The sequence below is a fragment of the Macaca mulatta genome, chromosome 11, assembly GCF_049350105.2.
Source record: "Macaca mulatta isolate MMU2019108-1 chromosome 11, T2T-MMU8v2.0, whole genome shotgun sequence".
Taxonomy (NCBI): domain Eukaryota; kingdom Metazoa; phylum Chordata; class Mammalia; order Primates; family Cercopithecidae; genus Macaca; species Macaca mulatta.
Genome location: NC_133416.1, coordinates 103,491,446 through 103,744,750, shown reverse-complemented (window position 1 = coordinate 103,744,750; position 253,305 = coordinate 103,491,446). Strand labels below are relative to the sequence as shown.

Here is a 253,305-nt window from a genome sequence, read left to right as displayed (position 1 = left end):
GCTGCACACATGGAGACATTGGCAAACAAACAGGAAGGGAAGCCATGATCTCGATCGAAATTGTCTAGGGTAAGAGGATAGCTGGGAGCTGGGACTAAGAACTAGGAAACTCTAACGTTAAAGTGGTGAGGGCTGAGCCTAAAAGGAAGCAGAAAAATAGATGTTAGGATGAGGGTAGGAGGAAAATCAGAAAAATGTGGTGTTGTGGAAGCCAAGGGAAAAGAGGTCTCAGACAGTAAAGAGGCATAAGCAAAATGCTGCCTATATACACAATGCAATATTATTTTTTCTTGTTTTGTTTTGTTTTTGAGACAGAGTTTTGCTCTTGTCGCCCAGGCTGGAGTACAGTGGCGCAATCTCGGTTCACTGCAACCTCCACCTCCCGGGTTCAAGTGATTTCTCCTGCCTCAGCCTCCAGAGTAGCTGGGATTACAGGCCCCCACCACCACGCCCAGCTAATTATTGTATTTGTAGCAGAGACAGGGTTTCGCCATATTAGCTAGGATGGTCTGGAACTACTCACCTCAGGTGATTCATCTGCCTCGGCCTCCCAAAGTGCAGGGATACAGGCGTAAGCCACCACGCTTGGTCACAATACAATATTCCTTTTTATTTAGCCTTAAAAAGGAAGGACATTCTGACACATGCTACAACATGAGACGAGCTTGAAGAAATTATGCTAAGTGAAATAAGTCAGTCACAAAAGTGACAAATACTCTATGGTTCCACTTATATAAAGTACCTAGAGTAGGCCAGGTACGGTGTCTCATGCCTGTAATCCCAGCACTTTGGGAGGCTGAGGTGGGTGCATCACCTGAGGTCAGGAGTTCGAGACCAGCCTGGCCAACATGGTGAAACCCCGTCTCTACTGAAAATACAAAAATTAGCCTAGTGTGGTGGTGGGCGCCTGTAATCCCAGCTACTCGGGAGGCTGAGGCAGGAGAATCGCTTGAAGCCAGGAGGCGGAAGTTTTAGTAAGCCGAGATGGCTCCATTGTACTCCAGCCTGGACAATAAAAGCAAAACTCCATCTCAAAAATAAAAAAATAAGGTACCTAGAGTAGTCTAACTCATGGAGACAGAAAGTAGAGGGTGGTTGCCAGAGGCTGTGAGAAGGTGGTAAACAGGAGTTATTGTGCAACGGGTATAGAGTTTCAGTCTTGCACGATGAAAAGAGCTCTGTGAGCCAGGCACTGTGGTTCCCTAATCCCAGCACTTTGGGAGGGAAAGGTGAAAGGATTGCTTGAGCTCAGGAGTTCGAGATCAACCTGGGCAATAGAGCAAGACCTCATCTCTACTAAATCCCGCCCTCCCCATAAAAAAAATCCCCAAAACTGGCCAGGCATGGGGGCATGTGCCTGTAGTCCCAGCTACCTGGGAGGCTGCAGCAGGAGGATTGTTTGATCCCAGGAGCTCAAGGCTGCAGTGAATTACGATCATGCCACTGCACTCCATCCAACCTGGGAGGCAAAGTAACACCCTTTCTCAAAAAAAAGAAAGGAAGGAAGGAAGGGAGGGAGGGAGTGAAGGAGGGAGGGGGGGAGACATGGAGGGAGGGGGAGAGAGAGAGAGAGAAAGAAAGAAAGAAGGAGTTTTATGGATGGTGGTGATCACACAGCAATGTGAAGGCACTTAATGTCATTAAACTATACTCTTAAAAGTAGTTTTACCACAATTTTTAGAAAAAGTAGAGAGGTCAACAGATTCAGATGCTGCTGAAAGGTCAGGGATAGGGAGGACTGAAAATAACCCTCGTGTTTAGCATCATAGAGATTGCCGGTGACAAGTGTGAGCAGGATCCTGCCTACATTCTGGATGACTTCAATCAATATTCACATGTAAACATTTATGCGTATTTTCTGGCTTATAACTGGCTTTCAGTAAAAGTGGGTCATGATAGATTCAGGCTGTCTGTGGTCCACGGCTAACCTCTTCCTCCTGTCGCTGCCTTCACTTGCATTTCATTCTCCTTGGCATACTCCTGGTTCCTATGCACATTTCACTATTTTCTCCATAAAGCTGAACAGGTCTTAAATGTCCTGTTTTCCCTAGTAGGGTGCTGATTCCTCCTTTCTGCCAACCCACCTCTCTCTGTTGCTTCCAAACAGGCACTAAATACTTCCCCCCTCCAAGGCCGTTTCCTAGATTAATTATATTTGGCTTCAAAAATTCTTACCATTATCTTCATCTCCTTTATCCTAATAATTTTTTTCTCATAAAGATCTTTTTTTTCTTTTGAGACAGAGTCTTATTCTGTCACCCAGGCTGGAGTGCAATGACACAATCTCGGCTCACTGCAACCTCCGCCTCCCGGGTTCAAGAGATTCTCCTGTCTTAGCCTTCTGAGTAGCTGGGATTACTGGCACCCGCCACCATGCCCAACTAATCATTTTTTGTATTTTTAGTAGAGACAAGTTTTCACCATATTGGCCAGGCTGGCCTGGAACTCCTGACCTCAGGTGATCCACCCGCCTAGGCCTCCCAAACTGCTGGGATTACAGGCATGAGCCACCGTGCCCAGTTAGAAAGATCTTAAAATAGCATTTATCACTGATTCAGTAATTACTTAAGGAATTTAGCATTCCATAAACATGAATAAAGCCACTACTGCATACCAGGTATTGTGATAGCTGATAGAGATACAGTTCTTGCCCTCAAACAGCTCATAGTCCAGTAGGGAAAAATGTATCTTCTGTACCGTCTACACAGACATTTTTGTCCTGAGGTTAAATTTAAAAATACAAATGGCAAAGAAAATATATCTCTCTAGAGAAAGATTTACAACTCTTTTGGGAGACAATATAGCATTACAGTTTCAGTAGGAACTCCTTTTCCTTGCTGATAACTTTAGTATAAACTGGCCAGGCATGGTGGCTCATGCCTGTAATCCCAAAACTTTGGGAGGCTAAGGCAGACAGATCACCTAAGGTCAGGAGTTGAAGACCAGCCTGGCCAGCATGGCAAACCCTGTCTCTACTAAAAATACAATAATTAGCCTGGCGTGATGGCGGACACCTATAATCCCAGTTACTAGGGAGGCTGAGGTAAGAGAATTGCTTGAACCCAGGAAGTGGACGTTGCAGTGAGCTGAGATCATGCCATTACACTCCAGCCTGGGTGACAAGAGCAAAACTCCATCTAAAAAAAAAAAAAAAAAAAAAATTTAGTGTAAACTTACTACTCTGGTCATGTTATATGTCTACAGCATAACTTTTTTTTTTTTTTTGAGACGGAGTCTCGCTCAGCCGCCCAGGATGGAGTGCAGTGGCGTGATCTTGGCTCACTGCAAGCTCCGCCTCCCGGGTTCACGCCATTCTCCGGCCTCAGCCTCCCAAGTAGCTGGGACTACAGGCACCCGCCACCTCGCCCAGCTAGTTTTTTTGTATTTTTTAGTAGAGACGGGGTTTCACCGTGTCAGCCAGGATGGTCTCGATCTCCTGACCTCGTGATCCGCCTGTCTCGGCCTCCCAAAGTGCTGGGATTACAGGCTTGAGCCACCGCGCCTGGCCCAGCATAACTTTTACAACAGAGCTTTTCAGTACTAGTTTCATCAGCTCCCATAGACATAGTCTATGTTCCAGTAAAACTAAATTATGTTCCTATTTCTAAAATACAACTGATGATTATAAGGCACACCATGAATTAATGAACATTTCAAAGAAAAAATGACACAACCATAGTACATTCAGATGGTGGTTATAAGACATGTACCAATTACACAAATTTGAAAATGTTAAAATGGAAGAGGGGAGCAGAAGGGTAAAGTGTGCATCTTCAGTTAAAATATATATAGTGTTTGTTGCTCTCAGAAAATGCTTTGCATTTCCTGGGCTCCAAACATTTGCGTGTGATTTTCCTTCCATTTGGAACATCCCTCCTCTCCCTTCCTCTACATACAACCTACCCAGTTTCTAAGGATTTCTTCCTCTCATCAAACCTGTCCTGATCCTACCAACCAAATGTGATCTTTTGTTTGTTGGTTGGTTCATCCAACAAACAGGTATTGAATGCCTACTATATGACAGGCACTGTTCCAGGCATCAAGGATAAAATGGTAGACAAGACAGGCATAGTGTCCTGTCTTCATGGAGTTTCTTACACGGGGAGACATAAAAAGCAAGTGGATCAACAAATAAATGAAATAATTGTAAATTGTAATGAATGCTATGATGAAACAAACAAGGTGCTGAGACAGAGAACTATATAGGGGTGTGTCAGCTGTGGCAGATGGTCAGGAAAGATCTCTACAGGGAAGTAAAGTAAGCTGAGAGCTAAAGGGAGAGGAGGAGTTATATGTGCATGTATGGAGAGAGGCACATCCTAAGCACAGGGAACAACATGTGCAAAAGCCATGAGGTGGGGTTGCGTTTGATGTGTTTGAGAAATCCGGCTTTTCATTCCTTGGAACCTCCAGAATATTTCATATCTTCCTTTGAGGTTAATATTCGTTTGCCTTGATCATAATCCTTGTTATTTTCTTTCCTTTTCTTTTTTTTTTTTTTTTGAGACAGAGTCTCACTCTGTTCCCCAGGCTGGAGTGCAGTAGTACCATCTCGGCTCACTGTGAACTCCACTTCCCGGATTCAAGCGATTCTCCTGCCTCAGCCTCCTGAGTAGCTGGGACTACAGGCGCTCCCCACCACACCCAGATAATTTTTGTATTTTTAGTAGAGACAGGGGTTTCACCATGTTGGTCAGGCTGGTTTTGAACTCCTTACCTCATGATCCGCCCATCTCGGCCTCCTAAAGTGCTGGAATTACAGGCATGAGCCACCATGCCCGGTCATAATCCTTGTTACCTTCTTATCACTGTTTCCATACCTTACTAATTCATAAGTTCTTGAGGGCAATCATTAAGTCTAATTCATCTGTGTTTTCCTTACAGCACCTATGACAGTACCTTGCACAAAACAAATGTTCAGCAACTATTTTTTGAATTTTGTAACACTGTAAATTGGGACCATATTTACTTAGCCAATTATAGAACATTTTATTGAGCTACATTTTAATAGTATACTTTAAGTTTTTACCAAAGGTTGCTGTCATAGCCATATTAGATTCATTAAAATATTTTCTGTAAAATGTTACTGAAAACCTTGTTGGATACCTTATTCACTCTGCCCTATATGAGTTCTTTTCAGAATTCAGTACTAGCAAAAATTTCACTTCTGAACTGGTTTGCTTTTTCTCCCTTCTGAACCCAAGATTCGTATAATGGATTGTGCTTCTCCTTGCTGTTCTGGTGCTAGGAAACTCAAAGTCAATTGAACTATTTAATTTGAACAATTTAAGCCACATGTTTATCCATATGGTTATAATGGTTGTGTTTTTCTTTTTCCCGGATCCTGACTTTTCTTCTTATAATGACTAATAAAACAGTTTGCCAGGCTCTGTGCCAAGCGATTTACATGAGTTATCTCATTTAATCTTCACAACAATCTTGGGTTCTATAGATGAAAAAAGCTGAGGCTTAGAGTACTTATCAAACAGTTAGTAAATATTGGAGCCTGGATTGAACCCAGGCAGTCTGGCTTCCCCACTATGTTGTATTTTAGTATCTTATCATGTGGAGTATTATCTCTTAAAACAATTTCAAGAAAGAGGAGGAGAAATATATGTATGTATGCTTATCAGTACATAAGTATATTTATACAAAATGATTTGAATTGAATTAAAAACAAATTACAGTAGGTGTTGATGACCTATCTCACACATTATATTCGGTGTTTTTGTTTGTTTTGAGTCTTGCTCTGTTGCCCAGGCTGGAATGCAGTGGTGTGATCTCCGCTCATAGAAACCTCCACCTCCCAGATTCATGTGATTCTCCTGCCTCCGCCTCCCAAGTAGCTGGGACCACAGGCACATGCCACCACGCCCAGCTAATTTTGTGTGTGTGTATTTTTAGTAGAGATGGGGTTTCACCATGTTGGCCAGACTGGTCTCGAACTCCTGGCCTCAAGTCACACATTATATTTGGTAGTCATTATGAAACCTACAGAGTCCACTACCCTTTGATTATTTGATGTAAATGAGTAGGACATAAATGATAGAGTATTTTTATTTTTTTATTTTTGAGACGGAGTCTCGCTCTGTCGCCCAGGCTGGAGTGCAGTGGCAGGACCTCAGCTCACTGCAAGCTCCGCCTCCTGGGTTTATGCCATTCTCCTGCCTCAGCCTCCCGAGTAGCTGGGATTACAGGCGCCCGCCACCTCGCCCGGCTAGTTTTTTTGTATTTTTTAGTAGAGACGGTGTTTCACCGGGTTAGCCAGGATGGTCTCAATCTCCTGACCTCGTGATCCACCCGTCTCGGCCTCCCAAAGCGCTGGGATTACAGTCTTGAGCCACCGCGCCCGGCCTGTATTTTTTTTAATTAAAAGAAAATTTTTGCTAGGCGCGGTGGCTCACGCCTGTAATCCCAGCACTTTGGGAGGCCGAGACGGGCGGATCATGAGGTCAGGAGATTAAGACCATCCTGGCTAACACGGTGAAACCCCGTCTCTACTAAAAATACAAAAATTAGCTGGGTGTGGTGGTGGGCGCCTGTAGTCCCAGCTACACGGGAGGCTGAGGCAGGAGAATGGTGTAAACCTGGGAGGCGGAGCTTGCAGTGAGTGGAGATTGCACCACTGCACTCCAGCCTCGGCGACAGAGCGAGACTCTATCTCTAGGGTTCAAGCGATTCTCCTGCTGCAGCCTCCCAAATAGCTGGGATTATAGGTGTGCGCCACCACACCCAGCTAATTCTTGTATTTTTTTTAGTAGACACAGGGTTTTGAGGCAAGAAAATAGGGTCTGGAGGCGGGAAACATAAGGCCGATTCATACTTCAGCTATGAGAGGAAATGTCCTCTCCATAGGGCATACACCGAGTAAATGTCTTTGTAACTTTACTTCATCCTCTTCACTCACATAGGGCGTACCCCAAGTAGAGGGTATTTAAACTCACAAGAACGCTGTCTGTAACAGGGCCTCTGAGCCCCTATGCTCAGGCCTGCTCCCACACTGCAGAATGTACTTTCATTTTCAATAAAACCCTTCATTCTTTCCTTGCTTTGTTTGTGTGTTTCGTCCAATTTTTTGTTCAAGATGCCAAGAACCTGGTCATCTTCTACTGGTAACAGTTTCACCATGTTGGCCAGGCTTGTCTTCCACCTCAAGTGATCTGCTGGCCTCAGCCTCCCAAAGTGCTGGGATTATGGGCGCGAACCACTGTGCCCAGCCAAGCATTTTTAAATGCAGTTTTAATACACAATTAAATCTAAGATGTAAGCAATTTTATTTTAAATTTTCATCAGAATATCAGTCTGGATAAAGAATATCTCAAATTTTCAAGTTCAAATTGTGGCCCAGCACACTGCAGTAAATTTCAGAGAGAGAGTTCCCAACTGCACTGCAGTAAAATTTCTTAGATAATACTTGCCATGTTTTAATATAAGATTGGCTCCCAATTGGGAATTGGATCGTGGGTTCCTGGCTCTTTCAGACACTCAAGTTGAGCTCATTGGGAGATTTTTATATCATTTAACACATAAATAACTCTGCATTCTCTGTCAGCCAAGATTGGTTTTACATTTTTATAGAGACAATTTGTAAAGAAAAAGGAATTACTGGAATTTATTCCCAAGACAAATTCAACCCTTCTCTTTTTCATTTTGAAAGGGATTAATAGAAAAAGCACACATTGTCCGCAGCATATTATCAAAATTGTCGGAAATCAAATGAACAAAATTTAGTGCAGTTAAGAGCAACAGAAAAAATATGCTTTCTAAAGATAAGAAAATGATGGCCTAAGATGGTTGCAAAACCAAAAAGAGGCACAGGGTTCCTAAAGATGTGCGTGAACCAACACCACTAAAGGCCTGCAAAATTCAGGTGTGTGTTTGTCAAAGCAAAGGTTTGCCATGCAGGAATTGCAAGATGGTTTTGTGCATTGTCGAATTCTACGGTGATGATGGGATATGGAAGTAGCTGATTGGCTTTGTCTAAATATTCTCCTGCAGGCCGCTTTCAACAGTGTGCTGGGTGTTTAGACTCAGTGAGTCTTTCAGAACCTCATTTGTTGTTTTCATCATTCAGCTGACATCTACTGGGTGCCCACTAACTGCCATCCACTGTGCTGGGCTGGCAGGATTTCAAGGTGAATAAAACAAGGAACTGAGAAAGGAGGTGGGGCTGGGCATGGTGGCTTATGCCTGTAATCCCAGCACTTTGGGAGGCTGAGGCTGGAGGATCACTTGAGCCCAGGAATTCGAGACCAGCCTGGGCAACGTAGTGAGACCCTGTCTCTATAGAGTAATAATAATAATGAAAGGGGGGAAAAGAAAACCAGAAAAGGAGGTGGTATGATCAGGTTTCAGAAAAATCGTCTCATACTGCTCAAAGCCCAAGAGCTTGTTTTTTGGTTTTGGGGGGTTTTTTGTTTATTTGTTTTGTTTTGAGACAGGGTCTTGCTCTATTGCCCAGGCTGGAGTGCAGTGCCTCTATCATAGCTCACTGCAGCCTTAAATTTCTGAGCTCAAGTGATCCTCTCACCTCGGCCTCCCAGAGTTCTGAGATTACAAGTGTGAGCCTCCTCACCTGTCCCCAAGAGGCTGTTTGACATGAAAAAGATTCATCAGTTTATACTGGAAAGTTTTAAGAACTTGGATTGTGAACTGAGACTCCATTAGTGATAAACACCCACAATGGAGCGTAAGTCACAGATCACAAGACTCTGGGAACATAGACTTAGAGCAAAGAGAACTGTATTTGTTTGAAACATGGTACCTTCTCCAAAGATACTTTTATTGATTTCTCTTTAAATTAATCCCACCCCACCCCAATAGTCCATATTTACCCTTCAGCTAAGAATCCTGCTTCCTTTGCTTATACTTATTTGCTCACCTACATCTCTGATTCCTTCATATTGGTCTAGAAATTAAAAACACAGAGTTTGGAGTCAAGGAGACCTAGGTTCAAATTTTGGCTCAGCCTCTAGTTACGTGACATTGGGCAAACTGCTTATCCTTTCTAAGCCTTAAATTTCTCATCTAGAAAATTAAGGCAATAATAGTAACTGTCTCACAAGTTGTTACAAAGATTAAATGAGACATATATCAAACAGCTAGCCCAATAATTATAGCTAACAGAACTGTATTCTGATAGTGTCTGCTCTCATATCTAAGTGGCATACTATGTTTTTGAGGTTGGCTTGCTTCATTTTTTCCAATATTCTGTTTAATTTTGATATGTAATTCATTTTTATTCTAAAAATAATACAATAGCATTATGTTAAATTTGGAAATTAGAGAAAAAGTAGCAATATCTTTTAATTTTGCCATCCTAACACAACCATTAAAAGCATCTTGTCTGGCCAGGCACGGTGGCTCATGCCTGTAATCCCAACACTTTGGGAGCCTGAGGTGGGTGGATCACCTGAGGTCAGGAGTTCCAGACCAGCCTGGCTAACATGGCGAAACCCTGTCTCTATGAAAAATACAAAAATTAGCCGGGTGTAGTAGCGGGTGCCTGTAATTCCAGCTACTTGGGAGGCTGAGGCAGAAGAATCCGATTGAACTCAGGAGGCGGAGGTTACAGTGAGCCGAGATTGCACCACTGTACTCCAGCCTGGGGAATAAGAGAGAAACTCCATCTCAATTAAAAAAAAAAAAAAAAGCATCTTGTTATATTTCCTTCCAAGTTTTTGTTGCAAGCAATTCTTTTTCCATAGTTACATATATGTTATATAGATACAGACAGAAATCTTAACTTCATATATTAAGCATGTTTCCATGTTTCTTCACTGTTCTAGTGCAGATAGCACATGGTAAGTGTTTAATAAATATTTACTTGAATGAGTCAACACGGTACAGTCAAACCTGTATCTCTGAAAATTGCTTATATCAAGAATTTCTTTTTCTTTTTTATTTTTGAGATGGAGTTTCGCTTTTGTTGCCCAGGCTGGAGTGCAATGGCGCGATCTTGGCTCATCACAACCTCCATCTCCCGGGTTCAAGAGATTCTCCTACCTCAGCCTCCCTACTAGGTGGGACTACAGGAATGCGCCACCTTGCCCAGCTGATTTGGACCATGCCCAACCAAGAAAATATTTTTATGTAACAAATTTACTTAATAAGATACATTTACAGGCTGGGTGTGGTGACTCACACCTGTAATCCCAACACTTCAGGAGGTCGAGGAGGGTGGAATATTTGAGGTCAGGAGTTTGAGACCAGCCTGACCAACATGGTGAAACCCCATCTCTACTGAAAAAAAAAAAAAAAATTAGCTAGGTATGGTGGCAGGTGTATGACCAGGTTTCAGAAAAACTGTCTCATACTGCTGAAACCCCAAGAGCCTATTTTTAGTCTGTGTTTGGTTTTGTTTTTGTTTTGAGATAGGGTCTTGCTCTATTGCCCAGGCTGGAGTGCAGTGCCTCCATCATAGCTCACTGCAGCCTTATATTTCTGAGCTCAAGTGATCCTCTCACCTCGGCCTCCCAAAGTTCTGAATTACAAGTGTAAGCCTCCTCATCTGGTCCCAAGAGCATATTTGACATGTTCAGCTACTTAGGAGACTGAGGCAGGAGAATCGCTTGAACTCGAGAAGTGGAGTTTGCAGTGAACTGAGATCGCGCCATTTCACTCCAGCCTGGGCAACAGAGGGAGACTCAAAAAAAAAAAAAAGTGGGGGGGGTGTGGTATGGTCAGTTATTATACAGAATAACTATATATTATGATAGTTCAATAGTACTTTCTTGGTAAGAATTAAAATTATATGTGGCACTATGTTTACAGATATCTACTTACATCACATGTAGCTAAAATTGAAAGGGCAAAAAGTTCTTCTAAGCTTAGGTATCCCTTGGTTTGATATGCTTTGCTTGAATGTAATGAATGTGAAAGCCAGACTGCTTACTGAACACCTTGATTCTGGCTCATGGCAGATAGCAGAGGAAGAACTGAAAAAACAAAAACAAAAAAACCCCCACACTTTTATGTTACATTATCCTAAAAATTCATGAGACAGTGTGGTGGTTTTGTTGTTGCTATTGTTATTTGTTTATTGTTTTGGAAGAAGATTCAATCTGAAAAGGCTGGAATTTTCCAAAAGCTTGTATTTGCCCTAATACTTCCCATCCTGAAACATCTGACAAGGCTTCTAATTGCATTGCTAGGCACAGGAAGCCACATGTAATGTAAGCCTCATACTTTTTAAATGATCAAGGCGAATTATGACTTGGAATAAAGGAATAACAGGGAATTAGCGCCTTTGCAAAATAAAATATTCTGAATTTACTGACATTTCATCTATTATTCTGAATTAGAACATGGAGTAACTTGCAATTATGCCATTTCTGGTTGGCAAAAAAGTGCCATATCTCAGTTCAGTCATTTTCTAATGCTTATCTGTCATATATGGGTTGAAATTTTTTTTTTTTTTTTTTTTTTTTTTTTTTTTTTTTTGAGACGGAGTCTTGCTCTGTAGCCCGGGCTGGAGTACAGTGGCCGGATCTCAGCTCACTGCAAGCTCCGCCTCCCGCGTTTCTGCCATTCTCCTGCTTCAGCCTCCGGAGTAGCTGGGACTACAGGCGCCCGCCACCTCGCCCGGCTAGTTTTTTTGTATTTTTAGTAGAGACGGGGTTTCACGGTGTTAGCCAGGATGGTCTCGATCTCCTGACCTCGTGATCCACCCGTCTCGGCCTCCCAAAGTGCTGGGATTACAGGCTTGAGCCACCGCGCCCGGCCCGGGTTGAAAATTTTAAAAAGAAATTTTGTGATTCCCTTTTGGAAACCACAAAGGTTCTGAATTACTTGAAATGGTAGAGAGTTACTTCTTCAAGTAAAAACTTTAATTGCAAACAGAACCTTGAGACTATAGTACACATGCAATGTTTGGCAATGCATCTGGTTTTTCTCCTTTGATGAAGAAAGAAGCTCAACACGTCACTATGTGTCACAGCTTTCGATATCATCTTGCATAGTCTATAAAGTCCCTGCCAATAGTCCTGAAAGACGTTTTACCTATAGCTGCAGAAGTCATCAATTTCTCTAGATCTTGGGCTTCCACTCATTGGTGATTACAGAGATTTTTGTCAAGAAATAAAAGCAGAATACATGAATAAGGCAAGGTTTTTGTTCAGCATAAGATCCTGAGGTTGCCATTTTGGAAACTGACCAGAAAAAAAAAAAAAAATTCCATGAGTCTTTTTGGCTAAGCTGCCACTGTGGGAGAGGAGATTGGGAACAGACAAATATGAACAACTTTTCCACGCCGGAGGATATTCTCCTGACTCTGTTTAAGAGTGATGAAACATGTCGATTTCTCACAAGGTAGAAATCTACAGACTTCCGGAAACACTGCAGAATACTTCCAAAGGTTAAACTAGTTTGACCTTAAAATTGGAATGGTGATGTTAACCATTTCCTTGCTGACATATACAACATAGATGATGCAGACTTTGCAAAGATGACCAACTTTGTAGATGTGAGGAAATGATGCAACTGCATTAGTTTGACAGGTCCTAGAGAAATCTAGTGCGTCTGTACTTAAACTTATTCATTTGCGACAACATACTTTTTTGTTAATCTGGGCTTTCTTATATTTGTTGCTATCAAAATTGATAGACTTATCACAAATGACCAGCATATTACCATGTAAGACTATGCTGTAATTTCTTCTCAAGTCTAGTAATGGCAGCCTTCATGTTGAAATTTGCTTTGGGGGAAGAATTTTAATTTTTTTCTTATGTATTTGCTCACTGAATTTATTTTAGATTACTCCATTTACGTGAATAAATAAGAATGAGAGGAGGAAATTTTTTATAGAATTTTTTTTTTTTCTGTGTGAAGAAGTCAATTTCTAATACAATAAGATAAAGTATGTGCCAAAATTAGGGGGAATGTTTATGTGTATTTTTGTGAGAAAGTTATTCTTATCTTTGATCAGGTCAAAGTGAGGTGAATGACCCTCCCCCACCAATAAACAGAGTTAAGAATTGCTCATCTAAAACATCCACTTTAGGCCGGGGACAATGACTCACACCTATAATCACAGCACTTTGGGATGCCAAGGCTGGAGTATTCCTTGAGTCCAGGAGTTTGAGACCAGACTGGGCAACACAGTGAGACCCTATCTCTACAAAAAATACAAAAATTAGCCGGGCTTGATGGCATGCAGCTGTTGTACCAGCTACCTGAGAGGTTAAGAGGCTCCCTTGAGCCTGGGAGGTAGAGGCTGCAGTGAACTATTATCATGCCATTGCACTCCAGCCTGGGAGACAGATGGAGACCCTGTCTCAATAAATAAATAGTGACTTTATTTTATAGTGAATAAGCAGAGCCCCTGGAACATAAAACATTTGCCTAAGGTGACATAGCTAGTAAGTTTTAGGACTGGAATTTGAATCCAGTTCTTTTATGCCTAAGGCATAAGAGACATGTACTATATGTACTACTATACATGTAGCCATTACATTTCCTCACTGGGGCATCCCGTAGTGACATGAGAAAGTTATCTGGAACCAGACTAAATCAAATCAAACCAAACCAAAACAAAAAAACAACCAACCAAACAAAAAAATTATGTGAAAGTGAAGTCTTTTTTTCCAAATGTGTGACTATCAGATTTTCTCAACCTTGACTTCCTACCTGTCCAAACCTGTGCCAACTGCCAGCTGCTTGGAAAATCCATCTGCCACCTACCCCATCCTGTTCCTGCTTGTTCTTCTTCTTTAATGACAGATGTCCCAGTTACAAATCCAATAGCAGATTTAAGCATCTGAAATAACCAACACCAACCTTTTACCTGGGTGTGTCTCTATTCTCAAAACCCAAACTCTGGCTTTTCCTGGTGTGTCACTTTGCCATTATCTGAACTCTGCATATAATACTTTATACTAGAGTTTGGTGAGTTCTTGGGGCTATGTGTTGAAATAGACCCATTCCTCTAAAGAGAAAAAGGTAGAGGAAGCTAATTTAAAGCTTTTTGAATTTTCAAGTATAAAAAAGTCATACATTTTCACATTTAATTCAATAAAATATCTTTTCATAGCCTGAATTTTTTTTTTTTAGTTCAAGAATTTCTCTTTTTTTCTTTCTTTGTTTCTTTCTTTTTATTTTCTTTCTTTTTTTTTTTTTTTTTTGAGATGGAGTCTCGCTGTTGTCACCCAGGCTGGAATGCAATGGTGAAATCTTAGTTCACTGCAACCTCCGCTTCCCGGGTTCAAGGGATTCTCCTGCCTCAGCCTCCCAAATAGCTGGGATTACAGGCATGCACCACCATGTCCAGCTAATTTTTTTTGTGGTTTTAGTAGAGATGGTGTTTCACCATGGTGGCCAGGCTGGTTTCGAACTCCTGACCTCAGGTGATCCGCCCGCCTCAGCCTCCCAAAGTGCTGAGAATATAGGCGTGAGTCACCGCGCCTGGCCAAGAATTTCTTTTCAATTGCTGATCAAAACAACAAAACAGAGTTGAGATTTTGACTCTTAATACCTCCTGTCTGCCATTTTGAAGATGTAGTAGGCTATTTGAATTACGTCTGTTGTTAGTATATGAACAATAAATAACAATATTTGCTATCAATATCAATATGGTGCTGCGATGCTGAGAGCTATATAAGCATGCCTCTGGCCTCCTTACAACCATTCTGCAAAGTAGAAAGTATTATCCCAATCTGCAGATGAGAAAATGGAGATCAAAGAAGTTAAGTGACTTGCTAAGTAGGAATGCACGGTTATAAGTGACAGAGTCAGATTTGGAACCCAGGAGTAAATATTTTTTTAAAAGTCATATTAAGCCCAGCATGTGGACAAAACCTTTCTTTCCATGAATGAGTATAACTTAAAGGTAGTCTAGGAAAAACAGGTACCTACTGCTGGGAACCCCAATGGCCTTTGTTAGTTTCCAGTCCAATTTCACCACCGTAAGCGGGAATCCTTTAGTTTGTAGCAGTAGTGGGTGAAATCAAGGTGGGTGGTTTGGGAGGATAAACTAAAATGGAAGTCCCATCTGGGAAGTTAAGTCCCATCCAGGGAAATGGTGGCAGAGGCAGCCATCCTGTATCTGATTTCTCACAAAAATGCACATAAACACCTCCCTACCCCCAATTTTGGTAAACACTTTATCTTAATGCATTAGAAATTGACATCCTTCATATGGAAAAAAAAAAAAATCTTAGAAAAAATTTTCTTGCTTTATGTTTGTTTATTCACATAAATGGAGTAATCTGAAATAAATCCAGTGTGTGCAAACACAAAAAAATCAAAACCCTTCACTCAAAGCAGCATGAGCAGACTCCACTTGCGTGAAAACACTGCGGCATCCAGCAATGGAGATGGGACATTAAATGATCTATATGGTAGCTGACTGGGCAGGACCCCAACCGTGGGTGGCACCCCTTCACTCCAGTGACTCCTACGCACGTTTTGGGAAAGACTTTGCAGGGAGGTAGGGAAGGTTCACAAAACACAGGTCACAGAGTATTAGGCAGCCAACAAATAGAATAATCATGCAGACTCTATAGCAACAGGAACAAGTATTTATGATAATGATAAATGAAGAACATAATACACATCTACCTGTATACTATTAAAACATATATGAATATGAAATAGAGGCTAAAAAGAAATACTCCAAAATGATACAAGTTACTGTGTTGGAGTTGTAAAGTTACGGGCAATTTTCTTTCATTTCTAAATTTTGTATGATGTTGTTAATGTATGATTTTAAAAGTGTTTACCAAAAAAAGATAAAAGGAGAAGAGATAAATTAATATTTTATATTATATGAGAAAAGTAGAAAGTTCTTAAAAACATAATGACTTTTTCTTCCATTCTTATCATCTTTTCAAAGTCTACTTAAAGCTTCTTCTCATTCCAATTCATTCTCTGTTTTGAATAAAACTGGTCAGTCCCCCTCAGGCTCAATTCCAGCATAGTTTGAGCCTGTTGTATTTTGCTAGCTTGGTGTCACTTGTGTGAGCCATAGAGACTTGTCTTAGTCTGAGTTGGAAGTACGTGATCTGCAGGAAAAAGCTGAGATACTCAGTTTGCAAAATAGCAAAAGGTATGAATCAGATACAAAAAGAAAGGCAGTGTTTCTCAGGTAAGCAAATAAAAAACCTTGGATGCCAGACTTAGCAAGATTGTTTTAGATAGGAGAAGTTGGAACACCAATGCTAGGGAAAGAAATAGAATACTTCACATTTAGTTGGTTTACAGTATAAACAAAATTAAATTTAATTCTGGAGACTATTTCAAAATACAGTTGTTCAGAATTTACAGTGTGTCTCTATTGTGAAATAGAGTGTTTAACCTTTCCAATAAAAGTTCAGCACTAATCTTAATCTTGTTATGCAAAAATACTAGACCTAAATTTCATGTGACTCTACAGCCAAAACTATTAATACTTTAAAAACAAGGGGCTGGGTGTGGTGGCTCATGCCTGTAATCCCAGCACTTTGGGAGACCGAGGCAGGTAGATCACCTGAGGTCCATAGTTTGAGACCAGCCTGACTAACATGTTGAAACCTCATTTCTACTAAAAATACAAAATTAGTCAGGCATGGTGGTACATGCCTGTAATCCCAGCTACTTGGGAGGCTGAGGCAGGAGAACCGCTTGAACCTAGGAGGCGGAGGTTGCAGTGAGCTGAGATCACACCATAGCACTCCAGCCTGGGCAACAAGGACAACACTCCATCTCAAAAAACTAACCAAACAAACAAACAAAAACAAAAATAAAAAACTAGGGCCCAGGCAGTAACCAGATAACTAATTTAAAATTTCAGTTTTCAAAATATTGCCATGCAGCCAAGAATCATAAGGAATGACACGCCCCATGTACAATTTTGCAAAGGACTAGAGGCTATTTCAAGATATTCTGATTTCTTTTTTTATAATTATCTCTTTATCAAACCACTTATAAAAACAGAGGCACCTGCCTTTTATAGCTACATATAATACATTCATTGTCTTCTAAAACTGAATTACTGTTAATAAACAATTAACATTTGAAGTAAATATGTCAAAAGCTATAAACCGAACAGAAATAGGTTGACTACCTTGCAAATTCTGCTGAGTGCTAAGATATTTGGTCAAACTACATATTATGCATTCACTGAGGCCAGGGATTGCCACTTAAGGTACTGCTGCATTCTCTATAGCACTCAATGCTAGATTCCTAATTAGGCACCAGTAAGTGCCCATTGACTTGTCTCTTAAGCAATGTAACCTGCTTTGATTTCCTACTCCTACTACTTCTCCCAGCTAGAAGTCTCCCTCTTAGCCTGAGCAGCATATTCAAACTTTTATCTTAGGCTCTTAGCTTTTTCTAAGTTATGGCCAGGCCTTCTTCACCCCTGATAAACACTAAGCCCTTTGAGGACTGGGACATTGCCTGTGTCATGATTCCATTCTTTACAGTGCCTGGTTCATTTTAGACATGAAATGTAAATTGTTTGAAGGAATTATTGAAGGAAATGGTAGTTGAAAAGTATATATGAGGCTGGGTGCGGTGGCTCATGCCTGTAATCCCAGCACTTTGGGAGGCCAAGCCGGGGCTGGGGGTGGAGGGTGGATCACTTGAGGTCAGTAGTTCGAGACCAGCCTCGCCAACATGGTGAAACCCTGTCTCTACTAAAAATACAAAAATTAGCTGGGCTTGGTGGCGCACGCCTATGGTCTCAGCTACTTGTGAGGCTGAGGCACGAGAATAGCTTGAACCCAGGAGGTGGAGGTTGCAGAGAGCCAGGATCCACTACCTCACTCCAGCCTGGCAACAGAGCAAGACTCTCTCAAAAAAAGAAAAAAAAAGTGTATATGACAGTTAGATAACTTCTAGTTTCCAATCCTAAAATTGAGTACCTCCGATAAAATAAATTTAGATTTATAGCTGTACTTGTAAATACAGGGTATAGAAAGCAGGTAAATAAGAATCTGTGGTTCATATGCTTTGATCCCCTTACAGGAGAATCTTTTCAGATCACAGACGACATGTATTTTTGTTCACGGTAGCTACTGCTGACCCTTCATATTCCGAATGTTAGGTAATACTTATGATGAATAATACACTAAGAAATAAACATTGATTTTTTTTTGGCCTAAATGGGGCTGCAAATCTTCGAGCAAAAAATGTTTATTTTTCTGCTTTACTTGTTTCTAAATATTGTAGTGCATCTCCATAGAAGACAGATGAGTTCTTTTGAGCATTATAAACTCTGCCTTCCTAGATGCATTTTCATCAAAGTATTTTTTTCCATGACTTTTGCAGTCACGGTGTGCGGGAGTGGAAGGAAGAACACTAACGTTTATTCACTGCCTGTAAAGTGCCAATTATTGGTGGGCACTTTTATATTTGGTGTCATGTTGAATCCTCATAAAAGGCCCTATGAGATATGAACATTTTACATATGAAGAAACTGAAGCTCAGGAAGATTAACTATTTTTCTCAATGTCTTACAATTAATAGTGGAGCCAAGATCTAAACCCAGGTTCAAGTTCCTTTCACTTTTTTTTTTTTTTTTAGAGCTAGAATCTCATTCTGTTGCCCAGGCTGGAGTGCAGTGACACAATCATAGCTCACTGTAATCTTGAACTCCTTTGCCCAAGTGATCCTCCTGCCTCAATGTCCTGAGTAGCTGGGACTATGGGTTCAAGCCACTGCATCAGGCTAATTTTTTTTTTCGTTTTTAGAGACCAGGTCTTACCATGTTACTCAGGATAGTCTGGAACTTCGGGCCTCAAGCGATCCTATCACCTTGACCTCCCAAAGTGCTGGGATTACAGGCATGAACCACCACACCTGTCCCACTTTGAATTCTATATTCTACTGCATCATGCTAACATTTTTTAGAACATTTATGTGAAATAAAAAAGGCCTGAAATATTTTATTCCATCATGCCTAGCAGATGATAGAAAGTAGTAAAGGAATAAAGCATGATGCACAGAGACGCACCGACTGCCTTATCGGTGGGTTCATTTAAAATGATGTGAATGATCCCAACATGTAAAATAACTTTTTATTTTATTTTATCTTATTTTTTATTTTTTCATTACACACCATGATTCTTCAAAAATCTTTTTAAACAGATTACATTATGAAGTGTTTTTTCTCAACACTATAAGAAAATGATCTTGTAAACAACACAAGTAGTCTTCGTAAACGTCTTTGCGTTTGCAGAAGGTAGCAGCACTTCTGATGCCTTCCAATCAAACTAGAATTTAGGGATAAGTAATTGTTATGAGCTCTAGAAAACACTTTTAATTGTGATTTGTCTAATGACTTTGAGTATCAGGGTGCCCAAAGAAATAGGATATCCTACCCGATGGCAATTTTCTCCCCGCCTAGAGGGAAAGCACCTTTAATTGCACAGATCTATAGTTCAGACTAGGAATATAAAAAAGAGAAAATTTACATTAAATAAACACATGAGATGGAACAACATCTTGAACTTTTCAGATTATTTCCACATTGAGAAAGTGGAGGGAGAAGGGAACTGACATTTATTGCATATTATAGTCTGCAATAGGATATCCTGGATTTACCAGGTCAATATTTTATATAGAGTTAAGTAGGTTTCAGGCATGGCTCACTCACTGTTGCCCACTGCTACACTCTTGCACTAAAGAGATAAAATGTCAAGAAAAATATTTTGGCCGGGCGCACAGTGGCTCACACCTGTAATTCCAGACTTTGGGAGGCTGAGGCTGGTGGATCACGAGGTCAGGAGATCGAGACCATCCTGGCCAACATGGTGAAACCCTGTCTCTACTAAAAATACAAAAATTAGATGGGTGTGGTGGCACGTGCCTGTAATCCCAGCTACTTGGGAGGCTGAGGCAGGAGGATCACTTGAACCCGAGAGGCAGGGGTTGTGGTGAGCCAAGATCATGCCACTGTACTCCAGCCTGGCGACAGAGCGAGACTCCATCTCAAAAAAGGAAAAAACAAAGTATTTTTAAAGTATATTTACAGCTTATATTAATCTCTTCTTTGAGCCTGAGGCTAGAAACCAATTATGGGTTAAGTGATGTGACTTCTATATTAGATATACTTACAGAAAGCCCGCATTTTTAACAGTGTGCTTTGAAAAATTCAGGCTTGTACAGACAGGTCAGATAATACAGTGGTTTCAAATAGCCATTAAACAGCACAGTGTTTTGGATCCCATTCTCTTTCTTTTTTTAACCGTATGATTAACATGCAATAAACTGCACATCTTTAAAGTGTCCGATTTGATAAGCGTACACCCATAAAACCATCACCGCAATCATTAAAAAAAGAGAACACATTTGTCATCCCTCACAAGTGTCATGCGCCTTGGTAATCCTTCCCTCCTCCACACCCAGGCAACCACTGATCTGCTTTTTGTCACTATAGTTTGCATTTTCTATTGTTTTATAACAATGTAACCATACAGTGTGTGCTCTTTATTTGGTCTGACTTTTTTCACTCAGCATAATTATTTTGAAATTCACTCACGTTGTTGGATGTATCAGTAATTCATTCCTTTTTGTTGCTGAGTAGTATCCTATAGTATCTATTTTTTATCCCTTCACTTGTCCCTTTTTTTGGTTTGCCCTCCTCTACTTGTCAAAATTTATACTTTCTCTGATTTTATTTTTATTTATTTATTTATTTATTTATTTATTTATTTATTTATTGAGACGGAGTATCGCTTTGTCTCCCATGCTAGAGTGCAGTGGTGTGACCTCGGCTCACTGCAATCTCTGCCTCCCAGGTTCAAGCAATTCTCCTGCCTCAGCCTCTCAAGTAGCTGGGATTACAGGCATCCACCACCATGCCAGGCTAATTTTTGTATTTTTAGTAGAGACACGGTTTCACCATGTTGGCCAGGCTGGTTTCAAACTCCTGACCTCAAATGATCTGCCCGTCTTAGCCTCCAAAAGTGCTGGGATTACAGGCATGAGCCACTACGCCCGGCCTTTTCTGATTTTCAGTTTCTGATTATGCCCTTGGCATTTACCCAGGTAGAGTGGACACCAGTGGTTTCTGACTGTCCTGCATCCCACCCCCCCGACTCCTGTTACTTCTGCTAGAAGCACCCACCAGTCCTTTGGACAACTGCGTCTTCCCCATTCCATGTAGTCTGGTGGGATACTTCTGATTAGCATGACCCAGGCCAATCAGAGTCTTTCTTGGAATTTTCTAAATGGACCTCCTTCCTCTTGGATTAGGTGTGATGTCAGAGCTGTCAGTGAACTTATAAAGAATGAGGTTGGCACATAGAAGCCCAGATGAGAGACAATCTTCCTGAATCTGACTGGTGATAAAGCCCACTCATCCCTGGCTTTCTGCATTTTAATTAAGTGGGTGCCCCGCATCCACCACCCTACTTATGGTAAGAGCACCTGTTTTTTGTTTTGGGAGGACCTCTCTTCCCATACTTTCAGCACATGTGATTCAGCTGAGGCAGACTCCACCCGTCTTTGGGGGTGAAGCATATGTCCAGGCCCTAGCCAATCACTCATCTGCCTTGACCACAGTGATAGTCAGTGATTTAAGCTGAGCTAGGTAAAGCTAATATTTGTGCTACTAAGGATGGTACTCCCTTTTTCCTGTGGGACTTGAACCTGGAAGCTTAGAGCTATAAATATTACAGACATCTTTTGACCTAATGGGTGGAGAGCCAAGGCCACCAAAAGCAGAACTGAAAGGAGAGAAACCAGGTTCTGATGACATTGGGACAGCTGTTGGCTAAGATGACCTTAAAGTCTGCGCCATCCCTAGTCTTTTTTTTTTTTTTTTCTTGAGATAGTCTTGCTCTGTCACCCGTGCTGGAGTACAGTGGCATGATCTCAGCTCACTGCAACCTCCACCTCCTGGGTTCAAGCAATTCTCCTGTCTTGGCCTCCCAAGTAGCTGGGACTACTGGCGCATGCCACCACACCCAGCTAATGTTTGTACTTTTAGTAGAGATGGGGTTTCACCATATTGGTCAGGCTGGTCTCGAACCCCTGACCTCAGGTGATCCACCCACCTCTGCTTTCCAAAGTGCTGGGAATTACAGGCGTGAGCCACCACACCCGGCCCCTAGTCTTTTCAATCACACAACAACAAAATCCCCTTTCTGTATAGTTTGAGTTGTTATTCATGTTGCAACAGAAAAACTTGAGATACAATGTGTTACATTCATTATCTCATTTAATCCTTACAACCTGGCAAGTAAACTGTTAACCCAGTTTTACATATGGAGAAACTCTTAGTTAAGTAATTTAGCAAAATCTCAAGGTAACAAAATCAGGACTCTCATCCAATCCAACTGATTGCAAAGCCCTATTACTATGCAATGTTGCTTCAGGGCCAGAACCCTGACCTGCTTAATTTATGCTTTTCTACTCTTTCTTTCTATTACATGAAGTTTAACACTAACAACATCTGCAGCTTTCTTATTGCTGAAATAAAACTTGTACAAGACTTAATTCTCCCTTTTCCCTGCTTCTTACCTTTTCTGTCTTCTTTCCCCTCTTCCTTGTTTTTTATTTTTCCATTTTTCCAATATCTATATTCCAAATATTTGCTCTAGTCTTCTTCACAGATCATATCAATTCTAGGATGGTTCTGGGAGTCATGTAGGCTTGGGCAAGGCAAAGTTAGTTTACTGAAATTTGCACTTCTGAACTGCTAATATTAGAAGACTACAAATCAGTCCTATCAGCTTACCTAAAAGCATATCACTGGGCCAGATTTCAAAGATGACAAACCATCCCTTCCTTCTCCCATTAAAAGGATGAAAAGGGCCGGGCACGGTGGCTCACGCCTGTAATCCCAGCACTTTGGGAGGCCAAGGCAGGTGGACCACCTGAGGTCAGGAGTTCGAGACCAGCCTTACCAACATGGAGAAACCCCCATCTCTACTAAAAATACAAAATTAGCCAGGCGTGGTGATGCACGCCTGTAATCCCAGCTACTTGAGAGGCTGAGGCAGAAGAATTGCTTAAACCTGGGAGGCGGAGGTTGCAGTGAGCTGAGATTACACCACTGCACTCCAGCCTGGGCAACAAGAGTGAAACTCTGTCTCAAAATAAATAAATAAATAAAAAGATGAAAAAAGGCCAGGCAAGGGGGCTCACGCCTATAATCCCAGCACTTTGGGAGGCCAAGGTGAGCGGATCATTTGAGGTCAGAAATTTGAGACCAGCCTGGCCAACATGGTGAAATCCCGCTTCTACCAAAAATTAGCTGTGTGTGGTGGCAGTTGCCTGTAATCCCAGCTACTTGGGAGGCTAATGAAGGAGAATCACTGGAACCCAGGTGGCGGAACTCGCAGTGAGCCGAGATCATGCCACTGCTCACCACCCTGGGTGACAGAGGGAGACTCCATGTCAAAAAAACAAAAACAAAAACATGAAAAGATGAAAAAAGATAATAATTCCCACAAGCCCCTGGGGAAATGGCCAATTGCCACCTTTTTCTTCTTAACCTGCTTAAGAAGGGAAAACCTATACTGCCCCAGTTCCCACTTTCCAACTTTTTTTTTTTAAAGCAAGACATTTATTAAAGCTTAAAGATGGCTTCATCATGCCTGTAATCACAGCACTTTGGGAGGCCGAGGCAGGTGGATCACTAGAGGTTAGGGGTTCGAGACCAGCCTGGCCAACATGGTGAAACACCGTCTCTACTAAAATACAAAAATTAGCCAGACATGGTGGCGGGCACCTGTAGTCCCAGCTCTCTCAAGGCTGAGGCAGGAGAATTGCTTGAACCTGGAAGGTGGAAGTTGCAGTGAGTTGAGATCGTGCCATTGCACTCCAGCCTGCGTAACAGAGCAAGACTCTATCTCAAAATCTCAAAACAAAACAAAAACAAAAAACGATGGCTTCATGTTGTGCTTCATTTTTTTCAAAAAGCTCAAATAAACTTTACATGTATTTTATTTGATTAAGGCCCACATCTGGTTTTTCTCAGAGACAGAACATCAATCTAGTTAAGAGGTATTAATATCACATTTAAAAAAGAAAAGAAGAAAAAACTAGTTAATCCCATCTTAATCTCATAATAGAGACGTGTATGCAGTCTTACTGGAAGCCTGGAAACTAACTCTCCCTGAGCATTTTGTCAGCAACTAGAGAAAAATTTCATTTTAAAATAAAATGTTTGAAAATTATGTCCTCCTTAACTGCCAAGATTGAGTTTGGTTCCTGGATTCATTTCCCTTGTAAGGACACATGACATCACTCTGCTGAAAGCTTTTTATAATGTTCCCTGGACTAGACCAAATGTCTCAGATGTTATTCATCCTCTAGGGTTAAATCTGGTACACCAAATTTGAAATTTTACATGTAAATAGGGAAGAAATTTCCCTCTCCAAATTTGTAACTTGTAAATCTATGGAGTTATTCTGATAATGATCTCAAATAGATCTGCTCTGTAAAATCTCTACAGTTAAGCTTTAAGTGACAGGGTACAACTGTATCATTATGCAATGGTACATAGCTGTTTTGTAGGTGTTGGGATGGTACAAAATATTAAAAATAAATGTTAAGGCCTGGCTAGATGTTTCATTTTTGAAGCAGGTTTTAAAAAGCCTTTGACAAAACTCTTTTCTTGCCTACAGCTTCATTTTTGCCAAAAGTAAAATTATTTTTCTCAAGTGATATTTGGGGGAAAATAGTTGATTGCTGTCCTTAGCTTAATTTGCTTTACTCTTCTTTGCAAACAAACAAACAAACAGACTTTCTATATGATTCAGCCTAGTAAAATAGGGAATGAATCCAGACAAAACGTGTTTTTTCTATTTGGTTGGTTATCTAATTTCTTTGAGAATTTTTAAGAAATATGAATTGATAATTAGAAATAGTCCAGAAATTCAGACATATGGAAAATTATTTTGTAAACAAAGCTATGTATTGACGTTGTATAGAGCAGTGGTTCTCAAACTTTATTGTGCAGCAGAATCTTAGTAGATCTTGGTAAACAGTTTGCTGGGCCCCACCCCGGAGTTTCTGATTCAGTTGGTCTGAAGTGGGAACTGAGAATTTGCATTTCTAAGAAATTCCGAGGTCTCATTGCTGAGAACCACTGATGTAGAGCAATTGAAAACCAGTTTAAGTGTTTCTTGTTTGTATCTTATCTGAATGTTTCATATTTGTTTCCCAGACAGTGTCATTTTCAGAATGTGAATCCCAGCCAAGATTTTCTGGACTTGTTACCTTTAACTCTCTTTGTCCAAAGTTCAATGACCTTCAAAATTTTCTCCCCTCAATATTTTTATATATGTCTCATGATACAGTTACTCTATGGTGAAAACATTTTGGGATATACTTGTTTCACTGGAAAGAAAATTATTTTTTAATCTCAGAACTTCTAAGAGCCTTAAATGTGTAAATGTATATTGTGAACTTCCAAAAGGGAGATAAAGTATGTGGCATTCCTCAAGTGGATTTGATATTGGAATTCTTCCTCAATCTTTTTCCTCCACTAAGCACTATGTATTATCTATTAATCACAGTTAGGGAAATAGTCTATGTAAATAATTTTATAATTTAACATGTTTTACAAGGTAAAAAAAAAAAAAAGCCTATATTATAACCTACGGAAAAAACAACTAACACGCTCACAACATTACATACAATTTTTTTTTTTTTTTTCAGACGGAGTCTTGCTGTCATCCAAGCTGGAGTACAGTGGTGTGATCTCAGCTCACTACAACCTCCACCTCCCGGGTTCAAGTGATTCTCTTGCCTCAGCCTACTGAGTAGCTGGGATTACAGGCTCCCACCACCACGCCTGGCTAATTTTTGTATTTTTAGTAGAGACGGGGTTTTGTTATTTTGGCCATCCTGGTCTCAAACTCATGAGCTCAAATGATTCGCCTGCCTCGATCTCCCAAAGTGCTGGGATTACAGGCGTGAGCTACCGCGCCTGGCTAAATTTTAAATCAGTTTAGAAAAGTAATTAAATAGGCCAGGGGGCTGGGTGCTGTGGCTCACATCTGTAATCCCAGCACTTTGGATCATTAGAGTTTATGAGTTCGAGACCAGCCTGGCCAACATTTCGAAACCCCGCCTCTACTAAAAATACAAAAATTAGCCGGGTGTGGTGACACAGGCCTGCAATCTCAGCTATTCCAGAGACTGAGGCAGGAGAATTGCTTGAACCTGGGAGACGGAGATTGCAGTGAGCCGAGATTGTGTCACTGCACTCCAGCCTGGGTGACAGAGCAAGACTCTGTCTAAAAATAAATAAATAAATAAAAATTTTAAAATAGATAAATAAATGGGCCAGGGGTGGTGGCTCCTGTCTGTAATCTCAGCACTTTGGGAGGTCGAGGTTGGAGGATTGTTTGATGTCAAGAGTTTAATACCAGCCCGGGCTGTCGGTATAGTGAGACTCCATCTCATTTAAATAAATAAATAAATAAATAATGAAATAAATATTGTGCAATCTGTAATTTTTTTTTTTTCATTGAAAGAACAAATCCTCTGGGCGCGGTGGCTCACGCCTGTAATTCCAAAATTTTGGGAGGTTGATGAGGGTGAATCATCTGAAGTCAGGGTTTGAGAGCAGCCTGGCCAACATGGTGAAACCCCGTCTCTACTAAAAACGTAAAAAATTAGCTGGGCGTGGTGGCGGATGCCTGTAATCCCAGCTACTTAGGAGGCTGAGGCAGGAGAATCGCTTGAACCTGGGAGACGGAGGTTGCAGTCAGCCGAGACCGCGCAACTGCACTCCAGCCTGGGCAACAAGAGCAAAATTCTGTCGAAAGAAAGAAAGAGAGAGGAAGAGAGGAAGGGAGGAAGGGAGGAAGGGAGGAAGGGAGGAAGGGAGGGAGTAAGGGAGGGAGGGAGGAGGGAAAGAAAGAAAAGAAAGAAAGAAAGAAAGAAAGAAAAAGAAAGAAAGAAAGAACGAACGAACGAACCAATCAATCAAATAATCACCTCAGTTTTCATTATGAATTTCCCTTTTTTTGTGGGGGGGGGGGGACGGTGTCTCACTCAGTCTTCCAGGTTGGCGTGCGGTGGCGCAATCTCAGTTCACCGCAAACTCCGTCTCCCAGGCTGAATGGATCCTCCCACCTCAGCCTCCCAATTACGAATTCTTTGTTATGCTAATGGCAGATGTAGAAAGAGGAGAGGGTGAGACAGAATAATCTTTTTATTTCTCATGGAGTAAATCTAATCTAATGATATGAAGGTATAAGTATTAATGCTGAAACTCAGAATGCCATTTCATAGACTCCCTTTTTTGGTGATTTTTTTGATATTTACTAAAGTACTAATTTAGATGAGGCAAGTATATGAAAATCCTTGCATATAAATAGGCTTTGTATAAATATCAGTGTTTCTGTTTAACTTAAAAAGAACTCTGAAAGTGATGCTACGTCTTGCTATATTATAAAGTTCCAAGTTTGACTTGAACAAATTTAAAAAGCCTCATTAACAGTGCTTTTAAACAAAGCGCACTTGTTCTAACGGAAAGCTTGTTATGTATATTTGCATTCTTGGTTGTAAACAAGTGTTAAATACGTGTAGAGCATAATTGTTGCTAATTTACGGGTCCTGGTAATTTTAGAGGCATGGGAGAAGCCTGATTGACACGATCGTTGGATATAACTGTAGATGCATTCAACTTTGCCCAACAAAATAAGAGAAAGATGTCAGCATACAACATTTTTAAGGGGGAAAGGATTCATCCCTAAATACAAAAAGATAATTCTCCGAAGTTCTCAGCACATACTGTGATTTGAAACTTCAATGCAGCTTCTACTTCCGGGTGTTAACATGGAAAAAAAATTTCTCACTTCACAGGACTTTTATGTGGTTTTTTTTTCTTGTTTATGTTGTCTACATCCGGTCCCTACTCTCTCCTTTCAATCCTCTCATTATCTCCCTCTAGGGGTTTAAGTTTGTTTTTACTTTATGCTTTTATCCTTATTAGTGGAAAGAAGTGGGTCAGTATTACTTTAGTTTGTCTTCACTGCCATTCTACTGTTCATTCCTGAACTAGCTTTTAGCCTCTGGGAAAGGAGAAAGTCAAAACAGTTGGAGAAACTGGGCCAACCTCTAGCGGCCCGCCTCCCCCAAGAAAACAAAACCTAACCCGTGCAACAGTAGTCCTTTCTGTTTTCATAGCACCTTGTATTTCTCCGCTCATGACGTTCAGATTTTTATGATAGCTGTTAATCACCTTTCATCCCAGCTAGACTCTCCGTCCTTACGGGACTCAGCATATTGCCGGGCACATGATAATATATACAAAACACTGTGCTGTAGTTTAAATGAATAGATGCGGTGTGTGTGCAAGACTGCGGCACTAGTACCCACGTACCCACATACAACAAAGGAGAAAAGTTGCAGCCATCAACATCTTTCAGTGTGGGTCTTTTGACATGGACTCTCTAGAAAGCCAGTGGAGAACCGTGGCATGGACACACCTTGTACAATAATTACTTGTATAACAGAAGCACGAGTTTTCGTTTGGCAGGGGGAAGTCGAGGGGCAGGGGGGAAGTTGGAGGGGCTGAATTATTCACATGATTTCTCCCCCAGTCGCTGCGGACAGGCACTATTCCGCTGGGGTCCTCTGGCCCCCTCCCGCCGTTCCCCCTACGCCCGCATTTAGGAGTCGGGAGTTTCCCGGGGACTCCCGCCCCGCCCTGCAGGCCCCTCCCCCGGCCGCCGGCCCCGCCCCCGCCTCCGCCGCCGCCGGCAGGGGTCGCGCTGCCCCCGGCGAGCGGCTCAGGCGGGGGTGGGGTAAGCTCCCGCGGCCGGTCGCTTTTCTCCGCCGCCGCTGGTTGGATCGTTTCAATAAAAGTCTTTTTTCTCTTGCGCTCGCTCTCCTCCGGGGAACAGGCGGAGGCGTCAATCCGCAGCCGCCGAGTGCGAAAGCGACGCACACGCAGGGAGCGAACGCGGCCGCCTGCAGTCTCCTGAGCTCCCCGCGGGCCGCCGCAGAGCCGCGGAGAATTAGGAGCCAGCGCCCGGCCGGACCGCCTCAGCCCGCCGTCGGCGCCCGCCCCGCTCGCGCCCGGCTGCTCCGAGGGGATTAGTGGGCCGTCCGCGCGGCTCGTCGGCGCGGGAGCCATGTTGACCGGGGGACTTGGCAACGCGTGAGACACCCGCGGCCCCTCCCGAGGCTCCGGACCCGCGGCGAGATCCGGAAGGCGGCTGTGGCGGCGGAGGCCTGCGCTCGGAGGCGCCTCACGTCTGCCGGCCGCTGGGACCCGGACCTGCATCCGGTCTCCGCGGGCGTCCGCGGAGTCGCTTCCCCCTGTGCCTCTCTTCGCCTCGACTCGGGACTCGCGGTCCCCGCTCTTGCTGGTGAGTTGGCAGCCGGCGTCCGCGCCGCGCTTTCCCTGGTGTCGGGTCGGCCCCGGGGCCGGGAGGCTGCGTGGGACAGAGGCGGGGGCGGGGGCGGGGGCGGGGGCTGCTGGGGGCGCGGGAGGCTCAGGCCCGGCCGGGAAGTTGAGCGAGGAGGCGCGGCGCGGGGGGCTGTTGTGCGCCTGTCATCCCTGGGGTCCACCGAGGACCCTGGGTCGCCCGGGGATTTCCGGGGCTCGGGTGGGGTGTGAGTGTCTGCGAGCTGCTTCTCGGCAGGCGCCGACAGATACAGACGCAGCCGCCTCCGGTGCTCGCTGCAGCTTTGGTCTGCGGGGGAGGCCGGTCTCCCCGCGAGGCGGAGGACGGGAAAGAGGCAGAAAGTCCCCCGAGACACAAAGGTCCCCCTTGGCGGGGGTGGAGCTGGAGGCGCGGACGACGCTGCCCGGGAGGGGAAGGAAGGGGCGCGGGTCCGCGGGAGGTGGGAGAGGAGGCGGCGGTCGCGGCGCCTGCAGCTTCTTGGAGACGCCGGGGCTATGCGCGGGTGGGGAGCGCGGAGGAGGAGGAGGAGGAGCCCGCGCGTGGGGAGTCGGCAGAGACAAAGATCAGGGCAGCCTCCTGCCGGCAGGTCACACCCCGGAGTGTTGGTCAGGAGCGGAGCTAGAGGGAATGTGGGAAACCCAGCAAAACGATGGGGAGGGAAAAATGCGGGGAGGAGGGTGCCTCGTGCTGTCGTCTTCGTCGCAGTTGCTTTTCTCAGCTTTTTTGTACGCGATGCTTTTGCTCCCCAACTCAGCTGGATAGCTCCAGATTCCCTCCCTCCTATCACCCCCACACTGCCACATTGACTCTCCTGTGGTTTTTCCCCTCATTCTCCCCCTTCTTTTCACCCACTCCTTTTCGGGTAAGCCGTATTTTGCTTTCAGCTTGGGGAACGTTTGTTAATGACAGGATGCCTGAGCTTGTTCTGACCCTGAACTGCCTTGAACTCCTCTCTCTTCCTCCCACCCTTTCCTTTTCTGGGATCTATAATGTCACATGGCCGTTAACAATTAGCTTTTCTTTTGCAAAAGTGACAAAAAGCATTTAGCTGAAATCTGTGGCTCTCGCCTCCTTTATATGAATATGTCCACCAAAGACACCTCGTTGGTCATGTTCTATCATCTCTTCGTCAAATTAGTATCAGGTCCTAACAGGTCACTTTCAACATAAAGAAGAGGCAAGTTTTGTTTTGAGACTTGATCATTCCTAGGGTGAGCAAAGTGTATTCCAGGCAGCCAGACCTTCAGTCACTTATCAGGAAATGCTTGACCTAAAGACAGACAATTCTTTCCCCAAACTTTGCTGTTTCTTTTTTGAGTCTTTGTTGAAAGATTTCTTTTAAAAGGCAAGTGTGAGAAGATCCCAGTAACAAATCTGACTTACTCTGTTTTAGACTTTCTTAACTCTTGGGCAGAAGAAAATGAATGGGATTTGAAGACCTTTGATACCTTGAGTAGACAAAGCTTCCCTTGAAACTAGAAATAAGACTAAACTAAATTTTAAGGGAAAAAATTTGCTAGTGGTTATATAATTGGTTTTGTTTCATTTTTTTTTTTTGGTGAGGTTTTGACATTTGTTAAACGTTGGGGTGTTGCTTTGTTAATGAAGTCATTTCAGTTTTTGCAACTCTGACATCTGCATGCTTCCATAAACAGTGAGTTGAAACAAAAGATAATGTGACTATATTTAAGGGATATTCCTTAAATTCTTTTTTATGTTATGAGAGAGAATGCTGGACTGTAAAGAATGTTACTTTATCTGGTAAACCGTCTCATAGGCCAGAAGCACCAACAGTTTGGTTGGCTTAAAAAAAACGCGAGTCTTTGAATTTAAGCTTATGTAAAATTACTATGCAGATATAGGTTATTTATTTTTACAGTGAAAATAAAACGCTATTGAGGTATACATGGAAAGAAAATAAAAGCAAAGCCTGTTTGATGTAGGGACGTTAATGTTAATATCACTGTACGAACAGTCATAGCTTGCTGCTCACTGCCATTAAAGGGTTGACATATAAACATTGTGGAAGAGATTTCAGTTTCAGGACTAGTGTCTGAATTATGGGACTCCCTACCACACCCCACCACTTAAAACATTTTAGAGACTTTTGTGAAATTAACAGGTCATATAATTAATAATTGTTGTTTTATGTATATTTATTGAAAGACAATATTGAGGATACATTGATTTTTTTTCCTGCATATTTATCAGTATCGAATTAGAAAATTGAACTTTCAGTGTCACTGGATGGAAATCTACCAAAAACTAGCAAGGTTTCCGAATGGTGGGATTTATTGGTGATTAAACATTTTTTCCCTGTATTTTACAAGTTTCACATTACATTTACAATGAGAAAAAAATGTAAATGTAGAATTAAAGTCTTGTTAATACCGTAATTTGCCTATTGCTGTACTAAAAGAAGCTTCTATAAAATGTGTCATCTCATCCTTAGAGTCAGGCCTGAAAGTAACTTTCAGTGTTGGGTATTTGAAATAATGCAGCCTGTCACATGTACTCTGGTTACCAGAATGAAAAAAACAAAAAGAGATACATATATAGTAAGGACACATGAAATTGGAGGAATCGATCCCCATTGTAGCTTCCTATACCAGTAGTCTCTTTCTAATAAGTCACTGCTTTTATTAAAAAAAAAATAGAAAATTTAAATTTTATTTGCCCTGTAGCACAGGATAGCTGTGTTGACTAAGCACAGATTTTAATGCATATGTTTGTTGACATACTTAGTTTTTGGATACTAGTTCAGTCCTGCAATTATGGTGGAACGAGATGGCGTATAAAATCATTTTGTTTGCTTTGTCAAGACTTGTTTTTCTCTTTATTTTCAGCAATATTTTCCTTCTTTTCTTTCACTGAAAAACAATGCAACTATTTTATTGTGAACAATGGAAGCTGTAATGGCAACTGAGGTAGCTATTCAAAAGTGGAAATGACGATGTCCCTTAATATTATAACAGTTATCTGTGAACACAAAAATTTTTACTCTATGATTTTATTTGTTATTGTCTACTAATGTTGAATATTTATAAGGCATTACATTTTGAATTTTTATTGATGTTTCCTAGCCTTTGGAAAATTTTACCGTCATGCGCTGGCGTTCTTTTACATGGCATTTAGATTTCCAGGATGTTCTTTGTATTGTTTGTTTGTTTGTTTGTTTTGTTTGTTTTAGACTTCAGGATGGATAATTACTTTATTGCTATGTTGTAAAAATTATATTCTCTAGGGAATTTTACCTATTTAAAAAATGGTCTGTTTTCATACATGGGAAGGATGAATAGTTTTAGGTTCTTTTGAATTTTGAATGTATAAACTTTTAAATAGGAAATCAGCATTTAAAGTATATTTCGTAAAGTGATTATGGTATTTTGCATTTTAAATACAGAAGATAAACAGTAGGTTTATGGCACTTAAAAATGTGCTTTATGTAGCATTTTTGCAGTGAAAAAAACTGCCTGTAATAGCGAACCTAGTGTAGTTCACTAGCATTCAGTCTACAATGTTGGCAATTTCTTTGAACTGATGGGGAGAGGACCAGTTAGACTGGCTTTTAAGAGTTTATATTGTCATCAGTGGATTCTTTGTCATTATTTTGCTTCCAGTATAGTTAGTTGGTGGTTACTTTTGATATCTATGAAATATTGACCTGGCAAGAGGAATAGCCAAGGGCCAGAAAAGTGTATTGAATATACCTGAGTGTAGTTTATTGTTCCTAGCCTGTCTTCCTCTCCCTGTTGGTCAACATGGAAAATCAATAGACATCTACCAGTAAATCTAATTAATAATGTTACCATCTTCTGCAGTAACCTGTGATACTGAATACTGTTTGAGGATGTAGAATTACAGACTTGTGGCATATTGGGATGAGGTGAAAATTATCTTGCTCTCCAAAGTCTCCTTTTGAAAATATTTTTTGATACTGCCTTAGTTTACTCGGTCTACTATAACAAAATACCATATATTGAGGTGGCTTAAAACACAGACGTATTTTCTCACACGTCCGGGGCTGGAAGTCTGAAATCAGGGAAGCACCTGCCCTCTCAGCTGTCTTCTCCCTGGGCACTCCTAAGACCTTTCCTCCCTGCCTGCAGGTGAAGTGGGAGGGAGATGGGAGGAGGGAGGGGAGGGAGAGGTGAGGATGTCTTTTTCTTTTCTACTTAAAAGGGCACAAATCCCGGCATGAGAGGGTCTCACTCTTAGGACCTAATCTAAACCTAATTGCTTCCCAAAGGCCCACCTCTAATAGCCATCACACTGGGAGGTTTGGACTTCAACATGTGAATTTTGGGGGTATACAGATCTTCAGTCCATAACATAAACTTTGTGAAAGAAATTAACGTTAATTAGTTACCTCTGCTAGGCACTATGCTACGTATTATTTTGTGAAATCCTCACAATAAGTGCTTCATATAGGTATTCTGCCTGTTTTCAAACGAAGAGACAAAGACCTTAGGATAAGTCATTGTTTCCAGGGACCGACCGCTATGGTGACATTGACCTTCCAGTTTAGGCATTCAGACCACTACTCTACACTGTCTTCATGAGGATGAGATGTTAAAAAGTCAATATTACTGTCTGCACTTTATAAACAGGGAGTGAGAAATTAGAAAAGCTCATCAAAATAAGATTTAAAGTACATTGAACTGGTTTTACTACATTAAAAGATTGCAGTATATAAAATATGTAAGGTAGGACATGCTGCTCAAAATGAATTAAAAATCAAGATGCTAAAAAGATTTAAAACATTTATATGGGCCAGGCATGGTAGCTCATGCCTGTAATCCCAGCAGTTTGAGAGGCCAAGGCAGGTGGATCACAAGGTAAAGAGTTCCAGACCAGCCCGGCCAACATGTTGAAACCCTGTCTCTACTAAGAATGCAAAACTTAGCTGTAGCTGCGCGTGGTGGTACATGCCTGTAATCCTAGCTGAGGGTGAGGCAGGAGAATCGCTTGAACCTGGGAGACGGAGGTTGCAGTGAGCCATTGCACTCGCACCATTGCACTCCAACCTGGCGACAGAACAAGACTGTCTCGGGGGGAAATAAAATTATAGATTTTTTGAATAAATAATAAATAAAAATAAAATAATAAATATTCTTTGTCTACCCTTTTTTTTTTTTCCCCCCCGAGACGTAGTCTCAGTTGGCCCAGGCTGGAGTGGAGAGGTGCAGTTGCGTGATCTCAAGCTATTCTCGGGTCTCAGCTTCTGGAGTAGCTGGGACCACAGGTGGTGTGAGCCACCACGTCCAGCTAATTTTTGTATTTTTAGTAGAGATGGGTTTTCACCACGTTGACCAGGCTGGTCTCGAACCCCTGACCTCAGGTGATCCACGCACCTCAGTCTCCCAAGGTGCTGGGATTATAGGTGTAGGATACCGTGCCCGTGCTTGTCTACCTTTTAATAGCACAATTTTGTTTCTTTTTGTGCATTTGTTAGTGTAAGTATGTTCAAGAGTACTCAAAATTTTGTGTACATGTTTGTAAACAAGGGAAAAGGACCCAAAGATAATTTCTCTTTCATTGTATTCTAGTTTCGTTACTAACTTTGGCCTTCTCAAGTCATATTTAATCCTACTATTCTTATATTTGGTGGGTAATGTTTATTATTAATATGTGTTAATATTCAATAATGCAAACAGAGTTGGTAAAAGTTGATATTAATACTTGTGAGAATTTTTTTTTTTTTTTTTTTTTGGAGACAGAGTCTCACTGTATTGCCCAGGCTGGAGTGCAGTGGCACAATCTCGGCTCACTGCAACCTCTGCCTCCTGGGTTCAAGCTACTCTCCTGCCTCAGCCTCCCGAGTGGCTGGGATTATAGGCATGCACCACCACGCCCAGCTAATTTTTGTTTTTAGTAGAGATGTGGTTTCCCCATGTTGGTCAGGCTGGTCTTGAACTCCTGACCTCATGATCTGCCTGCCTTGGCCTCCCAAAGTGCTGGAATTACAGGCGTGAACCACCGCGCCCAGTCTATACTTGCAAGAAATTATCAAGTAACAGTATTGAAGCCCGTATCACTCCAAATTTAGACTCGCTCTTCTTTAAATTAGTTAATATGTATTTTTTAGTATTATTTAAAATAAGTATTTTTTGAAGTATAACAACTTTAGATTTTAGTATTTTTTTTTTTTTTTTTTTTTTGAGACGGAGTCTCGCTCTGCCGCCCAGGCTGGAGTACAGTGGCCGGATCTCAGCTCACTGCAAGCTCCGCCTCCCGGGTTCACGCCATTCTCCTGCCTCAGCCTCCCGAGTAGCTGGGACTACAGGCGCCCGCCACCTCGCCCGGCTAGTTTTTTGTATTTTTTAGTAGAGACGGGGTTTCACCGTGTTAGCCAGGATGGTCTCGATCTCCTGACCTCGTGATCCGCCCGTCTCGGCCTCCCAAAGTGCTGGGATTACAGGCTTGAGCCACCGCGCCCGGCCGATTTTAGTATTTTGTATTATTGACTTGTAATGTTATTTCTGGTGGAAAAAGAAGCTTTTCATTGAGAATGTGTGTGTGTGTGTTTGTGTTTGTTAAGATACAGGGTCTCACTCTGCCACCCAGGTTGATTGCAGTGGTGTGATCACTGCTTCCTGTAGCTTTGACCTCTGGGGCTCCAGTGGTCCTCTCACCTCAGCCTCCCGAGTAGCTGGGACTACAGGTTCAGCGCCACTAGTCCTGGCTAAATTTGGTATTTTTAGTAGAGATAGGGTTTTACCATGTTGCCCAAGCTGTTCTTGAACTCCTGGGCTCAAGCAATCCGCCTGCCTCAGCCTCCCAAGGTGCTGGAATTACAAGTGTGAGCCACTGTGCCCAGATTTTTCACTGATTCTGAAGTAAAATTGGATTCCTTAGTCAAGCTTCAGCCCTTTGAGTCTGACCTATTAAATTAGTTTTTTTTTTTTTTTTTTTTGGAGACAGAGTCTCACTTGTCGCCCAGGCTGGAGTACAATGGTGCGATCTTGGCTCACTGCAACCTCCGCCTCCTGGGTTCAAGAGATTCTGTCTGTCTCAGCCTCTCGAGTAACTGGAATTACAGGTGTCTGCCACTATGCCCTGCTAATTTTTGTAGTTTTTAGTAGAGATGGTGTTTCACTGTCTTGGCCAGGCTGGTCTTGAACTCCTGACCTCGTGATCCATCCGCCTAGGCTTCCCAAAGTGCTGGGATTAAAGGTGTGAGCCACTGCGCCCGGCCTTAAATTAGTTTTAAGAAGTAGTCCTTTATGGCTCAATTTGAGTTAATTTAATTTTGCAATTCAGGTGTGTAGTTGGTAAGTATTTTTAAAGCATTTATTATGTCTTCAGTATTGTATTAGCCATTATCTGTGTTGTAACAATATAATTTAATGCGGCAATATTGTAACATAACAGCAGTGTTGGTTGTCTGAGTGTTCCGTCCACGGCCTTCTTTCCAGGTTTTTGTGTTTCTGGCAATCTCATCTATATTTAGGGCTTTGTTCTTATCACCCATATGCAATAATCTCCAACTCTTTATTTCTAATCTAGACCTTTTTTTCTGAGTTGCATTCTAGCTTCCTACTCGATATTGCCTTAGTGTGCTCACTTACCTAAGCTGAACTCAAATCCCCTACTTCTATTCCCACTCTCAGTGAATGGTACCACTGTCAGCCTAGTCACATAAGCCAGAAACTTTGGCAGCTTCTTTCTTATGCTTTTCTGTTATGCTCATTTCCCCTTAGTCCAGTTAGTCACACCAAGTCCTGTTAATTTTAATTCCTAAATATCTTTTAAATTTATTTTTTCCTGTGTCACTGTCTTACGTAAGGGTTTTGGAATGTCTTATCTGATTTACTGGCTCCAGTTTTGTCCCATTTTAATCTAACCATATTCTTTCTTTATGTTTATATATGTATCTTATCATTTCATCCTTTTTTCCGTGCTGCAATCCATTCAGCCATCCATGTCTGAAGTACCTGCCTACTCTGTACTAGACACTATGGTAGGTGCTAGGATACAAAGATGAAGAAACTGGTATGTTAATATTACAATGCTATGACACTTGTAGAGAAATTCTCATTTTTGAGCCCAAACATTGCTTCCTCCAACGTGATCTTTGTTCCATTCTGACAGAGCTATGGTGGTTCTGCTATATAGTATTTGTATATACTGTAGTACTTAATATGTTATATTGTAATTTATTATTTTCAGGTCTCTCCCTCTTTTGGCTGGCTTTGTGCCCCAGAAGAGGCCGTGTTTTTTTCATTTCTGTATTTCTTCCCATATTATCATATTGTTAAATTGAATAAAGTGATGGAATTAGGAGAAACAACACCAAGGTGGTAAATTAAGGTCAGAGTAGGCTTAGAAGCAATCAAGAATACATTTTGATACAGTAGATAATAAAAAGCTTTTAGGTTTCGAATACTGGAACTATACAGTTTGGTGGTATTTGTGTGAGAGCAATCTAGAGCAGTTTGTAGGCCAACTTCTAGGGACAGAAACTTGGCATTATTGAGACTTTTTAATTGCGTGTGAGCTGTACTAGTTAGTGAAAATGGAGAGAAAAGGGGTGTGGCCTTCAAAGATTGTTGTCTTTTAGACAAAATGGAAATATAAAATTATAATGTTAATATGTAAAGAAAATACTCATTTCTGAAGGTCTGAAAACATTAGTCAACATAGCAAGAGTAAAATTTGATTTAACCGAAAAAAACTGGCCGGCCGCGGTGGCTCACACCTGTAATCCCAGCACTTTGGGAGGTCAGGGTGGTCAGATCACTTGAGGTCAGGAGTTCAAGACCAGCCTGGGCAACATGGCGAAACCCCATCTCTACTAAAACTACAAAAATTAGTTGAGTGTGGTGGCGCATACCTGTAATCCCAGCTACTCAGGAGGCTGAGGCAGGAGAATTGCTTGAACCTGGGAGGCTGAAATTGCAGTGAGCCAAGATCTTGCCACTGCACTCCAGCCTGGTGACAGAGTGAGACTTCATCCCAAAACAAAAAAACAAAAAAACTTCTTCTATAGTAGGTGTGTTATAAGTAATAGATTTATTTTAAACGTTCGTTCGGGATTATGGCTTGGTAACATGTTGTTTGAAGTGTGACATTTCAAATGAATTTTCATAATTTGTGGGAGTCAGTGCCTTTTTAAATTCCTCAACTTTACATAGTCTTCTTAAAACACTTTTTATATTAAGCTTTTGAGATCATGGTTTATTAACCAACATTTTTCATTTCGGTAACCATGGGGTATTCTGTTTTGCAACAATTTTTGCCCATAAGTTGGTGAGCATGGATTTTTTTTTGTTGATCCCTCCCTTCTCCAGATATCATTTACATTTCCATTTTGCACTGATCCCTTTTCTTCTAAGCTATAAAATGGTTGAAACATTTATTTCGGGTACAATTTTTTGGAAAAGATGTGCAACTTAGGTTTCTATTATATAAAGTTTAGAATTGGTTATATGTTTTCAATTTTCTTTTCATAAAGACTACTTTAGTAATAACTGATAATAACCATATTACTATAAGCTCATTACTTTAACTCCTGGCTGGGCAAGGTGGCTCATGCCTGTAATCCCAGCATTTAGGGAGGCAGACTGGGGAGGATCACTTGAGCCTAGGAGTTTGAGGCCAGCCTGGGCAACATAGGGAGACCCCATGCCTACAAAAATATTTTAAAAATTAGTTGAGCATGATGGCACATGCCTGTAGTTCCAGCTACCCAGGAGGCTGAGGCAGAAGGCTCTCTTGAGTCTGATAGGTCGAAGTTGCAGTGAGCTGCGATCATGCCACTGCACTGCAGACTGGGTGACAGAGTAAGAACCTGTCTCAAAACAAAACAAAACAAGAAAACCCTCAAAACAAAAAAAAAAGCTCTTGAAGGTCAGTTTCTTCTTAAAGATGAGGAAGTAACAGAACCTACTTGATAGGGTTGTGGGAATTAAATGAAATAATGCATGTGATATAGTTTGGATGTCCCCTCCAAATGTCATGTTGAAAAGTAATCCCCATTGTTAGAAGTGGGACTTAGGCAGGCTCAGTGGCTCATGTTGGTAATCCCAGCATTTTTGGAGGCCAAGATGGGTGGATCACCTGAGGTCAGAAGTTCGAGACCAGCTTGACCAACATGGTGAAACGCTGTCTCTACTAAAAACACAAAAATTAGTCGGGTGTGGTGGCATGCACCTGTAGTCCCAGCTACTAGGGAGACTGAGGCAAGAGGATCACTTGAACTTTGGAGGTGAAGGTTGCAGTGACTCACGATTGTGCCTCTGCATTGCATCCTGGGCAACAGAGCGAGACTCTGTTGTTTGAGACTCTGTCTCAAAAAAAAAAAAAAAAAAAAAGTGGGGCCTGGTGGTGGGAGGTGTTTGGTTCATGGGGCAGATCCCTCATGAATGGCTTAGCACCATCCTCTTGGTGATGAGTGAGTTCATGTGAGATCCGGTTGTTTTAAAGTTTGTAGCTTCTTCTTTGCCCTCTCTTGTTCCTGCTCTCACCATGTGACATGCCTGCTCCCACTTGGTTTTGCACCATGAGTAAAAGCTTCCCGAGGCCTCCCCAGATGCCAAGCAGATGTTGGCATTATGCTTGTACAGCCTGCAGAACCATGAGGCAATTAAACCTCTTTTCTTTATAAATTACCCAGTCTCAGGGATTCCTTTATAGCAGTGTAAGAACAGCCCAACACAGCATGTAAAACATTGATTATTTTTGCTATGACTCTGTATAGGAACTATTGGTAGTGGTAATAAAATTGTTTAATCTACTGCTTCATGTTGAAGGAATGTCTAAATCAGTGATTCACAAGGACAGTTGAATCAGAATCATCTCTGGCTTTTTGAACTTTGCATATTTCCCAAATTTTCTTACATGCCTCTACTCCCACCAGATTTGAGCGTAACTGTAGCAGTGGGTTTGCATTATTAATGGGTGTGTGTTGCATCCTTCTTGTATGTTTGGGGGTGGAGGTGTCACATATAGACATACCAGTAGACTAAGATGTGCATTCTTGTTTCTAATCTAATGACCATTAGGAATAAATAGGTCATCTTTTGTAAGCATATCTATAAGCTTTCCTTAGGGCCAACCAAATATTTCTTTGAACCATTTTCCCTGTTCTGTTTCACTTCTTTAGGCCTGTGCTTTATCATTTACTTGACATCTTAATAGTCTAGACAGTATTTGCTTTCCTTGTTAGTGACTCTCGTATGTGACTCTAGAGTTTTTCTTGTTTTTTTATGTACAGATGAGATGTCACTATGTTGCCCAGGCTGCAACTCCTGAGCTCAAGTAATCCTCCCACCTTGGCCTCCCAAACTGCTAGGATTACAGGCGTGAGCTACCACACCTGGCTGATTGTTTTTCTTTTTCTCTTTTATTATTTTTTTTTTTTAGAGAAAAGGTCTTACTCTGTTGCCCAGGCTGGAGCACAGCGGTGCAGTCCTGGTTCATTGCAGCCTCAACCTACTGGACTCAAGCAATCCTCCCACCTCAGATTCCTGAGCAGCTGGGACCACAGGCGCACACCACCATGCCCGGCTAATTTTTTACTTTTTTTTTTTTTTTTGTAGAGATAGGGTCTCACTATGTTGCCCAGGCTAGTCTTGAACTACTTTACACAAGTGATTCTCGAGCCTCAGCCTCCCAAAGCACTGGGATTACAGGTGTGAGCCACCATGCCCCGCCTCACATTTTTCTGAAATCCAAATAGAATAACTGGTTATAAAGCTTACCCATCAAAAGAAGAAACTGACTTTGCATTTTATTCTTTGTCATAAAATCTGCCTGGATGCTTAGTATTGTATTATTGTTTACTATTATATGTTATTCCAGAGTAATGGCTTTAACCTGAACTTCAGAATCATTCTTGTTGACTAAAAGAAGAAAAAATCTAAAGGCATGCTTGTGTGTATGTAATCTCAAACTCTGTTTCTGAATGAGAATCTCTGGGTTTGGGTTTTTAATGTTTCAGACAATTCTTGATGGGTCCTGGAGTTTTAGAAACACGGTTCTAGAGTTTAGCACAGTGTTAAGGGAAGGAATCACTCATACATTAAATTTAAAGTAGATTCATACTTCTAGTGGGTTGGTTGGTCCTTGGTTGCTGGATTCTGTGTGCTATTGGACCCAAAGAATGACGGCACTGCTAGGACGAAGCTCATGAGATTTTTGATGAAATGATTCATGAACCTGTAACCATTTAATTGAAAAGTGGAACACAGGTCCATGGGACAGTTACAGGTGTGGATGTCACCGTGAATACACATCTTGAAGCTGTGAAAATGGCCCCGAAGACAGAAAACCTGTACAGTTGGAAACACGAATTTGAGGAAGTAACGTTAAATATTTTACTCTACCAGACAGTTTACCTCTGGATACACTACTTGTGGATGTTGAACCTAAGGTAAAACCTAAGAAAGGGGAAGGTGTTTGTTACAGGAAGAGGCCAATGCAGAAGCAGAGGTAGAGGAAGAGCACATGGCCATGGCAGAGGAAGAGGGGGTCCTAGGTGATAAAGTCTCTTAAGATTACTGTTTCAAGGTAATATATGATTTGAGATATTTTCTGTACAGGTTTTCTTCGCTTATGTCAGTTTTTATTTAAATTGTTTTTTTCTATTAAAAAATTTACCGTTTTGCAGTATGTCCATGTAATATGTCAGCTTTTTTGTTGTTGTTTTGTTTTTCATTTTGAGACAGGGCCTCTTTCTGTCTCCCAGGCTGGAGTGCAGTGGCACGATCTCAGCTCACTGCAGCCTCTGCCTCATGAACTCAAGATCCTCCCACTTCAGCCTCCTGAGTAGCTGGGACTACAGGTGCTGCCGCCATGCTTGGCTAATTTTTAAAAGATTTTTGTGGAGAATAGAGATGAGGTTTCACTATATTGTGCAGGCTGGTCTCAAACTTCTGGGCTCAAGTGATCCTCCCATCTTGGCCTCCCAAAGTGCCGAGATTGCAGGCATGTGGCACTGTGCGTGGCTGGTATGTCAGTTTTTAACAAAGAATGTGGAAAAATTTTTGAAGTAAAGGCAAAGTGATTAAAACTTTCTGCCTGGGTGCAGTGGCTTGTGTCTGTAATCCAGCACTTTGGGAGGCTGAGGTGGGCAGATCAGCTGAGCCCAGGAGTTTAAGACTAGCCTGGGCAACATGGCAAAATGCCATCTCTTTAAAAAGTATTTTAAAAAATTGGCCAGGTGTGGTGGCACATGACTGTAGTCCTGGCTACTCCTCTGGAAGGTAAAGGCTGCAGTGAGCTCTGATTGTGCCACTGCTCCCCAGCCAGGGCGACAGAGTTAGAGACCCCATCTCAAAACAAAACAAAAACCAAAAAACCTTCCCATCGTTCCATCTGATTTTTCTCCCTTTTTTTGTTCTACTTTGAACCTTTTAGTTTTACCAGGGGTTGGCAGTTTTCTTAATTTTATGTACAATTGTCTTTTGTTTCAATTATTTTATGTTTTTTCCTTTAGTGGATGTTTTTGTCTGACTCTTGTTTCTTATCGGTGATACTGTTTCCTATCTGTATGGTCTCAGTTATTAGTTTTAGAAAATTATTTTTAAAATGCAAGAATGTATAATCATATAAAAAATGTACAATGTACATTCTCTAGCACAGTGGTTATTATCTTCACATATTATCTTGGCTTTTCTCCAGTATGTTTTGTGTTTTTATTTAAGATCCTTTTTATGTTTTTTTTTAAGGTACCAAATAATTATGGCTGTTAGTGTTTACAAAAGAGGCTTAACCATTTCATATTGTTTGATAATTATTACTTTTCAGTTTTCATTATTTTGTTTTAAAAATAATTTCAACTTTTATTTGTGATTCAGGGCATACAAGTGCAGGTTCGTTACATGGGTATATTGCGTGATGCTGAGGTTTGGGGTATGGATGATCCTGTCACTCTGGTAGTGAGCACAGTATGTGATAGGTAGTTTTTCAGCCCATGTCCACATTTGCCAACCCCTTCTAGTCATCCCCAGTGTCTATTGTTACCATCTTTTTTTGTTCTTTGAGATGGAGTCTCACTCTGTCGCCTAGGCTGGAGTGCAGTGGCATTATCTTGGCCCACTGCAACCTCCACCTCCCGGGTTCAAGCAGCTCTCCTGCCTCAGCCTCCTGAGTAGCTGGGACTATAGGTACCCACCACCATGCCCAGCTAAGTTTTGTATTTTTAGTAGAGACGGGGTTTTGCCATGTTGGCCAGGCTGGTCTTGAATTCCTGACCTTATGATCCGCCCGCCTCGGCCTCCCAAAGTTCTGGCATTATAGGTGTGAGCCACCATGCCTAGCTTTTTTTTTTTTTTTTTTTTTTTAATTCCTTGCGAAAGGGTCTTGCTCTCACCCAGGTTGGAAGGCAGCGGCATGATCATGGCTCACTGCGGATTCGACCTTCTGGGCTCACGTGATCTTCCCACCTCAGCCTCCCACGTAGCTGGGATCACGGGCACGTACCATCACACCTGGATAACAGTTTGATTTTTTATAGATACGGGGTCTATGTTGCCCAGGTTGGTCTTGAACTCCTGGGCTCAAGCAGTCCTCTTGCCTCAGCCTCCCAGAGCGTTAGCATTACAGGCATTAGCCACCATGCTCAGCTGTTCCTGTCTTAGGTCCATGTGTGCTCAATGTTTAGCTCCCAAATATAAGTGAGAACATGCAGTATTGGGTTTTCTGTTCTTGCAGTAATTCACTGAGAATAATGGTCTCCAACTGCATCCATGTTGCTGCAAAGAACAAGATCTCATTCTTTTTTTATAACTATATAGTACTCCATGGTGTATATGTACCATGTTTTCTTTATCCAGTTCACCATCGGTGGGCACCTAGGTTGATTCCATGTCTTTGCTATTGTGAATAGTGCTGCCATAAACCTATGAATACATGAGTCTTTTTGATAAAATTATTTGTTTTCTTTTGGGTATATACCCAGTTGTTGAATTGAATGGTAGTTCAGTTTTTAGCTCTTTGAGAAATCTCCAGCTGCTTTCCACAGTGGCTGACTTAACTTATATCCCCACCAACAGTGTGTAAGCTTTCCCTTTTCTCTGCAGCCTTGCCAGTATCTGTTGTTTTTTGCCTTTTAATAATAGCCATTCTGACTGGTGTGAGATGGTATTTTGTTGTGGTTTTCATTGCATTTATCTCATGATTAGTAATGCTGAACATTTTTTCATGTGTTTGTTGGCTGCTTGTATGTCTTCTTTTGAGAAGTGTCTTTTCATGTCCTTTGTCTACTTCTTAATGGGGTTGTTTTTTTTCTTGTGGATTTAAGTTCCATATGGATTCTGAATATTAGTCCTTTGTTGGATGCATGGTTTGCAAATCTTTTCTCCCATTCTGAAGGCTGTCTGTATACTCTTGATAATTTCTTCTGCCATGCAGAAGGTCTTTAGTTTCATTAGGTCCCACGTGTCAATTTTTGTTTTCATTGCAGTTGTTTTTGGGGACTTAGCCATAAATTCTTTGCCAATGCTGATGTCTGGAAGAGTGTTTCCTAGGTTTTCTTCTAGGATTTTATAGTTTAATGTCTTTAATTCATCTTGAGTTAATTTTTGTATATGACGAAAGGTAGGGGCCCACTTTCATTCTTCTGCGTATGCCTATCCAGTTATCCCAGCACCATTTATTGAATGGAGAGTCTTTTTCCCATTGTTTATTTTTGGCAACTTTGTTGAAGATCAGATGGTTGTGGTTATGCAACTTTATTTCTGGATTCTCCATTCTGTTCCGTTGGTCTGTGTGTCTGTTTTTGTATTAGTACCATGCTGTTTTGGTTACTTTAGCCCTACAGTTTAGTTTTAAGTTGGGTAGTATGATTCCTCTGGCTTTGTTCTTTCTGCTTAGGGTTGCTTTGGCTATTTGGACTCTTGTTGGTTCTGTATGAATCTTAGAAGAGTTTTTTTTGTTTGTTTGTTTGTTTTGAGATGGAGTCTCGGTCTGTCCCCCAGGCTGGCATGCAGTGGCGCAGTCTCAGCTCACTGCAAGCTCCGTCTCCTGGGTTCACACCATTCTCCTGACTCAGCCTCCTGAGTAGCTGGGACTATAGGGGTCCGCCACCACGCCCGGCTAATGTTTTGTATTGTTAGTACAGATGAGGTTTCACCTTGTTAGCCAGGATGATCTTGATCTGCTGACCTCGTGATCTGCCCGCCTCGGCCTCCCAAAGTGCTGGGATTATAGGTGTGAGTCACCATGCCTAGCCTTTTTTTTTTTTTTTTTTCCTAATTTTGTGAAGAATTACGTTGATAGTTTGATAGGAATAGCATTGAATCTGTATGTTGCTTTTGGCAGTATGGATATTTTAATGATATTGATTCTTCTAATTAATGAGCATGGAATGTTTTTACGTTTGTGTCATCACTGATTTCTTTCAGCAGCGTTTTGTAGTTATTCTAGAGATCTTTCACCTCCTTGGTTAGATGTAATACTAGGCACTTCATTTTTTGGGGGGCTTTTGTAAATAATATTGTGTTTTTAATTTGGCTCTCAGCTAGAATGTTGTTGTATAGAAATGCTACTGATTTTTATTCATTGATTTTGTATCCTGAACCTTTACTGAAGTTGTTTCCAGTTCTAGGAGCCTTTTGGTAGAGTCTTAGAGTCTTTAAGGGTTTTCTAGATACATAATTGCATCTGCAGAGAGAGAGTTTGATTTCTTCTTTCTCTGTTGAGATGCCTTTGATTTTTTTTTTTTCTTGCTTGATTGCTCTGGCTAGGACTTTCAAGTACTATGTTGAATAGGAGTGGTGAGAGTGGGCATCTTTTTTTCTTGTTCCAGTTCTCAAGGGAATTGTTCCAACTTTTGCCCATTCATGAAGAGATGCTGGGTTCTATCGAAAGCTTTTTCTGTGTCTCTTGAGAAGATGATATGTTTTTTGTTTTTAATTCTGTTTATGTGGTGAATCACATTTATTGTTTTCACAAGTTGAAGCAACCTTGCACCTCAGGAACAAAGCTTACTTAATTGTGGTGAATTAACATTTTGATGTGCTGCTGGATTCCATTTGCTAGTATTTTGAGGGTTTTTGTTCCTGTGTTCATCAGGGATATTGTTCTGATGTTTTCTTTTTTCATTGTATCTCTGCCAGATTTTGGTATCAGGCTGATGCTGGCTCCCTAGAATGAGTTAGGGAGGAAGCCCTCCTTGATTTTTTGGAATAGTTTCAGTAGGATTGGTACCAATTTTTCTTTGTACGTCTGGTAGAATTCGGCTGTGAATCCATCTGGTCCCAGACTTTTTTTGGTTGGTAGGATTTTTTTTTTTTAATTACTGATTCAGTTTTGGAACTTGTTATTTGTCTGTTCAGGTTTTCACTTCCTTCCTGGTTTAATCTTGGGAGGTTGTGTGTTTCCAGGAATTTATCCTTTTCCTCTAGATTTTCTAATTTGCGTGCATAGAGGTGTTGATAGTAGGCTGAATATCTTTTGTATTTCTGTTTTCACTATTTTAAATTGGTGCTGTGACAAACTTGAACATGTGATAGCCCTTTCCCACCCACCCCCACCATTTTGCATTTCCTTAGGGTAGATAGATATCTAGAAGTGGAATTCCCAAATCAAAGTCTGTGAACCTTTTTCTGATATTCTCTGTTGTATCAGTACCACGAGTAATGTGCCACATCTGTTTTTAGTGATATGATTATCTAAAATGTTTACTTTTGATCATTGGTTTTAGAAAAATATATTTGAATTTCTTTGATTTCTGGGATGTTGGTCCTCCTCTCACCCCCATTATCCCCACAAATTGCTAAGGAGGAGACTTTGACTGCTCCCTGAATCCTGGCATCTTTTTAAGATTTTTTCTGATATTTGGTTTCTATCAAATTTATTATATATAAATAAAAAAAAACTAGATGACTTGGTGATCCATCTCTTTTTGTATTCATTCCAGCTTATTTTAATTGTCAATGCTTTGTAATATATTTTAATATCTGGCATGGCAAAACACTTAATTTTTTCTTCTAATGATTTTGATATTCTTATATATATATATTTTTAATTCTACTTTAGTAAATGGCAGGCAAAAAAAATGTAGACCTGCAGGCGGTAGTAAAGTTTATGGGAGGAAAATTGCAGGTGCTACTTTCAGCTCCCTGAAAGTCTCTATTGTTTTCTTCAAAACTGGTCTCCCTGCTATAAAATTTGAACTGGAGATATGTCAGCTTATCTATAAGAGTTGCATCAGGAATTGAAATAGACTTCCTGTTACCCGTTGTCTGAGTTGTACCCTGTAAAGAGTATCTCTTTTTTTTGTAGGAAAAAATGGTTTTGTACATGGGATGAAACAATATAAACTCAAAACTTACAGGGTTAAACTTAAAACTTATAAGGGTTAGTTCTGTCACTCATCTCTTTAAAAAGTTTAAACTAATATCCAGTGAAAACCAACAAGGTATCGCCCTTGAAGTGTTATCTGTATGGATTTCCAAGGAGACCATAGGACTGTATACTGTCTTGGAATGTCCTCAAGAGGCTTAGAGAGCATCTTGATAAAAGGTTAGGTGGCTTATGATAGAGTGTATTAGTTTATTTGTGTTATTACCAAAGGTGAACTTATGGTTAAAGATGAATTTAGGATTATCATGAAGAGGAGAGAGTAACATTTAGCTGAGGGTATTAAGTAGGTGTCTCAGATGAAGTGATGCTGAAGGTAATTAGCTTTACAAATAGATGAGAGAAGAGAACCACTTCCTAGGTAGGATGAAAGAATATGTAAAAAAGGAATATGAAAAAAATTTGTGTTTCTTTAAAAATGTTGTTCTCTACCAGCCTAATGAGTATTTCCATATGATAGAAATAAAGAGATAAAGGTTGCTCATAGAGGTAGTGGCAGGAAATGAGGTCAAAGAGGGAGATATTCCAGTAAGGAGGCTGTTGAACACTTTTTAGGCATAATATCATTTCTTTTCCTACAGCGAAGCCATTGGAAAAGTTGTGTACAATTGCAAATGAACTTTTGCAAGTTAAATGGACAATCTTTTGTGATGTTGGTGCTTCAGAAGCACTGTCAAAGGGTTGCTTTCCAGTATTGAAAATACTGAAAAATGGCTGGGCACAGTGGCTCATGCCTATAATCCCAGCACTTTAGGAGGCTGAGGCGGGTAGATCACGAGGTCAGGAATTCAAGACCAACCTGGCCAAGATGACGAAACCCCGTCTCTACTAAAAATACAAAAATTAGCCGGACGTGGTGGTGGGCGCCTGGGCATCTGTAATCCCAGCTGCTTGGGAGGCTGAGGCAGAGAATTGTTTGAACCCGAGAGGCGGAGGTTGCAGTGAGCTGAGATTGCACCACTGCACTCCAGCCTAGGCGACAGGGCGAGACTCCGTCTCAAAAAAAAAAAAAAAAAAAAAATGCTAAAAAGAGCTACTTGTGCCTTTTTTGGGTAATTTTTTGGTTTACCTCAGAGACATGAGAATTATTAGTGCTATCATGGCTCACTGCAGCCTCCACCTCCTGGGTTAAGTGATCCTCCCTCCTCAGCCTCCGTAGTAGCTGGGACTACAGGTGCATGCCACCATGCACAGCTAATTTTTTGTAGAGATGGGGTCTCACTCTGTTGCCCAGGCTGGTTTCAAACTCCTTGGCTCAAGCGGTCCTCCTGCCTCAGCCTTTCAAAGTGTTGGGATTAAAGATGTTAGCCACAGCACCTAGGGAGAATTGTTTTACTGTCTCTTAGGAACATTTGGAAATGTGTGTTTAATTTAGAAACTGTGATTTTTGTCTTCCGATGAGGAAATGTTTCTGTATGTTAGAAATTGGTTTCACCATTTTATTTGGGGAAATAAGAGATATAAATAGTAGATTTACAGCTGGACACGGTGGCTGATAGCTATAATTCCTGCAATTTGGGAAGCCAAGGTGAAAGGGTTGCTTGAGCCCAGGAATTTGAGACCAGCCTGGGCAACATAGTGAGATCCCCATCTCTACAAGAAGTGTTTAAAAAATTAGCCAGGCATAGTAATGTGCGCCTGCAGTCCTGGTTACTCAAGAGGCTAAACCTGTGGAAGGATTGCTTAATCCGAGGAATTTGAGGTTGCAGTGAGTTATGATGGCACTGCACTCCAGCCTGGGGGACAGACTTGAGAGCCTGTCTCAAAAAAAAAAAAAAAAAAATTAGGTTTACAAAATGTAGAAATGATAGATGCTTTTATTTAGCTATAAATAATCAAGAATATAAACATTAATTGTGTTTCTGTAAGTTATTTTTGCATTTCTTTAGCCTTTATCTCCCTGCTAATGTAGGTGATCATAAATCACTTTCCATTTAACAGTAATTCAGTAAACTTACATACAGGTTCTGGTCATACGTTAATTTTAGCAGCTGTACTGCATTTCAGCACTTTAAATTCAACTGAGTTTGACTTGAAATACTTTCGTTTTACTACACTTAGATTTTTTTGGTACATAATTGTCCCTAGGTTCGAGCTACTTTGTCTCATAGTATGTATTCATGCTTCAGAAATTAATACCTTTTTCTTTCTTAGTATTTGAACCCTTCAGATTCTTCCACTATTGTAACCATTTTAAGTTCTTTTTAAAATTAAACTTATTTTTGGGGATAGATAAAACTCAAGTATATAGAAAGATGTACACAAAGTCTTATTTCCTCCTTTGCTTGCTACTTTGTTTTCCTCCCATGCTTTTTGGTATCCTGTTTATCCTTCCAGTGTTTGCCTTTTGTAGTTACAAACAAACGTATATTTTATTCTGGAGGTCTTTCCATATCTAGATAAAGATCTTTATTTTTAATAGCTGCATAGTGGATGTACCATAGTTTAGTCACTCAGTCCTTTGTGGCTATTTGGGTTGTTTCCTGTTTTTTGCTGTTATAGTGCCAAATGAATAACAATATACATGTAACATTTTCTATTTGAACAAGCCATTGTAGAGCTTTAGGTCACCTATTTTCTTCCTCTGTCAGCTGAGAGAACGTAGAAGCAACAATAATCCCTGTAGCAATGAGCACACCTGGTGCCCAGATCTTGGTTTCTAACACCAGGCCTCTGTGGAGAAATGGCTGATTCTAGGACTGGGGCAGGCAATAAAACTGTAAGATTAACCTGGAGTATCTTGTAATGCTGGAAAGGAAGGAACTATTCAAACAAAAACAGTGAATGAGTTATGTCAAAGGGACACAGCCAACTGAAAGAGTTCCCAGTAGCCAATACTGGAATAATTTGAGCAACAAAAAAGTAATATTGAATTATAACCCACAGTATAAAATAATATCCATGAGTTCATGCTGATAGAAATAAATCATTTACTAAATAAATAAATGGGGAAGAATAGACAAATCTGTGCAGAATTAGATACACAGCCCTCAAGGAAGTATAATACAACTCGCCACTTTTCAAGTGTGAACTACATGAGGTGACTTCTTGCCAGTGAGTACCATAGTAATGTAAGATCTTACCAGCAGAAACTGAGTGTGTGGTCTAAGGGAACTCTGTTTACGATTTTTCTGTAAATCTAAAATGATACTAAAAGTTCACTTTAAAAAAACTGCTTCTGTAATTCTGCTACATACTGCCAAATTGCCATTTTGTACTACCACCTAAATGTGCAACAGGCCTGTTTCCCATAACCTCAGCAACTGAATGTGCTGTCAGACTTTTTGAATTTTGCATTTGATAGACGAGACGTGGTGTAACTCAGGTTATTGTATTTTTCTCATTATCAAGGACATTGGACATTTTTCATCTGTTCAAGGGGCATTTTACGTTTTTTCCCTTCTTTGAACTCTGATGTCCTTTATTTTTCTCTTAGGTCATTGGTCTGTTTTCAGGAATTTTCTGTTGGGAGATTAGCCCTTTATTTGTGATATGGGTTGCAAATATGTATATTTTAGGTTATGATGTTTTTTCATGCATAACTTTCGACTTTTATATGGTAAAGTAATTTTTTCTTTTATGGTTTTGGATTTTGAAATATATTTAGAAAAGTCTTCACCACTCCAGGGTTATAAAGAAGTTCATCCACGTTTTCTTCTAATACTTGTGGTTGTGTTTTTCACATATGGATTTTAAAATTTGGATCCTTCAGTTCCTCTCAATCTTTGAGGCATTTTAAATACTTACCCATTGCTTTCTAGTTACACCTGCATCAGCATGATTGTGGCCATATGGGTGATTTAAATGACTTACAGTAAAAGAATACTTAGGCATTTACTCTCGGTAAGAAGTCTTCACTTTCTGATTACTGATAAGTGATTATTATAGTAAATGGAAACTCCTTTAGGGTTTCTTTTCACTGTTAAATTGTATATTTCATAGTACTTTTTCTACTGATTTATCAGTATTGTGGATTATTCATGTATCAATTGGTTTTATCCTTATCCTGTTTCTCATAGGATTCCTTTTTAGATTATTAAGCCTCTCTGTGATCTGTTTCTCATCTTCCTTAGAACTCCTACTGGTTTTATGGTCCTCTGATTACTAAACTCTATTTTATAATATTCAGAAGTTTAATTAGTAGGCCAGTTTACTGTTGTAACTCATTAAGAAACTGGCCAATAGTGTTAGTGGATACTACCTAATAAAGGGTGATGATTTATCTTAGTCTTTTATAACAGTATTAATATTTTCCCCACATTGCTTGTGATGAGACTAGTGTCACAGAACTGAGCTTTTTTTTTTTTTTTTGAGACGGAGTCTCGCTCTGTCGCCCAGGCTGGAGTGCAGTGGCCGGATCTCAGCTCACTGCAAGCTCCGCCTCCCGGGTTCACACCATTCTCCTGCCTCAGCCTCCCGAGTAGCTGGGACTTCAGGCGCCCGCCACCTGGCCCAGCTAGTTTTTTTTGTATTTTTTAGTAGAGACGGGGTTTCACCGTGTTAGCCAGGATGGTCCCGATCTCCTGACCTCGTGATCCACCCGTCTCGGCCTCCCAAAGTGCTGGGATTACAGGCTTGAGCCACCACGCCCGGCCTGAACTGAGCTTTTAATAGACATTTGGGAAGCTGTCTGGTAGTACTGTGGAATGTTGGCTCCCGGAAAGTACCACCAAAAATTATCTGTTGAGTATATTGCTTATAAGCATTTGTAGGGTGCCATGCGGGTGTTGATAAGAATGGCAAACCAGAAAGGAACATCAAAGTTGGGGTGTTTATTATTGAGGGTTTGGAGTCTGGTTTAAGTATTTCAATGCAAAACTTTATTAGAATTAGGTGAGGATCATGATATAATAGTTTAAGATTGGACAGACATACCAAGGCAAGAGTTTTGAGGTAAGCTTTTTCAGTGTCTTAGAAAGTGAACAATCATTTGCTGCTATTTATTGAAAAATTGAATAGTCTGATGTTGGTTTATGTGGGTTTTTCGGGAAGTTCCTGAAATGAACAATGAAGTTTTTTGTAACTCTTATCTGCCTGAGCAAGAGTTTCCTGGAATAGCAAAGTCATGTTGTTGAAGACAGTTGTATAGTGATAGTTAATATAGATTGTAAACTCAGTGTAGACAGTTTCAGTTCTCAGTGTCCATTTAGAACCACAAGAAACTTGAACATGTATTTATAAAAAGTCTGATTCTTAGGCTAGTTTGGATAGTTTGACTTTCAATTTTTTCTCCTGAGGAGTGAGGTCTGACTTTAACAATTCGGTGTCAGACATGCCCAAGTAGGCAGTTGGATAGGTGAGTCTGAAGCTTCATAAAGAGGTCAGGATCACTGTAATACCAGCAATTTGGGAGGCCAAGGCAGGTGGATCACCTGAGGTCAGGAGCTCGAGACCAGCCAGGCCAACATGGTGACACCCCATCTCTACTAAAAATACAAAAAATTAGCCAGGCGTTGTGGTGGGTGCCTGTAATCCCAGCTACTCAGGAGGCTGAGACAGGAGAATCACTTGAACCCAGGATGCAGAGGTTGTGGTGAGCCGAGATCGTGCCATTGCACTCCAGCCTAGGCAACAAGAGCAAAACTCTGTCTCAAAAAAAAAAAAAAAGGTTAGGATCAGAGATGGAAATTTGGGAGTTACTGCGTATAGATGTTGTCCACCCAGAATGAGCCTGCCTAAGGAGGAAACATAGAAGAAAAATGCTTGTGCCAGGACTTAGGCCACACTGGTGTGTGTATGTGTGGCTGAGGGTGGGGTAAAAGGGTGGAATAAATTTACAAAGGGGTGGCCAGAGAGGTTGGAAGAAAACCAGGATATTGTTATAGAGAAGCCAAGGAAAATGTTTTTAGGATGATGAAGGACTGGTCAAACTCCTATAATTATAAGCAGAAGCAGTGAAGATAACTGGTGTAGGTTAGTTGAGGAAATTTCTACCTGAAAGCTCTATGTTTAACTCATTTTTGTGTGTATATGTATACACACAGGCACACAGTATGGGTTAGGGAAAGGGTCATGATATAATTGTGGATATTGGAGCTGGTTTGAAGTATACATAGGGAAGAGTGGGAGACCAAACAACAGAGAAATAGAGTAAGATTATTGGCCAGTGTTGAGGCCCATTTGGGTTCGCTGATCAGACTGCTCTGTTGTGTGACTGACTATTCAGCAGTGCTGAGATGAGCTGGTGCTGATGTGGAGAAAGTCTTAGGTGGATTAGGATTGGGATGGACTAGGATATATTTGTGCATTACAGTAGACCCAAGTATATGTACCTTTCTGCCTTTGGAGTGGCTGTAGCGCTGTGTTGCTTCATTTATTTCTGATGGGCTCTCCTGATGACCTCACTTGTTTGAAAGCTTACTGCTTGACTGGTATTCAGCCCATCTGAACTTATTTTACTTCAGTTGAGAAGTAAATTAGTTCCCCCCTTTTCCTGGTTTCCACAGAGTCGTGAGATCTCCGGTGTTGCTTCTTAGGAAGAAGGGGCATTTGACTAAATTTATAAAGGAAGTATAAGAATTTGCCAAGAGGTCAGAGAATGGGATGAAGGGGAAGGGGTTAATTGTTCCTGGTAGAGGGATATGCTTGTACAAAGTTAAGAGGTCTGAGCAAAGCACCTTAAGGGAATAGAAGCTACAAATAATTTCTTTGAGGCAATGAAGCGCTTACTCACTGTGTATCTCTGGAGATGGAGCTGAAAAGTAGTGGGGTCAGAACACAAAGTTCTTGTAAGCCTAGGTGAAGAATGACCTGTTGGCCCCAGAGATTTTTACTTCACAGTTTTTCTATGCATGTGCAAAATAAAGGCTGTTCACAGAGCTATTCAGTTCATGACATTCTTCATGTAAGAATTGTCTAGTGGGAAAATCTGTTTGCAGATTAGTTATCTGAATTTGATAATATTTTCTTAGAAATAATAATTTTACCGGCCGGGCGCGGTGGCTCAAACCTGTAATCCCAGCACTTTGGGAGGCCGAGACGGGCGGATCACGAGGTCAGGAGATCGAGACCATCCTGGTTAACACGGTGAAACCCCGTCTCTACTAAAAAATACAAAAAACTAGCCGGGCGAGGTGGCGGGCGCCTGTAGTCCCAGCTACTCGGGAGGCTGAGGCAGGAGAATGGCGTGAACCCGGGAGGCGGAGCTTGCAGTGAGCTGAGATCCGGCCACTGCACTCCAGCCTGGGTGACAGAGCGAGACTCCGTCTCAAAAAAAAAAAAGAAATAATAATTTTACCAATTTGGCTGCCATGTTACTCCATAAAAGTTACTTAATTTCTCATTTTGGCTGTGATTGGGGAAAAGGTTAGTGATACATAGCTTGCAGTTTTATATACAGTACATAAATTGGATGTTCATAATTTGGGAGTATACAGTGACAAAAATAGTATATGTTAAATGCTTACTGTGTGTTAGGTACAATACATGCATTCTGATTTAGATCTCACATCCTTTTGAAGTAATTGTTTTTTGTTGTTGTTTTTTGTTGTTTGAGATGGAGTCTCGCTCTGTCGCCCAGGCTGGAGTGCAATGGCGGGATCTTGGCTCACTGCCACTTCCGCCTCTCGGGTTCAAGCGATTCTCCTGCCCCAGCCTCCTGAGTAGCTGGGACTACAGGCATGCACCATCACACCCGGCTAATTTTTGTATTTTTAGTAGAGACAGGGTTTCACCATATTGGTCAGGCTGGTCTTGATCTCCTGACCTTGTGATCTGTCCGCCTTGGCCTCCCAAAGTGATGGGATTACAGGCATGTGTCACTGTGCCCAGCCATTGAGGTAATTGTTAATTCCTTTCTCTCTCTCTTTTTTTTCTTTTTTTTTTTGAGATGGAATTTTGCTCTTGTCACCTAGACTAGAGTACAATGGTGCAATCTTGGCTCACTGCAACCTCCGCCTCCCAGGTTCAAAGAGATTCTCCTGCCTCAGCCTCCCTAGTAGCTGCAATTACAGGTGCCCGCCACCATGCCCGGCTAATTTTTTGTATTTTTGGTAGAGACAGGATTTCGCCATGTTGGCCAGGCTGGTATCCAACTCCTGGCCTCAGGTGATCTGCCTGCCTAGGCCTCCCAAAGTGCTGGGAATACAGGCACTTTGGGAGCCACCGCACCTGGCTTTGTTAGTTACTTTCTCTGAAGAGGAGACTAATGCGGTTTTCTCAGTGTCATACTTCTCACTCTCTTCAGTGTTCAAATGAAGGAATCAGGATTTAAACCTAGGTTAGGCTTACCCTAGAACTTACTCTCAGTTTCTCTTAAAGAAAGAGAACTCCCTATGTGCTGTATAAACCCTTTATCACTAGTGCCAAAGTTGTGTGTACCATAATTAACATTTCACTGTAGGTGTTAATTAAATGTAGGGATGTGTTAACCTCTAAGCTTTTGAGAAGACTGAACAGATAGTAAGCAATAATGAAACAAAGAGAGAATCTAGGCTCATATAGCCAATCTTTGGTAAACTAGAATCCATTTAATTCACCTAATGGAAAATTCAGATAGCCCAAACAGTATCCTATTTGTCAGAATTCTGGTTAATTCAAATATTACTGTTTTTAAATGTTTTTCTATATCCTCATAGGAAATCTTTCAACATGGTTTAAAGACTGTCGTTTGTAATGTATATGCATGTTTTACTCTCTTTTTCTTCACTTTGTGTTAATACTTTATTTTTTTCTATTTATAATATACTGAGGTTTCCTAAATAAGTCAAATTAGAAGAATAGTTCTACAAATAAAAATGAAAACCTCTGAAAAAAAGTTGTGGCTGTGGAGTTTTTTTCAGTTGGTTATTCAGGTATACCTTTTCTTACTGTTTTGGTGAAAATCTACAACTCGGCCTTTACCTTAGATCTTATAAAGATGGTAGAGTATGCTTGGAAATTGGTTCATTGTTATGCTGCCTTCCTGTTAGGATTGGTATGTGAGCAATTTCTAATTTTCCACTTAGCAAGTAATGTGAAGGAGGATTAGAGTGCCTCCTACCCGTCACCAAATCACAAAAAAGCTTTTCCGAAGATAATGGTAGTTTTATAGTTTTGAGATCAGTTGATTTGGCCCTAGGAAGACTCTATTTTGAGGTCTTTTTTCAGTATCTTTGAAATTAACTGGCCATATAAGGGAGAGATTTTTTTTCCTTCACAGCTCTTCTTCCCCCAAAGAAAACCTTTACCAGAAGATTGAAGAATGCTGGCATTTTTAATATGTTGCCAAGTCTTCTACTGTTGCCAAGGAAAGTTGGCCACTACTTAGTGGAATTTGTCTTATAAAGGCTTTAGTAGTGTTAGTTTTTTAAAAATGTTATAAATATTATTGTCATAGATTACAGAATGACAAAATAGCATTTGTCCAGTTCAGATGCCTCTTGGAGAGAAAGACTAGAAAAGTTGTTCTCACCCACACACACACACACACACACACACACACACACACACACACACACTCTCTCTCTCTCTCTCTCTCTCTCTCTCTCTCTCTGTGTGTCTCTCTCTCTTTCTCCCTCCCCCGTCTTTTTAACATGATAAGCAAATCATATTTACCTTGTGCCAAGTATGCTAATAACATTCTTAATGAAACCTACATGAATATTTAGAAAGTAGGTAATTTTATGAGATTTGCAGTTTAAAAACATAAAAGGCGATACATAATACTATTTGGTCATGACTGAAAAATATGTCATGTGATAATTCAGTTATTTTTGAAGGGAAATGAAATTTCATTTTTTTAATTATTATTGAGACGGAATTTTGCTCTTGTTGCCCAGGCTGGAGTGCAATGGCCTGATCTCGGCTTACCACAATCTCCGCCTCCTGGGTTCAAGCGATTCTGCTGCCTCAGCCTCCTGACTAGCTGGGATTATAATGTTGGTCAGGCTGGCCTCGAACTCCCGACATCAGGTGATCCGCCCACCTCAGCCTCCCAAAGTGTTGCGATTACAGGCTTGAGCCACTGTGCCCAGCCGAAATTTCATTCTTAACAGTAGCTGTCAAATGTGGCCTTTTAAATATTTAAATATATATTTAATTCTTCCTGTTAAAATTTTGAGGCCCCTTAAAATGCTGTTTTAATTTTTTATTGTTGGAGTTAGGAGGTGGTTAAAGGGTGAATAATTAGCTGGGCTTCACAGGATATCTTTATGTCAGTGGGTCATCATATCTCACCGTGTGAAGTCTGATCTTTTCAGCAGTTCATTTTGCGATAATCTGGTATTGTAGAATCTCTTATGCTAATTAGAGGATAAAGTATAAATGTTAACTTAGAAGTACATAATGAGAAATAATCTGGCTTGATATAACAATGTTTTAAGGGGGGGATGTGAGTGATGCAGTGGGGGCAGGAAGGGACATAAAGATTTTTAAAAAAATGTTTCTTTCCTTAAGAAGTTTATGATACGATGAAACCCAGGAAGTTTTTATTTACATAGCCAACTTGATCCTGGTAAGTAAATCAATTTAGAAGACCTGATTTCAGATCTGAGGGTTGGTTGAGAATAGCTTTAGGGTAGTGAGTTTTCAACCTTTTTGGTCTCAGGACCTCTTTATACTCTTAAATGTTACTGAAACAGAATATGAAAACAGAACTTTTAGGTTACAAACAATTGTAATTTACTTAAAAATAACAAATATTATGAAGTTAACGAATCTTAAAATTAACAAATCTTAAAAAACTATTTTCAAAAATATGAGAATAGCATTGTTTTACATATTTGCAAGTCTCTTTAATGTCTAGCTGAATAGAAAACAGCCGGATTCACACATCTGCTTTTGCCTTTTAGTTTACTACAATATTCAGTGTGGTCTCTGGAAAACTCCATTGTACACTCGTGTGAGAGAAGTGTAAAAAGGCAAATAACTTAATATTTTACAAAAATAGTTTTTACTTCAGGATGCTCCCATAAAGGTTCCCCAGACCCCACATACTTGGAGAATCTCTGCTTTAGAGCAAAATCAAGTGGGTTGTCTATCCTACCTTTGATCTTACTCTGAATTGGATATTCTTACAGGCTGTTTCTCTCAAGCTGTAGTAACTCATTAAATTCCATTTCTGGAATCTACTCACAGGTAACTTCTGTGACTGGTTGGAGCCATAGGCTTTGTTGGAAATGGCAAAGCTTGCTAGCTGTGTCATTTCAGGTAAATGTATTCACATTTTGGAATGTTTTCTCTTTTGTAAAATGGGTTGGGTAATAGCAATTCATAAGACTTTGGTGTGAATCAAATAAAAAATTAAAGCAATATGCAATTGCTAATCAAATCTTGCTGTTAGTAGGAGTTGGAAGAAAACATTGCCTGACATACATTCCAATTTTCTCATGTACATTTTGATTAAATTTGCAGAATATCCTGAACTCTTGATAAGATTTGTGTCTTCCTTATTTATAAGTTACTCTGCAAGGACTTATTTTTAAAATGCCCTCCATTTTGTCCTTCTGTCCAGCTCTTACACTCGGGGCTTCTTAGAGCCAGTTCCTTCACAAATAAATGGGAATTTTAAAACAAAAACAGCAAAATATCCTTCCCTAGGGTGTTCATAGTCTTGTGCTTAAAGAAACAGTTAAGGAATTGTTATATAAAAGATACATAGGAGGGCTGTGTGTGTGGTGTGGGGAGTACCAGTTCTGTCTAGACAGATGTACAGTAAGGAAAGGAAGGATTAGTTCATGTGTTCTCAACTGCTGATTTTTTTTTTCTTTTTTTGAGACGGAGTCTCGCTCTGTTGCCCAGGGTGGAGTATAGTGGCACGATCTTGGCTCACTGTAAGCTCCACCTCCCAGGTTCATGCCATTCTCCTGCCTCAGCCTCCCGAGTAGCTGGGACTACAGGTGCCTGCCACCATGCCTGGCTAATTGTTTTTGTATTTTTAGTAGAGATGGGGTTTCACCATGTTAGCCAGAGGATGGTCTCGATCTGCTGACCTTATGATCTGCCTGCCTGTGCCTCCCAAAGTGCTGGGATTACAGGCGTGAGCCACTGCACCCGGCCCAACTGCTGGCTTTTTTTTTTTTTTTTTTTTTTTTTGAGACGGAGTCTCGCTCTGTTGCCCAGGCTGGAGTGCGGTGGCCGGATCTCAGCTCACTGCAAGCTCTGCCTCCCAGGTTCATGCCATTCTCCGGCCTCAGCCTTCCGAGTAGCTGGGACTACAGGCGCCCGCCACCTCGCCCGGCTAGTTTTTTGTATTTCTTTTTTTTTTTTTTTTTTTTTTTGAGACGGAGTCTCGCTGTGTCTCCCAGGCTGGAGTGCGGTGGCGTGATCTCGGCTCACTGCAAGCTCCGCCTCCCGGGTTCACGCCATTCTCCCGCCTCAGCCTCCCAAGTAGCTGAGACTACAGGCGCCCGCCACCACGCCCGGCTAGTTTTTTGTATTTTTAGTAGAAACGGGGTTTCACCATGTTAGCCAGGATAGTCTCAATCTCCTGACCTCGTGATCCACCCGCCTCGGCCTCCCAAAGTGCTGGGATTACAGGCTTGAGCCACCGCGCCCGGCCAGTTTTTTGTATTTCTTAGTAGAGACGGGGTTTCACCGTGTTAGCCAGGATGGTCTCGATCTCCTGACCTCGTGATCCGCCCGTCTCGGCCTCCCAAAGTGCTGGGATTACAGGCTTGAGCCACCGCGCCCGGCCAACTGCTGGCTTTTATAACTCCTAAAAGAACATATTTTCAAGCACCTTATATTTTATATTTTAATATCTTATATATATAATTTATCATATAAATTATTAATATTTTTATATCTTATATTTTAACACGATTGCTAAATAATTATATAGTGTGAAAAGTTAACTGTATTTTTTCATTCTCTTATTAAAGCATATTTTACTAAAAGGAGAAAATAATACAGGATCAAATCTTTTAGTAGTTAGAATGTGTTTTACCTAAAAGTCGTATTAATGGTTTTTAAGTACTTTTTTTCCTTGAATTTATAGGCATTTTCCTTATGTTGATAGAGGAACTGATGGTTAGGGGAAGTGTCTAAACTTAAATCTAACTTATTTAGAGAAAAATTGTACATTGATATCAATATGTACTAGTCATTTTCTGTTTATTTTCGAGGCAGAGTCATCCTCTGTCACCCAGGCTGGAGTGCAGTGGTGCGAGCTTGGCTCACTGCAACGTCTCCCTCCTGGGTTCAAGTGATTCTCATGCCTCAGCTTCCTGAGTAGGTGGGACTACAGGGCCGCGCCACCACGAATTTTTGTATTTTTAGTAGAGATGGGGTTTCACCATATTGGTCAGGCTGGTCTTGAACTCCTGACCTTGTGATTCGCCTACCTCAGCCTCCCAAAGTGCTGGGATTACAGGTGTGAGCCACCGCACCAGGCCTATTTTATTTTATTTTATATTTTATTTTATTTTATTTATTTTATGTTTTATTTTATTTTATTTTTGAGACAGAGTCTCGCCCAGGCTGGAGTCCAGTGGCCCCATCTTGGCTCACTGCAACCTCCACCTCCCAGGTTCAAGTGATTCTTATGCCTCAGCCACCAAGTGTAGCTAGGACTACAGGCGTGCATCATCATACCTGGATAATTTTTGTATTTTTAGTAGAGACTAGGTTTCTCCATGTTGTCCAGGCTAGTCTCAAACTCCAGACCTCAAGTGATCTGCCCATCTTGGCTTCCCAAAGTGCTGGGATTACAGGCATGAGTCACTGTGCCCAGCCAACCTTATTATTATTATTTTTTAAAAGAAATCCTTACCACATATACATGAGATGTATCTATGACATTATTAGGATAACTAGATGGGCTGATAGAAAGATTGCTCAGCACAATTTTCATTTATAAGAAATACTTAATTTGGTTTTTTCCTTTTTCTTAGTGTTGTCAAGTTTTTTCTTTTTTTTGAGACGGAGTCTTGCTCTGTCGCCCAGGCTGGAGTGCAGTGGCCGGATCCCAGCTCACTGCAAGCTCTGCCTCCCAGGTTTACGCCATTCTCCTGCCTCAGCCTCCCGAGTAGCTGGGACTACAGGCGCCCGCCACCTCACCCGGCTAGTTTTTTGTATGTTTTTTAGTAGAGACGGGGTTTCACCATGTTAGCCAGGATGGTCTCGATCTCCTGACCTCGTGATCCGCCCGTCTCAGCCTCCCAAAGTGCTGGGATTACAGACTTGAGCCACCGCGCCCGGCCAAGTTTTTTCTTTACTTTTAAAGAAATCAACCAGAAATGGTAGAGACCGTGTTGGTTTATGTAAAGAACTCCTTTCATGAATACAGGGCTTCATCTCACAGCAAAAAATTAGTGAATTTGAGTGTTTTAACATGTTTAAGGTACATAGTTATATAGATATGTATATAGATATATACTTTTTTTTGTGATTGTTTGAATTACCAATTTGATTAGTGGACGGGTCCTGAGTTATTTGATTCACTAAATTCTTGTTTTTTGGTGAATACACCTATCACAGACCTACTTTTTTGAGTTCTAACTTGAAAGTCAGTAGTGGTACTGAAGCCTTTTTTCAAACTTTAACGTGGATTTTGTAGTAAAATTGAGTAAGACAGCCATTTCATAATACCACTTGTAGCTTCCAGCAACTATCATGACATTTTGTATTCAAACTGTTTCTTTAAAGAAGACTTTATAGTTACTTAGGGTTTGGGACTCTATTGTGCTCCTTTCCAGCCTTATTCATTGTGCCTGTCCATCTCTCTATCTTAGAGTAGCTTCTTTTTAAATTTCTTCTTCCAAGGAATCAGCTGATGCTTCTAAGGCAGAGTCTGGAGCCAGTATTATGGTTTCATATCGAAGTGTCAAAGTACTTCATTTTGTAGTGAATGTTAGACGAAAATGTGGAACACATCAACAATTGGAATATTAAAAGGAGGATATTTCCTACTTAGATTTATTTTACTTATTAGGGAACTGAAAATACCTGTTAAGAATGAGTGGCAACAAGATTGGCCTGTGCTCAAATTTTAGGAGGCACAGTGCCCAGAGAGGGCTCCAGAGCTCTTTTGCTGGCTGCCTCCTCTGGAGCAGCTGACTGGCCAGCTGCAGAGCACATTGATCTGGTCATGATTGCTTTCATCCTGGAGTAGAGCAAGTTCACACAATTTAAATCAAGAGCCACATTAGAAGCTCCTGACCTCAGGATAACCTCTCATTTCCTACCTTTGAAAGAGGGAACAAGAGGGAACAGTTCAGTCACTTCCTAACATCTAGCCACAAAAATGCATGGGAAGATACAGCCACATCTAAAGATAGTGATCTCCTGATTTTCTTTATAACTTAGGTGGATTCAGAATACCATCTTCCAGTTTTCCCTCGGAATAAAAGGAACAGTAGTCCTAATCTACGGTTCTGTGTTGAATAGAGAAATAATTCCTTCCCTTCCGCAAGCTCATTTTTTTTCCTATTGAACTTTTCCTAGGCCATTCATATAGATGCAGCCTAGATGAAATAGACTTGGACTGTTTGTAAACTCACCCTTTCCCTAAAATATCATACTGGAGTGTGACATTTCTTACTTGTGTTAGATAGCAGACTAGTGTTTCTTGACGTATACATTTTTAAATGCATGCTTTCTTTTGGTAAATTTAGGCCTCCTGTTATTCTCTGAGTATCCCTACCAGTCACTATAAGGGATTTTTTTTTTTTTTTTTTTTTTTTTTGAGACGGAGTCTTGCTCTGTCGCCTGGGCTGGAGTGCAGTGGCCGGACCTCAGCTCACTGCAAGCTCCGCCTCCCAGGTTTACGCCATTCTCCTGCCTCAGCCTCCAGAGTAGCTGGGGCTACAGGCGCCCGCCACCTCGCCCGGCTAGTTTTTTGTATTTTTTAGTAGAGACGGGGTTTCACGGTGTAAGCCAGGATGGTCTCGATCTCCTGACCTCGTGATCCGCCCGTCTCGGCCTCCCAAAGTGCTGGGATTACAGGCTTGAGCCACCGCGCCCGGCCTTTTTTTTTTTTTAAAGTAAAGATGAGGACTTACTGTGTTGTCCAGGCTGGTCTTGAAATCAGGGCTCAAGCGATCCTCCTGCCTTGGCCTCCCAAAGTGCTGGGATTATAGGAACGAGCCACTGTGCCCAGCTCATTATAAAGGTTTTATTGAAGTTTATTTTCTAGAGATTTCAACTTTGCTTCTGCTGTGACTCACATGCCAGGATAGGTAATTACACATATGGAACACTAAGTTACTGGATTGATAAGAGGGACTGAGAATTGTGAGTAGTTTCTCACCTCTTAAGTTGTAATTGTACTCTTTTCTCCCATTCTATTTTTTTTTTTTTTTTTGAGATGGAGTCTCGTTCTGTCGCCCAGGCTGGAGTGCAGTGGTGCAATCTCGGCTCACTGCAACCTCTGCCTCCCGGGTTCAAGAGATTCTCCTGCCTCAGCCTCCGGAGTAGCTGGGACTACAGGCGCACGCCACCACACCCAGCTAATTTTTTTGTATTTTTAGTAGAGACGAGGTTTCACCATATTGGCCAGGCTGGTCTTGAACTCCTCACCTCATGATCCTGGGATTACAGACGTGAGCCATCACACACAGCTATAAGATTTCTTAATAACAAAGGAACTACTACTTTGCTAGAAGTCTCTGTGCTTGACTTGGAGGACATACTGAGTTACAGCGAAAAAAGTAAGAGCAAAGGTGTTTAATTAGAAATGTCATGAAATGAGGAAAGAAAAGGAAATAAGGTTAAAATATGCGTAGGTGTTTTATAACTATTAAAATTCCGTTGACTTATGTAGTTAGTCAATATCTTTCTACTCAGAAAAAAGAGAAAAAGATCCAGATATTTAACAGAAGTTGCATATGTTTGTGTACCTTCCTGATAATTGATGGTATTGAGCTATCTGTAATCTTGGTTAAATCCTTGTAAGACCACTGATAACATATTAATATTTACTACCTCCGATTGTCCAGAGTTATGGGTATATTATATCCCTAGTTGAAAATCTGACTGATTTATTAAAAAGGATCACACTGTGGGTGTTAGCCTTAGTCAAACAATTTAAACAAGCATGGGGTACTACAAACTGATTTTTTTAAAAATGTGGGACAGTGCTGCTTAAGCCACTTATAATTTCACTTGTTTTTCAGAGATGATTTTTACTTGATGTCTGTTTGTCCCAGATACTGCGATACACTAGACATAGTAATATATGAGATATATGATAGTGGCTGTGATTTATTACACCTAGAACTAAGGGAGGTTTTCAGATGGATATTTTACTTTCCCTTATATGAGGGACTGGGTCATACTGCTTATAAAAGAAATGACTAAAATGGCCTGCTGTGTAGGAAGGGTAACATCTGTGTTCATACAATAAATGGATGTGGCCTAGTTCTCTGGTGGAATGTCTGACACTTGCCAGTACTGTTCTTAAAAAGAGTTGGTTAATAATTTTAAATAATTTGATTTCATTTAAAAATACACTGGTCAGTCTAGGAAAGGTGGATAGCAATGGAAGGTATTTGCTAGAGGCTTTTTGGCCTTCCCCGTGTCTGAAATCTCTTCTCAGAAGTGTTGAAATGTAACCAGGAGTAGAAAAATTTTCCTTACTAATTGTGGTATTGAGTCTGGAATTTGCCTTTTTGATTCTGCCAAAGGAGAGATATTCACAGGCCTACCAAAGGAGGAAGGAGGAATACTTATAGGTCTCCTGTAGAAGTACTATTGAAAGTATTATCTGCTTTAAATAAACCTAGTTTTTAAAAATAAAAACTTTTTTTTTAAATTGATACAGGGTCTTGCTATGCTGTCCAGCTGTTCTTGAACTCCTAGGCTCAAACAGTCCTCCCACCTCAGCCTCCCAAGTAGCTGGGATGATAGGTGCATGGCACCATGCCCAGTTTCTATAAACCTAGTTTAACAATACATAAGAGAAAAATCAGATAAGTTGATCTCATTAGGAAATAATTTGTCAAACACATTTTGGTAGCATAGTAAGTGTGATTTGTTAACTTTCATATAATTTGATATTGCTAAAATTGCTTTTAGGTGTAGGTTTTCTTTTGAAAAAGATTATTGAGGGTTCTGACTATTCAGAAATATTGCTTAATTTCACAAAAATTGAAAGGAAAGGCAGTTTGTGTTTCATTCATAATCTACACATAAACCAACTTATTTGTGTGAGGTTAGTGAAGGAACACACAGGATTTGCATTTTGTCTTATCAGGGTTTACTAAATAGTGATTCTTGGGTGAGTCTTAAGTTTTGAGCTTTCGTTTTCTCCTTTATATAACAGGAATGGTAAATTATCTTTTTTACTTAATAGAATTGTTTTAAGAGTCAAATAAAATTATGGATGTAAAGACTCTGTAAACTCCATAAAGCTAGGTATATAGTGATGTTATTCATGTTATTTTAACAGTAAATTGATGAATGAATTATCCACTTTGTGGAATAATTATTTTAATGATTGGCATAGGGAAGATAATGTACCATTATCAAATATCTCATCTTTGAGAAAAAAGCAATTTTATTTTTATTTAACATTGATATATATTTAAGGATGGTTTTAAACTCTTTAATTTTTATGGATAAATGTACAGCAAATATTAATAAAATGTATAGACATTCAGCAATTAATAGGTTGGCAAACCTATTTGTGATATATATAAATAGATAAAAGTTTGGTGTCTGAAAATTTCCTCATAACCAAGTAATGCTTTTGCTCAGTTCTGCACCTTTTTTATATACCTTGATCCTGTCTCATATTTGTGAGGATTTCCTGAGTCCTTGAATATGCTTTATTGCTTTTCCATGGTGCTTGATGAAACTAAAGGTAGGACCAAATTCCCAGCCCAGTAATTTTGTTTTCAAGGAAATTGTTGAAGTTCATTTGTGAAACATAAAGAAAAATATTTTGTTTTTAGGGACTCAAGTAAAGAGCAAACCTATGGAAGTGATATCCTATAGTGTGTACCGTCTTGATGGTACTCACCTGAGAGTGGTTGTTGTAAGGAGTATATATTTAAAGCACAGAGGAGAAAACTATGGGAAAAGAACAGAGCAGCCAGAAACGAAACAACACAGCCAAATGATTTAACATAAGTGTGATTGGAGTCCTCAATGAAATGGATACGTGAAAAGATGATTGGCGACATTAGTCACCAGGAATATACAAATTAGAATTACAGTGATACACTGTTCATCAGAGTGGCTAAAATTTAAAAGGTAATACTTGTGTTTATGAAGATTTGGATCGCTGGAACGCATTGCTGGTGGGAATACAAAATGGTGTGGCCGTTTTGGAAAACCAGGAATTCTTTAGAAAGTTAAACATGTATCTGCCATGTGACCCAGCAGTTTTACTCAGGTATTTACCCAACAGAAAGGAAGACATTTGTCCATAAAATGATTATACAACAATGTTCATAGCAAATTTAATTGCAGTATTGACAAACTGAAAACAATGTTCATTAACAAGCAAATGAGAATATGTCATATCCACATAGTAGAATACTCTTAAGCAATAAAAAGAAACAAACCACTGATACACAGAACAACATGGATTAATCTCAGAATTCTTATGCCAAGTAAAGAAGTTACATGTATAAGAGTACATATCCTTATGTGATCGATTTATGTGAAATTCTAAGGAGGATCATGCTGTAAGGGACTGAAAGGAGGTTGCTAATGGGACTACTTGGTTACCTTCTCGCACTGTGAACCTCTAGCATTTTGAGATGTGTAAAGTTCAAAAAACAGTATTTATTTATTTGTTTGTTTGTTTTGAGATGGAGTCTTGTTCTGTCGCCCATTCTGGAGTGCAGTGGCACATCTCGGCTCACCGCAACCTCTACCTTCCGGGTTCAAGCAATTCTCCTGCCTCAGCCTCCAAGTAGCTGGGACTACAGGCGCGTGCCACCATACCCTGCTAATTTTTTGTATTTTTTTAGTAGAGACAGGGTTTCACCGTGTTAGCCAGGATGGCCTCCATCTCTTGACCTCGTGATCTGCCCGCCTCAACCTCCCAAAGTACTGCGATTACAGGCGTGAGCCACGATGCCTGGCTCAGTGATATTTATTTTTTACAGTCACAGTCTCTTGAAAAAGTAGCACTTCATGAAATACTAGAGTGCTGTGGAAGCCCTGTACAGGGGGCTCTAATTTTTTTTTTTTTTTTTTTTTTTTGGATGTGAAGTCTTACTCTGTTGCCCAGGCTGGAGTGCAGTGGCGCCATCTCAGCTCACTGCAGCCTTCGCCTCCTGGGTTGAAGCAATTCTCCTGCCTCAGCCTCCCAAGTAGCTGGGATTACAGGCGCCCAACACCACGCTCAGCTAATTTTTGTACTTTTAGTAGAGACGGGGTTTCACCATGTTGGTCAGGCTGGTCTTGAACTCCTGACCTCAGGTGACCCTCCTGCCTCGGCCTCCCAAAGTGCTGGCATGAGCCACCGTGCCTGGCCAGGGGGTCCTACTTTTAAAATGCTAATTGATGACCTGTTTTCTTCTTTTTGTAACTGGAGGTGATATGAACTTTGATTAGAGATATAGAGTGTATATCTATTAATCATTTCTGTAATTATCTTTGTCCCTTCAAGTATTTTTTTTTTTTTTAAGATGAAAGAGCTCATGAATTCTTGATAAATGTGTGAGGTCTTTCTTCTTTCATCACTGTACCTTAGATGCTGAGAAGACACATCTAGAACATCTGATTTATGGTATGGAAATCATTTTAGTCAGTGTCGAACCCTCTATCCCCCTAACTCCACCAGCAGAATGATAGGTGAAATACATTCCTCCAAGATCATGTTTATGTTTATGTTTGGTGTCCTCTCGTTAATATCATCATTACTGTGGGCTACGTTTGGACTGCTTGCTTTCCAAAATAAAAAAATTGTATGTGATTAGAGCCGAGGGCCAGAGATACATCCCTAGAGCTAAGAATTGCTTTACATTTTTGAAGGTTGCTTAAAAATATTTAACAGAGACTGTATATAGCCCACAAAGCCCAAAATATTTACTGTTGGGTCATTTACAGACAAAGTTTTCTGACAACTAAACTTAGAGAATCCTCCAATAGGTTTTTTCAAAACCAAGATTTTATAAAAAAGTGGAGGCTGGGTATGGTGGCTCATACCTGTAATCCTAGCTTTTTGGGAGGCTGAGGCGGGCATATCACTTGAGGCCAGGAGTTTGAGACCAGCCTGGCCAATGTGGTAAAACCCCCTCTCTACTGAAAATAGAAAAATTAGCCAGGCATGGTGGTATGTGCCTGTAATCCCAGCTACTCGGGAGGCTGAGGCAGGAGAATTGCTTGAACCCGGGAGGCAGAGATTGCAGTGAGCTGAGATGGGACCACTGCACTCCAGCCTGAGCGACAGTGAGACTCTGTCTCAAAAAAGAAAAAAAAAAATCAAAGTGTGCTGTAAATATCTTATGTTCAATTAGTTGTTTTATTGGTTTGAGGAGGCAGAGTTTACGATAAAATAATTGAGCCTTTGTTGGTGAGGTGCGGTGGCTCACGCCTGTAATCCCAACACTTTGGGAGGCTGAGGTGGGCATATGAGGCTGTGGTCAGGAGTTTGAGACCAGCCTGGCCAACATGGTGAAACCCCGTCTCTACTAAAAATACAAAAATTAGCCAGGCGTGTTGGCGGGCACCTGTAATCCCAGCTACTTGGAAGGCTGAGGCAGGAGAATCACTTAAACCTAGGAGGCGGAGGCTGCAGTGAGCTGAGACTGCGCCACTGCACTCCAGCCTGGGCAACAGAGTGAAACTCTATTTTAAAAAAAAAATTATTGACACAATTTATGTTCTACAAAGCTCACACCCTTAGTGTGTATAATTTAATGTTTTTAACGTATTTATCGTTGTGTAACCATCACTGTAATCTAATTTTAGAACATTTTCATAATCCCTAATAAAAGCTGTGTACCAGTTTCTCTCCATCTTTCTTCCATTCCCCTATCCCTCTGATCCTGTAAATAATAAATGAGGCCGGGTGCGGGGTGACTCATGCCTGTAATCCCCAGTACTTTGGGAGGCCGAGGCGGGTGGATCACCTGAGCTCAGGAGTTTGAGACCAGCCTGGCCAACGTGATGAAACCCTGTCTCTACAAAAATAAAATTACAAAAAAAAAAAATAGCTGGGTATGGTGGCGGGTGCCTGTAATCCCAGCTACTCGGGAGGCTGGAGCAGAATCGCCTGAACCCGGGAGGCGGAGTTTGCAGTGATCCGAGATTGTGCCATTGCACTCCAACCTGGGAGCCTCCAGAGGAAGACTGTCTGAAAATAATAATAATAATAAATGAAGTTACTTAGTCCACTAGTTTGAAATTAACAGAAGTGGACCACCATTTTGCTGTCTTTGGAAAAAGGGGTTTGTTGAGTAAATAATAAGGTAAACAAAGCTACCAGAAAAAAACAGAAGTTTGAAAAACCAAAATATTTGTATGCACTCTAAAAATCAATGTAACTGCAATTGGCAACAAAATGTAATGAAAACATATCCTGAGATAATATCCCTTAGCAATGCATTAGGTTATTAATATAGGAGAGTTCTTTGACTAAGTTTTAAAAGTCCATGAAAGGACACATTAAGTCATAGTTTAATTTCCATCATTTTTTCTTTCATTTATTCAGTAATGTTGTATTCTGTAGATTTGGTGAAATGTGGCATGTTTGATTCAAGATAAATATTAATAAAAAGTTAACTATTACAGAAAGACTCAGAACATCTCAGGCAATAAAAATATCAAAGTAAATTACTAGAAGAAGATTTGGTCTAAAGAAAAAACCTACTTATATTTGAAAGTAATGAAATGGCATTCATCTAAAATTTTAGCAATTCAGTCCTTTCACTAATCCACATTAATCTTCTCTTCTGATGATTTTTGAGTAAGTGAGAATTTCAGGTTTTCACATAAATGCCACATTTGGGCCTTAAACATTTTTCCATCTTGGTATGCATGGGTGTGGGGGAAATTTTTTTTCTCCCAATTCTTAAGGTTTTGATTCTGTTTTGTAAGATCTGTATATTGCCTTTATTATAGAAGATAGAAGGGTCATTCTTTTCAAAGTTTGGTGTATTAAAATAGATACCCTTATTTTGGTATTGATTATTTAATTTCCTCTTAAGTCATGAGAAAACTCAAACAGCCTAGTTTAACTAGATTTTGTAACTGTAAATATTTGCAAAATATTACCTTAAATATTTTAAATGGAGAAAAAAAATCATAGAGGTATTAAGCTGTTTTCCTTCAGCTTCAAACTTACCCATTGAAACTGCTTTGTGAGGTTGGAGCTGGGATCCTACAGACTATATTTCTCTTTTATAACTAGTTTCCTGTTACATTTTGCCAAGAGATGGTACCAATGGGAGATAGGAGAGTAAAAGAGGAGGGACAAGGGACTTTTCTCCTTTTTGTTTACTTCCTCTTCCTGTTCATGTCTTCACAGCAAAAAAGCTTCACCCTGGTAGGAACAGGAGTGGCAAATGGTTCCAGTTTGCAGTTTTTCCACACTCATAAAACCATCTTCATCACATCCCCTCATAGATGCCAGCATCAACTAGCCATTTCCTCCCTCTCAAAAATCTGGGTTCCAGCTTTGCAGGGTTCCCCCTCCAAGCTCTTGACATGTAGTTTTCTTTTCAGAGGTCTGGATCCCAGTTTCATAGGGTTTCTTCTTCAAGCCTCTGAGTTTTCATAATTCCTACGACTTCTCTTTGTTCCTCTCAGCTCTGGTACGCATAGTTGCTTTTTGCATTACTATGTCTATGATATTTGTCCTCCTTTTTGCCTTTTCAGTTCTCCAATTTTCCTGGTTAGCAGCTTTTATTAAATTATCTGTTAAAATTACAGGTGTAGTTTCTGTCTCTTGACTGAACCCTGCGTAATATACTGGTCTAAATATGAGGCCTTTGCCAACCAAAGTCCCGAAGATCACATTAATAGCTACTGAGCCTCTGCAATGTGCTGGCCTTTCCCTGTTCTTGGTATCCCGTCGGATGTCTTCTATGGTCCCAGAGCTGCCTGGGTATACGTCGTCATCACACTGCATTGCTGTTGTCTGCTTTTCTGTAGTGTTTCTCATCTTGAGGCCAGTGCTGATGTCTTTAGTCTCTCTGTCCTTAGTTCCTAACGCAAGATTCATATAAACTAGGTGAATTGTGACAAAATTATCTGATGAAGGGAGAGATCTTATTTTGATAATTTTCAGCATCTAAAATTCTTCAGAAAATGAGATGTTTAAATCAAATCTTAACCTAGTATCAAAGATTATGTGATACCCTCCAGAAGTCACATACCTGAGGCTTGATTAGGTTTTTCTAGTTCAGTTGTTCCCGAGATTGAATATGCCTCATTCTCACCAGCACATCTTACCAGCTCTTGTAAAACTGTTCCAGAGAAGAATGTAAATCTATCAATCAAGATACCTTTCAAATGATCAGGCCTCTGCCCATCATCTCTTCCACCTCCATTGCGCTTGTAGGGTGAACCCTGTTTCCTTCAATGTAATTTCTTCATTAGTACCTAAATGTATGCTGGATGCAGAGTCACGCTGAGAGTTTCTAAGACTTCTAGATATTTTGATTACAGTATACTTTCCTCTCTATTATTTAGTGGTGTCACCTTGGCCTGTATACCCTTCCCAGACCGCTTCCCCCATCATAGTGCATGTTATAGCCCCCCCGTGTCATTTCTGCCTTAATACCTTTTAGTGTAGGTTACCTTCCCTTAAGTATAATTAAACAAATTTATAATTACTATGTCTATTCCTGCTTTATTTCCTTTATAGTGGAGATTTGTCGACTAACTATGGATAGCTTGAATGTCTTAGTTTACTTTATGTGGATTTTTAGAGGAAAAAGTAAATATGTCTTTGAAATTTCTATGTACTTGTTAAGGGATGTAGATAATTTGTTTTCTATCTTTCAGAATTTTGATGGGGATTTGGTTTAAACCTTTACTTTTTTTGCTGTTTGAGTTTTATAGTATAAATCTTTTTAAGAAATTGTGTTTATTTTTGTTTACTCTTGAATTTTAATATATCATAGTATGCTAATTAATATAGTGTTTGTCTTCACATGCCAAAATGTTGTGAAACTGTGAAAATTGTTTAGATATATTCTTTTTCTTGGGAATATGATAGGAATTGCTGCCTACTTGAAATTAGTCATGGCCGTGTGACCTGATTTAGCCAATGAAATCTGAGCAAAAGTAACATATAATACCCATAGATGGACACTTTTAAGAGTGAGTTTGTATAGGTAGTACTTTGCCACTGTTTATCCTCTTGCCATAGTGGCAGCTCCTTCACCCTAGATCCTTGAAGACTTGGAGCAGAGCCTCCAGTCAGTGCTCAGTGGATGTATAACATGAAAGAGAATAAAATCTTGGTTATTATAACCTAGTCAAATCTGACTGCTACAGTTGGTATCAATTAATATGTCTTCTTTAAAGGAATATTTCTCAAATAAACACATCTCAGATAAAAACAGTTGTTCTCCCATGGTGTGTGTAGCTTCATGTTTGTCCTTAGTGGTTATAATAATCTGTATAAATTATGAAGAGAATCTGCTGGAATGATTAGTTAGGTGCTTTATTTGTGGGTCAAATAGTAGCAGGTGTTAGATATGTTGGTGGGCCAAGAAACGAAGGGAAGCCAAGAATGGAATGATACATCTTCCAAAAGAGAACAAATTTCATACCCGATGACATCAAATTTTGTACCTGATGATGTCAGATATAGGCCATTTGTTTCAGGAAGAAAAAAAAAAGCCATCTGACCAGTTTTGGAAAGTCATCTGTTAAGAATATACAGTTACCTAGTGGCAGGTCTGGAAAAAAGAAATTCGCTCTTTTGACTCTAGCCATATATCCTTTTTTTTTTTTTTGGCGGCCGGTGTGGGCAGGGAGTGTGGAGACTGAGTCTCACTCTGTCACCCAGGCTGGAGTGCAGTGGCTTGATCTCAGCTCACTGCAGCCTCCACCACCTAGGCTCAAGCCATTCTCCTGCCTCAGCCTCCCAAGTAGCTGGGGTTACAGGTGTGTGCCACCACACCTGGCTACTTTGTTTTGTATTTTTACTAGAGATGGGGTTTCTCCATGTTGGCCAGGCTGGTCTCGAACTGCTGACCTCAGGTGATCCGCCTGCCTCGGCCTTCCAAAGTACTCAGATTACAGATGTGAGCCATGTGCCCGGCCCCTGTATCCTTTTTATTATCAAAATATTTCACCTTGCACACTTAGTAAGAAACAGGTAAATAAATATATGTATACATTTCACTTACTCTCTTAAAATCTACTTTTACTTTTTAATTATGCTTCTGTTTTTATTCTTTTTTCCCTAAACTTTTTTTTTTTTAACAACTTTGCACAGAATTTTGTTAATCATAATTCTGGGCTTATGACAGGATCCTCATTGGTCCCTGCATAATCTGCATATCTGTGTGTATGTAGTTATACAGCAATAAAATAATTAATATCTGTGAACCCAACTTCTTAAATATTGTCAGTAGCTTAACTTTTTATGTGCTCTTCTCCTTGCCTCTCCCTAGTTGGTAACTATCATAAACTTTATTTTAATCCTTTGTATTTTTAGAAAGTATTATATATAGTTTACCTAAACAATAAATATATTGTGTTTTTTTATGAAAAATACTAAATGTAGTCTTCTGGGACTTTTTGTTAAAGATCACATTACTAATATTCGTCCTTATTGCAAGTGGTTGTAGTTCATTCATTTTCACTGCTGTATAATATTCCATTCTGTGAATTACCATAATTTTTTATCTATTATCCTGTCTGTAATAGACATTTAGGTTGTTTCTGGTATTATGCTATTACAGACATGTTGTTGTGATCATTTCTGTTCATATTTTTGGGTAAATGTGTTACAGTTTTTCTTGGTTATGTACCCAGGGTTAAAATCTCAGGATACCTTTCTCAGGAAGAATTTGAATTTACTGGCCTAATAATATTACTAGTTAACTTTTCACCAGATAAAATAAGCTGGATTGCTCTCACAGAGAAGGTAGGGCATGTACAGCCCAGCGGTGCAACCTCTCAGTGCTTGCTTTATCATTTAAAAAGGTTGGTTTTCAAATGACTAGGTAGGGTCATTTGAATCTCAGAATTATCAGTAGTCTACTATAACCTTTCTGTAGTTGTACTTTGAGAAATACTTATATGCAAGCTCACGAATAGGAGTGTTCATCACATAACTGAGATGTAAAATAATTGCCTTCTTGTCTCTCCTGTTTTTGTTTATTTTTTGAGTCAGGGTGTCACTTTGTCTCCCAGGTTGGAGTGCAGTCATAGCTCACTGCAGCCTTAAACTCCTGGGCTCATGTGATCCTCCTGCCTCAGCTTCCTAAGTTGCTAGGACTATAGGCACATGACACTACATCTGGCTCTTTTTAAATATTTTTTTGTAGAATTGAGGATCTCACTGTGTTGCCTAGGCTGGTCTCAAACTCCTGGCCTTGAGATGCTCCTGCCTCAGCCTCCCAAAGTGCTGGAATTATAGCCATGAGCCATAGTGCCTGGCCTGAGCTTCCTTTTAATGGGCTTTTTTTCTCTTTTGTATATAACCATTTGTAAATCAAAATGAGGCACTACCTCAAGTGGTTACAATTGTTCTCTTGGTTCTGTTCTGAGTAAAACCATTATTATCAAAAGCATCAGATGACATTAATAGATCACTTTCTGAAGTCTCTCAAACTGAACAGCTGTTTAAAACAAATGCCCTTTCTGTGGGGATTTATCATCTACAAATCAATTTATCATTCATGATGGAAATACTTACATTCTGAGTGACATTTAAGTCAGATTTTAATTAAATTTTGAATTTTAATTTATTGCCCAACAATGTATACAAAAATATGTTTAAAGAAAATAATGAAAATAAGTTTCAGTTGAAAAATATTATCTTGTGAAAGTCAGAGGGATCTAAGGGATTATTTATACAAATGACGGTGTTGAGAAACAACCTTAATAAACCTGCTCGAAGCTTCTCAGCTACTGGTTATTTTTGTCTAAGTTCCTTTTTTTTTTTTTTTTTTTTTTTTTTTGAGACGGAGTCTCGCTCTGTTGCCCAGGCTGGAGTGCAGTGGCCGGATCTCAGCTCACTGCAAGCTCCGCCTCCCGGGTTCACACCATTCTCCTGCCTCAGCCTCCCGAGTAGCTGGGACTACAGGCGCCCACAACCGCGCCCGGCTAATTTTTTGTATTTTTAGTAGAGACGGGGTTTCACCGTGGTCTCGGTCTCCTGACCTTGTGATCCGCCCGCCTCGGCCTCCCAAAGTGCTGGGATTACAGGCGTGAGCCACCGTGCCCGGCCTTTTTTGTCTTAAGTTCTTACTGAACTCGGGAGGTAATGGGTAGGGATGTCATTTCATGTAGGGGTTCAAATATAGTGAACTATAATGTCTTGATCTCTACAAGCTTAATAGAGGCAGCCAATTAAATGTTAAGGCTTAGCACAGTAACTCATGCCTGTAATCCTAGCACTTTGGGAGGCCCAGGTGGGAGGATTGCTTGAGTTCAGGAGTTCAAAACTCCATCTCTACGAAAACAAATATTAGCCAGGTGTGATGGTGCATACCTGTAAGTCCCAGCAACTTAGGGGGCTGAGGCAAAAGGATTGCTTGAGCCCGGGCAGTGGAGGCTTCAGTGAGCCATGATCCCGTCACTGCACTCCAGCCTGGGTGACAAAGTGAGATCCTGTCTCAAAATAAATAAATTTTATATATGTTCTCACATGACTCAAACAATTTTCATGTAAAGTTCATTTTGAGTATGTGTGCTATTATTTGAATTTTTGGCCTTTGAAATAATTATGAAAACATTTATTGTTATTATCTTGGAGTTTCACTCATTTGCAGAATAACTTCTTTCTGAAAATGATATAACATCTCCCAAGACTAAGTAATATTAACAGAGTTAATATTTTATCTTTTTGCCCTCAATGCCTCATATTGCTGGGGACATGATAGGGCCTCTGTGTGAATGTTTGTTGAAATGAACAAATAATACTCTTTAACATATAGGAGAAAATCTAAGCACAGCAGTTTGTGAGACAGTGATCAGAAACTTTGCCAGTTAATAGATTGACTTCAGTAAGGGAGACAGAACCTAAGTCAAAAAAGATGAGTACTCTCTAATACTATATTAGTATTTGCTATCATTCATTCGTTCTGTTGTAGGTATTTATGAGTACTTGTTGAGTGCCAGGATTTGTTCTAAATGCTGAGAATACAATAATGAGCAAAATATATTAATTCCCTGTTCTTAAGGAGACCACATTCTGGTGGAGGGGATCAACAATAGACCAATATAGGCTGGGCATGTTGGCTCACGCCTGTAATCCCAGCACTTTGGGAGGCTGAGGCGGGCAGATCACAAGGTCAAGAGATCGAGTCCGTCCTGGCCAACATGGTAAAACCCCATTTCTACTAAAAATACAGAAAAAATTAGGTAGGCATGGTAGCACGTGCCTGTAGTCCCAGCTACTCCGGAGCCTGAGGCAGGAGAATTGCTTGAGCCCAGGAGGCAGGGGTTGCAGTGAGCCGAGATTGCGCCATTGCACTCCAGACTGCATAACAGAGTGAGACTCTGTCTCCAAAAAAAAAAAAAAAAAAGGACCAATATAGAATGTTAGCAAGACTGTGCAGAAAATTAAAGCAGTTAAGGGGAATACAGTGTTAGCTGGGTGTAGAGTTCTCACTGTTTTGTATAAGGTGACGGGGGAAGTGATATTTGAGTAGAACCTAAAAGGAAATAAGGAAATGAGCCATTAACATCTTGGAGAAAATGCATTCCAAGCAGAGGAAGGGCAAGTGCAAAAAAAGAAACAGCAGAGACTGCGCTGCTATGGTGGAGTGGGTAGGAGTGGAATGGCAGAAAATGAGGTTAAAAAGAAGATTGGCAGACAGGCCACTTATGAGGCTTAAGAGGACCTCATAAGCCATTTAAGAACTTTGGGTTTAACTGTTGAGTAAGTGCCAGTCATTGTAGGGTTTTGAAGAAGAGTGGTTATGTTATTTATAATTTAATATGTTTTCTCTGGCTGCTATATAGAAATACACTATGGGCAGTGGGGCAGGGAGAGCAGAGGTGTTGGGGTGGGAGCAGTAAGACCAGTTAGGATGCTTGAATTTTTTTTTTCTTAAGAGTTGGGGTCTCACTCTTATTACCAGGCTGGAGTGCAGTGGCGAGATCACAGCTCACTGCAGTCTCAAACTTCTGGGCTCAAGTAATCCTTCTGTCTCAGCCTCCTGAGTAGCTGGAACTTCAGACATGTGCCATCCTGCCTGGCTAATTTTTAATTTTTTTTTTTTTAAGAGAAGGGGTCTCACTATGTTGCGCAGGCTGGTCTTGGAACTCTTGGCCTCAAACAGTTCTCCCACCTCAGCCTCTCGAGTCACTGGGATTACAGATGTGAGCCACCATGCCCAGTGGGATGCTCTAAATGTTAAATTCTAATCTAAGAGATGATGAGACTGGGCTTAGATCAGGATTTTAGCAGTTCACGTGGTCAGACTCTGGATACATTTTGAAGGCTTTGGTCATACATTGATTGTGGAATGTGAGAAAAGGAAAGAGCAAATGTTAGACTATAGTTACCATCCATTTATTGCCATAGTGAAGACTGCAAGGGGAGCAGAGTTTGAAGGAGTAGAGATACATGTGCTATTTTCTTCTTGAAATCTGTCTCTCATGCTAGATTTTAATTCTTCAGTAGTTAGCAGGTAAAACAGTTGCTTCCTAACTCTGGAAATGTGCTACTGTGGAAAGAAAGTTAAGTTGGGATCCCAAAGGTGAAATTTTAAGATCTGACTCTCTCAGAGGCTTGGCCAGATCACTTCACTGTTTTGAGCCTCTTCAGGCTCTGTTTCTTTAATCATAAAATAAATTGTTTGGCCCAGGTTGTCTCTAATGTTTCTTCAGTTGTCAGAATTGGTGTCTCTGTCCATTCTGTTTGGAACAGCATTGATTACTCTTCTTACTCGTCTACTTGTTAACTGTAAGCATTCCTTAAGTTTCTGACCTTCCCTCTTGTTACACATACCCTTCCTGGCTTCAGTTGGTTTTATATAAGTGCAACTCTCAGACTCACACTTTAAACATTGACTTTTTTTCTGAGTTCTAGATTAAATTTGTTCCAATAGATTCGATCCTTAATTTACTTTTTTCCCCCAAACTTACCTTCCTGTGCTCAGCCATTAGTAATTTTGATTATGGTTACTATTATTACTAGCCATTACCTTTCTTATTGAATTATTAATGTTCAGTTTACTAAGACAGGTGAACTGAAATTCAGCTCGGGAAACTAACCTAGCAAATCTCACAGTGTGATTTGTGATCCTGAGACACTTTCAGAAAGCCCACAAGGTCAAAACTTAATTTTCATAATACTAAAATATTGGCCCCCCTGCCTTTTAAACTCTGTTGACATTTGCCCTGGTGGTACACATGCAATGTGTGTAAAACTTCTTCTGGTTCCTTATTTCAAAATCATGGCAGTGGCATTCTTTACTTCACACATACAGGGAAAAAAACAGAAACAGTTTCACTTAAGAATGTTCTTGATGAAGGAGTAAAATTTATTACTTTTATTAAATCTCACCATGTCTGTCTTAATATCTTTGTGATGAAACTGGAATAAGACATTTCTGCTACATAGTATAGCCATACAATGGAATAGTAAACATCCATTTAGAAAGATGATGCATAGCTACATTTATTTACATAAATGGATCTCCATGAAATAGTTGAGGGGAAGTAGCTGAAATGTAATACTTGATGGGAAAACAGCCTATGAAACAGCATGTGTGGCCTGATGGAATTCATGTGAATGTATTTATGTATGTTTTTTGGAACATTAGGTTTTGTAAAGTGTTAAAAGTATCATTGATAATACGTGGCCAAATACATTTGGAGCGTCAATAGTACTTATTAGTATATTAAAAGTCTCTGCAAAATTTTATAGTTTTTCTACTTTATTAGATTTAGCTTTCCAGATTTGACCAAACTATTGGTAGTAGTGGGACAGGTGGTTTCTATGATGTATGAATTTTGTAGACCACTTTTAATACCTTTATATGGGAAAACAAACAGTATTCATTCCCAAAAACCTGTGTCTGATCCAATTAAACTATTTCATAAACTCTAATACTTTAAAAAATTATCATCTATTTGAGTAGCAGAAGAGCTGTAATTTGAAATGTTGTCCCTGAAAAACTTCATATTACATTTTTGCTCTTGATTGGGTCACATTTTTCTGTTTCTTGGTCTCTAATTTTTTATTTGCTGTCAGACATTGTGAAAAAGGACAGTACAGACTGAAGTATTCTGTCAGGTCACTAGTGTTAGGGGCTGAGCCAGTTCAGTTTGGGATGGGACCTTGTTGCAGTTTTACCACTGGTATCACATGTTGTGAAGGCAGAATGAGGACACTCCCTTTATTAGAGTTTGGGATCTGAGCACCTGTTTGATTCAGGAAATCTTGCCATCCTTTATAGCCCACCCCAGCCTTTATAGCCCAGTTTGTTGTACTGTGGGAGATCCCTCTCTTTCACAGCCCAGCTGTTGGCATTTTGAGCAGCTGGGACATGTTTTTTTTTTTTTTTTCTTTAGCCCCACTTCTGGCTTCAGTACTCACCTCTGGAGAGAGTGCTGAACTAATACCCTGCCACCTTCCTTTGGCAGGCATGACCTTGCACTTAGTGAAGGCCCTGTGCCACTTGAACAGGGGTTTCTCTGAGCTCTCCGGCCTTGTCCCCAGCATTCGGTGGTCCCATCGCCTCATCTTCCTTTATTCAGCTTCAATACTTGGTAGGGATCCTGTTAGGAAAGTGCAGATTTGCTTTGTGAATGAGGCGTCTGAGATTTTAACCTATCTTGCTAGCCCCCATGTTCCCCTTGAAAAGTCTGTTAAAAGGTGGCTAGTTTCCCCCTGCTGTTGCAGGTTCACTTCTCCTTTCACCATGATCCCAGCCCTGTTTTCTTTTTCCAGAAAGGGCTTGTTCCTCTAGAATTTAGTTGATTTATTTTCTTTGCATCCTCAGCTTTCTGAGTTTAAAAAACTATGATTTTATAATTTGTCTGGCTCGTTCTTATTGTTAAGCTGGGAGCAACAACAGTCTTGTGTGAGCGTCTGCATCATAACCATGAAGCACTAATCCTGGTATACTCTGTTGTGTTCAGCATAATTTGTATAGGTCATATTGAAATTATTTAGCCAATTCTTTCAGTAAAGCTCCACTCAAATGAAATATTGGCCATATTTAGGCTTGGTGGAAAACTGATATAAATGCCTGCTAACACAATAGTTAAAATTTTTTTATTGTGGTAAAATATACGTAACAAAATTTACCATTTTAGTTATTTTTAAGCATAAAGTTCAATGACAATTAAAATCGAAATTTTGTGTAACCATCACAACTATTTCTAGAGCTTTTTCATATAAGTAGAATTATACAATATTTGTCATTTTGTGTCTGACTTAGTTCCCTTAGCATAATGTTCTCAAGGCTCATCTATGTTGTAGCATATGTCAGAACTTCATTTCTTTTTATGACATTGTATATATATGCCACATTTTGTTTATCCGTTGATTGGCAGGTTGTTTTCACCTTTTGGCTGTTGTGAATAATGCTTCCATTAACATTGGTATACAAGTATCTATTTGAGTCCCTGTTTTCAGTTTTTCTTTTTCTTTTCTTTTCTTTTTTCTTTTTTTTTTTTTTTTTTTGTATATCCCTAGGAGTAGAATTACTGGATCATATGATTATTCTGTGTTTAGTTTTTTGAGGAACTTCCAGTTTTTCACAATGGCTACACCATTTTACAGTTGCATCAGTGTTCCGGTTTGTCCACATCCTCACTGACACTGCTTTCTGTTTGATAATAGCCATCCTAGTGGGTATGAGTGGTGTCTCATAGTGGTTTTGGTTTGCATTTCTCCAGTGAGTAATACTGTTGAGCATCTTTTTATGTGCTTATAGGCCATTGGTGTATCTTTGGTGCAATGTACATTCAAAGCCTTTACCCATTTTTAAATTGGGTGTTTGTTTTTTGTTGTTGAGTTGTAGCAGTTCTTTCTGGATATTAAACTCTTATCAGATATATGATTTGCAAGTATTTTATCCCATTGTGTAGGTTGTTTCACTCTCTTTACTATCATTTTAAATTTAAAGTCCAATTTTTTGGGGGGTCTTTTTTGTTGTTGCCTGTGCCTTTGGTGTCATATTTAAGAAATCATTGTGAAATCCAACATCAGGATTATTTCTTCTAAGGGTTTTATAGTTTTAACTCTTATATTTAGGCCTTTGATCCATTTTGAGTTAACTCTTGTACATGGTGTAAGGTAATGGTCCACTTTCACTCTTTTACATGAAAACATCCAGTTTTCCCAGCACAATTTGCTGAATAAACTGCCCCTTCCCTATTTGGTCCTGGCATCTTTGTCAAAAATCAGGTGTTAGAGTCTGTGTTTGGGCTCTCAATTCTATTCTGTTGGTCTGTATATCTATTCTTATGCCAATACCATAATGTTTTGATTATTGTAGCTTTTTATCTTTTTATTAAGTCTTGAAATGAAGACAGATGAGACCTCCACCTTTGTTCTTATAGTTCAAAACTATTCAAAGTTCCTTGGAATTCCATATAAATTTTGGATATCATCTTCTTCCTTTTTTTTTTTTTTTTTTTTTTAATTTGAGACAGGATCCCACTATCACCCAGGCTGGAGTGCAGTGGCATAATCATAGCTCACTGTAAACTGAAACAAATTTTAGACTATGTTCTTTTTCCGCAAAAGAGCACCATTGGAATTTTGATAGAGATTGCATTAAATCTATAGATCATTTGGATACTGTTGACATCTTACTAATATTAAATCTTCCAATCCATGAGTATGGGATATACTTTCATTTATTTAGGTTTCTTTAATTTTGTTCAACAATATTTTATAATTTTCAGCATATAAGTCTGTCACTGCATTGGTTAAATTTATTCCTAAGTGTTTTACTGTTTTTGATGCTATTCTAAATGAATTCTTTTTAAAATTTCCCTTGTTTTTTTTTTTTTTTTTTTTTTTTTTTTTTTAAAGATAGAGTCTCACTCGGTCACCCAGGCTGGAGTGCAGTGGCCCAAACTCGGGTCACTGCAAGCTCTGCCTCCTAGATTCACGCCATGCTCCTGTCTCAGCCTCCCGAGTAGCTGGGACTACAGGCGCCTGCCACACGCCCGGCTAATTTTTTGTATTTTTAGGAGAGACAGGGTTTCACCATGTTAACCAGGATGGTCTCGATCTCCTGACCTCGTGATCTGCCTGCCTCGACCTCCCAAAGTATTAGTAAAATTTCCCTTTCATGTAGTTCATTGCTAACCTATAGAAATACAACCGATTTCATCATGGCAGTTTTCTTTCTATATCTTAAGGAAATTAGTTTATTAGCTCTAACAGGGTTTTATTTTTGGATTCTTTAGGGTTTTCTTCATATAAGATCATGTCATCTCTAAATAGCGATAGTTTTACTTTTTCCTTTCCTATTTGGCTGCCTTATATTTCTTTTTCTTGCGTAATTGTTCTGACTAGAACTTCCAGTACAGAAGTGGTGCAAGCAGGCATCTTTGTCTTGTTTTTTATCTTAAGAGAAAAGCTTTCAGTCTGTCACCATTGAATAGGATATTAACTGTGGGTTTTTATATACGGCTTTTTCATGTTGAGGAAATTTCTTTCTGTTCCTAGTTTATTGAGTGATTTTATTATGAAAGGGTGTTCAATTTTGTAAAATCCTTTTTTTTTTTTTGCTAAATCAGTTGAGAAGTTCATGTGGTTTAGCTCCATTTTGCTAATGTGTGATGTATTACATTAGTTGATTTTCTTTTTTTTTTGAGACAGAGTTTTGCTCTTGTTGCCCAGACTGAAGTGCAGTGGCCCAATCTCTGCTCATTGCAACCTCCGCCTCCAGGGTTTAAGCGATTCTCCAGCATCAACCTCCTGAGTAGCTGGGATTACAGGCATGCACCACCATACCCGGCTAATTTTGTCTTTTTAGTAGAGATGGGGTTTCACCATGTTGCCCAGGCTGGTCTCCAACTCCTGACCTCAGGTGATCTACCCGCCTTAGCCTCCCAAAGTTCAGGGATTATGTGCGTGAGCCACCGCGCCTGGCTACATTAATTGATTTTCTTATGTTGAACCACCCTTGCATTCTTGAGACAAATCCTAGTTCGTTATATACTCACTTGGTATAATCTTTTTAATATACTGCCAAATTCAATTTGTTAGTATTTTCTTAAGGATTTTTGCATCTATATTTATAAAGGTTACTGACTTGTAAAATTTTCTTTTCTTATGATGTCTTTGTTTGGCTTTGGTGTCAGGGTAATGTTGGCCTTATAGAAGTCGAGAAGTGTTATCCCCTCTTCAGTTGTTCAGGAATAGGTTGAGAAGGATTTGTTAATTCATCTTTAAATGTTTGGTGGACTTTACCAGTAAAGTCATCTGGTCCTGGGCTTTTTTTTCATTGGAAGTGTTTTATACTGATTGTCACCTCACTTCTTCGGTATATTTTGGTCGTCTATTTCTTGTTAAGTCAGTTTTGCTGGTTTGTGTGTTTGTAAGAGTTTGTCTGTTTCATTAAGCTATCCAATTTGTTGGCATATAATTGTTCATACCATCCTTTTATAATCCGTTTTATTTCTGTATATTTGCTAGTAATGTTTCCACTTTGTGATTTTAGTCATTTGAGTCTAATTTCCTTTTGTTAGTCTAGCTAAAAATTTATTTTGATTTTTTTTTTTTCCTTTTTTGAGATGGAGTCGCGCTCTGTCACCCAGGCTGGAGTGCAGTGGTGTGATCTCGGCTCACTGCAACCTCAGCCTCTCGGGTTCAAGTGATTCTTCTGCCTCAGCCTCCTGAGTAGCTGGGACTACAGGTGCCTGCCACCATGCCCAGCTAATTTTTGTATTTTTAGTGGAGATGAGGTTTCACCATGTTGGCAAGGATGATCTCGCTCTCTTGACCTCATGATCCACCTGCGTTGTCCTCCAAAAGTGCTAGGATTACAGGCGTGAGCCACCACGCCTGGCCTTTCTTTTTTTTTAGACAGAGTTTCGCTCTTGTTGCCCAGACTGGAGTGCAGTGGTGCAATCTTGGCTCACTGCAAACTCTGCTTCCTGGATTCAAGCAGTTCTCTTGCCTTACCCTCCCGGCCACTCCACCTGGCTAATTTTTTTTTTTTTTTTTTTTTTTTTGAGATAGAGTCTCACTCTGTCACCCAGGTTGGAGTGCGGTGGTGCGATCTCAGCTTACTACAACCTCCGCTTCCCAGGTTCAAGTGATTCTCCTGCCTTGGCCTCCCGAGTAGCTGGGACTATAGGCGTGTGCCACCATACCCACCTAATTTTTTGTATTTTTAGTAGAGATGGGGTTTCACCATGTTGGCCAGGCTGGTCTTGATCTCCTGACCTTGTGATGTGCCTGCCTCCACCTTCCAAAGTGCTGGGATTACCGGCGTGAGCCACTGCACCAGGCCATTTTTTGTGTTTTTGGTAGAGATGGGATTTTACCATGTTGGCCAGGCTGATCTTGAACTCCTGACCTCACACGATCCACCCACTTCCCAAAGTGCTGGGAGTATAGGTATGACCCCACTGCACCCAGTCTCTTTTAGACAGCATTTATGTGGATTGAGTTTTAAAAATTCCAGTCTAACAGTCTCTGCCTTTTAATTGAAGAGTTTAATCTATTTACATTTAAAATACTGATAAGGAAGAACTCATTTTTCTAGTTAGCTATTGTTTTCTGTATGTCTTGTTTCTAACTCCTCAATTTTTTTTTGTTTTTGCCTTTTTATTGCACTTAGCTAATTTTTAAAATAGTGTACCATTCCAATTCCTTTGTTTTTTTCCTTTTCTGTAATATGTTGTAGTTAGTTTTTTAGTGGTTACCTTGGGGATTATAGTTAACAACTTAAAATGATAGTAACCTCATTTAAATAATACCAACTTAGTAGTATATAACGTCTGCTCCTGTATATCTCTCTCTCTTCCCCTTTATATTGTTATTGTCACAGATTACCTTTTTATATTTTTTGTGCTCATCAGCAGATTTATAATTTTTTTTTTTTGCCTTTTAAGAGAAATGCAAATCAAAGTCACAATGAGATAACATCTCACACCAGTCAGAATGGCAGTTACCAAAAAGCCAAGAAACAACAGATACTGGCAAGGTTGCGGAGAAACAGGGATGCTTTTACACTGTTGGTGGGAATGTAAATTAGTTCAACCATTGTGGAAGACAGTGTGGCAATTCCTCAAAGATTTAGAACCAGAAATACCATTTGACCAGCAATCCCATTACTGGATATATACCCAAAGGAGTATAAATCATTCTGTTATAAAGATACATGCATGTGTATGTTCATTGCAGCACTGTTCACAATAGCAGAGACTTGGAATCAACCCAGATGCCCATCATTGATAGACTGGATAAAGAAAATGTGGCACATGTACACCATGAATACTATTCAGCCATGAAAAGGAGCGAGATCATGTCCTTTGCAGGGACATGGATAAAGCTGGAAACCATTTTGCTCAGCAAACTAACACAGGAACAGAAAACCAAACAACTCATGTTCTGACTTATAAGTGGGAGCTGAACAGTGAGAACATTTAGACACAGGGAGGGGAACAACACTTACTGGGGCCTGTCGGAGGAGGGTGGGGGTAGGGAGAACATTAGGTAAAAGAGCTAATGCATGTTGGCCTTAATACCTAGGTGATGGGTTGTTAGTGCAGCAAACCGCCGTGGCACGTGTTTACCTATGTAACAAGCCTGCTCATCTTGCACATGTACCCCAGAACTTAAAAAACAATAATAAAATAACTAGAAAAACAAGAAAAGCAGAAAGAAGAGTTAAAAACCAAAAGTGCATGAATACTCTCTTTTATAATTACCCGTGTAATTACCTTTACCAGTGTTATGTCTTCTTATGTCTTTTCATTACATCCTGAGGGTTTCCCTTTATCTTTCTTGTAGAGTAGGTCTATTGGTGACAAACTTCTTTGGCTTTTGTTTATCTGGAAATTTCTCCTTCATTCTTGAAGGATAGTTTTGCTGAATATAAAATTCTTGGTTGACTTTTTTTTCTCTCTAGATTTAAAATGTTCCATTCCTACTGCTGCCTGGTCATCACAGTTTCTGATGACACATCAGCTGTCAATCTTATTGAGGAGCCCATGTGTATGTCTAGTTGCTTTTTCTTGCTGCTTTCAAGATTCTTTATTTGTCTTTGGGTTTCTATACTTTGGATATAATGTGTCTCAATTTTGTATCTCCTTTGAATTTTTTCTTGGATTTCACTGAAATTTTTGGATGTATATATTCATGTCTTTCATCAGGTTTGAGAAACTTTTCACCATTATTTCTTCAAATATTTCCCCCTTTCTTTTATATTTGGGGGCTCCTGTGCTGTGTATGTGGGTACACTTGATAGTGTCACTGTCCCATAGGTTCATCAGGCTCTATTCATTTTTCTTCATGCTTTTTTCTTTTTATCCCTAAGACTGGTTAATTTTAATTGCCTGGTCTTCAGATTTGCTAATCATTTTTTCTGCCTGCTCAAATCTGTTGCCAGGTCACTGACTTACTACAGAGATAATGGAATAGAAACTTCAGTGACTACACACACAAGAAAATTTTTAGTGAATTTTCTTGTGAATTTTTAAATTATAGTTATTGTAATTTTTAGCTTTGGAATTTTTGTTTGGTTCCATTTTATAACTTCAGTCTCTTTGTTGATATTCTTGTTTTGCTCATACATTGTTCTCCTGATTTCCTTCAGCTCTTTGAGCATATGTAGGACAGTTGATTTAACATTTTTGACCAGCAATTCCAAATTCTGTGCTGCTTCAGGTTTCTGTCAAATGCTTTTATTCTTAATGGGCCATGTTTCCTGTTTGTGTGCTCTGTGGTTATTTGTTGAGACCTGGCTACTGTACTACAATGTGGTAACTGTGGTTATCGGATTCTCCCACTCATCAGGCCTTTCGCCTTTCTTGGCTAGTTGAAGGCTGTTGTCATCCCTTTGTGACTTTCCAAAACCATTTTTGCAAACTGTGTTTTTCTTGTGTGTGTAGTCACTGAAGTTTCTATTCCATTATCTCTGTAGTAAGTCAGTGACCTGGCAATGATATAACAATATGTGGTTTAAAGAAGGTGCTGTCTTGTTAGATCTTAGAGTAGATGCAGATGCGCCTCCCCTGCCCGGTAGCCCCAGAGGGCCTAAATAAAGGCAAGCATCTGCCTCTGTGCCTGTCTCTCAGTGATCCACCAAACTGACCAAAATATTCGAATTTTTGGAGGACAAACTTCTCCCACTGCCTGCTGTGGCACTAATAAGTCGCTCCAGTGATGGGGGCTGCTATTCCCTACTGTCGTGGCAAAGCTGAGAAATGGGGAATGGTAGCTACTGGTTTGCCCATGTGGGTCTCCTATCAGGATCAGTAGTCTCTGCATGAAGCATTTTCCTGGTTGTTTTAAGTGTCTAATTAGGTTCCATACTTGGAGGATAGTTGATTCTTGTTGTTTTTCCAGTTTACTGGTTGTTTTTGGTACAAGGACCAAACTCTAGGGCATTCTTTTCTCTGACATTTTACACCTCAAGTGTCACAATAAACTAATATTGTCTTTCTCATGATATTTATGAATGGAGGAAAATATTTGGTACATTTCTTTTTTTCTAGTTTGTGTGTTTTGCTATTCATACTATCAAAAGAAAAGAATCAGCCTCAGATTTGAACACATCAAGGATTAATTTTTTTTTTAGACAGAGTTTCTCTCTTGTTGGCCCAGGCTGGAGTGCAATGGCCTGATCGTGTCTCACTGCAACTTCTGCCTCCGGGTTCAAGTGATTCTCCTGCCACAGCCTCCCAAGTAGCTGGGATTACAGGCATGTGCCACCACACCCAGCTGATTTTGTATTTTTAGTAGAGATGGGGTTTCTCTGTGTTGGTCAGGCTGATCTTGAACTCCCGACCTCCGATGATCTGCCTGCCTTTGCCTCCCAAAGTGCTGGGATTACAGGTGAGAGCCACCACACCTGGCCAAAGATTAAAATTTTTAAGTGTTTGTTTAAAAAACCTATAGTATGATTGCAATTTTAATTCAGTGTTCTGTCAGTATTTTGTGCAATCACTTCATGCGTTTTTTTTTTTTCTTTTCTTTTCTTTTTTTTCTGAGATGGCGTCTCGTTCTGTCACCTGGGCTGGAGTACTGTGGCATGATCTTAGCTCATTGCAACCTCCACCTCCCAGGTTCAAGCGATTCTTCTGCCTCGGCCTCCTAAGTAGCTGGGATTACAGGTGCACACCCCCATGCCTGGCTAATTTTTGTATTTTACTTTGTGTTTTATGCAAATAACAACATTGTCTCTAGTGAAAAAAGTTTAAGTTTTAAACATTGGTTATTCCTCATTCTGTATGATTAGCTTACATGTCCTGGAGTGTGTTCGGTATTTGTCATGACTTAATTATTGTGGGGAAAATAACAGAGTATTTGCTTACATGCCACCTAATGAGTTCACTTTTTATACAGTAGTTTTTATTTATAGTCATAGTTGCTGAAAATGTTATGAAGAAATAAATCTGTCTTTATCGCTGTTTGATATTTCAGAAAGACTGGCAAAAGTAACATTAAGTGGAAAAACCTTAGTTTCCCATATAAATCCTAGATTTTATTCTTCACAATACTTGATCTACGTGTAAACTTTGCTTATTTACCTAAAGGAAAGTCATTTAAAAATAACATTTAGCATTTTCTTTAATATTTTGCAATTATTAGCAAAAAACTGTTTTAAGAATATTTCAAAAACATAAACAGTTGATTGCCACTCTACTACATCCTTTTATATTAGAGTAGCTTGAATATAAGGTGAAATTGTATCCAAAGAGTTTCTTACTGCAAATGCTGAGAAAACCACACTGTAACACCATTTTTACAAGTAAAGACTCATACCAGAACGTCTAGTTTGGGAGTATTTATACCTGTTATCGTCTTTAAAAACAGTGTATGGTATGCATATTTTTCTATTCCCAAGGCCCATTAGTTGGCATTCTACATTATCTGTATTCTTTAAGTAAATAGAATACTTACCTTTTCGGGATAAAAGAAACATAAAAACTTTCCTTAATTGTATAGCGGATAATCCAAGAACAAGTTTAGCCCAAGGTGAAGTAAGATAATACATTATATTTACAAGTTCCTTTTATGTGCTTGTTGTTGAGAACTGATTTTTGAACATTTTCAACTGTCTTTAAATGGAGAGTTATATGCTGTCATTCTGTTACCCTTTACTGCCCTTCTACCATTTTAAATTTGATCTAAGTATTACAGAAAGCTATCAGTGTTTTTGACATCTAGAAAAACATTAGTTTTGCAGTACACACACGTACATATATGAGACGTGTGTGTGTATACATATGCAATATGTGTGTGTGTATGTGTGTGTATATATATATGGTAAGTGCTATGAGTAAAAACTAAGGATAAAGGAATAGAGTCAGAAAAGGGCCCTCTGAAGAATAATATTCACACTGAAATGTGAACATTTAGTCGTTTACCATTAAGTCACATTGTTTAATCTGTCTTAATATTCATAGAAACGGTAATGTAGGATAATGGCCTCCAGATTCATCCGTTTATTCTAAGCAAACTAATGTAGGAACAGAAAACCAAATGCCACATGTTCTCACTCATAAGTGGGAGCTAAGCAATGAGAACACATGGACACAAAGAGGGGATCAACAGACACTGGGGCCTACTTGAGGGTGAAGATTGGAGGAGGGAGAGGATAAAAAAACTGCCTCTTGGGTGTTATACTTACTACTTTGGTGACAAAATAATCTGCACACCACAGAACCCCATATATGCAGTTTGCCTATATAACAAACATGTTCGTGTACTCCTGAACCTGAAAGTTAAAAAAGAAATGATAGTGTAAAGATCTTAATAATCTCAAACATTTTTATTAAACTGATAAAATATTTTAACCAAACTCTTGAGGGTTCAAATTTTAGATAATCAGTAATTTAGCACTGCCCTATTACAGTAAATATTAAAAATTAACCTTAAAGCCAATGTAAGTAGTAGTAAGGAGTAGTTTTTAATGTAAGTAGTAGTTTTTACATCACAAAAGGTGTTTTTAGCTTAGCGTATGTGCTTTTGTTCTCAGCTAACGAAAAATGTTGATATGCACAGTTCTACTTAAAGATGATTAGAAATGTCAAGGAACCTATTTCATCTGGGAATATTTTTTCTGTAATAATGATCTAGGCTGTGGTAATGAAATTCTTTATTATCTGTGTTTACAAATCACTGTAACTTAATTAAAGCTTTACGATTATACCACAGATTAAAAATAGGAACAATTTGAAGATGTGATTTTATTTGAAAATTTTGTAGTAAGGTTTAGCTTTATAAGTATTTTTCTCTTGCTTTTAGGAATTAGAAATAACTTTCTTATTCCTGACAGAATATAAAATAAGCATAGTTAAAATTGTTTTATAGACAAGGATTTTCTTCACTCTTTGATGATGAAATAAGTGCCATGCATATTATTCTGAGTTAGAAGCACATAGAATGTCCTCTGATATATTGTTCAAGTGCACTATATGAAGAAAAGATTAAGGTTTATGTGATTCTATTTTTTTTCTTTTGGACTCTCTTAAAACCATGAAGATCTACTTGATGCTCCATATCAGCATTGTCCAGTAGAAATGTAATGGGCACCTCATATGTAATTTTTAAGATTTTTGTAGGCATATTTTTTGAAAACTTTTTAAAAGGCAGAGTTAATTTTGGTGATATTTTTTACTTAACCAAACATCTAAAATATTTTTCAACATTATTTTATTTATTTATTTATTGCGACAGAGTCACTCTGTTACCCAGGCTGGAGTGCAGTGACACAATCCTAGCTCACTGCAACCTCTGCCCCCTGGGATCAAGTGATTCTCATGCCGCAGCCCAAGTAGCTAGGATTATAGGTGCGCACCACCATTCCTGGCTAATTTTTGTATTTTTAGTAGAGATGGAGTTTTGCCATGTTGACCAGGCTGATCTTGAACTCCTGGCCTCAAGTGATCCGCTCACCTCGGCCTCTCAGAGTGCTGGGATTACAGGCATGAGCCATTGCGCTTGGCCCTCAACATGTTATTAATATAATAGTTATTAACCTTTTTTTGGTGAGGGATAATAAATGTTATTATCTGAAGCCACTAAGGTTTTTTTTTAAAATTTTTAAAAAAGTTGCAAAATACACGTAACAAAATTTACTATTTTTACCATTTTGAAGTGCAGTTCAGCAGTATTTATTTCATATTTTTCTGCATCTTTCACCATTTTCCATCTCCAGAATTCATTTCATCTTGCAAGATGTAAACTCTGTACCCATGAAAGCATAACTTCCCATTCCTGTCCTTCCCCCAGCCCCTGGCAACCAAAGTCCACTGTGTATTTTACAGTTGGAGCACAACTCAGTTTGGACTACATACTTTCAAGTGTGTCTACATACATAATAAGTGCTTATTAGCCTGCTGTTGGCTACAGTTTTGGACAGCTCAGTTCTGTGCTGTAATAGATACTGAATCCATTTATAGTTGGTCTATGTTACAGAATGTTACTATGTTATATGAATTAATTCTGTAGTAACATTTTTGTAATATTTTATTATTTGGTCCTTATTTGTCATCCAGAACAATAGGCAGGTCCAGTGGTCAGCAAAATGGTCATTCAAAAGTGGAGTGGCAAGATTCTGAAGTGGTGATGTCTGTATAGTTGGATACGCATTAGTGACTAGATGCCTGTGTTTGAGAAAGTTGGAGTCGGAAATGTTGGTAGTTATGAGCTACCATCTCTTAGGACTTGTTGTTGGGGCATGTAGATTTCTTGGAGTGTGCGTTGGGAATCCCCAAGACCAACCCATCATGCTTGATTTGCTCGAAGGACTCGTAGAAAAGCTGTTAAACTCATGGTTATGAGAAGCTGTTAAACTCATGGTTATGATTTGTTATGGCTAAAAGATACCAATGAAAATCAACAAAAAGAAAAGGTATATAGCTTGAAGTCCAAGAGGATCCAGATGTGAGCTTTCATTTGTCTTCTTCCACTGGAGTTGCATGGGCTATGACAACATGCAAAGAGCTTTAACCAGAGAAGCCCACCTGAGTCTTGTTGTGCAAGAAAATTACTGTGGATCTGTTAGGCATGGAGTGCTCATATGACTGACTTTAGTTACTCAATCTCCAGCCTCTCCTGCAGGTCCTTCCTCACCTGAGAAATCAGACTGATACAGTATGTGCAAAAGCCCCAGGCATACAAAACAAGCATTAAACATAATTCATATTGTTTATATAGATTATCTGATGTGATCCAAGGTCTCTTTTATACAGAGACACTCTTACCAGGCAGGATATTCCAAGGGCTCGGAGGTTATCTCCCAGGAGCCTCTCACAGACTAGTGCTTTTTTCAGAATGTGCAGAGTTAGAGTACCCCAAGCCTCCCTAGTTACTTCTTCACTGCACAGGGTGATTTGGGAGCCTAACAAAGGAAGATGTTGCTAGTGTAAAGTCTTACAGAAACAAAGGGTAGATGAGAGTGGCAACAGCTCAGTACAACTTAAATATCTAATATGTTTAAACAAATGGCATGAGTTACTGACTCTAGGTAGAGCTATAAAGGTTGACTATCAGAAGTAAAGAATAGCATTTAGGATAACCATACAATTAACAGGTTTCTTAATTGGAATCAACTTCATGGTTTACTTTCTCCTTTAAATTCACCTTGCTTGGAAAGTGCATGTATTATCTAATCCACATCAAAACCTCCATTTCTGCCTATGATGGAGTAACTTGTAACAGACTAAAACTGCTGAAAACTAGAAATGCTGGGGGAAAAAATCATTTTGAAGGCATTATAAAGGTTCTCCGTGAATCAACACTTGAAGAGTCAAGATTCAGGAGAGAAGTGAGGTAGACACACTCTGTGCTGGTTTTCCTCTTGATCCATTTTCCAACTCTTAAACTGTTGGGGGTAAGAAGATAAAAGCTGAGCAAGGCATAAGAGATGAGCAAAAAACGACTGAAGAAGTTGAATGGAGCTTTCAGTAGTTTGTTGTTGTTGTTCTGGCCCTAGGTTTACAGTTAGAATCTGTTGAAGAGCCACACCATAGAGTGAGGACAAATCAGAGGCCTACCAATCTTTATAGTGTCTGAAACTCAGTCTCAAGTCAGCTCAGTCCCAATTGGATTGTGTCAGTCTGCTCCTACAGAGACTGTTAAAAAAATAAAAATTAAATCCTCTCTGGAGGAAGGTGACGTCATCTGGAGGCTCTACAGTTTTTCTATACACATTTGCGAATGATAACTCAATGTCTTACATACAATAAAAAATTACTAAGCATACAGGAAGATCAAGAGAAGAAAATTGACAAGAGAAACTGATTCACAGATTGTGCAGACTTTGGAGTTAAAAACAGGGGCTGTAAAATACTGTATTTGGTTCATGAAAATAGATGCCAAGGTGGAGAATTTAACTAGAGAACTAGCATCTGTAGAAAAGAATCAAATGGAAATTCTAGAGCTGAAAAATACAGTAACTAAAACTTGGAGCACAACAGATGGGTTTAACTGTAGATTAGACACAGATGAAAAGAGGATTTGTGAACTGGAGGATACATTAATAGAAAACATTTAGGAGCATAAACTTGACTTTAAACTGAGCTAAGGAATAGGAACTTTTCAATATTTCACCAAAGTATATCTCACCAAAGTATGTCTCGTATTTTAGAGCATATGGGTGAAAAGAGTCCTTATTGAAGTGCAGTCGCAACTCTTGCTATTTTAATGTGTGTTTAGTATTTTTTGGTATTTTTATTATAGTGGATTTTAAAAATTTATTAACATTATTTAAGAGACAGCATCTCATTCTATCACTCAGGCTGGAGTGCAGTGGCACATTCGTAGCTCACTGCAGCCTCAAATTCCTGGGCTCAAAGTGATCCTCCCACCCCAGTCTCTCCTGAGTAGCTGAGCATATAGGCAGATGCCACCATGCCTGGCTAATTTTTTTGTTTTTTTCAGTAGAGACAAGTTCTCACTGTTTCCCAGGCTGGTCTTAGCCTCCTGACCCCAAGAGATCCTCCTGCCTTGGCCTCCCAAAATGCCAGGGTTACAAGCATGAGCCACTATGCCAAGCTGGTTTCTATTTTAAAATAAGTATATAATATGAAAGTGGTAAAATATAAAATTATTACTTATAAGTTTATTTGTGATACCTCCCCCCAGCTTTTGAGCAAACAAAAATTATTCTATAACTAATATGCATAGATTACCTGTTCAGTAAACTCAGTTACTTAGAATAAACTCTTATACTGAAAAAATAAGCAAAACATGTACAGATATAAAATAGATATCCGGAGCTGGATGGTAAATCCCCAGTACTTTAACATAGAGGTGTTATGTGGCCCTTATTCTTGGTTGATTGGGATAATGGTTATAGCGTGCATGGCAATCTGGTAAGCCAGCTCATCACAGAAATACCAAGTTAGAAAGGAAATTGTGGGTCAAGAATTTGGGTTTGGCATGAGTACCTTGTTTCATCATATCCAAGACTCTACTGTGAATTATACCATTAATTTATGTACCCGTAAGAAAAAATACTGCCAGTTACATTTTGATACCATATTAATTGTGAGATACATTCTGATTTCAAAGATGTTAAAGTGTGGAGGAAAAAGTAAGTGGTAATTCTGGTTTTAAATCTCAGTTCTGTCATTTATTTGTTTGACATGAGTCAAGGAACTTCTTTGAGCATATTTCCTCATGTATGAAAATGGGATAGTGTACTTTGCTTTTCAGAATGAGGAAGACTTAATTAGAGATAGGAAAGTATCTACTGTGTGTCGGGCATTCAGTACCAGCTAATTTGGCTTTCGTTTCTTCCTTCTAAAGCTTGGTTCTCTTAGTATGTAAGAGACACTTGAAAGCCTAACAAGGAAAAACAAAACCAAACTCTAATGTACTGGCTGTGTAAGAGCGTAAAAAGGAAAATTTCTTGTTGGAGCTGTTTAATTGTCAAACATTGTTCTTTGTCTTCCTCCATTACCTTACCCTCCCCCCAGTTACATCTGAAGATACCACTGGCTGGTTCCAATATGATGATTGATATTTATGTGATGGAACCTAAGCATCAAAATAATGTTGATATTTTACTAAAATGGCTTTTAAAATACACATTTTAAGAAAATTTCCAATCCTTCTAAACTTATTTGTGATGCTTAAAGTCCCACTCTTTAGTTTATAGAATTCCTGCTCGTCTGATGATGCCAAATAAATACAGCATTATTCAGAGTAGGTGGATCTTTTTAAAAAAGGGGTTGGATTTGGTGATGTTTGGCAGAAGTGAGAATTCCTCATTATATTTCTATTTTAAAAATTTCCAGTAAACCCAGGTGGTATTTTTCTTTAGTGGTAAAATATTTATAGCTTTAGTTTTGTGTTTATTCTTTTCTTTCAGGATTTTTCAAGCCACATTCAATTGATAGGATGAAAAAATTTAAGAGAAGGCTATCCCTCACTCTTCGAGGAAGCCAGACTATTGATGAATCATTGTCTGAATTGGCTGAACAAATGACTATTGAAGAAAACAGCAGCAAGGATAATGGTAAATATTTGGCATAGGGGGAGATGCTTCTTCCTTTTACTTTATGAATAGAATGTAAATATACTTTTTAGATAAGTTCATAATAGCTTCCTTTTGTTTATTTCTGTCTCATTCCATGGTTTCTTAGGAAATTGAAGACTGTACAACTTTTGTTTGCTTACTAACTGAAATATTTCCTTCTCACTCCAACATTACGATACCTGGTCTCAAACCCTGATGAATTGTTCTATTCCACATATCCTTCCATTTTTCGCTAGTTCTTAAATAAGGGTGCATTTTATAATATTATCTTGATTGTTAAATAACTATTAATATTTTCGTTATTATAACTACAGTTAATACAGCTTAAAAGTGCATAGGAAGTGTGTGAAATTTCTGTTTGTGGCTTCATCATAGTTTCATAATGTTTCGTGCATTCGACAGTGCTTTTTACAACATAAAGTAGTAGTATCCAGATGTTAAAATAAGAGCTTGTTAAATGTATTAAATACAAAATCCTGTTGAAATTTCTAGAGGAAGGCTACATACTCAAATCTGAAATAGCCCTAGGGATGTCATAATAATAACTGGGAAGGAACTTACGTGACTGGCTTTCAGTGTGTCATGATGTGCAGAGTATCTGGCAAATCTTCCTTACCTGTGCCTGAAATTCTCCTGTTAGAGATTTGTGGCAGTGGTTAGAAAGCATGAATATGCTTACCCCTTCCACTAGAATGCAAATATTTACGTTTTGACAGATGAAAAGGTATAGTGGAGTGGGCTCTGGACTTTTAAAATCATGGGTTTGGATTTTGGATACACTAATACACTTAAACATTTCCTAGTTGATGACTCTGGGTAAGCCATTTATCCTACCCAGGCTTCAGTTTTCTTATTTCCTTTCCTCAGAAGGGTCATTATTTGCTCAAGGTTACCCAGCTCCAGAACCAGTACTTTAGAACCCAGATTTCTTCACTTCCAAGTCTACAGCATTGCTACTGTTCTGCAAGGAGCCTTTCATTCATTTGTTAAGGTTTTCCTTGATAACATCTACCTTTTTTTTTTTTGAGACAGTCTCGCTCTGTGCCCAGGCTGGAGTGCAGTGGTACAATGTCAGCTCACTGCAACCTCTGCCTCCTGGGTTCCAAGTGATTCTCCTGCCTCAGCCTCCTGAGTAGTTGGGATTACAGGCATGGGCCACCATGCCCAGCTAAGTTTTTTGTATTTTTAGTAGGGATGGAGTTTCACCATGTTGACCAGGCTAGTCTTGAACTCCTGACCTCAAGTGATCTGCCTGCCTCGGCCTCCCAAAGTGCTGGGATTACAGGTGTGAGCCACTGCGCCTGGCGTCGTTTTGTTTTTGTCATGGTAGGGAGGAGAGGAAATTTAATATAATAATTTGGATATTATTTTAAATCCAAATTACATTTGGGTCAAATCTCAAAGATTACTTTATGATTTTACTGTTGTTCCTCTTGCCGGAGGACCTCTTCTAGATACACAGAGCAAAATCCTTAATTCTCTTTTAGACCCCCTCATTGAATTTTTGGTGGGAAGCCCAGTGTGCTTACTTTTATGATAGAAGGGTCTTGCCAATGTGTTTGCCAATGATCAGGAATAAAATAAGCACAGTACATATCATAGTGGATGGTTTCTGTGACATATTTTTAGTATTTGACTACAAGACAAATCTCTTTTCCTAAAGAGAAGGTATGAGTCAAAGAAAATGAATGTATGTTTTAGCTAATATTTTAGACCAGTTGCATATTTTCTGGAATATTTTGGTATTAACTATCATAAAACATGCTTTGTTTTTAACAAATGGTGAAAGATTAAAAATATTTGTTTTTTCAATTTGTATGTGTTTATTAAAACTTCTTTTATTACGCTAGTAACTTTTAATAGGTAGTAAAGAAGGGCAAATAGGTTATCTGTTGAGTTTCTTCTTGACCTGACTTACTTGAAGTAATACTTGAGTATGTCGTAAGAGACATTGATTCCTCTTGGGTTACAAAGATTGCTGGTAGCATCGGCTACCATAATCTACTATTGCTTGTTTTCTCTCTGTAATAGCACATGGATTTCACCAACAGCTTTCACAGAGATTCTACACATTTTTGGTCACCTGTCAGTGCCTAATAGCTGATTCCAACACATTCTTTTCTTGTGGAACATATTTTAGAGTATAAAAGCTGTTAGGTCACATACACAGATGCAGTCCATGCCAGAATTCAGAGAATATAGCATAATGAATGTCAAGTATATACTTTTTAATTGATCTTCTTACATACAATATAAGCAGTTTATGAAGGAACAGTGAGCTTTGTTTAATGCCAAATAGTAGCATAATGCTAGCTGAAGGAGTAGGAGGAATATACAGTCATACATTGCTTAACAACGAGGATGAATTCCGAGAGATGTGTTATTAGGCCATTTCATCATTGTGCAAACATCAGAGTACACTTAACAAAACTAGGTAGTATAGCTTACTGCACACCTAGGCTACATGGTACAACCTGTTAAATAATAGGCTACAAACCTGTACAGCATATTATGGTACTGAATACTGTAGATAGTTGTAACACAATGGTAAGTGTTTGTGTATCTAAGTATATCTAAACATAGAAAAGGAAATGCATTGTGCTACTATGTTACAGCAGGTACAGCATCACTAGGCTATAGGAGTTTTTCAGGTCCATTATAATATTATGAGACCACTGTTGTATATGATGTCTATCATTGACTGAAACATCACATGGCACATAACAGCAGTTTATAATTTCCCTAAACTGCTTTTGGACCAATTTTTGATCACTTGTCTCTTGATTAGTCACAGGCATGATCACAGTCCTATTACTCTTGCATATCTAGGCACATGACTCTCCTGCATACTCTAGATCCAGAACACATTAATTGGGGGGTAATGCTATAAACATCTTGGAAAAATTATGTGTATGATGCATTTGGTTATACTTATACCCATAATCTCACTCATGCATGTTCTACCTCTATCCAAACAGAATGTGAGATATTATCTCTCTCATTTTGATAACTGAGTCATACTATGAAGGTTTTAACTCTGTTATAAATCTATAATATAATTCACATTACTTTGTCTGTTTATAGAAACTAGTATGTTTGCACATTGACAGGTTGGTTGAACCTAGGAATGAAGAATCCTGAATTTGTATTCAGTATGTGAAAAAAAAAAGTTGAAAGTTTGCAAATTTGGTTGATTTAAGGATACTGGCCTTAACTCATTACACCTTTCCCTAAATATGAATAAAATTTTTGCACAAAAATTTACAAACTGAAATGTACAAAATAATTTTTTCTGTAGTGCCTGGAAGAAAAGAATTTTGAGCCTATCAGGTTTCTTTTTACTAACTGAGAAGTGTTGAATGTTCAATTTTTAAAAACCTGTCAAGGCCAAGCATGGTGGCTTATGCCTGTAATCCCAGCACTTTGGGGAGGCCGAAGTGGGCAGATCACTGGAGGCAAGGAGTTCTAGACCAGCCTGGCCAACATGGTGAAACCTGTCTCTACTAAAAATACACAAATTAGCTGAATGTGGTGGCGCATGCCTGTAGTCCCCCAGCTGCTCAGGAGGCAGGAGAATTGCTTGAACTCAGGAGGCGGAGGTTGCAGTGAGCCGAGATGGCGCCCCTGCATTCCAGCCTGGGTAACAGAGCTAGACTCCATCTCAAAAACAAAACAAAACAAAAAAAAACCTGTCAAAAATTAATTTACCTCAGTTCTTCAAAAAGTTAAATGTAGACTTACTATATGACCCAATAATTCTGTTCCTAGGAATATACCCCAAATAATTGAAACAGGTAATCAAAGTCTTGTACACAAATATTTACATTTGTAGCAGCACTATTCACAACAGCTAACATGGAAACAACCCAGATGCCCATCAGCAGATGAATAGATAAACAGAATGTGGTCTGTCCGTAGAATGGAATATTACTCAATACATAAATGAAGCGCTATGTGCGATAGCATAGATGAACTTTGAAAACTGAAAGGAGCCAGACCCAAAATACTCTTATGATTCCATTTATATGAAGTATCCAGAATAGGTAAATCCATAGAGTCAAAAAGCAGATTAGTGGTTCCCAGAGGCTGATAGGGAGAAAAGACTGAGGAGTGACTGGTTAATGTGTATGGAATCTTCTCTGGTGATATGAAAATGTTTTGGAAAACAGAGAGGTTATGGTTGTACCACATTCTAAGTATATGAAATGCCACTGAATTGTATACTTTAAAATGGTTAATGTTATAAGAATTTCATCTCAATTAAAAATTCAGTTCATCTGAGCTACAGCTTTCCCTCATAGATGCTCAATTTATTTGATGTCTTTTTTTTTTTTTTTTTGCTGTCACTGCAGCAGAACACATGTTTGTTAAGTCTTAATTCTATTTTAAGACTTACCACAGAAAGTTATATTTCAGAATCTTGTGTTTACATAGCCTTGAACTTATTTTTTCTTATATTGGGAAGATATATTGAGATTATTGAATCTGATGAGGAGAATAGGTGACAATTTAAATGTGAGGAAGAGAATAAATCACAGTTGTAGAAAGGTAAAGTTATGTTATGTTGTACATATACTACTTGAGACTTCTTGACCAACTGAAATTCTTCATCTAATGTACATGTTCTCAAGAAGTGTAGTCAGATAAACCTAACAATGTCACTTATCATGATTATTTAGGATTAGAAGTAACACCAAAAGGCAAAGATTAAAATGGCCTGGTTCTCCTGAGATTCCAAATTCTCATTCTTAACAGCCCCATTTGTACAGTGGAGCAATTTGTCATGTTTGGAGTCAACAAATCCCAGTTTTATGGATATTGTGAGCCTCTGTCTTTTACCTCGGTCTCTTTATCTTGCTGATCTCTTACATGATAGCTGTGACAGTTTGTGGTTACATTATAACAGTAACTGTTTTTTACAACAGTGGATAACATAGGGAGTTTAAGGAGGACTAACTCCTACACATAGCACAAGTTCCAGGAAAGGTTGAAGCTGAGGGCATAAACTCCATTGGATATATGTAGGATCTAGAATGGGATCAGGCTAGTAGTAATGTTTAAAAGAGTAGGACTGGGAGGAGGGAATGGCTTAGGCTATGAGTTGGGCTGTGAAATTGCATGTTCCTGCTCATAGTTCACGTAATGAAAAGATCCAGATAAATAAGATGCCAAATAACACTTCTTAGTGGAATCATAATGTTTGCCATGTTGTGGTGGTAAAAATCATTGGAAATCCTTACTTGGAACTAATTATAGAATATAAAAGATCTGCAATGTTTCATGGAGATTTCCATTACTTTTTAAAAGTTAAGGTAAAATATATATAACACAAAGTTTAACATTTTGAAGTATACGATTCAGCAGCATTAAATACTTGTCTATTTACATGTGTATCCATCACTGCTACCCATGTCTATAACTTTTTCATCATCCGACACTGAAACTCTGTACCCATTAAACAATACCTCCACATTCCCTCCTCTCCCCAGCCCCTGGTAACCACAATTCTACTTTCTGTGTATGAATTTGCCTATTCTAGGTACCTCATATAAATGGAACCATATAATATTTGTCCTTTTGTGTCAGACTTATTTCCCTTAGTGTTATTATTGAATTGGCCAGTTAATTACTTTCAAGATCTGGAAGTGTTAGAACAGTTTATTCTGTTTTATTGTGGCTCTCTCATGGGCTACAATCTCTTCTCTATCTATACCCTCTCCTTGGGTGACCTCATCCAATCCTATAATTTCTGCTGCCATATATATATTGACTACTGCTAAGTCTGAATCTCCAGTTAGGCTCTTCATCTGGATCTCTAGATTCATATTTAAATGCCTTCTTGTCTTCTCCACATAGATGTGTAATGGGAATCTTAGACTTCGTATGACCAAATCAGAATTCTTGATTTCCTTTCTCCAAAATCTGCCTCTCCTCAAACTTTCCTCACTTAACCAGTTACTAAAACTAAAAATCTAGGTGTTGTCCCTGATTCTTTTCTCTCCTTTACCTTCCTGTTGTCTCCTCCCTGCCCCCAACCGCCACCATTGTGGCTTCCAATTTTTTACCACATAAATAACCTTTACAAACTCATGATTACGATAGTCATCTGTATCAGAGGTCCCCAGCCTTTTTGGCATCAGGGACCAGTTTTGTGGAAGACAGTTTTTCCACAGACTGAGGTTGGGGGGATGGTTTCAGGATGATTCAAGCATATTATATTTATTGTGCCCTTTATTTCTGTTATTATTACATTGTAATATATAATGAAATAATTACATAACTCACTATAATGTAGAATCAGTGAGAGCCCTGCCCTTGTCTTCCTACAACTAGATGGTCCCATCTGAGGGTGGTGGGAGACAGTGACAGATCATCAGGCATTAGACTCTCATAAGGAGCACAAAACCTAGATCCCTCGCATGCACAGTTCACAACAGGGTTAGTACTCCTGTGAGAATCAGTGCTGCCACTGATCTGACAGGAAGTGGAGCTCAAGCAGTAATGTGAGTGATGGGGAGTGGCTGTAAATACAGATGAAGCTTTGCTCACTCGCCCACTGCTCACCTCTTGGCCAGGTTCGTAACAGGCCATGGACCAGTACTGGTCTGTGACCCAGGAGTTGGGGACCCCTGATCGATGTGACTGATGCGCAATTCCAATTATAGTCCATTAATAAATCATGTTTCATATATTTTTAACAGTTGATCTGGCAAAGATTTAAAAATATTTTGAGGCTAGGCATGGTGGCTCCTTGTAATCCCAGTGCTTTGGGAGATTGAGGTTAGGAGGATCACTTGAGCCCAGGAGTTTGAGACTAGCTGGGCAACATAGCAAAACCCCATCTCTACCAAAAAGACACAGATTAGCCAGGTGTGATGGTGTGTGCCTGTAGTCCCAGCTATGGTGGGGAGGATGAAGTGGGAGGTCACATGAGCCCAGGTGGTTGAGGCTGCAGTGAGCTGTGACTGCACCACCGCACTCCAGCCTGTGCAACAGAGCAAGACCCTGCCTGGAAAAAAAGAAAAAAAAAATCTTTGAATAGACGTTTTTACTATAAATGCTGACTAAAAGCTGGGTGGTAGGAGTGTGTGTGAAACTAATTTAGCAATCGTGTCTGCTGGCCTGTTGCTTCTGCCTTTGTAATATGTCCTAAATCTGTCTGCTTCCCTCCGTCTTCAGTACAGCTATCCTAGTCTAAGCCACCAACATTTGTTACTTAGGGTACTATAGTAATCTCCTCCTTTTGCTCTTGGTTCCCTATTGCCCGTTTTTCAAACAGCAACCAAGGTGGTATCTTAAAAAATTATTTTCAATAATTACAAATTCAAAGGAAGTTACGAAGATAATATGCAAAGGACCCATACTTGTACCGTTCTCCCAGTCCCCCTCACCATTGTGGTTCCATCTTATGTAACTACAGAACCCAGGAAATAGATACTGGAATAAAGTCTAAATATAGTTCTGTGTCATGTCCTCACCTGTGTTGATTCGTATAACCACTGCAGTCAAGATAACTATTTCATCATGACAAGAGATCTCTCGTGTTACCCTTTTGTAGTCATCCCTACCCCCTTACCTCCTACTATCTCTAACCCTTCACAGTGATATTTTTGAAACATGAATCAGATCATATCACTCCCCTGCTTCAAAGCTACCATAACTGCTTCCAATCTGAGAATAAAATTCAAACTTTTATGGTGAAGTATGAATGTTGAATGACTTGTTCCCTCCTTACCTCTCTGGTCTCACCTAGTACCACTGTTCCCTGCACGGTTAGGTACTCTAGCTATACTTGCCTTCTTTCTAGTCCTCTAACAGTGGTTCTCAAAGTGTGATCTCTGGACCAGCAATGTCAGCAGGGCCTGGGAATTTGTTAGAAACACATATTTTTAGATTCCACCCCAGACCTACTGAACCAGGAAGTCTGTGGGTGAGACCCAGCAATCATGTTTTACAGATCCTCAAAGATGATTCTGAAGCATGTTAAAGTTTAAGGACCACTATTCTAACAAGTCAAACCCTGCCATATGTCGGCTTTTGCAGTAGCTTTTTTCTCTATCTGGAATATTCTGTTATCCACAACTTACCCATCTTCCCTGACTGGCTCTTCCTTGCATTTAAATTTCTGTTAAAATTATCTCAGCAGAGAGAACTTTCCTCAGTATACAGTGTAAAATAACTAGCTACTCATTTTCACATCCCTCTATTTTAGTCTTTTGCATATTGCCTGTCATTACCTGACTTCGTGTGTGTGTTTTTTTCCCTATTAGGTTTTATGCACTCTGAGAATAGTACTTTGTTTTGTTCACCAGTTGATGCCCAGTGCCTAGAGTAGTGTTTATCAAATAGTATGTCCTTATGATCCCCATTTTTTTCCTATATTCTCCAGAACAATTAAGCTATATTCTCCAGGACAGCTTTACAGAGCAACTAAAGTGTTGTCTGTAGGCAAAGTATTTGCATAATTTGTATTTAATATTTTACAAATTATTTACGTGAAATGATCTAGAAAGAGAAAAAAGTCTTCATTTTTCTTTCCTCTTTCTTGAGACAGGGTCTTACTCTGCCACCCAGGCTGGAATGCAGTGGCATTATCTTAGCTCACTGCAGCCTCAAACTCCTGGGCACAAGAGATCCTCCCACTCTATCCTCCTGAGTAGCTGGGACTACAGGTGCATGCCATCATGCTTGGCTGAGAAGAATCTTATTGTATGCTATAGCTTGTATTATCTCACATTGTTTATAATTTGTTTATGCATTTATATCAGATAGCCCCTCCTTATTCATTATTAAATCATTGATTATTTTGCTAGACTTAAGACCCCCAAATTCTTTATCAGGTACTTCCAAGGAATGTACAGATCACAGGAAACTTTAGACACGTGTTCTGTATTACTAGGTAGACATTTGCCCCTACCTCCAATCTGGTCTTTGACCCAGATTAGATAGCTTGGACCTTGAGTGAGCCTTTGGGCCCTCATGCCCCATCCTTCCTCTACACTTGCAGGCAACCAGTACTAGTAGAGGCTCAGGCCACATGGCCTTCTTGGCCCATTTTTCTGGAGCCCATACCCTGGTCCTGTTCTTCGGATCCTAGCATTTTCTTGTGAGAAAAGCCTTTCACTTTAAGGCTTGTAGCCAGCTCCTCCTGTCAGCCTGTCCTTGGTTGAGAAACCTTTACAGGCAGAGGAATCCCCTGATGAGGAGGTATCCTTATGCTTGATTGTTAGCTACAGAAGAATAGTTGGCTTCATTTTAAAAAGAATGTATTCAGAGCAGCCCAGTTCTTTTTAAAACTCCTTGGCTGCTATCAGTAAAAACAGAATTCTAATATAGAAGATAAATTGTGTATCACAAGACGTATCTTTAACCTGTATCAGAGCTCTTCTTTGGAGGTGGAAAGGAGTCGTGAGATTTCCAGTAAACATTACAAAACAGGTTCTCCCCCATGCATAATTAAATAGCTTTTAAGTATTATATTTTTTAAATGTTTCTGCTTGGTTATGGGTCCGTGATTGTTTAAAAATTCTTTATATTAATCCCAAATTCGGGGGAATAAACTTGGAGCCTCTGTATTGATATGTATTTAGGTATTCTGTTTTATTCACTAATTGACATACAATTTTGAATGTCCAGCAAACAGGGATGTAAATTCCTTTAGACCGGGACCATCCTTTTATATTCTAAAGCATGCTTAATTTCTTTTTTTTTCTCTTTGAGACGGAGTCTTGCTCTGTTGCTTAGGCTGGAGTGCAGTGGCACAATCTCGGCTCGCTGCAGCCTCTGCCACCCCGGTTCAAGCAATTCTCCTGTCTCAGCCTCTTGAATAGCTGGGACTACAGGCGCATGCCATCACGCCCAGCTAATTTTTGTGTTTTTAGTAGAGATGGAGTTTCACCATGTTGGTCAGACTGGTCTCAAACTCCTGACCTCAGGTGATCTGCCTGCCTTGGCTTCCCAAAGTGCTAGGATTACAGTTGTGAGCCACGTGCGCAGCCAAGCATGCTTAAAATAAGGCACACAGGTAGTCAGTAAATGGAGGAGTGGTATGGAAACATTCTTGAGATACACTAAAATAAACAAACGGATGAAAATTTGGTTGGGTATATTAGTAGTTTTGTGGTTCTTAGCCACTTTTGATTATGTAAGAAATGGATGGTTATTAGACCAACTTAAAATATTCAAGTATTTTCTTAAGTTTTTTTTTTCAGAGAAACGATTTTAATTTTAGTACTGTGTATAGGTAAGCAAAGCAGTTAGGCTAAATGTAATAATCTCTGTTACAGCTTTTTGATTTGCTTTCTGTTTTGCTTTCTCAATCCTTCTCATGTGATCCTGGATCTTGGGCTGATGATGGAATGATTTTTGAATACTACGAACCACAGAGCCTATTGTGAAGAATGGCAGGCCTCCAACGTCTCACAGCATGCATTCCTTCCTCCACCAGTACACAGGATCTTTCAAGAAGCCCCCATTGCGGAGACCACACAGTGTTATTGGAGGGAGCCTTGGTTCCTTCATGGCAATGCCTAGAAATGGAAGCAGATTAGGTACTTTGATTACTCGTCTATTGTGTTTACCTTTCTGATTATACGTCACGTAAATTGTTAAGTTTTAGTTGTATAAAAGTCAGCAACTTTTATTATCTGGTTTCTTCTGTCAGATAAAAATCAAGTTGAGATCAAGAGGAATAGCAGAAAGATGGAAAGTTCTAGAGAGGTAGTAGTGCTGACAGTACAGAGAAGTAATATTTGAAAAACCTGTCCATCAGGAGGGAAATGAAACCCATAATAAATGGATGCAGTATTTCAAGATGAATGGCAATTTGGGATGGTGTTTATTTTAGGGTCATGCTTCAGTAACTTTTCAGATCATCACCATATAAAGCCTAGTGCAATGATTAGTATATATGGTTATCAGCCAAATTGTTTCTTCTTCTGTCATTACATCTTTAAATATCCAAGAAAAAAAATTTGCAAGTTTCTGTTTATATTTGTTTATTCCTCTGGCCTTTTTTGATGATGTCTTTATGTTTTTATTTTTATTTTTTTTTTGAGACAGCATCTCCCTCTGTCACCCAGGCTGGAGGGAAATGCAGTGGAGCCATTGAGGCTCACTGCAGCCCTGACCTCTCAGGCTGAAATGATCCTCCCACTTCAGCCTCCTGAGTAGCTGGAACTACCTGTGCATGCCACTACGCCTGGCTAATTTTTTTTTTTAAAGAGACAGGGTCTCACTATGTTGCCCAGGCTGGTCTTGAACTCCTGGACTCAAGTGATCCACTTGCCTTGGCCTCCCAGAGTGCTGGGATTACAGGCATGAGCCACCACACCTGTCCTATTATGTTTTGATTTTAAAAATCACTTTAACTATTTTATAGTCTTCTTAGATAATTATATTTACTGAAGTTCCTAGGGGTTTTATTCTACTGCTCATTTTATGTGCTTACTCTTCGTATAGTATATTATTTCCAAATGTGTTTCTTTAATTTTGGGAGTATGAGCTTATCTACAGTGAGGTTTTTTTCTATGAGAAATGCATATTGCCTTTATCTCTGTAGGTGTATCTCTACAGAATGGTGTGCTGGAGTTGGCTCACACTAGTTCATGAGAGATGATTGTTAAATTTTCAGGAACTTTGCAAACTGGTTGTTAAACAGATATTAACTTTTAAATTATATAAGTTTACAAATAAGTAAACTAAATTAAAAACAAAGGTAATGAATACTCAAAAGTCGTTGCTTCCTAATTTTTTACCACTTCTAACTATTATCTATGCCACTGGGATTATTTTTTCTATTCTAGCTCTATGTTCAAAAACACTATATGATGGTGTGCTACTGCACATTTCTTCCCAACCATATGGTCAGTGTTGTCATGTTGGTAGCCTGAAGTTGTCCATGGAGAGAGAGGTCAGAAAACACTATAGATCAGGCCTTGGCTTATTGTTTTCTTGTTTATCTAGACCAGGGGTTTGCAAACCCTTTTTTTAAGGAGACAGTTAGTAATAAATGTTTTAGGTTTTATGGACATATAGTCTCCATTGCATATTCTTCTCTGTTTAATAATCCTTTAAAAATACAAAAAACATTTTTAGCTCATGGGCCATATAAAAAGAAGCCACACTTGTTCTAGACCTTTACTCTAGAATTAAGACAGTGTATTGAAAATGTTAGTAATGCAGATTAAATTTAAAGGGTATTGTGCTGAAGGAGAAAAGTATATTGTATATGCAGCTGTTACATTACCTGATCAGCAAAGATATCCCTCTCCCCCCGACAGATGAGTAAAGTTCTAACAAGCCTTCATTGTTTCACATTTGTCTTGATGGAAATGAAAATACCAACTGGTAATCATGTCAGAACTATGCTTGTTTGTTAATGACATGAGTAATTTCTTATTTGGGTCAGATGGTACTCAAGTATTTATTCAGTCTGAGATTAGTAAGCTTTCTTTGTCATCCAGTTCCTTGTGCAACAGGACAGATTTTTTTTTAAGTGTACTCTTTAAGTCTCAAAGGTGTAGCACTTTGGGAGTTGAGCCTTTCTGTAGGAAGGTCTCACTTGTAACTCAGAAACCCAGGGCTTCATTGTTTATCCCAGTGTGGAAGGTAAACCCAGGGACCTTCTCATCAAGATCAGCAGCCTCTCCCAAGACAGTGATAAGAGTCAATTTATGCATAACAGCTTTGGGTTTTCAGTCCTCTCTTTGTTTTTGCTTCCTAGGTATTATTGATACATTTTTGCACATTCAGCTCTACGTTTTAAAATATTATATTTTAGTCAACATTTTCTTGAGGAAAGGAAGATTTTCGTATCTCACTAGAAATGGAAGGCATCATTAAATTATTTTTAACATTTTGAAAGTGTGACAGAAAAGATTATGTGACCTCAGATGTGTTATATACCAAATTTTAAGAGGTTAGGAATGAATCACCAATACATTACTTTTGCTGCCAAATTAATTTTTTGTTCACGTATCACTATAAAATTTCTCCAGAAATCTCAACATAACTGACTGAAGTGTATTCTTAGATTACATATTGAGCTATTAAAAATCCATTATCATTTGCAACTGCTTATGAATATTAATTGTTTTCTCAATATTGAGTTAACCAAGACAAAAATACAGACATAAAGTGAGTTCTAAGATAGAGTTGATATGAGACCCATGAGTTCATATTTCTCCTTAATCTAAGCAGTTCTCGTAATTTTATATGTAAATATTTTAAAAAGTTAACATACTTATAAAATACTATTTTTAATTGTCTCACACATTGATATTTCATATAACTTCATTTGAAAAAGAGATCTAGTTATCTAGGCCATTCTTTGATTGTTAGTTAATATGCAGTTCCCTTGAATACTTGTTAAGCACCTTCTAAGTGCCAGACGGTTGGTTAAGTTCTGGAAATAGAAAAGTGAGCAAGCTAAATCCCATCCCCAAGGATCTTATAAAATCATATGCACAAAAAAGTGTTCTTCAGTGCAGTGGGTGGGGGCACAGTAGTCAACTGTGTCTGAGATTAGAAAAGACTTCACTGAGTGATGACACATGAGCATAGTTTTGAAGACTAAGCCTGATCTCACAAGGTTGATAAAATAGGAAAAGGCATCTTTTAAAAATGAGAAAAAGCATGTGTTAAAGCAATGCAGCGTGAAACAACATAGTTCTTTTTGGAAAATGAATATGTGTATAGAAAGTAATAGTGGCAAGAGAGGAGTTCTAGAGATCTAGCATTTGTTTCTGGTATACTCTTCTTGCTAGGTTATTAGAGAATGACTGACAAATGCAGGTATATAAGTATGTAACTTGGCTGGGTGTGGTGGCTTATGTCTATAATCCGATCACTTTGGGAGGCCAAGGTGGGTGGATTCCTGAAGTTGCAGTTTTTTGAATTTTTGCAATCAGACCTTGGTGATGACCTTGAGCAGTAGGATATAAGTAACTCCCACATACTTAGTGTTCCAGTAATGGAACACTAGGCATAAATTGCTACAAGTTCAAGATGAGCCTGAATATCACAGCAAAACCTTGTCTCTACAAAAATAAAAAATAAAAATAAAAATAAAAAAATAATAAAACAAAACAAAACACCAGATGTGGTGGGTGCCTGTACTCCCAGCTACTTGGGAGGCTGAAGCAGGAGGATTGCTTGAGCCTGGGAAGTAGAGGCTGCAGTGAGCCATGATTGTGCCACTGCACTCCGATTTGGCCAAGAGAGCAAGACCTTGTCTCAAAAAAAAAAAAAAAAAAGAAAACAGTATATAAGTTTGTTTTTAATATTTTCAAATGGAATTTATCTTCCTCGCCCTACTTCCATTTAACTTTTATCTCTATTAAACATACCATAACCCACCTTTATTGTAATATGTTTTTGCTCTGAACAGATTTTGAGTATTTGAAGATCATAAACTTGTTTTTATAGTTCTCGTCCAAAGCAGATATTCAGCAAATAATTTTTTGTTTTATTTTTAACGCTGAGGGTGCAGGGAGGAGAAACTGCATTAGCAGCTTTTAAGAGGTGTTTTAAAGAGCATTGAAAGAATTAGCTCCATTTGACCATAGACTCAGTGACACATTATTTAATGGAAAGAATACTAAATAAGAGGCAAATGACCAGGCGTCTATTCTAGCTCTGCGTCCAAGCCTTGTGACCTTTTGAAAGTCATTTAACCTTTCAAGTCTCAGTTCCCAGATCTAGAAAATGAGAGCACTGACTCACTCTCAGAGATATTATTTGCAGTTTATATTATATACTCAATATAATATATTTTATTATAGTAATATTATATTACTCAACCCTTGATAATAACTTGAATGTTAATTTTTTTCATAATTTGAAAGTGTAAAAAAATTTCATACTACTATTTTAAGACATTTGAGTCATATTTTCATCTACTAACTGCATACCTGTGGCATCCAGAATGTAAATGACTTTTATGCTATGATTTTTACTTGTTGGCCTTCCATAGTTTACCCATAGTGATAATAAATTATATATTAGAATATAGTGTATCTCTTTTAATGTTTCATTTTTTAATATAGATATTGTTCATGAAAATCTGAAAATGGGATCAGATGGTGAGAGTGACCAAGCTTCTGGGACATCATCTGATGAAGTCCAATCACCTACAGGTGTTTGTCTCAGAAATCGTATACATAGACGGATCTCAATGGAGGTAATCATTTAAAAAATACAAATATACCTGTGAATATGTGTGTTGGTATATTTTACATATATTTACTCCACTCGATATGTATGTATCGTATATGCCCATTTAAAAATTTTCATGAAGACACGTGACACTTGTAAGAAAGTTACTTCTTTGCATTCGTAAATTGCAGTCTGCGAATATTTCCACTCTTTACATTTTTATCCCAACATAGATATGCAGTATTATAGTTGCTCACATTCTGTGAAACATTTATTTTAATTTTTGGTGAAACGTTATTTTAGTTTCTCCATTAAGGAGAAGTGAATTTTCAAAAATTCTAGAAATACAGGTTGATATATTAGCAATGTCTTCTTTTTAGAAAATATTATTTTAATTATATTTTTGAGATTCATTTGGGTAATTAGCATTTTATTTTCTCTTTCAGATTTTAAGAGGTATAAATAAAATACACAGCTTTTTTTCTTGCATTATATTATAAAAGTGGGTGTCCTTTCCTTTGTGGTTCACTATACCTACTAGTCTCTGAAGCACATTTATTTCTCCATGTAAAAGGATGAAGAATTCATTTTCTTTGCTTTGTAAGCATTGTGGTATAACCTTGAGGATATAAGTTGATCGTGACTGTTATTTCAGTACATACTGTAAACTAAAATAGGTTTCTGCAAAAAAAAATTGAACATGTTTTGAAATAAAAGTATTGTTGCTTTTTTGATGCTGTTGAAATGATGATTAGGGTATCTGTCCTATTGGTTGGTTATATTTTCATTATAAAAGGATTGCATCTTGATCAGTTAAGGAAAACTTACCAGTTTTCTAAATGATAAATTAATATTTTCAATTGTTGAAATCAATGATATATTTATGTGACACAATACTAATGAAAATATTTCTTATTTTTCTTCACCTTATAGATGATTTTTAAAATCATTTGTTTTATTTAGTATTAGGGTCTGTATCTGGAGTTTCTCATTCTTCATTGAGCTGTAATTTGTTTCCCCACCACTAAGGAGGCATGCTCTAGATTATATTCTTTTTATAGTATGTATTTTTTTCTGTTTTATGAGACAGGGCCTCATTCTGTCACCCAGACTGGAGTACAGTGGTGGGATCTCAGGTTACCACAGCTTCAACCTCCTGGCCTCAAGTGATCCTCCTACCTCAGCCCCCCAAGGAGCTGGGACTAGAGGCACACACCACCACGCCTGGCTAATTTTTTTGTATTTTTTTTTTTAGAGACTGGGTTTCACTATATTGGCTTCCCAAAGTGCTAGGATTACAGGCTTGAGTCACTGCACCTGATCTATAGTATATTTTAATATCTGGAAAGACTTATTTTTGTATCTCTCCCCCATATACATATATACTCTTTCTTATTATAGAAGATTTTTGGATTTTTTTCTGTTTATTCTATTATTGATACATTTTAGGCATTTTATTTTGTTCTAAGAATAAGCTTATTGTGTTTTCTTAGTGGTTATATAACTTATAAGATTAATATAGGGAGGACAAGTATCTTTTCATTACTTATTCTTACCATTTGGTGGCATTGTATGTTTTTATACTTAAGTCTTATATTTCTCAGTAAATATTTATGCAGTTCCTATACCTCTCCATTCTGTTTCATGATTTGGCTGCTATTATGAATAGGAGGAATTTCTTTTTATAGGGCTTAAATTTCTTGATGTGATGATATAGGCAAGATTCTTTTCAAGTTTCTCCCAGCTCACATTGTATAATTAAATAAAGTAGAAATGCCATTAACATGGCAGTAATAAATATAATTCTCTTTCCCCATGTTGCATACAGGATCTTATGTACTTGGTTAGTTATTTAAACTGATCACAGAGTTTGTGGTAGTCTTTGCCTATTCTTACTATAATAATTTTAAAGTAAATTTCAAGTTTAATTTACCAGTGAAAGGACTTAAAAATTACTGGGGTTGCAAAATTTCATTTCTGTAACACTTCGCTGTATATGTTTGCTTACAGTAAATGTTTTTGCCATGAGTGTGTCACATATAATCCATGTAGGTAACATTGCAACTGCAATAAAACTTTACAGTTACTTATCGCTAAGAAATAATATATTAGAGCCTATGAATACAAAAGCCAAATGCCCTTGCCTTTTCTATTTTTGATTACTTTTTTTTTTTTTAAGGATTTAAATAAGCGGTTATCGCTGCCTGCAGACATCAGAATACCTGATGGGTATCTTGAAAAGTTGCAGATTAACAGTCCACCATTTGACCAACCAATGAGTCGAAGGTCTCGTAGAGCTTCCTTAGTAAGTTTTTGGTCTCCTGTACCTCCACCATCAATCAGATCTGCTTGTTTGATTCTTCTGGGTGTAAACATTTTGAATTAACTTTTATATTTGACCTTGGAATAGCTAAATTTTATTATATTGCCTTCTCGATTTTATTATTTCCCATTCTTAAAGGTTTATTGGAACCCTTAAGATGCATTCAATAGAATGCATATTGGAATAGGATTTAAGGTATATTATATTTTATTTTTGGTAAATATTAATACGTGTTAGATATATAAATACATACTAGATATATAGATATACTAGATATGTGCTGGATAAACATACGTATTAATATATACTAGATATACAGAGAAGTACACAAACCATAATTGTACAGCTCAACCAACTTTTGAAATGTTAACATACCTGTGTAACTAGTACCTGGATCAGTAAAAGAAAATTTCAGAAATCTCAGAAACCCCGTGCTACTCCCTTTCTCTTTGCTTAGTATTCCTCACTTCCTCAACTGTAGCCATACTCTCTGCCTTCTGATGCTAAAGATTAGTTTTACACATACGTGTGACACTGTTCTGATCATACTGTTTTTATAGTATGTTTTGATATGTGGATCTGTTTAAATCCCATTCACATATATTCTTATTTATTTTTTAGATGTGTAATATTATCTTTCTGATTATCCTTATTAAAACTTCTGAGCTTTGTGTAATTATGAATATGTAATTATATTAAAATATATTTTATATAAATATATAGAATTATATACTTATATAAAGTTTATATATATATTGCACAATATGTATCCCAGTATGTATATAAGTTATACATATGTATTATTTTTGTGGTTGGCTTCTTTTGTTCAGTGTTACGTTTGCGAGTTTCAGCCCTATTTTTGCGTGTAATTATAGATAGTTCATTTTCATTGTTGCATAATATTCCATTCATGAGTGTACTGTACTTTATCCATTCTCTTGTCGATGGGCATTCTGGTTGTTTTCAGTTTTTGGCTATTACCAAATAATGCTTCTATCACCATTGCTGTGCATGTTTTTTGGTTAACATATGTAAGCATTTCTGTTGAGTGCTTACCTAGGAGTGGAATTGTTTCATTATATTATATGTGTATGTTGTGCTTACCTAGATACTGTCAACAGCTTTCCAGAGTGGTTGTACCAACTTATACTTCCATCACTAGCATATAATAGTTCTGGTTGTTCTCCTTGCCAACTTTTGATAATGTCTTTTAAAAATTATTATTTTAACTTTTCTAGTGAGTTGATAGTGGTCTCTTGGTTTTGTTTTGCATTTGTCTGATGACTAAGTTGAACACCTTTCTATGTGTTTATTATTCATCATATGTTTCTTACATGTTTATATTTAGATATTCTCTTTGTGAATTAACTACCCAAGTCTGTTTTTCTTCTCTTTCCTATTGGGTTTTCTGTCTTTTCTTATTGGTTTATACGAATTTTTCAGTATATTTGGTATAAAGGACCTTTGTCATTACATGTCTTACAAATACATTTTCCTAATATTTAGTAATTAACCCAGCACCATTTATTCAAAGGATAACTTTTCTTATTGCAGTATCACTTTAACATAAATTCAGGTGGTTGTTTATGTGAGAATCTCTTTTGGATGATGATAGTCCTATAGTAGAGATACATATAAAGTGCTTTGGGACAACAAAAGAGGCAGGAAGTAAAATGCCTTGGTAAGTTACAAACTTACAGAGATAGCAGTTGTGCTGGTCCTAGAAGGATGGGCAGAAATTTGTCAGTTAAAAATGGTCTATGAATGAAGGGTGTTCTAAGCAGAGGAAAATTTGTGTACTAAAACTGAAACCCAGAGGTTTGGGTGTGTATGTCATGTTTGGGAAATTAGAACTGATATGAAGGGTAATATGGAATAATATAAAAGCTATGGCTTGAACGGACAGGACAGATCCAGAATGAAGCCTTAGATGTCAGGCCAAGGAGTCTGGACTTCTTCCTATGTAATGAGAAGACATCAAAGGTATTTATTTAAACAGGGGCTGACATGATCACATTTTTGTTTCATAGCATTAGCTTTAGGAAAAGTACAAACAATGAATTAGAGAGAAAGACTAGAGGCAAGGAGAATTAGGAATTTATTCAAAATTAAGGGTGATGTGGCAATCAGATGGAAATAGAAAGTAGAACATAAATCCTAGGGACCAGGAAGGGATAAAATACCACCTAATATCCAGTTGGAGTTTGCACCTGAAGGAAGAGAAATTGATGATGACTCTTGGATTGCTAGCAGTTGATGTATCTCCTTTTTTACATTATTGTTGTTATTATTATTATTATTATTTTTATTTTTTTTTTTTTGGAGACAGAGTCCTGCTCTGTCACCCAAGCTGGAGTGCAGTGGTGCAATTTTGGCTCACTGCAATCTCCGCCTCCCCGGGTTCAAGCGATTCTCCAGCCTTAGCCTCCCAGGTAACTGGGATTATGGGTATGCACCGCCATGCCCCACTAATTTTTGTATTTTTAGTAGAGATGTGATTTCACCATGTTGGCCAGGCTGGTCTTGAACACCTGACCTCTAGTGATCCACCTGCCTCGGCCTCCCAAAGTGCTGGGATTACAGGCGTGAGCCACTGCATCCAGCCTTTATATATTATTATGTAATGGAACTATTTTCTTTGGAGACAAGGTCCAACTCTGTCACCTAGGCTGGAATGAGGTAGCACGATCATAGCTCATTGTAATCTTGAACTCCTGGGCCCAAGCAATTCTCACATGTCAGGCTCCTGAGTAGCTAGGACTGCAGGTGTACATCACCACACCCAGCTAATTAAAAAACTTTTTTTTTTTTTGTAGAGATGGCATCTCACTGTGTTGCCCATGCTGGTTTCCAGTGCCTGGCCTCAAGCAGTCCTTCTGCATTGGTTTCCCAAAGTGCTAGAATTATCGGTGTGAGCCACCCCACAGCACCTGGCCCAAGTGGGTCAGGTTAGATATTCCAGTTAGATATTCTAAAAAATATTTTGGTTACATACTCTAAAAAAATAAAATCACTTTATGCTGTATATACCATGAGCACATTGTTATTTGACATTCACCAATATATAAATATGGTAAAAAGTATAACACAGACTTGATTTTGGTATAAGCTTATGATTATCATAATTCAGCATCACTACTTAAGACATTTTTTTGGGGGGGTGTGTGTGAGAGAGAGAGAGAGAGAGAGAGAGACAGAGTGTCACTTTGTCACCCAGGCAGGAGTACAATGACGCGATCTCGGCTCACTGCAACCTCTGCCTCTGGTTAAGTGATTTTCATGCCTCAGTCTCTTGAGTAGCTGATATTATAGGCATATGCCACCATGCCTGGTTAATTTTTGTATTTTTAGTAGAGACGGGGTTTTGCCGTGTTGGCCAAGCTGGTCTCAAACTGCTGACCTCAAGTGATCCACCTGCCTCAGTCTCCCACAGTGTTGGGATTACAGGCGTGAGCCACTGTGCTTGGCCAAGACATTTTTATTGGGATGATTTTGCCATTTGATTGTCAGGTCAAAGTTTTCTTTGGCTATCAATTTTTATCAAAGATTGGTACTTAGGAAAAATTTTGAGGTTGTATTTGTTCCAATGGGGAGTAAAAATTGATTTAATCACCATGTAATTTTTTAAGCTATCATTTAAGAGCATCTTTTACAGTCTACATGAAATTAAGGAAAACAGTGCCCTCTAATGAATGCTAAGTGATTAGAGTTTTTATTTATGGTTAAGTGTTCCTACCCACCTCCCCCCTTTTTTTGTTGAGATGGAGTTTCACTCTTGTTGCCCATGCTGGAGTGCAATAGCATGATCTCGGGTCACCACAACCTTCGCCTCCTGGGTTCAAGCGATTCTCCTGTGTCAGCCCCCTGAGTAGCTGGGATTACAGGCATGCGCCACCATGCCTGGCTAGTTTTATATTTTTAGTAGAGACAGGGTTTCTCCATGTTGGTCAGGCTGGTCTTGAACTCCCCAATTCAGGTGATCTGCCTGCCTCAGCCTCCCAAAGTGCTGGGATTACAGGCGTGAGCCCCTGCGCCTGGCCTGGGCTTACAGATTTCAGATAAATCATGCCAGCTATGTTTTGGATTTTACTGATACATCCATTTCATTATTCATCTACCTTACTAAAGCATACTTTTTGGAAATACATTAAAAATTATTCTTCAAAATGAAAATCTCTACCCTAGGTTTATATTTGAACATAGGCAGTGAAGGAGGGCAAGTGAAAGTTAGGGATGGATGGAAAAGGAGTGGGAAAAAGAAATTCATTCTTTCACATGTATTAGAATTTGTGTATCTATGGATAATATATTCTTTATATACCTAAAAAGTAAAAGTTTTTTCAAAGAGATCAGTTTTTCAGCATAGAAGTCTGGACCCTAGGTTTATGTGTAAAAGAGATGGGTAAAGATTAGGGATGGATGGAAAGGAGGCAGGAAAAGAAAAATATTATTCACGTGTACTAGAGTTCATTTTTTCCATGGATAATATACCCTTAATCTAAAAAATAAAATGTTTTTTAAGGTAAAATGTAAAATTTAGCCTTGTCTTCTAGAAGTTTTAAACTTTCAGTGTGGTGTTCTCATTTTTTTTTTTTTTTTTTTTTTTACAAATTATTTGTAGAGACAGGGTCACACTATATTGCCCAGGCTGGTCTTGAACTCCTGGCCTCAAGCAGTCCTCTTGCTTTGCCCTCCCAAATCATTAAAGGTGTAAGCCACCTCTCCTGGCCTGTTTTCGTATTTTCTAATGACAATATATAATGAGTAGTGAAAATAACATAAAACCTTTGCTTGAGTAGGAATTAAGAAACAATTCATTTTTCCTGGAGAAGTTATACAGTGGTGCTCATTGGGTCTAATATAAATTTATGGTCATCAGCCTTGCATAGATCCCCAGTGTTGCCTGGCTACTCCACCGTCTTTCTCTGATTAACTCTTCCTCTTCTTACTGTAAGCAGATGATCTCTCTTCCTACATCAAAAAAGAGAGAGAGCCAGATGCTGTGGCTCATGCCTGTAATCCCACCACTTTGAGAGACTGAGGCAGGAGGTTTGCCTGAGCCCAGGAGTCCAAGACCAGCCTGGACAACATAGTGAGACCTCCATCTTTACAAAAAATAAACAAAGCTAGCCAGGCGTAGTGGCACACCTTTGTAGTCCCAGCTACTTGGTAGGTGGGAGGTGAGAGGATCACTTGAGCCCAAGAGGATGAGGTTGCGGTGAGCCATGATTGCACCACTGCACTCCAGCCTTGGCAACAGAGCGAGAGACCTTGTCTCAAAAATAAAAGGGGGCCATTAACTGGAAACTCCCTCCTTTTCTGTATAATAAACTTGCAAATCTACTATACATATACTCATTCTGTTCTTTGTTTTTAATTTTGAGAAGTTGTCCCCCTTACTATCCCATCTTTTCAGGATGCTTAAGACTGTTATCCCTATAAACTCATGTGTGTTCAGTCTCCAATTCCTTATCTTAATCCTTTCCATTGACTTTTTATTTACATAAACTTACAATTTTAGTTTTATATTTACAGAAAAAATTACAAAAATTATATAGTTCTTATATATCACTTATCCAGTTACCATATTACTAACATTTTATATTACTTTAATACATTTGTCACAACTAAGGAACCAACATTGGTACATTACTAGTAACAAAACTCCATAGTTTATTCAGATTTTACTAATTTTTTGTCAGTGTTCTTTTTCTGTCCCAGTACCCTGTCCAGGATACCACATTACATTTAGTGATCATATGTCATGTTAAAAATATTGGCTATTGGATTGGTGAAGTGCTGTTTAGTAGTACTTTATGATTGATAAGAAATAAAATATTCTCAGCATATTTAGTTAAATATTAGAATAGTGGGAAAGCCTATATGTAGATAGTCAGGATTCATCAGCGCTTCATTGCCCTTACGATAATGGTATATACCTAGTGGAAGTTTTGTGAGACTGAGTGCAGCTTCAATTAGAATGAAGGTCATCCATATATAAAAATTTGTCTTATTGTATTAAAATCATAGGTTTCTACATTTTAAGAGCATATTCCTTCCTAAACAATGAATGTTTGGATTCTTCATTCCTGGTTTTACCAATGTAGACCATATAGACCTTTCTTATTTCTCAGAGCAGGTGAGAAAATACAGTCAAGTCCTTACATTTGTCAGCAATTAGAAAGATAAGATGGAATGTGGAAGTGATGTTCAAAGTCCCACAGAATTTACCTTTAGCATATTATGTACAGGTATACAGGATTAAGGTGGTATTGTGGTGGTGATAACAGCAATTTTTGTAAGACAAATTGACTCAGTAGAATAGAGATTCTCAATCTCTCCCCCTGCCCACCAAGTCTAAGGGATAAAACACATTTCTGTCATTAACAGTAACTGGGTAATTCCCACAGGGAGGGAAATGAATGTTTGAAAAAGCCTCCCTCTTCCCCTGCTGTTTCTTTTTTTGTTGTTGAGATGGAGTCTTGCTCTATTGCCAGGCTGGAGTGCAGTAGCACGATCTTGGCTCACCACAATCTCCGCCTCCCAGGTTCAAGCGATTCTCCTGCCTCAGCCTCCCGAGTAGCTGAGATTACAGGCGTGCACCACTACACCCAGCTAATTTTTGTATTTTTAGTAAAGACAGGGTTTCACCATGCTGACCAGGATGGTCTTGATCTCCTGACCTCGTGATCCACCTGCCTCAGCCTCCCAAAGTGCTGGGATTACAGGCATGAGACACTGTGCCCGGCCCTGTTTCTTATATATTAATACATACTCACTCTTAAAATGTCATCTGTATATCCTCTGTACATAGAGAAGCTTCCCCCTTTATCTCTGGTTTCATTTTCTACAATTTCAGTTACCTGAGGTCAAGCACAGTCTGAAGATAGGTGAATATAATGCAATAAGATTACTTTGAGAGTGAGAGATAGAGACAGCATTCACGTAACTTTTATTACAGTGTATTCTTATAGTTATTTTATTGATCTCTTACTCTGCAAAATTTATAAATTAAACTTTATCTTAGGAATGTATTGATATGTATAGGGGAAAACCTAGTACATACAGGTTTCAGTGCTATCTGCTGTTTCAGGCATCCACTGGTGGTCTTAGAAGTATCCCCTGTGGATAAGGGGGACCTTCTGTACTTCATTTGTTTCGGTGCTCAGTTAGAACAGCATCTCCAGCATGTGATAGAGTACTTACGTTGCTAGATCCAAAGTAAACAAAAAATTTTCCATAAGGCTTGATATTGCTTACAAGTTACACTGAATTCTAGGAATACTATTATAAATTATAATTTAATTTATATATATATATTTTTAGAATTTTCATATGCTTATGCTCTAAGAGTCATCTAAATAGGAGTTTGCTTGGGGCTGCCAAAAAGTGAAGTATTTTCTTGGAACAGTGAAATATCAGAAAAAATTCTCTTTATTTGTTTGGAAAGCAGGATTAAGGGGGCTTTTATATTACATGAAAATATAAGCTTTGAGCAGTGGTAGTGTCATACCCAAGGTTTATCCAAGGCGCAGTTATTGCTAATTGAAAATTTTTCCAAAATACCCCGCCATGACAACTTGCAATATAGTTGGCACTGGCAATTTTTGAGTTTCTACAGAGACTGAAACAACAACATATACATTATAAAGTTTATTGTGCTATTTCTTTAGCTATTATTTCTTTTTCTATGAAACTTTAAAAATATTCTAAAATAATCTAGGATGGAACTCAGTCTAGATTGTGAACTCATGAAAGTGGGAATCATATCTATCTGTCTTCTCTAGCACCTAACATTGTGCTGGGTAAATGTTGAATAAATGAGCTTTGTCCTCTGTCCTCTGAATAATTTCTGTAGGAGAGCACGTCAACAAGCTAGTCATTATATCTATTGTTAATCTTGTCGTGTTCAGCAACTAAAAATGCAAGCAAAATTTTCTAAAAATTTTATTTAAAGATTCAGTAAGTACTATTTTGATGTAATCATTAAATCGTAAGTTGGAAATTTCTAAAATGGGGGCTACGCTTTTACTTTTTGAATTAGGATCTGACAGACAATTCACTAGTGTAATTGTGCCTTTGTCTGAATTCTCTGCCTGCCTGCCTGCCTGCCTGCATGGGTGGAATTCAGTAGTGTTGTTTATTTTCTAGACTGATTATTCAAATTTAAACCTAACCTCATACATTTTTGTCTTTGCAGTCTAATTTGTAGTCCATTTACATAGTCTTTAAAGCAAACCTCGACATTTTGTCATAGTAACCATTGGACCCTAGTGTGTTTGATGTTTTAAGAACATAGTAGTGTTCATTCATTCCAGATAAAAGGATTAATAAGAAAATTTCTCTACTCCTGAGAAGAAAAAATGCCTAGCTTACAGTCTTATTTCCTGTGTGCTTCTCATTGTTGTAATGACATTTTAAATATTTTTTTCAGGAATATTCATTCTTTTGTTCATACTAGTTTGCATTTATTCTCAATATAGTGTTTTTCCCCCCATAAAATATGACACAAAACCTAAAATTCATGGCAAAAATGCGATAGTTCCATATTCATGAATTTATAAATTCCAGAGATAAGTATCAGAATAAAGATACTTTATTAGTTTCTGTGATCTTGGCAATTAGCTTTTTTTATAAAGTAAAGTGTTTAAGATCATATATAAATAGGCTATATAAAACATATGTGAATTAAAATATTATTCAGAATCAGACTGTCATGTACCAGATAGTGGGCTATTTGCCATGTTTTTCATACTGATTTTAAAAACTTCACTTGTATTTTAAAAATGTTATCTATTGTAGCTTTACTTCTTTATTTTGCATAGTTATTGATACCAGAAAGCAAAGGACTTAATACTGAGTCATGTACAATACATGGATGAATAGTGTATGATGGTTGTAAAACTTCATTTTTAATTTAATGTTTTATGAAAAATGTCATATATAGGAAAATGTCATAAAGAGTACAAAAATAATTTTTCATTCATTCAATAATACCTGTAACCGAAGTTTTAATTAGTTTACTAAAATTGAGTTAAGTACTATTGGATGTGTAATTTTCCACATGGCTTTTAATATGATATATATCATTGTAACAAAAAGATAAAAACAGTTCTTTTGAGGGGCCTCTGCTACTTTATTTTCTCATTCTGTTTTACTTTTTTAAATATTTCTGCTCTCTCAGTCCCTAGTTTTCAATCTATCAAAAATTTTTTTTCCTAAATGTTGTTACAGTTTTTTCTTTTTCATTTTAAATATTGGGTCTGTATTACATATTTAGGTATATTTCATCTGCCCTATTTATCATCTCCATACACAATAGGCAAGCTCAAGGTTTTTGAGAACTCACTTTTAAAGCATTTTCTCTTGTTGTGGGTTGTTTTTTTTGTTTTTGTTTTTGGCGAGAGGGTGTAGCCAGAATTAGACTTACATTGCTGCTTCTATGTTTGCCATTTCCTGATCCGTAGTAGAGCATGATTTTCAGTTGTCTTTTTCATTATATTTTGATTGGAAAGCCTGAAACAAATAGTATTTTATTGTTTGCACGGCTTCCTTGGGAATTAAGATTGGTGAGGGAAAATATATAGGAAAAATATTTATTTTGCAATTTTGTTAAAAAGAAAATCCCAAGTAGTTATCCTTGATAAGATTCTTTAGTATCTTAAAATGCCTGTGGTATCTTAGAATAAAATAAAATATTTTTCATGACAGAGTGTTAACTACGTATATAAAAGTTGGGTTGACAATTTTGATTGTGAACTTTGATATTTTTGAACCTTTGAATATTCCAACATTGGGTTTATTTTAAAACTTGATAGATATTCAACCATTTGATTATAATCAGATTTTTCTATTCTTAGTCACTCTTTAGAGTGGAAAAGTTTCAAAAGTTGAGGAAGAGATGAATTGAAACTTTAAGAATAAATACTAGGCCAGGCGCGGTAGCTCACACCTGTAATCCCAGCACTTTGGGAGGCCAAGGCAGGCAGATCACTTGAGGTCAGGAGTTCGAGAACAGCCTGGCCAACATTTTGAAACCCTGTCTCTGCTAAAAATACAAAAATTAGCTGGGCGAGGTGGTGCGCGTCTGTAATCCCAGCTGCTCCGGAGGCTGAGGCAGGAGAATCACTCAAACCCAGGAGGTGGAGGTTGCAATGAGCCAAGATTGTACCACCGCACTCCAGCCTGGGCGACAGAGTGAGACGACGCTGTCTCAAAAAAAAAAAAAAAAAAAAAAAGAATAAATACAAAATTTATCATTGTTTACTTTTCAGTCAGAAATCGGCTTTGGAAAAATGGAAACCTACATCAAATTGGAAAAGCTTGGAGAGGTAAGTAAATATTTATTTCAAAAATGTAAGACACATTTTTTTCTTATTCTTCATTCTCTGTTACTCCACAGTTTTTGTTAACCTGGAAAAAATATAAATACTGATGTCTACAAGATTATATACTTGTTCTGGAAAGGTAACAGAGTTTCTAGGAGTTAAGAGTCTTCAGTTCTTGAAATTATCCCATCAGTTTGAGAGGAAATGGATTTTTTTTATAGCTTTGAAATTTTTTTTTTTTTTTTTTTTTGAGACGGAGTCTCGCTCTGCCGCCCAGGCTGGAGTGCAGTGGCCGGATCTCAGCTCACTGCAAGCTCCGCCTCCCGGGTTCACGCCATTCTCCTGCCTCAGCCTCCCGAGTAGTTGGGACTACAGGCGCCCGCCACCGCGCCCGGCTAGTTTTTTGTATTTTTTAGTAGAGACGGGGTTTCACCGTGTTAGCCAGGATGGTCTCGATCTCCTGACCTCGATTGCAGTAGAAGTATTATGTTTTCTTGATAACAAAGTAGGCATTTGTCACTTAGTCCACTGGCATTCTACTGTCTGTGCCATTATGGGAAATTGCATGAATTCAGACCTGTGAAAAATCAGAATAAAGATAAAAACACATTTTTTGAAAGTTAAGGAAGTTCTTAAGATCTTGGTTTTCTTGGACTTGCTACTGGTACTACTGATTTAGAAGTGGCCTACCTCCTATAGTAAGAAAGGGCAAAGAAAATAATAGGGAAGCCTTAAAGGAGCTTGAGGGCTGTCCTGGCAATGACAGAAGAGATCCTTGTTTTTTAAAGGAGAGTTAATGTACGAAGATTCTGAAAAGTCTAGAAACATGGGTAGAATTTTTATGATTGCCGGGCGCGGTGGCTCATGCCTGTAATCCCAGCATTTTGGGAGGCCAAGGCGGGTGGATCACGAGGTCAGGAGTTTGAGACCAGCCTAGCCAACATTGTGAAAGCCCGTCTGTACTGAAAATACAAAAAATAGCCGGGCGTGGTGGCGGGCGCCTGTAATCCCAGCTACTCGGGAGGCTGAGTCAGGAGAATCGCTTGAAACCGGAAGATGGAGGTTGAAGCAAGCTGAGATCGTGCCACTTGCACTGTAGCCTGGGCGAAAGAATGAAACTCCATCTCAAAAAAAAAAAATTGTGATTTAACAATATGTATATTACGTTTTCATTTTTCATTTAATATGTTCAATTAGTGTCCATCAGTCTCCATATACCATTGCAGGTAAAGCACCTTTGATTTTAAAGCTGTTGATCTAATTGTTAATCTGAAATAAAGTACAAAAAGTAAATATTCTGTCTATGTTTTTATACTCTTGAGGCACTCTGTAGTGTTTACAGAAGTATGGAAACTGTGCATATGAACTGAAAGTCCTGTTTGCAGTAAGAAAAGCCAAGGCCGATCATTGTGTGTTTTTCTTTGCAAGATGGAATTTAACAATGCTTAGAAATTAGAAATTCAGGTAGAGCTCTTTATTATAAGATGGTATTAAATAGACTCTTATGATACTTTTGATGTGTCCTTTAAAAATATATTTTATAGGGTACATATGCAACAGTGTATAAAGGAAGAAGTAAATTGACAGAGAATTTGGTGGCATTAAAAGAGATCCGATTGGAACATGAAGAAGGTGCACCCTGCACAGCTATAAGAGAAGGTATAATAATTATACAGAACATTTTAAAATCAGAGTGGTGGAATAAGAGTTTATTTTTTATAAGTAAAAAGAGCTCAGATATACAAGTAATAAATGACTGGAAGATATAATTAAACCTTTAAAAAGCTAATTTCTAAAGCTGATATTCACAAGAAAGGAATTATATTAGTGTATAACTTATAATGAAATCTGAATTCATTAAAAATCACTATCATAGACAACTATGTGTCACAGGGAAATGTTATACATTGGTACATGGGGAACATGGTAACTATAAATTAGCCAGATAAACTAAATAAATTAAAAAACTATGTAAACATTTATATCATAGTACCATTTTATAAAGAAAATATTATTCAGAAAATGGCTTGAGGCAACCGATTAGTAATGTGGAGGGGAAAAATGGTTCCATGTACTTTATATCTAAATTAATCCCAGAAGTTTCAAAAGTTAACATTTAAGAAAAATACAGAAGGTGATATGAGAATATTATAATATTGGGAACAATTTTAAGTATTATAATATCAAACCCGGTAGTATAAAAGAAAAGAAAAAACTGATTTCCATGAAAATTTTTACAACCAATCCCCTTGGTAAATTATTGTTTTAAACTTAAGAGAATCTTTTTTTTTTTTTTTAAATAGCACTGTTTTCCAGGCTGGTCTTGAACTCCTGGGCTCAAGTGATCCGCCTGCCTCAGCCTCTCAAAAGTGCTGGGATTATAGGTGTGAGCCACCGCCCAAGACCTGAACTTAAGAGAATCTTTTAATCAGTTCATATGTTCAACTTACTTCAGGTTTTTATAAAGACTACCACAGACTAAACAATTGTCTTTCTTTTTCTGTTTTGCAGTTTCACTATTAAAGGATTTAAAACATGCAAATATAGTAACCTTACATGACATTGTTCACACAGATAAATCTTTGACTTTGGTGTTTGAGTATCTGGTAAGCATCTCATAAAAATTCAGTATTTAACTTTGCTTTAGAAAAACATAGTAAACTGGACTTTTAGTTTGTTTTTTATTTTTCTTTAAACTGCAACTGTGCTTAGATAAATTGGACTTTTTAACAGCCCAAGGAACTTTATTGTTTAGTTATCAGTTTTTAATTAAATTAAATTATGTGTATGGTGCATCCAATATCTTTTCTTGAAAAACGACATATTTTGAAAAACACTATTAAGTGAACCAGTCACAACATTCTGAAAACTGTGTATCACATAGCAGAGTACTGTGTTTTTCCAGGATAAAGACCTGAAACAGTACATGGATGACTGTGGAAACATCATGAGTATGCACAACGTAAAGGTATGTTTTCGTATGTAATTTTTAAATTTTGTTTAAAGCATAGGTGAACCATTATATAATGAAATGTACCAGCCTCATAACTCTTTTTCAGGGTTTTCTGTTTGGCCTTTATAGGTTATTGTCCTCTGAACATGCAATATTTACCCAGAACTTCTGTTGACTATACTATAGCTTTCTTAGGATCAGACCTTTTTGTAGAACCACTTTATTCTTTTGACATTTCACATTATAACTGATTGTCCTAATATAGAATATATGTACAGGTATATTCTGCTTTAAAAAAAAAATTCAAAATAAATACAAATGATGGGTGCATTCTGTGAAAGGCCTTCTTTAAATAGTGAACTCCCCAAATAAATGGTATTTAATTATAAAACAACAACTTTTCAGGACTAATGAATAAGGCCAGAACATGCAGGTTTTGTGGACCCTATGCTGGAAATACCAATCTGTACTGTTAGGAAGCGGAGTAAGATAATTGGTATGTTTTCTTACTACAACATATTTAAAAATTTAATGCTAAAAAAGTTTGCCATAAAATCAGTGCCAGATGACACCCAAAAGTTATCAACTGAGTAACAGCATCAGGCATAGTTTGTATTCTTATAGTAGGTTTCTTTGACCTGAGTGGTGTATCCAAATTTAGCAAAGATTTATTTATCCAAACTTAGTCAACAATATGTAAGAACCTATTCTGAAAATAGGCTGTCACAGCTGTGCACTTCAGACATTTCTAATTCTGTAGGTAGTAATTTTAAACTTACATTTAAAAAAATATTAAGTTTGGTGGTTATAAGAGAGAGCCAGTTTCTGTTACTAAAAGACAGCTCAGAACATATGGATAACACATTGCTAAGGATTTTTTAAAAGGGCTTTAAATGTACTTCCATATATATTCTGTCAGGGTTGTTTTCATCATATTTTACATTTTTTGTTTGCAAAGTGTTATAACTGCCATTTTGTATCTTTTTTTGGTTTTAATTTTGTTTTTCCTGCTTTTTATTAGCAATAATTTGAAAATAAAACAAGGTCCTTCATGATGTTAATTTCACAAATGTTGAGACGTTTATTTCTTTAATGCCAGGTTTACATGATTAGCTTAAGTTGGAAAGCATTTATTATTTATTTGTTTAAATGGCCTTTATACTTGCAAAATACAAAGTGTAACAGGAATTCATTTATAGTAATTTTAGAGTTTTAAAAACATAATTATGTAGACTGCAGAGACTTTGGCACAGAGAATTCATTCAGGCATACCATTGACCTGCTGCCTTGGCTGCCTCAGTGTTCTGATGCTCTATTTTTCACCTACAAATGAACTGAGGGGAAACTCTTGAATCCTCTGTACTTGAGGTTCTTTTTGTTAACCCCAGAGAATCAAAGGTCTTATGTGTTCCAGAAGCCTCTTTCTACCAAAATCTACAACTAAAACCCTACCATTAGCCTTATAGGAATTGCTTTTTTCAGAGTCGTTCAGAACACTATAGGGCTAATGCCCCTTTGTGAATCACAGTAGATTTTGAAGGCTGAGTAGGACGTGCTGAAAGTAAAGTACCCAAGAGGTGGGTGATAGAAGCTGGTTTAGGTTATTTTTATAGTAATTTGCCAGAGCTGTGCAGCAGCATTATCTTTGATACCTCAGACTTTTCATAAAATCACCAACTCCAGTGCCTTATTTTAAAGACACTGCCCCAGATCAGAGTTTTTCTTTTTGTTTTTTTAAGGAGTGTTGAGTGGGAGGGGGATTGGTTGGTTGTTTTGCCAGAATTTTATAATTAAACTATGTAAACCTTAGTAGGCCTGTAAGTTTATGAGGATATGTTTTTTAAGTCATTTTCCACAGTAAATCAACTGTTACTGCTAGGAGGAAGTTTCATTTTAAAAAATATTTCCATAGATACTGTTAGACTAAAAGAAGTGGGTGCTTCAAATAGAATAATAAACTATTAAATTCAGAAAGCCACTATAAAAGGAAATAGACATGGTACTTACGGATGCAATTACTTTCTTTTTCCTGTTACAATGTTCTAGGCCAGTTGCTTTTCTGCTTACTATCATTTATGCTTATACTAAAGCATGTCTCATCTGTAAGACTAATTTTTATTTATTTGTTTCTATAGCTGTTTCTGTACCAAATTCTACGTGGTTTGGCATATTGCCATAGAAGAAAGGTATTGCATCGAGACTTGAAACCACAGAACCTCCTCATTAATGAAAAAGGAGAATTAAAGCTAGCAGATTTTGGTATGGAATGTATGAGATATCTATTAGTACTTCCAGGTTCTTAAATTTAAAAGATCAACCACTGTCATAATATGCCATTGCTTTTATGTGGGTTTGGAAATTGTCTTGGTAGCCCACAGAATAAGATATTTGACAGAACTTCAGTGGGTGATTTATGTTGGTTATTAGCAGTAAATTGTAAAAGGCACAGGCTGTTCTCAGGTGTGGACATAGACCCCTAGGGCTCCTGAGACCCTTGTAGGAGGCCTCTAAATGTAAATATATTACCAAAATTGTACCATCTGTTATGCCTTTTTCACTGTGTTAATACTTGCAATGATGATCCCAAAGTAATAACGCATAAAACTATATATCAAAGTAGTGGCACCAAAATAAATCATTGTATTCTTTTTGTTTGTTTGTTTGTTTGAGAGATGGAGTTTTGCTCTTGAAGCCCAGGCTGGAGTACAATGGTGTGATCTTGGCTCACTGCAACCTCCGCCTCCTGGGTTCAAGTGACTCTCCTGCCTCAGCCTCCCAGGTAGCTGGGATTACAGGCATGCGCCACCATGCCTTGCTAATTTTGTATATTTAGTGTGACCACCATGTTGGTCAGGCTGGTCTCAAACTCCTGACTTCAGGTGGTCCACCCACCTCGGCCTCCCAAAGTGCTGGGATTACAGGCGTGAGCCACCGGGCCCAGGCCATCATTGTATTCTTTACCACTACATTTACGTAAAGGGAAAACTGTCAGTTACACTTAAAAAGGTACATGATGAAGCAATAAAATTTATTAATTGTATTTAATTTCCATCCTTGACATTTCTTTTTAATATTTTATGTGATAAAATGGGAAGTGTACATAAAACACATTTGCTGCACACAGAAATAATGTGGTTGCCTCTCAAGGAAGAGTACTCGTGATTATTTGAGTGCAAATTGAACTAGCCCCGTTATTTGAAGGGACACCATTTTTACTTAATGACTGACAAACTATGGTTATTCAGACTTAGGTATTTGGCAGACATTTTCCTGAAAATGAATGAAGGAAGCCTATCATTTCAAGGACAAGAACTCACAATATTTCTTGCCAATAATAAAATTCAAGTTTTCAAGCAAAAATTAGAGTTTGGAAATTGGGATCTGCTTTGAGTTTGATGGCTTTTTAGTACTCAGAGACTTTTCTGATGAGATCGATGTTGATGTTAACACGATTTTTCGATGTGCTGAAAAAGTGTATAAACATTTGGAATGTATAACTCAGGGAACCAGTGTTTTCCAAATGGCCAATGCATGACATTACAGAATCATGCATGGATAAAAGACCCATTTAAAGTACAAGATAGATCAATGAATTTTAGTGCAACAAAAGTATGAGAGGTTCATCGTTATAATTTCTGTTACCACAAAGCTTTAAAGAGACCACTTACTTTGTAGTTCTGATGTAATGTCAAAGAAAACTATTCATGTTTATCAGAAAAGGCTATTAAAATGCCCCTCCTCTTTCCAGCCTCATATCCGTGTGAGATCTGATTTCCTTCCTATATGTATGTATGTTGTGATATGTATATTTCATCTACTGTGATACATGTTGTGATATGTATCAAAGTAACATCACAACACATCGAATGCAAAAACAGATGTGGAATCCAGTTGTCTTCTATTAAAATCAACTTTAGGCCAGACATAGTGGCTTAGGGGTGTAATCCCAGCACTTAAGAGGCTGAGGTGGGAGGATCACTTGAAGCCGGGAGTTTTGAGACCAGCTTGGGCAACATAGCAGGACCCCATCTCTACACCAAAAACAAGATTTCAAAGAGATTTACAAGAAGGCCATTCTTCTTACTAAGTTTTGTTTTTATATAAAAAAAGTTTTCCATAAAAATGTCATTCATGCTATATATAATGGGAGGTGTTTTTAAAGAGAAAATATTTTAAAATTTGGTGTTTTACTTTCTAATGTGGCAAATATCAGTAAATATATCCACAAAAATAAAAGCTCTTTAGGTCTTTGATAATTTTCAGGAGTAGAAAATGGGTCTTGAGAGCAATGAGTTTAGAAGCAACTACTGAAAGGAGTTCCCTTAATATACCTGCCACCATTACTCTGTATTATATGCTTAATAACTTAATTGCAGCTATTTATCTATATCTTTTTAGCTAACCTGGTTTTAAGGGAATTGAAAGTAAAATTAAATGCTCTTTTTGCTTCTAGAAAGTAAACTTTTTCGTATCGAAGGAACTCTGTAGAGTAGCTTTGAATTTTTTGTATTCCACATTCTGAGAGTTTGAATACTCTTAGAGAACTTACTTTTTAAAAACCCATGCAGTTTTCCATAACTAGAATTTATAGTTCTTTTTCATAAATGATTATGGTAGTTTTTTGTTTGTTTGTTTTAAGACAGGGTCTTGCTCTGTCACCCTGGCTGGAGTGTGGTGGTGCAATCTCAGCTCACTACAACCTCCGCCTTCTGGGTTCAAGCGATTCTGGTGCCTCAGCCCCCAAATAGCTGGGATTACAGGGGTGCCACCACACCCAGATAAATTTTGTATTTTTAGTAGAGATGGGGTTTCACCGTGTTGTTCAGGCTGGTCTCAAACTCCTGGCCTCAAGCAATCTGCCTGCCTTGGCCTCCCAAAATGCTGGGATTACAGATGTGAGCCATCACACCTGGCTTTGATTATGCTAGTTTTATGTTTGGAGTATTTCGTTAAATTTGATAAATACAAGTGTTTCAAGTATTACTCTTCACTGTTATTAAATGGTGAATTTGTTCTGGAAATGCCTATACTTTTGCTCATTTAATACTTTGCCATTTGAAGGGTAAATTACTTTTTGCATTTCCTTCTTTAAAAAGGAAATGTGTGGGTCACCTGTGTTTGAATAACAATTATAAGCTATTTACATATGCTTTCATAGATTATAAAGTCTCTTCTTGGGCATAGTTTGTGTTGTTATTTCCCTTATAATAATTGTTACTCTGTCTCTTTTTTCTTTCTCCTTCCCTCAGCCACCATTTCCTTTTCACCCTTTTTCCTTCTTCTCTGTCTTAGCTACTCTGCATTTAATGCTCTTTAGTCCCAATCCCAAAATGAATGTCAGTGAAGAGAGATACTTTCATGAGGCCAAGGCAGGTGGATCACATGAGGTCAGGAGTTCAATACCAGCCTGACCAACATGGTAAAACGCTGTCTCTACTCAAAATAGAAAAATTAGCTGGGCATTGTGGTGGGCACCTGTAATCCCAGCTCTTTGGGAGGCTGAGGCAGGAGAATTGCTTGAACCCGGGAGGCAGAGGTTGCAGTGAACCAAGATCATGCCACTGCATGACAGAGCGAGACTCATCTCAAAAAAAAAAAAAAAAAAATGCAAAAGGAATGTCAAGGACTATAAAAAAATCTACCTTTGGCTGGGTCCGGTTGCTGACACTGGTAATCCCAGCACTTTGGAAGGCCCAGCAGGCAGATTGCTTGAGCTCAGGAGTTCAAAACCAGTCTGGGCAATATAGCAAATACCTGCCTCTACAAAAAATTTAAAAATTAGCCAGGTGTGGTTGTGTGCACCTCTAGTCGCAGCCACTCGGGAGGCTGAGATAGGAGGATCAGTTGTGCCTGGGAGGTTGAGGCTTCAGTGAGTCATGATCAAGCCACTTCATTCTAGCCTGGGTGATAGAGCAAGACCGTGTCTCCACGAAGAAGAAGAAGAAAAAAACTACTTTTTTCAGGGAATACTCTTGAGTGCTTTAAATTTTGCTTCTAACCTCTACAAAGCAAGCTAGGCAAATTTTACCTACAGGGCAACAAGAAATTCTGATTATTCCATGAGATAGTATATTCAACTCTGTCTCTGTTTCTTCCTTTTTTTGGTTGCATAGTAAATATGACTTCATGTGAAGGAGGGTCACATAACTTTGAATATTTATCCTATAAGGTGTTCTCTGTCCCTCTGAAAATTCTACCCTTTTCCCATGATCAGTGAAAATCAGAAGTCTTGGAACTAGTGATATAGATATTTTCACTAATGATAGAAAATGGCTTATATAATAATTCCATATCACATTTAATTATTTTGGTTTAGGAGAGATTGTTTCATTTCATTCCAACCAATATTGAAATTCTAATTGTGAACTAGAAGCCCATGTAGACAAACACTGTAGTTCAGAATCCTCTCAGGAGTGGGAGAGTAGGATACAGAGGAAACTATAACTGGTAATTTGCCTTGATATGGTATGTTGCGGGATAAGCACATTAGCAACCCTGTCCTTTGCCTTCCTATAACCCACTTTTAATATCAAGAAGAGAGATCAGAAACCTACCTCCATCTTGTTAATTAATTACCAAAATCAGTATGAAAATAATTTGTCGGTCGGACTTACTTCACCAAGTTGAGATGCTAGAGTAAAACTTGTAATTAAATGAAATAATGTCAACATTGTTCCAGTTATACCGTTTCCCCATTATACTGAACTAAAATACTATATGAGTCCTGCCTCATTAAATTTCTGACATTGTTTATGTGACCTTATTCAGTAAAATAAAATACTGAGTTATTTTGTGACATTTTTATTTAATATTTTAATCAGATATACAAAGTTATATATAACAGCAATCTCAGCCTAAAAAATTCTTCCTTGTTTTGGCCAAATAAATTAATAATTTTCCAGATATTTTTCAAAGTTGCTTCTTCAGATCGTAATTTAGAGGCTTAGAGATAGTAACAACTCTCTCACACTAGTAACTCGAGATAAAGTTGTAAACTCTAGCCTTTATTTCTGGATTATCAATGGATTCCATATTAAATTAGCAAAGGAATGGCAAATGTTTTATATCACTTACAGCAGGCTTGTCTGACCCATAGCCCATAGGCTGCATGTGGCCCAGGATGGCTTTGAATGCAGCCCAACACAAATTCGTAAACTTTCTTAAAACATGAGATTTTTTTTCGATTTTTTTTTTTTTTTTAAGGTCACAGCTGTTGTTAGTGTATTTTACGTGTGGCTTAAGACAGTTCCTCTTCCATTGTAGCCCAGGGAAGCTAAAATATTGGACACCCCTGACTTAAACAGCAATTAATAATATCCAAGGACAATGAAGTCTGTCTTACTCCAAAATCATCCATGTAACTTAAAACCTAAAAAGGGAGTACAGAACAGCATTGTAATTTTATTCCGAGGAAATTGTCTCTAAGTCGAGTTCTGCAAAGAAATTGCCAGTAAATCTCAGTGAGATTATGGATCAGTAACTTCACAGTTTTTGATAAAAAATGGTATAGCAAATGAAAGTTGGAATCAGGTTAAAAGGTGACAAAAGCTCATAGCTGTTAGAAGTAAAATTGTGTGTCTCAATGTCATTGGCTTATTTTTGATTAATTTAATTGCAGTTGAGAAATAATTTTGGCATCATGATTCATGGACAGAAGGAAAACATCTTAAGTTTAGATTCACCCAGAACACTTCACCAGGTGTATTCAAACATAAAAGCAAGCATAGTCTCTGGTTGTGGAATTCTTGTTTAGTTCACTACATAAGGATTTGCTGACTCAGGGCCACTTGCACTCAACAAATTCCTAAAGCTAATTGTGTTGAAGCCTCAAGAAGCTACGAATTAACCATCTCAGGCATCCCTTTGAATGGAGTCATGGTGAGAATAGGGTCTGAGAGATCCATTATAGCTTTTGCTTTAACCCTTTGTTTTATTTTCCCTATGAAGGACTAGCCCGAGCCAAGTCAGTTCCCACAAAGACCTACTCAAATGAAGTTGTCACACTATGGTACCGGCCACCTGATGTGCTTCTTGGTTCCTCGGAGTACTCAACACAGATTGACATGTGGTAAATATATACAGATGTCACTGACATTTATAATTTTGAAAGAATGTAACTGTTAATGCAGGGTGTATTGATAAGTATTTGACTTTTAAGGAGGTATGATTTTAAAGAGCCATAATATAAACAGTGGTTAATGAGTTCTGGCATGGGAATTAGATTACCTAGGTTTAAATACCAGTTCTGCCATTTAGAACTATGTAATAACTTTATTCAAATTACTGGCCTTTGCCTCAGTTTCCTCATTTAAGGAAATGGGAATAGTAACAACTACTTTGAAGTGTTATAGGAGATGTTAAGATTAAATGAACACTCAGAGGAGTGCTTTATGAGACACTCAAGAGTATCTGATACATAGTAATTTAAAACAAAATTATCATTTTATCATCATTTAATATTCACCAAAATCTTTCTGCTTTAACTTGAACTAAAGGTAAAAATTAAAATATTGTAGTTATCTTTTTCACACACCACTTCGATCCTGACACTCTTCTACTCAAACACCATTATTGCCACCTCCTTCATTACCTATGGAATAAGGTACAATTAATTCCTCAATCTGATACTTAAGGATTTCCATAAGATGTCTCTAAACTACCTTTTCCAACTTATTTCAGACTATTTCTCAACAGAAATGTTCCCTTTTAGCAACATGGCATACTGACTACATTTCAGGAATAACGTGGACTTTCCTACCTTTGCTCTTGGTGTTCATACCAGTCCACCCATCTGGAATGCCCACTCTGGTGCCCTAACTTGGGCTCATTCCTAGTAACGTTCAGAACACAGCTTTTCGTAAATCCTTTTCTGAATATACTCTAGCCTCTGGTGGCAGTTCCTTCCTCTGAACTGTGGTTGCATTTATTTTCTGTTCTTCATGTGGTAATAAGTCATATACCTATTTCTGTTGCTATCTTGAACAATTATATAAAATGTCTCATATAACTTTTTAAAATTAATTTTTAATATTGTAAAATAGTTATAAAATTTATCATTTTAACCAATTTAAGTGTATAGTTGAGACATTAAGTACGTTTATATTGTTGTGCAACTATCACCACTATTTCTCTACCTTCAGAATCCTTCCATCTTGCAAAACCAAAACTCTGTACCCATTTAACAATTTCTTCCTATCCTCCTCCCCCACCTCTGGTTTCTGGTAACCACTGTTCTATAATACTTTCTGTCTCCATGAATTTGACTGTTCTGAGTACCACTTACGAGTAGAATCATGCAGTATGTGTCCTTTTGTGACTGGCTTATTTCATCTGGCATAATGTCTTTAAGGTTCATTCACATGGTACCGTATGCTAGAATTTCCTTCCTTTTTAAGGCTAAAAATACTCCATTAAATATATATTCCACATTCTGTTACCCATTTATCCATTGATGGACATGTGGGTTGCTTCCACCTTTTGACTATTGTAAATAATGCTGTTGTGTACGTGGGTATACAAATACCTTTTCAAGACCTTGCTTTCAATTCCCTCTCTCTCTCTTTTTCTTTTTAAGAGACGTTGTCTCACCATGTTGTCCAGGCTGGTCTTAGACTCCTGGGCTCAAGCAGTCCTCCTGAATTGGCTGGATTTCCGTTCTTTTAGATATATATCTAGAAGTAGAATTGCTGGATCATATAGTAATTCTGTTTTTAATTTTTTGATGAACCACCATATTATTTTCCATAGCAACTATATCATTTTACTTTCTTACAATATGTAAAATTAACTTTTATATATAGCTGCTGGATTACAGGCCCTTTAATGGAAGGATTATGTCTTAAACTATGTATGTACATACAGTTCCTAGATGACTATTCTAGGAACCACCATTCTATTCTCTGAACCACCATCCATTTCTTTTCCTTCTCTTACACACACCACCTTGTACCAACATGTTCTACCTCTGCTTCCTGCATCAAAATGTCTTGAATCATTTGTTTCTCTCCATTTCTCCTGCCTAGCTTAGGTCAGTGTCATCTCCTAGGTTACCATAATATATCTTCAGTTGTTTTTCCCCCCGCCTGTCTTTGTTGTTCAATCCATGGTCTACACTATTGCTAATACAAGGATTCACTGAGATAACTGATGCACTTAAAAAACATTTCTAACACATAGTAAATCTTCAGTCACTGTTGTTAGTGTTATTCTTCAAGGATAGTTGGACATTTTAAATGTGAGAGTTGGACATTCAAGGAGAGTTGGACATTTTAAATGGGAAAAATAGATATAGCAATATAGAAATTGAGACAAATAGGGTAAATGTGAACAAATTAGTTAGATCTAAAATATCTCTTCAGGAGGTTTTCCAACAGGCTAGTGCAGAATTCTGCAGAGAGGCAATCTTAAGGAAAAGATTCTTGTGCTTCATAATATGTAAATGAATTGCTAAATTATTTTCATGATCTATTTTAAAGGGGTGTTGGTTGCATTTTCTTTGAAATGGCTTCTGGAAGACCTTTATTTCCAGGATCAACTGTGGAAGATGAACTACACTTAATTTTCCGACTGCTAGGTAACAGAAGAAATCTTTTCCCAGTGATTTTGCACCCACAATTGACTAGCTTGATAAGACTGTATCTCTAAAATACATATATTAAAATTTGATACTAAGACTAACATAAATAGCTGTTACTTAGAAGAATTAGAATGAACGCTATGAAGATAGATCCTTCTAGGTAACTTCATCTGCTAAGTTTTATCTTTGCAATAAAGATTCAGTGGAAAAACAATATAATTAGTATGGAAAATTGGATATCGGCATATTATTAAGGAATATTGCTAACTTTGGTGGTATCAACTGAATAGAAAAAGGGCCAGGCATCTGTTTTACAGTATCATTGCGAAGTCCAAGCAAAAAGTCCATGTACATTTATTTCTGTTATATCAATTGCAGCTGAAGTAGTTAAGTCATCTGGTAAATGTAAATTGTTCTCTAAGACACTTTGTTATATATGCGCATATATAGTTTTTATATATAAATTTTATATATATTTATAAATATATTTAATTTTTTTTTTTAATTCAGGAACTCCATCTCAGGAAACTTGGCCAGGTATTTCTTCAAATGAGGAGTTCAAGAACTACAACTTTCCAAAATATAAACCACAGCCTCTAATTAACCATGCACCCAGGTATTTTTTTTTTCTTATGTGAAAGGGGAAACTCACATGATTCTTTTCAGTCTTTTGAAGGATTAGCCACAGTAAGGATTCAGGAAAAAATACATAATACACATAATCCTTACATGTTTTAGGATCTTATATAATTTGGAACTGTATATGTATTAGAATTCTAGAGTTTATGTAGATAGTTCCTTTTCCCAGAAAGAAGATATTGATTAATGCCTTATTCTGTACCACAAAGATTATGATGAAATTCCTGTTTTGCTTTCTACAGAATTATTCTGTATTTACTTAACAAAAACCTAAGAAAGGTTATGTAAGTGAAATCTTGACTCTATAACACAAGGTAACCTATCAGTATTTTGACGAGTGTTAATGATGTAATTCATATTTGAAGAATATAAACTCTGTCCGATTCCTTAGCAAAATGTAACATCTAAATGTCAGCCATTCATTTAAGTTTCTTCTTAGACCTACCCCAAGATCAATCCAAGGCTCCCAATAAAATTTGAGTCAGAACATTTTTACTTGTAGAATGTATTACATTTTTAGGAGATAACATAGAATAACCCCTTTGACTGCATTTTCCATCTCCCCAGGCCCCCAACCCCCCCAAAATTTGAAAGTCACCAAGATACCAAATAAGGACATCATTTGTTTTAACCCAAAGCCATTCACATTGCTCACAACATAACATACTTGTTTTGCTTCCTTTTATTTTCAAGCTAGGGAAGGAAGAGCAAAATGGTTATGACACCAAAAATATTTTTAAAGTATTTATGTGAGTTGGTACTCTTATTGTTACTATAGCAACTAATACCATTCTAACTGGATTTTCTTAGGAAGAAGAATAATATGTGCTGGGCTTTTTTTTGCACGTCTCTCCCAAGTAGCACAAATTCTATTTTTGTCCTTTAATTATTGCTTGCTTTTGGTAATGTTCCATGTAGAAGGTTGAAGCTTTTCTTTGAAGCAGAGTCTCCATGACTGTAGTACCTAGTTTGTCTGTGCCCAGGGAACTCTGGATATGTGCTAGAATGGCAAACTACATAGAATGTCTAGACTGCAGCATCCACAGGACCCACTTGAGAGCACTTGGAAGAAAATGTTTCTTTACTCATTATTGTACTTTTACCAGTGAAAGGCAGTGTAAGATAGAACCTGTTATTTCTGATCAAGATAATCCCAGGCCGGGCTCAGTGGCTCACACCTGTAATCCTAGCACTTTGAGGGGGGCCGAGGCAGGCTGATCACCTGAGGTTGGGAGTTTGAGACCAGCCTGACCAACATGGAGGAACCCTGTCTCTACTAAAAATACAAAAAATTAGCCCAGTGTGGTGGTGCATGCCTGTAATCCCAGCTACTCGGGAGGCTGAGGCAGGAGAATCGCTTGAACCCAGGAGGCAGAGGTTGCAGTGAGCCAAGATTGCACCTTTGCATTCCAGCCTAGGCAACAAGAGCGAAACTCCATCTCAAAAAAAAAAAAAAAAAAAAAAATAATCCTTTAACCCTACTACCCCTAGTTATACTAATTTCATCTTTATTATGTCATTAGTTTTATATCCCTTACTGATGAAGGTTTATGAAGTTATTGTAGCATATTTAAATTGAACTCAATACCTTCTAGTACCTCATGCTAAGCAGACAACTCTAAAAATTTGTTCCTGAATAGCTCATTTCTGTGTTTGTCTTGAACAACAGTGATACATTTTAAGGTCACTTGTCTCTGTGTTTTCACCTATGTAATAGGAAAGTGATGCTCTTATATACTTGCCTTTAGTGAAAGACTGTGAAAAGTGATACAATATTTAAGCTTTCTTAATACTATAAGTTACATTGTTTTGAGACAGCATGGTGATTTTTAAAATTCTTTAATTTGTTCTTGGATATTGAAAATTCAAATTGAAGCCAAGTTATTTATGACTTATCCTTAAACAAATAGCAAGGCCAGTCTTTTAAGACTAAAACAGATTTGAGCCTATTTGAAGGCAACAAGAGTGACTATTTTAGGGCATTTAAATTTAGCAGATTAAAACACTTAGAAAATAGTTTTATCTTAAAAGTTTTATCAGCTAAGAGAGAATAAATTTTTACTTGTTCTTTGTTGTTTCTAGGTTAGACTCTGAAGGAATTGAGTTGATAACAAAATTTCTTCAGGTAAGTCAGATCTTACAGTAATTGTTAAATAGGTAGTTAAGCCTCAGCTTCCTCATCTGTGGAATGGGATCAGTAGTACTTCCTCAGTATTGTTAATGACAAATAAAATTATCTATGCTTAAGGCACATGTTTAAGTAAAAAATCAAAATAATATGGTTTCTCCTAATGTGCCTGGGTCTCTTGTCACTTACAACAGTCTGAGGTAGTTGGTTATTGGCATTGATCAGCCGTGTCAAGGCCACATTCTCTGCAATTGATGCTCTCTTATGTTCTCTTTTCCTTATACCTACAGCCTTTGTAGGATGCTCTGCCTCCAATTACCATTCATATTTCCCTCCAAAGCAGGAATAAGAGGGGACGATAAGTCCCTTTATTACCAGCCACATTAGTCCTCTTGGAACTTGGAAGCAAAAGCTTTACAGAAACCCCTACAAGGTTTCCTTCCAAGTCTCATTGGCCAGAACATTAATTGTAGGAAAGACTGGGAATTGGGGAGCAGGATTGTCATAATTAGCCTAAATTTAGAAGAGTTATGATTCATGATTCATCTATCAGAGCTGATGGACACCTTGAAGAAACCTAGGTTGTATCATCAAAGAAAAAAGGGAAATGAGTATTGGATAGGTAATTAAGAATGGATGCCATAAAAATACTAGGTATGTGTCCACCAGTCCTTTGGTATTCATGAAGAGAAGTAACTACACAGGTCAAATATTTTTATTTTTCTTTGCTTCAGAAAGTACAAGGAATGTAAATTCTTATTTAAGATCCAGCCTTATGTTAGAAATGTGGAACTGAGATGATATTATGCAATCTCAGCGGTGACTCAAATTAGAGTATAACTGGAGTATTCCAAATTGTTGATTGAAAAATAGTCATCATATTAAATAATCAAAATTTTTAAAAATAGCTCTAAATGCTAATTTGCCCATCTCCTACTTTTTATAGTAATTAGAGAAAAAGCTAATGAAGCAGTTCTTTGCTTTTTCACAGTATGAATCTAAGAAAAGGGTTTCAGCAGAAGAAGCCATGAAACATGTGTACTTTCGAAGTCTGGGACCAAGAATACATGCTTTACCAGAAAGTAAGAGAAATCCTAAAGTGTTTTCCCCGCTTTATTTTTATTTGTCCGGGGTTAGGGACTGGGGTGATTGGGGAGATGGCTATTGATTTTTAAGCCTAAGATTTTAGTATTTTCTGTAGTTAGATTAGAATTTCTTGAAGGGAGGTATGTGTCTTATTTCCCTATGATTTAGTTATTACTTGTAACATTGAGCACATTGTCAGGAAACCAATGTAGGAAACCAAAAGTACTTAGGCAAAGATCATTAATCTTACTGGACTTTAGTTGGAACATGTCATCTGATGACAGGCATTGTCCCTAGGCCCAATCTAGCTTCAATTTAGAGTTGTTAAAAGTGAATTTCAAACAAAAACTAATGAAGCATAACCGAAACATTAATTGTTTTCTTGTGAAAATACAGTTTTTCTTGAGATGCAAAAATGATTTTCCTTTATTGTGGTCACTCTGATTTTACTGTCCGCATGACGGCGGTGAGCGTATTGTCAGAGTCACTGAAATAGCAGATTTCCCGTGCCTGAGTAACATTGATTTTACTCGTAACATTCTATTTTTAGATTACCACAGTATTTTACTTTAAAATAGAGTAAGGTGAGTGGAGAATTGGAAGAATGTTTCGGAACTAAGCTGCCAAAAGCTTTCGTTAATTTCCCATTCTCATTTATTAGACAATATTGATTCATCAAAGCTTGTGTAGCAGTCAGTGACAAAGCTAACTGGAATAAAAAATCCTTAATACTTTTCACTTCAACTTTACTGGATGTATTTAAATGAAAGAATACCTCTTTGACAGAGATTGGAAATGAAAGAGATAAATTACAAGTGTTCTTTTAAAGATATTTGTATTTCACCGGGCACAGTGGCTCATCCCTGTAATCCCAGCACTTTGGGAGGCCGAGGCGGGCAGATCATGAGGTCAGGAGTTCGAGAGCAGGCTGACCAACATGGTGAAACCCTGTCTCTACTAAAAATACAAAAATTAGCTGGGCCTGGTGGCACGTGCCTGTAATCCCAGCTACTCAGGAGACTGAGGCAAGAGAACTGCTTGAACCTGGGAGGTGGAGGTTGCAGTGAGCCGAGATCATGCCACTGCACTCTAGCCTAGGCGACAGAGTGAGACTCCATCTCAAAAAGAAAAAGATATTTGTATTTCATTATTAATACCAAGTTTCACTTTGAGGTAGGCAATTATGGTTGCACAAACCTTTTCCTTGTTTTTCACTAAAATTCCGAAGATAGCTTGAAGGCCTGATACCTTCATGTCATTGTAAGGAGACAGAGAGAAAGGACAGAGAGAATTAACACCTAGTATAATAATATATTTTGACTGGATCTCCCAACCCCAGAAAGTCCTGGAACAAACAGTGTATATTCTCCTCAGAGAAACACTGCTCACAGCATGCTCTAACACAGAGTTGGGAGAAGAAAGGTTCTAAAGGTGGATTACTTCATTCATTTAGTTTTCTCCTCAGCACATTGGGATAAAAAGGAAAAATTTCAGCAGGGCTGTCACCTTGTAAAATGGTTTCATATTGAATCAGTATATGCTTTATAAACATTTGTTGATAGTTGGGTTGTGTTTGTTTTAATGTTAGACCTTCACCTAATAATTTTTGTCTATGCATTTTAGGTGTATCAATATTCAGTTTGAAAGAGATTCAGTTGCAAAAGGACCCGGGTTTTCGAAATTCTTCTTATCCAGAGACAGGTGTGTTTGTCATAAACCATTTCACGTGTCGATCATGAATTTTTGCGTGGAACCAAGCTTTTGGTTTATAAATTGATCAGTAAAATTATTGATGTAAAAACCAATGTACAGTGCATTCCACAACTGTTTATGTTTAGCATTGCACGTACTCACTTTTCTGTATGATGTGGGCAGCTCAGTAAATCTTCAGAGAAAAATCTGACTCAGTCAAGTCAGGGATCCTGAAAGCTGCAGATGGCACAAAGACCTTTTACAAGTGACCTGGCTTGATCACTGCACACGCCATCCCTGGTACCTGAGGCAGAAGACACATCTTGTGCTTCCCTAGTCATCAGGTTCATCACTTCGAAGCATAGAAGCTGTAGACTGACCCCATCAACAGAAGGGTCATTTAAGACAGTGCTGATCACTCTTACCATGGAATATTAGCTTTTGCTGGTGGGAACATTAGCTTCCTAGTCACCAAATAACTGTGTGTGGGATAAAACTGAACCTTGAACTGCCTCATAAAATGACTTTATATTTTAGGACATGGGAAGAACAGAAGACAGAGCATGCTCTTTTAAGTCTGATAACATGGTTTCAAGCCCAGCCCCCAGCCTTTCTTACCAATCAAGGACTCAGATCTGAAGGCAATTATTTCTTTTGGTGGACTTGGAATCTCCGTTTGTCTACACTGTCCTCTTCACAGTGGAGTCTTTTTATTTCAGACCTACAGATTGTTTTTATATTTGTTGTCACAGTGTGACAATTTTTTGTACAGTCGGTTTTAAGGTCTTCTCTGCCATTAGAGCCAGTAGGTTACAGCTATTGATGTAACTGTAGCTGCAATTTTTGTGCAGGACTGAGAAACACAGTGCATTATTTATTGCGGAATCATTGCTGCTAAATAACTACTGTCTGTTTATTTAACACAACAATTGAATGCCTGAAGAAGTTGCAGTGGCTTTATTATATGTGAATGCATCTGTTTCTCCTCACGAATTGTTTTACTGCTGCATTTTTTGTTTGTTTTTAAAATTAAACTGCAGTGTTTCCTGGAATGTAAATTTAGCTTTGCTTAATAGTAAAATAAGTGAGCCATCTTGAACACTTTAATTTTATACTATATAATTTCTTAATGAACATTGGCAAATAGAGTAGCTAAGAGATTGACAAGCACATTATGTTTAGATAAGCATGTGATGCAGAAGTTGATTCAAGCAAGTGAATCTCTGACACTTTGAGGATCTCACATTAGACACCAACAAATTAAAGCTCCAAAATTATTTATTTTTTACCTGTTCCTCACATTAGAAATGTCTACTGCATATTACTGGATATTCATATACTAATATGCTTACCTATTTTACATTGTGTTTTAAATTTAGTTAAAACTTAACTGTAGAAGTCCATTCAAACACGAAGTCTTGCTTTGTTTGTTTTAAATACATTTATTTTATTAGAAAGGATGATACTTCATTGGGGAACAGTTTCTTTCATTTGGGGGCTATGTGTTTCAATAACATTCACTTGGAATCAGCTGAAAGCTGTAATATGTCTTTGAAATGAGCCATGATAAATTACAAACAAGAGAAATGAGAACTTACAGGATTGCTTGAAATTATTGTCGGTATTATCTGTTTACCAGAGATACTAAATATTAGTTTTAATTATGCATCTCTTCGAACATCATAAACACACTTTGGTGTTGGTAACAGTATTTTAAGCATTTGTGTTCACTTTTAAGGACTATTTGTTTAGTGCATCTTACTATAAATCTTAATTGGTATATTTTGAAATGGTCGTGTAAATTTTTGCCTTATATATCATGAAAATAGTCATAACTTAATTTCTTTTCCTGAATTCACTGTAAAACATTCAGGGGTCCTACCATTTCTGTTCAGGAAATCTTGTAGTTTATTGTTGTTATTTAACAGTATTAAGTGGATTTTTGTATATTTCATTTTAACTTTATTTGTGAATAGTGATTGTGGCATGTTTGGGGTGTTATTTTAATATTTCATGATACTGAAATTTTAATTTTTAAAAAAATTTTCTGGAAGAAACAGATTCATGTGTAATGGTGAATATTGGACCACTACTGCTTTTCACATTTGTAAATTGGTTTTATGTTAAACCTTGTAGCCTAACAAACTGCTGTTCTTTCTAACTGACGGACATGTATTAATATTGTACTTTGAAGGTTATAAATATGTGGAAATTCCTTCATTTTGTTTTGAAATTTATAATAACAAAATCTCCATGTTGTTAGAATGTGGTTTTATTGAGTCGCAGTTCTTTCTTGGGGATGAAGGCTGTGCCAAGTGGGGTCCTTTCCTTTTATGGGTCATTCTCAAGATAGTGAAGTCTCACTGTGCTAGAGGTGTTATTGCTTTCTGTTTGTGCCAATCATTTGCTTAGTAATTTCTACTGGGTTTTTTTTTTTAATAGCACTCTCAATTATAAAGTTTCAAATTTGTCATTTCATAGAATGTATATTTGATTTGTTGCAAATTTGACGTATAGTTTTTCATAGGCTTAATTCTTGCGTATAAAAGGTGAAAATATATGTCCATTTGTTGCATAAAATGTTTCTTCCTAGGAATTCCTAGGGGTATTTCTTCATTTTATTAAGGGATTTGGCAAGCAAACAAGTGTTTGTTTTTTTGTTTTATTTTTGATACTCGAGCACCATTCAGATCCTGAAAACATTGCAGTGAAGGGAATTGAAACTTCGAAACTGGGAACTTTGAATACCTATGATTCCTCTTAAACTGATAAGGTTCTTAAAGGTAAGAGAAGATATGCCTTTTATGTTTTCTTTCCAGTTGGTACTGTGAACACACATTGGATGCGTCACTTTAGGTGTATACAGTGGCTGCATTCTGTCTAAGGCTTTATCAACTTTCATTTGAAAGGCTGTTAACATATAATAATCTATCTTTTGGACTCGGGACTATTTATGTGGGTTGTTTTTATCTTTTAAAAATATATATATATATTATATATATATATTGTGTATATATATATATATCATAAAATTTGGCATTGTAATTATTTGTATGTGTATAGTTCAGTGGCATAATTATAGCCAGAAAGTTGTATAACAGTTACCACTATCTACTTCTTAAATTTTTCATCACTCCAAACAAACGGTGAACCATTTTACCCTGCCCCAGCCCCTGGTAACTGCTAATCTACTTTCTGTCTCTCTGAATTTGCCCATTCTAGGTATTTCAAATAAGTGGAGTCATACCATATTTGTCCTTTTGTGTCTGGCTTATTTCATTCAGCATAATGTTCACAGTTCATCCATGTTTAGCATGTATCAGGACTTCATTTCTTATCATGACTGAATAATATTCTATTATGATTATACATATTTTGTTTATCAATTTATCTGTTGATGGACACTAGGATATCCCATCTTTTGGCTTTTATGAATAATGCTGTGTGAACATTGGGGTATAAGCATCTGTTTGAGTCCTTGTTTTTAGTTATTTGGGGAGTATATACACCTAGGAGTGGAATTGCTGGGTCATATGATAATTCCGTGTTTGACTGAGGAACTGCCAAAATGTTTTCCACAGTGGCTGTACTGTTTGATATTTGCAGTAGTAATACATGAGGGTTCCAGTTTCTCCTCATCCTTGCCAATTCTTTTTTCCCTCTTTTTTTATTACATTCATTCTAATAGGTTGAAGTGGTATTTCGTTGTAGTTTTTATTTGCATTTACGTAATGATTAGTGATGTGGAACATCTTTTCATACTTTTTTGGCCATTTGTTTATTTGCTTTGGATAAACCTTTATCCAAAGGTTTATTCAAGTACTTTGTCCATTTTAAAAATAGGGTTGCTTGTCTTTTTGTCACTGAGTTGTAAGAGTTCTTTATGTGTTTTGGCTATTACATCTTTATGAGGTATTTTATTTGTAGTTATTTTCTCCTGTTCTTTGGGTTCTCTTTCACTTTCTTTGGTGTCCTTTCGTTGCACAGAAGTTATTTTTTATTTTATTTTTATTTATTTATTTATTTATTTATTGAGACGGAGCCTTGCTCTGTTGCCCACGCTGGAGTGCAGTGGTACAGTCTCAGCTCACTGCAACCTCTGCCTCCTGGGTTCAAGCGATTCTCCTGTCTCAGCCTCCCAAGTAGCTGGGATTATAGGCATGTGCTCCATGCCTGGCTAATTTTTGCATTTTTAGTAGAGACGGGATTTCACCATGTTGGCCAGGCTGGTTTCGAACTCCTGACCTTGTGATTTGCCCACTTGAGCCTCCCAAAGTGCTGGGATTACAGGTGTGAGCCACCATGCCCGGCCAAAAATGTTTAATTTAATGACGTCCATTTTATCTCTTTTTTTGTTGCCTGTGCTTTTTGTGTCATATTTAAGAAAGTATTGTCATGTTTCAGAGGTCGTAAGTCTTTGCTCTTATAATTTCCTTTAAGAGTTTATATTTTTAGCTGTCAGATTTAGAGCCTTGATCCATTTAAATTTTTATATGTGATATAAAGTAAGGGTCCGACTTTATTCTTTTGCATGTGAATATCAATTTTTTTTTCCAGCACCATTTGTTGAAAAGACTGTCCTTTCCCCATTGAATGGTCTTGGTGCCCTTCTCAGAAATCAGTTGACCGTAGATGTGAGGTTTGTTTCTGGGCTGTCAGTTCTGTTCCATTCGTCTATATGTCTGTCCATAAGGGTTTGTAGCACAACATTTTGATTACTGTCTTTAGAACGTTTTAAATCAGAAAATGTGAGTCTTCCAACTTTGTTCTCTTTTTCAAGATTGTTGTAGCTATTCAGAGTCTCTTGAAATTCCATATGAATTTTAAGATGGAATTTTCTATTTCTGCAACAACAACAAAACACCATTGGGATTATGATAGGGATTGCATTAAATTAGAATCTATAGATCACTTTGGGTAGTAGTATAATTGTAATAATATTAAATCTTCCAATCTATGAACACAAGATGTCTTTCCATTTAGTTAGGTCATCTTTAATTTCAGCAACATTTTGTAGTTTTCAGTATACAAGTCTTTTGCCTTAAATTTATTCATAATCTTCTTATTGATGTTATTATAGATGGAGTTGTTTTCTTAATTTCTTTTTGGATATTTTTCATTGCTAGTGTATAGAAATACAAGTAATTTTAGTGTGTTGCTTTTGTATGCCGCTTTGCTAAATTTGATTATTAGCTTTAACAGGCTTTCTGTGGAGTCTTTAGGGTTTTCTACACATAAGATCTTGTTACCTGCAAGGAATGATAGTTTTACTTCCTCCTTTATAATTTGGATGCTGTTTATTTCTTTCTCTTGCCTAATCACTCTGTCTAGGACTTCCAGTACTATGTTGAAGTGATGAAGGAGTATGTCCTTGTCTTGTTTTGACCTTACGGGCAAAGCTTTCAATCTTTCACCACTGAGTATGCTATTAACTGTGTCTTTCTATGTATGGTCTTTAACATGTTAAGGAAGTTCCTTTCTATTCCTAGTTGATTGAGTATTTTTATCTTGAGAATATTGGGTTTTCTTCAAATGCTTTTTCTCCATCAATTAAGATGATTTGTTTTCTATATTCTATTGATGTATATTACATTGATTTTCGTATGTTAAACCACTCTTGCATTCCTTGGGTAAATCCCACTTGATTATGGTATGTAATTCTAATACGCTGCTGAATTGAGTTTGCTAATTTTTTTGAGTATTTTTGCCTGTATTCATAAGGTATTTGGCCTGTAGTTATTCTTTTCTTACAGTGTTTTTGTCTGGATTTGGTATCAGGGTAATGCTGGCTTAATAGAAAGAGTTAGGAAGTGTTCTCTCCTCTTTAGTTTTTTGGAATAGTTTGAGGATTGGTGTTAATTCTTCCTGAAATGTTTGGTAGAATTCAGCAGTGAGGTGACCTGGTCCTGGCTTTTCTTTTTTCAGAGGTTTTGATTAATGATACAGTCTCCTTGTTATGTATAATTTTATTCAGATTTTTTATTTCTTGTCAGTTTTGGTAGTTTGTGTGTTTCTAGGAATTTGTCCATTTAATCTGTTATATCCAGTTTGCTGGCATAAACTTTTTCATAGTAGTCTCTTATCCTTTTTATTTCTGTTATTGATCTCTAATTTCATTCCATTATGGTTACAGAAGATAGTATGCATGATGTCAGTTTTTAAAAATTTATTAAGACTTGTTTTGTGGCCTAACATATGGTCTGTTCTGGAGAATGCTTCATGTATATTTGAGAAAGTATGTCTCATTCTACGGAAAATGTTGTTGGGTAGAGTGTTTGGTGTGTGTCTGTTGGGGCTAATTGGTTTATAGTGTTCAGTTCCTCTCTTTCTTTACTGATCTGACTCTTTTGTACATTATTGAAATGGGAATATTGACATGTCCAACTGTTATTGCAGAATTGTCATATTTCTCCTTTCAATTCTGTGAGTGCATGCTTCATATATCTGGGGGCCCTGTTACTGGGTGCATATGTGTTTATAATTGTTACCTATCTTCTTGATGGATTGAACCTTTTAGCAATATATAATGTCCTTTGTCTCCTGTAACTTTTTTTTGATACTTTAGTCTATTTTATCTGACAAAAATAGGGCCGCCCCATATCACTTTTGGTTACTGTTTGTATGGAATATTTTTTCCATTCTTTTATTTTCAGCCTCTTCAAAGTAAAAATACAGTGTCTGTGTTTTTAAAGTGAGTCTCTTATAGATAGCATATTGACAAATCATTTTTTAAATCCATCCTGCCCATCTCTGCCCATTAATTGGAGACTTTACAACATTTACATTTAAAATAATTACTGATAAGGAAGGACTTCTGCCATTTAGCTGTTTTCTGTATGTCTTATGTGCTTTTTGTTCTTCAGTTCCTCCATACTGCCTTGTATTTAGTTTTTTTTTTTTTTTTTTGGTAATGTACCATTTTTATTTTCTTCTTCTTTCTTTGCCTATATAGTTTTAGTTATTTTCAATTCATATCATTTAAAAATATTTATCCCCAAATGTAATCCCTCCGAGTTTATTATTTATAATGTCAGTGATTTTATTTTTAAAATATTCTAATGTAGATTCTTACATTGATTCTTTTTGATTGACAAGTTCATCCATATCAGAATTTTAAGTGTTAACACAAGCCCTTAAGCAATGCTACTGAAGAATTTGCATACTTTTGTGTGCTCCAAACTTGAAATTTCCAAAGTTTTTAATGCATTACTTTAGACCCAAGAGAAAGGTACAACATTTTTCCCTCTTGTTCAGTGCAAATCTGAAACTATTTAGTGTTTTTTTGTTTTTGTTTTTGTTTGAGATGGAGTTGTACTCTGTCACCCAGGCTGGAGTACAGTGGTGCAGTCTCGGCTCATTGCAACCTCCGCCTCCCAGGTTCAAGCAATTCTTCTGCCTCAGCTTCCTGAATAGCTGGGGTTATAGGCACATGCCACCATACCTAGCTGATTTTTGTATTTTTAGTAGAGATGGGGTTTCACTATGTTGGCCAGGCTGGTCTTGAACTCCTGACCTCAGGTGGTCCACCCGCCTCGGCCTCCCAAAGTGCTAGGATTACAAATGGAGGCCCCATGCCTGGCCTGAAACTATTTTCTGATCTTAAATTCAGAGTCTGGGCTTAGATAGGCAGGAGTTGCCCTGAGCTGTCACCATTCCCAACTGAAGTTATTACAGTGAGTTTCCATAACTGACCCAGAAAACCACTGAAGTCACCAATTTTCTGTTAGACTGAAACAGAAAGAAGGTGACCAAGCCACTGATTATAAAGCTACTTTGATTAGAAGAGAATATAAAATTTCAATCTGTGATGATGGGGAGGATTTTTCATTGGTGGGGTTCCCCTAAGAGAAGTGAGAAAATTCCACTAATTGGAAAACCCATTTTTGAAAGACTACCATTTCAAAGACTGTAAACTAAACCTCTGTTGAGTAGAGTGGGTATGGGAGCTAGGTATGCAGGTGTGCATCTGTGAGAGGGGGACAGGGAGAGAATTACTGAGGCTGGAATAGGAATCCTGATGGCTGCTCTTGCTGCTCTCTTCCACCTTAACCCTGCCGCAGTAGTGATGCAGAGATACCTGGGCTGGACCATAAAGATGACCATGAAGATTTAGCTGGTGACCCTCAGGATGATAAGCAGCACCTTTCAGAGGGTAAGGGAAACTTAGCATCTGCCAACAGTCTTGTATGTTTACAAAAGGATGGGTCCACTGGGCTCTGATTGAGGTATGGAATTTTAGTAGATACAGATTTGGGACTTAGCAAGACTCCCTTGGGAGTCTTTCGAGTCTTTCCTAGAACAGTGCTGGTCGAAACAGTGCCACTCTCCAGCCGTTTCTCCAGCTATATTGACAATAGTTCCACATTCTAGCAGTCAAAATAGTCTTAAGGATCATCTTTATCTTGTTATTTTCTTCCTCATACATGTATGCAGCTGAGGTTGTCAAGTGATGAATGGGTGACGTGGTGCTGTTACAGGCTGTGTAGCTCATCTCTGGATGATGATCATGCACTATTATTCCAGAAACACTGAAAAAGGTTTTTTTTGAGGGCCCCATCCTGCCATCTTGCTCTTCCACAGAATCGTAGTTAATGACTGTGTCATTACTCCTCAGGGATCTAGAAGCCTTCCTCCTTCCTCCCTCCTCCCTTTTCAGTTTCAACTCTATTGGTATCTACATTACTATCTCATATCATGAACTATAGGCTTTGTTCTCTGTGAGGGTAAATCCAGCCATACTTCTCTTTTGAGTCCCTTACACCTCACCTCATTGTGAAACATCGTCTTTCCTCTGCTTGTTCATCTATGCCTCTTTTAGTTTTACTCATTCTCAATGTAATTTTTTCTTCCAGAAAGCTTTCTCTGCCCCACCTACCCTACCACAGACTGGGTTATGTGCTCTGCTGCCTAACTGCCTTCCTTCCCAATGGCATCCTTATACTTCACTCTGCAACAACACTTAATCACATGTCATTTCCTCTCACTAATCCACAAGCTCCATGAAGGAAAGGATTGTGTTTTGCTCACTTCTTTATCCCAGTACCTGATACATTTTAGGGGAACAGTAGTATTTGTTGATCGAATTAAGGCACACATGCATGATAAAATTCTGAGTAATTCTAAAAAATATTTTGTCAGTTACGTAATATTAACTTGGATTTGTCTCCTCTCTGAGTCAACCAAAGACGAATGTAGCTGTCAAAAATTGTTGATAGAAACTTTCTACCTAGCTGGCTAAAACATGCGAGTCTTTACTGACCTATAATCAAGCTGTTCTACACACACACACACGTAGGTACACAGGCACCACTGGGGAGTGGGTCTAGGAATAAAGTCAATACTAGAGAAATCTAGGTAGGGCCAGCTTCTCGATGACAGAAAATCTGCTTGCTCAACTCTCAGGAAACACTGATATAGCAAACATGTCTGAAAGGTTTATATGCACCAGGTACTGTTCTATGTGAAGATGTAAATTGCTAATTTACATTCGTTGGAAGTCCTATAGATCATGTGTGATGGCCTCTCAGTGAAAATGTTCAGTTTGAAATGTGGCCAATTCTGTGGCCTTGAGCCAGTTCCTTAATCACTCTAGGCTTCAATTACCTGATCTGTAAAATGGTATATAATAGTACTTCCCTCATAGGTTTATTAGGAAAACTGAATGAATATGTGTAACCTGCTTAGAACAGTGCCTGGCATGACAGCAACCTTACAAATGGTTGCTATCATTAACTGAAATTATGCCATCCAGCAATGAAATAAAAACGTTTTAGAGACCTGACTCACCTGAGAGAGGGTAACTAAACATAGTGTATTCTTCAGTGCCAGTCCTTTAGGCAGGGTCATATAATCCCAGGTAACATGAAGTGGTGGGGCAGATCCCTGTGGGTATTTAAGCATAAAAGGGCATTTTACAAAACTAATTTGGTTGAATTTTTTTTTTTTTTTTTTTTAAGAGATGTAGTTTCGCTCTTGTCACCCAGGCTGGAGTGCAGTGGCGCAATCTTGGCTCACTGCAACCTCCGCCTCCCAGATTCAAGCGATTATCCTGCCTCAGCCTCTCAAGTAGCTGGGATTACAGGAGCCTGCCACCACGCCCAACTAATTTTTGCATTTTTAGTAGAGATGGGGTTTCACCATGTTGGCCAGGCTGGTCTTGAACTCCTGACCTCAGGTGATCCACTCACCTTGGCCTCCCAACGTGCTGGGATTACAGGCATGAGCCACTGCGCCCAGCCAGTTGAATTCTTATGTATAAACAGAACCAAGCAAATCTATTACCTTTTTGAGAACAGGGATCAGGTTTCCATCCCCCATTTCTAAAATGGCACCTGGAACATAGTTGATTTTTAAATGTTTCTTCAGTAAGCAAATGATTTCCTACCACCACCTGTTATACCATATGCAACTATGAGTTATCTGTAGCCTTTTGACATACTAGTGATAATGAACGTGTTGTTCAGGGACTGCATTAATCCGGTGATTCTCCCTGCATCCCCTCCCCTCCCCTCACACCAGTCTCCCTATATCAAACCCAGAGTGGAGACTGCTTTGAAGCATCCGTGAAAACGAGCCAGGTCAGCCTGCAGTTGAGACCAAGAGAAATAACCTTTATCACCAAGCCTAGCAGTTTACATTCCCCTGAATCAACAAAAGGCTAAAAGAATAAATGGTAGATTTGATTTTTCCCTACCTTCTCACTTCCTCCTCCTCAATACAGAGCATTTGATAGAACTTATTTAAATCCGGGGTCTGCTTTTCGATAATTACATTTATTTCTTTAAATATGTGTATTTAAAGCACTTTTTTTTTTTTTTTTTGACGTGCTGTCTTCAAGGGTAGGTGACAAGACTCATTTTCCAACTTGTATCCATATGGAAAAGTGGTTTGGGTCACCCCAAGCAAATGGAAGTAAGCCAATCCAGTTACCTCTAAACATCTTTTATCACAAAGTTTTTATTGAACAAAAATAATATGACAGTAAAAATGATACATATATGAAAGTGAATGAAGATCTGCAGTCATAGAAAAGATGTGTACAAAGAGACCAACATTCAGGTTATATAGTTCTATAAAACTTTTCCCATAGCAGTTTAACACTGATTAAGCAGACATAAAAAGGAAAAGAAAGTCATTAATGTTCTTTGAAACCTATTTTCTGAGTAAAATACTTCTGCTAAAACGCACACACACACAGAATGAGGCAGAGCTATACGAGTTACTCTTCAGTTCCTCCAGTTTTCTATTTGTGTTACAGGAGTGTTTTCATCCATCAAAAAACTGTGGTATTTTTGCATTTGTAATAAATGGATCTAGAGCATACATTAATCCCAATTTCCGAAGGAAAAGAATCAGATCTATAGTCATTTAAGTATTTCCAATCAGCATTTACATAAACAAGTATACTAAAAATAGTATTTTAAGTTGAGATTTTTGCATATTAACTTCCTTTAGTTTGTCTATAAGAATCATGCATTTTGGATGTGTTCTCTTATCTGACAACACAATTTTAAATGCTTTGTCTTTATGTTTTGTTTGTTTTACTAATAACATAGTTTTGAACCAGTGATTACTTACAGCTAGGCATGGAGGAAACAGAATTGGACTGAGCACCAATCATTGTTCTACCTTCAGTAAGCTGTGCAGCCTTAGGCAACTCCCAGCTTCTTCTGTGCACCTGTCTTGAGCTGGAAACAGGTGGTGGGAAGCATTCTCAAAGGCTCCTTCTCAGTAAATATCAGTTCCCTGGACCAGCTCCTTTTATTGTGGTACAGAATTATTATCAGCCTATGGGGTGGGGTCGGGGGGACAGTAGTGTCTATTGGTGGATTTTGGAACCAGTGTCATTACAGTCAAGGAGGCATAATAGAGTGTTTGGATTTTCATCCTTTGATAAGGGCCCACATCCCCACATACAGAGATGCTCAATTCCAATTGAGAAACCTCAGAATTTCTAAGTATCAAAGCAATATTCTGGTTTTTTCCTGAAAATTCAAGAAATGTGTTTTCTCAAACCTCGTTTTTTAATCCTTTCTCATAATCCTGCGACTTAATGCCCAGTTTGGATCATTTAGTCACATTTCAAGTTAGTTTTTATCACTTATAGTTAAGGATTATAATTAATCTTGAATTTAAAGCTTGGTGCTTTTCAGTTTTCTTGGTATTAGAACTTTCCTTCATGTACAGGTGTGGTGGTACCTTTGGACTGGTGCCTGCTGATTTTCTGATGGAACAGAAAATAGGTCTGTATTATCACTACTCCAAATTACATTACACAAAAAAATTTACTGGAGTGTTCCAAGTTGTTATCAGTTCAGTTCCACGATGATGAGGTTCCTGTAGAATTTTTCATCTGTCAGATTTCCTTCATTCTCCCCATAACTTTAGTAATATATAAAGCAGTGTATCCTCTCTCAATTTCCACAAGCAAGGCCTTTAGTACCTCCAGTTCTCTATTTGTATTACAGCAAGTTTTTGATCCATCAGAAATTGTGAATACCTACCTATACTGATGAAGATACCTAGTGTTAAAAATTGTTTCTTTGTTGTTTGGGTTCATCACCAGTCTGTGAGCTGCTTCCAAAGCATTAGATTTTTAGTAGTTCCAGGGGAATCCCAATTTATACTGACACAGTAAATATATCAGATGGTCAGGATTCTCTATGGAAAACTGAGAAAACTAGGGCTAATTTTTTGAAATAAGAATATGCTAACCTAAGAGATATTCTCGGGCCTGGAATAGCATGAACTTGATGTAGCTTTTCCATCTCAGATTTTTGTCTGGGAGGCATCTAAAAGATACTGTAAACAGCTAAGGAGGCTAGCCTTTCAAAGTTCATTCTTTCGAAAATGCACTTTAGAACATTTTCTTTTATCAATGTTTATTGTCTAAATATGGCTTAGTTTATTATAAAAACATTACTTGGACATTTACTGAATTTCAGTTCAAAAGAGGTTCTAAGGCAATTCTTAATACAATTGAAAGTAAAAAAGAAAATGTGATGTGAATATGCTTTCATATTGCCCACTGGTGAAAAATAATGAAATTCTACTAGAGAGCTGTTTGATACTAATTTTCATCTTTCAAACATTTCCTCTTAATACTAAAAAATATATAAATCATTTACATTAAATGCAAAGGAAGGCACAGCTGGTTATAGTCTATATAAGCACACAGTTTAGCATACGCAGAACTAAAGAGAAAAAAAGCTTCACATCCTTATTAGTTATACTGAAAACCATTAAGAAAAGTTCTTCACTGTCAACAGTGTTCAACACTTAAGAGCTAAAAGGATATAAAAACAAAAACATTAAAATTCACTTAATGCAAAAGATTTTCATATATACTTGAATATATCAAAAACAGTTTTTAAAATGCTAACATAAATCTAGACTATCCATGTTATGAAAAGTGCAAACCAAATTAACAGAGTTTCACAATGTCCTTCTCATGACACAGGTAAACTAGCCCATGGGGACAAATTTGTTTCATCAGTTAATGAGTCCTTAATTGTCACCAGACATCATCAGGATTTCTGAGAGTTCGAAGAAAGCAGTACTGGAGAAGCAGCTCTGTCCAGACTGGGGATTGGCACTGGCATGTGGCCATTAAGCAGTGTGGGGAACTGTAGGGGACAAAAGATTTTTACAATAATTACTGCAAATCCATTGCAAAAAACTTAGGTTCTTTACATTCCCATATAGTCCATAGCAGTCCACTTCTCATCACCCCTGTGATAGAGATTAGTTGCCAGTGTTTTTTACAGAATAATTGGAAGATGACAATGAGATCAAGATTACATAGAGCAAACAAAGGATAAGGCCCACAAAATGTCCCTAATTATTCTATATGCACAGGCTACTAGGAAAAAATATATAATTTATATGTTGCTAAAGCATCTATTTTTTAAAAGTTCTAAGCTACTCAGGATGCTGATAATGCTACAAATATTAAAAGAATGTTTAATATTAAATATGAAAATAATGTTTTGAAAACCATAGACTCTTTATATGTGACTCAGTAATTTCTAATACTGTATTTTGAAATTTGCCATCAGTTTTTCAGGGTACTACAAAGATGATTCTTGCAGCTTTTATTCTTCTAAAGTAAGAAATGTATTTAATCTTAAAAGATTTTGAATAGATTATTTTGGAGCTAAGAAGGTATTCTTTCTAATTAAAATATCACACTTAGATCACTCATAAGTGACAAAGAGTAAAATTAATTTCTGTATTGTTAACTAAGATGATAAATAGTAGGATGATAGTATATGCTCTGATAATGAGTTTCAGGTCTGAAACAAATACTACTTGCAACTAGATTTGCATTGTTTAGGATGTGTCAAAAAGATCTCCTGAGCTGTCTTTTCTAGCTTATTTCCTATTTAGTCCAGGTAAGTTAAATATTAAACTTCAGTGCCAAATATCAAATTACGGAGCCTGGCACATGTTAGAAGTACAACAAATACTTTAAGTAAATATGTTTTTGCAGTTTTCAAACTATTTCAGTAACTTGTGTCAAGGGCTTGTCATTTCATTTGATATCTAGGAGCTGTAACATAAGTTTTGTTGTCCCCATTTTACAGATGAGAAAACAGATTTCAAATAAGTTCTGTTGGCTAAAGGTTACACAGCTAATAAGCAACACAGTCAAGTTTTAAACAAATCTTTCAGTACTAACATTGCATAACTTTTTATTTTGGTAGGAGTTGGGGGTATCTTTAATTACTGTTTTAATTTCTTTAATGGTTATTGGCATATTCAAGGTTTTTCTTTCTTTTCTGGAACTTTGGAATTTTAATTTTTTCTAGAATTTTATCCACTTCAACTGTATTATCAAATCTATGCACATACAGTTTATACTCTTGTTTAAAAAGGTCTGTGCTACTAACCACTCTACTGAGTTAGAGTGAACAATGGAAGATGAGCAGATTTTAAATTTTCATGCTTTTATTTATTTTACTTTATTTAGAAATAGGGTCTGGCTCTGTCGCCCAGGCTGGAGCGTAGTGACACAATATTGGCTCACTGCAACCTCCACCAGCCATCCTCCCACTTTAGCCTCCCAAGTAGCTGGGACTATAGGTGGACGCCACCATGCCCAGCTATTTTTGTATTTTTGGTAAAGATGAGGTTTCACCGTGTTGCCCAAGCTGGTCTCGAACTCCTGAGCTCAAGCAACTGGCCTGCCTTGGCCTCCCAAAGTACTAGGATTGCAGATGTGAGCCAGTGTGCCTGGCCTGCAGTTTCATTCTTTTCGTTTATTTGCATCTTCTCTCTCTTTGGTCTACCTTATTGGTGTTTTCAAGAGAATCAGTTTTGGTATTGTTCATCTGTTTTGCAAACTAAATTGCTGATTTCTGCCCTTATTATTTTTGTATACTTAATGGACATAGTTTCTCTTGATTAGCCTGGCTTTTCTGACATATTTTTTAGTCATCTTTATTAGGCTCTTCTCCTATGACACTCCCCTGTTTTAAACTGCAACATTTCCCAAACTTTTGTCCCCAGCCACCTTTTCTCCAGTACCATGCTTGGACTTGACAACAGTTTCCATTTTAGACATCTCCAACCAATGCCTCTTTCCCACAAAACCTGCTCTTCTTCCATTGCTCACTCTAAGTCAGTGAGAATGGTGGCTGGGACCACAAACTTAAAGAGTCAGGGCTCCACCACTTACTAGTGTGTTATCTTGAATAAACTAGCCAATATCCCTGTGCCTTAGTCTTATCTTTAAAACAGAATTACTGGCAGTATTAAATGAGAAGCCCCCAAAAGTGCTAAGAACAATGTCTTGCACACAGTAAGTCATCAATCATCAACAAATGGTAACTATGGTTATTTTTTTTTTCCAGACAGGCTCACTGTCGCCCCGGTTTGAGTGCAGTGGTGTGCTCTTGGCTCACTGCAGCCTCAATCTCCAGGGCTCAAACAGTGCTGCCACCTCAGCCTCCCTAGTGGCTGGGACCACAGGCACACACGCCAGCACACATGTCCCAAGTTTTGTACTTTTTTTTGTAGAGACAGGGTCTTGCTGTGTTACCCCTGGTGGTCTTGAACTCTTGGGCTCAAGTGATCCACCCATGTCACCCTCCCAAAGTGCTGGGATTACAGGCGTGAACCACCATGCCCGGCCTTAACTATTGTTATTTAATAGCATTTCCAGTATGTTAATCACTTAGTAATCTTTGCCTCTTCTTAATTTTCACTACCTACTTACTACTCAGACCCATCTCAAAGTCTGCCTCTCTTGAGCTCACCTCTAAAATGTCTTCTAATTATATCCTGTGTCCAATGTTCTAATCTCAAAGAGTGATTCTCCCTTCAATATTTGTAGTATCATTTCCTCTGGCCAGGTATGGTCGTTCACACCTGTAATCCTAGCCCTTCGGGAAGCTATGGCAGGAGGATTGCTTGAGCTCCGGAGTTCAAAACTAGCCTGAGCAATATAGCGAGACCTCGTTTCTACAAAAAAATCTTAAAAATTAGCCGGGCTTGCTGGTATATGCCTGTAGTCCCAGCTACTTGAGAGGCTGAGGTGAGAGGATTGCTTGAGCCCAGGAGGCAGAGGTTGCAGTAGGCCAAGATTGTGCCACTGCACTCCACCTTGGGCAACACAGCAAGCTCGTCTCAAAAAATAAAAATAACAATTTCCTCTTATCTTACTGTTCCTTCCACTTTCTCTTCAGTTCTTCCTCCACACTAGTATCAGTGATTGTTCTCTAAAACGGAGATCTCATCCTCCTACCTCCAGCTTAAAAAGCCTAAACAGTTAACAGATAAAGGGAGAAACTCCTAAGCCTATAATCAAGGCCCACAGCTGCGTTTCCGACCTTATCTCCTCTCACCTGGTCCCTTCCTAAACAGACTTTCATGTCCCAGTCATTCGGCTCTATTCATCTAAATGTACTCGATCGAAATCCTGTCCCTTCCTCCCAGCTCAGGCGCCACTGCTTGCTTGGAACCTGTCCAGTCTCCAGCTGGAAAGAGCGTGTCTGCCCCTTACTTTCTGCAGCACTTTGTTTACTCATCCATTATTCACATATTCTATGTCCCTACAGTCCTTGTCGCAGAGCATTGCAAATATTTGCTGGGTTAGATTTGAACTAAAAATTACAGCACACATTCTTAATTGAAAACTTAATTAGCTCTACCTTGTTTCAAGACATACCTATTCCTACTAGGCATATTCCACATTGGAACAAAATCTATTTCAAAAGTCACGGAACAGACATCCTTAGACAAGAAAATACTAAACTGTCCAAGAAAAACCGAGTTCACTTTATAAATCAAGGTTCTTTGTTTACATTTAGCACAATGTCTTTGGTGCCTCTCTCCTTACCTAAACATTTCTCAATTATAAAGCATACCTCTGCCAGAAAGGCATCTTCTCTCTCCTTCCTTGGAATTCTTTAATATCTGCTATAACCTGCTACAGTAATCATATTAGGGGCCCTTCTGTACAAAAATGCTTCAGCTCTTCAACTATTACCCTGAGGATTCTGATCAACCTTTCCAATCATGATAATAGGAAACTGGCCAGCGTCACTTAAAATGTATAAGCCAAGTGTATTTTTTGTCTTCCTTCATTACATCTATAGCATACATGAAAGAGGTTTGTTGTTATTTTGAAATAAAATTATTTTCATCAGTTTAAAAGGGATGTTGGCCAGTGTGGTGGTACGCCTATAGTCCCAGCTACTCCAGAGGCTGAAGTGGAGTTGAACCCAGGAGTTCAAGACCAGCCTGGACAACATATTGAGACCCCATCTCTAAACTTTAAAAAAAAGGTTCTTAAAAAAATAAGACACCGCTGATAGTAATCTGAATTCTGAGTATATATCAATGATCAATTATATTGTCTAGTTTTAAAAATCAGAAAGTATTATTTCTCTACCAAATTTTGTTGTTTACCATTCTTGAAATTGCTATTTTCTACTTTTGCCACACTCAATCGCTCTTTTCACAGGAAGAGTTATAATATTTTAAAAGGCAAAAAGTTGTTTTTCCTTAGTCTCATGGATCCAGCCACAAACAGAAAGCCCAAGGTCATACAACCTGTCAGCCATCCGGAATACCAGTTTGTCTTTCATTTTTTTTAGGGTTGTATTCTGAATGGCTTCAGAAAAGAGAACAGGTCCACCTGGTGAAATTAAAACTTTAAGCAGGTAGCCTTTAAATGCAGTAATTTCTGATGCAGAATTCTAAATATAAACTAGGAACCTCTGGTCTGCAGTGCTTCTCAAATTGGTTTCTGGACTGCGTAGTATCACTAGGAACATGAAAAAAAATGTTTTTGGGCCAGACACGGTGGCTTACGCCTGTAATCCCAGCAATTTGGGAGACCAAGGCAAGCGGATCAACTTGAAGTCAGGAGTTTGGGACCAGCCTGGCCAACATGGCAAAACCCCATCTCTATCAAAAATACAAAACTTAACAGGGTGTGGTGGTGCATGCCTGTAGTCCTAGCTACTTGGGATGCTGAAGCAGGAGAATCACTTGAAGCCAGGAGGTGGAAATTGCAGTAAGCAGAGATCACACCACTGCACTCCAGCCTGGGCAACAGAGAGACTGTGTCTCAAAAAAAAGTTTTTATCAGGCCCTATCCCAGACCTACTGAATCAGAAACTCTGGGAGTGGGGCCCTGCAATCTTTATTTTAACTCACCCTCTAGGAGAGTTGAGTGCTAACTTTGAGAACCATTTGTCTACAGTAGTTACTGAGGACTGAAGAAATGAGGGTGTGCACGTATCCCAACTCCCAGAGATTGATAACGTGTCGAATCACTGTAGACATGAACCATCATTTACTGTTGGGAGAGTTGGGCTGGAAAAGGTATCTAAGACAAGGGATCCCAAAGAACCCCCAGCCAATAGTGCTCCATTGCTTTCCTAGGGGGTTGCCAAGGCCTGCACCAATCAGGTGGCAGAATTCCCAGTAAGGAGAGAAATGAGAGGCCACTTATTATTCACAAATACCTACTGAACTCTACAGAAGCTCTGTGTTAGATTCTAGGATTATAGTATAACAATCCCTACTGCCATGGAGTTTACTGTAACCAAACAATTTCTTTTTATTCTATTAATTTTAGAATTCTGCTGCTCTAATCTTAAGACTTTCAGGAAATGAGGTGTTTTTATCTCCCCACCAAAAGATTAGTATTCCTAATTTTAAACTTTCCTAATACAACATTTGCTCATTGCTTTTTGCTTAGTATTTCTAGTTTCTCTTTTCCTACCCGAGCTGAAACTGCTAAAAATCAACATGACTATAGCTCAATTTCTTGTGACGGGAATAAGGGCTGGGAAAGAGACAGAAACCCAATTACTCCAAGCATATGGTCACTTCATGACACCCTACCCCAACCCCACTAGGAAACCAAAGAAGCAAGATGGCAATCAAAACCTCTTTAGTTCCACCCTTATAAAGAGACCCTAAATCCCAGTATGTACAGCTCCTGGCACAGAGGAGGTACTCAGCAAACATTTAACCTTGACAAGCAAAATGACCAGCTCAGATGATCGTGAAGACTTGCACTTACCTTTCTCAGACTTCTCTTTGTGAATTCATTTAGACAGTAATTACTGAGCCTCACTTGTACACCAAGCCATGTGCCAGATGCTGGGGACACCACAGTGAACAGGATTCCTTTCTGGTCTCGAGGGCCCATAGTTTAGTGGGAAAGATTGCCAGATCAACGGGCAATCATAATACAAAGTGCCACGTGCTAGATGCAATGGTACCCAAAGAGCTGCAACTAACTCAGGGTAAGCCACACTGTGGGGCATAGGATACAGACAAGGATGATGAGAAAAGCTAGAATTAGGGAAAGAGGGAGTTTGCACTGGGTCCACCTTTTCTTCAATCCTGTCCCTAGGATCCTTTCCACCTATACTCAACATATTCAAACAGTAACACCTTAGTCAGTGAATAATGATCTGTGGGTCTCAAGGAGGAAATACTGACTTCTCCATGATAGCAAGTGACGGTCCTGCAAGATTCTAGTGTGTGAATGAATAATGAAGGTGCTGCCTAGTATGGAGAGTTCCGTAAGATAAAGCAGCTAAGTCTTCATTATTTTTTAACCAAATACCCTGGATTCTCCTTTTTCATTACAGAACAAGGAGCTTAATGATGATTCATAAAATGATGCAAGCAATTTTTCTATCCCAGGATGGGGAAATTGTTCACTATTTTTATTTTCACTTTATGTCAAATGAGCTGCTACATTAACTAGGAGGATTAGTATTTTAAAATCTTGTGTGGACTTTTATAAATAATTTTTATTTTCATTTTATTTTAAATAGAGATGGGGTCTCACTGTGTTGCCCAGGCTGGTCTCAAACAATCCTCCCACCCTCAGCCTCCCAAAGTGCTGGGATTACAGGTGTGAGCCATCACGCTGGCCTAAAGAATGATTTTTAAAGTTTTGCCTTTTCCTTAATAAATTTCCTGTTTTCATAAACAAATGAAAATATGCAAAACACTTCAAGAACTTAATTGTTCCACGTATGGGCGTCTGGCATGAGTATGCCATTTCTGCCTCAATGAAAGTGTCTGCCTCTGAAGGGCGTGCAACCCCATTAACATGAACCCCCTTTGGACATTTAACATTTTAACCCAACACTGGGCAAAACTCACCGTTACCTCTGCAGGATTTAGAGAAAAAACCATCCCTCAGAAGTGTAATGTTTAAAAGTTCATTTCCAAACGCTCACCTGGAACAGCGTGCTTGGCCCTTGCAGCCTGGCAGGACTCAGTGGAGCAACTGGACTAAGGCTGCTCCAGAAATGTATGCTGGAGAGCAGCGGACTCGGAGTCAGAAGCAATCCATTTGGTGTCTGGGAAATAAAGCAAACAGACTTCTTCATATAGGTTCACCTGACTCAGGCCGTGACCAACAGAGCAGCAGAGAGAGGTTAGGTAGGCTAGGCATGGACCAGGAAATGACCTTACCATCTCAACTGGCAACGTTATTTCTGTGGGGCTGTGAACAGTTTAATTTTAATGTTTTTTCTTTTTGAGACAGTCTCGCTCTGTTGCCCAGGCTGGAGTGCAATGGCGCGATCTTGGTTCACTATAACCTCCACTTCCTGGGTTTGAGCAACTCTCCTGCCTCAGCCTCCAGAGCAGCTGGGATGACAGGCATCCACCACCACACCGACTAATTTTTGTATTTTTAGTAGAGAAGAGGTTTCATTATGTTGGCCAGGCTGGTCTCAAACTCCAAATAATCCGCCCACCTCGGCCTCCAAAAGTGCTGGGATTACAAGCATAAACCACCAGGCCAGCTGGCTAATTTTCTTCAATGCTAATTTTATTAACACTTTCATAAAGGAAAAAGGTATTGACACGTTACCTTCCCTAAACATTCTGGTGGAAAATTCAAGTTTGTATCAACTTTCATCCGAATGGTTTGTTCAACTTGTTCCCCTTCCCAGATTAAACAAGAATTAGTATACAAACAAAATGGGATCCAATAAAGGGGCTTTAGTTCTTCTTATCTATACTTTCCTGTTTTTCTACAGTGGACATCTATTACTTGGGTTACAAACACACGGTTTTAAATGGTCTCCATATCCACAGCTGTTAAGGATTTGGGATTTGCTGTTAAAATACCCTGTAGTAGCCTCTTTAGAAGCTCTGAGCCAGGTTTTCCAGATTCCATCTGGATGTGGGGTCAATGAGAATTCATTGCCCTGGCAATGGTTTGGGTGGGGGCAGGGAGGGCCCTTTCTTGTCAGATTGGGTGTAAAGCCAAAACCCTGGGTTTCCCAGGAGAGTTCCAAGGACTGCATTTGCTTGCACACATGCAGCAGGAGTCCTCGCCTGCAAGCCAGCTGGAGGGCAGAAGAAACACCCGCCCAGCTGCTAAGTCTGCACGGCTTTTATTCTCAGTGGAGACGAGCTCCCCGGCCCAGGGTGGTTTTGTACCTTTGGAGACTAGAAGGAGTCCCTCAGTGGTTTTGTGATGTCAATAAGGTGCTTTGTGTCAGAAGAACCACAGCAAAGGTGCCAGCCTTTCAGATTGCACCATGCTGGATGCTAAAGTGTTATTTTTTCCTAGAATTGGCCTCCGTAGCGTCATTAATTACCAACAGCATTTGGCTTAAACCTAAATTGAAAGGTCTGCTCTGTTCAGCAGAATGGAGACAAACATCCAAAGTTCCTCAAACTGTGAAGCTGCTGAAATGTAAACACATTTATACCAAATTATTTGAGTCGTTGGTTCCATGGCATTTCCTACATACTCAATGACCTATGAGGTTACTAGAATAAATACATGTTTTGAATAAGCTTCCCATTTGTTCTAGTCCAAGGCAATTTCACAAGCATGCCAGGCCATCTGGCCTAACAGTTAAAACTTAATGGCTCAGCATGGGCTCTGCCAGGGTTCCAATCTCAGAATCACTACTTCCCAACCAGGTAACCTCAGGCAAGCCACCTAACCTCTGTCTGTCTCAGTTTCCTCATCTGTAAAATGGGGAGAATAAAAATGCCCACGTTACAGGGTTGTTGGGAAGATTAAATAAGCTGATCTACTGCAAGCTCTTGTAAGATACGTGCCTGGTATACAGAAATGCTCAACAAGGGCCAGAGGCGGTTAGCTGGCTAGGTACGCTAGGTACTTCATACATGTTTTTGAACGAATAAATGGATTGGTAATTAACTGAAAGCATACATGACATACTTACTAAATGTCTTTCATCTATGTGAGGGAGAAATTCTCAACTGTATACAGAGAAGAACTTAATCCTCTGAAACAGACAAACTGAACTGAGTCAGCCTGGACTTGGAGGCTACTCTCAGTTGTGTTAGGCTCAAGGCCACAAGCTCAGGTGTTCTGGAAACTAATATCTGCATGTTACTCTGGAGCAAGGTTCCAACCACAGTATGTCACATTAACATGTAGTAACCAGTGTGTGTTCAAGGCCTCCTAGTTTATCCATCAATGAAGGCTCTCAAAGCTCTAAAGAGACAATCTTCTAAACCACAAAACACAGCTATCCTTCTCTCCTCCATGGCCATCATATACCCATCCTTTTTAATCCTCTGAGCAATGTACAAGGTCTAGAATTTCTATTTCTCTAGTCTAAAATGTATACCCATGTCTGGATTTGAGATGTTTGCACATTTGTTTCTAAGGAATACATGATGTACTCAGACTACAGTAGCCTTCTGTTTCTCATCTTTAATATGTCTGAAATGTCTTCTATAATATATGCAAATAAACACTGTAAAATGACTTCATTCCTTCCTCTTCCTTCTATCCCTGAAGTTCTCCCTGAAAATCCTGTGACCTTAAAGAACCATGTGGTTTCTTTGTTAAGGAAAGTTCCTACAACGTGTGCCCTGGGTTATCTCCGGGACAGTGTGAGGCTTCACAGCCTCTCTCCATACACTCCAGGAGTCAGGCAGAGTGGGCTGAGCCTGAGGGCCAAGGGCTAAGGAAGCCACAGCAAAAAGCGCTGTCTTCTTTCCTTCCCCAAAGACAGTCTCGTTTTAACGAGCATGGCAGATAAGGAGCTCCTAATCCCATAGATCCGGGAAAGAGAGTAAGACCCTCATCCCAAGATCCCCTTTTCATTTTCCCCACTCAGTTCAGCTTCCACTTCCACTTCCACTTCATAACGTCTCCTAAAAAGGCTGCACATCTGAGCTCGCCAGGGTGAGCTGGCATCCAGGCATGCCCACCTGCGCACCCCTGCCCTGGCCCTCTACCTCCTCCTCTCGCCTTCCTCTGCCCATCAAAATGCCACCTCCTCAAAGGACACTTTCCTGATCTCCCCTCAACCACGTGGGATTTCTTATTTCTGAATCTTTGTAACTTTGTGACCATTTTTTTCTTAACATTTAACATGTTCTGCCTCATATCACGGTGATGGGCACATTTTTCTTATACCTCTTTCCGTAGCCTTTTGGATATCTGCTCATCTTTATTCCTCCTGTACTACTCAGCTCCTAAATACTGATGAACTGGAGCCATCCGCAGCTCTAGCTGGGTCCCCCCTGGCTTATCGTTTGTTGGGCATCTCCACTCGGGTGCACCACCATACTCAAACTTCACGAAGCTCAGCACCTTCCCATATCAGTGTTTCTTAAGACTCTTCCCCTTCTGTCAACAGGACCACCATGTATACACTGCCTCAACAAATACTGACCGAGAGTGCAAACTGTGTTTCAGGTGCCACAGATGAGGATCAAACAAGACATAATCCCTGCACGCAGAGCCCCATCTACCACCCGCATCCCAGTCCCCACCGTGCAAAATGCCTTTTAATAGCTGCAAGCTCCGGACATAGCTTCTGGAGGAGTCTCACAACTGGGCCTCCTGTTTATCCCTCATTTCCATTCCTGCTGCATCCAAGCCCCTATCACCTTACAGATGGCATTCCACAACAGCCACCCAGGCCAGTCCACGTACCTCTGGTCTCCCCATCTATTCTGTACCCCATCACCAAATCAACCACCCCCAAACATGAGTTCACTCAACATTCAGTCACAGTTTCAGAAAGGATGTGATGTCCTCCTTAGCCACAACAGAAGGTTCCCCATAACCTGCTTTCATACACTTGCTAACTTCTGAGGACTAAGCTCTGATTTTTTATCTTGCCCAAATTCCTAGGCAGGGGTGTAGGGAGTCATGCCCTACAAACTGTAAATTTTCATTTGACCCTATATATGGTGACTTACTTTTCAGTCTGACTCTGGCATAATATTATGAGACAAGGAAAAAATATTTAACCCCAAAATACATTTCCTTGCCATACCTTGAAATTGCCTGGCAATTTCATGACGTCTCATGCCTCCCTAAAATATACAAAACCAAGCTGTACCCCGACCACCTGGAGCACATATTCTCAGGACCTCCTGAGGGCTGTGTCACAGGCCGTGGTCACTCATATTTGGCTCAGAATAAACCTCTTCAAATATTTTACAGAGTTTGACTCATTTTGTCGACGCTTTCCTCCCCGAACCCTCTTACTTGGTTTGATGTGTACTGAGCTTTCCTCATATGCATGGAGGACCAGCCATTCCAACCCACCAGTCCTTCAATGCTCCCTCGGAACTTCCCTGACCACCCAGCCCAGCCCATAGTTCCCTGGGCTACAGGCCCTCTCTACAAGTGACCTCATCCATTCCCATGGTTTCACCACCCCTTGCATGTTGATGACTCCCTAACCTCCTCTCCAGCTCCAAAACACTCTCCCTCTCTAGATGCAGCTGGACTTTTCCACCCGAATGTCCTGCAGGGTCCTCAAACTCAACATGGCCCCAACTGGACGTTTAGCCTTTTCCCAGGGAACTTATTCTTCCTCCCATGTTCCTCACACTCAATTCTGGCTCTCCCCGCTCCTCCCACCCAGTCAGTCACCAAGTCCTATTGACGGCGACCCCTCCCACTATACAGCCTTAAATACTCATGGTCTTTTGCCTGGAATATTACAATAGCATCCTACTTGGATCCAGCCTTCCCCCTTCCCAATCTCGCCAACAGGGCGATTCCTAAAACAATTCAGACTGTCATTCATACCCCTTCAATGCTTCCTACTGTTATACCTCCCCTAATCACAAAGCTATTTCACGTATCTATGCCTTGCCTCAAGCTGTTCCTCTGCCGACAATGCCTTCCTCTCCCTGTCTACCAGAAAAAGTATCCTGCCACAGGCTGATCCTTCAACACCCTGAACCAGTGGTCTTATCCCCTCCAGGAAGCCCTCTGGACATTCTGCCTCCATCTCAGGCAAAGTTAATACCTTCCTCCTCAGGATTCCTTTTGCAACATGGTATTCCTTTTGTATAGCATCTGAGATACTAGATGAAGTGACTTAAGGTAAGTTATGAGCTCCTAACTATTAGAGACTATTTTATCCATGTTTGTAGCCCCAGCTCCCAACACAGCAGCTTACACATGATGGGTACTCAGTTCATGTGTGTTGAACTGAACTAAACGATCTTGCCTCTCAGCTCCCAAGGCGCTTCTCTGCGCTGCACGTTTGACTCTTGCCAAGGGCTATTGTGTGTGTGTGCATGTGTATGCCTTGTTGTCATGGCTAGGTCCTAAGGTCATAAAAACAAGCAACTGTAGTTTTGGTTCCTTTCTAGGCTCTGTTATTGCTCAGTAATTATCTGTTGATTCTAATGAGATTTTTTTTTCACTTATACCTCTAGCAGCTGGTTATTTACGTATTTTATTTATTTTTGAGACAGAATCTCACTCTGTCGCCCAGGCTGGGGTGCAGTGGCACAATCTTGGCTCACTGTAACCTCTGCCTCCCAGATTCAAGCGATTCTCCTGCCTCAACCTCCTGAGTAGCTGAGATTACAGGCGTGCACCACCATACCCGCTAATTTTCTTATTTTTAATAACGGAGTTTTGCCATGTTGGCCAGGCTGGTCTTGAACTCCTGACCTCAAGCTATCCACCCACCTTGGCCTCCCAAAGTATTGGGATTACAGGTGTGAGCCACTGCACCTAGCCTCTAGCAGTTAGTTTCCAATCCAAACAAGTCGAAATTCCTTGGCCAGTCCTCCATAATTTCACACCACCCTAAATTATAACCCTATGCTATATATTGCCCCATATGCTGGACAGCAACCTGTAAACTCATGAGAACAGGAACGGTGTCTATCCTGCTAACCTCTGTATCTCCAGGTACCTAAGCGAATGCTTAGTTTTCAATGATTATCTCCCAAATGAATACACGATAAACATTTGTTACTGGACTGATTAAAGAAGATGCACAAGTATTTGCTGATAACTTGATGTGGTGATCTGAGATACCGGTAAGTCACTCGGGCTTTAAGAAAGTAAAGGACAGAGAAACAAGATATCTATTTAGCGGGTTGTGCCCATAAATATCTGTAATCCTAAGCTCCCACAGATGCCAACAGAATCCGTGACAATGCCACCTTGAGGTTAAAAAAAAAAAGTCCTCAAATAAAAGGTGATTGAATCTCTGGAAACCCCTAAAGTTGTCTGAATGCAAGTGAAAACATGGTTTTAAGGTCTTTAAAAGGGGCGTTAATCCCACTGACCCTATGGAAAAGCGGACAAAATGGAGACTCCCATGGGGGCCTAGGGTAGCTATAGAAAGGGGCAGGGGAGGAAGCAGGCCAGAACCAGGGACATTAGGAGGCAGAGTCATAAAGACTGGGGTGGCTGTGGCAGTTTCTTAAAATAAGACAATAATGAAGTTTGCCACATTGATTGACTCTTTCATTTTTTTTGTGAGATGAAAGTTTCGCTCTTGTTGCCCAGGCTGGAGTGCAGTGGTGTGATCTCGGCTCACCGCAACCTCCGCCTCCCGGGTTCAAGTGATTCTCCTGCCTCAGGCTCCCAAGTAGCTGGGATTACAGGCATCTGCCACCACACCCGGCTAATTTTTGCACTTTTAGTAGAGACGGGGTTTTGCCACGTTGGCCAGGCTGGTCTCGAACTCCGGAACTCAGGTGATCCACTCGCCTCAGCCTCCCAAAGTGCTGGGATTACAGGCATGAGCCAGCGCACCCGGCCCAATTGATTCTTCCTTTCATGAAAGATTTCTCTATGGCATGTGATGCTGTTTGATAGCATTTTACCCAGAGTAGAACTTCTTTCAAAACTGGAGTCAATCCTCTCAAACCCTGCCACTGCTTTATCAACTAAGTAACGTAATGTAATGTAAAGTTATGTAATATTCTTAGTCCTTTGTTGTCATTTCAACAATATTCACAGCATCTTCACCAGTAGATTCTATTTCAAGAAACCACTTTCTCTGCTCACCTGTAAGAAGCAACTCCTCACCCAATCAAGTTTGATCAACAGATCGCAGCAATTTGGTCACATCTCCAGGCTCTACTTCTAATGCTAGTTCTCTTGCTATTTCTACCACATCTGCAGTTCCCTCTTCCAACTGAAGTCTTGAACCCTTCAAAGTGATCCATGAGGGCTGGAATCAATTTCTTCCAAACTCCTGTTAATTTTGATATTTTGACCTCCTCCCACGAATCATGAGTATTCTTAATAGCATCTAGGGTGGTGACTCCCTTCCAGAAGGTTTTCAACTGACTTTGCCCAGATCCATCAGAGGAATCACCATCTATGGCAGCTGTAGCTTTAAGAAATGTATTTATTAAGTAATAAGACTTGAAAGTCAAAATACTCCTTGACTCCTGGGTTGTAGAACGGATGTTGTATTTGCAGGCATGAAAAACATTAATCTTCTTGTGTATCTCCATGAGAGCTCTTGGGTGACCAGATGCATTGTTAATGAGCAGTAATATTTTGAAAGGAATCTTTTTTCTGAGTAGTAGGTGTCAACAGTGGGTTTAAACTATTCCATAAACTGTGTAAACGGATGTGCTGTCGTCCAGGCTTTGCTGTTCCATTTATAGAGCACAGGCAGAGTGTATTTAGTAGCACTGGCTTCAACTTAAAGTCACAAGCTGTACTAACAAGACTCAGCCTGTCCTTTGAAGCTCTGAAGCCAGGCATGGACTTCTCCAGCTATGAAAGTCCTAGATGGCATCTTCTTCCAATAGAAGGCCGTTTCACCTACAGCGAAGCTGTTTGATGTAGCCACCTTCATCAATGAGTGTAGCTAGATACTCTGGATAGCTTGCTGCAGCTTCTCCATCAGCACTTGCTGCTTCACCTTGCACTTTTATGTTATGGAGATGACTTCTTTCCTTAAACCTCATGAACCAACCTCTGCTAGTTTCACACTTTTCTTCTGCAGCTCCCTCGCCTCTCTCAGCATTCAAAGAATTGAAGAGAGTTAGGGCCTTGCTCTGGGTTAGCCTGAAAGGAATGTTGTGGCTGGTTTGATCTTCTATCCAGACCACTAATATTTTCTCCGTATCAACAATCAGGATGTTCCACTTTCTTATCATTCATGTTTTCACTGACGTAGCAATTTCATTTCCTTCAAGAACTCTTCCTTTACATTTACATATTTAACTGGCATAAGAGCCCTAGCTTTCGGCCTGTCTCAGTTTTGGACATGCCTTCGCCATCATCATTCTAGTTCTGGATTTAAAATGAGAGATGAGCAGCTCTTGCTTTCTCTTAAATACTTTATAGGCCACTATAGGGTTATCAATTGGCCTAATTTCAAAATTGTTGTGTTTCAGGGAATAGGGAGACCCAAGGAGAAGGAGACACAGGAGAGCAGTTGGGAAACGCACAACACTGATCAAGTCTGCTGTCTTACCCGGGTGTGGTTCATGGTGCCCCCAAACAATTACAATAGTAGTATCATAGCTCACTGATCTCAGGGCACTAGAACAGACATAATAGTAAGGAAAAAGTTGGAAAGGTTGTGAGAATTACCAAAATGTGACACTGAAACATGGAGTGAGCATGCGCTGTTGGAAGAATAGCCTGGCGCTGATAAGACTTGCTCGGCGCCGGGTTGCCACAAACCTTCAATTTGTAAAAACCACCAATTATCTGTGAAACGCAATAAAGCAAAGTACAGTAAAATGAGGTATGCCTGTATGAGGTGTAGTAAGGTCCCCGGAGGGAATGGTAACCACGTGACACAGGCCACGCCAAGGCTCCCTTACTTCTCCCTTTCTTCCTGCCATGTTTCTAGCTGGAAATAACCAACCTTGGGAATTGTACTTTCGGGGTATCGAGTTATTACAGCACACACAGCTTTCATCTCTTCCAAAGCCCACCGCTCAGCAAAGCTTACATACAGCCCACAGATTACCAAATGTTTATGTGCACACAGCATCACACTGCACACAGCACACCCCCAACACACACAGAGAGAAAAGGAGAGTTTCTGGGACAGAGTGCTCAGGTAGGAGGAAAACCACTGAAGCCTTGCCACTGCCTGTGGAACACCCTGAACCCCACAGTTGTCCTTCACTCCCGAAGCCGAAAGGAATTCTGCAGAACGCCTGGCTGTTGACAGTCATGCTATTTCTGGCTGTCACTTGGAAGGTGAACTACTGGTCTGGTGCTGGTGGGTAAGTTTCTGGAGCACCCCCTGAAGCAGCTCCCAGGAGAGGGAACCTGAGAATCCAAATCTGATACTGACACATACCCTAAACCTAAACCACCCCCAGCTTCAAGACATCCTATCTGATCTCAGGGAGACCACCTGGGTGAAACCCGCTGCAAGAACTCAGCTCTGAATAAGTACCACACCCCTGACTCCCGCCCAGGCCCCTCTGGTGTCTCCCTCATTGCTCCTTCTCTCCCTCCCTGTTGGCTACCCATGGCCATGCCAGGAGCAGAGCCCACACTCTGGGACCTGAGGGAGGCTCAAGGTGGGGTCTGAGTCCCGAGGCTCTGCCATCTCCCAGTGTAGCTGGTGACCCCCTTAGTTCTGTGCGGTTTAGAGGAATGCCTGGTGCCCCTCCCACTCCTTTGACCTGAAGGTCCTCTCTGAGCCAGGTCCCTTTACTTCTACTCTCCTGCCCTGGGTCCAGACCCTGTCCCTCGCCTCCCTCCCCTTGGGATTATCTCTGGGCTTCCTGGCACTAAACCATCAGGGCCCCACCCTCACAGCTTGGCTGAGGACCAGGCACCCTCACTGCCTCAGGCACAGGTCCTCTCGTAAAGATCCTGGCTTTCCTATGCCTTCCCACCTGGTTTCAGGCCATGCTGGTGACTTCTGGCTCCTGGCCGTGCTCTTTGCATCCATTCATTGGGCATCCACCCTTGATCCTTCTCTCACGCCCTCAGCCCCACCAATGGGAGCCATCCCTCCATCCACATTATCCACAGGGCTGGCTGAGCTGACTTCCTCTGAGACAGTGCTGGCATCTGCCTCACTCTGTTCTGAGAAGGTGATCCAGGCTCCCAGGGAACACAGACACCTAAATCAGAGCTGGCCCTGGCGTGGCTTCAGACCCTTCTCACCCTGACAGTTGTAAACACACAGGAGGCCGGGGGAGGAGATGCTCAGATCGTCGACCCCTGGCCCTGCCTCTCAAGTTACTCCCCTGAGCTACCTCAAGAGCTGCTGTTTCTGAGCCATTGGCTCAGCAGCCCTTGGTCACTCGACAGCCTTGCTTAATTGGAAGATGCCTGATTTAAGAGCACGTTTGCTCACTCTGACCTATTTCCTGATCCGCTGGCCCTCCCCTCTGTGGTGGCACGTGTCACCACCAGCTCACAGCTTGAGCTGTCATGAAATCCCTGGGCAGAATGCAGTCCAGCGAAAGCATGGAGAGGAAAGTGGCCCAGAGCTGCTTTCAGGTGCTCCAGGGACAGCCGTATCACTGCCTTCTCGCAGCGGGAATGCATTTCATTTGAGAGCATGGATTCTGGAGGCAGACACTGGATCCAAAGCCACCTCTACCACCTATGAGCTGTGCGACCCTGGACGAACTAGTTTACCTCTGAGCCTTGTTTACCTCAGCTGGGAAACAGGGTGCTAATAGCAGCACAGGTTGAGCATCCCAAATCCAAAAATCCCCAGATCCCAAATCCTTCAGAATCTGAAACTTTCTGAGTCCTGACATGACACTCCAAGGAAATGCTCATTGCAGCATTTTGGATTTCAGATTTTCAGATGTGGGATACTCAACTGGCAAGTATCATGCAAATATTCCAAATCCGAAAAGATCTGAACTCTGAAACGCTTCTGGTCACAAGCATTTTGGAAACAGGATGCTCAACCTGTATCCACCTGACAGGGCTGCTATTGAAAAACAAGGCAATGCATGTAAAGTGTCTGGAGCAGTGCCTGGCACACGTGGGAAGCCCGTCATATGCTGCCGTGGCTGCTGCTGATGACAACAGGGACAACTATGATGACATGACAGAGGCAAGGGACGGGTACAGCTCCGCGGTTAACAATGCTACCGGGTGTCACCATCTCACAAAGCCTGGCCACGATCCCCTTTTCCACATGTGGAACCTGGCCCAGAGAGCAACCACCCACAGTCCCACTCCTAGGAAGCAGGGTAGCCAGGAACTGAATCCAGGTCTATGAGCCTAAAACAAATACTCTTTTAACCTCTGCCACTAAAATTGCATCCAGTTTTCAAGGGGAAGGAGAAATATGGTTTCCCAGCACCTACTACGCCTTTGCGCTGCAATTGTCAGCTGGACAAGAAAGAGCATCTGAATATTTGATTTAAAGGAAAAGGGGGCTTTCTCCTTGGGACTAATAACAACGAAGGCTTTTTTGGCTCTGCAAGCTTGCTTTCCTCTCCCCAGTGCTGTGGCCCGGGGCTTTCTCATAGTGCTGCTTTCAGCGAAGCAGCTGTTTGGTGCGGCCCTTTGTTTCTTATTACCTATGCTATGACCACAGCTCCACACGGACAGATGCGATGGCGGTATCAGTTGACATCTATTTTCTTGTTAACAGAACACAAGTGGCTCCTTATTAAATGCCCCCAGAGAAGATTCTGCCATAAAAATTTCATAAAGCCCAAGCTCCTCCTGAAACGTAAACTGGCCCGCTCAACTTTCCCTAGGAAATCGCTGGTGAGATCTGCTTTGTCGGCCAGTGTGCGTGTTCCACCTATGGTCACTTTAGGCCCCTAAAAGCAAGAAACCAATCAAGCATCCCACTAGAGTCGACAAACCAAACGCTGTCTTGTGTGCATCCCTTGGTCTGAGGATGGAAAAGCAGGTTCCCTTCATATTTACACAGTGACCTTGGTACAAGTCATAGGATTACGTTTTGAGGGACAGAAGGAAGTCTTTTTAGCTGCTCTTCCTTTTTTGCTAAGCCACTGAGGCTGGCTGTGGCCGGGATGACAGGAATGACTCTTACCTGTGCGGTGAAGAAGGCTGGGGTGAGGGATCCCGAGGGGAGGGCTGGGCTGTTGAGGGCGATGGAGCCAATGTCGGTGCCGGAGAGCACCAGCGGGGGCGCTGAGATTTCCAAGCCTTTGGGTTTTTTGGCCTTTGGGGGAAGAGATGGAGACTTGGTCTTGGAGCCCGATGACAGGTTCAAGGGCTCCAGGGAATCGGAGTCATGGCAGGCGGCCTCCAGGAAGAGGCTTCTGTGTTCAGAAGGGAGGGGTGAGTTGGGGGACAGGGACGGGGACCGAGATGAGAAGGGTGAGGCGGATGAAATACTGGCAGCGTTTGGCAACATTAAAGAGGAGATCTTGGCCGAGACGGATGAGGCCAGGAAGGCGGACGCCGCCGCAGCCTCTGACGTGGAAGGCAGGGACACCACCGGCCTGGTGACGTGTTTGTCGGTTTTATTGGTCACAAACCTGATCACAGTCCTGACTTCTTCCACGGGGGGGCTGTCTTCGGGCGGCTCCTCCAGCTTCTCCGTCTTGATGGCCTTAAAGGCGTCTGGTGGGTTCTGCAGGGAATTAATGGTGAAGGACGAGTACAGGCCTGAGTGGATGTATTCGTTGCGGCTCGTGCTTTTGAGGGCGGCCAGGCCGTGTTTGTGGGGCTCACGGCCCTCGGGAGACGCCTTGCAGTCGCTGTCCTGCAGCAGAAGGCTCTCCCGGCTGATCTCCACCGCGTGAGGATCCATCTTCAGGATCTCCGGGAAAGAGACAAACTTGTACACAAACTTCTGCCCGATCACCTTCTTGATGATGTTCTGCAAATACAAAAGTAGACACTGAAAATCTGAGCGCACCCAAGAAACCATGTAAGAGCTCATGATAATGGTAAATGTCGCTGGCAGAAGCACCAAAATGTTCCTGATTTACATTCTTGGCTAAGGAGAAGTGGAAGGAGGAATGAAGTTGGAAGTAGGAGAATTAGAGGTGCATTCCAGTTCTGCCATTACTAGGGTTGTGATCTTTGGCAAATTAAGTGCCCCTTTGAGTTTCTTTGTCTGCAAAGTAAGGAAGATGATGATGAGGATGATAATTATTATTTCTTAGACAGCATCTCACTCTGTCGCCCAGGCTGGAGTACAGTGGCGCGAACATGGCTCACTGCAGCCTCGACCTCCTGGACTCAAGGGATCCTCCTGTCTCCACCTCCTGAGTGGCTGAGACTACAGCTGCATGCCACCACACCCCGCTAATTTGTATATTTTTATTTTTTGTAGAGACTGCATCTCACTTTGTTGCTCAGGCTGGTCTCAAACTCCTGGACTCAAGCAATCCCCCAACCTTGGCCGAGTGAGGATTATTCTATGTAATAACATAGTAACAGTTGCCATTTATGAAGCCCTTATTATGTGGATGGGATTTTTCATACCTTATCTCATACAATCTGAACAGCAATCCTAAAAGGAAGGTGCTGTGATTCCTATTTTAAAAATTAGGAAAATAAGGTTATAGTGCTTCCGTAACTCACACGGCCACCTGGTAGGAAGTGAAGTGGTAGAGGCAGCATGTCCTTAACCATAACACAGTATTGTCTTACCTACCTCTGGGAGTCAGAAGAATTCAATGAAATAATAATGAGAAAGCATTCTGTAAGCTGGAAAGCATTATAAAATGCAAGTTATCATCATCAAACACTACAAGGTTTTCTTAACTCACTTCGCCATTTTTTTGCTTTTTATTTTTTTGCCAAGAAAGCTACTGGAGGAGGCCGGGTGTGGTGGCTCATGCCTGAAATCCCAGCACTTTGGGAGGCCAAGGCGGGTGGATCACCTGAGGTCGGGAGTTCGAGACCAGCCTGACCAACATGCAGAAACACTGTCTCTACTAAAAATACAAAAATTAGCCAGGCGTAGTGACACATGCCTGTAATCCCAGCTACTTGGGAAGGCCGACGCAGGAGAATCACTTGAACATGGGAGGCGGAGGTTGCAGTGAGCCGAGATTGTGCCATTGTACTCCAACTTGGGCAACAAGAGTGAAATTCTGTCTCAATAAAAAAAAAAAGAAAGAAAGAAAGAAAGAGAGCCACTGGAGGAAAAATGAATTGTCTACTTTGGATATCTGTGACATTCACAGACAATATTTTTAGTTGCTAGCGTCTACTTCTGGCTCTTCAGTTTATGGTTCCAGCCCTCAAACATTAGGATATAAATGAAAAGCAATAATCATTGCAAAAGTTTTTGCAGCCCTTTGGTAGAAGGGACTTTATATTAAAGGCTGTGCTGTTCTTGAGGTTTATTAAATGGATACCTTAATTCCCTGCCGAACCCACTGGGTTCTGTATTTACCTACCAAATGCTTGCTGTGTGCCTTGCCCTATGGATGAATCTTGGGGTCTGAGGAGCTGAGAGAGACAAAGATGGTCTCTCTCAAGCACAAAAACCCAGCACCATCCTATGGGAAAAGGACTCTGTTTCCTTAGAAACTCTTCCACCTAAAACCTGGGTATGAGTAAGGAAAGATCATTTCGAGGAGAAGAGCTTTAGAAGCAGCTCTGATTGAGTGCCTGTCTTCTGTACCAGGGGCTGTATGTAAGCCACCTCATTAGATCCCCACATTAGCCCTGATGGAGGTGGAGGGTGTCATCCTTCTGAAACAAACAACATCCCAGAGATGGGGAGTCATTTGCCCAAGAACCACCAAGATCGACAGATTCTAAAGCCTAAGCTTTTTCACATTCCCACACAAATTTAGGGGGAGAGAATCAACCCCCAACAGACATGAAATTCAATGAATGTTGATGTCCCTTTTGAAATCATAGTGTGATTCTAAATACACGTGTTTGCCTGCCATCCTTTACATCATGACATTCTGATTTGCCTTTTTACCCCTTAAATGATGGAAGCAAAGGGCACATTTAAGGTCCCCATTCAGCACAGGAGATCCCATGCACGGAGTCGTGGAGAGACCTCACTGAGCACCGGCATGCAGGCCGATGCCGTGGGCACCTCAGAGTCAAGACCATACAACAGTTCCAGTGGCTGCGGCCACCCTGGCTGCATCCTGGAGCTCCCACCTGCAACTTAACCCGCAGAGTCCCACTGACGCCAGCGACCTCACACTCACTGCTCCTCGAAGCTGAACAGCCCTTAAAAACCTTCAGAGAAATTTGGGGAACTCAGATGTTTTCCACCTGGGCTTTGTTAGCAGCATCTCTGCCAAGTGCCCTGGGTCAGAACATGCCTGGGAAAATCAGCTCCCAGCAGGAAATAAATTAAATAAGGGTGTCATTGGACCCACCTGACCCAGGGTCAGTTCCCATTGAAAAGAAAGTGTGCTGACCTCTGGTGTGTTAATGCTTCCTTTGCTAAAATTCTAAGGTATTTTTAGTTTTAGCTCATCATATTTTCCTCCCTGGGGAAAAAACTTTCATTTTTTTCCCTCAGCGAGTTTGAACACTCATCTAAACTGAGTGAAGTTTTTAGAGCCTAAATAATTACACAAAAGAAGAGACAAACTTCTATAAATGTTTTATTTAGAGCCAAAATAAAAACACAGAAGAAAAATGATGTGAATCAGTTATTCTAACAAGTCTTAAAAACTAATGCTTTTTTTCCAAAAAAAAAAAAAAAAAAAAAACATTTCTAACTTTCTTGTAGGTTTGAAACACCATGTCTAAGTTGGGATTACATTCATGAGCACCTCAAGAAATAACCAAGAGCTGTGATAAAAATGACAAAAAATGTCAAAATTTTTGACATTTGCTCAAAAAATGGTTGGGAACGGAAAGGCAACCTCAGACAGATCATACAGCCTTGCTGTGTTAAAAAGAACATGAAGAACAACCCTCCTGTCGACCAACCAGCAAAAGGATAAATGAAATGTGGGGTGTCCTTACAATGGAATATTATCGAGCTGTACTGAAGAATGAAGCTCTGCTCCAAGGCCTAGAATTCATTATTTGAGGAATAATGAATACTAGACTATGGAATAGTAAGGAAAAAACATAACATAATGGGCCTCAATTTCATCAAACAGAATCACAGAATTTTTTTTTCCTTCTTCTTGAGACAGAGTCTTGCTCTGTCGCCCAGGCTGGAATGCAGTGGCGCGATCTCGGCTCACTACAACCTCTGCCTCCTGGGTTCAAGCAATTCTTCTACCTCAGCCTCCCAAGTAGCTGGGATTACAGGCACCCACCATCATGCCCAGCAATTTTTTTTTTTGAGACAGAGTCTCACTCTGTCGCTCAGGCTGGAGTGCAGTGGCGCGCTCTCAGCTCACTGCAAGCTCTGCCTCCCTGATTCACGCCATTCTCCTGCCTCAGCCTCCCGAGTAGCTGGGACTACAGGTGTCCGCCACTATGCCTGGCTAATTTTTTTTTTTCTTTTTTGTATTTTTAGCAAAGACGGGGTTTCACTGTGTTAATCAGGATGGTCTCGATCTCCTGACCTCATGATCTGCCTGCCTTGGCCTCCCAAAGTGCTGGGATTACGGGAGTGAGCCACCGCACCCTGCCTAATTTTTGTATTTTTGTAGAGACGGGGTTTCACCATGTTGGCCAGGCTGGTCTTGAACTCCTGACCTCAGGTGATCTGCCTGCCTGAGCCTCCCAAAGTGCTGGGATTACAGGCATGAGCCACAGAATAGAATACTGTATTCTATGATTCACTGCAAAGTGAAAGCAGCCAGATATTACATGATAAAGGTCATATATGATTCTATTTATATGAAATGTCCAGAATCATGAAATCTCTACAAAAAAACAGAAAGTAGAGTATGGTTACCTAGGGCTGAGAGGGATGGAAGGAAGGAGGTAATGGAAATGTTCTAAGTGGGTCATGGTGATGGGTGCAGAAGTCGCTACTCAGAGCCACTGAACTCTACACGGTAAATGGGTGAACTGTGTGGTATGTGAATTATAGCTGGTTGTTAAAGAAAAGAACATATAGAATCTTAAGTATTTTACGTGTTTAAGTGGAAGACAGTGGGAACTTTCTATAGCTAGAAGTGACTGTCATAATATGCTAACCCCTACTCGAAATATAAAAAGGGAGATGCTGGGACGGGCCCTTCGGTAGCTGCTGCCTCTGCGGGGGAAGCAGAGAGGACACCACGAGTTTTCTGGGGAAAGGTTACGCAGTGATGGGGATGGAGACAATTTACTAGCTGGCCAAAAGGAGGAAGTGACAGCCATTGGAAAGAACCGAGGCAGGTCATGCTTCTCTAGAGACCAATGGGAAAGACGGATTCGATCTGGCTACCTGGAAACCTACCAGGTTGAAGGCTGAGTGTGGAACTGGGAGGGAAGAGGGCAGGGTCGGGTACAGTAAGTGGGTCAGAGCAGTGCAGCCCAGTGACTCAGCACCACGGACATCTGCTAGACGAGGGGAGCTGGTAAGGAAAGCCCCCTACAGCGGTGCCCGCAACTGGAGGATTAGAAAGAACCTGGCCTCAGAGGACTTGTGTCCCTGCAGCTGCACTGACGGCCCCTTCTTCCTTATCTTCCAGGGCTGCCCCCAGGAGCAGCGCCATGTATGTTTGAAGATCTCTCTATGGCTTCCAGAGGGAAACTTCCTTCCAAGACAGTTTGCTGAGAAGACTCAGTGTCAGGAATAATACAAGCTAGTATTTCCTGAGCACATATTATTTGTCAGGCTATCGTCTGAGAACCTGACAACCATCAACTCACTCAATCCTCTCAGAGACCGGAATGATTATTATCCCCATTTTGGAGATGAGCAAGCTGAGGCTTGGGAAGTACAAATTATACACTGTTGGAAGCTTGTACCTGGAAAGAACAGATGGCACCCAGGCAATCTGACTCCTGAGCTCTTGGCTACTATGAAGGATGACACAAGATTCAGGCCAATTTAGGCAGCCCGGGACACCAGCACACTTGGGGAAGGGCTCTTATTATGGTAAATGATGAGGATATTTAGAAAAAGTCTGGTTTCCACCCTCTTCAATCCCAGACTCACAAGTATTTGTTGCTCACAGTTGCCTGGTAACCTGAGTGATGCCGGTCTGTGTCGGGTGGAGCTGAGTGCGTCTCCGGGGTGGTTATAGAGTGTTACACACATCTGCTTCCCTCTTACACGGGTGGGACCAGCCTCTTTGTACTTTCCCTTTAAATACGTATTTGCAAAAGGGCTGCCTCTTCGCCCAGCAGGCATTCCATGTGAGGTTACGGGCAGCAAGGATGGGACCAATTTTAGTGAGAGGAAAAAGCAACATCCCCTTAAAACAGACCCCAGTGGCAGTTCCAGGCAAAAGAGGAGGACCGGACACCAAAATTAATCCCACTGTCACCCCGTCCAAGTTGCCATATTGAGAATGCAGTAGCCGAAAGGGCAAGTCATCCATTTGGGACAGGATTCTGGGCAGACCTGGGCAAAAGAACCCTTCCCACCTTACCAGCCACCTCTGCGGACCAAGGCATCCCATGAGAGGGGCCCATGACAAGATACCTCAATTATGTCACTTTAACTGCATAGAAAATGCCAAGAGAGCAGGTCATATTTCCATTTCCATTTCAGTGCTGTTACCCTGACAGGTTACAGGCATACCTATAAGAACAGGTATGGCTGTCCACAGTGTGTTTAAATATGTACACACACACACACACACTCCACTCTGCCCTTTGAATAGGAAGGAGTCTGTGTAAATAATCCCAAATAGTAGATAGATGAGAAATATTTTGATAAGTTTTGTAATTTACAAAAAGCATATGCAGTGCTAGGTAATGAAAAGATGCATATGGGATTAGACTTACCTTCTTAATGACGATGTGATTAGGATTATGTTTAAATAAGTTAACTAAATGTTTGCTGAATGAACTACCAACTATAAGGAGAACTGACCCAGGCATAAAGCCGCAGGCATGAAAGACACAATTTTCCACGGCTAATTCCCAGGCTGGTTAAAGCTCCCTGTGGGTGTATCCCTTACATATACCTGCCCGTGCTTCTTTGCTGGCATTCTTAAACCGAACACTCCCAGGCAGATACTAGAAGTCACGTACAGATTCCACACACCACATACAACCTCACACCTCCCATGAGAGCTTAATGAGCCGTAATTTCACCCATCCATTTACGTGGCAAATATTTGCTGCATGTGTCTGTCCACCCACCCTGGTCCGGCACCCCAATTTTGATCTAAGGTTATGCATCTGGAGTTCACGTGCTTAGTCTTGTTATCTGATCTTCCATTTTCCTCCCCGCGAGGAGCCAGGCCTGTGGCGAGTTCCTCATTGCTGTGGTCTGGCCCCTGGATCCTCTGCCATTCCAGGGCACCCTGGAAACACAGGGCTCCTGCCCTCTGATTCTGCAACTCTCCTACCTCGCTCTCAAAACTGAGAACCATCAGCAGCTCACTAAGCCAGCAGGATTGCTTGTGCTGAAGACTTTTTCTAACAAACAGGCCTTTCTTAACCCCTGCACTGGGTAAGGGAGACAGAGCAGGGGACATTTCCAGTAAACACCCACTTGACCCTATCGCAAGGGCTGCTGAAGGGATTAGAAGGAGGGGCTCCAGAGTCACTGCCTGAGTTCAATGACTCAGTTCTCATCTACAAAATGGGGACTGATCCATCTGCCTCATGGGACTGAATGAGCCATCCACATATAGCTTCTATCAGAACGCCCGATGCATCCACGCATGAGAAGCCCTATAACATATACTAGCTCTCAGTATTAGCATTTTTATACTTCCATTTAAGCAAAAACAGAACAAAACATAAATATCACCCTGTGTCAGCCCTAATGACAATTTAATAGATAAAATTTACCCTCATAGAAGGCTGTGCATATTCTGCTAGCTTTGTCCAAAGTTCTGGGTAACTTGATCAGTCGCACAGCAGGCAGAATTACATCTGGTTTACATATCTCAACTGAGCAGGGAAACATGATGTTTTTATTTAGTTGGGTTCAGACAAGAAATAGATACAAGGCTTATATTATATTGTGCCTAGCACAGCCAGCACTTGACATCCACTGTGACGAAAACCTTACACAATCCAATTAATTTGGGGGTTGGGGGGAGGTTATAGGAGGGGGACGCTGGGAGCCACAGATGTGAATAACTGCTGGATCCAAGTGCTCTGCTTAGATGCGGGCCGCAGCCTACAGGCAAGACACCACACGTCAGGCCCTGAAAGGTGGTGCAGACACTAACCAGGCACCCAGCTCATCTCAATTGCTCCCCGTGGCTTTTCAGAGCAGAAATCATGCTGCCCAGACTGGGAGGGAGAAGTGCAGCCTTGCAGCGTCTGCTTGGGCTCAGGCCTCTGCTCAGGGTTCCTGGGAGAGGCCAACGGGAAGCTGCTGGCCCTGAGCACCTGTCAGCAAGACCCGAGGAAGGAACCAGTTCAGGTGCTGAGCAGACACACGAGACAATGCATTTATTTGGGGCACACTCATCTTATTGTGGTAGATACCCTATGTGAAAGGAACCAGTGCAGACAAAGGACAAGGAAAGAAGCCAGCACTTATGAGGGCCAGCCGCATGCTGAGCACACACAGCTGCCTTGCAGGATGGGCCCTGTTACCCCATTGCAGAGATGGTGAAGCCAAGGTCCCCCTGGACAGCGAGGTTAGATCCAACTGTCCACCACCTGGGGGTAGGTTAAATATTGGGAGAGCCATACAATGGAATACCAGGTAGCTATTTCAGGGACACGACATTGCTAACACTTCCCCATACCTTTAAATATACATTAGGTTAAAAAAAAAAAAAACCCAGTGTGAATAATTCCATTATTTTAATAATTTTCTATTGCACATATATTTATGTTTTCTACTGTAAATATGCGTATATGTGTAAATAAAAGGAGGCAGAAAAATTAATCTTGAAAGATGTATACTAAAATTTCACAGTGATTTTTCATGTTTCTTTTTGCTTATGTGTATTTTCACATTAAAAAATGTATACTTGATATGTATTACTTGTTAAATTAAGACTTTTTAAGAGAAAGAAATAGGAACTAAAAAGCTGACTAGCCCAAGGTCACACAGCTTGTAACTGGTGGAGCCTAAGTTTGAACCCAATTGTATCTAGTGCCAAGGCCTCAGCCGCTTCTGTTCCACCACCACACCCTCTTCCAGAGCTGCTGCATGCGGAAGCAGAGGCTGCTGCTACAGTAAATCCGTCAGGGCCTAGGGGTCTCTGCATTCCAGAGTAATAGTGGGGTTAACTGCAGAGTGCCTGGGAAAACCAGCTCTGTGCTGAGAAAGCATGGGCCTTGCTTAAGAACAGTTATTTCTAGCTCTTCGGGCGGAAGAGACCGATCTTCCGTAAGGTCTGTTCATTACCTAGAAATAGAACTGCCTCTGCCAATCCACAGGGTAGAGAAGGTGCCTGCTTTGAAGGGCCACCCCAACATGTGGCACGAGGGCCCCGGCAGTCCCAGTGCAGCAGACTGGACATGAGCAGCCACCCTCTAAGTGGCATGCCATCCAAGGGATGAGGGTGACAGGAAAACAACAGGAAACTCACGTCCACCATATACAGCCCGGTGATGGCACCCACTGCCAAGCTCCCCCGGCTGTCCCCAGGCCTGTGCCCAGCAGTAGCTCACACGAGGGCACCGTCCAGGAGCCTTAACACGTCAGATGTTATATGGAACCAATGCTGGGGTGAACAGATCTGGGTTTGAATTCCAGCCTCTCTGTTTACTATGACCTTGGGAAAGTTACTGAACATCTACACAGGGCTCAGTTTGCTCACCCCTAAAATGGGAATAAAAATACCCCATAGGCTAATGTAGTCAGTGCCTCACTCATACAAATCCTTAAAACATGACCCCTCACCCAGTGAATCTTGCTTAGCATGCAATAATCTAATTGTACATACTGCTCATTATATCACACTTTTCATTTTATTCTGCCTTCTAGAAAATTGCTTGGGTGGGCACCTCACTTTACAGTTTACAGAAGGCTCACACACAATCTCATGTTAGCCTCACAACGCTTTGATATCCACTTCAGAGACTGAGACCCGAGGCTCCCAGCTGAGCTGACACCACCCACAAGTAGCAGAGGAGTGTCTCCAGGCCGCGGCTTCCTGGCCAACACATATTCTTCAACTCCTGTTTTTGGGTTCCCATCCAGACCACAGTCTGACTCACTCTTTCCTGAAATGAAACCCGAAGTGTCCTTTCTCCAAAGTTAGAACAAGTAGTCACTGTCTCTCTCCGACAAGCAGACATTCTTTCAGCAAACATCGTTTTTGTTTTTGAGAGATGGGGTCTTGCTGGCACTGCCCAGGCTGGAGTGCAGTGGCTATTCACAGGCACGACGGCTACACACTGCAGCCGGGAGCTCCTGAGCTCCAGCGGTCCTCCAGCCTCAGCCTCCCAAGTAGCTGGGACTACAGGTTCAAGCCACCACACCCGGCTTTCAATGAACACTGAATACATACTCTCCTACAGGTGGCCCCGTGCCAGGCTCTGAGGAAGGAGAAGGAGGGAAGCTGGCTTCTGTCCTTGAAGTGCCCCACAGTGGCCTGGATGGGGTGTGACATCCCCTGCCTCTGCTCTGTCTCTGCCTCTGACAGAGGGGACAGTGAGCAGTCAGCTGACCACAAGAGACTCTGCTACAAATGTCTGGGGGAGCGGGCTCACCTCACCGCCACCCCCACCAAAGAGCATCTTATGATCTTGAACTCACGGGTTCAAGTGATCCTCTCAACTCAGCCTCCCAAAGTACAGGGATGACAAGCGTTGAGCCGCCACACCCAGCTATTAAAGACTATCTTACGAAAGGGCTCCTCTGATCCATCTACCTGAGCTGCCTCTCACTAGGGCACTCTTCCCCCACCACTCACCGCTGCAGTGAGTTTAATGGCCCTGCCACGTTCATGTCCACCCAGGACCTTAGAATGTGATCTTGTTTGGAAACAGGGTCCTTACAGATACAATTGGTTAAAAATGTTGACATGAAATCATCCTGGATAGAGTAGGCACTGAAGTCAATGGCTTGTGTCCTCATGAAGACACAGAAAGACACACACAGGGAAGAAGGCCATGGGACGCGAAGGCAGAGACTGGAGTGAGGCAGCTCCAAGCCAAGGAACAACGAGGGTGGCTGGAGCCCACGAGAAACCGGAAGAGGAAGCGGGGATTCTTCCCTAGAGGAGCGGGGCCCTGCAGACACCTGGATTTCACACTCCTGGCTTCCAAAACCTTCGGAGAATACATTTCTATTGTTTTGAGCCACCAAGTTTGGGGTCATTTGTTACGGCAGCCCTGGGAAACTAATACACCCCTTTCTTAAAATCGTCTCTGTTCGGCGAGGCAGGGGAGGCACATGCTGGGGCCGCCCGCCCCTAGGGTACAAGCGGCGCTTCCCGCTGTGATGGTACAGGCACCAGGTTAGGTGGAGCCTGGGCTGTCCCTTGTGCAAGGCTGAACTTTGGAGCGTGTGCACACACACACACGTACACACCCACTCACACCCATTCCAAACTTCCAAGAACGACGTGCTGCCAACAAAGGCTGGAACTCTGTCTCTGAACAGGCCGACTCTGCCGGCTCCCGGGGAGGTTTTCTTGTGGTTTGGGTTGAGGTGTCTTTGCCTTCTGGCACTGAGAAGCTGCAGCGTGAACTGTCTCACCAAATTCTGCCAGCCTGAAGTGGAGGCGCTCCCCATCCCCGCTGCCTGAGTACCCGTGGCAGCCTGAGGGTGCTAGTGAGAAATGTCGGCTTGCCGGCCTGGCAGGACACCCCAGCTCGGGAGGCTTCGACTGGACGTTCACAGCATTTTTCTCCCTGCCTTCTTGGCTGGGTGCTGCTGCTGGCCGGATCTGGAGTCCTGTCTCCCTCCTGGCTCTCCTTAAACACTCAAGGGTACTTTTATTTGAAGGCCTTTGAAGTGTTAATAACATAGAACATAAAACTGCTCAGGCCGGGTGGTGGCTCATGCCTGTAATCCCAGCACTTTGGGAGGCCAAGGCAGGTGGATCAACTGAGGTCAGGAGTTTGAGCCTGGAGAACATGGTGAAACCCTGCCTCTACTAAAAATACAAACATTAGCTGGGCATGGTGACGCACCTATAGTCTCAGCTACTCAGGAGGCTGAGGCAGGAGAATCGCTTGAACCCAGGAGGTGGAGGTTGCCGTGAACCAAGATCTCACCACTGCACTCCAGCCTGGGTGACAGAGCGAGACTCCATCTAAAAATAATAATAAAAAATAAATAAAAATAAATAAAACTGCTCCCCAGTGCAAGTCTTTCCCTTTCCCCAGCTGGGTCGGGGAGCTGCTAACACTGCCTTTGACTTCTGTGTTGAGCAGCCACCTCCAGCGCTGGCAGATGGCATGGCGGGGCAGTGTGTGTCATGAGCCACAGGTGGTCTGGGAGTGTCTTCTCATCCTGGCTTTGTCACCAACTGACTTGGAAACTCCCCTCCCCTCGAGGGTCCTCACTTGCTAAAGGAGGGGTAGGTAGGGCAAGATGCTTTCTTGGATCCTCTCTTGGGTGACTTTCCAAGGTGACAGACTCCCTTCTGTGGCACGGAGAAGGATGCTTGTTTCTTACTCACTCCTACTACACTTGATTGGCGCTGCCATGCCCTCAGCACTGCAGGATGCAGGAAATGGTAAGAAAACCCAGCATGCGGCCCCGTAAGGGAGATGCAATGACAGCAGGAGAAACCAGGTCCCTCTGGGAGGGGCTGTGGAACAGACACGGCCATCATCAAGTGAGGCACCAGCTGGAGGAGGCACAGAGAGGAGTCTGAAGGGTGGCCAGGAGTGAGCCAGGCAGGAAGGGCAAGGGGAAGGAGGGGGCCTAAGAAGATGCTGGGGTTGGAGGCAGCTGTGGGGGTGCAGGGAAGGCAGCTGGGATGGGGCGGGATGGTGAAGGGAGCTTGGAGTCCTTCCTGGAGGCCACCGGCAGCTGGGAGGCGCACACACAGAGGAGCACCACGCTCCAGTACTTTCCGTAGGAAGCGTCTTCTGGAAGCGTGGGGTGTTCTGGGGCCACTCGAACTCACATTTTCAGCTGACTCAGATATCTTGCCAGCAGTTTTTCCACTGTCATTTCAATTAAAAATACCGGGGGCCTGTCTCTGGCAGCCCTTAGGGTAATCATCAGCAGTACCGGGCACACAGGACTCACGTCTGGGCCCAAGGCTCTGCAGCTGTGTCACCCTCCAGCTTCGGAAGCCCAGGCATGGGCCTTGGGGGTCAACACTCTTAGTGTGAAAGCTCTGCCACTGCCCTGCTGCTGCATCTTGAGTCCGTGACTTACACCTCTTAGAGACTCAGCATCCCCACCTCTAAAATGGGCTCAATATTGACCACCAGCACCGGCGCATCACGAATTGGAAAATAAGCTAATACATGTAAAAATATCTAGCACGGTGCCTGGCTTAAAACCAAATGCTCCACACACGTAAGCATCCCTTTTTGATGTTACAAATTAGGGGTGGGAACTGAGAGGAGCCATGGAGGAGCACAGGCAGGGGTGGGGAAGAGGCCGTGCAGAGGAGCAGCTGAGGCGTGGGTGGACGGCGGGTGGTGGGTGCTATGCTGTGAATGTTGGAGTTTTTGTGAGTTTGTCTACACAACCACTAAATTTTCCTGCAGCTAAAATCCCAGAAGCAGGAACGCTCATGCTGGCAAAGGCAGACTCGGTGTGGGCTTGGGCAACAGCCTGACGTAAGTGGATCTGGCAAGGCCGCGGGAGCTTTGGCAGCCGAGCCCCTGGCGCAGAAGCATCCTCATCAACACAGTGTTGTCGGCGCTCCCGGGCCTCTGGCTCATCCCTGTTTCTTAGCAACTGCCCTATTTTGGGGGAACACTGAGTGCCACAGGGAAGTTGGCCTGGAAGCACGTGCAAGACAGGCAGCCCCTTCAGTCAACAGGCAGCCCCCCGTTCCCAGCAGCCTGGCCCCCTGATACCAGCTGCCATCTCCCAAGGCAATGTGACCAGACTAGAAGACCTCTGAGAGGCAGTTCAGCCACTCCACAGGTCTCTAAGCAGCTTCCAGGACCCAAGCTCACGAGAGAGGCCCTGGTCATCCCCTGGGCCCCCAGGCAATAGCCCCGCTGCCATCTGTTATGCTTCCAACCATCTGAGTAGCTGCTATGGTAGGAAAGAAAGACACTCAACAAAACACACCAGGCCCTCAACACTCACACCCAGGGCCAGGCACAGAGGGCCCCTCGATCCATGAAACACCCCAAAGCGAGTCCAGGTCTTCCCTAACATTCCACAACCAACAAAGGTGTTCTAGAAGGTTCTGGGATATGAATGCCTGCTGGATGTTTGTTCTTTCTCCACTTTGACAACATCATTTTATCTTTGCAAAATTTGTTTTGGGGAATTAAAGAATTCCACCAGGGCCAGGCTTCTTGGCAGAGGCAGCTGAGCTCAGATATGTATTATTAATACTAACATTTTCTTGTCGTGATTGCACACCCAATTTAAAATGAATTATCCAATTAAGCTAAGAAGGTGATGCGTTCTAATTCCAGGAATAGGTTGCCAATGACTTTGTCTTGACTGTTCTCCCCGAAACCCCTTCCAATTAAGTAAAGATTGTTCAGTACATCGTGAGGCTAAGCCAAGAGGTTGCTGTGGAGACGGGAGGATTTTTCATCCTATCACCATTTTCATTTCTTGATGAGAAGGGAGCCAGCAGAGCTTTCAGCCTCCCCCAGGGTTGAATGTTCACCGCCAGCAAGGACAAAAGGTCTGCTGGACGGGAGAAGATGAGGGGCTGTGAAAGCTTCCAGGTCTCCCTCTGCAACAACAGAGAGAGCCCGTGCCTTCAGCTTCTCGTGAGCAGAAGACAGTTGCCCACCTTATGGGAATACCAGAGCCTATCCTTTTTCCCTCTCCATCCTCATGCTGAAGGTGTGATAGGGCCAACTCGGCCAGCAGAGAGAAATGGCACCTGGCCAGAAAGATCAAGGTTGTATGGTCGGGTGTAAAATCCATGCCAAGAACAGTAAGAGGAGACACAGATTTTTATTTCTAAAATGGAAATCTGATCATAGCACTCTCTTGCTTTTTTTAAGAGACAGAATTTTGCTCTTTCACTCTGTTGACAAGGCTGGAGTGCAGTGGTACAATAAGAGCTCACTGTAGCCTCTACCTTCCTGGGCTCAAGTGATTCTCCTGCCTCAGCCTCTCCAGGAAGTAGGACTACAGGTGTGCACCACCATGCCCAGCTAATTTTTTGTCATTTTTGCTCATCTATTATTATTATTCGGTTTTTGTTTTTTATTTTATTTTGTAGAAACAAGGCCTCACTATATTGCTCAGGCTGGTCTCAAAATTCCTGGGCTGAAGCGATCTTCTCATCTTAGCCTTCCAAAGTACTAGGATTACAGGCGTGAGCATTTCCCATCCCCTCCCCCATCTCTTGTTTTTAACTCTTTTTTTAATGTATTTTTATTTTTATTTTTTTGAGATGGAGTCTCGCTCTGTCGTCCAGGCTGGAGAGCAGTGGTGCGATCTCGACTCACTGCAACCTCCGCTCCCAGGTTCAAGCGATTCTCCTGCCTCAGCCTCCTGAGTAGCTGGGATTACAGGCGCACACCACCACGCCCAGCTAATTTTTGTATTTTTAGTAGAGACGGGATTTTCACCATGTTGGCCAGAATGGTCTCGATCTCCGACCTCATGATCCACCCGCCTCAGCCTCCCAAAGTGCTGGGATTACAGGCATGAGCCACCGCGCCAGGCCAGCTTTTAACTCTTCATTGGCTCTCACCACAGAGTTCCAACTCTTTAGCATGCTATATTCCACACTTCAATCCCCACTCACTTTTCCAACCACATCTCGCCCTCACTCCCAAGATACGCTGTGCTTGAAAGGTCAAACTCATTCATACGTCCCTGCCTCTGCTCACACTGTTCCCTTCTTGGTTTATCCCTTCCTAACTTTTTTCAGCCAGGTAAACTCATTCTCGTTCCTTAAGATCCAGATCAAGTGTCTTGACCTCCGGAGGCGTTCCCTCTGCCTCTACTTCCCTCCCTGCTCTCCAGGAAGGCCCCAGCATTGGTTATGCCAGCATTTTACACAGGGTTCTCTACTAAAATTGGTTTCATGTCTGCCTCCCCGACCAGCTGCTGAGCCCCTCAGGAGGAGGGAGGTATTTTCAAAGGGATGGCTGGATGGCTGAGGAAAAGGCGGAGGTGAAAGAAGAGGCCATGTCAACTGGAGGTGGATGTATAATGTAAAACCCTAGGCTAGGCACTGTAGCTCATGCCTATAATCACAGCGCTTTGGGAGGCCAAGGCAGGCAGATCACCTGAGGTCAGGAGTTCGAGACTAGTCTGGTGAAAACCCGTCTCTATTAAAAATACAAAAACTAGCTGGGAATGATGGGGTGCGCCTGTAATCCCAGCTACTCGGGAGACTGAGGCAAGAGAATCACTTGAACCTGGGAGGCAGGGGTTGCAGTGAGCTGAGATCGCGCCACTGTACTCCAGTCTGGGCAACAGGAGTGAAACTGTGTCTCCAAAGAAAAAAAAAAAAAAAAAAAAAAAAAGCAAAGCCTTATTCAGAAGTGGTTAATGCTGTGAATCCCAGCAGGAACTCCTGCCCCTCAGGCTTGGCCCATAAGGTGCCTGGCAGTTGTCAGGGCAGTGACAGAAATGCTCTGGGCATCGGCCCCGCTCTTCTCTACTCTAAGAAGAAGGGTCCATCTGTCTGATGTTAAGGAGTGAAAGAGTTGTTAGCTTGTTAACAAATAAAATATCTGCAAAAGATCTTTACTGTTACATCAGGTAAACCTAAGGAAAAAAAAAAAGCTTATCAAAAAATTCAAACCATCAGAACTACAGTAACACACCCAACTCCAACTCCCAGGGCTTAAAGCGAGACCAAGGGAAAAAGCTGTTTGGCAGAGGGGACGTGTAAAATGCCCAGGCCTCAACTAAATGCCCTGTTTAGGCCTCTACGGGCTCTGGTTTCTGCCCCTCACAGGCTCAGCCACAGGCGCCTCCCATGACCTGTGTGTTTCTCAAATGAAAACAGGGGCCTTTCATCCACGCCCAGGTTGCAAAACACGCTGCTCCCTGGAAGGGGCATCACTCCTTTCTTGGAATTCTAATTGGGTTTGCCCCATAGCCTCTTCAAAAGCTTACCTGGGAGAAGCAGTGCCCTGGCAGAGCTCGGCTGCGGAACCCTGGCCCTCCAGACTTTCCCCGCACCTGCGCCACACGCACGCCACAGAACCGCAGATGCAGGAAGGAGCCTCTGAGCACAAAGATCAGAGCCTCCAATCCCAGCACTGCCCATCGGGGATTGGCGCCCCCCGGGTCGCCTTCTCTTCCCAGTTATCTATTAAAATCATGTACACTTCTAGGCCAAGGAGCTGCTCAATTCCCAGCAACTCTGAATCCCTCCAAGGCAGGACTCGTCTTGGGTGGACCTGTCTCCACCCCGGGGACTTGCCTCAGCGACGTGTCTTTGATTCTAGTGTCACACCCGTCACAGAGTCTAGTATTACACCTGCTGCAGAATCTAGGTGCTGTGCCTGTCATGGGGAGCAGTTTCCTTTTAGGATTTGCTGAATTGAACCATCACTTATAGAGAGAAACCAACACTCTCTTTTTAAGTGTAATTTTGAAAATCTAAACAAAAAGCCCAGCAGTGTCTGAAATACAGTCATGCATCGCTTAACAACGAGGCTACGTTCGGAGAAATGCGTCGCTGGGCAATTTCATGGCTGTGCAAGTATCACGGCTGTGCGAGTATCCTGCCTCAGTCTCTCGAGTAGCTGGGATTACAGGCGCACCCCACCGTTCCCAGCTAGTTTTTGTATTTTCAGTAGAGACGGGGTTTCACCAGACTAGTCTCGAACTCCTGACCTCAGGTGATCTGCATGCCTTGGCCTCCCAAAGCGCTGTAATTACAGGAATGAGCTACAGTGCCTAGATACAAACCTGGAGTGTCTAGCCTATCACACACCAAGGCTATGCTATATGCTCTTAGGCTACAAACCTGTACAGCACATTACTGTACTGAATACTGTATGTAGGCAACTGTAATACAATAGTAAGTATGTATGTACCTCAACATATCTACACATAGAAAAGGTACAGTAAAAATATGGAATTATAGCCTTATAGGACCGCTGTTATATATGTGGTCCATTGTGGACCAGACATTATGTGGTACATGACTGTATATGGAGGTGGCACAGGGTGAATTTTGTCCGTCCCGGAACTATGCTGACATCCTCATCCCCAGTACCAATGACTAGAACCTTATTTAGAAAGGGTCTTTGCAGACGTAACCAAGTTAAGATGAGGTCATACTGCATTAAGGTGGGCCCTAATCCAATGACCGGTATCCTCATAAGAGGAAAATTGGCCAGGCACTGTGGCTAATGCCTGTAATTGCAGCACTTTGGGAGGTTGAGGCGGGCAGATCACAAGGTCAGGAGTTCAAAAGCAGCCTGGCCAACATACTGAAACCCCATCTCTACTAAAAATACAAAAATTAGCCAGGTGTGGTGGTGCATGCCTGTAGTCCCAGCTACTCGGGAGGCTGAGGCGGGAGAATCCCTTGAACCCAGGAAGCAGAGGTTGCAGTGAGCCGAGACCATGCCATTGCACTCCAGCCTGGGTGACACAGCGAGACCCTGTCTCAAAAGAAAAAAAAAAAAAAGATACTCTGGACACACAGAATGGGGAGAACGTCATGCGATGATGGAGGCAGCAATCCTAGTGAGGCAGCTGCAAGCCAAAGCATGCCAGGGACTGCTGGCAAGCCCGGGGTTGGGGAGAGGCCAGGGAGGAGTCCGCCCGAGTCAGGGGGAGCACAGCTCTGCGGACACCCTGCTCTGGACATCTGGCCTCCAGAACTGCGAGACAACACATTCTGTTGTTTTAGGCCACCTACAGTTTGTGGTCATCTGTTCTGGCAGTCCTAGGAAACTACAAGACAATAAACAAAAAGCAGTGACTGCTTTTTTTTTTTAATCACTCATTAATATCAACTTTCATGACATAAATGGTGTGCATTTGAGTAGTGGACACATCAGTGTTTTATCCATTTGCTCACTCGTCTAGCATTTACTAAGCAACTAATACGTGCTAGACCCTGTCTGAGGTACCAGGGCGACAAAAGTGGTGCAGCCAGAAGGCCACGATGACAGCAGCTGTATACAGACAGCTAGGACACAATACAGTCAGTTTTATAAATACGCATCACTGGAATGATGAGCCGTCACTGAGTGGGTGCCTGATACTATGCTAAGCACCTTGTCCACATCATCTTATCACCTCTTTTCATCTTCACCTAGTCCGACGAGGAAAGGTGCTATTCCCATCGCCACTTTCCAATGGGTGAACTGAGACTCTGAGGCTGAGGGACCGCCGGACCATAACCTCGAGGGCTACGGATACCAAGCCCCCACCAGTCACTAAGAGAGCCCAGAAGGTAGAGACTGGCTCCAACTGTAGGTACTCAGAGCAGTGCCAGAGCTTTGACTCAGAGCTGTGAGGGAGAGTCATTTAAATAAGAAAGCATCTTCGCAGTCGAATTTTCATAAAAGATTAAATATATTAAAATACGCAACTGAGGAAAGAAACTGCTGTCGTCTGTCTTCAGTCATTAAAAAGCACGACAAAGTGCTCCTGACAGGTCCTAAGTGAAAAGGGCCATTATACTCAGATCCGGCGTTTCCCTATCTCCATGTACCTGAGCAGCAACGTAGCAACAAAGGTTTTGATCTTCTTTTTTTTTTGACACAGAGTCTCGCTCTGTCTCCAGGCTGGAGTTCAGTGGCGTGATCTCGGCTCACTGCAACCTCCGCCTCCTGGGTTCAAGCGATTCTCCTGCCTCAGCCTCTGGAGTAACTGGGACCACAGGCACCCACCACCACACCCAGCTAATTTTTGTATTTTTAGTAGAGACGGGGTTTCACTATGTTGGCCAGGCTGGTCTCGATCTCTTGACCTCATGATCCACCCACCTTGGCCTCCCAAAGTGCTGGGATTACAGGCTTGAGCCACTATGCTCGGCCTCTTCTTCTTTCTTTAATAAATTGTGCTAAATGTTTTTAAAAGAGACAGAGGTCTTGCTGTGTTGCCCAGGCTGGACTTGAACTCCCGAGCTCAAGTGATCCTCCCAGGTTCTAATTTTCTTCCATGCGCTGTCTGAAATTTTCAAATTAGTGATAGAGAAACTATCATCTGTATTATCATTCTGACTCATGCTTCACTGTGCCTACCCTGTTTGGGGCCCTGTTCTCAGCCCTGCACATGTGTGAACACAGTGAATCCCATCACAGCCCCATAGTGTAGACGCTACTATTATACCCACTTTACAGAAAAGGGAGCTGAGACTCAGAGAGATGAGGCAACAGGGCCACAGTCATGGAGCTGGATTCAAACCCAGATGATCTGGGCTGGAGCTCAGGCTGTAACCACCTGGCTATGATAGTCTGAGAGGGGAGGAAGAGAACACGCTTAGGAGCAGCAATGATTAAAGTGCCTCAGCCCCAACCCGAATGCATGGGCACAAGGACGACCCTCCTCTGGGGCCTTCCTGACCGCGTGGGCACAGGGACGACCCTCCTCCAGGACCTTCTGCAAGTTTGCACACTTTTTCCACTTTTTTCTCTGCTAAAAATATAACATATAACATAAAAATAATGATATTCTCATGCTTGTCTACTCAAGCAGGAAAAATTCCCTATTAGGACAAACCGAGGGATGTGCAGTTGCAGCCAAGAGGGAAGAAATGACAGCTAGCAATGGACAGGAGAGATGACAGGAAAAAGGACACAGCTGCTGAGTTCAGCGGCCACCTGATGTCTGCACTGAAAGGCTCTGCATGAATGTTAGTGAGGAAGAGGAGGAGGACGCCGAGAAGGAAGAGAACAGTAAAAGGCAAACGGTGAGGCTGAGCTGTACGTGGCGCTGAGAAACACACGCGGTTCAGGGCAGCTCCAAGTTCAGGGTGGCACACACAGCAGTGGCCCAGGTGGCTTCGCATCCACAAAGACTGCTCCAATCTTTCTCTCAAGCGAGAGGCCAAGCCACTTAAGACTGCCATTTCTGTGAGTCAAAAATGGTCACACGCTGGCAATACACACAGTCAACTTACACCTGTCATCACAGAGTGACACTGGCAAAACGGAAGGAAGAAAGCAGTTGTCGGAAAATGACAAATAGAGTGTAGTTTTCATCACCTTTTTTTGACATGCCTCCTCTTCCTCCCTTTCTCCATCCCCTCCTTTTTTCCTCTCCCCTCCATTTCCCTCACCCACCTCTTTTCTCATCTTCCTTCCTCTCCCTCTTGTCTTTACAAACTGTATTGAGTCAAACTTTCCATCTTACCACTTGAGAGCATTTTATAAGGAAGAATCAAACAGCCATGTGTGCACATGTACATGCGTGCATGCACATGTACATGCGTGCATGCGCACGTATGTGTGTGCATATGGCAATAGCCGTGTGTGCATGTGGACATGTGTGTGTGCAAGTGAGCGTGTGCCTGGGGGCATGTGCATATGCATGTGTGCATGTGTATGTGCATGTGGACATCTGTGTGGGCATGTGTGTGCACATGTGTACATCTGTGTGGACATGTGGACATATGTGTGTGCATGTATGGGCATGGGTGTGTGCATGTGTACATCTGTGTGCATGTGGGCATGGGTGTGTGCATGCAGACATCTGTGTGTGCATGTGGACATGGGTGTGTACATGCGGACATGTGTGTGCATGTGGACATCGATGTGTGCATGTGGACATCTGTGTGTGCATGTGGCTAAGGGTGTGCACATGTGGGCATGTGTGTGCACATGCGGATGTGTGTGTACATACGGGCATGTGTGCATGTGGGCATATGTGTGTGCATGTGGACATCGGTGCATGTGGGCATGGGTGTCTGCATATGGACATCTGTGTTTGCATATGGACACTGTGTGCATGTGGGCATGTGTGTACATGTGGGCATGGGTGTGTACATGTGGACATTGTGTGCATGTGGGCATGGGTGTGTGCATGTGGGCATGGGTGTGTGCATGTGGACATCGGTGTGTGCATGTGGACATGTGTGTGCATGTGGGCATGGGTGCGTGCATGTGGACGTGTGTGTGCATGTGGTCATGGATGTGTATATAGGGACATGTGTGTGCATGTGGACAGGGGTGTGTGCATGTGGACATCTGTGTGCATGTGGACATGGGTGTGCACACGTTGACGTGTGTGCACGTGGGCATGGGTGTGCACATGTGGGCGTATGCATGCTTGTAGCGTGTGTGCACGTGGGCATGTGTCTGCATGTGGACATCTGTGCATGTGGGCATGTGTGTGTGCATGTGCACAACTGCATGCGGACATCTGTGTGCATGCAGACGTGTGTGTGCACGTGGACGTGTGTGCATGTAGGCATGGGTGTGTGCATGTGGGCATGTGCCTGCATGTGGACATCTGTGCATGTGGGCATGTGTGCATGCAGACATCTGTGTGCATGCGGACATGTGTGTGTGCATGTGGACGTGTGTGCATGTGGGCATGGGCGTGTGCATGTGGACGTGTGTTTGCATGTGGACATCAGTGTGTGCATGTGGGCATGGGTGTGTGCATGTGGACATCTGTGGGTGCATGCGGACATCTGTGGGTGCATGTGGATACGTGTGTGCATGTGGACATCTGTGTGCATGTGGACATATGTGCATGTGGGCATGGGTGTGTGCATCTGGACACTGTATGCATGTGGGCATTGGTGTGTGCATGTGGGCATGCGTATGTGCATGTGGACACTGTGTGTGCATGTGGGCATGTGTGTGCATGTGGGCATGTGTGTTTGCATGTGGACATCTGTGTGCATGTGGGTGTGTGTGCATGTGGGTGTGTGCATGTTGACGTGTGTGCATGTGAGCATGGGTGTGCACATGTGGACATGTGTGTGCATGTGGGCATGGGTGTGTACACGTGGACATGTGCGTGCATGTGGGCATGGGTGTGCGCATGTGGGCATAGGTGTTTCTATGTGGGCGTGTGTGTGCATGTGGGCATGGGTGTGTACATGTGGACATCTGTAGGTGCATGCGGACATCTGTGGGTGCATGTGGACACGTGTGTGCATGTGGACATATGTGCATGTGGGCATGGGTGTGTGCATATGGACACTGTGCATGTGGGCATGGGTGTGTGCATGTGGGCATGGGTATGTGCATGTGGACACTGTGTGCATGTGGGCATGTGTGTGCATGTGGACATCTGTGTGCATGTGTGTGCATGTGGGTGTGTCTGCATGTTGACGTGTGTGCATGTGAGCATGGGTGTGCCCATGTGGACATGTGTGTGCATGTGTGTGCATGTGGGCATGGGTGTGTACACGTGGACATGTGTGTGCATGTGGGCATGGGTGTGCGCATGTGGGCATAGGTGTTTCTATGTGGGCGTGTGTGTGCATGTGGGCATGGGTGTGTACATGTGGACATCTGTAGGTGCATGCGGATATCTGTGGGTGCATGTGGACACGTGTGTGCATGTGGACATATGTGCGTGTGGGCATGGGTGTGTGCATATGGACACTGCATGTGGGCATGGGTGTGTGCATGTGGGCATGGGTATGTGCATGTGGACACTGTGTGCATGTGGGCATGTGTGTGCATGTGGACATGTGTGTGTGCATGTGGACATCTGTGTGCATGTGTGTGCATGTGGGTGTGTGTGCATGTTGACGTGTGTGCATGTGAGCATGGGTGTGCACATGTGGACATGTATGTGCATGTGTGTGCATGTGGGCATGGGTGTGTACACGTGGACATGTGTGTGCATGTGGGCATGGGTGTGCACATGTGGGCATAGGTGTTTCTATGTGGGCGTGTGTGTGCATGTGGGCATGGGTGTGTACATATGGACATCTGTGTGTGCACGTGTGCATGCATGCAGGCATAGGTGTGTACATATGGACATCTGTGGGTGCATGCGGACATTGTGTGCATGTGGACATGTGTGTGCATGTGGACATATGTGCATGTGGGCATGGGTGTGCACATGTGGACATGTGTGTGCATGTGGGCATGGGTGTGCGCATGTGGGCATAGGTGTTTGGGCGGGTGTGTGCATGTGGGCATGGGTGTGTATATGTGGGCATGTGTGCATGTGTGTATGGGTGTGCACATGTGGACGTGTGTGCATGTGGGCATGGTCGTGTGCATGTGGACATCCATGTGTGTGCATGTGGACAGGTGTGTATGTGTATACTCGTGTGTGTGTGCATGTGGACAGGTGTGTATGTGTATACTCGTGTGTGTGTGCATGTGGACAGGTGTGTATGTGTATACTCGTGTGTGTGTGCATGTGGACAGGTGTGTATGTGTATACTCGTGTGTGTGTGCATGTGGACAGGTGTGTATGTGTATACTCGTGTGTGTGCATGTGGACAGGTGTGTATGTGTATACTCGTGTGTGTGTGCATGTGGACAGGTGTGTGTATACTCGTGTGTGTGTGCATGTGGACAGGTGTGTGTGTGTATACTCGTGTGTGTGCATGTGGACAGGTGTGTGTGTGTACACTCGTGTGTGTGTGCATGTGGACAGGTGTGTGTACACTCGTGTGTGTGTGCATGTGGACAGGTGTGTATGTGTATACTCGTGTGTGTGTGCATGTGGACAGGTGTGTATGTGTATACTCGTGTGTGCATGTGGACAGGTGTATATGTGTATACTCGTGTGTGCATGTGGACAGGTGTATATGTGTATACTCGTGTGTGTGCATGTGGACAGGTGTGTGTGTATACTCGTGTGTGTGCATGTGGACAGGTGTGTGTGTACACTTGTGTGTGTGTGCATGTGGACAGGTGTGTGTACACTCGTGTGTGTGCGCATGTGGACAGGTGTGTATGTGTATACTCGTGTGCACGTGCATGTGGACAGGTGTGTATGTGTATATTCGTGTGTGCATGTGGACAGGTGTATATGTGTATACTCGTGTGTGCATGTGGACAGGTGTATATGTGTATACTCGTGTGTGTGTGCATGTGGACAGGTGTGTATGTGTATACTCGTGTGTGTGCATGTGGACAGGTGTGTATGTGTATACTCGTGTGTGTGTGCATGTGGACAGGTGTGTGTATACTCGTGTGTGTGTTCATGTGGAGAGGTGTGTATGTGTATACTCGTGTGTGTGTGCATGTGGACAGGTGTGTATGCATATACTCGTGTGTGTATGCATGTGGACAGGTGTGTGTATACTCGTGTGTGTGTGCATGTGGACAGGTGTGTATGTGTATACTCGTGTGTGTGCATGTGGACAGGTATATCTGTAGAAGGAAAGACATGGAGCAATTTCTTCTGGTGGCCAAAGACTACATGACACAACAGGATAGGAGGCTTCTCCTGCCCTTACTGCCAGCTCCAGCTCGATGCTTGGGGCTGCTCAAAGTTCATGTGGCCAGTCCCCATGCTCTGTCCGGCAAGAGAGAAAGGTGCAGTGCAGGCAGGCCACACCAGCCACCTGGACTCCTGACCTTGGACTCTACCTGATGCACATCGTTTGCTGGGATTTTTCAATACTGAAGTTGTTTCTTTTTTTTTTTTTTTTGTTCTAAGAGACAGGATCTTCCTCTGTTGCCCAAGCCCAAGCTGGAGTGCAGTGGTGCAATCATAGCTCACTGCAGCCTCAAACTCCCAGGCTCAACTGATCCTCCCACCTCAGCCTCCCAAGTAGCTGAGACTACAGGCATGCACTTCCACACTTGGCTAATTTTTAATTCTTTGTTGCGACAGAGTCTCGCCATGTTGCCCAGGCTGGTCTCAGACTCCTGGACTCAAGTGATCCTCCTGCCTCAGCCTCCCAAAGTGCTAGAATTAGGTGTGAGGCGCCATGCCCAGCCTGAGGCTCTTGGTAATAAAACTTCTTAGGTTGTAATACACTTTGGACAGCCTGACTGCCTACCTGGAACTCAAGACATTCAAAGGGAAAGGAAATGAACAGCCCAGAAGGCAGGGTGTGTGTGTGTGCCTTCTGGCTGGGAACCTGGGCGGACCAGCGGGGTTCAAATCCGGGCTCTGCCACTCACTGGCTGTGTGCACCTGGGCAGGTTGCTCGTCTAAGCCTCTGTGTTCTCACATGTGTAAGGAGGATGATGACGGCAGCACCTGTCTATGGGGCTGTTGTAAAGTTTAAAGGAGACAAGGGGAAGAAGTGCTCAGCACAGCACCTTAGACGTCTAACAGAAAGTGCCAGAACATACTTGACTGAAGGCTATGAAACTGCTCTCTCTGGAGATTTAAAAATCTGCCCAAGGGAGATCAGATGTAGTCCAAACAGAATGGCTTTGCTAATTTTGTGAGCAGTCATTTCCAGCCCAGGACATCCCTTCATGCTAAAGAGACACAACCCTTAAAGCCCCAGGCCGGAAGAGATGAGTCCAGTCCCAGACACAGAGGGAGGACTTCTTTTTTTGATACCATGATTGAAAACAACGAAAATGCTTTTTGAGTCTCAAAGCCCAGCTTTTAGGCACTCTGCCAGCAGGCAATGGGAGTGTTTTCCTTCAGCAGCCCCAGCTCCCACTGCAGAACTTAGAACCTGGGAAAACACACAAAACAGTAAGCCGTCTGCGAGGCTTTCAGACAGTGCAATTTGCAAGAAGTGCTTTTATATTTTAGTAGGACTCTGCAGTAAGTCAGGATTAATTAATTGCTACATTAAAGGAGAGCACCTTTAGCATTTCAATGACATAATCACGTGCAATTACGATCATATAAAAGGAACACTTTATAATTAATGATGTCTCTACTTCCTGAAATGTATAATCCTTATGTCTTAAATTCCAAAGAGGTTGGCAGACAGCAGGCCCTAAATATAGATCAGGAACTAATATTTAAATCAGTTTTTAATTCACCTTTTAATATGAACAATAAAACCAGAACAAAAGCTTACCATTATCATGGCTCTAGCTCTTTATGTCTTAGAGACTAAATATGCAGCAACAACAGATTCAAACTGAAATGGCCAACAATTACAGGCCAGAAATGGTTCTCCTACACAGCAATAATTTTGCACTAGCAAGCACATTAAAACTGTTTTTCCAGAAATGCATTAAAACTCACCCCAGCTGTCCTGGTTTTGGCAACCACGCTATACTTATACTATCACTTAACAAAGCACTCTGCCTCATCTCTATGACTTAAAAATGAACGTGTTTTTTCTTCCAACTAGGGAAGTTTCCCATGAAGCTGCAAGCACCAGGTACCAAGCAGTGTTCTAAGTACTTAACATGTAATGGCTCGGCTGGTCATCACGACAATCCTGAGCCAGGATTCCTATTCCTATTATTATTCCTATGCTGATTCCTGTTTTATAAATGAGGATACTGAGGCACTGAACTGTTAAAAATTAATCTGCCAAAGCTACCACCTCCCAGGAAAGGTCCCTTTAATTGAACCACAAAGCAGACAGGATAAACAGACTTTCTGGATTTTAACATGCATTCTGTCATTCGACCAATTCAACATGAGGAAAGCCCCAGAGCCTGCCTGCATCTCATTTCTATTGTTAGCAAAGTTCTTCAGCAAACTCAGACGAAAAAGCAGAAGAAACAAAATGGGACCCTCAGTAACATCCAAAGGGCTTCCAGAGGGTGGGGAAAATCCCTACCGCACAGTTTTTCTCCAAAAAGAAGGCATACACTGCCCCTGTTTTATTTTCTAATTTGATTCATAGCACGCTATTATCTTCTTTCATCAGGGAACTACTCAGAGGGGATTCCACCCTCCCCAAGACGGCCTCATGCAAGGTCAAGGGTTTACCTTGTCATAATAGTATCGCAGGGCTCTGCTCAGCTTATCATAGTTCATATTTGTTTTGTTTTTTCGGAGTCCCCACAGCTTGGCCACTTCTTCTGCTTTGAGGAGCTTGAATTCACCATCGTTCGAGGTCCAGCAGATCAAATGCTCATGTTTCTGATCCAGCAGCAACTGCAACAGGAACTGCCACAGCGTGATTGCACTCTCCATACCTGCGGGGAGAGGAGGCCGGTCAGAGCTGGCGGTCACGATGCTGACCAAACTTGGCGGGGACAGCGGGGGCTTCAGAATGGGCAACGCAGCTGTCCCCTCCTTCCCCCGGTGAACCTAATAAAAAGTAAGCTTTCACATCCATCTCAATGGGCCACTCTGAACTGGGAGCTTCCTGGCTGCATTTCTGTAAGCAGCCACAATTCAGAAATACCGGGAGGCCCTGTGGTCCTCCTCTATTCACCACATATGTCCCCACGAGCGACAGCAATGCATGGGGAATAATGTGGAACCATGATTAACGACATGACCACTTGCAGAACGGGTCCCCATTCAAACCGTTCCCCACTTAACACAAGTGTCTATTCCCGCCCATCCTATCAATTTCTTTGTGGGTCTGTGATATAGTTTGGATGTGTCCCCGCTCAAATCTCATGTTGAATTGTAATCCCCAACATTGGAGGTGGGGCCTGGTGGGAAGTGACTGGATCCTAAGGGCGGATTCCTCATGAATGGTTTAGCACCATCTCCCTTGGTACCATACTTGAGTTAGTGACTGAGTTCTCATGAGATCTGGTCATTGTTAACAGTGTGTGGCACCTCAGCCCTCGCTCTCTCGCTCTTGCTCTGACCATGTGACATGCCCGCTCCCCCTTTGCCTTCTCCCATGATTGCAGGTTTCCCGGGGCCTCCCCCAGAAACCCAGCAGATGCCAGTATCATCCTTCCTGTACAGCCTGCAGAACTGTGAGCCAATTAAACCGCTTTTCTTTATAAATTATACAGTCTTGGGTATTTCTCTACAGCAATGTGAGAAAGAACTAATATAGTCGGTCTCTAACTAAAATGCTGGACCCCGTGCTAAGTGCACTTTATACAGGTGCCTGCAATATCTCTCCTGTGGTTGTGGTATACGTCTAAGTGTAACTGCCTTTCCTATGTGATGAGCTTCAGAGGAAGGGACTTTGCTGGATTACTTTGTATTGCCAGCACTCTGATAACCCACACAATGCTCAAAGCTGCCCAGACCATGGATGCTTGTGAAACTGAACAATCACTGCCAATTGCAGAGACCTTCCCTTTCCCGGCACTCATCATGCTGCAGGTCAAAGCCACCATCACAGGTGCACAGATGGGAAGAGCAATTTCTTCCATGAAGAGACAAAAACCTATACAATGTTATCCTTTTCCTTCGACTCTGGTGTGAACTTTTTAAATGCTATTCCTTCCGGCTAAAATGCTGTTCCCTAGCTTTGGAGCCTGCTGAACTCTTTCTCATCCATTGTGACCCAGCTCAAATCGGGCCTTCTCAAGGAAAGTTTTCCCCACTCCTGGGCAGTTTCTCAATTTCAGGCATTTGAGGACTTCCATGACAATAGGTAATGATTCAAAGTAGTAGTAGTAGTAATAATAATAATAATAATCCATTTGTGTTATCAATGCTCATTGCATTTTTAAAAAGGTGGCTAGACTGGCCTCAAAAGCTTTGCCACAGATCAACTGTTGTGAGTGGCACAGAGAGCTGGGGATCATCCCCTTAGATGGGAGGGAGACACTGAAGTCCTGGTGAGCGGGGGCTGGGGGAGAGAACCTGGAGTGACAGCAACCCGGGGGTCAGCTCTGGGAGACCTGGAAGCCAGAATAATTGCCTTGGGGAGGGTTATTTGTACTAATATTGTCAACCCCACAACTCCTCTCAATTAAAGGAAAGTAGACTAGGAGGGCTGTCCAGTTACCCACAGGGCATTTTATTTAGGGCTCTTTAAAGGGGATATTCTTCACAGAAATCAGTATTAACCACAATGGTCTGTAAGACAGTCACTATCATTTCATTGCTGGGTCAAAACCACCTTTGCATCTCCCGAGTCTTGCACGCCCCCATTTTGCTGGGATGCATGGCAGCTGACCAGCCTCAACTCCTCCTATGAACCACCCTTCTGATGACTTGGATATGAGCCACAACTTTCTTCTCTTCACTGGCACTAAGAATGGCTAACAGTTGTCGCAAATTCTTGAGATTTTCTTGGCCAAACACGTCAGACAGTCAGCTTTAACATGTCTTTGAAACTTTAAGTGCCCGCTCAGATGAATCTGCTCCTAAGGGCAGAAGGCTGCCGGTGGGTTTGGAGGTCTGCAGGGAAGGGGCTGTTGGGCCTCTGCTCGCATGCCAGGTGGGAAAGTGGTCAGCCACTGCCACCCTCCACTTTTAACTGACATCACGTTCCGAAGGGGACAGGAGGGCAGGAGAAACGTCTATCCATGTATCTTACACTTAGCGTTTCCACCTGCCGGGCCTCCTCGGAGCTTCCTGTGCATCACAGAATCACTTTGCGTTGCAATCCAACCCCGTGTGTCAGAGACCACGTCCTGGGCATGACTTATGAGAACCCATACGGCAGACTTGTTAAACGTTCTCAACTCCCCTCTCCTTAGGTGACTGTGTAGCCCTGCACTGGAGTGGCTGTGGGAGGAGTGCTGACATTGGGGCTTTGCCATGTGATTGCGTTTGGCCAGGAGACGGATGCGGGGAAGTGACAGCATCCCAATGCCGAGCTGGGGTCTTGGGAGGCATCATAAGTTGGTACTTTTCCTCCTGTGCTGCCAGGAAGCTGCTGCCCCAGAACGAGACACATGGAGGTGACCTGAACTCAACCCAAAGTCCGAAGCCAAGCCCCACCCGCCCAGCGTCTGAAACAGCATCAGTGACACTGACCTGTGAGAAAAATCAATGCCGCCATAAGCCAGTGATCCTGCGGCAACCTGTGACGCAGCACCACTGCGACAAAATACATGATGTCTTGGCTTAAAAAAAAAATTCTCCCTTTGCTGGGGTGCCGTTGTCTTTACGCTCTAGAGCTTGTGTTCAAAATCATGAGAAAGGCCAGCTGCGGTGGCTCACGCCTGAAATTCCAGCACTTTAGGAGGCTGAAGCAGATGGATTACCTGAGGTCAGGAGTTCAAGACCAGCCTGGCCAACATGATGAAATCCCATCTCTACTAAAAATACACAAAATCAGCCAGGCATGGTGGCCTGCGCCTGTAATCCCAGCTACTTGGGAGGCTGGGGCAGAATAGCTTGAACCCAGGAGGTGGAGGTTGCAGTAAGCCAAGATCGCGCCACTGCACTCCAGCCTGGGCAACAAGAGGGAAAATTCCGTCTAAAAAAAAAAAAATCATGAAAAAGTATGTTACTAGGTGTGGAGGGATTGGCTGATCACCTCTTTACTCAGAGGCCACACATGGGCTAAGTGGCAGCCATGGGTGCTATGGCCATAGCCTCAGGCAAAGGTAGAAGGAGAGAAAGAAAGAAAAAGGAGAGGAGAAAGCGTAGAAAGGGAACAGACAGAGGAGCAATGGTGGGGGTGGGGACCTACTGCTTCAGGGCCCCCAGATTTCTGGAATAAAGGAACTCGCCTAGAGAAGGCAAGGAGCTGTTCACTAGGAATCACAGAAATGTCCCCACGGTTCAACCAAGTTGCAGAGCTTGGGTGGCAGCTGCAGGCACAGGGGATCATCAGAGCATCACTCAGAGGGATTGCTACGCGCAACACCACTCCAGTGGAGGTGACTAAGGGCTCCAGCCTCTCCCATCTGAGGCATGCCCAGCCTCACCCCGTGCTGAGAGCCTCGTTCTCCTCTTCTTGCGCTCTCCTGAGCCACTCCTTGACCCTGGTGGATCCACCAGTTTCGATGACTGGGCAGTCACGTAGCCTTCCCGGTGGAAATCCCAGCCAGACATTACTCAGACCTGAGTTGAAAAACTACTTTCCTGTGAGCTTATCACTGCATCTACAAAGATCAGTCACTCCTGTCTACCTCACACCAGAAGTCGCTCTGAGGTATCGTGGAGGTCCCAGGCAGCTCTGGAACCCACCATCCTCTCTGGCCAGAGCCACCTGCATGATGAAAACGGGTGGCTGTATGTGGCAGAGGTTTGGGTAGGGGGACAGGTGGGCAGTGGGCCACCAGCTGCCACAATGCTCTCTGTATTGTTTTCGTTCCACTCGACGTAGTTTAACTATGAGGTCAAGTTTCATAATTTACACAACTATTTTCACATACAATCACACTGTACATTCCACTGCGCCTCTGCCAGCTGGAAATTTTGCCAGCTGGGGTGTTGGAAAACACAAACTTTCTACCATTGTGCTGGGAGGTACGCCCTTCCAAAAATGCTACAGATTTTCACGAACTCATCTATGAGTATCTCTCTCACCAGAAAAGAAATTTAAATGATTTTTTTTTCTAAATTAATTCCTCGATACCTAGAATCCTTAATGAAGTCCAAGGTCTTAACAGGCAGGTACAATAAAGCCTATTTATCCGGATGCCACTTTAAGGAATGCGAGTAATTCAGACAGCACTCTGTGGCTTTTATTAAATCAACAGTTGAAGAAAGTGGTTGTACTCGAGATTTACGTTTGATAGATTATAACGCACATGGAGGCCTGCTCTAAGTTAAAATGTTTCAGTCCGCCTAACTTTAATTAGCTGATTTCCCACCACTCTGAGCTTCAAATATGTAGAACACATAAAAGAAATGCTAGAAATCTTTTTTTAAAAATTCCTTTTATCTGATGAGAAAATGCTTATCTTGGCCAGGCGTGGTGGCTCACGCCTGTAATCCCAGCACTTTCGGAGGCCGAGGCGGGCAGATCACGAGGTCAGGAGATCGAGAACATCCTGGCTAACACAGTGAAACCCCGTCTCTACTAAAAATATAAAAACTTAGCGGGGCGTGGTGGCGGGCGCCTGTAGTGCCCGGGGAGGCTGAGGCAGGAGAATGGCATGAACCCGGGAGGCGGAGCTTGCAGTAAGCCGAGATCGAGCCACTGCACTCCAGCCTGGGCGATAGAGCAAGACTCCGTGTCAAAAAAAAAAAAAAAGAAGAAGGAAGGAAAAAAAAGAAAATGCTTATCTTTCCCCTGCCTGGACCCCCACTTTTTTAAGATTCAGTGGGTACATGTGTATGTTTGTTCCATGGGCATATTGCATAATGGCGGGGACTGGGCTTCTAGCATACCTGCCACCCAAATAGCCAACACTGCACCCAACAGGTAATCTTGTAGCCCTCACTCCCTCCCTCTCTCCCCACTTTTGGAGTCCCCAGTGTCTATTATTCCCGTCCTTATCAGACCTTATTTTGAATGTACAAAATTTTATCAGGTATTTTAACGCCATTCTTTTTGCAGAATTGAACTCTGTGCTTTCATACTGAGGCCCACCAGTCTGCTTTTAAAGGCATCATTGCTCTTACAGGAAGAGGTACCTCCTTCACATCTGATACTTTCTGGTTTCCTCTGACCTCACCTCAACCTTGCAGCCTGCAGGGCTTCCTGCCTCTGGCTGACCTCTCACCATTTCCACCAGCACTGACCAGGACCATGGTCACAGGTGGCTGAGGCCCACCCGCTCCTACTCCACAGGGCAAAACCACCTGTTACTTGCCCCAAATCCTTTCCCTTTGTAATGTAGAGCTGTGATCTGCCACGGTAGAGTGAAGTTAGATGATTTAGAGCAGCTTGTCAAATGTGAATCAAATGTATACCTCCTTTAAAGGAGCAGGAGGCAGGAGGAAAAGTGATATGCTCTCAGTGTTGACAATTTTTTTTTTTTTTTTTTTTTTTTTGAGGGAGTCTCGTTTTGTCACCCAGGCTGGAGTGCAGAAGCACGATCTCGGCTCACCGCAACCTCTGCCTCCCGGGTTCAAGCGATTCTCCTGCCTCAGCCTTCCAAGTAGCTGGGACTACAGGTGCGCACCACCACACCCAGCTAATTTTTTTGTATTTTTAGTGGAGATGGGGTTTCACCATCTTGGCCAGGATAGTCTCGATCTCCTGACCTCAGGTGATCCACCCTCCTCGGCCTCCCAAAGTGCTGGGATTACAGGCGTGAGTCACCGTGCCTAGCTGAGAAATTCCTTTGTTAAAAAATAATTTTCAAGAGGGTAAAATCATGGCTCTCATACAGATATCAAAACGAACACGTTCAAGATTTTATTTCACTCATAATTCAGTAGGGAACCAGGCAGACGTTATAATGAGTTCAAAAAAGCATCTGAATAATAGAGGCATTTATAGAAGAAGAATATTGAAATAAATGTGTAAATGGAGACAAAACTAGGGGTGGGAGCCAATGGCACTCTGTAAGACGGAATGCGGCTGTCTATAGAGGAGAATTATTTCACGATCAATTACCTATAGTCAACAACGTTGTAAAACAGCTTCCCAGAAATCAGAATCACATCTGGAGGGAGTCTTCTCTAGAGTCCAGAATGCAGTTTTTCACTGAAGCATAATTCTTTTCCTTTCAACTAGGTCTCACTCTGTTACCCAGGGTGGAGTGCAGTGGCACCATTTTGGCTCACTGCAGCCTCAGCCTCCTGGGGTCAAACAATCCTCCCATCTCTACCTCCCAAGTAGCTTGGGCTACAGGTATGCACCACCACGCCCTGCTAATTTTTTAATTTTTTGTGGAAATGGTCTCACTATGCTGCTCAGGAGTCTCCAGTTCCTGGCCTGATGCAACCCTCCTGTCTCAGCCTTTCAAAGTGCTGGGATTACAGGCATGAGCCATCGCATCGAGCTGCATATCTATTTTTTATAACTCAAAGCAAGTGCCAGTGAAGCACTTTCGTCTATTTGGAAGGTAAGCTCAGATTCCGGCATCCGACACTCTGGGTTCAACGGCAAAGACTCGCCCTGTCTGGCTGCGGGACTTTGGGGAAGTTACTTAACCTTTCTGTGCCTCAGTATCCTCATAGGTAAAACGGGACTGATACGATCAAAGTATCTCCCTTACAGGGTTGTTGTAAGAGTTACAGAAGTTACTAATGATGCACTTAAACTACACCTGGAGCAGAGTAAGTGCTATTTAAATGTTAACTACGATTACCTGTTAGGCTACAGCGACTCCTCGTCACAGAGCTGGCAGTGGAGTCACGTGGCCTTCGCCAGGCTGGAAGGCATTATGTAGATACTGCATCCACCTGGGCTCTTCGTCCAGGAGGCAATGAGCCCCCACACAGGCACTGAAATCCAGGAGACTCTTCAGCCACATGGCAACTGTGGTTTATAAGGTGACTTGGAGTATGCTTCTGTTTTGTAGTCTATCATCAAATGTGAAAGCACAAAAAATCTAAATGCTTGCAGAAAACTCAGATCCCGGAGTACAGATTCTCTGACTCCAGCTTAAGAAACACTGGTTTAAATGCTGACCCTGAGGCCTCCAGGCTGTGTGACCTCAGGAAAGAGGGTCCTTGGGGCTCTCACCTTCCCTGGGGGACACTCTGCTCCCATCTATGTGGCTTCTGTGGAGCGGGAACGGAGAGTTGTTGGGTCAAAGAGGGAAAAAAGAGAAATGTTCTAAATGACAAGCCAAGGGATGATGATGACACTGCTCATGGCCGCTGAGATAGGGCCCACAGGAGGACATTCACGGGCCAGTCAGGGCAAAAGACACAGAGTAGAGAGGCGTGGAGGGCCGAGAGTAAAGCGCTTGACCTCTGGCACAGAGGGGAGGGACATTTTTGCAGACTCTGAGTGATTATTTTCTGCCCTTATTCTGTTTTCAGCTTTTTGCACTTAAAGAATGCAGTTATGAAAATAGTTTGGAGGCCACGCGTGGTAGCTCACGCCTGTAATCCCTGCACTTTGAGAGGCCGAGGTGGGTGGATTGCTTGAGCCCAGGAATTCGAGACCAGCCTGAGCAAGAGTGAGACCCCATCTCTACAAAAAATACAAAAATTAGCTGTGTGTGGTGGTGCACGCCTGTCCACCCAGCTACTCTAGAGGCTGAGGTGAGAGGATTGCCTAAGCCTGGGAAGTAGAGGCTGCAGCGAGCTGTGATTGCGCCACTGCACTCCAGCCTGGGTGACAGAGCAAGACCTTCTCTCTTTAAAAAAAAAAAAAAAAAAAAAAGTTTTATGTCACTCTTTAGTCTTTCCAATTTTTTTTTAACTTTGATTCATTCTTTAATCCGACGGAGCCTCAAAGAGAAAGACGCTATTGACAGAAATAATGATCATTCTCATAACGCCGTGCCCGCCTCCGCCTACGTGAGAGCTGTCAGGTCACATGACACGATCCCAGCTTCAGGTGTCCCACCTCCTCCTGCCTCTGTCCCCCAAAGCTACTGGCCTGTTCTTGGAGGCTGATCTCCTTCCTGTCGGCCACAAGGTGGCGCCAGACGTCTTAATGTGAGTAGGAGCCGCACAGACTCCTTATGCAAAGTATGAGGTTTTTGCCTCCATTCTTAGAAGTCGAAATGCCCACTTATTTGTTCTTCTTTCTACTGATGGCAACCTAACACTTCCCTTTGCATGTTCCTTGTTTCATTTTTACTGAGGTGGGAGTTGAAGGGGCAGAATTAGCTTTGATTTTCTTAAGTTTCTATGTGGTGGGAACTAAAGAAACAAGGCAATTTAAAAAAAAAAAAGGCAATAAGAGCCCAAGAAAAGGAGAAAAACTTCTGGGTAAGGAATAAACAAAGTAGGTGCTCATGAGGTACACGTCTTTTTTCGTTTGTTAAGCTTTGCATGGTTAGAGAAATGAAGATGGATTTGAACACTTCTTCTGGAAAATTCTGGTGGGTTCAACTCCTCTGCCAGTATCTGCTATGCGTTTCCATGTCATGATGTTATCATTGTCTAAGACAAAGGGTAGAAGCCATTTCATTATAGAAAATGAACCCTGTACTTTAGTCAAAGAACTGGAAGACAACATTTTATATTATTGGGGATCTGCAATAACTCAGCACAGAGTAGTATAGGTGTTAAGTAAATAAGGATAATATTTGGGGGAAAAAACCAACTTATACAAGTTCTGAAGTCTTTTTTATTATTTTTGTGAGTTGGAAGACTATTAAATTTTATTTTCCTTTTTTTTTTTTTTTTTTTTTTTTTTTTTTGAGACGGAGTCTCGCTCTGTCGCCCAAGCTGGAGTGCAGTGGCCGGATCTCAGCTCACTGCAGCTCCACCTTCCGGGTTCCCGCCATTCTCCTGCCTCAGCCTCCCGAGTAGCTGGGACTACAGGCGCCCGCCACCTCGCCCGGCTAGTTTTTTGTATTTTTTAGTAGAGATGGGGTTTCACCGTGTTAGCCAGGATGGTCTCGATCTCCTGACCTCGTGATCCACCCATCTCAGCCTCCCAAAGTGCTGGGATTACAGGCTTGAGCCACCGCGCCCGGCCTAAATTTTATTTTCAAAGGACATTTAAATTATTTTAATCATTATCATTGTGTATAAAAAAGGGATGAGGCCAACTTCATGTCTCCCAAGCTTTTCATTTATTAAAAAGTATTTGCCTTCTGTGAATATCTACAAATTGTCCATTTTAAAAAGGGTAAACAAAAGTAGGTATTGCTCACCTATTTATTTACCCTTTACAGTCTGCAGTGGTTTTTGTTGTTTTATGGAGTTTTTTTGGTTTTTTGTTTTTTTTTTTTTTGAGACGGAGTCTTGCTCTGTCGCCCAGGCTGGAGCACAGTGGTGTGATCTCAGCTCACTGCAAGCTCCGCCTCCCAGGTTCAAGTGATTCTCGTGCCTCAGCCTCCTGAGTAGCTGGGATTACAGGAGTGCGCCACTGCATCCAGCCCATTTTGGTATTTTTAGTAGAGACAGGGTTTCACCATGTTGGTCTGGGTGGTCTCAAACTCCTGACCTCAGGTGATCCGTCCGCCTCGGCCTCCCAAAGTGCTGGGATTACAAGCATAAGCCACCGCGCCCGGCCCAGTCTGCAATGTTTTTTAAATAACTCTTCCATCTTGGGAAAGAGAAAGACTGCTGGGATTACATGCCTGTACGTGTTATATCTAGCACAATGCAAGGATTACTGGGTTTTTAATGAATGGATTACATGCCTGTAATCCCAGCACTTTGGGAGACCGAGGAGGGAGGACAGTTTGTGCCTAGGAGTTCAAGACCAGCCTGGGCAACATGGTGAGACCCCATCCCTACAAAAAATACAAAAATTAGATGGATGTGGTGGCACACACCTGTAGTCCCAGCTACTTGGGGAGCTGAGGCAGGAGGATCACTGAAGCCCAGGAGTTTGAGGCTACAGTGGGCCGTGATCGCATCGCTGCACTCAAGCCTGGGCAACACAGCGGGAACCTGTCTGAAAAAAAAAGAGAGAGAGAGAGATTTTTCAGATGAAATCACTGACAACCACTGAAATAACAACATATGCAATTTACTGTGTGTAAATTACCCCTCTTTCCTTCTGAAACTATGCCGTCTCTGGCTAAATTAGAAGTAACTCAATTGGTTTGTCAGTGACTTTTATATGGGTGAGTTTTCTTTGGAAAAGTAAATGATGGCTTCGTTAACTCCGGCTGAGAAAATGGCTTACAACCATTCTACTTCCTCCCACATAATTCACCCCACCCCACCCCACCACCATACAATCCAGCCCCATGTTATCCTACATTCTCAGAGTGGGCCCACACTAAGACAGAAAAGGGCCTATTTCCATCTGAGGCTGCCTCCTGTGGGTACCTCTTGATCTCTAACTTAACATTCCAAAACTCTGTAAGACGCCTGGTACAGAGTTTGTTCTTTCTGGGCTTAGAGAAGAAGAGGTGGTCAATCTGCAGGGTAAAGAAATAACTGGTTGTCCCAGAAGCACACCCTATTTCTCTGTACCACAAAGCAGCAAGGCAATTTAAATGAGATGGTGTGTGGAAAAAGCATGGCACCGCGCCAAAGGCGTATCTATGTTTTAAACCTTCAACAAGGTTTCTATGCCCCCTTCATATATGCCTTATATGAAGCCTTCCACAACACATAAACAGCTATTTATTTTGAGCCATAATTTCACTTGCATTACCCAGCACTTCCAACACAGCCCCTGACAAACAATAGGTACTCAATAAAAAAGGTGTGTAATGAATCACAATTTCTTTGGATCTCAATTTCTCTAAGATGGGTATTGTAAGATCTGACTTCACAGACTCTTCCAAAATGAGCTAACGAGCCTAGACAAAATAACTGTATTTTGCTTCCCCCTCCCTGACCCCCGGGAGAAAGATGAACTCCCTCCCTTCTCCAGTGTCGTCTTCACTGTCTTGAGTCCTGTATCCCGCCGCGTGGCTCACCAGGTAGCAACACAGAGTGTGCACTGTGTAGTCTTCAACACACACACGTCTTCATTTAATCTCTTCTTTGAAAACATCAGACAAAAATTTTATTGGGTGGTTAAAGGAACATAAGCCTCCTAGATCAAAGCAGCCAACTGGTCACCCGGCCTTCCCAAATTGAGGCTGTCGTTCATGAGAGCTGCTTGGTTAACCATATCCACCTCCCCCTATATCAACATCCCCAGGAAACAGATTTAGAAGTCCTGGGAACTGCAGGGAAAATCTTTTCAGGTAACCCACTGTATTAAAACAGCAGACCATGTCTTGAAAGATGAGTGGGGCTATAAAAACCAGAGGTTCCTACAACCTGCGATAGTCCCTAGGCCCCCTTAGAGTCTCACATGGAAGGACAGGCTCTGCTGACAATGCTTTTTCTTTAAACAGATGGGCTGTTCCTTCCCAGACGTTTTTGGACTAAAACCTGAACATTCACTTTCTTTGCAATTGTTTTTGTTGCCTGTGTTGTTTGCATTCTCTTAATTCTGGCTTGAAGCACGTCCCACAGTTCTCATACTTGGTAACATTCAGCTTCCTCTTCTGCAGGTTGCAGGCAGGAAACTGGAAAATGGGCCACAGGAAACCTGGCCTCCTACATCTGTCCCACTTTGTCACTGCAGCTCTGGTTTCATTTTGTCTTGTGTTTTAGCTCTGTTTTAACCTTCAGCACTGCAGCCCAACTCTGCCTTCTGAAACAAGACTGAGGTTCTTATCGCCCAAGAAAACTCAGAATTTTTGTTCTTCCCCAAAGTAATTAACCCTGTGAATTCAACAGGGAAAAAATGCTAAGCAGATTCTCCTAAATAGTAGTCATTTGGACCAGAGAAGTGATTCATTAGATGTAATAAAGCTATTAATAAATCCACAATGAAAATTAAAGATTTCATAATACTGGACACAGCAAAAGTTTTTATTCTGTATTTCCTGTGATTAAGGTCAATGGAAAAGCACAAGTTATTTTAGGTAAATATGATTACGAGTGGTCCAAGGCTGCCTGATGAATTTTAACTTGCTGGGTTTTGATAAATAACATACAAAAATAAGCTACAATCATGTTTCATTATAAATATCACATCGTGATATATTTCAAGTTGTTTCATAATATCACAACTACTAAGTTGAACTATAAGAAATTATTGTTTTTGTAGATCAAAACTAGTCAAATACCAGCAATCTCATATATTCAACCTAAAATATATTCACATACATAAAACTGATCTCACACACACACACACACACACACACACACACACACACACAATCACATCCCCAGGGCAGTATCCTCTTCACATATTTGGTCCATGGACCTTTTTGAGAATCTAAAATTCTCTAGGAAAAAGATATATTTATACAAAATATACATAATTTCACCAGGATTTATAAAACTAACTTATAAATTTCAAATTAAGAACAGTGTTCTAAGAAAACGTTAGCTATTAATATATCCTCCACCACCAGCAATACTGAGATCCCATGGAATTCTCAAGAACAGCGCTCACAGCTAAAGAAATCCATTACTTCATTAAATAGGAGCTTTTCTTTTTAGTGCAATTAAATCTGATGACCACACTTACTATGTACCAGGCATTGTGCTGAGGGCTTCATACATGCTGTCTAAATTTAATACTCTCAGTTGGCTATGCCCATGAGGAACTATGACTTCGAAAGGTAAAATAAGACGCTCATGGCCACACAGGTAAAATGGGCCAACAGAGCCTCATATCCAGGGGCATCTGGTTCCAAAGTCCAGGTTCTTAATCAACGCACATATGCCCCCAGTAGAGGCTTCATTTCTCATATGCACACTTCACTGCTGCTAAGGGAAACGTCTCATTGTAATTTGTGGGAAATACATTCCCACTAGGAATCAAATCAGGACATTTCCTTGTTCATTGCTGGTGTTGCCTCGTCTGCGTCTCCAGCTGCTCCAGTTGGGTTCTGTTTCAAGAAAGAATCTTTGAATGCACCCCATCCACCATTTTGTGAACCACTGCCCTCCTTTCAAAGATCTGTATCATGGTTTAAATAGGTTCCAGGTTCACCCAACACTAAATATTAAGCAAGGGTGGCTCTTGATACAAGCGGGACGTTGAGAAGCTCTGTGTTCTGGAAGTCGGTGCCTCCTGGACCTTCCACTCGCTGTGTGTGTGTGCAGGACGATGGAACAGGATGAAAGTCAGAGGAAACAGAAGTGAGCTAGCCTGGCCTGAGAGGGGCCCCAAACACACATGCACCTCACATCACGAAACGAATCATGAGAAGCACTTCAAGTGTGAATAGGGATAGGCTGGAATCCCAGGGAAACCGTGCATGACAGTATCTGGCAAGGTCCCTAGCACCCAGCAGGGCCTCCAAAACTTTCCTTTACAAAGAAACACCTCTAGGGAAGCCCTGTTTCAGGGTCTAAGAAAGCAGTGTTCAGGATTTCATGGAGCACACAACATGTCCTGAAAAAACCAGGCTGTTCCGCCGTCAGTGATACTAAGATTTTGCGATCTTTCAGTTCGAGCTTTAAATTAACGAGCTCCCTAATCCCCAGTGAGCATCTGGCCCCCCGACCCCCATACTACTTTTGATTCTTACGTTTCAGAGGCCTTCGCTTGAATGGAAAATCTTTTATGCAAATGTCTGTACTATGAATATCAATACGATTCAATCCTGCACACAAGAGAAAAAAGCTGGAGGTCAAAATATACAAATTCTCATTGCAGCCAAGACCTTAAAAAGTTGTGCGATCTTCTGTGCCTTGGTCAAAGGTGGGAAAAAAGAAAAAAGGAGAAAAGAGTCGTGTGAGCTACAGCAGGGATGTTAACTTCTGTATTTCAACGTTCTCTGTAGAAGAGGCAAAGTCAGTCTCATTTCTCTCCTTTATCTGCTATCAAACTAAAAGACTTCTTAAAAGTATTTGAAAGTAAAAATATATAATCCTTTTGATCAATACATTGCATAAATGATCTTTAAAATAAGGGTGGGACAATGTATTCAGCTTTAAAGACAGCTTTGACAGAAGTATTTTCTTAAATCTATGGTTGTCAATGTAAGAAAATGTTTATTTACTTAAAGATGGCTTTACAAAAATCAAAATAAAGGAAATCTTACAGACCACTTCCACTAGAATGAAACCCTAATCTTTCTGATAAACTTGAAAGCTTTTCTGTGCTAAAGAAGAAGCTGATGAAAGTCGAAATTATTTACCCAGTGCAATGAGAACATTTTTGCATGGATACAAAATGATGGCGGTTTTTCCACATCCAGAAACTGAAACATTTCCTGCCAGAGCATCCTCCAAACTCTTCTATTGTGTTGAAACTGTAAAATCTTTCTAAATCAGGACTTCCTCCTATTATGCTTTAGAGGCGTCTTTCTGGGAAGGGTAGATCCAAGGCAAAAGGTAGGAATTCCTGCAACACCACCCAGTGGAAACATTACCAAAAAAAAAAAAGGCAAGATAAAATATGTTTAATAAAAGAAAATCTCATGTGTTAACTCCTCACTCAAACTCTGGACACCACTCTTTTTGCATCGATGGCAACCTGCAATCTGTTGTGCTTACAAACAGCCTCTAATATCACGTCTGCCCTGTGTTTTGCACGTGTGCACACACACCGCGCCACGGCAGGGTCAGGAAGGATGGTGCACCCCTGGGGAGGAAGGGGTCCCAGGTGGGGTCAGGTGTGGGCTGTGACATCACCCCTTCCTCTCAGAAGGATCCCCAAGGGATCCTGGGAACCAGGAAGCCTGCACAGCTGTGCTGGGCACCCCAGTCCTGATGCAGCAATGAGTGTTTCCTGGCAGAGAGGTGCCCAACCATCTGGCCCGAGCCACCTCCAACATCTGCACAGCCATTCTACCTCCCTGGTTCTGTCCTGGAGAGAGTTGCAGAGCCTCCTCCTCCCCTCACAGCTCCTTTCTCCAGTCCCTGCAAAACTCACTCTGGTGTGAGCATGACTTCGGCTCCCCTGACCTACCAAGGCAACAGTGCATCTCACAGCCTCCTCGGAGGTCATTTAAATCTGGTTGCACTTAATTTACTGCCTCCATCAAAACTCGTCTCTCTTCACCAGTGCCTGCTTCTCACAATGCATGACCCATCAGGCTATAATTTTCTTGGGAACTGGATGAAGCAACAAGAACCCTTGACCCTCTCCCTTCCAGCCCCTTCACAGAAAGCCCTGGCAGTGGCCTGGAGCAGAGGCGCCATTGCACGCTCTTCTCGGGAAAATTGGGAACTTTCTTGTCTTCTCTACAGAACTTAAAATGACAAAGTAAACTCAATCATTTCTGGATGGTTAAGTCACTAAAAAAAATTGCCCTCTGGCTGGGCGCGGTGGCTCACGCCTGTAATCCCAGCAATTTGGGAGGCCGAGGTGGGTGGATCACCTGAGGTCAGGAGTTCGAGACCAGCCTGGTCAACATGGCGAAACCCCGTCTCTATTGAAAATACAAAACTTAGGCTGGAGTGGTGGCGGGCGCCTATAATCCCAACTACTAGGAGGCTGAGGCAGGAGAATCGCTTGAAGCTGGGAGGTGGAGGTTACAGTGAGCCAAGATCACGCCACTGCACTCCAACCTGGCAACAAAGCGAGACTCTGTCTCAAAAAAAAACAAAAAAAACAAACAAAAAAAAACTGCCCTTTAACATCAGCCTACCTGGAAAAGTTAACCTTTCTCCCTTTCTAGAGTAAATCCACTGAAACCATTTTTAATCCCTCTTTTAAATGGTACATAGATATGGCAAAGGGTAACAGTTGGCTGAGCTAGACACTGTTTAGAGTATATGATCAGCATTAACACTTTACAGCGTAACATATTTGAATTGCTGATAATTTATTATGCAAAGGGTTCATTGTAGTATATACATCTTTTCTTTCTTTTTCTGAAGTTTAACATTTGCCAAAACATGTCAAGGTTTAGTTGGCTAATACTGACATGACCCAGTCTTTGGGTCCTACTCTATATAGTATTCTTGCAAAATGGTTATGAGTTGCTGGTATTTATGACCAAGGGATCACCATCAACATCTTTAGAGGTTTTTGAGAAGCACAAAGAGCTACCTGACAGAGGTGGTTCCTGAAGCAAGGAACCGGTTAGTTTCACTGTTTTTCCTTCGTGCTCTTCTCAACAAAACTCTTTCATGGTTTAGGAAATGCAAATTCCAGGCATAAACATTTATACATAAATCTGGTATGGTAATACATTCGCTTTGGAAGAGAACTATAAAAAACAGTGACTCTGCAGTCTTCAAAATATCATCACCTGCTCATGTGGTGGACATGTGTGGGGATTTCAGCTGCGTCTGAAGTCACGAAGGTAGTCACTAGCCCTTTAATAGCTTTACCCTCCCCATATGCATATGTCTTGCTCACATTTTTGTACAACGGACATCAAGTCAAGCTGCGTATGATGGTTATGGTGCCAAATGCAGAGGGATTCGAAATATATAGGACCTCTAATAAAATTCTTTTTAAAAGGAAGTAAAAATACAGTGGTGTTAAGGTAAAAGTGCAGGCACAGCGCTCTCACCTCTCATTCACTGTCTGTTTAAACCAAGCCCGACTTGTAGACAAACAACTGTAAGTGGAACACACTTTAAAACAGCTTGGTGTTCCTGGTGGGTACTGTTATTTCCAAAACTTGCAAAAATAAGACAGTGACTGATTTCAAAACTTAATAGTCTTCTCATAATGCCTCACATTTAAAACAGATTTTTAAATTAACCGTCAAGATGCACTGAATAAATGAGGAAAATAACATTAAAACTGTCACTGAGGGGCAGACCAACCGTTCATTCATTCATGTCCAGGGAATGGTGTTATGCAAAGACCACCAAAAAGCATCTGATGGAAGAGACTGGCTATCGGTGGGCATTAGCATCAAACATCAATCTGTATCCCAAAGCATCCTCGCTGCCCTTAATTCCCACGCGGGCATCTACCATCCACTGGCTTGGGCAGTCCGTTTTTGAAATGTCATATACAACTTATTACTCTATCTGCTCTTCCAATAACTCTTCAGCGTGAATATATTAACTGTACAAAATCACAGCCAGATCCTGCTTTAGAGGATCTTTTTTTCCCTTGTGAAAGAAAATCATGGCTCACACCTGTCATCCCTGTACTTTGGGAGGCCAAGGTTGGCAGATCACGAGGTGAAGAGTTCGAGACCAGCCTGGCCAACATGGTGAAACCCTGTCTCTACTAAAAATACAAAAGTTAGCCTGGCATGGTGGCACACACCTATAGTCCCAGCTGCTCAGGAGGCTTAGGCAGGAGAATCGCTTTAACCTGGGAGGCGGAGGTTGTGGTGAGCTGAGATCACGCCACTGCACTCCCGCCTGGGCAACGGAGTGAGACTCCATCTCAAAAAAAAGAGAAAGAAAGAAAGAAAAGAAAGGAAAGAAAAGAAAGAAAGCAAGAAAGAAAATAAATTGCCCTTTCATTAGGTAAAATACTTGAATCATTTGGTGTATGTCTGATTTTCTACATCAAGGTCTTAAAGTTTCTCCTTTCTGAAAGACAAACTACTAGGCTTTAATATTTAGGTTTAAAAAAAACACACAAAGGATGTGGCAGAGGCTGAAGGAAGATGCCGCTCTTGTGGTTCAGCTCTGATTGAAATCAAAGCAGGACAACGAGCTTATCTGAGAGCTATGAGCCCCAATCCTTTAAGAATTCACAGTACACTTGAGTCATCTGATGCAAGATGTCTTCAAACAGCATATAGTTTTGTCATTAAAGTAATACACTTTAAGAAGACTTTAACACTCTTCAGATGACTTCATTTGTCATCAATGCAGCATTGAGAATTAACGGTACAGCAACTAAAGGGGTGAATTAAGTGAGGGCAGAAACGCCGAGTGGCTGACGGGCTCTTCTGTTTTTGCCTCAACTATCTAAGATGAAGTCAGTCCATCTATGGGCATTTTACACTGGGCTATGCAGGCAGCAAAGATACGACAACATCTCTCTGCCCAGAGTTTCATCAGTTCTAACTCTCACTCGGGCGTCGCTTGGAGCATTTCGAGACATTTGTGCTAAACTGCTTTTTCAAAAAAGAAAAGAAGGGCTGGGTGTAGTGGCTCAAGCCTGTAATCCCAGTGGATTACCCAGGGGAGGCTGAGGTGGGAAGATCACTTGAGCCCAGGAGTTTGAGGCTGCCGTGGGCTATGATTGCACCACTGCACTCTGGCCTGGGTGACAGAGCAAGATGCTGTCTCTGAAAGAAAAAAAGAAAAGAAACCATCCAATGCCCTCTGGTCTAAATGATCAGTAGCTGGGGCTTGAAAAAAACGTACATAAATGTTAGCAGAAATAAATACCCTCCCAATGCTCATGAATTCTAATTGCCAGAGGGTTTCAAGATCATACAAGGAAACTGAGGTACTGCACCTCACACACAGTCCTAAAGATAATACTAAATGGTTTGGTCCCTTCTCTGTATGTTCATAATGGGATGTGCTGAGATGATCAGGAATCTATGCTTTCTTCTTTCCTGCAAATTCTGTAATAAATCCAGGTTCTCTCCTGACCTCTCATTGGGAAACAATGATTCTTCAAGGGTGGAGACGGTTAGTAAACATTCACTTATGCTCCTACCGTCTGCACAGAACCAGGGCTTCCATCCTACATGGGAAGTGACTCTGCAAAGAGGAGCAGCACCAACTGAAGTCACCTATTGTCCCATTCTCTCAGAAGCAGACCTCCCTCTTGCAGCCTACATCTATAAAGGCGCGTACATACTCCTCACCTTCCAGGGCGTAGGCCTTTCATCTGTGAATCAACTCCAACAAGGATATGCATCTGAGCCTCTAAAGGCCAGCCTTCCAAACTCCAGTAAGGGGACGAAGAGGGGAAGTGACATTTCCAGCTCAATGAGCATTAACCAGAGAAATATTCTTCACTTTTAGTGTTAGGGAATCATTCTAACATTTACACCTCCTTATCTTGCGTAATAGAATAGCATGATCTTCCTGGGCCTCAGGATCATTAACTCTGAGGATGACAACAACCTACAGGTGCACGCAGAGGAGAACTCCTACTGTTGATTCCTGCAGTTACCCCAGAATAAATTTCGGGCTTATTTTGATGTTGCTGCTGCTGTTGTTGTTGTTGATGTAATTTCTCTATTCTGACAATTAAGTGCAAGGAGAAAAATCTCCTTAATCATACATTCTGCTTAATCAAGGTTTGACTATCAACAAATTGCTCCTTGGCAAAACCCAGCTGAAATGTATTAGGAGACCTAGTCCTCTTCCACCAAAAACAGTTTAGGTATTTAGTCATTCAAGTCTTCATAATCAGATAAGCAGAATCTTTCGTTATTTCCAAACTCAATCAGAAACATCATTAATTTCAAAAAGGTACAGATGGAAGCTACACACACAGGTTTTAGTGTAAGTAAAGAAGGACCTTTAACTGTGGATCTTACAGGATTAAAAACTGGTTATCCAAGGGAACTACGAAAACTTGATCAAGTGAAGTCTTTAATAAAGGACTAATGATGGTTGCTCTACAACGATTAATTCTATATTAAAAAAACTTTACACTGACAGTCTTTCCATATATCCTATCCCATAAATTACTGTTAACCGACCACTCTCAGTATTGATATCAACAATAGGGCCAAACCTTGTCCTCCAGGATACTAACGAATTAACCTCATTTCTATACATCTACTTTTCTTGCAAGTCTAAACAAAAAGTATGGGAAGTGGCATAGAGGAGCTTTTTGGCTGTCTTTATGAGTTTTCTTTTGGAGACATAATCTCACTCTGTTGCCCACGCTGGAGTGTAACGGCACAATCTCGGCTCACTGCAAGCTTCACCTCCCAGGTTCAAGCGATTCTCCTGCCTCAGCTTCCCAAGTAGCTAGGAGTACAGGCGTGCACCACAACCCTCAGCTAGTTTTTGTATTTTTAGTAGAGATGGGTTTTCACCATGTTGGCCAGGCTGGTATCGAACTTCTAACCTGCCCGCCTCAGCCTCCCAAAGCGCTGGGATTGCAGATGCGACCCACCACGCCCAGCCTGTCTTTATGGTATAACCAAGAGATCTGCCTGTTATTAATCCAAGTAACTCATTGTCTAGGAAAGAGATGGACATATGCATAGCAACAAAGGGCTTTATCAAGTCCAAAGGCAAAACAAGGTAGGGCTATACTGACAAGCTCCCTGCAACACACACACCCCTGCTTCAGATTATTTTTAATTCATTGAGTGCCAGGTATTGTATAAAGTGCTGAGATAATACAAAGGATGAGAAAAACTGAAGCAGGCCCAGAGGGAGCTTACAGACTGATGGCACCGCAGACATGCAGCACATGACACAGACATGCGCAGGCATCCCCCAATATCCAAACCAAACGGGGCCAAAGTTTCGGACAGTAACTTCAGATCATGAGGGATGCCATGCTATCACATCTATTTGGTTTCTGGGTTATGGAGAAAATAGCATTAATGAACAATGAGGGGCACCAGCCCTATCTTCAGAAAGATGTCTCTAAAATTGTCTAGTTCCTGGCCAGGCACAGTGGCTCATGCCTATAATCCCAGCACTTTGGGAGGCCAAGGCAGGTGGATCACAAGGTCAGGAGTTCGAGACCAGCCTGGCCAGTATGGTGAAACCCCATCTCTACTAAAAATACCAAAATTAGCCAGGCGTGGTAGCGTGTGCCTGTAGTCCCAGCTACTTGGGAGGCTGAGGCAGAAGAATCACTTGACCCCAAGAGGCAGAGGTTGCGGTGAGCCAGGATCATGCCACTGCACTCCAGCCTGGGTGACAGAGCGAGACTCCATCTCATGTTCCTGTGTTTGAGTGACAAGAATTTGGAGAGAGAGAGAATTCGGGTAATGAAGAAACCTGTAAATAAAGCCTGTGGCGGCCAGGCATGGCGGCTCACATTTGTAATCCCAGCACTTTGGGAGGCCAAGGCAGGCGGATTACCTGAGGTCAGGAGTTCGAGACCAGCCTGGCCAACATGGCGAAACTCTGTCTCTAATAAAAACACAAAAATTAGCCAGGTGTGGTGGCACAAGCCTGTAATTCCAGCTACTTGGGAGGCTGAGGCAGGAGACTCTCTTGAACCCACATGGCGAAGGTTGCAGTGAGCCAAGATGGTGCCACTACACTCCAGCCTGGGTGACAGACCAAGACTCCATCTCTCAAAAAAAAAAAAAAGCTTGTGGTAAGGACTCTGAAGGCCAGGAGCAGATGACTAAGGGAGATCTACTCTAGGTGGCAGGAAAGGCTTCCCCAGGAAAAGATGGAGCTGAGTGTGAACTAAAGGACATCTACAAATTGGTTAGGCGTGGAGTCTGAAAAATTGAGGGGTCAGGGGAAAATTCCCTGTCAGCATTGACAAAGACCCAGTGGACAGAGGGCAGAGGGCACCCTAAGCATTTGAGGAACTGAGGTAAAGCCAGTTTGGCTGGCCCAAATCACATCTTGCAGCTTGAGTTAGGGGTTTTCGTCTTTATCCTAAGCTGATGCCACTAGAAGATTTTTCAGTAGAAGAGTGACCTGGTCAGATCTGCGTTTTGAAAGGATTGTTCTAGCTCCTAGGGAGAGAAGGGATCAGAGGGGGTGCAAGGGAATGTGAGAACCCTCAAGATACAGCAGTGGGGGCAGACAGCACTTTCAGACTATCAGAAGGAAGGAGGAGGAATTTAACCAGGTGACCAAACTCTTATCTGGCGCTACAGAGCACCCAACTCAGACAGTCAGTGATGTCCCCAAGAATGAGGTGGCTGTGGGTCATTAGAAATCAGTGCTGCCTGTCACAAACCTCAAAAGACTAGGAGGAAAGGAAGCATGGCAGCTAACATTGGCCTTCCACTGGAGTGTTCCTTATTCAGTAAGGGGCGAAAATGGAATTCAAGGGGAAACTTATAGGGAGCCCCTTTTTCCACCACAAAACAGCTGTTTACATTTCTGCATATGACTGTAAGTTAGGTATTTGGAGATGACAGCAAAAATTCATATCACACTTTCACAACTCTTAGAAGAAGAACTCAAGTTCTTTCCTCTAAATATAGTAGTACACGAATAGGGTTTCTGACTTGAAAGGGATTATCTCAGCTTCTTCACTTCAATCCCTCTTTTTTTTTTAAAACAAAAAACAAACAAAAAAAAAACAGGGTTTTACTCTGTTACTCAGGCTGGAGTGTAGTGCCACAATCACGGTTCACTGCAGCCCTGACCTCCCGGGTAGCTGGGACTACTGGCACGCGCCACCACATCCAGCTAATTTTTGGCAGATACGGGGTCTCATTATGTTGCCCAGGCTGGTCTGAAACTCCTGGGCTCAAGTGATCTGTCTGCTTCAGCCTCCCAAAATGCTGGGATGACACATGTGAGCCACTGCACCCAGCCTCTGCTTCAACCACTTTACCATCAGTCTAAAGAAACTGGGGTCTGGGAAGATTAACTAATATCTTCTCATCCCAATTAGTCTTAAGGTAACACATATTACTTTTGGTTAAATATTTTGCGGATATTAGATAATACAGAAAGGATTTTTCTTTTTCCTTTTACTGTATGATGAGGAAATCTATACATTCTGATTTATTTTTAACCAAGCAGGTTAAATAAAATACCACAATATTTTATCAAGGTATTCTGAAGTTTAAGAATCTATATGGTAGAATCATGAAATTGCCATAATGGAATTTTGCAAATAGCCAGGGATAATGAGACCCCATTTCCACAAAAAATAAAAAAATTAGCCAGAGGCCAGGCTCACTCCTATAATCCCAGCCCTTTGGAGGCTGAGGCAGGGAGATCACTTGAAGCCAGGAGTTTGGGACCAACCTGGCCAACATGGCAAAACCCCGTCTCTACTAAAAACACAAAAATTAGCCAGGCATGGTGGCACGTGACTGTAATACCAGCTACTCAGGAAGCTGAGGCATGAGAACTGCTTAAACCCAGGAGGTGGAGGTTGCAGTGAGCCCAGCTCGCACCACTGCACTCCAGCCTGGGCAACAGAGCCAGACACTGTCTCAAAAAAAAAAAAAAAAAATAGGCCGGGCGCGGTGGCTCACGCCTGTAATCCCAGCACTTTGGGAGGCCGAGGCGGGCGGATCACAAGGTCAGGAGATCGAGACCACGGTGAAACCCCGTCTCTACTAAAAATACAAAAAATTAGCCGGGCGCGGTTGTGGGCGCCTGTAGTCCCAGCTACTCGGGAGGCTGAGGCAGGAGAATGGCGTGAACCAGGGAGGCGGAGCTTGCAGTGAGCCGAGATCGCACCACTGCACTCCAGCCTGGGCGACAGAGCGAGACTCCGTCTCAAAGAAAAAAAAAAAAAAAAAAATTAGCCAGGTGTGGTGGTGCACAACTGCAGTCCTATCTGCTTGGGAGACTGGGGCAGGAGGATCACCTGAGCCCAGGAGTTTGAGGCTGCACTGAGCTATGACAGTGCCACTGCACTCCAGCCTGCGTGACAGAACCAGGCTCTGTCTCTAAATACATAAGCCAAAAAACACTTGGGTATATGGAAATATTGTCTCTTTGGGCAGGGTTACATGTATGTATACAATAGCCATTAAGATCTGTGCATTTTAATATATGTAAATCATACTGTAACTTAAAGAAAAAAGAGAGGGGAAGATACCAAGAGCCTCGTTTTCTTTATTCTATTGCTTGGAGTACGGGAGCCCTAGCTTCACCAGTCTTAAGAGGAGGTCTCCGACAGGAGGAGTAAGTCCTCATGTTCTATAGCACTGCAGGATGACTATAATACAGTTCCAATTAGCTACAAGGAAGATAATGAATGTTCCAAACACAAATAAATCATAAACATTTGAGATGATGGATCTAATTACCTTGATCTAATTACTATACATTATACACATGTAAAAATTCACTATGTACCCCATAAATATGTACATTTATTATATATCAATTTTAAAAAGTAAAATAAAAAGAGAAGGTATCCAGATAACTGTTTTATACCTATCCCATCACTCCCACATTACATATGGATATTCAGAAATTGTTCTTAGTTATAGAAACTTTAAGCATACTTACTATGTGCTTTAGATCCTTGTTTTAGAGTGTGCAAGTAAATTCATTTCAGTCTAATTCAAAGTAGAATACAGTAACATAACATCATCTAAATTTCTTCAAAAATATACAAGTAAATTTCTCAGCCATGTTATAAAGTACTCTTATATAATTCCTAGAAAAATGCAGTAATTACTTTCCAGGAAATGTAAATTAATACATAGCAATAAAGTAGTCAATGACTTTATTCCTAGTGGGAATTCAAACCAAATCACAATTTATTGAAATGACTAGTTCAAAGTTTATTTTAAAAATGCTGACATGTATGTAAATCTCCAGTAATGGATGAAAGGCCATTTTTATTTTGGTTTCAGGCAGGAACCATGGGGAGTTGAATTTCTGCATACAATAGTTATTTAAAAGAATGAGTGATCTACCATTTTTGAAGGCATTTAGAATTTCACAGAAGGTTACACACACGCACGCACACACACGCGCACACACACACACACACAGAGCTAATTTTATTTACTGGGGCTGCTCTATAAGTGGCAAAACTAGAGTTTTCATGGTCTCACTGCCATGTTTCAATCCAAAGGCTGAATGACCTAATTCAAAGTGGCTATGAACAGCAGTAATCTTGAGCTAAAAATCAATTTAAAACACCAACTTCAAAGTTTGGACACTCCACTGATAGAAAATGAAACAGTAATAGGAGTCACTAAAGCGTACAAATGACACCTTCCTCTCCCTTCGTAGTTGGATAATTTCAAAGTATATTTTCAGTTTAACCTGGTTTCTCTTCTTTCATCATTTAACATTCTATTTTGATGTGTAGTGCCCTGTACTTCCTGTTACTACATCTTGATATTCTACTGCAAATCATGACTCATCCTTAAATCACAGAGAAACTCATCAAAATCCAGAATTTCACAGCACATAGGAACTCAGTCTTTCAAGAGGGCAGCATTCTTAGAACATTACTTGAACCACAGAGGACAAAAAAACACTGAACGAGTCCATGAAGAAATTATGTCAATCCATGGTTGAGCCAACACATTTATTAGATCAATAAATAGAAGCTCTATGTGATAATTTCAGTCTCAGTACTAATTATTAAAATGTGTTAAGTGATAGTTAAGTGAAAAAAGTTATAAAACAGTAAGTACAGTGTGCTTTCAATTAAAAATGGTATGTGCATGTGTGGATATACATAGACACACATGCATTTTTTTAAAACTGGACAATTACACACCAAAATGTAAACAGTGGAATTATGGGAGATGTCTATTTTTTTCATTGCAGTTTTCTGTATCTTTGTAAGGCAATTCACATGAATATTTTTTACAACAAGAAAAAAAAACAACCAACCTTTAGAAGATACTATTTTGCTAGCATGGTCTCAAAGTGTGTTAAAAGTCGATTTATACAAGCAAAGAGAAATTAAAGATAACTAAGACATAAAAAACTTTCGCCTGAAACATACAAGAAAATCTGACAAAAATGGAGTCCCCTTCCCCTCTCATCTGTATATTTATGTACAGAACCTTAGGAAAGGGTCAGAAGAAGACAGTCATCTGGGCTCTACAGCCAGAACAAAGCCAGAATAGACAGCCAGCCCATTTCTTTGAAACTTTAATGAGACAGCTGGTACAGTGGTTCACACCTGTAATCCCAGCTACTGCGGAGGCTGAGGTGGGAGGATCACTTGAGCCCAGGAGGGCAAGGCCAGCCCTGGCAATATAAACAATTAAAAAAATAAAGTTTCATGAGAAGTCCAGGTCTGGGAAACACGGAGATGACTGAGTCATTCCTTAGGACTGGAAGGGAACAAAACTAACAATTAGTAAGCAGCAACTCACCCTCAGTGAAAAAAGACTCTACTCCAGGAAGTCACATTCTTGGATAGTTTTCTATGAAATGTTTTGGGTTGTCATCAGGTCATGTTTTGCAACATTTCACAGCACCATGTTGGTCTTCTGAATCAGATATATGAATATAATTGGGTACCACAGAACACACAAAATCCAGTATCTGACAGCTAAGAAGGGAATATTGTAATTTACATACACTGCCTGGAAGTCCTTTAAGACCAATTTCAGGAAAAGATTCAAGCTCCAAAAAGTTATTACAAATTTTAATATATGACCTCAGAGTTACATGTACTGTATATTAGCACTTTTGACTTATTTAATGTTTTATACAAGAAAAAGAGGAGGTCTTTAATAAATGTTTAGGTAACTTCAATCCTCAAACGGAGCTGACAAATCACTGCTCTCCCCTATCTGGACTACTGCCATTCTGGTCTCAACAGCATTGGTACCAAGTGCATGAAGATGCTATACTTGCGGAGTTTCAGAGATGGCCTAATCCAGGACATAAAGGGTACACCATCACAATGTCACCATCCGTATGTCACTCTATTGTTGCATGTTACTGACCAAAAAGAGAAAGAGAAAATTCGTGAATGCTATGTTATGTATGCGGCCCCAAAAGTACAGCTGATGACTTTTCAATGTCCTATTTGTTGACTGAAAGCATGTTAAAGAGCTTTCATCATCTTCATCATCATTAAATAAGATTTTTCTCAATCCACTATAGAAATGTTGGGCCAAAAAATTCTTTCTTCTGCACTGTTGACTGGTTAGCAGCATCTCTGGCCTCTACCCTCTAGAAGCCAGTACACCTCCTTAGTTATAACAACCAAAAACGTCTCCAGACATTGCCAAACGTCTCCCGGGAGGTAAAATTACTCTTGAGAACCATTGACATAAATGAACCTATGTGTCCCAAATAATTACTTACAAGGAGGAATTCTAAATACTTCCTTTTTTATTTAAAGGAAATGTACTCTGGAGAGTTTACAACCTCCATTCTTAAGGAACTCTCACGCAAAATATATGAGATCTTGTAAGTCTTTTTTCTTATCTATTATAAGTTTTGTTAGCCTACTCACAGCTTTCAATGCTACAATTTATTGAGCACCTACTCTGTGACAGGCATAGCATTAGGGACATCCTGTACTCATGTCCACTGACTCATACCCCAGTCGGGCTGTTTGGGCTGTTTTTAGGACACACTTTGCCACCGTAAAAGAACTGCCAACACCTTAAAAGCAACATGTCTTTGTCAATAAAGGGGCCCCATCGTTCCAATCAGGTTCCTTTTGAACCTTTTTAGTAATTCCACACATTTCTAGGCAACATTTACATTTTTTTTTAAACTTTTTTTTTTTTTTAAGACAGCAGAAGGCCTTTGCTATATTTGGTATAGAAAGACCATCACTTTTCAAACTCAGAGGGGCTTGTAGGCAGGATCATTACTGGAAACTCTAAGAACACTTATGGACAGTCTCCTTAACTGCCTGACCCATGTGCCCTCCTAACACAATTTGTAATTTTATCATCCTCATAAACTGAAACTCCTAACTGACCTTTTCCAAATAAATGGGTGCCATGGTGAGAGAGAAAGAAAAAGAGATCAGACAGTATTTTGTAAGGCTCACAAATGGATTTCAGCTCATGAATAGATGCCTGGAATATGCCCCACCCCCTCCCACCCCCAACGACAGCACAGATGGAGAATATGGGTGTGTGTTGAGCTGCTTCTCTCCCCCTACCCCTCAACACACAGACACACGCGGGAAAGAAAAACCCGCAAATCTGAAATCCAAAATGGCCAAAGTGGCTTCAAAGTTTTCAAGACATGTCCTGAAAAGGCTCGTTGGGCTGCTGCACCCCTAAGTAAATAAAGCCGTAACTTGTCTCGTTCCCCAGCGCCGGGCTTCCAGGCTGACAGTGGCTGCACAAAACCCCTCCTGTGCCGAGCAGCGGAAACTCCTAATGAGATTAGTTGGTGTGTGTGCAGACATTACTTAGCAATGACTAAGGGGGCTCTCTCTTCCTGCAGCAGCCAGTGGAAAATTCAAGGAACTTTTTCCCCCTGCAGCAGCAGAATCCCTTTAACCCTCTCCCCAGCCAACTCCAAAAACAACTCAGCCTCCCCCTTCCCCGCCACCCCCAGGCTGGAGGACTGGGGTGGGGGGAGTTAAAGACCGGCCAGGGGCTTTCAAAGGAGGGAGGGTAGGAGGGGGCTGGCGGGGAAGGGGCGGGGGACCCCTCGAACACTACAAAGGAAACTGTAAAAGGCACAAATACATAAACCTGAGAAGGAGCAAACCACAGTTTCTTTGTGAGCTCCTCTAGTGAGTCATTTTCAAGATGCTGTCTGCTGCCAGTTTCAAAGCGGAAGCGCATGGCAATTAGTCTTGCCGTTTCCAGACAAGCCAGAAACTCTCCCGACACTCGTTTTTTTTTTTTTTTTTTTTCTTTCTAAAAAGCCCCTTTTGCAGTTTCTGAAATAACATTTCTTGCTTCCACCTCCACCCGCCGCCTAACTGCAGCTTGTCCCTAGGATGATTCGGTTCAGAAAAGATAACAAAACCGAGACCTTTTATTTTTGCGTTTTAACTACTCCAAAATCTTAATCCCTCCTCCCCAAAAGTTACAGTAGCGTCACAGGCCAACAATAAGTTCGAAGGTAAAGAGGGATGGAGCGTGGAAGGAGCCCCAAGATCATTTCTTGCCCGGTCCTTCTCCAAAACCGTGCCCAGTAAAGACGCCGGCTTTTAAATGTCCGACTGGGCGTGCGCCTGGGGCGGTGACCTGGGCGGGGGTCACCTGCCAAGCGAGAGTGGACGCAGCCCCCAGCCCCACACCTTCGCGACTCATGCCCTCCACCGCCCTCTCCATCCCTGTCTTCCTCCCTGGATCCGAGCACCGATGCCCTTTGCCCACTCGAGGGGAACCTAACTGAGGTCCCAGTTGGAAGGTCAGCGGTGGTCCAGCCTCCAGGCACTCTGCCTGCTCCGGCCACGGTTCTTCCCAGGGACCCGAAGTCTCGCCTTCCCCCGCTCCCCGCGCTGCCTGCAGCGGGGCCCTGGGCAAGCTCTCAGGGTTGTACGCCCGGCGCCCCTTCCTCTGGGCTCGCAGCACAGCCCCAGGGAGGTGAGCCGCGGGCGCAGGGTCCCCGCAGCCCCGGGCCCGGCGCGAGCTCGGGCGACAGCGGTGGCAGCGACGCGGGCGCAGGAGCATCCCCGGCGCCCCCTCCCCGCGGCCGGCCCTCCAGTGCGGACGCACCCCCACCCCCACCCCGGCCGGCAGCCCACTCCGCGGCGCCCCCCGCCCCACCCCCATCGCGCCCAAGAAAAGAAAGAAAAAAAGAAAACTCCACCAAAGAAACTTTGTAAGTGTCCGAGCAACAGGCAGAAGAAGCCCTGCTACCTACCCAGATGTAGGGGAGTCTTCTTCGGGGGGAATTTCTAGGAGGACCCGGGCGAAAGCCCCCGACTTTCCATGCTGACAGGCGTCTGCAGACGGTCTGTGGCTCTTGTAATGAGATCCTGATTTTTCCCCCTTTTTTTCTTTCTCTCGCTCCTCTTTTTTTTTTCCCCTCTGGTGTGTGTGAGAGCAGGAAGTTGGAGCAGTCAGGCCGAGCCGGCTCACTTCCTTTACTGCATTATTCCCCAGGCGGTGTGCAGTCTGTGTAAACAGGCTTTTCCGCCCCGCGCCGCGCGCCCCGGCCGCGGCTGTGCGCCGGGGCTGGCCGCCCAGGCCCGCGCCTCCCCCGCCGCCCCGGCCCCGCGCGCGCCCCGCACCGCCCCCACCCGCCCCGCTTCCTGCGCGGCCACCCCGGGGAGGAGCCTCCGACCCGCGGCGACTCAGCGCGGCCTCAGCCCCACCCCACGGGGAGGAGGGTCCGCCCGCAACCCGCAGAAGCCGCCGAGCTTCCCCCGATGCCGGGGATCCCTCCTCACCTCTCCCCCTGGGGGTCGAGCGCGCGGGGGCACCACGGCGGGGTCGTGCTCTGCGCAGTTGGCCCGGGAGGGGCGTCCCGAGGTGGGAAGGTGGCTGGACTCGCTGTTTCCCATCCGCCGGGATGGAAGAGTTGAGGGGCAGAGGGGAGTGGGGTTCAGGGTTTGGTTGCGCTGGGCAAAGGACTGCTTTTCCTGTGGGTGAGGGCACAGTTTCCGTCTGGGGTTGGAGATGGACACCGTTCCTGTCTGGGTTTTCAATGTTTTAAAAGGCAGCCCTCGTGCTAGCTCCAGCCTGTAATCCCAGCACTTTGGGAGACCGAGGCGGGTGGATCACCTGAGGTCAGGAGTTCGAGACCAGCCTGGCCAACATGGTGAAACCCTGTCTCTACTAAAAATACCAAAAAAAAAAAAAAAAAAAAATCAGCCTGTTGTAGTGGTGGGTCCCTATAACACCACTCGGGAGGCTGGGTGAGAGAATCGCTTGAACCTAGGAGGCAGAGGTTGCAGTGGGCCAAGATCGCCCCATTGCACTCCAGCATGGGTAACAAGAGGGAAACTCGGTCTCAAAAAAAAAAAAAAGCCAGCCCTCAGTGTGGAGGGGGGGAGCGGGGGTGGGGGGGCCTGTGGGGAAAGGATAAGGAACCACAACACTGGAAGCCATGGAAATAACCAGTGCCCGCAGGGCCAGAGATTGAGGCTTGAAGGGAGGCTGTGTGGTCTCAGGACTGGTCTCCACACCTCCACATCCCTCAAGGAGGTCCCACCTCTGAGGACTCAGGCCAGGCTGATAGGAGAGCCCACCCATTGCCCCCACGAGGTGGGGAGGATGCCTGTTGAAGAGCCCCTCCCTTCCCAGGCCTGCGCCTCACTACTCAGGCTCCAGAACCTTACATTCCCATGCCGCCACTTAGCAGCCCAGACCCCTGGTTTTTAAACTTGACCCGAGGGGCTTGTTAAACCACTGGTGGCTGGGCCTCTCCTGGAGTCCCAGATTCAGTAGGTCTGGGGTGGCTCCCAGCCCCGGCTAATGTCAGAATCACCTGGGGAGTGTTTTGACACTCACCAGCGATATAATCAACCCAGGCCAGTTAAGTCAGATTCTCTGGGGGCCGAGCGTGAGTCCTTTCAAAAGGCCCACATTCTAAGAGTTCCTCCACTACATTTGTTTCTATTTTTGCAATCTCTCCTGAAAAGATTATTTGTTTACAAATTTCTCACTGCATCAACTGTGAGCTTCTAAAGGGCACGGGGTGTGTTTTACTGATTAGTTTCACATCCCAGCTCCAAGTGCCTATCTGAACACACAGGTGATAGGAATTTCCTTCGGGCATTTGCTTCAGGGCTCATGTGGGTAGTCCACTGGAAGGATGGGAGAATGCCCTCCAGACCTCTGAGAAGGAGTGGGAAACCTGTGGGGTGTAGGGTGGGGGCATGGTAGGAGAGTGGGGCAGAAGGAGAAGATATGGAAAAGAGGGCTGCTTATCAATGCCTGATTTCCCACAGCTAATTTTCCACTTTGGGTATTATCCTTTTAATCCCCAGTCGTCGTCTTCTGTCACTCAGCAGAACACCTACAGTGTCCCTATATGATCCAGCTGTTGGACTGAGAGAATGTAAACTTATTATCCTCAGGGGAAAAAAAAAAATCCACACAGTTAAGAACTCATGTTGCTTTGCTTTAGGAAGTATACGCCTGAAAGGAAACTGGTCTGAAAAGGCTATGTTCTATATGATTCCAAACTATATGACGTTTTGTAAAAGGCAAAACTATGGAGATAGTAAACAAGATCAGTGGTTGTCAGGGGTTAGCAGGGAGGAGGGTTGAACAAGAGGAGCACAGAGGGTAAGGAAACTACTACTCGGTATGATACTATAATGTTGGACACATTTGTTAAAACCCACAGAATGTACAACACCAAGAATGAACTCTAATGTAAACCATGGACCTTGGGTGATAATGATGTGTCAATGTAGATTCAATTACAACAAAGGTACCACTCTGGTGGGGGATGTTGATGATTGGGGAAGTTGTGCATGTGTCAGGGCAGGAGGTATATGGGAAGCCGCTGTACCTCCTACTCAGTTTTGTTGTCAGTCTAAAATCACTTTAGGGCCAGGCGTGGTGGCTCATGCCTGTAATCCCAACGCTTTGGGAGGCTGAGGTGGGTGGGTCACCTGAGGTCAGGGGTTTGACACCAGCCTGGTCAACATGGTGAAACCCCATCTCTACTAATAATACAAAAATTAGTTGGGTGTGGTGGTGTGCGCCTGTAATCCCAGCTACTCAGGAGGCTGAGGCACAAGAATTGCTTGAACCCAGGAGGTAGAGTTTGCAGTGAGCCAAGATCAAGCCACTGTACTCCAGCCTGGGTGACAGAGTGAAATTGTGTCTCAAAAAAATAAAAAGATAAAATCACTTTAAAAAATAGTGAAAAATAGTCTAGGGGACAGGTGTGGTGATATTACTCTCACCTCTAATACCAGCTACTCAGGAGGCCGAGGCAGGAGGAGAGCTTGAGCACAAGAGTTCACACTCCAGCCTGGGCAACAGAGTGTTTTTTTTTTTGAGACAGAGTCTCACTCTGTCGCCCAGGCTGGAGTGCAATGGTGTGATCTCTGCTCACCAAAACCTCTGCCTCCTGGGTTCAAGCGATTCTCCTGCCTCAGCCTCCTGAGTAGCTGGGATCACAGATGCGTGCCACCATGTCTGGCTAATTTTTGTATTTTTAGTAGAGACGGGGTTTCACCATGTTGGTCAGGCTGGTCTCAAACTCCTGACTTCGTGATCTGCCCACCTCGGCCTCCCAAAGTGCTGGGATTACAGGTGTGAGCCACCGCGTCCAATCAACCCTGTTTCTTAAAAAAATAAAAAATACACACACATGCACATATGAAGTATATGAAGTCTTTTTTTTTTAAAGTATATTCAAAGCCAAACTTAAGTATATTTTAATTCAGTGATTTTTATGCTTTTATTTTTGCACAACAAATCTTTGTAGAATCCTAACATGTAAGGAAGCATGTTTTTGTCAACCAGTTTTATTGTTTTGTAGAAATACCTCATCCAAAACACTTCTGACACACTTTTGGGCAGCTTTAGGGTTTCTCAGCCCATATGAAATCCTGGTAAGTTTCTCTGGTATTTTGAATTGTCCACACGACTACTCTCAGCTCTTCACATGCATGGGTGATTCAGAGCTGACTCTGGTCTTCCTCAAAGCACAGGGCATAGCTTTTATTTTCAGGTGTCGGCAGCTTCTGTTCTTTGCATTCTAAGAGAAAACTGCTATTTGTTTTCCTTGCTTTCCTTCCCACAATCAAAAAGCAGCCAAGGCCAGGGGAGGTGGCTCATTCCTATAATCCCAGCATTTTGGGAGACCACGGCAGGCGAATCACTTGAACCCAGGAGTTCGAAACCAGCCTGGGCAACATGGCGAAACTCCAACTCTCTACAAAAAAATACAAAAATCAGCCAGGCATGGTGGTGCATGTCTGTGGCCCCAACTACCCCAGCTACTCAGGAAGCTGAGGTGGGAGGATCACCAGAGCTCAGGAGGTCTAGGCTGCAGTGAGCCGTGGTCACACCACTGCATTCCAGCGTGGGCAACAGACCTTGAGACCCTGTCTCAAAAAAAAAAAAAAAAAAAAGCAGCCAAAAGATGTGGTATCTGCTATTGCATGATCCATACTCCCCTTTCTATGCTTTTGTTTTAAAACAGTCAGGAGTTAGGACTGAGTAGATTTCAAGTAGGAGTTCTTTAGGAGCCCTTTATAGCAAGTGACAGAGCCCAGGGTCATATATTTTGGCTGGCCAAGAAACAAGTGAGACTCTCTCAGCTTTAAAAAGGACAGCTGAGATTCCACCAGAGATGATATGCAAAATTTGTGTGTTTGAGGAATGAGAGATAGTGTGATACTCTGGAAGGTACACGGACAGGGTCAGGGAGAGGCAGCTCAACTCAACCCTATGTATGAAGAATGGAAGAGGGCTAAGTCTCAAAAAAAAAAAAAAAAAAATCAAAGCCTGGTTCCAAAAGAAGGGGTGTATTAGTCAGCTTCTGCTGGGATAATACCACGTAACAAGCAACTCTAAAACTTAGTAGCTTACGGCAACAAACGAGTCTAGGTTGGCTGGGCTTGGCTGGGCTTGGCTCCAATCTGCAGGCTGAATGCATGTTGGCTTCTCACTTCTGGGACCAGGCTAAAGGAAGAGACACCACTTGGGACATGGTTCTCAAGGAGAGTTGGAGCTCAAGTAGGGGTAAGTGGAAACGTGATGTTCCTTAAAACCTCTGCTTAGGACTGGCACACTCTCACTTCTACACTTTAACATCCTATAATGTATAACAGAATGGGATGCTATCAAAAGGAAAGAAAAAAATTACAGATGGATGAGACAACAGAGCGGGAGAAGAAAACTAGTTTTACAATAAACCAAACTAAAATTTACAATAAACCAAGCTGAATAAATAATGTTTGAAGCTTATGAATTGATGAATTTCTGATAGAAGCTCAAAAGAGTGTGCCATCACTACCTTTGAAGACTGCTTCAATATTGGGGGGCTAGGAGGTAGGGCTGGGAAAGAACAGCCAAAGCCTGATGGTAAGACAGACCAGTCTGGTGGAATGTGTATCTGGAATCAGGAATTTGGGGATCCAGTCCTGTACCTGACTTGTTCTAACTATGGGGCCTTGACTAAGTCACTCACCCTCTCTGGGCTGGAACAAGTGTCAGTTTTTACTGATGTTTACAGTGAATGCCAATTTTATATTAAAACAACATGTGTTATGGACTAAGATTCTTAAATGTTCATTTAAAAGCATATTTAAAATTGTTGTATAGACTTGTAGGCAGCCCTCTGTAGGAGTCTGCGGACTCCCTTTTGTGTTGTTAGAGGTATTTCAGGGGGACATTTGAGAAATATTGACTTGGACCATCTTTCTTGCCCTCAGACAGGCCACTCATGGGGCAGAGGTTGGCAAACTGCAGTCCACAGAACCCACTGCCTGTTTCTGTATGACTTTTGAGTGAAGAGGTATTTGCCTTTTCTTTTTCATTTTTAATTGTGGTTTAAAAAGTCAAATTTACCATCCTAACTATTTTTAAGTGTATAGTTAGTTCTGTAGTGTTAAGTAGATTCACATGGTTGTGAAGCTCACCTCCAGAATTTTTTCATCTTATGAAACTGAAATTTTTTCATCTTAACCAACTGAAACTCTATCGCCATTAAACACGTGCCCCCCGTCTTTCCCTTCCCCAGCTCTTGGCAACCATGGTTCTACTTTTTGTTTCTGTGAATTTGACGAGATACTTTGTATAAATGGAATTGTACAATATTTGTCTTTTTGTGACTGGCTTATTTTACTTAGCATAATGTCCTCATGATCATCCATATTGATCATGTGACAGGATTTCCTTTCTTTTTATTTTATTATTATTATTGAGACAGGGTCTCGCTTTGTCACCCAGGCAGTCCTGCAGTGGCATGATCACAGCTCACTGCAGCCTCGACCTCCCAGGCTCAAGTGATTGTTCCTCCTCCACCTCCCAAGTAAATGGGACGACAGGTACGCACCAACACACCTGGCTAATTTTTTATTTTTTGTAGAGATGGCATCTTGCTATGTTGCCCAGGCTCATCTTGAACTCCTAGACACAAGCAATCCTCCTGCCTCATCCTCCCTAAGTGCTGGGATTACAGGCATGAGCCACTGCACCTGGCCTTCCTTCCTTTTTAGAACTAGATACTATCCCATTGTTTGTGCATACCACATTTTATTTATCCATTCATTTGTTTTGGACATTTGGGTTGCTTCTACCTCTTGGCCATTGTGAGTAATAAGAATCTACGTTTTTAAATATTTGAAAACAAGCCAAAAGAAGGATAATATTTTGTAACATGTGAAAATTATGTGAAATCCAAATTTAGTGTCCCTAAGTAAAGTTTTATTGGAACACAGCCACATTCATTTATTTACATATTGTCTAACACTGTTTTTGCACTGTAACAGCATGCTGGAATAGTTGTGACAGAGACCATATGGCCCATAAAGCTGAAGATATTTACTTTCTGGCTCTTTATAGAAAAAGTTTGTCAACTGCTGGCATAGGCAAAAGAGATTCTGTGCTGTTTTTGGTTTGGATTTTTAACTGCGTTTTCTTTCTCATTTCAGACAAGGCCCTTGCTTGCCACATCACGTAAAAATATTACGTGTCTTTAATGCACTTCACATCCAGGAACTTCAGCTTCAAAGAAAACCAAATGCTCATGCTTCATTTAACTCCCCTTATTTGGTCTTCCGAAGAGGTGAAGAATAGCTGGCACTCACTGTCCCAGACACTGAGATGGCATTTCAAGATTTTCTCTGCAATCTGGTCTCTGAACAGACCTGAGCCTTTGTCTGCTAGTTCCCAACCCTGGTTACACATCAGAACCATGTGCTCCAGGACCTGACCCCCTGGAGTCTGAGGTTGAGCCCAGGAAACTCTATGTCTCCATATTTCCATCCAGACACCCTCTGTCTCCATGAAACCCTTGTAAATGTCTTACTCACTCTTTAGACATGGCTTAAACCTCACCTCCTCTAAGAAGTCTTCCAAGATTCACCAGATGAAATGCATGGCACATTTCTCCTACACCCCCACAGAACCGTGTTTGAACTTTACAGCTTAGACTTATTTCTATGACTTGCTTCACTATGCATTCCTGTCTCTACATCCCTAACACCTGCCAAGAAAGTGCTAAAAAATTTTTGTTGAATCAATCAGTCCATAATAGAAGAAATGATGTAAAATACAGTTTTGTAAATGATGTTATACTGTACTAATTGAGATATGTGAACAATCATTGAGAAGAAGAATAATTAATGACATTTGGGGGGAATTAAAACTGATTCCAAGCTTCATATTTTTAAATTTAAAACATGACTGAAATTCATTAACACCCTGTACCCTCACACCCACCCTGAATCCACATCATACCTTTAGAAAGGAAGGGAGGGTAAATACGTAGCGGTAAAGTGTCCTAAACTCCTAAAACGGTGAGACATTGCCATCGTTTTCGAGATGCATACAAATGAGAATGTGTACTGACCAGCTGCCGGTCAAAATCACTTCCTACATGCTATAAATCTGATATGCCCAGAAACACACAAATGGTCTTTGACCCTTTCCCTTTCAGTGATGCCCAGAGTTCCTGTGCAAACAACTATTTTGGATTTTAAATGTGTAGATCAAGAAAATCGAGTATTTTATCTTTTGCTGTTTTGATCCTAGATGGTGTTGGACAAGGCTTTGTAGGAAACTGCAGTCTTTTTTTTTTTTTTTTTTAATCGGGCAGCATCAGACAGTTACAGGAAGCTCAGGAAATACTGTGAAGGGCAGGATGTCACGCTGTGCATTGATGGCAAAGATGGGGAAGAGGTGGTCGGGACTTTTAAGACCAACTCCTTAAGGGTGGAAAAAGCTAAGTCATTGGAGATTCATGATCACATTTTTTAAAAAATCCCTGAAAATAATTTGAGAGCAGCAAAGGGAAGACCAGAACCATGACATCAAGTGCAAGGACGATTGTGGAGTAGGGTCCTCAGAGCAAGTAGAAGCTCCGGGGCACACGCGTAAAATTCCTTCTCCTCAAGAATCTATTTGCTTGGGTTGATAGGCTTTGTCTGGGGAGGCTGGAGCCAAAGGGGAGTTGTGGTAAAAAATCAAGAAAAAGAAGCTGTTTCCTGTGAAACTTCAGGAAGTTCTGAACACAGGCATGTCTTCCTTTTGGGGACCAGCACAGAGGTGAAGAGGGCATTTTCTCCACATTGGCATGGAACCTGATGGTCCCCGCAGGCATGACGGGGCCCCCGAATGAGGAAGCCAGAAAGCACAGAACATGAACAGACATGTTCTGGAAAGGTACCCCTTATTCCCTCCTGTCTCTGTCTGGGGGCATTTCCAGTAGGAACAGGAGAGGGTCGTTCTCTAACTGGCAAGTTTAGGAGAAGAAACTGATATGCTTGGCTCAGCTTCCTCCTCTCTCCTCTTTCGGAGCCAGCTCATCTCAGGAACACATGGTCTTAGTTCTCCGTGCTAGGGGGATGCCTGCAGTTTTTTGGCTTAGCCCAGGTAGGCAAACTCAGTCTTGGGGACAAAATGACAAACGAACCCATTGTGCCTGCAGTCGGAAGGGTATCCTCCAATTTAGCTTTTGTCTCATAAGACTATCATTTTGATCTCCAGCAGTCTGGCTCCTGGGTCTATCTCTCAATTGGTTCTGAAATTGGACAGGGAAGAGGGAAGCCATTTATTGGGCTTCTAAACCCCCAGCCAGGTCGTGTGAGACCCCACCCTTGGCACTCTGAGAAACAACTGGAGAAGAGTGTCGAGGGTAAGGAGTGGGTATTGAACTCCCATATGAGCAGGGAGAGATTGAACAACGTTCTAACTGGAGCATCTGTGGTCTTAGGGCCTCATGTGTACCCACAGGCCAATTTAGCTACCAAGGGAACCCAAGATGGGAAAGAAGAGAAACGCTGTTCTGCAGGCTATTTTTGGGAGCCATCCATGGTGGTTTGAAGGTAAAGGCTGTCATGCTATTGAATTTGCTTTAAGTTGAGTGACTTCTGTGGGCCACTGTGAGGGTACTGAGGTTAGAAGCAGATACTGGGGTGAAAGGAAGAGAAGCAGCCTCTCCCCGGAAGCATCATGACACTGAGTACTCTTAGAAGGGTAAACTTGGTAATATTCCACTCATACCCTTTTCTCTCCACAGCAATACACATTTCTTGAATAAATGCCATGGACACTTAAGGAGAAAAAATAATAATTATTAGAAAATACATGTAATGCCACACAGTCTAAAAAGTGCCATTAAATAGATTAAGCCCATTGATCCCTGATACTATTAATCCCGTTTTACGTTTGATACAAGTGAGGAGCAGAGATGTTAAGAGATTGATGGGCTCAAGATCACACGTTTAACAAGTGATGGAGTTGGAATCAAAATCCAGGTTTTCTGATCTAAATCCAAATCCTTTCCGCTATTCTTTGCTGTATGACAATAGAGGACCACAAGAAAATAAAGAGAAGAACTCAGAAAGCAGGGTCAGGGAAACCGGATCGGACTCCTGGTTCTACCATGAACTTGAATTGCCTGAGATTCAGCCTCTTTGCCTATAAAACTGTGTGCTGAGGGCTTGGACTAGAGAGTGTCTAAGACTCTGACATGCTGGGAAGGTCCTGGGTGGTTCTCTGCTTTAGGTCACTGTCTTAGTCTGTTGGGGCTGCTGTCACAAAATGCCATAAACTGGGTGGCTTAATTCAACACCAGACATTTGTTTCTCATGGTTCTGGAGTCTAGGAAGTCCAAGATCAAGGTGCTGACAGACTCGGTGTCTGGTGGGGGCCCAATTTCTGGTTCATAGATGGCACCTTCCTGCTGTGTCCTCACATGGCAGAAAGAGTGAGGGGTCTAGGCCCCTTTCCTAAGGCACTAATCCCATTCATGGGGGCTTTATCCTCATAACCTAATCACCCCCGAAAGCCTCTCTCCCAACACCATCACCTTGGGGGTTAGGATTTCAACATGTGAATTTTTGGGGAACACAAACATTCAGATGATAGTGTGTCCAGAGTTGGTTCCTGCCGGTGGATTCGTGGTCTCGCTGACTTCAAGAATGAAGCCGCAGACCTTCGTGGTAAGTGTTACAGCTATTAAAGGTGGCATGGACCCCGAGAGTGTGCAGCAGCAAGATTTATTATAAAGAGTGAAAGAACAAAGTTTCCACAGTGTAGAAGGGGGCCCCAGCGGGTTGCTGCTGCTGGCTGAGGTGGCCAGCTTTTATTCCCTTATTTGTCCCCTCCCATGTTCTATTTTTGTCCTATCAATCCTCCCTGCGACTGGCTGCTTTTAAGATCCTGCTGATTGGTGTGTTTTACAGAGTGCTGGTTGGTGCATTTTACAGAGCACTGATTGGTGCATTTTACAGAGCACTGATTAGTGCATTTTACAATCCTTTTGAAAGACAGAAAAGTTCTCCAAGTCTGCACTCCACCCAGGAAGTCCAGCTGGCTTCACCTCTCAATAGTGGTCCCCTCCTGTCACAGTTATTCATAGCAGTTCTGCTTAGGAAGCACATGGTTACAGAAATGGCTTTGCTGGGGCATTTTAATCAGCCACCTAGAGCGGTGAATTGAAAAGGTTATCTGCAACTCACAGTAGGAAATGAAGTTTACATCTAAACCCAATGCACACATATATGAAATGGAACAAGTTTCACAAATTAATAGGTTTATTTTTTTTAATTTTGTGTGTGTGTGTGTGTTTTTTTTTTTTTTTTGAAACAGGGTCTCACTTTGTCACAGTGCAGAGTGAGTGTAGTGACTTGATCTTGGCTCACTGAAGCCTCGAACTCCTAGGCTCAAGCAATGCTCCTGCTTCAGCCTCCCCAGCCTGTAGCTGTAGCTGGGACTACAGACATGTGCCATCATGCCCAGCTAATTTTTTTTTTTTTTAAATAGAGATGAGGTCTCGCTATGTTGCCCAGGCTGGCAGTGAACTCCTGGGCTCAGGCAATCCTTGCACCTCGGCCTCCCAGAGTGCTGCGATTGCAGGTGCACTAAGCCACTGCAATCAGCCATTTACTTTTTTTTTTTAAACATTTACTGTGTGTTTTATTAGTTAAAACAAACAAACAAACAAAAAACAACTAATATTAAGAAAACAAGGCCGGGTGCAGTAGCTGACGCTTGTAATCCCAGCACTTTGGGAGACCAAGATGGGTGGATCACTTAAGGTCAAGAGTTTGATATCAGCCTGGCCAACATGGTGAAACCCCCGTCTCTACAAAAATTACAAAAATTAGGTGGGCATGCTGGCGCACACCTGTAATCCCAGCTACTCTGGAGGTTGAGGCACAAGAATCACTTGAACCGTGGTTGCAGTGAGCCAAGATCACACCACTGCACTCCAACCTGGGTGACAGAGTGAGACTCCATCTCAAAAACAAAACAAAACAAAACAAAAACAAGTTTTAAAACTTTTTTTAAATAAGAAAACATTTACTATTTGAGTACTTTCTATTCCATTTCATTTGTTTAGAAAATGTTGGTTACAACACAATTTGATTTCGTGACCCACAAACGGTTTAAGAGCCACAATTTGACAAGCTGGAAATTGAGGAGTGGTGGTGGGAGAAGTCCTGGGAAGACGGGGGATCCCAGAAGCCAGCTGAGGCTGAATGGGAGAAAAGGAAGCGGAGGTAACTGTCTTGTGTGTGATTCAATGTCCTTCCTAATATGCCCGACACTTTCACATCATCTACCATCTCAGCGGGAAAGTTCTCACTTCTGTCACCTAGCTATCTTTTAAAAGACAGCTAAGAATGTTCAAAAGATACTTTATTTATCACTGTCTTGATTTATCAGCCACTCAGGCAATAAGTTCCTTCAGCAGCACTCCCTGTGTCCATAGCTGGCTGCTACGCATAACAGGGTGGGGTGTGATCTTTTTGTTTTTTCTTTTTAATTAACAAGATTCAAGAAGGTGTGATCTTTCGAAGGGGTCATGCAACAAGGTCAGGGTGTCACCAGGGGAAGCCTGATTTGGCTGATGGCCCATGGGTAGCATCCCCTTGGTGACAATCTGAGCCCTAGCTTACTGGTTCAGAAAGTTGAATGGACCCGTACCTCTAAGCATGGCCATTTGGCCTTGAGCCTCACCACACAAGGCCTCTTATTTATCTCTGAAGTCATCTCCAAATGGTCTTGTTCATGTAGTTACAGAGATTGCCTGGCAAGATTGAAAGTAGAAGGCAAGCTAGGTTTGGTGGTTCATGCCTGTAATGCCAGCATTTTGGAATGCTGAGGTTTGTTTAAGCCTAGATCAGGACCAGCCTGGGCAACGTAGCAAGACTTGTCTCTACAAAAAACAAAACACTAGCCAGGCATGGTGGTGCATGCCTATAGTCCCAGCTACTCGGGAGCCTGAAGGAGTATCTGGGAGGATTGCTTCAGCTTGGAATGTGAAGGCTGTAGTGAACTGTGATCACACCACAAAAAAATAATAAAATAAATAAATTTAAACAAGACAGTATTAATAGAAGGCTTTCATCACACATCTTTAAACTTATATCCCATCCTCCAATCACACTGCTTGAAATTCACTAATGTTTTCGTAGGTCCCTACCACAATAATATAACATTGCATTTTGTATGTTAAATGCATCCGTTAATTCAAGATAAACACTGAAAATACATTGCAAATTTTAAAACCATATTTTAGCACTTGTTCAATTTTTGATATACACCAAACATGACAGAGACCTGAGCCTTTCTCAACTTTGAGAGGGCCCACCTAAGGAAGACCAGATTCTTGGTGACACAGTTTTCTTTCTTTATTTCTTTTTTATTTTTTGAAATGGAGTCTTGCTCTGTCACCAGGCTGGAGCGCAGTGGCTCAATCTCAGCTCACTGCAACCTCCAACTCACTGGTTCAAGCAATTCTCCTGCCTCAGTCTCCCGAATAGCTGGGATTACAGGCACGCTTCACCACACCCAGCTAATTTTTGTATTTTCAGTAGAGACGGGGTTTCACCATGTTAGCCAGGATGGTCTTGATCTCCTGACCTTGTGATCCACCAGCCTCGGCCTCCCAAAGTGCTGAGATTACAGATGTGAGCCACTGTGCTCGGCCGGTGACACCGTTTTTTTAGAACATCTGCAAGTGAATTCACTTTGGAGTGAAAGGAGAACATTTCTTTCTCAAAGTGACCGAAATGCCTGCAGCTCCTGTCCTGTTCAGAGGACCCTCCAAGGTAACCAGGAACCCAACCTAACATTGGAGAGTTTGTTCCTTCACGATTGACGTGGTTTGTCTGTGTCCCCACCCACATCTCATCTTGAATTGTAGCTCTCATAATTTCCACATGTTGTGGGAGGAACCAGGTGGTAGATAATTGAATCATGGAAGTGATTTCCCCCATACTGTTCCTGTGGTAGAGTATAAGTCTCATGAGAGCTGATGGTCTGATAAGGGGAAACCCCTTTCTCTTGGCTCTCATTCTCTCTCGCCTGCTGCCATGTAAGATGTGCCTTTCGCCTTCTGCCATGATTCTGAGGCCTCCCCAGCTATGTGGAACTGTGAATCCATTAAACCTCTTTTTCTTTATCAATTACCCAGTCTCAGGTATGTCTTTATCAGCAGCATGAAAATGGACTAATACAATGATCAACAGTGAAAGCACCTTGAGATGAGCATCTTAAGGGCTGTTTCTTTCAGAATATGATGAGGCTTAATGAACCAACTGATCCTGCCCCATCAGAGAGGGTTCTCTCTGAAAAGCAGAAAGCTCCCATCCCGCATTCTTCATTCTGCTGAACAATTAAGCCAAAGATGGCCTTTCTCTTTGTGCTTCTTTCCTGACCATGCCTGTTCTATCCAAATGTTCTTTCTTCAGACATTAAACTCCAGTCAAGTAGCTGTTCCAGAAGACCTAAAAGGCATCTAAAACACAGTCCCATCACATACAGACTCAATTTGTTTAATTTCATTTTCAGAGAGAAAACTTACTTCCAAGCCCCAGGGTGAACCTCCCTGTAAGCTCCACATACAACCAACATGACATGGTACAAAATAGACACCATGCCTGACCTTGAGCTTACCAAACTAACATGGAAACAAGAAATCTGCCCTAAACATACAATTTGGAGCAGAGGGGTATGGCGAAGAGAAGCACAGATTCACTATCCTAGGCTCTTATTCAAACCCTGCCATGTGATTTTGGGAAAAACACTATACCTACTGTCTTGAAAATAGTAGGCCCGAGGTGAAGGGTGGTTCAGAAAATCTCTCATGACTGAAACCCATTCACTTATTCATTCATGCATTCATCACATATTGTCCTAGCACCTACTGTGTGTAAGGGACTGTGTCACAGGCAGGATTAGTAGACATGAATCTTGCCTTCAAGAAACTTCCAATCTATATCTTTCAGATATAAAATGTCATGATTCAAAATATGATGATAGGCTGGGCGCGGTGGATTACACCTGTAATGCCAGCACTTTGGAAGGCCGAGGCATGTGGATTACTTGAGGCCAGGAGTTCAAGACCAGCCTGGTCAACATGGTAAAACCCTGTCTCTACTAAAAGTACAAAAATTAGTCAGGTGTGATGGCACATGCTTGTAATCCCAGCTACTTGGGAGGCTGAGGCAGGAGAATTGCTCGAACCTGGGAGGCAGAGATTGCAGTAACTCGAGATAGTGTCACTGCACTCCAGCCTGGGTGATAGAGCGAGATTCCATCTTAAAAAAAAAAAAAAAAAGATGATAAACAGAAAATGTATTAGCACAGGGGTGGGACGATCATCTTAGGGAGGCTGTGAGCTACATGGGGAAGGGTCAGATGGTCTTAGGTTCAAACTTAGCTGTTTGGTCTTGGGTGAGTTCCTTGATCCCTTCTAGTTTCCACTTCCTTGTCCATAAAACAATGGGCCTAAAAGATCCACTTCAGAGTGTTGAGAGGAGTAGAGCTGAATCATACAAAATACCCCACATGTAGTTGGTATTCAATAAACCATCTTCTCAAGTTCACTCTCAACCCTCAACATCCGTTTTCTATCCAAGCAGCTGATTGATCTTTTCAAGAATGTAAAGCTGTCATATCACTTAGAACCCTCCATGCACCCATTCAAATACATAGCAGGGAGGGCATATGCCTCCCCTGTTGAAGGTAAGTTTGTCCTTGTCCAGGGCCTTTGAGCTCTTCCTTTCTTTTTTTTTTTTTCTTTTCTTCTTTCTTCTTTCTTTTTTCTTTTTTTATTTTTCTTTTTTTCTTTTTTTTTTTTTTTTTTTTTTTTGAGATGGAGTCTTGCTCTGTTGCCTAGGCTGGAATGGAATGGCACAATCTTAGCTCACTGCAACCTCCGCCTCCTGGGTTCTCCTGCCTCAGCCTTCCAAGTAGCTGGGATTACAGGTGACCGCCACCATGCCCCACTAACTTTTCATATTTTTAGTAGAGATGGGGTTTCACCATGTTGGCCAGGCTGGTCTCGAACTCTTGACCTCAGGTGATCCACCTGCCTCAGCTTCCCAAAATGCTAGGATTACAGACATGAGCCATCGCACCTAGCCAATATTTTTTGAAAGTATATCATTGTTATTACTACTATCATTTAGTGGTTGGAATATATCTAAGGAAAGATTTCTCAGGTTATATCTGTACCTTGAACCAGACGAGGAAACTTAGTTGCATGCCTGAAATACAAAGCTGGGAAGGACTAGTAGGAGGAAGGAGGGTGTGGGCCCTGGAGGGAGTCTTTTTTTTCTTTTGAGACAGGGTCTCACTCTGTTGCCCAGGCCGGAGTGCAATGGCACAAACATGGCTCACTGCAGCCTTGACCTCCCAGGCTCAAGCGAGCCTCCCACCTAGGCCTCCCAGGCAGCTGGGACTATAGGTGTGTGCCACCATTTCTGGCTAATTTTTTTATTTTTTTATAGAGAGGAGGTTTTACGATGTTCCCCAGGTTGGTCTCAAACTCTTGGACTCCAGCGATCCTCCTGCCTCAGACTCCCAAAGTGCTGGGATAACAGGTGTAAGCCCTATGACTGGCCTGATGGAGTCTTTTAATGCAATATAAAGAACTCCAGGCCAGGTGCAGTGGCTCACACCTGTAATTCCAACACTATGGTAGGCTAAGGTGAGTGGATCACCTGAGGCCAGAAGTGCGAGACCAGCCTGGCCAACATAGTAATACCCTGTCTCTACTAAAAATGCAAAAATTAGCTGGGAATGGTGGCATGTGCCTGTAGTCCCAGCTACTTGGGAGGCTGAGGCAGTGGAATCACTTGAACCCAGGAGGCGGAGGTTGCAGTGAGCTGAGATCATGCCACTGCACTCCAGTATGGGTGTGCAGTGTGACACTCCATCTAAAAAAAAAAAAAAAGATAAGAAAAGAGAAAGAGCTCCAGAGCTAATAGGTCTGAATTCTGGGCCTAATTTTACCACAAGCTACCTCTGTTCTTTAACTTCTCAGAACTTAGTTTTTTTCATACATATTTTTTTAAGAAAAGATTGGACTAACTTGACCTTAAAAGTTCCCTCATCTCTGAAATTCTGTGCCTTAAGAATGAGCCACCTCTGAGGAAGCCCAGAAGTGTGCGTGTGAGATGCCACAGGAAAGCTTAGAAGGGAGCAGTGGGTTTGCCCCTCTTTGAGCAAAACTACTCAGATCCTTGACACCCATTCACTCCAAGCCAGACCTTCCCCTCACCACACCCTTCTTCATGCTCACAGCAGCTGCTCAGAGGTATTGACTAAATGAACAAATGAATGTCCCCTGGAACCAGCAGAGTGGAAACTGAAAACTCAATGACTCAGCAGGAAGGACCACTGAGTCACGCAAGCCACTTCTTGTTTTCTCAGTGTACTCCAAGCCAAGTCCTGACAGGGTGGGAAGGCAGCAGAGCTCTAGCTCTAATAAGTTCACACATAACAGCACTGCAAGGAGAAGGCCTTCAAAGTCAAAACTGGAGGTAGGAGGGGAGGAAATGAAAGTCACTTAACCTTTGTTCCAGTTCTTTGCAGCAAACCCTAATATCCAAATAAAAGATCATATAGCCTGATATCTTAAGAGTGATAAAATCAGTTTCTAGAGTGCCAGATATAAAAGGGGCTGTATCAGTTACCCAATCCTATGTAACAAACCACCACTTAATGGATTAAAGCAGAAACCATATTATTTGCTCACAACTCTATGGGTCTGTAATTTGGTTGAGCTCAGCTAAGCGGTTCTTCTGCTGGTCTTATAGGAATCACACATGTGACTATGGTCATCTGGTGACTCAGTTGGGGTTAGATGGTCTAAGATGGCCTCACTCACATGTTTGGTGGTTGGTGCTGGCTGTTGGTTGAGCCTCTCTTTCCACATTATCTTTCATCCTCAAGGAAGCTAGTTTAGGCTTGTTCACATGAGTATAGCATCATTCCAGGAATGACAGTGGAAGCTGCAAGATCTCTTAATGCTCAAACTAAAACATAATGTTACTTCTATTACAATCTGTCAGTTAAACCAAGTTACAGAGCTAGCCCAGATTCAAGGAGAGAGGAAATAGATTCTACTTCTTAGTAAGAGAAAAAGCAAAACTATGTAGCAAAGGGAGCAAACATGCAGGGATGGGAGAAGTTGTGGCACTCTTTATACTCAACCTACTGCCAAGACCTTGATACTCAGATACTCATGCAGTCCTCTCATTCTTCTTCTTCTTCTTCTTCTTCTTCTTCTTCTTCTTCTTCTTCTTCTTCTTCTTCTTCTTCTTCTTCTTCTTCTTCTTCTTCTTCTTCCTCCTCTTCTTCCTCTTCTTCCTCTTCTTCCTCTTCTTCCTCTTCTTCTTCTTCTCCCTTTTTTTTTTTTTTTGAGACAGGGTCTTACTCTGTCTCCCAGGCAAGAGTGCATTGGCATGAACACAGATCACTGCAGCCTTGACCTTCTAGGCTCAAGCAATCCCCCATCTCATGTGCCCACAAGTATCTGGGACTACAGGTGCACATGACCACGCATGGCTAATTTTTGTATTTTTTGTAGAGATGGGGTTTTGCCATGTTGGCCAGGCTGTTCTTGAACTCCCAGGCTCAAATGATTTACCTGCCTCGGTCTCCTAAAGTGCTAGGCTTACAGGTGTGAGCCACCGCGCCCATCCAGGCCTATCACTCTTGAAATGAGGAGACTGATACACAAATAAGTTAAGTGCCTTGGTCAAGTTCATAGAGTTAGTGGCACATCCAGAATGGGAACTTATGCCTCCTGCTTGTCAGTCCAATGTTTTCACACCTTCAAGGATCTTTTCTATCTGCAGCCTCCTTCTTCTTTACCCAAACCTAGTGACAGAGCCAGTCTTTTGAGCCACTCCACTTGTCAGAGCCATTCTTTAGACTAGCTGGCTCATATAGATTTAGGAACAGAGTACCAAAGTCCTATTTCCAAGGCTGGCCACAGCTGCTTAGTTCTATGTCCATTCTACTAAGTGATAAGACCTGGTTTAGGTATAGGAGATACAGCAATAAACAAGTCAGAAACAGTTCTTATGCTTGTGGACCTTATTTCTTGCCTAGTGGGCTGGACATTGAATAAATGGCAGCCAACAGGATGGGGGTTATGAATAGAGAGGTGGAGAAGCCCTCAGAGAAGGCATCTCTTGGACTCTGGGAGTCGAAACTCTCCAAATTCTAGTTCCTATTTCTCTGACCACTCCTTTGCTGATTCCTTTTCCTCCATGTGCCCTTTAAATCCTGGCATTCACTAAGGGCTTGTCCTCATAGCTCTGTCTTCTTTCCTGTCCACCTCTTGGTGATCTCAGCTAGTTCTCCTGCTTCAGGAATGCTTGGCTCAACTCATGCTTTGAATCTTGTCTTCTTTCCTTCTGGTTTAATGTGCTTTTCCTGGGAGCTCTCCCAAGCTCCACGGCTTCAGCACCTGCTGAGGATTCCCAAACTTGTTCCCTAGTCCACATTTCCAGTTCCCTATAGGATACTGTCATCAACCTATGCAGAACCACACCTTGGCCATTCAAACCTCCTTGCTGGTATTTTTAGTTCTGCCATCATTTACCCTAGCCCTTTCAGCCTGCTAAAATCCTGTTTACCTTTTGAAGTCTGCCCACCCTCTTCAGGTGGAGCCCATCCCTTCCTCCTCTGAGCCCCTCTGTGTATTTCCCCCTGGCTACTTCCATACTTAATCACTTTAAAGACGAATTAGCTTTTTCTGTAACTGGCTTCTCATGTGCTCCCTGAGACTGTGTGCTCCCTGAGGGCAGGGATCAAATCTTGTTCATCTCGAAATGCTCCATGTGTTGCACAACAGTAAATGCCCAAGTTTACTGTTTATTGCATTGTTGAACTAAATTTGGATCTAGGAACTACTTTCAACTCCCCAGTCAAAAGTAGCACATTTTGTTCTGACTATAACACTTCTTTTAGAGTTTCTAATAGGGTTAGTCAACTTCTCTTGTCTCAGTCATGAGATTGTGGGCAAATTTTATGGGCAACCCGACTCTCCACCTCTGCCCCCACATTTTATTTGTCTTTATCCACCAACCCCCCCAGTACCTTGGCTTCTCCTTGGTAAGAGGTCATTCATTCATTTGTTCATGTACTTATCTAACAAGTACTAATTGAATTCCTCCTTTGCACCAGGAATTGTTTAAGGCAAAGTCCCTGCCCTCAAGGAATTCAAATGCTAGTAATTTGGACATGGACAATAAACAAGCAAATAAATAAGCAAGAAAATACTAGATTGATACAAGCTATGAAAGGCATCAACAGGATGGTAAGACAGAATGAGAATGGGAAGGTGCCACTTTAGCTAACATTGTTCAGGGTCAGCCTCCCTGAAGGAGTTTGGACTGAGACTTGAGTGGCAGAAGGAAACTGGCTCTAGGCCAGGTGTGGTGGCTCATGCCTATAATCCTAGCACTCTGAAAGGCCGACGTGGTAGGATCGCTTGAGCCCAGGAGGTTGAGGCTGCAATGAGCTGTGATTGTACTACCACACTCCAGTCTGGGTGACAGAGTGAGTGAGA

The 253,305-nt window shown here is 41.3% G+C and overlaps 2 protein-coding genes, 2 long non-coding RNA genes, 1 other non-coding gene and 1 pseudogene across 8 annotated transcripts in view; 5 read left to right on the top strand and 1 right to left on the bottom strand.

Annotated features, from left to right (window-relative positions):
* The first annotated feature begins 28,713 nt into the window (after positions 1-28,713).
* CDK17 (cyclin dependent kinase 17) lies at positions 28,714-145,399 on the top strand. Of its 2 annotated transcripts, XM_015152479.3 has the most exons (17): positions 28,802-29,258; positions 96,086-96,232; positions 106,639-106,803; positions 111,301-111,434; positions 113,589-113,714; positions 124,007-124,063; positions 125,605-125,719; positions 126,572-126,666; positions 126,966-127,028; positions 129,149-129,272; positions 134,961-135,081; positions 137,489-137,586; positions 138,100-138,205; positions 140,311-140,353; positions 141,348-141,438; positions 143,066-143,143; positions 143,672-145,399. In XM_015152479.3, the coding sequence occupies exons 2-17, from the start codon at positions 96,115-96,117 to the stop codon at positions 143,707-143,709; spliced, it is 1,572 nt and encodes a 523-aa protein (XP_015007965.1). In that variant the 5' UTR covers positions 28,802-29,258; positions 96,086-96,114; the 3' UTR covers positions 143,710-145,399. The 2 variants fall into 2 exon arrangements, with proteins under 2 accessions (NP_001181692.1, XP_015007965.1); NM_001194763.2 differs by lacking the exon at positions 143,672-145,399 and having other exon boundaries at positions 28,714-29,258; positions 143,066-143,603.
* On the top strand, positions 32,402-41,912 carry LOC100430613 (small nuclear ribonucleoprotein Sm D1 pseudogene; annotated as a pseudogene).
* LOC114671247 (U4 spliceosomal RNA) lies at positions 121,220-121,356 on the top strand. The gene has a single exon (XR_003721122.1). It is a non-coding gene; the product is annotated as a U4 spliceosomal RNA (small nuclear RNA).
* Positions 145,400-154,074: 8,675 nt separating the features above from the next.
* On the bottom strand, positions 154,075-233,607 carry ELK3 (ETS transcription factor ELK3). 3 transcript variants are annotated; one of them, XM_015152478.3, is made up of 5 exons: positions 233,212-233,607; positions 203,584-203,792; positions 175,861-176,655; positions 163,852-163,974; positions 154,075-156,759 (listed from the first exon to the last, which is right to left on the bottom strand). In XM_015152478.3, the coding sequence occupies exons 2-5, from the start codon at positions 203,788-203,790 to the stop codon at positions 156,661-156,663; spliced, it is 1,224 nt and encodes a 407-aa protein (XP_015007964.1). In that variant the 5' UTR covers positions 203,791-203,792; positions 233,212-233,607; the 3' UTR covers positions 154,075-156,660.
* A 2,844-nt stretch (positions 233,608-236,451) lies between these two features.
* Positions 236,452-240,663, top strand: LOC144332984 (uncharacterized). Its single transcript, XR_013401275.1, has 4 exons — positions 236,452-238,001; positions 238,694-238,776; positions 239,211-239,308; positions 239,915-240,663. It is a non-coding gene; the product is annotated as an uncharacterized LOC144332984 (long non-coding RNA).
* A 12,466-nt stretch (positions 240,664-253,129) lies between these two features.
* Positions 253,130-253,305, top strand: part of LOC144332983 (uncharacterized) — a 13,221-nt gene continuing 13,045 nt past the window's right edge. Inside the window, exon 1 of the long non-coding RNA XR_013401274.1 lies at positions 253,130-253,305. This exon is cut by the window's right edge and continues 145 nt beyond it. This is a non-coding gene — a long non-coding RNA (uncharacterized LOC144332983).

Excerpts from the sequence above, each read along its gene's own strand:
- CDK17 (XM_015152479.3), top strand. The coding sequence starts at position 96,115 with ATGAAAAAATTTAAGAGAAGGCTATCCCTCACTCTTCGAGGAAGCCAG. Across the intron at positions 106,804-111,300 it reads TAGAAATGGAAGCAGATTAG|ATATTGTTCATGAAAATCTG; the intron begins GTACTTTGATTA and ends TTTTTAATATAG. Across the intron at positions 129,273-134,960 it reads ATTAAAGCTAGCAGATTTTG|GACTAGCCCGAGCCAAGTCA; the intron begins GTATGGAATGTA and ends TTCCCTATGAAG.
- ELK3 (XM_015152478.3), bottom strand. The coding sequence starts at position 203,790 with ATGGAGAGTGCAATCACGCTGTGGCAGTTCCTGTTGCAGTTGCTGCTG. Across the intron at positions 163,975-175,860 it reads CAGCCTTCTTCACCGCACAG|ACACCAAATGGATTGCTTCT; the intron begins GTAAGAGTCATT and ends TTTATTTCCCAG. Across the intron at positions 156,760-163,851 it reads GGCCAAGCACGCTGTTCCAG|TTCCCCACACTGCTTAATGG; the intron begins GTGAGCGTTTGG and ends TGTCCCCTACAG.